The sequence below is a fragment of the Mus musculus genome, chromosome 11 (genome assembly GCF_000001635.26).
Source record: "Mus musculus strain C57BL/6J chromosome 11, GRCm38.p6 C57BL/6J".
NCBI classification, from domain to species: domain Eukaryota; kingdom Metazoa; phylum Chordata; class Mammalia; order Rodentia; family Muridae; genus Mus; species Mus musculus.
Genome location: NC_000077.6, coordinates 23,950,948 through 24,221,752, shown reverse-complemented (window position 1 = coordinate 24,221,752; position 270,805 = coordinate 23,950,948). Strand labels below are relative to the sequence as shown.

General features: G+C 44.8%; 1 protein-coding gene, 2 long non-coding RNA genes and 1 other non-coding gene across 20 annotated transcripts; 2 read left to right on the top strand and 2 right to left on the bottom strand.

Annotated features, from left to right (window-relative positions):
- Positions 1 to 5,057: 5,057 nt before the first annotated feature.
- Positions 5,058 to 22,527, bottom strand: Gm12066. The gene is made up of 4 exons (XR_381105.3): positions 21,928 to 22,527; positions 20,796 to 20,921; positions 20,281 to 20,381; positions 5,058 to 5,398 (listed from the first exon to the last, which is right to left on the bottom strand). It is a non-coding gene; the product is annotated as a predicted gene 12066 (long non-coding RNA).
- A 25,667-nt stretch (positions 22,528 to 48,194) lies between these two features.
- Positions 48,195 to 145,189, bottom strand: Bcl11a (B cell CLL/lymphoma 11A (zinc finger protein)). Of its 16 annotated transcripts, none has more exons than XM_030245548.1 (6): positions 143,944 to 144,238; positions 143,308 to 143,479; positions 136,103 to 136,432; positions 63,399 to 63,500; positions 58,465 to 58,607; positions 48,559 to 49,054 (listed from the first exon to the last, which is right to left on the bottom strand). In XM_030245548.1, the coding sequence occupies exons 2-6, from the start codon at positions 143,360 to 143,362 to the stop codon at positions 48,953 to 48,955; spliced, it is 732 nt and encodes a 243-aa protein (XP_030101408.1). In that variant the 5' UTR covers positions 143,363 to 143,479; positions 143,944 to 144,238; the 3' UTR covers positions 48,559 to 48,952. The 16 variants fall into 16 exon arrangements, with proteins under 16 accessions (NP_057916.1, NP_001152761.1, NP_001152762.1 ...); XM_006514504.4 differs by lacking the exons at positions 48,559 to 49,054; positions 143,944 to 144,238 and adding exons at positions 144,322 to 144,891; positions 144,986 to 145,189 and having other exon boundaries at positions 53,318 to 58,607; NM_016707.3 differs by lacking the exon at positions 143,944 to 144,238 and having other exon boundaries at positions 48,195 to 49,054; positions 56,865 to 58,607; positions 143,308 to 143,697.
- 4930538E20Rik (RIKEN cDNA 4930538E20 gene) lies at positions 48,972 to 61,227 on the top strand. Of its 2 annotated transcripts, NR_167719.1 has the most exons (3): positions 48,972 to 49,087; positions 52,954 to 53,144; positions 54,691 to 54,880. It is a non-coding gene; the product is annotated as an RIKEN cDNA 4930538E20 gene (long non-coding RNA). The 2 variants fall into 2 exon arrangements; NR_167718.1 differs by lacking the exons at positions 52,954 to 53,144; positions 54,691 to 54,880 and adding an exon at positions 60,839 to 61,227.
- A 69-nt stretch (positions 145,190 to 145,258) lies between the features above and the next one.
- On the top strand, positions 145,259 to 188,478 carry A830031A19Rik. Its single transcript, XR_003949867.1, has 2 exons — positions 145,259 to 146,008; positions 180,662 to 188,478. It is a non-coding gene; the product is annotated as an RIKEN cDNA A830031A19 gene (transcript).
- The last annotated feature ends 82,327 nt before the right edge of the window (positions 188,479 to 270,805 follow it).

The following is a 270,805-nucleotide window of genomic DNA, read 5'->3' as shown; positions in this document are numbered from 1 at the left end:
TTTCTAGGCCTTTACCAATCCCTAGTTTAGAATGATAGGCAGCCCAGCCCAACACTCCACCACCCCTTGCATTTAGGGGCACTACACAACTACAGTGAATCTGCTCCATAGAAACCTCATGCCAGTAACTCAACTGCAGGAGATGACCACCATGAACGTGCACATAACCAAGTAAGGGTTTACATGGAGAATCACCACTGGTCCAGTCCTGGATTACAGTGCACAGAGGTCCAGGGAGCAACCAGAAATGTTGTTGGAAGAAGGATGGTCAGGGCAATCTTCTGCCCCATCCTCCCTCAGTAGGCTCTAACAAGCATCAAGTTCCATTTGAATACATTCTGAAACAAGTCCCAAGTCCCAAGGTTATTCTGTATCCAGGTGAATGCTTAGATGGTCAAAGGACAAAGGAGGGGGGAGCTGCAGTCCTTGCCCTTGGAGTTTAGTGCAGAGGAAGAACATGCAGAGAATGTGCCAAAAAAAAAAAAAGAACAATCTAGAAAAGTAAGGCAGGCAGAACAGAATAGAAAAGCTTTTGAGATTCAGATCACAAAGAGTTCAACTTGCAATGGGGTCTTAAAGGCTGGAGGGCTTCCCGGAACAGGAGAAGGGAGTCTGTCAGGTGAACAGAAGGAGGACAAGAGTCCACTCAGCTCCAACAGCATTGACTGCAACTGACCCAAATGATCATCTTCCTAACAAAAGACAGGGCAAAGAGGCCACCATGGAAAAGGGAGCACCATCAGTGCCTCCATAGTGGGAGCACTAGGAGACAAGGTTGGACGGAAGGTAATGAAGAAGACCAACTGTGAAAGATGCAACATCTTTCCTGAACATTTCACTGCACCACTGAGGGCCTCCTCTAACCCAAAGTGAGCATTTCCCGTGTCTGCTAAAGAGCGTCGACCTCTGCTGTTGAGAGGTAGGGCAGAACCAGGAGTACACAGTCCTTGGAGTTCCCCCATCACTCCTGGTCAGCTCTCAGCTCCCCATTAAAGTTGAGACATCTCACTGTCTGCACTTCACAATAGGTACATCCCCCTCTTCTTAGAAATTCCATAAAGGAAAGACCCTGTCAGCAGACCCACCTCAAAATCTGAAGGCATTGTCTGAACAGGCCTGTTGTCTCATCTCACCTGATGACTTGAGTTTGGAGCTTTCTACCTTCTAGAAAAAGAGAGAGAGAGGGAGAGAGAGAATGATACAGGTCCCTGGTAACCTGATGCTGGCTCCAAGATCCAGGTAGACCTGTATCGCATGTTGGATGCACTTCCCATTAACCAAGCCAATAATTTTCATTTTGATTTATTGATAGTTTGAGTTGGGCATTTGTCACCTGTAACCTAAACAGGCCTGTCTGTGAGTTCCAGGCAAGGGATTTATCTCTGGTTAGATCCTTTTGAAGACTGTAGATGCTGCTGTTGATCACCAAGCTCCATGAACCACTTGATGACTATCTCCCAGAAAATACAGGTGATCATGTCTCCAAAAATGATGTAGGTCAAGGGTCAAGACACCTTTGAATAGGAGCAGATAGCAGACTTCAAGTGCTTTCAACTTTGTATTCAACATGGTCTGTGGCAAGTACTGGACAAGCTGTAAATGAAAGAGTATGGTGTTGTTTCAACAAATTTTATTATTACATAGAAATTTGAATTTCACATAATTTTCAGATGTCAGGAAATAATTTTTTCCTGATGTTTTCTCCCCCCAATTTAAAACTGTAAAAAGACCATTCCCAGCTCAGAGGGCATACAAAAAGCAGATGGGCTTGGCCCATGGGTAGAGTTTGCCTGCCCCTGGAATATCTGTACCTCCCTCTATTGATCATCAACACCCTGCCTTTGTAACATTACACTTGTTGAGATTTACACGAACTGTTACACATGACTTCAGTGTGTTCAGCTTGGCTGCCGAATTGAATCTTACTCCACAACTTCCCTACAATGCACTCATAGGATGACTGTTAGCATGTCACTGTGAGTTTATGTCAACATAAAAGGAGTGGAGACTCCTTTTATGATGGATATTCAGTGGTTTCCATTTTATGGAGACTGTTACATAAAAATTGTGTCTTAGTTAGAATTTCGTTGCTATAAAGAGACAATATGACCAAGGCAGCTTTTCTAAAGAACAACATTTCATTGGTACTGGCTTACAGTTTCAGAGGTTCAGTCCATTATCATCATGGCAGAAAGCATGGCAGCATGCAGGCAGACATGGTGCTGGAGAAGGAGCTGAGGGTTCTGCATCTTGATTCATAGGCAGTCAGAGGGAGACTCAGTTCGACACTGAACAGAGCTTAATCGTATATATGACTTTAAATCCCAGGAGTGCTGCTTCTTATGGCCAAGCATGGGGGCCATTGCTTTCAAGTTACTACTCATCCTTAAAGCTATCTCCTTGTGACAGGTGCCAACATTCTCCAGGAATACTCTCACAAGTGGAACATCATGGTGACAGAATACCACAGAGGAAAGGCCTTGCCATCATACCTGCCTCCTGGCTGGTGTCCACTTCTGGGTAACTCTCAGTTCCCTGGAAACCTTCAACACCAGTGTTCAGTACTGCTGTGTTGATTTGAAACTAACTCTGGCAAAATGTACAGACAAACACTGTAGAACGTAGGATAGTCACACCACCAGGAACCAGGAGGTTAGCAGAAAAGAATGGAAACAAACACTTTTAACAAAAGAAATAGCAGGAATGAGTGTGCTTCAGGGACACCAGGAGACCACCTTAAACACAACAGTCGCAAAGCCCTTGCAGGGTTTGGAAGTCAGGCAGGGGTGTTGGATCACATGGTGGGAGTCCAGGCAGGCTGAAGCTAAGGGAGGTGAGGGCCCCTCCCAGGGCCCCTCAGCCAGTTTTGAGTTCATTGAACTTAGGAGTGGATAGGGTGTGCCAGAGCTGAAATTAAAAACAAAAAAAACAAAAAAACAAAAAACAAAAACAAAAAAGTGTCAGGGACAGATTAAGGACTAACAATCTCTTGTCTTAAGGTAGTTTGAAAACAGCATATGGCACAGTTTGGGATGGGTCTATGCTGCCATCATAGGCTACACTAGAACTTTTGAGAATCTGTTGAGGCCAAGGAGAGAGCTGGCCTCTCTCTAAGCAGCATTTCTTACTCCCTGGCCCTGGTCATGGGAGAAGACACAACAAGAGAAGCTGACTGAGTGTTATGGTCCTTCTAAGTAGCCCCATTGAATCACCTGGCCTTTTGCACACTGTATCTTTAAATCCTTTCAATGTGTATGGTTCAGGCAGAGGTGGGCAAACCACTCTTTACCCCGTGACCACAGAGGCTAACACTTGCCTCTTTCCTACACATCAAACAATAATTGTATGATAACTACCAGAGTTTAAAGCTAAACTTGAAGCAAGCTTTAATCAAATACTAGCCAGGTGAAGTTGTTTTGCCCAAGCCCATCTTCGGGATTCCAGAAAACATCCATGAGTTATTCCTTGCAGAGGCTTAAAATGGCAACTCCACAGGGCCACCATATTACCCATCAGGTCCAGTCAGGAGCAAGTATGCATCTTCACATATTCCCTGCTCATGTACCTCCTGCCTACATCCAATCAGGGGCAAGCATACATCCTGATGTATTTCCTCTTTTGGTCTCCCATTAACTTGCAAGGTGTATTTTTCTTGTTCCTGTTTTGGTCTCAAAATTGTTGTTAAACTATGGTTATGACATTATATCAGAGAGAGAGAAAACGGAAAGAGAAGACATCCATAGCATCACTCAGCACTTGTGCATTTGTGAAGCCCTTTTGTGCATGCCACTGTGCCACGTACAGCAGGCCACGGGATGCATAGCACAAGGCATGTGCATCCCCTGGTGGGCCAACAGGGTTGCTGACACAACAGTGACACAAAGCAATATATGGTAGGTGCCAGAATGTATCTTTTGTGCACGGTGTATGTGATGGGAATGTAAAGGGATTGAGATGGAATAGAAGAAGCCTGGGAGAGGCGTGTGCAGCCAGTGTTCTGAAGGACTGAGATGCAGAGAAGCAGCAGGCGATGAGCAGACAAACAGGGAGAAAATGGACAAGACTCACTGGGGTTGAGTCTATCACTACAGGCTCTGAATCTCTCCAAGGCACAGCATCACAGGCTGATCCACGTATGCTGGCTACAACAAACACCAGTGTTCTCTCTTCTCCAGGTGTCCTGAAGACAGACCAGGTTCAGATCAGCCTCTCCTTCCCAGACCCCTGATAGAGCCAATGCCCTGGAAGCATTGGCTTTGGGGTTTCCAGATGTCACCATCTGGAGCAGAGTCCTTACCACCTCTACATTTTCCTTTACTTGATTGGCAGATGAGGATGACTACGCATTCATTCACATGGCCATCATAAACATGGAGGATGTAGTCTGCACTGAGCCACATTGTCCTGCTGATCTGGTTCTCCATGAACATCTGGAATGCAGCCAGATGCAAACTCTAAAAAGATAGAATCAGGCCAGGAGCAGAAGCACTTGTTTCCTTAGCAGTGAAACCTCTGACCATGGCCCCCTGGTTACTGAATCCCGGAGGGCATTATGCATGGTCACTGGAAACGATGGTAAATGATAACAATTGAAGTACTTAAAGCCCAAATCATTTTTGTCTTTGCTGCTTCACAGTGAGCAGGTGCTGCCTTCCTCTGGGTTAGTCATAAATGATACAAAATGTGCCTTTAAAGTTCTTCCTTCCAGGCAGAGTCTGAACATGATGTCCCTATACCCTTAGAGGATATATAGATAAGCCCTGGGATAAAGAAAGTCTTAGAACTTCTATGTACAGACTTGCTAAAACATGTGCTATCTTTCTACCACTGCTGTAACAAATTACTACAAACTAGCCACTTAAATAGCAGAAAACATTAACCCAGTTTCTGTAGGTCATGGTCACACTAGATTCAGTCTTCCATGAGAAGTCTTACATGGTCAACTCAGAGTGTCTACACCCTTCATTGAAGATACTAAGGAAGATAGCTCATTCCAGGTCAGTCAAACTCTGGCTGAAATCAATTCCTCTCGGATGGAGGACTAAGATCTCCTCTCCTCACCAATCAAATTTTAGTCCAAAGTCACCTATATTCTATCTCATGTTCCAAGGCAGAAGACTCCAACAACAGATTGAATTCCTATTATACTGCAAAGTTCTTTGCTTTGAAAGTCTCCTGGGCCTGCATGGGACTGACCTGTGTTACAGTTGTGTAGCTTGGTCTTCTTGTGGAACTCCAAGCAGTGTGAGCAGGGTGTGTCTCTGGCTCTTTTGCAGGCTTTTGGGACCCTTCTCCTCCTAGTGGCTTGCCCCATCTGGCCTGAACATGAGGAGAGGTGCCTAGTCTTTCTTAAGCTTGTCACATTCGGTTGATATCCATGGGAGGCCTGTGTCCTTTTCTAAGTAGAAATGGAGAAGTGAATGGGATGGAGGACAGAAGGGAATGTGGGGGTACTAGGAGGAGAGGAGAGAGGCAAATCTGTGGTTGGGATGTAAAAAAAAAAATAAATAAATAAACAAAAATAAAAATAAAAGGAAGTCCCCTGGGATTAGAGAAGATTTACATAGGTGGCCCAGGACACTCTCTTTTGAGGTCCTTTACCTCAATTGCAACTATAAACTCCCTAAGGCCTTGAAGGTAATATGTCACAGTTTCTGGAGACTGGGGCATGACCACCTTTGGAAGGCTTTCTGCTGGCCACCTACTAGAGATTTCAGGCCCTCCTACCATTCTAGAAACTGGGGCAGCAGTACAGAGAACCATCTAAGGTAAACTGACCTAAAGATTAAAATCCCACAACACAGCAAGTTTGAGCAACACTCCCGCTTTCCAGTCTGTCCAGCACCGCATCAGATTGTATTTCCTATCATCACAGGGAAAGAACCAGTGTTTGGGGAGGGGACAAAAGGGGGACAAATGGCTGCATGAAATACACATTGGAGATGTCGTAATAGACCTTATCATTCATTTATATAACATATTCCAATAATAATAGTAAATGTGTGTCCCTTCAGTGGCTAGGACTCAGAAATAAGAGCTTAATGTCCTTCAGGGAGGCTTGCATGTCTTCTTATCTGTCTTAGCTACAGTAACCTATGGGCTTAAAGCACAGCTAAGAACATCATGTCTGGTTTTATGTCACGAAAAACCCTTGTGACACCACGCTGTTAAGACCTTGTACTCATCTAACCCCATCATCCCACTAGAAATTGGATTTTATTGATAAAGGATATTAATGAACGCAAGATTTCTATGCCGAGCTAGCGGGTAAAATCATAATTGTTAAACATTTATTTTATGTCTACCGAGTCTCAACTTTCTACTGAGAGATGTATTTTTAAGAACACGAGCTGGTACAAAACTATGTTAATACAAAAGTATAAATAAATATGTGTGCCAGCTGTGAACTCCCAAATATATTTTTAGCACTAAAGTTCCTGCAGGAAGATTTGAAAGAAGTTGGAGGTTATGGGACCAAGGACCTGTGATGGTGAAAACATGACCCTCTGTGGTTATTTCAAAGCTTCCCCAAACCTCCAAGACTTGTTATTTTTTGAATTTGCTTCTCTGATTGTGGATGATTTTTCAAACAGTTTAGAGAATTTTTTCCACATATCCCCAGCCCTCACACCAGGCCTCTTGCTTAGCCTGAGAACCCTAGGAAAGAAAATGAAGGCTCCTGCAGCTTCCATTTCTGAAGGTGTAAACAGAGTTGGGGTCTGAGCCTCTAAGTTTCTTGCCTTTGGGGACAGCAGGAGTCAAGAGTTTCTGAATGGCCGTGGGGGTGGGGGGCTTCCTGTGCAGGACTTTACACATTTGCGGTCCCATCAATCCAGCACCTCAGGGACAGGAAGCCAGCAGGGTTTGTGGAGCCAGATAGCCAAATAAAAAGAATCACTCTTGCCTTCCTGGAGTTAATTAATGCTGAAAACTGACCAGGCTTCTCTGAGCAAAAATTCCACATTTTACCCATAAAGCCAGCTAAGCCTGACCCTGGGACCCCACCAAGGCAGGTCAGACCTAGCTGGGAGGTACAGAGGAACTCACACTTTCCCTGCCTGTTCCTCACGCTGTTTCCCTTCTGGGTCCTGTTTTTATTCATTTTTCCAGTTTATAAAACATGCTCACTGATGGGCCCTGGGCCACAGGTGGAAAAGCTTAGAAGACACAAGTACAAAACCAGACCCATCAAGAGTCAGAAACCTAAACCAGGAGTTCTGCTCCATTAGCCCACCTCTACTCCTGCACCAGAAACCTAGCCTTCACCTCCCATAGAGTTGGGCTTTTCAGGAGGAGAAAGAGGTAGGTGTGGGAACCATTCTGCCTGCTACCTTGGCCAACAGCAGTTTGGCAGAGGGATGCTTGAACAAGGAATATAGACCTCAATGTTGGGCACCAAGCAGCTCTTCAGCTGTTTCCAAGCCTTAGATGTTCTCTTGGGCATCCAGGTCACACCCAAGTCGTCCAAGCCCAAGCCCTTGAGTATTTATCAGAAGCTCAGGTTTCCCACCACAGGAAAGGAAGATCAGACTACGGTCTAAGAACTTGTTAAACAAGAAGCTTAAAACGGCTTCCCCACCATTGTTAGAAGTGTGGCACTGAGATTATTTTAATCTACTCTTTTATCCTGCTGACTGATAACGTGAAGGGCGGGAAAGAAAAGACAAGGAGGCCAGGCATCGTTCCAAGTGCAGAGGCCACCATCTTCCTCGGCATCATTTGCTGAGGTCTACTGTCTGCCTGGAGCTAAACATGAGATGAGTTTGTGTTCTGGAGGCAACTGACTTAGTCTTAGGGAAGAGAAACACACACTGGAGCAGGAACCCAAAGGATAGATGTCAGCTACCGAGGTCAGTGGGTGTGGGGGGATGGGGGTAGGAGCAATCTTCTGTGGATGAGATAGGGTCCTCATCTGCCCAAAGGAGGCAAGTGGCCTTAGCTGTACAGTGAACAGTGTGATCAGCTCATGTCTTCTGAAAGCTTCCCCAGCAGACAAGCTAACGTTAGCAGGTGAGCTACCTCTGCCCCCCAACAGGTGATCCACCTACCCACAACACCTGAAGATCTACTTTGTCCTAGAGCTTGAAAGTCTTCAACTTAAAGAGCTGTGGTCTCAGCCCCCATTTCCATCAAGGCTTTTGCAGTAACAACCAGAAGTATGTCCCCATTTGTTGGGGATGATGGTGAGAAAGACCTAGGAGAGTGTAGGGGAAATAGGCATGGTCCTGTCCAGTATATATGTCCTCCAGCTGGAGAAAAACATAGTGAGCAAAGCATCAGACCCTGGACTGGGGAGAGAGTTTGAATTTGGCTAACCAGCAACCAGATAGAAGCCAGGTACAGGAGTTCATGTCGTTAACCCTAGCTGGAGTCCAGAGAAAAGGGGACCCTGGGGTTTCCATCTAGGCAGCTTAGTCAATCAATGATTAGAGGGTTCATTGAGAGACCCTATTCAAAATGTAAGATAGGAAGTAATAGATGACAGCACCCAATGTCAACCTCGGGCCTCCACACCCCATGTAGCACCCCAGTGGCATGGCTTTCCTTATCCCCTTAGGCTCAGGAAGAAAGTTTTCACAGACCACTCAACACATGTGACAGCTGTGCACATACACCACACACACATACAAACATACATACAAAAACAGAAAACCACAGCGATAGCACAAGTGTGGACTTCCAGGTAGGGCCTACACTTCCTTGGCAGTTCAGCAGACATCTAAAGACCACCGCCCACTCGATGCTTCCTTCACTTGGACTCTCTCTAGCCTGTTCTGACCCCTCCAGGACAAAGATGGAGAGATGAGCGAGACTGTCCAGCCACCTCCTTGTCCAGTGACAATACAGCTGTGTTGACTGGTCTGTGAACACCTTCCTGAGGTTAAGGGAGTAAGCAAAGCCATGCCACTGTACCACAAAGGTCAAGATGTCACCAGGATCCTAGACTCTTTTTCCCACATAAAGGAACCTTCCAGAAGGACACTGCTTCAGTGGCTGTTGGGCTGTAGTATTTCTCATAAGAAAAGGAAGGGAGTCTTTGTTAAAAGCAGCTATACACCCCAAGTTGGCTCAAAGTTAAGATAACACAGACATTCTGCTCTCAGTTTCTGAGGGAAGATTCTCTATGGTTTATCAATCCTGCTTTCCCCCTTCCTCTTCCTCAGATAACATGAATAAATGAAAAAGATGTACTTGGCTGAAAAGAAATAAGAAACTAGGAGACGCCCCCTGGCCCAAACATGGGAGTGGGGAAACAGGCAATTTTCCCAAAAAGCCATTGCATAGGTTAAAATCACCCCAGGGGAATGTTTAACTTGCTCCTTGGTCATTTATTTGAGCTTTAGGCCACTCTTGGGCTGTGGTGCTTAATGGAAAGAGTGTTTACCTTAGCAACCGCAGCAAACTGGGACCCAGCAGGCATGCTGGGAGGACACAAAATCCCTTCACAAAGGAGGCCATCAGCTAAGAAAATGTCACACTGCACATTTGGGGATGCCATCAAGGGATCTTTTAAAAATATTTTTCTGTTAATGATGGCTAAGGGTGGAGAAAGGGAAAGGAAAGGAAAGGCTTGCTCGAGGTCCCCTTTGGTTCTCTCTCTCTCTCTCTCTCTCTCTCTCTCTCTCTCTCTCTCTCACACACACACACACACACACACACACACACACACACACACACACACATCCCTGGTTCTTCCTGCTCTCTCCTTGCTGGGCGGTCTTAAAACAAGGAAGGATGACTGGGAAAGAAGGAACCTCTAGAGAATGAGGCATGGAAACCATGCTGCTCTTCCTCTGTCTGTGGCCAGCAGTCAACATGTTGGAAACATGCCCTGTGAAGATGTAAATGATGAAGTCTGGGTTATTTCCCCACATGCAGAAAGGGCAGGGTATCCACTAGTGTATTTCTTATAACTCACTGCATCCAGTTAGTACTCCATTCCCAATAATAAATGCATCTAATCCTAAGGGGCTGTGTCTAAGGTCAGGCATGCTATGCACATGAACACACTCGAGCACACACACAGGCACATACATATGCACAGCATGCATGCAAGCACATGAAGGAATCTGTTGTTGGATGCAGACGGCTGGACCAGATGGCACAGCTGGCCTACTTGTGGATCTAGGCTATCCAAAGCAATATACACATGGACCTTGCAAGGAGCTCCAGCAGACTCACAGCCTGACAATTCCCTCCATTTCTCATGGGAGGCAGGCTTCTAAGGGTGGGGGAAGGGACACAAGTGATGTGGGAGCAAGGGGATAGAGGCAAGCAAGGGAAGTGTAAAAGTTCAGAGAATGTGAAAGGATCAGCATGAAGACCTTGATTCGAGTGTCAGCAAGAAACCAAAGTCCAAAAGCACCGTTGCCCGTGGGATGTGCTTCAGCCTGGCCCTGCTCTGTCTCATCATGCTCTTCTGCTTCCATCCTCACTCACAGTCCAGCTCCTGCAGAAGCCCACCAAGCAAACTTACCAGTGCCATCATAACTGTGCTCCTTTTCCTTCTGCCATGCCTCATAGACTTCCACACACCCCCAAGCGTAGCCCCAGTGTCCTCCAATCCTGGAACCCTCTGAGCATCCACTAAAGCTCTTAACAACACTTTTCTTTGGATAGGATCTGTTTCCATTTAAACTGAAAGTTTTTACCCAGAGCTCACTTGCCTGTGTCTGAAGATATTTATGATAGTCTTGACTGGGGGTAGTATTGCTGGTATCTAAGGGTAGAGGTCAGAATTTTGCTAATACCCTACCATGCATAGAACAGACCCCCACCCCCAGCATGACTGTCTTAATTAGGGTTTTACTGCTGTGAACAGACACCATGACCAAGGCAAGACTTCTAAAGGACAACATTTAATTGGGGCTGGCTTATAGGTTCAGAGGCTCAGTCCATTATCATCAAGGTGGGAGCATGGCAGCATCCAGGCAGGCACTGTGCAGGCAGAGCTGAGAGTTCTACATCTTCATCTGAAGGATGCTACTGGAAGACTGACTTGCAGGCAGCTAGGATGAGGATCTTAAGCCCATGCCAACAGTGACACACCTACTCCAACAAGGCCATGAGGCTTTACTCCCTGGGCGAGCATATACAAACTATCACATTGACTTATTCCCAACCATCAATGCTACCCAGTTGAGAAAGCCTGCTTGCTCAGGGTAAGGATATCCCGTGTCTTTGAAATCAACTTAGCAAGTCACGTTACCACACCAAATACACAGTACACTCAGAAATGTTGCATCAAGAGTAGATAAGCAGATCAACATGGTTAAGACCATGGTCAAAAGAACAGTGTAGATACATTTATCACCCCAAATTTATTTGTGATAAAAGGATGCAGAATTGCTATACTTTAAGCTCTGATAGCCAGAGGACCATGGCTACACTGCAGAAGTTACCAGAAAGAGTCCTGGGGGATATGACCCCTCATGAAACTCACCACTAAATTAATCACCTCACTAAATATATTAGATAGTACTTCAATACATAATTCAATATGTATCTCTTTTTTCTCAACTTGTATTATGCTAATTGGTTTGTATACATTATGATTATCAATATAAATAATTTACATCCTTTGCAAACATATTGGTTTGCTTTCTTTTTTTAACTTCAGTTTTGCTACTATGAATCTTTTTTTTAAAGATTTATTTGTTTTATTATATGCAAGTACACTGTAGCTGTTGTCAGACACTCCAGAAGAAGGTGTCAGATCTCATTAAAGACGGTTGTGAGCCACCATGTGGTTGCTGGGATTTGAACTCAGGACCTTCAGAAAAGCAGTCAGTGATCATAACCACTGAGCCATCTCGCCAGCCCATTGGTTTGACGTCTATGTTTTCACACGCTTTAGTCCCTAAGAACTCTGAAGGACAAAGTGTTAGAAAAACTGGTTTAAAATGCATTTTCAAGCACTTGGGGGCGGGGGGGGAGGCAGAAGCAAGCAGATCTCTGTGAGTTCAAGACTGGCCTGGTCTGAATAGTGGGTTCAAGGGGTATGTAGCAAGATCTTGTTAAAAAAAAAGTGCATTTTCAAGATTCAGGCAGAACTTTCCATTCAGAAAGCAGTGTAACTCTCTGTGCATACGTATAGCACAGGGATGCACCTTCACCCCACTCCCTCGTCCCCTGAACCCCATTGTCAAATGCACAGAACCCTCGTGTAAACATGATGTCAGGGAACCCCCGGCTCCCAGCCTGGCTGTTCCTCTGAGCCCGTAACTACAGAAAACAAGCTTGAAGATCTGCAAAGACCTCTTCCAAGACCACAGTGCCATCATGTCAATCAGGATGCCTGAGCCTTTCCCCAAAGGGCTCAGCTGAGTTCGATCCGAGCCAAATCCAAGAACCTTTCTAAAGCAAAAGCTTTGCCCTGAGCACTGTGCAAGAAGCAAAAGGCAGGGCTACAGTCACAGGGCTGTGTGTGCTAAGCACAGTTATGAGGGTGGAGGCCCAGTGGGGATGCAGGGCCTGGAAGATGATGGCATGCTAGAATGGAAGGCGGACTCTGACCTACAGCCTTGGCTAGATCTGCAGGGGGAAACTCCCAAGACATCTATGGCAGTCCTAAAGCAAGATGGGGGAGGGGCAGAGTGCTGAGAGGACTTCAGAGCGCTGAGCTTCCTCCATGGAAAGCCCACAGGATTCCATTTCTCAAGGCGGGGTCAGTGGTAAGTCAGACCTATCAGGAGCCCGCTGGGGCCTGAGGGTCTCTCTCAGACTAAACATCTAAACCCTGAACTCCCACAGATGTCAGTCGGGCTGGACTGCACAGTCGGACACCTCTGAAAGGCCATCCACTCTCCGTCTGAGAATAAACAGGACCATGAACTGTTGGATTTTTTTTTCTTGGCATGTATGGAAGGGTCAGGGTTTTCTTCTTTAAGGAAAGTAAATGTCATTTGCTGAACTCAGAGGTCAGTCACAAAGCCCCCTCAACCCGAGACTTTCCATGGCTGTCCCCTCACTGACTGCCTGGCTCTGCCAACACCTCTGGCCCCTCCCTTCCATGATGTCTGGCCCTTGAACCTCTATCTAGGACCCAGATTTGAGCAGAATCATCAGCCTGATAGAACTGGCAACAGGCTGAGGGGGACCCTGCAGGCATCCAGGCAGGGAAGCTAACCCACAGAGATGAGAATAGAAACTGCATGCAGATTGACTGCACCAATGTGGAGCAGGCTTCAGTGAACCTAGTATCAGACAACTCACTGTCAATAAACTTAAAATACAGTACAATTTGGGAAAAGTTTCAAGGAACAGTCATTCCCATCCCAGGTTTCCAGAAAACAATCATTCCAAGTCCAGGGGCACAATAAAGCTTAAGGTGTGACTACTTAGAAAGTCCTTTACAAAGTACCTGTGACCCAAGGGTGTATTCGATAGCTAAAGCAGTGTATATAACTAAAATTCTATAACTAAGATCCAGTGTGGTCTCTGACTGAGATAGCATAGGCGTCAGCAGGTATGAATCACACGTGACACCCCCTTAAGGATGGGTTCTATCAACTAGGAGCTAGTGAGGGAGAGTGTGGAATAAACACTCTAAAGGATTTGGGGGAAGGCTGACTCCTCACCACAGAGTGGGCAAGGTTTGCCACCACAGATGGCAAAAAGGTCACCAGGTCATTAACAGTATCTATGTCTAGCATTCTGAGTGGGATAACTGGTATTTTTATCTCCTCTGCTTGTTTAACATTCCTTGTTTCCCTGATGATCTACCTGTAGGCGAACATGTAATCCCACCAACAGGCCATCACTGACTGAGCTAGACCATAGCCTAACTGTGGCAGCTCTGGATGGCACAGCTCTGTCACCATGGTAACTCAGGGTTCCTACCTGTAGCTGGTCCTCAGTCCTGCCGGGCTGGGGAGCCAAAGCTGGCTTTCATGTAGATGTTTTGGGCCCCCAGGAAATAACTGATTCTGTAATACTAGAAGTCCTTATTGGTGAATTTTATCTCTGGTGAAAGGAGAGAGACCTGGTATGCACAGACTGGAAGGAGCCATCAGTTGGATGGTTCTACAACACAAATGTCTGTCCGTCTGTCACAGAGCCTCACACCTGCTCTGCACAGTAGCTTCCACTTTCAACTCTGCTCTAGACTCACGTTCTCCTCATCTCAGCCAAGCGACACCGGCCTGTGGCAGCTCAGAAAGTCTGAAGGGAGCTCCCTGGGGTCCCCTTTTCTACCTGGGCTCATCAGGACAGCCTCAGTCCCAGGTCTTCATCATGACAAAGTCCACTTTCAAACTGCCTGGAATTCAGATGGGTGGCAGTGTGCACATCTTTGATTGAATTGGTATTTGTTATTTCTCAGTCCTTGATAAGCCAAGAACTGCCAAGCCTTTAAGTGACTAGCTGTGTCCTGGTCAGATCTGTAGACCAGAGCAGAGCCTTTAGTCCTTCCTTTTTTCCTTTATTTACTTTCAATATGACTACTATTCCCACTAAAATGTGCTTACCCTGAGCTAACCTAGCCTAATCAAAGGCACAAGAAGCAGCCTTTAGCCCTCAGCCCATCCATCAGAAAATGGATACACAGTAAAGTAAAACTGGAGGGCCCTGTAGTTACCTTTAACCCTTTGTCCTTACCACTGAACAGTCAGCCATGATTGTCCTAGTTCACTAGCTCAATGCACGCATGCACGAACGCATGCACGCATATGGCTCCTCTTATGTCCAGGATGGGTCCAGAATCCAACCCTTTCCCACTGCTTTCAAAGAACAGAAAAAAAACTTGCCAGCAAGCCAACAAGCACAGGACTGTCTTGGCCCACTAGCCATTTCTCCCATCCAAAAATACCATTCTCAGCACTTGGGGCAATATCTTAACCGCCTGTCCCTAGGTCAAAAGCCTCTGTCTTCACGTTCAAAGTGAAGTCTATCAAATGCTCCCAAGAAGTGGCTTTAGTTCACACTTCCAAGACTGTAAGAGATCTATATCTGGTCTTTGACATAGTTTAGGAGAAGGTACCAAAAGGCATAGAAGCAGCAACATCTGGTGGAAAGAACCTGAAATTTTAGTCAGAAAGATTTGGAGTAAAATACTGACTTCATGCTGCATTACAGCTATATAATCTTGACTGAGTTACTTGACCTCTGAAAGTCAGTTTCTCTGTAGAAAGCATTTAATCCACTGGGCTGTCATAAAACAAAAAGGCAATAGCATAAGTGGATGGTCAATCTCCTCTTTCTCTTGCAGAAAGGAAATTCCCAAAGAAGCAAACAATATGATATTTATTTCTCCACTGAGCCCAGAACCAGTATTATCTTCCCCCTGAGACATAAATAAAAATTTGTAAGTAAAATATGTTTTTAAAGAATGAAGATGTTACACATTCTTAGGAGACTTGTGCGATAGCACACTTAGATACTATACCAGAGTCTGTTCAAGGGCAGGAGAACACTTTGAGATCCTGTCTCTATCACAACTACTAGACAGTGCCATTGAAAGCAGCTACAACTTTAGACAGCTTAGCTACACTCAAAAGCACTCAGGGAGGCCTATGGGATAGCTCAGCAGGTAAGGTAAGGTGAGCTGACAGGCCTGATGACCTAAGTGCAATCACTGGACCCACAGGGTGGAAGAAGAAAATTCCTCCTCCTATAAAAATAAAACTAAAACATCTTAGGAAAAAGGGAACCTTTTATTAGACTAAAAGAGAGAACATCTGTGTATTGTATAGGTGTATCACCAGTCAATTAAAAAAAACTATGACCCATAGGAAAGGGTAGACTAGTAGGTGGGACGGCTGGTAGACAGAAAGAATTCTAGGATAGAGCCTGAAACTGGGGAAGATATGAGGACAGATGCATGGTTTCTGAACAGAGGTAACTAACCACACGGCAGAGTGTAGATTAGTATAAATGTCTTATTTTAAATTATTAGCTAGTCAGGTAATGAGCCTAGCAACATGGCCTAGGTATTTGTAAATGTATTTTGAGTCTGAGTAGTTACTCTGGGTGCTTGGAGCAAGGAGAAAAACAATCCATTGTAAAACAGCCTCCTACAAACTGTCCCTGACCCCCAAATATTCACCAGGACACATGCTCGCCTGCGCACGAACACATGCAGAATGAATAGATATTTTTTTAGGAAAAGAAGCTGAGGAGGGGAAGATCATACCGGTTGCAGCAAAGTGTGCTTAGAAAAGGAGGTGAAGTTCCTGAGTCAAGCAACAGAGGAATGGGTAAAGAAAAGGTGCTATGTGCGTACAATGGAATTCTTCTCAGCCATTAAGAATGCAGTTACATTGATTGCAAAAACAAAACAAAACAAAAAGAGGCAGCTAGAGATAATCACATTAAATGGATTAAGCCAGTTTCAGACAGGCAAGCATGTGTTGTCTCTCATTTGTAGTTCCTATATTTTATATAGTTACAAAAAATCATGTGTATATATATTGTCTAATAGAAAAAAGGGATCCAGGGATGGAACATAAGAAAAGGGTGATAGAGGGGAATAGGTGGGGTGGGATATAGCCTACATACAATAAATAGAGTGTGGAGGTCTGGGTGTGGCCCTGGGCTGCAGATGGCAGACCCTGATACCAGCTCCACCTGAGCTTTGTGACGTTTCCTGATCATGGCATGGTTACCTCTGAAGACCTCACCACATCCCATTCTGGAGTTTCAAGAGATTCTGCAGTCTTACAATGTGTGGAGTCCCCAGATTACCCTGAGCCGAGCAACCAACCTTTGTTTGGGCTTCTGATGGCACCTGTTAACCCCTGGGAATATGCTGAGTTCAGATTCCAGGCTAATTGACCATGTCAAATATGGTTTCTCTTCTAGAAACACTCAAAGGTTAAGGAGATGGGCAATATAGGGAACATACTGCTTCTGTCTCATCCATTTTGGGGCACATATCAGAGTAATCTTTGAGATACGTGAATGTCGTTGCCCTACTTTCCAGACCTCAGAACTGAGGCACCAAGGGTGAGCAAGGAGACCGGACTACCTACCACATCTTCCACCCGAAGTGAAGCTGAGTCCTTGTTCCTCTGCCGGGCCGTATCTCTCTCTATTCGGTTTCCCTGCTCTTTTCTAGGCTCTGTTCTCTTCAAATCAGCAGTGAGCAGGCAGTTGCCACAGATAGGAACACGATTGTTTTAGGGGCAAAGGTGACCTGATGTACAGAGTTCTGATTTTCTCCACATGTTGCAAAGATTGCATTTATTTTAAAGAGCAGCCTGTGTGCCTGGAAGCTGTCTTGAGGCAGTTTACCAGGGCTGGGCTGCCAGCCCGAGTCCTCAGCCCCAGGCTGGGGCTTTTCTCTGCAGCACCTCTGTCTAGTCTTCCAGCTCACTCCTAAACTCTTGTTTTATTATCCGAGTAGGTCATTGAGCAGGTATAATTGACCTTGGTCTATTTAAAGACATTGTTCAAAGCAACAGCTGGTCTAAATGGGGCAGTGAGCAATCGTGCCCATCCTGGGTATTCTGCACGCTTGCTGGAAGGGGTAGTCTCACCACAGTGCACCCAGGAGTGAAGAATTCTCCAGACCCCTAAAAGCAGAGGGCATTTGATTTCACCAGAAGTGTTAGTGGATGGAAGAACTCAAAGCTTGCTTCTAAGATGTTCTCTTTCTCTCCGCCTAATGTACTTTCTCAGATCCTGCTTGTACCTCCAACACACCTCCCCAAAGTGTGCATGCAATCTGTCTCTCACTCTTACCAGCAAGGGCTAGATCTCTATCCCACCAAATGGATGGTGATGCCAAGTTCCTGAAAGTCCCTTCCAGGTGAGAGTGCATTGCATGGGACAGCTCAATTGGTGACTATACAAGCCAAGTCATTGCTGCCCCATTTTCAAGATTGAAAAAATGTGCAAAGTCCAAAGGGAGTCGAGAGAACGCCCAACATCCAGCAGACCCTAGGATCTGCACCAAGTCCCCTGCTTTCGATGACTGAACTCTTCCTGGGTGTGTTTCCCTTGGCAAATCTCAAATAATATCTGGATCTCTAAGCAAAGCCTAGGGCAGGGCTGTTCCCTGGGAGTGCCTTGCCTCCCTGCCCACTCTGCATACTGGACAGGTGAAGGAAAGCAGCTACAGGTTTGCATCTGGCCAGCCTTGATTATGTGTCCTTGGTCTATGCTGTGACACCTATGTGGTTAAGGTCTCCTCCAGAGCAGTGGGGCTTATATAGGACTGTGGGGAACAAGACAAAACAGGTCCAGGGCTTAAGTGAAGATAGATTATCAGGCTCTGGTGACCAAAACAGAAATGTAGTGTGGCCCACAGATGAAAAGTCAGCTGTCTGTCTGTCTGTACTCTCCTGCCCCTCACAGCAGAAGTACAGACAGCCTGAAACCCAGCCATCCCGATGCTGCCCCCAAAGCTGTTCGTTCTAAATGCATCTGACCTTGGAGTCTTGCTCCTCTCCTTTGAGATTTCTGGTGATGACTGGAATCTGTACTGCAGACCCAGATCTCACCTTCAAGGACAGAGCTGAAATCTAACACCACTCCCCACCCAGCCAGCCTTTCTGTCAATCCCAAAGCCCCAGACAGCCACTGTACCCAAGGAGGGAGGATGCAGACTGGCCAGCCTGGGGGAAGAAAGGGAGCACATGACCCTCCGAGCCTTCTCATGCCACCACGCTAGAAAAATATGGAGCAGGTCAAATTTCCTTCATTTCTTATGGTTTATAAAAAGCCAGTCTGTGAGTTTGGGTGGGAAGGCGACTGCAAAGAAAGGTCCCTTAGGCATAGAAACCCAGACAGGCTGCATGTCTGGGGGAGGGGTGACACACTGTTTGACAAAGGTGTCATGTGATATTAAACATGGTCTCAGACCTGTGAACACTGACCTCTGCCCTTTCCAGCCCCACCCCCTGTCTGTCCTTCCCCCCAACCCCACCCCCACCCCCATTTGAAATCTGAAATGTAGATTTGGCTTGAATACAAATACCTTCCTCTGGCCAGAACTGAGTGTTCGCACACTCCAACTGCATTGAAGTGATACAATGCAGGGGTCAGAGTAACACAAAATACTAGGACCGCTAGACATAACACAGACTCGATTTCTAAACACCATTATAGCACTTGGCAGTCCCAGCCCCCACCCTGCCCACGCAACAAGCCCAAGACACTTCCCCCATTATCTCCCCTGCTTGCTCCGAATTTTTTCTTTGTTAGGTGTCATGGTACTTTAGTTTGGTTTTGTTTTCATTTTTAAAAGAATGGGTCTTATCTAGAGCTAGCCTTTTTAAAACAAGACCAGGAGCTAGAGAAAGGGTGTGGAGATCTATTTGTAGCCTTCTAAGAGCATAACCCTAACTTTCCAGGAAGAGTAGCCTTCTGCCTGCCCATGCTGTTGAAAAATCCAACAGAGCTCCACAGCCTTTCTCACTCAGGAGACAAGCCAGCCCCTCCTGCTAAGAGGTAAGTCCTGTAGGAGCCATGAGGGAAGTTAACCCAGAAAAGGGTCTTCCCCTGAAATGCACAGCCTTCGGTGCTGAACATCTACTTTGTGTACGCGCGCGCGCGTGTGTGTGTGTGTGTGTGTGTGTGTGTGTGTGTGTGTGTGTGTGCATTTAAGTGAGCCCCCGTGTATATATGTGCAAGTTAAGCACATGCATGTAAGAAAGTGTGTAGATCTATGTAGGGACATGTTTGCACATGGCATCCGTTTGGATGAACATATGAATGATGGTGGAGCAAGTAAGTGTGTGATAGCAGTGTGTGTAATGCACCCATTAAAGGGGTAGGGGCACAGGGTGAGCCAGGATAAAGGGTCCCATGCCTCCTCCTGGAAAGCTACCCATGCTTGGTGTCCTCAGCAACTGAACTGATCCCTTAGAAGCTGCTGCCTGTGTCTCTGGTCCTTGCGTCCTCCATCTCTCCAGGTCACTTTAGCCTCAAGTTTGCTTGGATTTAAGGAGCTCCCTAGGCAGTGCACCCAGCCAAAGCTATCACTCATCCTGCGAGAGACCAGCCATAGCAGAGGGCTGCATGTTACCAGATGGACCAAGAAGCACACATCCAAACTGTTCATCTCTGAACCTTCCTCCTCACCCCTCTCCCATTCTAGTCTCCAGCAGTGTACCTAGCAAGTGACAAAAGACTCCAGAATTAAAATTTCCCTTTTCTCCATAAATTTATGCTCTCTACCTACCCTCTTATATTTCTAATCTCTTAAACTCATTTAATTATGTCCAGAGTAATTAAACTTGCTATCAGGGGGCATCTGGAAGGCAAGTTAATACATTTTAATTGTACTTATACAATGAATCTTTGAAGGCACCCACGGTGGGGTAGGCCCTTACGCACTCATGCATTCTTGCATCAGATTCTCGTGAGGCTCATCAGTTGTAGGAGGTTGAGGTGGAGCTGGCAGCCTCAGCCAAATCAGAACACCCTCGTGACAAGGCCTGGGGACAGAAGGTATTAGTAAGCAGCATTGAAACACAGCAGGGTAGGGCTCTAGAATCTCCAAAATCCTCCTGACCAAACATGGGTCCCAGCTAGACAAAATCCTACACAGGAAACCCAAGGACCTATATGTCCTTTCAAAAGTCAAAGGAAGAGGGCACAAATAAATAATAAATAAGGTGTGGTTTGTCTTGAGTCTCCTCTGGTCAAACTCTTAATGAGGCCTGGATTGTCCTCAACCAGCAGGCAGGCAGAGGAAGACCTGAGAGGGGACAGTTCTTGTATACCTGCCTCCCATAGGACCACCCCAACATGGCTCTGTTCCATGCCATGTCTCATCACTCTGTCAATCAAGGGTCTCATCACACCTCTCCTTCACCACCTATGGAATGAGATGCTGAGCAAAGTCTTACCAAAACCCTCAGTCAGGGCCTGGCCTTGTGGCTTCAGGGCTCCTGGGGAAAGGAGGCTAAGGGTGAGCAAGTACAGAATGCCATGCACATGCAGCTCTGCAATCCACGTGCGGTCATGTCGCATACCTGAAGTTTAAACCAGTGAGTGACAACAATCATACGGTGAAATGGACGCCTGTGCTGCCTGACTCCGCAGCTCACATTCAGCTCACACTCAGCTCACACTCAGCCAGTGCCAGGTCTCCCTCTGAGAGCTGAGTGGACTCAGATGCACACTCCTGCACTGGGAGGCCTCTGGCCCTGGAAGGCCCTGTTTGTTAACAAGCAACCAAGACAATATGAATCCCCTCAGAGAGGGTGAAAGATCCCCTGTGGGAAGCATTCACCTCGCTGGAAACAGATGTCTTGGCCCCAAGGCACCAATTGTGGTATCACATCCCCAAAATACAAGCCCTCCCATAAATCACTCGGGGAGCCTGTTTCGTTTTCCTGTTCTGATGAAAGTGACCCCTGGGGGAGTGTGCACAGGCCAAGAGCTCTGTCACACTTGAGGGCACCATACTTCCCTCCAGCTTACTGTAAAGGTGCTGGTCAAAACCACCAGGGAACGCCCCAGGCTGCAGCCTCGGACCACAGCAGCCCTGTGGGCGGCCCAGATGGCATCCCTGGAGTCTGACTTCTCCACCCATTCTTGATCACCACACATGGACTGGGGGGACTCTGGTGTTCAACTCTTAATTCTGACTACATAGGTAGCATTGTCCATTCTGTACAAATGTATGTTCTCTCTCTCTCCTCCTGCTCCTCCTCCTCCTCCTCCTTCTTCTCCTTCTTCTTCTTCTCCTTCTTCTTCTTTCTTCTTCTTCTCCTCCTCCTCCTCCTCCTCCTCCTCCTCCTCCTCCTCCTCCTCCTCCTCCTCCTCCTCCTTCTTCTTCTGGTTTTTCGAGACAAAGTTTCTCTGTGTAGCCCTTAGCTGTCCTGGAACTCACTCTGTAAACCAGGCTGGCCTCAAACTAGGAAATCTACCTGCCTCTGCCTCCAAGCTGGGATTAAAGGCATGTGCCACCACTGCCTGGCTCTCCACTTCTTTAAACAGTGTTACTAAAGTGAAAATTATACAAAGGAAGCTCACCGATTTGGGGTGCTGTTCAATGGGTAAAGTTCACTGCAGGTAGTCACAATACTGGGTGGAAAGAGAAGTATGTTAGGTCCTCTGGCACCACCTCCGACTCTCGGTAGTCACTACAGTATTATTTTGCCTCTTTTAGAACTTAGATTTAAATGGTGGGGGAACTAACTGCATAGAGTCATTTTCCTCACCTATTCCCTTTGAACACTGTCTTTGGGATTCATTCATACTGGGATTCATTCATATTCCTCTGTGTGTGTGTGTGTGTGTGTGTGTGTGTGTGTGTGTGTGTGTATCTCAGTGCTTTTTACTACTACAATTGACTAAGTACTCCTTTGATTGCTAAGTGGTCCTCCAGTATATGGATATACCAGTTTACTCATTCACCAATTGATACATAGTCCAGTTGATATGTCCCTCATCCACTGCCACACAGGTCTCTCTAATACGGAGTACCATTTCTTTTTGAACAAGAATTCCAGTTATTCTCACTCATTTAATAAAAAGATAGTCTTGTCCATCCTCTTTGTCAGAATTCAGCCTATGATTGGCACATGGTCTAGCTCTGACTCTTTTGCCCCAGCTATCCCATGTCCACTGTAGACAACCACTACAGCCTCTACAACATAACTTTAAATCTTGTACTCAGATCCTCCAACCTTTACTTTATTTATTTAACCAATTGCTTTGGCTACACTAGGTATTTGCATCTCCATGTAAATGTTCATCAGTGTCATCAAAAGCCTAAGAGACTTTAATCAGATGAACATGAATTCAATTGATCAGGTTTTCTGCCTGTCATGTTTTAAGTTTTTGGAGTACCAGGAGGCTGAGTCTCATCTTCCATGACTCCGAGTACAACCAGACCCACATTCATCTGCATAAAAGTAGCTGTCAGCTACACAAGGAGGTCGAAACAAGAGAGGGAATTGCTGGACAAAGGCAAGGAGCCATGGGAAGTCACATGTCAAAGCCAAAGGTGATGAATGGAAACCTCAAAGCCTCACGGTGATAAGGCCAATTTCCCTTGTCATCATGGTCACTGTGTTCTACAAGCAGAGTCGGCTCCAAGACCATCAGAACTTGAACATTCTAAAAGCTTGGAGTACCTGGCAGGTGGGATCTGTTGATCCACCACTAAAGAAGGGAAAGAAAGTTGACATCATGTCTTTCTGATGGTAGCTACTGGAAGAATCTGGAATGGTCTAGCAAAATACAGACCAGGAGGCAGAGGTCAAAGAGGTTAATAATGAACTAGTAGAACTGTCCAGGCTAGCAAAGCCTGCAGCTTCCTGTGGCTGCTGCTGGATCCCAGTCTGTTCTAGGCCATGTGAGTCCTCCCCATTCAATGGCAAAACCTGTTTGCTTCACGGAACTAAAGTGAATAACTCGGTCAGAAAGGCAGAAGCTGGTCCTAGACCTCTTGGTTGCTTCCTCCCTTTTTTTGGGGCAGTTCAACTCTCTCCCTATTGGAAAATATCAGCCTTCTCCAAGTCAATGTGCTGGTGGGGGGGTCTTCTGTGTACCCCAGAGTGGACTTTACAGCTCAGTAGACTTCAACCGGCTGCCAGTCTTTTCAGCTCATCCTCTTTGCAGAAAAGGAACCCCAGGGAGGCATAAGCTTAGCTTTGTGCTCTTGGAAAGCCTTCCACTCACAAGTCACTAGACTTCTGGAAACACTCCTCCCCGTCCCAGGTCTGTCCCATCAGCATCCTGACCCACCATCTTAGAGGTATCCCACAACAACTCTGACCTTCCTCCTCATTGCCTAGAAACCTGGTAGCAGAATCCTCTACAAGCTTGGCATTTCTAAAGTGAGGCTTAGGAGACTTCAGACCTCCTAAGTCTTCCCTTGACATCAGCACAGACCTTAAACTTACTTCAGGGTGGATCAAGCCCCATCTAGTCCCCCATAGACCTCCTTTGACCCGTCTTTCTCTCCACAAAGAAGACTCCCAGCTCAGGTGCCTGGGAATGACCTAGGAACAGCTTACCTCTCCTGTAGGAATAGCTGAATAACTAAATTAAGGTATTCCCACTGTTTTTCTAAGCACAATGACATTACAGTAATACCTGTCACTAATGGTCCTGGACCTCCCTCCAGCCAGCCTCCGGTCCCCTCCCCCAGTAGAACTTACAGTCCAGTCCCCAGGGACAGTCTCACATTTCTATGCAAATCAAGTGTCCATAGTGAATGGGGAGGAGGTAGAGCTGCACTTTCTTCATGGCTGGGTGGCTGGAATATATGCATAATAAAATGCCATTAACAGCTTGGAATTAATCACTGCTCTTACCCTGAATGGCCTAAGATCTATTTTCTGGGGCCTCCTCTGTGAAAACTATAGATGGTATTTGAAGGTAATGGAACCTCTGAATATTTTTCTAATTAACACCACATTTTTTCTATCTATTCCTAGAATGTTCCTCTCTTCTAGAATATAAATTGTTGTAGATATTCAAGGATTTTTTTCAAGTGTACAATAATCCTCAAATGTTCAGTAATTCCCCAAGTGACTCCCTTTTAGCTATCCAATAGTGTTGAATAAGCCTATCTGTGTGATAGGATAACAGAGCCAGGCCCTGTTATACAGCTCCTTCTATGGGGGACTGAAGGATATACATAGCCCTGCTAGGCCTCCATCTCCTCCTTCTAACATGGCCTCATTCTTACCTCCAACCTTTAAGGAATCCACCTTCCACCCTTGGCAGTGAGATCATTCTAGAACTTTGTGTGTGAGGAAGAGTGGTTAGATTCCAGTCTCAGGATCCTGTTACAGCAGAAGGTGCCCTCTGCCTATTCACTCTTGGCAAGTATCACGTGGCCAGCTGGTCCAGAGAAACCAATGAACAGACTGCAGCCAAGCCACTGGGGAGCTGAGTCCCTCCACTCTATAGTAAGGAACTGGATTCTGCCAGGAGGCACTTTGTCAGCCTGGACGTGGACCTACTAGGCTAAGCTTCCAGAAAATGGCAGCTCTGACCAGCACCCCGACTGCAGCCTGTGAACAGCACTTATCTGGCTAAACTGCACCTGTGTTCTTTCCCCATCAAGACCATGAAATGATAAATGTGCTGGCTCAACTGCCATGTTTGGGGTGCTTTGACCTGCAGCCATAAATAACTAATCCTGCTTAGTATTCAACTGATAAAAAACCTTATAGACTACTCCACTGGGGATAAACATGTCCTAAGCCTTGAGGTTGTAAATTGCAAGGCACCTAGAGACCTAGAGCATGCCTTGTTTGGGGCCCAGCCAACAAGTCACATTCCTAACTGCTCTACCGGCCTCCTCCAGATAGAAAGGTTGTATCCTGCCATGAGTCTGACTTCTCAGTTGAGTTGCACTGTTTTGAGGTTGTAAGTGGGACATCCTTACCAAAGCCAGTCCCTGGTCAGCACTGAGAATGGAGTCCACAGTCACAAGAAGGCTCGTGTCATGAAACTGATCTTACCTGGCTTCTGCCCATGACCTAGGAACAGCTTACCTCTCCTGTAGAAACAGCTGAATAGCTAAATTAAGGCATTGCCACTGTTTTTCTAAGCACAATGACATTACAGTAATACTTGTCACTAATGGTCCTGGACCTCCCTCCAGCCAGCCTCCCATCCCCTCCTATTAATAATAGCGATACGAGCCATTTATTAAACAATCAGTATGTTCTAGTAGCTTTGTGACCATTTTCTCATATTCTGACCATAGCCCTAAGAATAACTTGGCAAATTTAAATCACTAACATAATGATAAATTGTTAGACTCTGTCAAAGCTAGGCTTAAAAACACCTTTTTCTTGTGTTTATTTTCTTGTGTTTTGTGAGTGCTCCCATATAAGCTATTTTAATAAAATTAAAATATATTTACTTGTGTCCTTTTTGTCCTCACTCAACCCTTTAGCGTGATCACCTCCATATGTTGTTGAACTTTCTGAAAATACTTATTTTAATGGCTGCATAATATTCCATTGCTGAGCAGACTGACCCTGTCTTTACTGTTCAGTACCCAGGCTATTTCCTGTGTCTCATTCTCATAAGTCTATGGTAAGCACTCTTGTATGAAAATCTGTGATCACATCTCTATTCTCTTAAGGTTCTGTGCTAAAAGTGGGACTGCCAGGTCATGTAAGAAAGCGCTTCTTTAAGGCTCCTGATGCGTGTTGCCAAATTGCTTCCCGGAAAGGTTGTGCCAGTCCCTATTCCCAAAGAGATAAACACTCGGCTTGGAAAGCGAGGGGAGTTTAAAAGTGTGAGATAAGCTGACCTCTTGTTTAAAGAACCAGCTCCTCGAGCTCCCCCAAAAGGGCCATCTGAGGCGCCCTGCGACCCCTGCCTGAGGAAGACTTGTTCAGCCTCCCTGACTGGCTTCTGCAATTCCCAGTGTCCCCAATGTCATTTTATCATGATTGTAGGAGGGGATTGGCTGAAGTAAGAGGAGAAATGGAAACATTTGCATGAAAATAAGCTCGAAAGTTAATAACCATGCTCTCACAAAGTCTGGATATGCTGCTTTCTAGCCAGCTTCTCCAGAACCCGAAAGCCTTCTCCAAGGGGCTGGGGTGCTCTCACTGCTCAGTCGGGGTGCCGGTTAGAGCGCTGAAATTATTTTCTAAACACATACACAAAGCACAAAGAGAAAGAGTGATCCAGGTCCAAGTACTGTCTCAGGAAAGAGAAAAGACACTTGTGTGACAGGGACCCTCCCGGTGGGAGCAGAGCTGTGGGGGACACAGAACCACCCTTACTAATTGTGAGAGGCCACCTCATTGTGTTACATGTTGACACGACCTGTGCCCGTTTTAACTTTTAAATGACACCATTTTGCTTTTATAAACTAAAGATAAAATATTCTGTTAAAATGAGTATTCAAAGCAGCAATAGAGGAACAGTTACAAGAGAGTGAGGGCACAGGGAAGGGAAAAGGGCTACCCCATCGTCAGCCGTGACTTGCATCTTCACGAAAGAAATCAGAGTGCACTTCACACACAACCCCCATTGAAACAGCACCTTCCGCACACACGGCTTAGACAGGCCAAAGGTTCTAGCTTCTGCCTATATCTGGGGTGTTCTCCCTCAGCCAGCATCAGCAGCTTTAACACTAAATGGTTCTAATTCTAGTTGTGCGGGCCCCATGCGGGTGAAGGAGTCTACTCCACACAGCTACTCAGGGTTGCAGGAAGATGTAAAGCAATCCAGGAACCACATTCACGGATTAGATGAACAAAAATGTAAATGATACAATAAAAGTACACATGTGTATAATTGTGTGGTTTGCATAGCTTTTAGGAATTATGAAGTGACCCATCTGAATCCTGTGGGATGTGGGGGTAACTCGTTTTGTTGACATTTATTCAGTGTGTGCGTATGTGTGCGCTGCACACACATGTCGCAGACATAGGCCAGCTTGAGGGAGTCCGTTTGCTCCTTCCACACTGTGGTTCCCAGAGTTGAAACTCAGATTGTCAGGCTTGGCAGCAAACTCCTTGACCACTGAGCCATCTCACCAACCCTTCTCTGTGTTCCTAGCTCAGAGAATATAGGAATGGCCCCCACCAGCAGGACTAAGGATAAAAGAATCAGACCCGGGGGCTTGAAGCACCCTTTGTACAGCCCACAAACTCAGAGGAGGCTTAGCAGAAAGGGTGGGGAATCCAATCAGAGTAAGAATCAGTAAATGCATTCCCCTGACAAGCAGCATTGGCAATGGTCTTTCCCAGACATTACAGCCACCCAGAACCTTCTAGATAGGTCATGTAAACCAGGGTGTCTTAGAATCCCAGGCTCAAAACTGCCTCGCTCTCTCCTGATGCCTCTACCCTACTGTCATCTAGGAATCCAGTCAGAGCAGAGGCTTGAGAAAGGTTCCTGGTTCTAGCTAGAGGGATGCTGGAAGGGACCACAAGCCCTGGCAAAGCCTGCCTGCCTGACTCCATCTGCAGCACTTAGGGAGGGAGAATGATGGAGCAGCAGGCCTGGGAAGATGGTGGTTTCAGCCATGTAGTGTGGAGCTAGACCAGCTTCCCACCAGCCTCTGGGACAGGAAGTATCTTAGTCACACAAGCCCAGAGCCGAGGTAAGAAAAGCACTTTACCATTCAGACTTCAATAATTCACCAACAGAGTTCTCAACAGACTTCTAGGGAAACAGGATAATTGCAAAAGAAATCGGAACTTCCTGGCTGGTTTCACCTTCATTTGTTCTGGCTGAGCAGCAACTTACCCTTATCTCATGGCACGTCATCCTTAGGGTGCCCAGCACATCCCACTCTGCCCAGGAACCCCCCTCCATCTGAGGCAGACTAGCTTAGCCAGTTGCAAGAGGCCGGCAGTGCAGTCTCACAGACAGAAGTAAACTGTGATTATTTTATACAAAACAACAGGGATCTGGTCATCCGGACAGGGGAATCATAGAAATCCTCACAGAGGATTAAGCTGAGGAAAGGTTAGATCAGTTGTCCAAGTCTGTGGAATACAGCACCTCCCCTTCCCCATGAAGACAGAATTTATAGTTTTGGCTTCTGGTCACCCGAGTAGAAAGAACTGGGAGATCATCTAGTGCAATGGACTATATAGTAAATAAAGAAGAAGAGATGAAGAAGCCTAAAGAAATGCTGAGCTACACAGCATCCATCAGGCCTGGTGCTCCTTCCTCTGCTAGAGCTCATCCCACCACACATGTAAATTGGTCACTGGAGTCCCAAAAAAACAAATTAATAGGCCCCAAGAGATAAGCCTGGACATCCATGAAGGTCTCTGGAGGAGTATCCTCAGCAGTCACCACTGGTGACAAGATGGGATGGTGGTGACAGAGTCCTCCTGGGGAGCTTGGGGGTGATGCCTGTGAGGCCAGGATGTGACCCACTGCCATGAGCTACTGTGTTCTGGGTCATCACAGCTGCAGGAGAGGGGAGGCATTCACTGGTGATCCAATCCTGACCAACATCAGAGCCCCAGTCACCCCACAAGCCCTACCTCCCCCCCCACACACACACACATGTGCACACACACACACACAGACCAGAGCAGACTGAAGAAGGGCTATTGATACCAGCCTCCTCAGAGACTGTCTTCAAGCTCATTTTAACTTTCCAGAAGCCGAGGTAAATATCTGTTCACGTGTACTTACAGAGACAAGAGCTTCAAGCAAAGACATGTTTACCAGTGTGTTATTTTTTTAAGGGACAAAAAAGTGTTGGTTCCCAGAAAGGAGTCCTTTAAGCTAGTGACAGCCTTGGGGAATACTGGGCTGGATGGAGGTGTGGGAAGGTCAATTTGGTCACATTGCTTTGGGTAACATCAGCACATCAGCAGCAGTGAATGTCTCCATTCTCCTTCTGGACTCAGAAGTGGCCACTGGTAAGGCGCAAAACAAAGGAGATAGACCACTAATGTCACTCCACCCTGACCAATCGTTGAAAGGAAGTTCAGCCCTAATGCATGTGGCTTTGCAAAGCTGTAGTCTGCCACCTCTCCCTCTCTCCACTCATGTGGACTTGCTGTGCTCTGAAACCAGCTGAAAAAAAAAAAAAAAACACCTTCCTAAACATCATACCACATCGTCCGAGCTAGCTTACACAGCTCTTCTTCATCTAATTCATGTCTCTCTTAAAGTAAATTCTCATTAAAAATAATCTTATACTTTGCTCTTTAGTGTCTGTGTGATTTAGCACACACAGTATGCCCAGCCTGGAGGCAGCAGCCTCAGTGCACAGTGTACAGCTTATGTGAGGAATGGATGAAGGCGTGAATGGATGGAAACATGTAAAGACACGGCTTCACCTTATAGAATAGATGACCTGCATCACACGCCTTAACTAGTATGAGCCTCAATGTCTTTATCTAAAGAAATGACAGTGATGCCACATGGCATAGAGGAACAAATGAAACATACATGTCAAATACTTCCAAACCAAGTGTGTTCGTCACCTTTGTCAAGTGTCCCGTAAACTGGCATGTCTTTCTCTTCTTTGTTTTGAATTGCTGGAGAATCTTTGAAGTGTGTGTATTTGATCCTGTCCACCATTCCCTATTTCGCCCTCCAATTCTTCCTTGATTTCCCCACATATCCACCTCGCAACATCATCTTTCCTCCCCACTCCTTCTCAACCTCCTCTTCTTTTTCTTCTAATAATTCACTAAGTCCATTTAATACTTCCTGTAGTGCATGGGTGTGGAGCCATCCATTGGGGACTTGGCAACATACCATTGGCCAACCCCCCCCAAAAAAAGAATGATTCTCCCTCCCCAAGAAGCTGTAGGCCTAGCAATAGCTCTTCAGTTGATAGGATCTACATCAACAGTTCTCATCCTTTCTAAGGCTGCAGCCTTTAATACATTTCCTCATGTTACGGTGACCCCCAACCATAATATTTTTTGTTGCAACTTCATAACTGCAACTTCGTGACTGTTATGAGTTGTAATGTGAATAGTTTTGGAGATAGAGGTTTGCCACAAGGGTCGAGACCCACAGATTGAGAAGAGTTCCTTTCTCCTGTATGCTGAAGTTTTGGCTGGTTTGATCTTATGAGAGTCTTACACAGGTAACGACAGGTGGTGTGGGCTCATGCGTGTAGCAGCCACACCATGTCTAGAAGACAGCCTTTTATAGCTCTCCTTCCTATCCTCCAGCTCTTACTTTCTTCCTGCCTTCTCTTCTGAAATGTTCTCTAAGCATTGGCAGGGGCTGAGCACTGGGTCGGTGAGCACTCTGATCCATTATGAGTCTTTGGACCGACTGTAGCTTTATGGGTTGTCTGACCCATGGATTTTTTTTTTGAACTTTTAGTTCTTGGACATGAATAAAGTTGGACTTACTGACTATGAAGAAGTTCAAATAAAGGCGAAATACCCCAAAATAAAGACACCTGGAGCCCCAGATGCAAATGTCTGTTTCTGTGCCTTTCCATCTCTTGTCACATTTCAGCAATGTTGTCTGAGTTGCCTGGACCCCAGCGTCCTTCATTATTGCTTAGCCCATCGAAGCTGAGTCTTGTAGATCCCTGGATACAGTAGGCACTCCATGTATCTGTGTAAACTCACTTATGCCATGATTCCCAAGTGTTGGAAATTTCACAGGCTAAAGAGGGAGGGATATGCTTTCAGGAGCATTTAGCTTTTTGTGTTCTAAACCATATTTCAACAAATGAAACTCCAAAGCTCCCGAGGCCCACCCGAAGCTGCAGCCAGAACAGCCCTGGGCCAGCTGTGCTGAATGGTGTCCTTTAAACCTTCCATCATAAATACTCTCTGCCTAATGAACCCATGCCCCCAAACAGCCCCTGGACTGCTCTGCTAACCCCAATACATGTTAAATTTATGATTTCTAAACAAGATGAAAGACCCGATTGGATTTATTTCCCTTAAAAAAAAAAAAAAGGAGCCATTCCAGTCCTGGCTGTGCAGAGATCTTGCTTACAGTCTGCTTTCAGGTCCTTGGACAAATTCTCTATGTGAATTCCCTGGTGCTTTTAGCAGTCACCTTTCTTTCCCGACCTGCCTAGACCTATCTCTCTCACCACATATTATACATGCCCAGTGACTCCACATTGATTCACTGTCTCCTCCTATGGCTACGTCTGGTGTCTTCCTGCCTGTCTGTTATAGAGCAATGGTCTCCAAATTGCTCTTTCTGGGTTTCTCCTTCCATGGAAAAGCATTAGCCAGAAACGTTTTAGCCAGAAGCAAACTTGCAATTCCTCTTCTCAACTTACAGTTAAGAAAACTGAGGCCCAGAGAAGATAAAGAATTCAAAAAGCTAAGACCAGAACCCAGGTATCTCTGTTCGGAAGCTGGACTACTCAGCTGGCCTCACCAGGTCCTCACCTGGCACAGTACACAGTGCTATTGGTCACTTGTGATGTCCAGAAGCCTGCCTCCCAGCTTCTAGCTTGGCCTTTGATAACTAGTTGGGATGGTACTTGGCTACCATGTCCACCAACCCCAGCTCTCACAGCACTAGTGAGACAGACAAACTGAGCCATCCAAGGCAAGGAGACCTAAAGACAGCTTCCAGACAATCTGAGGATAGTAAACCAAGAGTCTTCTAAGGCTTTGACTCTGTCATCCCAACCAGAAAAGTAATTTAGGGGTGGGGCATTTGAACATGGAAATTTTATTAGGAGCTGGCCTCGGAAGGGTAGAGTATGGATCTGGCCAGGCTAGGATATGGTCAGAGGAGGCCTTTAGATTCATCTGCTTTTACATCTGAACAGAAGTTCTGTGAACTCGACACTGGAATCCCTCTCTTTCAGAAAAGGCTGTCCTCGGTTCCTCTTCCTAGGACAGGTTGGGCCAGATCTGGACTGAGCACATTAGACTTTTCCAGAGCTGGCTCCACCCCACACTTATCCCAAAACACCCAGCAATGCTCCATCCAGCACCTAGCATGGGGCCAACCCCAAGGGCAGGCATGCTAGAAACTACCAGGGGTCTTTGCAGCCTGTCACAGAACCTGGGACATTGTTGCTGGCTGCTTCTACTCAGTTCTGTGGCCCGTGACAAACCATCAGACTGACTCATCTGAAAGGATGGCACACTGGCAATAGCTCGAAGACATGGCGACAAAATGAGAAAATAAAGTCTCAATAAGGTTCAAAGCCTTTTGCAAAACTATGAGCATTCTCCTCCCAGGCGTTTCTCAGACCTTCCAGAGAGCACTCCAGATTAACTAAATAGCTTTGAAGAGTTAGCCCCTCCTTCCACTTAACTCCCCCATCCCACCCCACCCCCCCCCCCATCTCAACTCCACCAACTGAAGGCTTTTCAAGATTACTAAGGAAGAACTTGTCCAGGTCATTTCTCAGGAACCAGAAAACAAAATAATTTGGTGAAAAACAAATCCTAATCACCTGCCCGGTCCATGAGCAGATGGTGCTTAGTTTTGCCTGGGTACATGTGACCGTGCTGAGGCCGTGTCTCCGTTGTTCTGGCCCCACTCTGCAGTCTGGAGCATCTAATGTTTCTCAGCTTTGGGAGGTAGGTCTTGGCTCTGACATGGTCTAGACAGCTATCCCTGCTATTCCCCTGCCTTACACTCCAGCCCCTGTCTAAATTTTTGACCTTCAGGACTGAACAGATGTGCAGGTGAGGACCACAACTGCCCTGCCTTCACCTTTAAGCTCCAGGAAGAGAGAATGGCCCCACCTGGCATGCAAACAGGGCAGACATGGTGAATTATGAAACTCAGAGGAAGATAGGAATAATTTCCCCCCTGCTTGGGTATTCCCATAACACTAAGGAGCCCTCTCTTATACTTTGAAAGAGCTTAGAAATTATTCAGAAGCAAGAATGTAATCAGAAGGAACCTTCCCCCAACCTCCTCTTCCACTAAAGCAAATGGCTCTGAGGGCACAGTTCACTGGGAAAGCACTCATATCAAACCCAGGCCTTAACGTGGACATAAATATCAGGTCAGTTTCATAGTTGTTTATCCCACTCTGGGGATAACACACATAAATAAACTAGAAATGGATACTCTCCTGCCCCAGGGATATGATCCTGCCCCAGACTCCAGGTCAGATGCCATGTAGCAAAAGCAGCAGGCCCTTTTCTGCCTGGTTGGGGTAGTGACAGAGGGACAGACCCAAGGTCCAGACTCTATACTTTCTGTACACTCTCCACAGCCACCAGCTCCCTTCTCTTCTCCCTTCTCTTAGTTGCTGCCCCTGTCCCTTCCGCCTTGTCCATCCTTCACCTTGGGTCTTCCTGTGTCTGCCTCCAGTCTTTCTGCTGTGATGTTGACACTTTTTTTTTTCTGTTGTTTCCTAGTTGGGTCTGTTGGCTTGCCATTTAAACAATTTTTAAATCACAGTAAAACATGAATGTAATAATATTTGTTATTTCAACCCTCCCCAGACTGTTTCTATTGTCCCCATGTAAGTTCTATACCCATTAAATGACAACCCTTGCCCCTGCCCTGCTAGCTACTGCCAAGCTCTATTCTAGGCCTGTGAATTTTCCAAGACTGAGAATCAAATATCGTTTGGTTCTGCCTGAGAGTCCCTCTCCAGCTTATTTCACTCAGCATGATGTTCTCAGGGTCTAACTCCGTTGTGGCATATGTCAACACTTCCTTTCTTTCAATGGCTGAGTAACATCATCCCACGGTGCCTATGGTCCCTAGGTTTGTTTAGCCTGCATCTGTTGGTGAACACTGTGGCTCTTGCTTTTTCCAGTTATGAGCAGCACTTCTGTGAGCATGGTGCTGCAGACATCTGGCCTGGCCTGTGTTTTCAGTGCCCAGGGGTGAAGGTTCTGGGTCACAAGGTGTGTTCTATATTTATCATCACATTCCCATCAGCAGCATGTGAGGATTCAGCTCCCACAGGTGTTCACCGACGGATGGTCCTCTCTGTCTTTATGCAATTGTTTGGTTCGGTATTTGTGTTTAATAGCCATCTTAGTCAGTATGATGACTAATTGCATTTTGGTGGGAAGTTGGGAATAAGGCAGAATTTCTTCTGAACTAGAATCAACCCAAGATGAAGAAAGCCCCAGAGGCCACAGGCCAGCCCTGAGGAAGAGATGCTGGGCAAGGGCAACCACAGAGACAATGTTCAGAAAAAGCAAGGCTGGACTCCTCGAAGAAGAGCAGTGGCCTACAGACCTCACTCTATGCTTTCATGCCACACTGAAACATCTGCCTTGGAGTCTGACTTGACCTCCAGCCAGTTGTAACCTCAGGAGAGCCACCAAACCGCCTCAGGTCTCAGTTTCCCAGTCAGTGAGCCAGGGGCAGAACAGCTGTCTCACTTCTGGTTGCTTCCTCCATGCTATGATGAACACCCAAGGAGAGAATGGAGAGACTGCTTCACATGTGAAGAAACTTAGAGCAAGACCTGAAAGACAATTGTAGCCCTCCGTGATCTTGCTCACTCGTCCTCCAAAACTGCTTCAGCCACAGTGGAGGACTGCTCCTTGGGAGTCTCACAAAAGTGGTGTCATAAACTGACCCATATTGTTCCTTTGAGTCTCACACAGCAGAGTCAAGGTTAAATAGAGTAAATAGAGGTACCAGAGGCTCTCCATTCCCCAGGAAGCATCTGGGGAGAAGACTTCTCCAAGATCAAAAGGGAACATGAAGTCAGTCCCAATCTGAACTATGGGAAAACACATTTGAATACACACAGTGAAAAGCGTTAACTAGCAATCCTACATGGCCCATCCTCAGGCCTCTGTCCCGTCCGTGAACATCTCGATCAATCTGAAGGGGGAATGTGAACCTTAGGAGCCTCAAGAAAAAAATGTCCACTCTGCTTTTTTTTAACTGGAAGGAGTGGGAGGGAGTAAGTTACTCCAGAGTCCTGGATACATGTGGTTGTTCCGGTGTACACAGGAGTAAAATTCATCCTGAAGAGAAAACTATCTATCCCTTGGGACTTCGTCTCAGTCCTTGCAATGGCTGCTTCCACCTGGGCGGCCATATAGAGCTGACTCATCACTCAAGAATTCTGTTCAGGGGATTGGGCTCCCTGAAGGAAAAATCACAAGAGTGTGGGGCTGGGCCAGGTAGAGAAGATTTGTCAGTATAAACCTGGAATTTCTGAAGCAGGGGGAGGCTCATCCTGTGTAGGTGGTTACCTGCCCCAGACAGTGCAAAGTTGAGGGGCCTCCTCCACAGCCATGACTGATGCTAAACTATATAGTTGGATTCTACCTCTCCTCGACCCAACTTCAAGTAAACTTGTCTTCACTTAAAGCCAGTCATCAAAGTCTGCAGACTTCATGGCCTGCATCCAACCTCTCAGCCGCTCCCCTGTGTGTTTCCTACCTCAGATGGAGGATGTTTATGCAGCACACCCACAAAACCCAGATCAGGGCCTTGCCTTTGCAGTCCTTGAGATGGGATTACTTGGCGGGTTACCCTTTAACACATTCACACCTGAGCGTTACCACACTAGAGCTGCCCTTTGTTGTATATATAAGCACTTTCTCTCCCAATCAATGGGACTCTTCTTTCTTTCTTTCTTTCTTTCTTTTTTAAAATTTACTTTATAGTGAATTAAATCCACTCACTGCCTTTCCTCCCTGTCACCAGGGGGACTCTCATCTTATTAGAGGACTTTCAGGTGGTAGCAGGCTAGGGGAGGCCAAGATAGCCCAAGTTAACATGAAACCCTTGCCTGCCAGAGGGCAGCTATCCTTCACTCGCTAACGCTAACGAGGCCTGGAGAGCCCTGTCCTGCTTCTCTCCCTTCTCTCACACCCGTTCTCAAGGATGTGGTTGGTCTGTTTCTGGAATGAGTTAGAAGGGGACACACCCATACTTTCTTCTACTAAGCCAACATCACTGTCAAAACAAATGACAGCCTTCAGTGGACCTTTGAGATCCTAGGCTACCCATACTTCAAACTTTCAGGAGTTTCATCAAAACTCAGTGGCCTGGAGGAGAGGCTACTGCCACACACTTCTAGTGACTTTCAAGGGATGTTCAGTGGCTGTGGAGCTATGGTCACCCTTGGACTCTCGGGCAGCACATGCTCCCAGCTGAGGGAACATGCTGAGAGAACATGAGAACTGAGGACGTTTCTTGTTGAGCATCACAGGGCCAACCACCTGGAGAAACATGGGGTGTAATCCCTCAGTGTTGACCTAGGGGAAAGCATAACTCACCTGCTAGGGTGGACAGTAGCAGGAAGTCCAAGTGCCCCCACAGGCTGTTTGTGCCACTCGGGAAAGAGGAACTGACCTTTTTCTCATGGGGAAGTGCATCTTCTCCTCTTGAAACCACAGGCCCACCAGCAAGGGAGCTGGAGTGAAGTTCCTGTGATTGGCCACTGGGTGTGGGCCTACCACTTGCAGCCCCACCCAGAGGGGCTTCCTCCCTGCGAACCGGCCAGACCCCTGCTCTCCCTTAGGAAACCAGGCTCTCTAAAGCAGAGCTTAGCCTCGCTTGCCTCCCCTTACCAACACTTTGCCTCTAAGCCCAAGCCAGGAAAGCAAGCTGTGTACACTGACACTTAAATTAGATCCTTGCAATTATCTCTCAATCCCGACTTGCCCCGTGCTTCTTTGTCACTTCTTTTTATAGCTAAAGTTGCTCGCCCTCGTTTTAAGTACATTGTGCATAAGGCATAGGCCAACTTCTGATATATTCCCACAAGCAAAATTAAATACCAGTAACATGTGTTTTAGTGAATTGGGTCCCTCAATTTGCATCTTATAATAAGAATGTTATCATACTGGTTTATGGCTCAGCTCTTTAGTTTTATCTCTCAGGGGCTAGATTCCCCCTCATGAGTTCAATATAAGTCTATGAACTAATGCAATTCCTACAACACTTTTCTTCTGTGTTCGCATTAGCACTTTTGTGAATGAGAGGATTTTATCCTGAAGTGCACACAGAACGATTGCCTCTGCTGAGAGTATGGCGAGCCTCTGGGTCCCCCATGCTCCACTGTGAGGGAAAGGAGTAGAGGAGTAATCTGGTCTGCCACGCAGCACAGCCTCTTCCACCTCTTCACACTAAGACATAATCTCTAGTGTGTTCATTCCCTTACATTTAGATTAATTATAAAACATTGTCACCAGAATATTAAAGTAATGTTTAATACACAGAAGGGAATAAGGTATTCTGGAAAATGCATAATTTGCCTAGGATGATTTTGCCAGTTGAATGCAATATGATCTTTTGATTGCCAGCTATAGAAATATTGTGACTTAGCTTTCACTAGCTTTTTATTTTTGCAACCACCCTGTCATAGCGCTTTGAAAACTGTAAGCTTGGCCCACAGGAGGAAAAAAACGGTGCCCATGCTAGAGTTCCCTTCGCTTGGCTCCAAATGAGGGTGTCAGAAAGAGCATTTTGAGAGGTGTGCCCTGCACATGGCCAGACCCATGTAACTGTGTAGTAGTAGAAGGACAGGCCTGATGCACACATGTGCACACATGCACACTGTGTCCTTTGAACAGGAGGAGGTGTCTATGCCTCCTAAAAGGAAATTTTATGTCAGCTCCCTTGCTTCAGATGTTCCAAGCTCTACCACAGCCGTGTGCCCAAGAGAGACAGAAGTCAACACAGTGCTGCCAGAGGAGGGTTCCAGCAAGTGGTGACAGAAATGGGACTGCCGTTCCCTGGGAACAACAGCTCCTGGGGACCGGTTTCCTCGGCCACCTTCCTCTAGGTACTGGGTGCTGCCCTTGGCTTCATTAGTTAACAACCAAGTGTCATCATCCGCAGAGGGCTCAGGCCTCTTCAGGTGAGACTCCCACACCAGCAATGGCTTTACAAGTAGTAAGAACTGCAGAAGAAGGGGCCCCTGTCCCTTCCCACCGGCACTCACCAAGCACGGCTGGTGACCTTGTTCTGTCACAATACCAAGAATGGTAGTAGGACTCTGAGCTTTTTAAATCTCGTGTTATTTTGAAATGTTTTCTGTTGCTCCATAACACCTAGTGGCAGTACAGCCAACACCTACCTGTCATCTCGTTTCCATTTTCTTCAAGGCTTCTACTGCCTCTTCGACCTCTATCCTCTGCTCTTTAAAACATACACTGGATATGAAAAACTAAAGCCTCTTCCCTCCCAGAGCTTAGTCTGGTGACTTAATTGCCCCTCCATTTGCAGCCAGGAGGCCCTTTGGGTCAGACTTTAGTGTGGTTTTCAGTAGGAGATGGGACAGGTTTACTCTGCTTGCATCCAGCTCACAGCTGGTCTATAGACACAGAGGTTCCTCTAGCTCAAAAAAGAGTAAGCTGACCTTCAGCCTGGCTTGCTTGTGGCAGCTTAGAGAGGAAGGGTGGGAGCCCAGGGGTTTGCTTTCTGAGAGGAATACTTTAGAAACAAGAGGGTAATGATGAACAAAGACCAAGGCCCCACGTGTTACTGAGGTCCTCTCAGCTACTGTAGGTGAGGTGTGTTTTTCTGTTTTGAAGTGGGACACACAACATGAATATGGTAAATAAGACACCTATAGAAATGTTTTTGTGTGACTATGGATATATACATGTTCTCTATACATAAACCATCACTCTTACTCAGTTGGAAAAAGGGAAAGTCAACTATATGCAAACATGCCCCTGATATCCACACATGTGCTTGCTAACTCAAGTTCATATGTCTTTGCCAAGATGTGGGTTAAAGCCTGCACTAACCTAGAAGAGGAGAATTTTAAAGAAGAGGGCTTTATTTCCTCACAAGCTTTCATCTCCAAGGCCCACTGCCCCAGCTCTCTATTACCTATCAAGGTCCACCGGGAGACTAACCTTCTCAGCTGATCTTTACTGTACTTCAGTGAGAGGGGACACTCGGGCCATCTTTGTAATTTTGACATATATTTGGATCTCTGAGGATATTTCCACTTTTCTTACTGACCACCAGTGCATACTTACATCCTTGCTTGTAAGCCACCATCTGAAGGATGAAGCCACCATGGAGCCACAGGAGAAATCAGTCTTGTACTCTGGGGGAAAATCTAGGGTGGAAGAGAGAGTTTGGCAGCCCAGTGCCAAAAGCAAATCCTTTGTGTGCCTTAAATGTCCTGACTTACGACACTGGACAGTTGCAGGCTAGGCCTATGCCTAAGACAGACAGTAGTGGGGGGAAGGGAAGGGAGGTATGGAAGGACACCAGATGATACAACTCACAACCAAAGCTTAAAAATATGAAGTCGCCAATTTTGAAATATTGCCTCTCAGAGAGAAACGCCCTGACCTGCTCTGTCTTTAGGCAGAGAATACTTCTCTGATGGGCTGTAAGTTTGTTTACTCACAATCCTTGTGAAACTCATTTAATGACACATCAAATGGTAATAAGATACTATCATGGAACACGGCTTGTATAGACAAGTAAGGTCAAGAAGCAATGTAATGAGCTTTCACTGAATGGAGAATTCTTGAATTAAATTCTTGACTCATTTTTAAATCTTCCCCTTCACAGTTCTCGGAGTTTGATGACCTACAAAAATCTTTTGGCTTTTGTTCTTTTTCTGGTTGGGTTTGTCGTTCTCCTTTCAGGCGTGATGCTAAAGGGTTAAATGCTTGATAAGAAATGATGCCCTTTGTATGTAAAAACAATCCCTCTAGGAACTGACTGTCCTGTGTGGGCTCTTGCTGCTGTGTCTTTAAGCTCTTCTTCATACAGGCCAATGGTCAATCAGTAAGGAAGAGGGTTTTTGTTTTGCTTTGTTTTGTTTTGTTTTTTTAAGATTTATTTATTTCATGTATATGGGTACACTGTAGCTGTACAGATAGTTGTGAGCCTTCATACGGTTGTTGGGAATTGAATTTTAGGACCTCTGCTCTCTCCAGTCGGCCCCACTTGCTCCGCTCCGGTCAACCCCACTCCGACCCAAAGATTTATTTATTATTATAAATAAGTACACTGTAGCTGTCTTCAGAAGAGGGCATCAGATCTCATTATGGGTGGTTGTGAACCACCATGTGTTTGCTGAGATTTGAACTCAGGACCTTTGGAAAAACAGTCAGTGCTCTTACCCACTGAGCCATCTTGCCAGCCCCAAGGTAGAGTTTTGAATGGTTTTAAAAGACAGTGCGGGATGGATCTAACAAGCACAGATAGGAAATTTACTTGGACCATAGAAGGTGCTCTCTGCCAAAGATAACTAAATAATTTGATCCAAGTGCTGTAGTCAGAGCAACCGGCTAATGTCTTCAAGATCTGGTCTCCTGTTGGTCACTTTCCTTCCTCTCAGTCCCCGTCAGGCCACTTGACATCTTGCTATCCAATGCCTAAAACTTGCCCAGGAACAAGGTTCTGAAAATCCTCTACTGACCATATTGTTTTAGTGTATTGACTGTAAGATAAAAATACAAGCCGCTCAGCCCACTATTAAAAGACCTCTAGAATAAGCTTCCAAGTTGGTTTTCAACATGTTCTGTGTTTATTGGGATGTTCTAGCACTTTTGCAGATAATCCTCTACCAGTCCCACTGGAAAAGTTATCACCACCAAAGCGCCACAGTGTTTCCTCAGAGTGGATTATGCTGGTCATTTCTACATATCACAAAAACCCTAGACTATTTTCAAAGACCACTAAAACTTACCATCTTTACATACTCCAGGAAATGACTCCTGCATCCCTCCAGTTTTCATGTCTTGTTTATGAATTAATAATTTCAGACCCCTCCATCATCATGTGTTTTTATTCTTACAATCTTGCCCACCAATAGGACAGACCCCACTCTCTGAAAAGGGACATTGGTCTTGTACCTCCTGATTGTTCTTTTAGTGACTGGGACACCACCTGGCATACTGCAGAGTGTTGAAGAAGCTTTGTATGTGGGTATTCTGAGAGACATTTTAATACTGACCATGGGAGAAATACAGACTTCTTTGTTGAGTTCCATTAGAATGAATTAGCAGCAGGTGAATGGTTGCAGTTCAACCTTGGGGTTTAAAATACCCGGACTCCATCCCTGTACAGGTCACTTATCTCTGATTGCAGGACAAAGGCTATGTCTCCATTACTACTTTCTTTCTAAATCCTGTGGTGCTGGTATTTATAAACAAGACTGGGCCAGCTCCACGAGGAGACACCAAGATACACCCATTTCTGCCCTTTGAAAAGCCGTTTGTAAGTATGCATGCCAATGATGCTACATAAAGAATAGCATCCTCGTTCATCCCACAGAGCTACCCGCCCCCCGAACTGCTGTCTACATTGGCAAAGTGAATTATATATTAGCATTTTAAAAGGCCCACTGTTCTCACCACATCAGCTTAACTGAGACCAGTTATTTAGTGGGCTTCTAATTAATTTAATTCTCCACTGGTGGCGATTTCTGATGGGCAGCGACTGTGCCTTTTGCCTCTTTGTGTCCCTTTACTCAGTCAGCTGCCTCTAGCAGGGACGCAATAAATATTTGTTGATTGAACAAGTGAATGAGCCTTGTTGCAGATAGAGAAAGTTCTGAGTAAATTCTTAGAAAAGCCACACAAAACCAAAGTGGTCCTTCCTCTCAGTGAGAATGCGAAGAAATACACAGGAAGTAAACAGAGAGGCCTTGCTCAAGATTCAACAGATCTGAACCTTCATAGCAAAGCCATTTTAATTCTGATTAGCACTGTTGTTGACTTTCTTTTGTGTGTGTGTGTTTGTTTGTTTGTTTGTTTGTTTGTTTGTTTGTTTGTTTTTGAGACAGGGTTTCTCTGTGTAGCCCCGGCTATCCTAGAACTCACTTTATATTATAGACCAGGCTGGCCTCGAACTCAGAAATCTGCCTGCCTCTGCCTCCCAAGTGCTGGAACTAAAGGCATGCGCCACCACGCTCGGCTCTGTTGTTGACTTTTTAAATATGATTCGGAAGTCTACAAATGTGAACAAAACTCTTGGATGAGATCAATACTGGGAGCTAGCATGCAGAGGGAAATAAGAAGTTTAAGGGTTGGGGTTCTTGGGGCGCCCACATAAAGGAGTGTACATGAGCATGGGTATACAATCCCAGCATCAGGAAACTTGAGCAAGGAAGAGCCCTGGGCTCACTGGTCAGCCAGCCCAGTCAGAGTCATCAAGCTCTAGCATCGATGGGAGAGTCTGTCTCAGAACAATAGGCACAGGATGTCAACTTCTGGCCTCCACGTGTCTTTGCACACACGTCCATGCACACCCACACATGTGAACACACCAGAGAGAAAAAGTTAGGGTTTTGTGGTCATACTGTGGAAGCAGCGTAGATTGTCTGGTCTCTCTCAGCTTCCTTCCATAGAATGGGAGAATAGTACTCAGCCCATAAGAAAGTGATGAAGAAGTCGTAAGAATGAAACTAAAACACCAGCCAGTCTTTCCTTGGTGTAGGAAACCCTCAATAATTGCTGGCTAGCATTATTTGCATTTTAACACATATTGCCCTCTAATCTGCACTCCAGGCAGGCAGCTTGCCAGCTCAAGGATGAGAGGGGTTATGTTTTTAGTCAGAGATGGCCTGTGAGACATGTCAATCTCTCTGTCTACAGGCATCAGAAGCATTGAGATTCACCTTCTCTATTCTTGCAGAGCGTAGGCCAGAGAAAGACCTCTACCTTCAGGGCACAGATAAAATGACCCAATGAACTGGCCTCACAATAGCATCTTAAGCTTCCAAGCCAAAATCACTATTGCTTTTTTCCCTGAAACATAAACTTATAAAGAATATGTGCCAGGTCAAAAGCAAAGCATATATCCCTAGAACAGCCATGAATACTGAATTCTGGTACTCCAAATCCATCACAGAATCAAAGAACATGGAATAGTCTCTACTGTTGTGACTGTCATGTGCTGCTGGAGAGTGAGGGCTAAGAGGGTGTGCAGGCTCTGATTGGCATTAAGGAGGCGGGACAGCACCCTGATCTGCAAGCTCACAGACCAAAGAAACTCAACAGTCTGAGTAGAAAAGTGCAAGAGGCTATCCTGGCCCATCAACTTCTGTCAGAGGTGGGAAAACGCTCTTGGAGAAGCAGAAAGACAAGAAGAGGCAGAGTGACTACAGACACGTCTACACAGTGGGACAGCTGAAAGGGGACAGCATCTCAGTCCCTGAGTTGTGGGCTTTGGGTGGGTTTCTGATGAGGATTATTTGCATTGTATGGTGAGGGAATCCAAGGGCAGAACTAGTCTCTCTGAAACAGAGACATAGCCTCTGCTACTTCTAGAGAGCAAAGGAAGGCCAGTGATCTCCACACACCTATCGGCTAGTTCTTTGAGGAGAGGAGACAGGAGGCCAGACAGGGCAGTGGGAGCTGCCTGCTTGCATTACAAGAGAAATTCATGAATCCCCCTACCTCAGGGTGGGACAGAGGCAAATAAACCTTTCTCCTCAACAGAGATAATGCACTTGCTGCTGTCCAGGGGTCCTACCGTCCAACCCCAGTCCCTTTCTGTTTCAGAGTGAGCTTGGCTCTTGCAAATGCTGAAGACAACTGCAGCCCTAAGGCACTCAGAGTCAACCCATGTCCTCATCAAGGCAAGAAGAGAGATGACAGAAGAGTGGAACACCAGGTTGAAGTGAGGGCGAGGCTGACCATGTACATCTCCAGGGCGATCCAGGGGCCTGATCCAAAGAGAAGATGAAGGCTTTGTCCTGAAGAGGGAAAGAACAGACAGCACAAATAGAGAGGCAAGAGGAAGATGCCTCACCACGCAGTGCTCTGGGCCATCACGTCAGCCCACCTGCCAGTCGTCCCACTTCTCCACCTCGACATCCAAACTCAATATCCTCCAGTAACAAGATTCAAGCCATACTATTAGCTCTCTGGATTCCTAGCATGATGTGATGCAGCCTTGAAATTCAAATCAAGTGGGTGTTTCTCTTAAATCCTGTCTAGAGAATGGAACAGATTGTGAAATCTATTTAAGTAATTTGTGATGAGTTTGGTTTGATGAGTGGCTCCTTTTTATGCCCTTTTAACTTTCAAAGCCATCACTCAGCAATTCTTGGTCTATACATTTATTTCTACCATTGGAGGTGTAGATTCAAGGACCCTTCCTGGAAGTAGCCTGATCATTCTATCCAATTACAGACACTACTTCGTGACCCTGAAGCATAGGGCGGATATACGTGCCCCCTGCTAGGGCTGGCACCACCAAACAAGCCTTTGCTTGTTTGTCTTTCTTTCTTTTCTTCTTAGGTGCACTTTTTTTCCCTGCCACCCAGGTTTCTGTTTTTAGCAGGTCAAAGGACAGGCTCTGTCATTTTAATCCTTTTGCATGAGAGCTGGAATACTTGAATTCCAGTTCCAGTCCAGCTGCTGAGGCTCTGTGCTTTCTTGTTTGGCAATCACTGTCCTGTTCACCATGTGATCACTGAGTCTTCTCCATCTTCAGGTCACTTGTCCAGTTTGTAACATGAATAATTGCTATGGTTTCTTTCAACTTTTTTTTTCTTCTTTTTATACAGGATTTATATAGCCAGGAGGAAAATTGATTGTCGAGCACATGAAAGTGTTTTATAGAACAGGCAAACACGTAACAAGGGGAAAAGCTATGTGGTTAAAAGTAAGGAGTTTTAATTTGTGCTTAGGCTATAGGGATATAATCTCTGCTTCTGGACCTTACTGGAAATGAGTTCTCTGGTTTGATGTAAAACTTGAAGAGGGCAAGCTGAGTAGTGGTGTCACCACAGCAGACTCAGAGGGGAGAAGTGTAGTACTGTTTCTCTGAAACAGGATGGATTATTGAAAGAGGGCAGATGCATTTTGCAGCATGTGTTGAACTGAGTTTGCACTAAGCAAAGACTCCCTCAACTCTGTTGCCCTCACTCCAGACCCAAGAAAGAGCCAACCCCACACCCATGCCAGGTACTGCAAGAAAAACAACGATAGCCAGTACAGCCCTTGAAATCTAATCGGAACCCTGTCACTACAGTTGGGACAGAGATTTGGTAGGGAAAAATTGTTATAGTGATGAATATTAATACTGAGGCTTAAAATCCATAGTAATATTAAGTCAGCTTCTTCAGATCAATGCTATTCTAACTATAAACAAACAAACAAACAAACCTTAAAGGTATCCTAACCATTGGAAGGATCTGACTGTAGTCCAGAGGCTCTCAAAAATGCCTTGATCTGCCAAGGTTTGGGCACTCAGTGTGATCTCAGTAGAACCCAAATTTGTAGTCCTCCGTCAAGATCTCTATCAAACCATCACAGGGGCATAATTTCTCTGGCATTTCTAATATTTAACGGGCTGGTACTGGAAGCACTTTAAGTGGCTCCCTGACATCACAGATTCCAAAGTCTTACTGACTTTGTATGTGTGACAGTTGGACAGATGACAAAACTACTTTGTGTAATCCAGGTCCAAGAAGACGTTAAGGGTGGTGACTATGTTGTTGGTCCCCACCACACCAGTAGTCAACACTGTGTCTCTAATGTATGAGAAGTGCATTCTGGGCAGGCAATTAAGCTCTCTGCAATTTGAAGTTCCTCTCTTCAGAGAAGCCCTGGTCAGGTTTGTCAGTCTTTTTCCTGGCTTCCACAGTCTTCAAATAACCCTGACCTTGACACACAAGATGACTTCCCAACCCATCAACCCCATATGAGGCTTCAAAACTTCTACCCAAACCATAACACCCTTCTGCAATGAGCCCCACATGTAAATTTTCATTTTCTTGCAATGAAAGATGTGAATGGGGAAATGGAAATTTTTGTTTACTTTTAGTGAAGGGTTTTTCTTCTTCAAAGAGGAAGGAGAAAAAGATATCCTTACCCACTTTGGTGCACTACCTTCCAACAAGTCTTAGAAGGAATAAGAGGAGTGGGCACAGAAACAGAGCAGACCTGAAACTGTGGAAACATCAGCACAGTGTTCTCAAGGCTGCAGATGTCTCTCCCGGGTCTCCCGGTGGAAGAGGAACCACTCTTTCCAGGCATCAACAAAGAGCTAGCACATCTAGGAGATGCTGCCACTGAATCCCTGGTGGGCTCAGAGTTAATAAGTCAGAAAGAGCGTGTGGCACAGGATGACAGTTTCTCTTGAAAATGGCTTGTCTGGCAGTTCTATTCTGACCTAGGAAGACTCAAAAAAAAAAAAAACTCATCAAAGAAATGTGTGCCATCAGAGTTATTTGTCATGAAGAGTCACAGAGAGGGGATGAGGAAGAGTCACAGAGAAGATGAGGAAGAGGAAGAGTCACAGAGGGGATGAGGAAGAGGAAGAGTCACAGAGGGGATGAGGAAGAGGAAGAGTCACAGAGGGGATGAGGAAGAGGAAGAGTCACAGAGGGGATGAGGAAGAGGAAGAGTCACAGAGGGGATGAGGAAGAGTCACAGAGGGGATGAGGAAGAGGAAGAGTCACAGAGAGGATGAGGAAGAGGAAGAGTCACAGAGAGGATGAGGAAGAGGAAGAGTCACAGAGGGGATGAGGAAGAGTCACAGAGGGGATGAGGAAGAGGAAGAGTCACAGAGGGGATGAGGAAGAGTCACAGAGGGGATGAGGAAGAGTCACAGAGAGGATGAGGAAAAGGAAGAGTCACCGAGGGGATGAGGAAGAGGAAGAGTCACAGAGGGGATGAGGAAGAGTCACAGAGGGGATGAGGAAGAGGAAGAGTCACAGAGAAGATGAGGAAGAGAGGAAGAGTCACAGAGAGGATGAGGATGAGGAAGAGTCACAGAGAGGATGAGGAAGAGGAAGAGTCACAGAGAAGATGAGGAAGAGGAAGAGTCACAGAGAAGATGAGGAAGAGTCACAGAGGGGATGAGGAAGAGTCACAGAGGGGATGAGGAAGAGGTAGAGTCACAGAGAGGAGATAAGGGAGAGGAAGAGGAAGTGTCACAGAGGGGATAAGGAGAGAAAGAGTCACAGAGGAGATGAGGGAGAGTCACAGAGAGGGGATGAGGGAGAGTCACAGAGAGGGGATGAGGGAGAGTCACAGAGAGGGATGAGGGAGAGTCACAGAGGGGATAAGGAGAGGAAGAAGAGAGAGGATGAGGAAAGAAAGAGTCACAGAGGATGAGGAAGAGTCAGAGGAAATGAGGAGAGGAACCCTTTGATCTATCAATAGCCATCCCGTTTTCTGTGTGTGGACATACATGTGTGTGAGCCTGTGCAGCCTGTGTACTAACAGCAGAAGTGCTTAGGGAGAGGCTGGCCTTTGGTTATAACTGAACAGCAGAGCTGTATCTTTAGCTCTGGGTTAGAAGCCTCTTACCAACACAGGCTTAGCAAGCTTTAGCTGGCTGAGCCCTGGTCTCCTCCTCACTGGAAGCTGTGGGATCTCTCCCATCGACAAGCAGATAAAACAATGCACATGAAAGTACCGCACAGAGTATAAACTAGAGCACTATTATTTATGATGAATAAGCAGGAAGGAATCCAGCTGCCCATTATTTTGCTATCTTTTTTACTAGGTTAGGTAATCTAGCCAGAGGGTGAATGGGTAAGATTTTCCCCACTTAGGTTCACAGACAATATGTAAATCTGCAATGCACAGGTGTCTGAAATCTATTATTTATGAGCTTATTTTAATATGCCATATTGTTTTTAATTCTCTTCTGGATCTGTAGACAGTGGAAAATACCAAACTGAGAAAAGTTCTTGCTGAATTTCGCACCTATCTTTAGAGTGACTACCGTTACTGATCTCTGACATATGAGGCACCCGTCCGTGTTGGCAATGAATTGTCCTGGTGGGCACCTCTTCCCTCCAGCAATGATCTCCCTTGTTAAGGTCTTCCTCATATTTTCTGATGTATTAGAGTTTCATATTTGTCTGTATTAAAACTTTTTTGCTAGAAATTTGGAATCCTACCTAATGTCAGAATATTTCATAAGCAACACCTGACATTTACCATTTATCCAGCAGTGTTATCTTTCTTGAACTACATTATAGACAACTTCAGACCCTACATGGTAGTCACCAAAAGCGTGTATTTGAAAAAGGATTCAGTGTGCCATATTTATGCATTATTTAATGGTATGCAAATTATAAGTCAGAGAGGAAAAACACACGTCAGCATTAATAAACAGCAATACTACTACATTAATTATGATATTACTATGATTTATCCCCTAGCTTTGCATTTTGATTTTCTTTGAAAATGTATGCCATCTGAAAAGCCTACTTCCTTTTCTAGGTCTCCTGCCTGGCACTTGAGTCTGGTCCTTCTGCTCACCCTATGAGCTTCTGAAGGAAAAAAAGTACACAGACATAAAGCCTGAAGCAGCCACATTGTCTTACGAGCATTAAAAATTAAAAAACAAGCACACACCGCCTAAAGCTCCAACATTTATTATGTCAATGTTAAGCACACTTTTTAAAAGACAACATAGAATGTATAGAAACAAGGGGTCAGGGGTCATGCTCATTTCCACAGTACGGGTAATTAGGTTGGCTGGTTTCAAAAGGGTTGGACGTCGCTCCAACTGCGGCAGTCCTAGGGCCCTCTGGATGGGACGGGTTCACTGTTCCAATGTGGGTCTGGTTTTTTTTGTTTTTACGTTTTATTAAAAAATATAAATAAAATGGCACTGCAGGCCCAGGCTGGGAGGACTCGGCAGGACTCTTGTCTTCTTGGAGGCTACTGTCAGAAAACATCACAATCTAGCAGGATAACGGAGCACGTTGACGTCGGCTGGGCGGCGCATGTCCGCCCCGCCCTTGGGGGCTTCAAAGTTTCTCAGAACTTAAGGGTTCTTGAGCTTCCATCCGAAAACTGCCACACATCTTGAGCTCGCGGGGTACTACGCCGAACGGGGGTGTGTGAAGGACCTGGAAAGAGGTTGGAGACAGAGGAAGGAAAAGGTACACTGTGACTTGGCCTGGTGACTTTCTGGTCTCGTGCTAGCTTTTTAAAATTATGACTTAAATCAACCACAGGTTGAGCCACTGCCGTGATCTCAAATGTACTCTCCCCTCCCTGGATAGTCCCACCGCCAAGGTGCTTTCCCACACCTCCCACCTTGTTACCCCAAGGACCCAGACTCCCTATCCCAAGACGTGGAAGTCCTACCAAACTTAAGACACACCTGAAAGGAAACTCTCTTCCTTACAACTGAGAAAACGTAGTAGCAAAACAGTCCTTTGGTCAAGGATAGTGGGAGAGGGAGGAGGGGAGGGAGACATTTTCTTTAAATGATAATAAAATTATAAAGAAACAAAAATCAAAATTGATGTAAAAGCAGCTCAACAAAAACATGAAATGTCACCAACGTCAAGGCAGCCAACGATTTACAAGAAAGAGGTGAACAGTCTCTCAAGAGGAAACCAGAACCCAAGAGTTGCCCTCAAATTGCACCCAAACTGCCTGTAGTTTCTTTCAAACATGCAGGGATTTTATTTGTCTTTTTTGTGTCATGGGGAACCATAATGGTGAAGGAACAGGAGTGGCAATGTTCCTCCAGGATCCCCTTTTGCTGTGGACATTGACTTGACGCAGTGACCTCAGAGTACAGATGTGCTGGGGAGGACAGCTACTACTGTGCCAGTACAGGACTCGTTGCCATGGTAACCTGAAATTTCAGGGACCTGGGGCCTCTTCTCCCCTGACCTCACGATGCAGGAGGCCTGGGGTCTGGAGCTCAGCTGTCTTCCCATATAGCCCACCCTGAGCAGTGGAGACCTGGACTGAGGGGCCTTCTGTGACCAGGTGGATTGTGAGGAACCCACTTGCCCCTGAGGCCTTTTGTATGTCCTTCCAAACCTCTTTGTCTGACCCACTATTTATACTTAAAGACCTAATAGGCAAAGTACAGCATAAGTGTGTACCATATTCCTTGTTATTCAAAAACACACCCAGCCCCCTAGGTATCCAGGGGCTTCTGCATTAGAAGAAATGTTGGGGATGGTGTTTAATTTGCCCTTTATTGTTTCTGTGAACAATGCAGTAGATTCATGTGTCCTCCTTACATAGATTTTGCCATGTGACAGAAAGGAAAAACAGTATTTGGATCAATCATAGAGTTGTGTTCAGTCAAGTCTGGTTACTTAAGTACAATGACCCTTGTGAACTGCATTGGCTCCTTTTCCCATTTGGGAGGGAGGGAGGGAGGGAGGGAGGGAGGGAGGGAGGGAGGGAGGGATCTGCTGCTCCCACAACACAGAGAACTAGGACTCCTTCCCCAAAGGCTGATTCCCTGCTATAATAAATGATAGTGGGCTAACAGGATAGTGAGTTGCAGGAGAGCAAATGTGACTGGTGAAGGACCATGTCTACAGTGTGCTGGGGTAGCAGCCCTGGGATACAGCCTATGCATTCTAGTGTCTGTTTCTTAAAAACAAAACAACAACAACAAAAAGTTCTGGGCAAGCCTTGGGAGATGCTCAGGAAGACACTGAATAGAGATCGTGGCTTTCAATGGTAGCATTCTCTCAAAATATAATTCCCCAAGTAGGTTGAAAGAACACTGCTAATTGTAGCAAAAATCCTCACAATTAAAAAAAATACTCTGGAACCTGCTAGGCCCGGGGACAAGGGAGTAGCCATTCCATAATGATGGCCACAGGGATCAGCAGTCATGCTTGTGTCGGGGAGAGGGTATATAACTAACTCTCGGGGCGAGGTGCTCAGGAGTTCCTCTGTTTCTTTTGAGGACACTCCCAAATAATCCTGGTACCTTTCAGCCCCGCTCCCAATGTCTGTGGATAAGCAGCTTTGTCTCCTTATTTTTGCAGATGAAATGGTATCTAGTCCTCCCTTCCTGCCACCACTTCTTTCTGATTTCTCACTTCAACCATTATGAATATATACAATGTGGACTTATTGCATATACAAAATGGTATTTAAATAAACAGTTTTATCCACAGAACACCCCAGGGGAAAGAAATCAACTACTTCACACTTCCTGCTCCAGCTGGTACACTAGAAGTCTCATGTTCACCCCATGTCTTAGCAACCTTTAAAACGTGTTGGATTCAGACTTCCTGAAGAGCCTACCAGGAGGGGAGAACATGGTTTCAGGAAGGGCCCACTCACACTGGAGCATTTAGGGTTAAAATGTGCAATAATAGCATTTGCTGTATTCCCGCTTATTAAGTTTTTTCTCAAATACAGGGCTTTTAAAAAAATCCTTAGCATACTAGGCACCAGGGGTTCACATACATTCTACTGGTATGCCAAGATTTACAGAAACTTAGCTGAGAAATCTCAGTGACAGTAATGCATGCCACAGTGGGAAACTTGTGTTTTTAGATTCCTTCCTAGTACAAGTGGGTTTGGGTTCAGGCTAGGAAATGTCACGTGGAAGTCTTAGTCTTGGGGTCTAAAGTTCCATGCCCCCATTGCTTGCTGAGCTCCAGGCCCCCATTGCTTGCTGAGCTTCAGAAATAATATTTTATCAGAAGGTTGCAAGATGTCGGAAGACGATGGAGCCTGAAGAAGCTGTCTCTCAACAAATTTATTTAACTTTGGTACCATGTAAATCAAACATAATCTGTGATTTATCACCAGATATTTGTGCCCCTCTCCGTTCCCAATTTGATTTAAGATATCTCAACTTATAAGGATATCGTATCCACCATTAATTCTGCCTGTCAGGATGCAAAATCTAATTACACTAAGAGCATCGTATACCGAGGAATTAAAATAAGTACTGTGTATAAAATCTGCACAGCTGCACTCTGAGCTCCCGCGAAAGCACGATGGGGACACGGAGAAGCTGAGTGGATATTTAATCTGGTGAGGCATCCATTGTCACCTATAGATGACAAGGCACAGGGAAATATTTCTATTTGTTTTGGAATTAGTTTGGTAGCCAACTGAAAACACAGGTATCTTTCCTCAGTTCGCTGACAAATACCAACCTCTCAAAGGTGCCTGATTCTCATCCCATCCCATCTCACCACCTGTACAGTAAGTCTTCCCAACTCCCATCAGCGAGGTCCCCTTTCTCACTAAAAATGACTTAAAAAATAAAAGTAAGAGCCAAACACCTTACTTTGCCGATGCTTAAAAAGATAAAAGTCTCCTGGCTTTGGATAAAAGGCATTACACGGAGAGGCCACTTCACAGTCACCATTGGGAAAGAACCACGCAACGAAAAACGCTACCACGGGAGGACAACAAAACAGCTTTTGTTCGGGGTTTTACCAAAAAAAAAATGCGGTTGGATGCATTCACCTACGCTGGAAACAGGGAGCCAGCACCACAGAGGCTCAGGCTGTGTAATAAAGCAAACTGAAGCTGCAACACGCAGTAGTTGGAAAACCAACAACATAGATTTCTAAGGAGTGAACTTTTAAAACAGACCTAACCTGCCTTTCAAGCCATTGCAAAATATGAAAAGATAATTAATTGAAGGTTATCTATCTACCCTCATACAAGCATATATATACACATATATCTAAAACAATCTGTAGCATGTACAGACCATAGGATTTCAGAACCTCAAGGTAAACCACGGTGCATCTTAGGTGCTCCGTAGTGGCCTCCTATGACCTAGCTCGATCTGGCTCACCCTTGGCTGCTGGTTTCTGTTTTGTTCTTCCTAGAATTTTCCTCTCCCCTTTTTTCATTATTATTATTTAACAGATTTAGTATACTTGCTGCCTTTGTTTCTGGATGTTTAGGGTTGAGGGGAAAGGTCATTTTTATTATGAGGAAAGGTCATTATGGAGAATAGGGAGCTATTCGTTTAAGGATCCCCCTTTTTTGACATTACACTCTAAAATAGGGAAATAATGGAAGAACAGAAAGGACTTTTAGACACAACAGGCACAGCAGAAAATCCAAAGGAGACAACTGAGGGGCGGCTCCTGGGCTCACAGGTACCTAGTGGATCCCACTAAGGACAGAGCAGAAGTTTTGAACAGTGAACAAGAATTACCTTCCAACTGATCTAAACCTGTACTTCCATGGCTTGAGGTATGTCTATTTTAATAACAGTAAGTATATTATGCTCCTTTAGGGTATAATACACACATCAAAATGCCCATAGAAATGACCCTGAAAAAGACTAACTGGCCTTCTCTCAAAACCTGTTATTTTGTTGAAAGTAATTTACAGAGTGTGTCAAATGAGGACACAAGAAGCTGACATAGTACTTTAATTTTTTTATTTTTTTTCAATAAAGGGACAAAATGGGTGTATGAACAGGTTAATGCAGACAACTGCCAAAAAAACACAGACAGTGGTTTTTCCAATAGAACTTAACAAAGACCAGAAACAAATACAGTAAAAAGCCAGGTTGCAATGACCTTTGGTCATCCAAATTAAAAAAAATAATAATAAAAACAGAGAAAAATAAAAGATCAAATTAAGTGCCTCTGTTTTGAACAGGGCATATAAGCAATAATAAATAGTGACTCCCATAGTAAAAGATAAAATTTCAAGTTACGACAAACAGCTTTCATTACAGGAATAGAAAAGGCCAATAACAAAATATTCTGCATTGCCATTTACAAAAAAGTATTGACTAAAGCGGGCTTTCTCTTTAATATGCTTTGCATAAGAAATTCTCTCCAATCTAAATATAAAGCACCATTTAGTTTTTGGCAATGAAAAAAACTGCAAAACATTGTTGTTGTTTTTTTTTTCCTTTTTTTTTTTCTTTCTTTCTTTTACTGCATATGAAGGTAAGATGCTGGAATGTCGGGTGAGCGGGGAGGAGGGGCCAAAGCACACTACATAACAAACCAACGCTATTAGCTTGCAGTGCTGCGTACAGCATGGCAGCAGGAAAGGGGGAAAAGGATATGTACAACCCCTATGACAGCCATCCATGTGACATTCTAGCAGGCTCCCCAAACCGCCATTATATGGCTTCTCTGTACAATGTCACACCTCTCTCTCTCTCTCTCTCTCTCTCTCTCTCTCTCTCAGCATACAAATAATTTGCACTATATTATCCTGCCAAATTAAAAAAATATACTGTGGCAGCCTGTCTTTTTTTTTCTACTAACAAAAAGGTACATTGATACCTTTTGAGTGAACAAGCAACAGTTAAAAATACAAGCTTCAATATAAATACTATAGTGCCTAACACTAGATGAACATTTAATTCAAATACCATTCTAGAAATACAGAAAGAAGACCATAACTGTGTTTTAGCATAGGAATCAACATGAGTGTGCGTTTTCCTATTTTTAAGTACTATATAATCTTAAACCTTTCCCCATGTATGTTTTTTTTTTGTTTTGTTTTGTTTTCATTTTTTTTTACAACCTGAAGAGCGGTGTGTGATCCAAGGCATAGAATTTCCACTACCATTTTTAAATGGATAACAGGTCTTGTAACACCACCAAGACAATGGAACCCTAAAATGCTGTTCCCCCCTAAACATAATGAAGTGTCTTTTTAAAAATTCTTTTCTTAACATTTATACTTAAAAAAGTTTTGTACAAAAATCCTTGCACTGTAGAAGCAAAGGAGTCATTCGTTTCTATGTTAAGTGTGTTGTTTCCATCCACAGCGCTTGCAATGTTGCATCCAAGTGAGGAAGCTCAATAGTCAAGTCAATGGCTGGCAACGTCTGTCTTAGTTTTTTTTAGGTTTGCTTGTTTTTTTTTATTATTTTTTAATGCTCATCATTGAGATTGTGTTCAATTGTTTTCAGCATTCTTGCAACGTTTCCCTTAATAAAGACCTGTAAACTGGGAAAACTGTACAGTGCACTTAATTGTCCTATCTGAGCAGGTTTATTTTATACTCAACCTCTGTATCTCTGATTAGAGAAAAGATACAGGTATCATAGGCAGAGTCAAGTGCTATTTGAACACCAACTGGGGCAGATGCTAGCTTAAAACAAAGAAGGAAGAAAAAAGAAAGAAAGAAAGAATAAAACAAAATAAAAACAAATCCTCTTCAATGTTAACACAAATAGCACACAGTGTATGGAAAAGAAATGAAGTACAACTTCCAGGGAGCACAGACATAGATACTGCTGCTCTTAAAGGTCTTCCTCTTCTTTTTGAAGACTGTCACATTAAATGCAAGTCTTAGAGCTTCAGAGTTAATCATCATTGTATCGCTGGCCCCTTATACACCTGTTCTAGTTTCAAATGGCAAACAGTACTACATCGTGCTAACCAATCACTACCGTTTTCTGTCTCTCTCTCTCTCTCTCATCATATCAGCCTGTTCTTTCAAATGTCCTCTAAAGGGCTTTATCATTTTATTGTCCACTCAACAACCAACTAGAGCCGGATCTACTTCTTTTGGCGCCAGAATTTCATTAAATGCATCATTTTAAACAAGTATTGTCACAAGATGAACTTCTTGCTAATGTATTTCATCACATTCCAGGGCCTTTGCACATTTCACATTCAATTTGATAACCATTTAAAAATAAAATAAAATAAAACTTTAGGCGAAACAGCCCATTTCTTTTATGCTCTCACAAGGAGCAAAGTAGCTTTTATACTGGTATAATCAGTTTTGTTCACAAAGTTAAAGGCAAAAATCAATGATTAACTAGGACATAATGGGTCATATTTTTAGGTAGCCATTGTTGTGAGAAATACAACACAGAATTACATGCTAGGTCCTAAAGTTTATTACCTCACCCAATGCTAGATTAAACTACAAGTTTATAACAAGCAGAAAAAAAACCATCAACATGGTTTGAATAGATCCAAGGCACTCATTTTAAAAGCCAAATGATAGAATAAACTTGTTCTTCTGTTAATTTGTCAATTCAAGGCCTTTTTTCCCTCTCCAATTAATACATGTAACCCTTTAGAGACAGACATTTAGCACCTTTTTTTCACTGCTATCTGCTCTGTCTGCAGAGGGTTAGTCAACCCAGACACCGTTTCCCTCCTCGTGTTATAAAATAAAGCTGCACATGATCTGTATTACAGAATTATGTATGCAGCATGCGTTGTTTTCTACCCTCCCTCCCTCACACTCTCAGAATGGAACTGGAAACAGCAACAACATGTTTGCTCATAATGAATTAGGGACAATTTAAAATAGCCGTAACATACCATACATGCTGTCTAAGTTAAGGGGGGAAAAACATACACAACATGTAAATTATTGCACAAGAGAAAGGCTCAAAGTTTGCGTAAAATGCAATAGTATTGCCCCAAACATGCATTCAAACGGTGAGAACATAAAGAATTTAAAATTTAAAAAAAAGAAGAAGAAAAAGAAAAAAAAAAGGAAAAACAAAACAAAAAACCAGGTGTGCTGGTGACAAGCACTCATTCATATTCTTAGCTTCCATTACCTCTGTTGTTTGTTTGTTTGTTTGTTTGATCACATGGGACTAGAAAAATCCTACAGGGAGTAGGGCTGGAAGGACAATGGGGAAGGGGTGGAAGGGGGGCATCAAGTGGGAGTGAGGGAGGGTATTAATATACCTCTATTCAGTTTTTATATCATTATTCAACACTCGATCACTGTGCCATTTTTTCATGTGTTTCTCCAGGGTACTGTACACGCTAAAAGGCATCTTACAAATTTCACATTTGTAAACGTCCTTCCCCACCTGGCCATGCGTTTTCATGTGCCTGGTGAGCTTGCTACTCTGGGCACAGGCATAGTTGCACAGCTCGCATTTATAAGGCCTTTCGCCCGTGTGGCTTCTCCTGTGGACAGTGAGATTGCTACAGTTCTTGAAGACTTTCCCACAGTACTCACAAGTGTCGCTGCGTCTGCCCTCTTTTGAGCTGGGCCTGCCCGGGCCCGGACCACTAATATGGGGCGTGCTCCCTCCACTTCCTGTGCCGCTGCGCCCTGAGATCCCTCCGTCCAGCTCCCCGGGCGGTGTGGAGAAGCGCAAGCTCCCGTTCTCCGAGGAGTGCTCTGATGAGGAGGCAAAAGGCGATTGTCTGGAGTCTCCGAAAGTAAGGAAGGGATCTTTGAGCTGCCTGGAGGCCGCATAGCCAGCGAGCCACTGCGAATACACGTTCTCCGTGTTAGGCATCGCGGCCGGGGGCAGGTCAAACTCCTTCTCCAGCTTGATGCGCTTGGAGAAGGGGCTCAGCGAGCTGGGGCTACCCAGCAGCAGCTTTTTGGACAGACCCCCCGAAGCCGATTCGCCGGGGGAGCAGCCACGACCATTAACAGTGCCATCGTCTATGCGGTCTGACTCACCGGCCACCGAGTCTTCATCACAAGTGTCCCTATGGCCCTCGGCCTCGGCCAGGTGGCTACGCTTATGCTTTTCGCCCAGGACCTGGTGGAAGGCCTCGCTGAAGTGCTGCATGGAGCTGAGCACCATGCCCTGCATGACATCGGGCAGGGCGCGGCCCTCGTCGCCCACGCCCACCACTGCGCCCCGAGAGCTGTTCTCATGGTGGCGTGCAGCCTCCAGGCTCAGCCCGAAGCCGTAGTCCACCCTCTCGCTCTCCGTCAGCTCCTCCTCCTCCTCTTCCTCCTCTTCTTCTTCTTCCTCGTCGTCCTCCTCTTCCTCCTCATCCCCGTTCTCTGGGATCAAGTTGGGGTCGTTCTCACTCTTGAACTTGGCCACCACTGACTTGAGCGCACTGCTGGCGCTGCCCACCAGGTCGCTGGTACCAGGTTCCGGGGAGCTGGCTGTGGAGAGGCCATCGTCGGACTTGACTGTCATGGGGGACGATTTGTGCATGTGTGTCTTCATGTGACGCTTCAGCTTGCTGGCCTGTGTGCACGCGTGGTCGCACAGGTTGCACTTATAGGGCTTCTCACCAGTATGGCTGCGTCGGTGAACCACCAAGTTGCTCTGAAATTTGAACGTCTTGCCGCAGAACTCGCATGACTTGGACTTGACCGGGGGTTGGGAGGGAGGAGGGGCGGATTGCAGAGGAGGGAGGGGGGGCGTCGCCAGGAAGGGTGGCTTGCTACCTGGCTGGAATGGTTGCAGTAACCTTTGCATAGGACTGGGCCGGCCTGGGGACAGCGGTGGACTAGACGTGTTCCCTGCCAGCTCTCTAAGTCTCCTAGAGAAATCCATGGCGGGAGGCTCCATAGCCATTGGATTCAACCGCAGCACCCTGTCAAAGGCACTCGGGTGATGGGTGGCCAGGGCCATCTCTTCCGCCCCCAGGCGCTCTATGCGGTGGGGGTCCAAGTGATGTCTCGGTGGTGGACTAAACAGGGGGGGAGTGGGTGGAAAGCGCCCTTCTGCCAGGCCGGAAGCCTCTCTCGATACTGATCCTGGTATTCTTAGCAGGTTAAAGGGGTTATTGTCTGCAATATGAATCCCATGGAGAGGTGGCTGGGAAGGACATTCTGCACCTAGTCCTGAAGGGATACCAACCCGCGGGGTCAGGGGACTTCCGTGTTCACTTTCTAAGTAGATTCTTAATCCATGAGTGTTCTGTGCGTGTTGCAAGAGAAACCATGCACTGGTGAATGGCTGTTTGCAAGTTGTACATGTGTAGCTGCTGGGCTCATCTTTACCTGCAAAACAATACAACACCAACATCAATGCTTAATCATTGAGGCAGGCATCAGCAATTGCTTATTCATGTTCCAACAACCAGCCTCTCCTGGCCCCATCTCGTAAGCCTCAGCCTTCACCCACCTACCCTGGTGCCTACGTGCTGTTTTCCATGTCTGGAGCCCAATAAATATTTGTCAAATTAGTAGTCTTGGTGACATTTTACTCAGTTCCAAGAGTTCCATATTCAAGCCCCATAGCACAAAGTCCTAACTGGTCCAGGCTCAGTTAAAAGGAACACTCCATTCTAGGGGTCTCAGCAAGTCATTTCAGCTCTGTGCCACTGTCTCATTGGTTAAATGGGGTACTGAGACAAGGCCAAAGCCAGAGTCAGTTTGATGTCTCGCAGGAAAACGTTTGCACCCTGACTCCTCTGGTCCTAGTCCATTTTCCTGTGGGTCGCAGGAGAGCTTAACTTTCTAACAAGGCAATATTACTGCATAGAGATATCAAAAAGAAGGTCAAAAATCAATATAATTCTCTGACCCTACATGGTTCAACTGGAAACACACTAATTGTTGGTCTGTCTTGGGTTCCTTAACATCCTATAATTCCATGTTTAATCTCAAGGGGGTGTTGTGATTAAAATCTCAAAAGAAAAATGTAATTCTGATTTAACTGAAAAGCTGTATTGAATCCTTAGGCATTCTCCCCAGTTCAACAAAAGAGAGAGTAGAGAAGTTAGGAGTGGCTGGTGCCAACTTCAGCAGACCCAGCATGCTGGTTGTAGGAGCAGTGGCGGCAGCCAGCACCATGACAGGCGGCAGGCTGAGCAATGCTACCCTAGCCGCAGCCTCATTATTTTGAGAGGCTAACAACGTGAACCAAATTATACAACATCCTGCGCCCTCGGCTGAGACTAGGCTCCAGTTGAGAAAGAAACAGAAAGATACAGTTCAGCTAGTCAACTCTTTGGCCAGTGGCCAAGCTGTCTGGAGAGGGGCCCTGCTCAAGTCACATTGTTTCTCTCTTACTGAAAAGAACCCAAGAGTGGTAAATGCCACTTTGGCAAAGAGGTGGCCGGCTTGACTTCACAAAATTCATTCATTTTTTTTCTGATAGCTAAATTTAAATATATATTCCCATATATGTACGTAGCTATATATATGTATGTTAAGGAACCCAACACACACATATATGGGGTTTATGGAGTAACCAACAGTTTACCAGCCAACTGCAACATTTAAGGATGTAGAAGAGACAATGGCCTAGGGACAAGGATGAGTCTAGCTAATGTCCCAGACACTTTAAAAAAATGCCAGGGCTTAAAGTATAACTGAGAAATACACTTTCTCCCCTATGTGAGGCTAGAACAGTCCCTTAACCCATAGCTAGCATTCCTAAGTAACTTTTTCAATGGAACAAAATTCACCAGGGAGCTAAGGAGTGGGCACAAGGAATTCATCAATTATATGATTCCTCCATTTAGCAAGTCAGAAAGAAAAGCTGCCAAGGTCTTCTCAGGAGCCCCAAACATTCATATTCCAAAGCAAGCCAGCCTCGCTCAAGCGCTTGTCTAAATAATGGACTCCTGCCCTGACCTTGTAATTTACTTTACAATGCATTTATAATCTCACTCAATATAGCCCACTCCTGGGGAAATCTCCTTAACAAGATTAGATGGTAAGATACCAAAATTGGGTTTCAAACATTTGTCTAATGTGGAGGGAGGAAGAAAGGCAGAGATTTTGAAAGAAAATGCTGACATTAGAATCACATTATCTGCCTCTTTTCTTCAAAGAGAAATAAAAAGCTTCAATGAGAGTATTTTCATATTTTTTTGTTGTTGTTGAACAATGACTTGGGCTCTAAATGGTCAGGAAAAAAATCTGGTTCCAACGACTGTGATCCTCCATAGCGTTCCTCTTTGCCTCCCTAGGACTCTGGATCCTGCTCGTGTATTTAGCCTAACAATCAGAGGGCTGTAACGAAGGAGTTTCACTCAGCTGAAGCAAACCCTTAATACTTTCATCACTCCAAATGCCTTAAAATCATTTTTGACCCTTATAATCTCTTAAAGCCCGGGAATGGGCTGTAATTAGCAATGACGGTCTCAAATGTGCCAAGATGGAGCCCCTGATACGAGCCAAACTCTGGGCACTCTAAGCACATGGAGAGTCTCATCTGTTAGCTTCCCATGAGGCTTAACGAAGGTCCATTTTATTTTGCTTTCTAAAAATTTCTTTTCCAGAGCCAGTTGTGTGGTTGTGCTACAGAAGGTTAACACTACGGCGCTGTCTTTCCCCTCACACGTGGAGCCAGAGGAAACAGCTTTTGAACTTATAATGAGCACACACACACAGCCTTCGCTATCGCCTTCCCATGTTCCCATCAACTAGATATTCTAGATCACAAGGGCACCTACTGTAATCACGATGTCAATGACTGAAGATTACACGGAAAGAGCCGCTCAGAAGCTGGTAATTATTACCAGTCCACTAATAGCAAGCGATGCATTGCCATTTCACCACGAAATCTGCATTTCTCTCTGCTCATGCTGGCGCACCACACTGTATTACGGTGCTCACAGATTCTAAATTCCTAAACTGCAGTCATCAATAAATGTGTTACTCGCTGCAATTTGTGAAATTACTTTGTTCATAACATCTTTGATGGTTTAGAAAGACCAGAATTGATTTCCTGCGTGGCAAAATTAGGGCTACATTGATTTATTGATGTGTAAAATATAATAATATTCTTCATTTACTCTGATGAAAATCAACTTCTCACTTTGAGAGCTTCATTGGGCATTTACCAGGATTGTTTTGATTTAAAGCAATAAACTGAGCCCTGCCCCTCCCCAGTACAAGAACTCAAGGCACTGAAAGGGTTAAACCCAGCTGTTAGCCAACCTACTTACTGTCTTGTATTTTATTTCATTTTATGAGAAGAAATGCCCTCCATTTCTAAATGTGTCATCAATATGAGAAAGTCATGTGGCTGAGGCCTCACAATTTGAAAGAACAAAAGAGGTCTATGATAAGGCCCCTGAATGTCACTTCCTAGCTTGTGACTTGGTGCCCAACCGAAATGTCCCTGGGCCTTGGGATTCCTACATGTGAAACAACATTAAAAACAGGACCTTTAAAGAAGTGTATGTGTGCATTCAGGGTGTGTGTGTGTGTGTGTGTGTGTGTGTGTGTGTGTGTGTACCTAACCAGATTATACTCCCAGCATGGTTTGGAAAGGAATGTCCATGGCAGCCTCAATGCAGGCTTTGGCAACAGAGGCAAGTCGGGGATTATGTCAGTTACACTTTCATAGCCAAGGAGGCCACAACGTCAAGGGCTCTGAATGCCAAGGATGGCTGGTCCATGTAGCTAATGAGAATGGGCACTAGCTTTGTCATAGGGCTGTGTGGAGCCCACAGCCCAATGCCACATGCCTTCTTCTAATTACTCTTGTACTGGTCAGTATGCACTATTCAAGTATTGTGGAGGAGGTAGGACCTCCATCCACATTAGGCCTTTCTAACCATCATCCAGAGCTCCCAGGCCTCAGAGCACTAAGCTGTCCTTGGCTTCTCAACTCTGCCCTCCACTGACCCCCTCAGTCTCCCTTCTCAGTCAAGTGCAGACCCTAGACACCCCTAGCAAAGGAAAACTGCTCCCCACTTAGCTACCATGCAGGGACTCAAAGCCAACACCTAAACTTTCTGTGTTCTGTGACCTAAGCCAGGCCCAGGCCCAGCTGGGAATGGGGGAGAAGATGAGGCGCCCACACCCCTACCCTCAGCCCTGGGGACCCAGAGGCTTGTGAAATCCTATAAAATGTCTCTGTCACCTGGGATTACCTAGGAGGCTTTGAAACTGCTTTCAAGGTGCATGGCTTCCCTTGCAGACACCATTCGCAAGATGGCTGAGGGTAGTGACCGGCTATTGAGAGGAGGTATTCATAGCCTCAGCAATTGTGCCCCACACCTTGCTCTGCTCTTTTCTGATTTCTTGAAAATAAACATTAGCTGCCATATTATGCATCCCTTTTCTCCTGAGCCTGTGTGTGTGTGGGGGGGGGGGGGGGGATGAACTCCTCCTTCAAATACTTTGGCCATGTGTGACTCATACCACACACTTTTACACAGAGAAGAAAGCCAACTTGGTTTCTAAGACATCTTTCAGAAAACATGTTTATAAATAAATAAATCTGAATTTCATAAAGAGATCCCTGCTATAAAAGTTAGAGGCATGTGTGTGAGAAGGCGACAGTGGGCTCTTCACATTTTACCTACATCTCTGCATATCTCCCTCTAAAATAAGGAGAAAAAGAAATTCTATGTGCTGTGCATCTGTATGTATGTATATATGTACACATAATATACCACGTGTATCTGTAAATATACTATGTTCAGATACACATGTGAATGCCTAAGTAACATGCATTATAATACCTCCGGACTAACTGTAAATTGCCTGTGATTCTGGCCTCTCCGAAGGATGCATACCAAAAAATCAAGTCAAAGCATCTACGAGGCAGTAGGAGAGAGTGTACAGCAGTAAGATTGGCTGTGAACACAAAGATAGTCTAGCCACCAGCCATGGTGCCAGGTAAGGGGAGGGAAAGTCTCTCTCTCTCTCTCTCTCTACTACAGGTAGGGTGAGGGCTGGTACCAAGTGATTAATAGAGTAATACATAGCAGGTGCCAGTCTGTATTAGAAGAAACCCCCTTCAGTGCTTAAACAATAAGGCTAATTTCTAGAAACTCTCATCTCCATACACATGGACATTTGTAGAAGAGATAATGTTCAACTTACAAATACCCTGCGGGGCATATTCTGCACTCATCCCGGGCGTGGGGATTAGAGCTCCGTGTGCAGACCGAGGAGAGGACAGGCCCCTCCAGTGCAGAAGTTTATCTGTGAAAGAAACCCAGAGTCAAGCACCACCGCCATAAACAATGAGCATCGTAAACCACAGGATATCACATTTCCCTTCCATTAAAATAGATTAACATCATTACAGCAGCCTTGCAGATAGTACCAGGCCCAGGGCCCCAAACGAACCCCAGTGGAGAGCTGTTTCCCACCAGCTTCGGTTTGTCTTTAATTTTGGCCTTTTTGGACAAGGAAGGGGTTGGTTTGAAGTATGAGGCAGGGGCTGTTTCTCACGTCCCTTCGCTTATTTGTTGTTAGTTGATTGTTACAAGATCTATATAAATAGCAAGGAGAAGGTTGGTAATAACATGGATAGACCAGGGGAAAAGAGAATTTATCTGCAAGGCTGGCTTACATGCATCCACCAACTTTAGACAAACCCCATGCAAAGCCGATTGTTTAATCGGCTAATAGGAAATGAGAAGGCTTGCGACCCACTCTCTCTTTCAGGGAATAGCACTCTTTAGCTTCCTCAGACTGCAGGTATCTAGGACTCAGGACCGCACTCTAGAGTCCTGTCAGTGCCTACCCCATGGAGGTACGCCTCTCCACAATACAAAGCAATGAGCATGAAGGTTAGACTTTTAGTATTTAAATGACTTTGGACAAAACCCTTACATCCCTTCAGATGAAGGATAATGTGACAAAGTGACAAGGCAAAAAACAAAAAACAAAAAAAACAAAAACCAGTATCCAGCAGCAGCATCAAACCTGAGGCCTATGCTCTGCATCCCACTGCATGCCCTGAGGCCTCTGCTCTGCATCCCACTGCATGCCCTGAGGCCTCTGCTCTGCACCCCACTGCATGCCCTGAGGCAAGGCGAGTTCTCACCGAGGATGCATCACAGAGCCATATAAGCACCTTTAGCCCTGGGAATCCTGGGCTCAGTATTCATGTCCCCCAATACACCCCAGCTAACTGCCCCTGGAGAGTATGACCCTGTGGTGGAGGGAGACGTGAAGGTCAGAGAAGCTGAGTTTGATGGTGAATGAGCATGGCAAATAATAGTAACAGCACTGGGAAGCGTTGCCAGTGAGCAGGTGTAGGAGAGTTTCCTCCACTGTGGGTCACAGCCCTACATGGGCTCAAAACACTGAGAACCCACTTCTCATAAATGCTTAGTTCAGAGTGGCAGAAGAATGTCGAAGGCTGTCTCAGAAGTAGCTGGAAGTTGCCCAGTGTTTCGTGTTGCTGCAGTCTTGGTTCCAAAACACAGCATGTGCATGTCACACCGTGCATGGCCATTCAGGCCTCGAAGCACCAGGAGCACTGCCTTGCTGACCCAGGCTCCACAGTGTTGTATGCTCTTAGCTGCAGCGTTTTTTTGCTGCACACAGAGTCGTCTCCTCTTATGGAAATGGAATGGCTTAGTCACAGAAAACAAAGACCTCACACTTTCCCACTGCCATTTCAGTATGGCAAATTAGTTTGTCTTTGGATTATATGGTGATACATAGAATATTTTATTTTAAAATATTACTTGAATCACTAACTTTTGAGTTTCAGAAGAAAAAACAAACTACTTAGAATTAGTCTTTAAATTAGTACAGAATTTCCAGCATCTCCTGAAACAGTCATAAATACACTTCTGCCACTTTGAACTACATATTTATAAGAAGTTGGTTCTTAATATTAGTGATTATAAAATCAAAATATCAATGAACTCTGAAAAACTCTGAGATGCTCTCCATTTTATAGTACCAAATACTAAGCCAAGAGTTCATTATTTATGTAAAAATAAATACACCCCATCCATCTTATTAGTATGCAAATTTGCTTTAGTCGTTAGTAAATGTTAAGATTATATACATAACAAATAATTGCTTAAAAATACATTTCTTTATAATGTATCTTAAGTAAATTTGATTTGTTTATTTGTTTTATGCAAGTGCATACTGAGAGTCGTTTGAAAACTTTGGTGAAAAGCAGTCACAAGTGGAAAAGTTTAAGAAATGCATTGTGATCTCATTATACACATGTTACCAAGTGAGAGTCAGGACTGCAGGACCAGACTCCCTTTGATGAGGAACCTGACGGATAACAACAGCCTGAAGAAGAAACCTGCTATCGCTGTGCTGAGATGGAGGTGTACCAAGCCTAGGACCAAGTGGTTCTCAACCTGTAGGCCGAGACCCCTGGGGTGGGAGGTTGAATTACTCTTTCATAGGTCACATATCAGATATCCTTCATTATCAGATACTTACACTGCGATTCATATTAGTAGCAAAATTACAGTTATGATGTAACGATGAAAATAATTTATGGTTAGAGTCACCATAACGTGAGGAACTGTAATAAATAAAGAGTCACAGCATTCAGAAGGTTGAAAACCTCTGCCTTAGACCATCTATGAAGACACTGTCTCCTCTCAGACCAAAGCCCAAATAAAACCACAAAAAGGAACCTGTAACTGTGGGAGACTTGGTTCAAGAAACAAATATGTGTCCCTTTTGTTGTTTGTGCTAAATTGGGAGTGAGGTTTAAAAAAAAAATCAGCTGCCAGCTAAGTTCTTGAAGCTCCCAAGGAGAAACCTGAGAATCCACTCTTGCACCTGTTCTTGTCTCAGCTTCTCTGTGGCAGAGCATGAAATTCTTTTCTCAGAAAACCACACACCTGAGGTATTTCCGTGACCCCAGCACAAAAGCAACAAGGTCCTTGAACCCCTGCATGGGGAGAGTCCAAATTCAAACTCCCTGCCACGTTGGGGAGAGACCTTACTCCAGTACCTCCAACAAGAAATGAGAGAGCTGTTAGACAAATTCCAGCTTGATGGTACACGTGCGCTGCTAGATGCCTGCTAACCTGTTAGCAAGAAACAAGGTAATTTCAGAGCAGCAAGGACCAGTGAGGTCTCAGTGACCAAAGCATGCGAGTATCCACACTCAAGAGTTTCTTTGGAGTTTTGTTCTTGGCGTTGTATGAAACCTCGGTGCTCACACCCATCTGTGTCTTTATTTTACAGATAGGAGACTAGGAGCTTGACAGTAAAGGTCTTGCCCGTGGTCGTGTGCATAGTCATAACACAGTTAAGACCTGATTTAGTTCCCAGATTTCAATGTGTGTTCCCCCTTCTCTGTTCCCTCTGCTGTGGTCTTCACTTGCTGGGAAGTGCCCATAAAGAAGGTTCTCTTGGGCCAGAGAGATAGCCCAGTGCGTATAAATGTGCTTGTTGCCAAGCCTGAGAACCTGAATTCAGTCTCAGAACTGACTCCCACAAGTTGTTCTCAGATCTCCATATGTCATGACACATGTGCAGCCCTCCTCCCCCCCCCCAACCCGTACCAAAGTTACAAAATACTAATTTTCCAAAAGAAAAGCAAGTCCTCGTTCTTCTAACTCACTGAGCAGAATTGCCAACCTCTACTGGTGTGGGTCAGCCTAGCATTGTGGCAAGACATTCAGAAGGCCTAAGGACACTGAGCCCCAGTGTCCTGAACCGGAACACAGTACCTGCTCGGCAGCAAGAGCCTGTGACCAGCCACCCTGCTATCACATCCTCTACCTCTGCTTCCTTTGCAGACAAACCAGTTCAGGGGGAACAAAGTAGTGCCCCCAGTCAGTAACTGTTTTTAGAAAACAGCACAGGGTCATGGTCATCATGACAGAGACAGGGGGCTGGGGACAGCCTAAATGTCCTCTCCAGGAAGAGGGTCAAGTGGCTCTGCTACTTCTTACACTAAAACCACCCTTTAATGTTCTCCCTAGCAAGGATAATCGACATTCCACACGAACTGGAAATGCTAAATTGTTAATAGCCTCCCTAGGGTTTAACTTCTTGCTATGATGCCTTGAGTTGTTTCATCACAGCTTAGGCAAAGTAAAGTGTCACAATTAATGCTTCTGAGCATCAACTCAGGAGCCGGTCTGCCTTCCCTGGAAGAGCAGGAGCGCTGAGCTGGCTGAGGACTCCTCCTTTCCAGCCTCCTCTCCCCAGGGAGAAGTGGGCTCCTTAGCTGTCTGGGAAATGATGATGTATTAAGTCTTGCTTTGTTTCTTTGCAGACCCAGATCCAGTACCAGCTTCATCAGGGAGCTTGTTGGAAATGCAGATTCTTTGGACTGACCTCAGAGTCACCAGATCAGAAGCTGCACAGGGTGGAGGACTGTCTACATTAAGCAGCCGTCAGTCTAATACAACTTAACTCAAAATACAGAGTAGGTAGGAAACCAGAAGCTTTGACAGTCATAAGCAGAGAGACCCACGGACCATGAGATTGTCCCTTCCGTGACCCTACTCTTTTAGGATTAAGAGACAAACTCAGGGGAATTCCTAAAAGTCCTTCCGTGGAGTTCAAAGTTCTAGTCTATCCTGTGTCCATCTATCACTCACCTAATTGGTCCAGGTTCCTCACCAAGTAAGAAGCCTGCATGAGACAACATTCTAGTTATCATCCGTCAGGCAGACAGGAGTTTTCAAGTGCTTCCTACGGCAACGGTGGTGACCTGCCACATGGATACAAGTAAGACTGGACTTGCCTTCCTCTTTCCAGACTCTCTTGTGTGGTGTATCAACTTTTTCTGAAAGTTCCTAAATGCTTCCTGCTCCTTGAGTAGAAGTCTTTTCAAACTGCCTCTTCAAAAAGGTCCCTTTAAGACCCTTGTGGCTTCTCAGAGATGGCTTACATAGTGTTAGATTGTGAAGTTTTCCTATGACTGAATAAAAAAATAATGATTTGTTTTCCAGGCCTTACTAAAAAGCAACAATTGGGAGTGATTCTGACTGAATGTTGTATATTGTTATATATTGGTCACTTTGCATTTCTATAGTCACTGGATATTAACTTTTCACAAGGTGATCCTCAGCGAAATCCTCTCAAATTGAAAATTATTAAATTAAGAACATCTCAAGGATTTCTTGACTGCTACCATGCTGCTTGCTTCTGCAGCTAAGCAGTGGGCATGTAATACAGCCAGCCGCATGGCTGTCTGCTCCTCACCGAGCAACAGCACGTGGGAACAGCTAAGTCCAGCCACATGGCTGTCTGCTCATCAATCACCGAGCAACAGCACGTGGGAACAGCTAAGCCTGAGCACCATTTCCAACACACTTCATCAGTGCTTCAGGATCCGAACATCGGCCTGAGGGTGTGACTCAGTGCTGCAGCACTTGTCTAGTCTGGATGTATAAAGCCCTGGGTTTGCCCCCCCCCGCCCCCGCCCAGCAAGCCCCCTCAAGTAATATTAAAATAAAAATCCCATTCCTCTTTCCAGAATACATGAAGTCTGCTGTTCTCTAAAATGTGTGTGGGTATCTTCCTTTTAACCGTGCACATGTAGCTGACTGTGCCTCCAAGTGAGAAGCTTGGAGAGCTATGCCCTCTCTCTTCTTACATCCTCCATAAGAGAATGCATGACAAACCGCTGTGAGAGGTAATGGCCAGAACACAGAACAGTCCCTTCAGCTCCACAATCCTCCAGTCTTCCCTTCTCCTAAAAAGTAGTCTAGTCTAGAACCTTCTTTATCTAACTGAAAATCACACCCAGCCCTTAAATATGCTTCATGGTCAGCTACTTCTAGCTCCTGACCTGCATTTTACACTGGCTACCATTTCCTCCCAAGGCCTCTGACTTACCAGTGCATGCTAGAACAGATCAGACCATGTCCTGAGCTGTGTTCACTTGGCTTGAACACATGGCAGCTATGTCACTGCATGAAGAACTCCTAATTAACATTCTGATATTGCCAAGGTCTGCTGCTTTTGGCTCTGGAATGGGTGTTTTACCCTCTGTTTCTTTTTCCCCACTGGCTGAGGTCTTACTAAGTCAAAGTGATCTTTGTTTTGTTCATTCTTATTTTTGTTTTTGAGGCAGCGTCTCACTATGTAGCCCTAGCTGGCCTGGAACTTGCGACGTAGACCAGACTGCCCTCTGCCTCATAGAAATTGGCCTGTCTCTGCATCCTGAATGCTAGGATTGAATTATTGCACCACCACATCCGGTGAGTCTCTTAAAATCCGTCCTGCAAATGCAGAAGCGAGAACACAACCTGCATGCCACCCTCTGGGATGTCGCTCTTTGAAGCTTGGTTGTTGTTACAGTATTTGATGCTACACAGTGGCTTGATTGCACCACTCCTTTAAGTGTCTACTTTTTATTTCTATGCCCAATTCTCCTCTTTCAGACCTGTGATTATCCAAGCAGGCTGCTAATGTCCCCTTTTCAGGGGTCTCGTGCTAGGCCTCCTCTCAACAAGGAAGGACAAGATGCCATCTTCCATGCCCCCTTATCTATAAAAATGCAAGCTACCAATCTGTCAGGCCTAAACAAAATTTTTTTGCAATCTGTGTCTTTAACATAAGCAAAGCATATAATTCAAAAAAAAAAAAAAAGGAAGAACTTGCTTTTCTGAAGAATAACTAACCAGAGAAACATTGTGTTCCATCTCTGTGTTGAAATGCAGATTTCCCACTAAAAGGCAAATCTTTCATTTCAAAAGGTTGAATAGGATGGTTCTTAAAAAAAGAATTCCAGCTGGTTAAATTTAGGGTGTTGAAAAAAGTTCACTCCAATAATATTCTTTGGCTCTGGGCCCAAAGTATTTTCACTTGATCGTGAAATAGATAAATTTTATTACACTTTATGCTTTTGCCTTAGAATAGTGGGGCTTTTTGAGGAGACTGTAAGGGCAGCTGAATAAAGAGACAAATTGTCTTACAATGATTTTTTTTTGATTGTTTAACCATGTCCCTCCCTATGCAGAAATGTGTGTTTCAGAATATGTTCCCTTCATTCATTCTTACATATTTACCAAATGCCCACAATGCCCAAAGCTATGGTCTGGCTTCTGTGGGCATACAAAGAAAACTCAGTGTGTCCTGCAAAGCCTGCATACAGCGCAGAAGATAAAGCGTGAGCACAAGCTGCCCCACTCTCAGCATAGAAACCATGAAAGGCACAGACTGTGAAACCCAAAGGGAGAAAAGTTCTTGTGGCATATCAGCATCCACAGGCATCAGGGTCCCAAATTTGCAGCTGCTCAAATCCTTCCTATACAGTAGCATAATATTTGTACATAGTTTGGACATTCTTCCATATTCTTAAATCATCTCTTAAAATGTTGCCAATGATTAAGAAAAGAGCTGTACTGCTTGGGGAATAATGGCAAGAAAAATCAGTACATGTTCAGGATAGATGCAGTTTTTAAGAGCACTTTTAATCTGACAATGGAAGAATCTTTGGATACAGAAGCTACTGAACTGAGATTCCTGGGTGTTTTTCACTTTGGAAGAAAGAAGAGGGGCCTTGGGCAAGAGGTTGACTTATAAGATAGACTTGGAAAGTCCAGAGAAAAGCAAGAATAAGATGGTGGGGCTCTGCAGAAGGCAGCTTCATGGCACCTAGAGCAAAGGACTCAAGCTAAAATACTGCACAGCCGTTCATCCAGGCGACAGCAGTGGGTTTGGTCATCCAAATGTGACATCTTTAGCTCCATCCTTTGAAATACCACATTTTCTTAAAATAAGGGACAGGCCCATGTGGAGTGCTTTCAAACTCCCAGAAAGCTCACCTGTCTTGTTTGCCTCACTCCCACCCCAACCTGAAGTTCTCTTCTCCTAACAGCAGTGGGTGGTCTGCTAAAGTGACTGCTTTATTCCTGAGGCAGACAAGCCAAGTGCTGACAGCCATGTTCTTCTCTGAAGCCATTGCCTCCCCAGCTTAAGTAATCTATTTCAGATGTCTCGGTGCCAGTTTAAGATGGCCTTGTACTAGTCGAACCATTTTTAACAAACAACCTTGGAAAAATGATGAGATTTCCCTACACTTCCTTGTGTCTTCCATCATCAATATGGTCTCCCTCCAAACTTACCCTTTCTTCTCTTGGAATCCATGGGGAGGGGAGCCAAAGCAGGGGTCTTTGATGACCACTGGAGGACTTTATTGGAGGATTGTAGATGTGACTCTATTGAATGCATTTCCCAGGTTGCTTGTTTCTGGAAATGGAGATGACTTGGGAACGACGTTTAAAGATGCTAACAATGACACTGCAAGGTTTGTGAAGACTGTGGCCCCTGTAATCCTAGCCCTCAGAAAGCTGATGTAGGAGGATGGGGAATTTGAAGCTAGCCTAGGCTACATAATGAGTTCTAGGCCAGTCTGAGCTATAAGATTCAGGCTTTAGAAAAAACAAAGATTCCTTTAGTCAATGCACCGAGTCTTACCACAGCCTGTCCGTGGATTCTTCTCTTGCTGGAACAAAGCCAGGAACCTTAGTGCTTCAGTCCTAGCTCTGCAACTCCCCAGCTATTTCTCACTTTGAATAAATCCCATCCATTTCTCACTTTGAATAAATCCCATCCTCTTTCTGGCACTAAGTCTTCTCAACTTTAAAAAGAAGACTGGATCAACTGAGTGACTGCTCTCTCCTTCCCACGCCTGTCCAAGACTCCTTGCAGCCATGGTGGCAGCTGGCTGCGGGGTCCTACGGGACACTGTGGGCTTCATGACTAATTTGGGGGTGGGGCAGAGAAAGTGACCCTGGTTTTCAACCTCTGTGGGCACAGGTTTGCAAAGTTCACCCTCTGCAGGACAAAGAGGGAAGCCAGAGAAGTGAGTCCTGAGCCAATGAGAGGGAAGGTCAGAAAACCAGGAAGAAACTTCTCACATACCCAGGCGAAATGTCAAGAGAAAAGGTCCCTGTAGCTCATGCCAGGACAGTGGCCGAGCAAGAGCTACAGGCAGAGCCTGCAACATTGCTCAGTGAAGCGTGCACTGTCTCTTCCCCAGCCACCTTCGACAGGGTGGCAAGGCCCAGGTGCCCTGTAGTTCCTGCCCTCAATCAGCATGGAAAACCAGAATGTAAAACCAATTTGTATAAACTGAATCACATCAGCTAACAGATGCAACTTCAGAGAAGTTTCCCCACTCTACTGGGATCACCAAAACTTGACAGGGCTTCTAACATTCTACCTTTTACATATGCACCTCCCCCTGCAAACATCCCCTCTGTCAAGGAGCTAATGATCTATAAACAAACACTTTAAATTCAGTGGGGAGCACGCTAGTGAAGAAACCCTGCTGAGAAACCTTTGGGAAAGTTAACAATCTTTACTTAATGAGAAAAATTACTTTATCAGTTAAAAGTGATGGAATCTTGGTTGTGTGTTGGACCTTCTGGAAGTTGGGCAAAATTGCTGTCAGTGCCCATGGGAGCAGACCTAAGAAGCGGCCCCGAGCATGGTTCTTGTAGTCAATTGGTCTAGCCTCAAAGAAATATGCTCATAGATATCCTACCCCCAAAACATGAATAGGAGGGTAGGAAACTGTTGTCTTGGTCACCTGGAAGCCTTTAGAGCCACACCCCCAGTTAAGTATTAGATGCCAGAAGAGGTGGATAGCCATTTTCAGCTGAGCTGAAAAGAAAGTATGTATCTGGGCTGTGAGATCCAGGAAAATAGTCATTTGTTTAGAAGCCATTTAGTTCTGATAATACCTGCCAAGGCAGAGGAGGGTTCGTCTATCAAAGCCAGCAAGCCGCACAACTTCCCAACTCCTCTGAAGAGACCCACCCTAGCCTCTTTATCTGTGTCAACTCAAACAAATGTTTGTATACCTCTGTGTAGCCATTTAATGAGCCTTGTGAAAATGCAGAATAAGCTAAAAGAACAAACTTGCTTTTTCAAGGGTAACACGGGAGAGACCATGGACCATACATGTTAAGGGCCCAGTCAACACAACCCAGCTGGCTGGGGAAATTTCTAGGGTACACTCCAGGACTGAGCTGAACAACTCTTTAAAGGAGGTGGGGTTTAAAGAATGGCAGACCCTCAAGAAGAATCAGGCAGGCATCCTGCACAGGGTCAGAATACCAGGCTTCAAAGCTGGTCCCTTTCAGGAAAGTGTGTGTCCTGGCCCCTGTGTGCTTTATACACTCAGGAGTATCCAGCTGTTTGAGTAGTACCGTCAAGGCTGGACCTCAGAGCCCTGTTCACCTTCTGAGCACATGACTCCTCACCATTCACCTCAAGACCTCAAGATGGACCACAGCAAACTGCAGGACACTGTCAGACACTGCAGACAGTTGCTTGGCTTGCACTTCAGGAGAAATGGGAAAAGTCCAGCACTGAATTGAATATCCTGTGATATTCTTGTCAAGAGGTTCCAAGAACCAGAACTGGCCATTCTCTAGAATTAAAATCTCTTATGCCCCATGGTTAACAGAGAGCCACTCAGAAATTACCAGAGCTAATTTAAGGAGTCAAAGCTCCAAAGGCAAAGAAAACGGTCTAGCAGGTCAGGTTCTGACATTTCCTTGGGATCAGAACTAGGCCGCCCTTTCGCCTGAGGCAAGGCTCAATCTAGGAGGTTCTACTGTGAGGCGGGGCCTTCTCCCGTGACAGCTCATTCTTTGAGAGCAGGCCTCTGCTCTGGACAGGCAGCAGCCACCGTGCTGCCTCAATCCCTCAGCACTTTGGCACAGTCAAGGCACAGGGGCAGTCTTAACCTCTCTCATAGAACAATAGGCCTGTTTTCTTAACTTCTTGGTTATTTTCCTCACTTTTTAATTCAACTTCAAATCCTTCTCTTCTACAACTGACCAATCCAAAAAGCAGTCCCTGGGCAAAAGGGAGAATTGGACCGGTACAGGCCAGTCACCTCAGAGGTAGGGCTCTGTTGGCTCTTCTGAGGCTTACTGATTCTGCTGATGTAGAGGGAGGGGTACCTACAATACCCAATACCTTCAAAGCCCTCACACTAAGACTAGACATTCATCTACTCTATTTCTACGCCCTAGAAACATCTACTTGGGAACTGGAGTGTGGAATAAAGAATCTGTTGGCCATAGCACTATAAGCTTGTGAGATCGCACAGGCCAATATTTATTTTAAAACTCTGAGACTGCTTGGGGAGAGGTTCTCCAGAAATGCTCTGGTTCCATGCCATCCCAACCTCGAGGCCCCAGTGTCAAGACCCCTCAACTCTGCTGTGAATGTCAAACACTGCACTCTCCCTTAACAAGCCCCTCAGGCTGAAATCCCTTCTCCTCAGTTCCTCAACCTTCAACTGCCAAGGAGAAAGCCCCCTGTCACAGAGCCACAGATCTCTGCCGCCATGGCACTCAAACCTTGTCAGGTGATACATCGGGTGGACAGCAGGCTGACACTGTTTCAAAGAGGCCGACCGGGCAAGAAGCGTCCTGTGCTCCTGCCCCAGCTCTAACGCAATCAAATGTCTTTTATCAATATAATTCAAGCCAAAGAGTCAAGGGTCTGTCACCATTTTAAAAAGGCTTATTACATGGCCACAAAAATTTGCCTCAGGCTGAAACCTGGCATGCAAGGTACCAGCGTGGGACAGGCTCTTTTGATTTGATTTTATTTTCTTACAAAATCCGAAAATGAAACGCTTCTATCCCTTCCTTCCACCAACCGTTTTTTGATTTATGGAGAGGAGGAAAGAGCTCTGAAGTTGACAGGTTGGGACAACTGCACTCAGCTTTTCCCACTCAAAAGCTGCTTTTGTTAAATCACATCTTGCATTTATGGCCTGCGGCTCTTGGCTGACTTTAATGGTTCTTCCAGTGTGGAGCAAGCTGTGGACTTCCCCAGGAAGAGGCCCCACTGAGGTGATGGCCCTCTCTGTACCAAGAGGAGTGTCACAAAGTCCAGAGGGCTGAAGGTATGAGGCCCACAGGTTAGACAATGCAGGGGTCACAGAGTATTTGCCTGTCCTCTATAGCACTTAGGTCCTTGTCATCAGCATGTGCCTTCCATTGGTTCACCAACTGATGGTCCATCCTTGTAAGAACCAAAACTATGTTGTCCAGCTCTGAAGGCCAGATACCATGTTGCCCAGGCCAAGGAGAGTGCTTAAGTTCTCAGGAGTCTGGCACAGGAAGAATGTGTCTCCCTATTGGAGAAGTACTGTCACTGAGTTGCTGGAAGAATCCATCAGAGAGCTGACAGTGACCAGAGAGGAAGCCTTCCCTTCCCCAAGGCACCCACATCTCCCGAGTAAATCATTCACTAGCCAAGGAGCCTGAGTCACCCTTGAACCAGAAGGTGACTGGAAAGTGCCTACCAGCCCATCGGTTCACTGTGCTATTTTGGTGATCTGTAATTGTAGCTTTACTCAATGATTGTTATGGACAATCAGGTTAATAATTCACTTTGTAAATGCTGTGTAGTTGCACAGTAAGAAGAGCTGCAATGATTGTCGAATTTCCTCAGTCTTTGATAAGTTCGCCCCAATTACTAACCTGGGATGCTTTCCTCTCCCCTTTTCAAATTTTAAAGGCAATCTTCTACCTTGCTTCTCTATTCTCACCGTCACCTGAACCCCAATCTTTCTGTCCCCCTCAAAGGTAGAACCATGATAAATACTACTACTGGGAACACAGTGGTTTTTCTCCACAAAGAGGGCTTGAAATCATCCTAGCAAACTGGCCGTGGAAGGCACACTCAGCTAGCTGTGGCCCTAGGGCAGAGATGCAACACCTGCAGCAGCCCACATCTGTTACCCAGATTCCCCAGATCACGGTCTGCGGAAGAGAGCAAGAGAGGCCCCAGGATGGTCAGGACTTCCCAGTCAAATGACCCTCAAGGACCACAAAATGGGATGCTGAGTCTGCAGAGCAGGCTAAGGGAGAGCCTCCCGCAGGGAGGGCAGCTTTTCACCATGTTATGTCCAGCAATACATCTCTGCTCGGGGAGGCCGGAAAATAAAGCAGCATGTTTCATAAAATTTTAAATGGGTGTAGGTCCCCAAGAAAAATGAAAACCTTCACAGGCCATGGCTTGTATCTCCTGGGACCTAACAGGGCCCTCCACTGGAGCTCCAGAGCAGCCTCCACACAACACAACACAACACAACACAACACAACACAACACACCCAGCTGGAGCATGAGAACATGTGGGTTTTTTTGTTTGTTTGTTTGTTTGTTTGTTTGTTTGTGTTTTTTGAAACAGGGTTTCTCTGTGTAGACCCTGGCTGTCCTCGAACTCAGGAATCCACCTGCCTCTGTCTCTCGAGAACATGCTTTTAAGGCCAAAGAAATGTCTGCACTAGGAAGGCAGGAATAGCAGGACCTTGGTCACCCTGAGCTACACCTGAGGCCATGCAGGCCATAAGCTGATTCAGGAGATGCTTTGAGCATAGCTGGTAACAGAGGAGAGAGGTTAAGGGGCAGTGAACCAGCTCTACAGCCAGCCTCTGCTGCAAGGGAAGAGGAGGGGAGGGGCTCTTTGCACTCTGATGCCTTGGGACTTTTTGAGTGTCTCTGGTGTTCCACCCAACCACGAATTTTCTTACCCATACCCTCCAGAACATATAACCTATTGGTTCAAGTGTTTCCAAAGGCATCTTTCTGTCCTCAAATGAATTTTCTAAAAGACATTTTCTTCATGTGGCAAGGGGGCTGACAGACCAACATAGTGTCTTAGAATGAGCAGAGCGCCATCTGCCATTTGGAAAGTGAGCTATGGAAAGCCTCAAGGGTCAGAGTGCTTGTCCAACGGCCAACCACTGACATTCAGGCACTGTGCCTGCTACCCGTGGTGAGTCCTAACCTCAGTGCCTAAGGACAAGGGTATGCTGCCGATCACCGACTGAAACACCGCCCTCACCTTCAGATTTGACATGCGGGTGTGGGGCGCTTGGCATGCTCTAGGAGGGCCGAGCCAGCAGAAGTGGATGTCTGTGCGCACAGTACGGTTTTAAGGCCACTCTTTCTGGGGGAGTTCGGTTGGAGTTTGCTTGGTTGTTTGTTCAGATTGTGGTTTCTCTTCCTCCATTATAAAAATTGGATCTGTTTTTCAGTTTCCTGTTCATGGAGCGGACAGAAGGAGGGTGCACAGTGAGTGGAGGAGGTGTGTGGGGAGGAGGCTGAGGAGCAGTGGGAGGAGGTGTGGGGAGGAGGCTGAGCGGTGGAGCAGGGCCGAGAATATCCGGAACTGGAGAAAAGTGAGAAACAGAGCTTTTTCTTGGCTTCCACACAGTTGTAATTTCCACACCACTGCTTAGTGCCTGGGCACCAGGCACAGAGAGTGGGGAAGGGGCATGTGACAAGTTTGCCACAAATCAGGATTTGGCATTTAAATCCACAGGAAGCAGGAAGAATAGAGGGACTGCTTATTTATAGATTTGCAGATGAATTGAACAAGATAACCAAACCGTACTTCTCGTGTCTCTGAAGGAGCAATTCCATTTTGGGATCTGGAAAAATTCCCCATAATTGAGTATCGCCCGACCCCAGCATGCTGCAACGAACTCCAGCTCAGGTTCCCGAGCAGGGCGGAAGGCGGCTACTACTGTGGTAGCTCAGAAATTCTGCTTTGAAGGACAGGTTGGTCCCACACTACATTTAACTGGAATCAGTTCATCTGATTATACAGTGCCTTGTTTTCTGGAATATGTAATCATCTCTTTCTGATGACATTTTAAATATCCAACTAGACAAATAATTTCAGCATTAATTGATGGCAGAGTCAAGCTGGAGGCTAGCTGATTGGCAGACTCCCCACCACCACCACCACCACCACCACCACCACCACCACCAAACAAATCTTCTTTCAAACCTTGCAAGAGCGATGCTGAAATCTAACTTTTGCTGATAAATGCTGAAAGTCTGATTTACTGATAAACAAACTGCAAGAAAACCTGCATGTCTGTTCTGTGAGATGTTTGAGAAGAATCGAGCAGCATGATTTGGGCTATTTCCCATGAATCATTGCGTGAGTAGAGAGGAAGAGTGAGGCAAAGTGATGTGAGCAGAAGGACCCCTGCTCCTCAAGCTTGCTCTCCCTCAGCTCCACTAGTGGCTCTCGAGCCATCCCTTGGCCCTCTATTATCTATCACAGGGTGGAAAAATGGTCTCCACAGGAGAGAACCAGGTAAAGATACCCAAATAATCATGCAGGCCTTTGAAAAGTATAGAAATCAATGACTTAGACCAAAACTCAAATTCCCCCTCTCTGAAGAGAAAGCCTGAAGCTCTCTGTCTGAGGTCCAGCAAGACTTCACTCATCTCAGGTAAACTCCCACTGCAGCAACAGGGTTCCTTCCCTCAGCTTCAATCCATTTCTCCATCTAAGGCAAAACCCAATCTAATCGTTGTCTCCATCAGTCATTATGATTGCAGTACTCAAGAAGACACACTGAGTTTGACAGCTTAGACCCCATTGAATACTGCTACGGTCAGAAATAACTCAAAGGATACTCATCTCCAGGAAACATCAAAATGAATGAGCTGGTGTGTTAGCAGATTATAGATTACAGTATCTGGATGAAGGATAGGGTTAGCGTGTGTGTGTGTGTGTGTGTGTGTGTGTGTGTGTGTGTGTGTGTGTGCGCGCGCGCGCGCACACACACATACACAAAGCATTCACCCCAAGTGCGTAGTGCAGATTTTTGCTCATCCCTTTTGCCTCTGCCTGCTTTCTTTGTTTCGTATTCTTTCTTTCCTTTCTTCTCTCCCTTGATTCTTGATTGCTTTCCCCTCTTGTAACAGCCTCATGGTAGGCCAAGTAAGTGGGTCCCATCGCTTCTGCTGAAACCAGACACTTGTTAGATGTAATGATTATCTGCACCGTGACACTTACCGAGTGTGAGGAGGTTTGTGGAGCACGTTACTCTCATTTAGAGCTCCTCTGTTAATTAGGAAGCCCTCAGATTTCCTTGACTGCAGGTCACTATCGACAGCTCATGCTTCTGATGCTTTGCCTGTGACAGTTGTTGGGCTGCCCTTCCAGGAGCTGGCAGGGTTGTCCAGACTCTGACAGTGTCAGAGAATTCGGTCACCACAGCTGATTCACAGGAAGTTACAGGAAGGTCGCACAGTCTGTTTCCCCATAGCCGTGAAGCCTCAAGGAATCTACATTCACGTTCAGCTGAAAATAGCTCCAGTTTCAAATCTCTCTGCTTCTCTTTGCCCAATTCCTTGAACTCCCCTTTCCCGTCCTCCTTCCCTATCCCACCTATGCCCCTTCCCCTATTGTGAACTTCAACTATGGGAAATGGACACACTTTTGAGAAAGGGAACTCAGACTTAGAGACAGCCCATCTGCTTTTCATTTAAACAGTAGTGATTGTGGAACAGAAACTGACCCCCACCCCAGCTCCCCTCCCCCTCTCTCTCTCACACACACAGTGGTCAGCAGGGGCACCTGGTGAGGTTGAAGTCAAGTCTATACTTCTAGCGTGCCTCACGTGGTTTTCCCTTAAGGGGAGGGGGACTTTGGAGGGGGTAGACAATAGGGAAAGGAAAGAAAGAAAGCTCAACGGTTCAAACAACACTGCAAATGGGGCTGAGATTAGAGGACCCCTCCCCTTGAGGAGATCGGGGTAGGATGCAGACATGCAGGGAGATGGAGCACTGCCTAGGGCCAATGTGCATGTGAATTTGTAATACTCTAAATTTAATTGAGGTCTTTATGTCTCCTGCTTAGGACATGGTCACAGTGACTGGGTGTTTCGGCCTGGAGAGGTAAAACTGCTTGCGTACACTTGTCCCCAACAACAAGGTAGGCCCTGTGGGAGGGACAAGCAAGGCAGGAACCACAGTTGCCAGTGCTCTCAGTTCCCTAAACAGCCTCCTTCTCCCTTGAGGTTGCTACACATGGACAGACTTCAGCCTTGCAGCAGCTATCTTAGGAAATTCAATGGCTTGGGATGTGGCAGGGTGCTGCAGGCATCATACAAACTGGATTTGCATGACTCAGGATCTATCCTTAGTGTAGCAAGGCATCCATGGTAGGGACACTCCGGACGCCCCCGGCTGCAGTCTAGAGCCTCGGTGGCCTCAGTAGCCTTCCTGCTAATGGCTCACCCAGCCATCCTCATGTGGATACTAGTCCCAGGAAAACCCCCTGTGCCTCTAAGCTCTATGTGAGCCAGAGCAGACCCCTCGTCTTTTAGATCCTGCCTATGAGAGAAAAGCAAACCTAGACTCCGAAAATAATGTACAAATAGCAAAACTTGATCAATTCCTTTAATGAAAAGCCTCACTCTAATGTCATCAAGCTGCCAGGTATTAGGTTCTTAGGAAGCTGTCCCAGCAGTCCAGATATGAGAAAGGTCACTTGCTATTCTAGAGTAAAAAATGACAAGTTTCCTTTCTTTGGGGACTGTCCCAGAGTGTCTATAAATAGTAGCAATGCCCTTTTTTGGACAATAAGATGAACTCAACCCAGAGAATGTTAGTATTTGCCTAAGGCCACACAGCAATTACAGGTCCTCCACACATGCCCCTTCACCGAAAGGATGGCTTTTCCTTCTCACAGAAACATACAGGACCACATGCAGCTCCCATTTTTAGCATGTATAGGAGGAATGAGATTTTCTGCTTTACTATATCCTCCATTGGAAGGTAAAAAAAGCAACTGATGGGAGAGAGATTTAGTATATCCAGAGACACACTTCAACATGTACCCAAAGACTCCTAGGAGCCTTCTAGCAGCAGAGTGGGAGCTATGCCAGGGCCTCAGCCCTGTACGATAGATTTGGCCGGATGGCTGCTGGGCCAAGGTGATCTGTGGGGGCTGCTACAGGATGTCTCAGGATCCTTCCTTGTTCTGTAGGTGGAACAAGGCTCCCTTCCAGAAAGTGACTTGGTGATTGGTTCTCTCCCCCATACATCAGATCCCAATACCAATCATAGCTCTACTGGTCCACTTTTCCTGGCCTCCAACCAACAAGTGTTGAGCTGGCTTCTTATACATAGAGGGAGAACTGTGGCTCAAATCTGGAATCCACTTCATACACATATGTACATTTAAGGACTAATGTGAGAAGCTCAAAAAGCTGGATTTGGTGAGCATGACACAAGCAGGAGACGATTTATAAAGACTTACCAGTCCAAGATATTAAAAGAAAATGGGTGTGCCTGACCCAGAAGAGCCTTCACCTTTCTCTCCCCTTTTTTCAAGCACCATGAGCCCAGTGGTGGACACAAGTGGGGTCCTCAGGATTTAAAACTCAGCACTGAGCACATGGAAATGCCAGATCAGAAACAGGATTGATCCAGGAGCTGCTTTCACAAAGGCTCTGATAACAACTGACAACTGGCTCAGGGACAAAAGATGGTGGCAGAGAACCAGACCACGGACTCAGGAGGACAGTGTTACAGTTTATGATGAAAGTTCCCCACAGGCTCCGGTGTTTTAACACTAATCCCCAGCAGGTGGCACTGTTTTGGAAGGTTGTAAGGACTTAGGGCAGCAGTTCTCAACCAAAGGGTCATGACCCTTCTCAGGGGTCAAATGACCCTTTCACTGGGTTTACCTAAGACCATCAGAGAACACATATTCACATTATGATTCAAAACTACCAGCATTGCAGTTATGAAGTAGCAACCAAAAGTGGTTGGGGTAGATCGCCACAAGAGAAGCTGTACTGACACAGCAGCAGGGAGGTTGAAAAGTCACTGACTTAGGGTCTATGATAAGACAGAGGCTTCTAGGAAGAAACCCTGAGCCTGGCCTTCCTCTGGTACTCTGGATTTGTGTTTACAAAAGGAGTCAGCCAAGCCCCAATGTCTTCCGAACTGTGATGGATTGTATTCTCTGGAGCTGTGGGCCAAAATAACCTTCCTTCACTTAACTTGCTTCTGTCAGGAGCAGCGACCGCCAGGAAGGGGAACTAACACCAACTACATCCTTTCCTTGAGTGACATTGTGAATGCTATCACGGGCAACCAGAAACGCTTACTGTAAGCCTCAAACCTAGCCACTGCTTCACCTTTCCTTGCTAACAGAAACGGATTCAGAGCAAATTAATACATAATTTAAAAATAACCTGTCTGAATGAAAAAAGACCTGGGAAATGCAAAGTTTAAGCAAACAACTTTCCCTTAAAACTTGGCTGCTGAGCCATGCAGAGCTCTGTGAATGGTGAATCTGCCTGCCTTCCGTCTGCCACCTGCTGTAGGCAGGAGGGCAAGCCCCTCAGCGCACACAATTTCAACCTTTTAGCCATGTAATGATCTACTTAATATAATATTGTGTCTTTAATCAGGAAAGTGTAAGATGATTTGATATTCTGTAAAACTCCCTAACCTATATTTTGCAAGTCAATTAGTCAAGTTCCTCTTACTAATGTCAGCACAGCCACAATGCACCTCCAGTCAGGCTTTCAGGTGTCTGTACCCTGTGCCATTACACACAGATGGGACAGTACGTCGGGCAGGTACTTGAATCTCAAATGGAGACAATCTCCCCTCAGGATCTTGGGGAAGGCTATAAACAATAGAAATACTAATCAATAGTAAGTATATATTTAAAAGTTAATACAGAATTGGGTAAAGGGAAAACTGAACAGGGTTCTTAGGAATTCCAAGTTAAAGTTCCCAGACCCATGAAAAGCAAGCCTCAACTGGTGCCCTTAAACTGGCCTCACTCTCTAACAACCGAACCAGCCTTTAACAAGGGTGTCCACGCTCATTTCTTACTCCCTTCTTGTGGGCAGTGGAATACAAGAAGCACGAGACTGATTTTAACCAGTGATGTCATCAGCCAGTCGAACTAAGGAAGCACAGAAAGGTTAAGACAAGAAAGTCACGAACCCTTGATGGAAGAGAGGAGCAGGAAGTTGGTTGACATATGTGTAGACCAACGTGGTCAAGTGACACCAACAAAAACAAAGCTACTCTCAAATTGCTGCCTCTGAAGGTCTTCTCACTCAGTTTCCCAATCTCCAGAATGCAGTCTCCCTAAGTAAGCCTGGAGTATCACTAGGTAGACCTGACTAACTACATAACGAGGTATGCACAGATCAAAACAGAAATACCTAGCATTCATTCCATTATGAAGATGCACTAAACTATTCTAAAATAATTTACCCATTGCTGTTTCTCTTTTTTTTTTTCTTAAGAAGGAGTGAATCTGACTAATTGATCATAACCTGTGAAAGATGAGATTTCTGATTTTAACTCAATTTCTCCAAGAATTCGGCCTATCAGAGGGGAGGCATACTCTCTTAATCTCTGTTGAGCATTGGGAAACACCACTTCGTTCTCCCAAATCCTCTCCTCTGTCCTTGGCGATCAGTTATAATATGACAGCATTTAAAGTTGACAGTACTTGAGGTAAGAGGACAATGCCATAACAGGATTACAGCAAATGTGAAAGAGAGGACACACATAGCTACTGTCATTTAGATAATGTCATCTATGATCAGTTTGTGGTTCACTTTTTGCTGACACAGGAGTCAGTATCATTTATATGATTCACTGTAAAGCCTGTTGCGGCTGTAACAGTTGCCTTTTGGATGCACCACACTGCAGAGGGGTTTGGTACAACTTTGTAGCTTTGGTTGATGTAAAAATAGTAACAATGAAATCTTGTGTTAAAAGCCTAAGATTACAAACTAGCCCAAAGTCACCCATCTCAAATGATGTTGTCTTCAGACAAAGGAGACACTGGTGTGGGCCACACAGGGTAGGAGGCTCAAACTCCAGATACCCAGCTAGACTCACACTGAGGGCGCTGGCCCACACAAGGCTTGCTCCTTGGGGCCGCAGCACTCCAATATCTGTGGAGCAACAGCCTTGGAATGTGGTACCACCCGCTTTCTTCCATACTTCTGCCTCTGGAGGCTTTCCCTGTTACCTTCTAAAAGGCGTTGTTCCCTGGCCATAAGCACATGGTGGCCCTGCCTGACAAAGAAAAAAACTTCCTTATTGTCCAGGACAGTCCAGCTGGCCAAGTGACCATCCACAAACAAAAGCTCATTTGACCAACACTTGTCTGAACCTAACCAGAAGGGGAAGTAACAGTAAGAGGCTGAAAGAAGTTCTAACATTTTAAATCCAAAAGGCACCTAAGCCTTCTCTAGACTATTCTAGGCCACTAGGCTGTCTGCTTTCTTTGTTTGCTAGCTAATCTCTAGAGATTCCAGGCCCCTTTCCTTTTCAATTACTTATCTATTATCTTCTTTATTAGCCCCACTTTTATTCCATTCCGACAATTCATTCACACTCAGGCTAACCTGTTCACCCCCAAATAGAAGGGTTCTATTATAGAGGGCACATGATGATATGGATGTTTGGTACCTGCCTTGCTTCATCCACACCACCTTAAAGATAAATCCCATCGTGACACACTGGAGGACAGGGGTGAGCCCGACAAGGAGCTGCTGGGCCCTTATTACACATACATAGCCCCAGAGATGGTCCTCTGCATCCACAAGAGTGACACACACATTCCCACACCCACTGAAACATCTACATTAGTAATAGTCAGTTCTTGGTCTCCCACAGCACTTAGCTCCCACTTCACTTAAGAAAGGAAACCCAGCTAACTTCGTTTTCCAGAATGGACAAGTCTGCCAAAGAGAACCCACTCCATGCCCTACAGCACCTTCCGGAATGCAACCTTTGACCCCTGCTCAGAGCATCTTAACAGCATGCCATGGTCTGCAGAATGTAAACCGACTCCTGCAGTTCCTGAGTTCCATAATTCATGTCCAAACTGCTATTCTGGTCTTGGCTCCCTGTATCCACCAATGGAAATAGTCTGTTCGAGTGAACACCCTCTTCTAGCCTCATTTACTGTCTGCCTTTCTTCTCCCTCTCCAAGTTTCTAGAATGTTGTGCATGCTTCAGATTTACACTGAAGGTCAGTCTAGCCACTTGAGCACAAAGATGGTCCCCATCCAGCCTTGCAGTCAGAGACCACTCCTTCCTTACAGCTCCTTTGAGGTAGCCTCTAAGTACATGCCTCCTCAGCCTGTTCCCTCAGTGCAAGGGCTCTGTCTTCTACTTGATTTTGCTTCATTTCACAGTAAAAGCATCTGATATATGACACTCAAGGAATGCAAGCAAATATAGTGAAAGACTGCTTTACGTTAGTAAAGGGAAGTCACTCTTCCAAATATCATTTCTGCTCAGAATCGTAATTTTAACCTTCTTAGTTACCACAAACAGTCCCAGTCCGATATCTGTTTGAACTCCCAGATAAAAAGCGGCGAGTGGCAGTTACATGTTATGCTACACAGAGATTAGCATTAATGCCCACCCTCTTTCAACAGCCACTCCATCCACACCCAGGGAAGAGCCAGTGTGAACTTTATAGGCCACCTAGACCACATTTGAGTGATGAAGTCTGACTTGTAGGAGTTAGCCACCCTTCCACCCCACTCCACCCCCACACTACCATCTTCTTTATGTGAAGCCCAACTTCATTCAAGGTGGTACATCTCTGCAGCTGTGATTCAACCATGCACATCTGCATCAACAAAGAATTCAGCTTCTACATGAGCATGCCCTGGGTACAACACCAGAAAGAATGGTTTTCTTTTGTATGTTTTATAGAGACAGGGTCTTGCTGTGTAGCCCTAGCTAGTCTGGAATCACTATGTATATCAGCTTGCCCTTGAATTCAAGGCAATCTCTCTGCCTTAGTTGTTGGGGTTATAAGGCGACAACCAAGCATAGCCCTAAAAAATGCATTTTTAATATTCTTTTGAATCCAAACAAACACACACACACACACACACACACACACACACACACACACTTTGAAGCCAGTATGCAGCATACACACTCTTGTGTCCAGTGACTACAGGGACTGGTAAGAGGAACTCCTAGCAGAACTGAAGGCAGCGAATAATTTAACTTTTACTGAAAGTGTTATGTAACAGATTCTCCTCAGGCGAGTGTCCCTAGCAAAGCATCCTGGATGTCCTTACCCGGCCTTGAAAGCCAAGACCTGAAGTTGGGAAAGCCACCAAGTAGCACTTGACCACACAGGTTTTTGCACAATAAAGACCCAAATCTACAGAGCCTTTAACACCCAGCCAGGTGTTAAGAAAAGGCATCCCTTTTATTGAATAAGTGGACAAAGTTCAGATGCCACATGTTTGCCATTGCATCAGAACTATGACATGCAGTTTAGAGAAGGTGAGGAAAAAACCCTCCCACTTTCAGGAAAACAGGGAGTCACATAGCTAGTGCTTCCTCCCATGGAAAGGGGGCATCAGTCGATGGATATGAATGAATCTGATTCTCATTGTTTTTGTAACACCCACTGGGATCCTAAGAAAAAAATTCCCTTTCTCCTTTGCTTTTTTGTTTTTTGGGTGTTTTTGTTTTGGTTTGGTTTTTGGTTTTTGGTTTTTGGGTGGTTTGTTTGGTTGGTTGGTTGGTTGGTTGGGTTTTTTGGTTTGGTTTGGTTTTGGTTTTTTTGTTTGTTTGTTTGTTTGTTTGTTTGTTTGTTTTTTGAGACAGGGTTTCTCTGTGTAGCCCTGGCTGTTCTGGAACTCACTTTGTAGACCAGGCTGGCCTCGAACTCAGAAATCTGCCTGCCTCTGCCTCCCGAGTCTCCTTTGCTTTCACACACTGTTCAGGGTAGATAGCCCAGCCCAGCTCTCTCACAGTGCCCAGTGGTGCCTCCTCAGAACCCAGACTGCATGGTCATGCTTTGGATCCCTTCAGAGCTGGTGTGTCTTCAGAAAACCCAAATGGTTGATGGACAGACACGCAGCCTTCCGCCCTGCTCTGGCTCAAGTAGACAGCTTGACAGAGCATAATTCACATACAAGTCACTTGCTTTAGTGTACAGTTTGATGTGCTTGGCTATATAGTCATGTAACCATTACCATTGCTTTAGTGTATGGTTTGATGCATTTGTCTATATAGTCTTGTAACCACCACCAAAATCCAGAAAGAAAATTTCCATTGCTCTGAAAAGCTTCCTTGTGACCTTTTGCTGTGGATCACCCACAAGCCCTATCTCTTTGTAATTAGTGATCTGCTTCCTATGAATATAGTTTTGACTCTTCTAGAACTTCATATAAATGAAATTGCATAGTACCTCTCATACATAACTTCTTTTTCATGGAGCAAGATAATTTTAAGATTCGTCATGCTGTTAAATGTATTACTATTTCATTCTTTACTGTTAGGGAACAGTTATCATGCAACTGCTCACCTACTGATTGACAGCTGAGTTAACACTTTGGACTGTAATGATCATGCTACAATAAACATTTTGCCTATGTATTAAATTTACAAGTATGCATATCTTGGTTCCCCTTAAGTAAATACACCTAAGGCACTTCGAGAACGCAGAGAAGGTGCTGGGCTTGAGAGTCCAGGGAGCCCCAGTGTGTCATCATCCTGTCTGCTCCACTTCCACCCCATTCCCTGAGGAGCGCAACCCTTAGGTCTGTGCTCCAGCCATCTGTTAATCTCCACAACCAAATGTCATCTTCCATCAAGCAGAAACCTCCCAATACACTGAGGAGACGATGGGTACAGAGCCCAAAGCATCCACACGGTAGACATCCTTTAGGCCACATGCAACCACATAAAAATGATGCCCTCAGAGCCCCTGTCTGGTCAAAGCATAGGTGGTTGGGCTTCTCCCATTAGCAGGAAAATTGAACTAAAGATCCTGGGGCTGGGGGCTGGGGGGGGGGGGGCTGTTCATCAATCCTTCCAGCAACACCCAAGGGAGCAGCTACTGCCCAAAGCAATGAACGGGTAAAGAACCACTACAGGAGCCTAAGACACTCTGCTTCCCTTCCCTCATCAGCCACTCAGGGCAGAGCCCTGGGAGAGCTGGGGCCTCAGGACTGCAGCTGCAGTGACCCCGTTGCAGTGGCAGAAATAGACCAAGGGATAATATGCAGAACAGATGGGGTGTGGACAAAAGGGGGGCACCTGAAACAGAAAGAGCTCAAGCGGAAGCAGAAACAGATAGGAGACTGCTATGGGACATAAACAGAGAAAGTTGGTGAGGGAGGGAGTCACATCCCAGGAATGAGGTAGAACTGTAATAACTATAACCCTGCAGCAGGAACTAGGCCTGTACTTGCCTGTACACTGGCCAATGATCAAGACCACATCTCTTTACACAACTGAACCCCAAGCACCCACCATAAACAAGCAAGTTGGAATAAACTGTGTCTAATAGCCCTGATGGCTTATAAGTCATGTGCCATTTGCAGAGACGAAAGAATAGGGAGAGAAGAGTTAAAGTGGTCCAGACCTAGCCAAGATGAGACATGGGCCGCAAGGTAATGAGAAGTGTCCGTTCCACCTGCCTACTCTTCAGTTCGCATAGCCAAACTGGGCAACACAGCACGGTTCTGTTATGATAAATAACTCAGGGCTCACTCCTGAGGATTCACATAAACTTGGTTCTTCAATGAGAACTTTAAAAAAAAGAAAAAGGCTCATCTGTAGAATAGAAATAATGACAGGAACAGCTTCATAGGGCTATCAGGAAAACAAACAAAACCAAGAGCACATTTATAATGTACATCAGAGTAAGAAAGCTCTGAGCTTGTGAGATAAAATTCAAAGTTCCTGCTATTTATTACTTACACCTCAGTAGAGATGAGGTGAGCTGCCCTTTTCCCAATCAATAGCAAATTTGGGTCTATAGAAAAGGGAGAGAAAAAGAGCAATATTGAAGGCTATGGTGAGAAGGTCAGAGGTCAGAACTGACAGACAGACAGACATGCAAGAGCTGGCTGGGCATTAATAAGGTGTAGGGGTACAGACAACAGATCCTTCCCCTCCCTTACAGTTTGGGGAAGGATGACCTACTCAACCAATAGGGCATATAAATCATTTTATTCTGCTTGAGAAATACAATCCAGTTCTCCACTGGCAAGAGCCTTCGGAAAGAAGGCAGTTGAGCAATCAGCCATAGACCCAGATACCCAACCATTAGTCTTCCATCCTAAACACGGAGGGGCGTTGCAGGGGGAGGGGGGCACAGGGAGGGGTGGCAAACCCTTCTTTGGAGCTTGTGATAAAGCAACTCTTGTCAGGCAGTGATGGTGCATGCCTTTAAACCCAGTACTTGGGAGGCAGAAGCAGGCAGATCTCTGAGAGTTTTTGAGACCAGCCTGGACAGCGAGGGTTCCACCGAAAAACCCATCTCGACACAAGAGAAGCAACTGTCAGCCTGTAGTAGGCCAGCAGTAGGTAGGTTTCTCTAGCCTGTTGCACTGTGTCAACCAGAGCACTGCTCTCTGCCTCCCTAGCCAAGGCTACTTCATACCTGAGAGGATTTTGAATCAGCAGCGAGCTCTCATACACATCTGGGGCAGAGGTCGACCCAGTACCTCTCTTCAGCCTTATCACTACACAGTTGCCAAATTCTGCCACAGCATGCGGGCTCCATTACTACCTCAGAACCCAACACCTTTGAAGCAAACTCAGGTTCAGCTCAGCCAGTGAGCACTGTCAGGCTGCTCTCTGAGTGGGGTGTAGACACCCTGTGTATGTTGTGGTCCCTGTGGTTTGAGTTTGGGGTTTCCCCTGGATGGTAACTGTTTGAAAAGGACCCAAATTTGCATGCACAGATATAAGGAGCCAGGCAAATTCCCTCCTGCTCAAAGAAAAGTAACTCAACACCCCTTGTCAACACAGAGCCCTTGCCACAGGCAGAGTGCACACGGCTAAGAGCAAAGCTAGGGCTTCAGACACATGGCTATTTCCATCATTTTAGAATATTTTTTAAAAGCCACCTACAAAACATACTGTAGATCTGGAAGCATTGCAGCCAAGAAGGGAATCAGGCCAAGGCCAGAGGTCAGAGAACACCCCCAGTGAGAATGCTGAACTCAGGCTTCAGGGAGAGCAAGCAGGCACAAGGCTGAAAGCCATAAACTGAAGTTCCATGAAGGGATTACATGAAGGCAACTGGGACTTGTCTGTGGGATCCCAGAACTCCAGGACTGAGAGGTTCCAAGGGCTGAAAAGAAGCAGGAACTTTGCAATGGGGGTCTAACAAGCATTTAGAGACTGCCTGGCTAGTGGGGCTGTGCATAGCACCACAGACAAGGGGGCAGGGGAAGCCCTGGCTATACAAAGGGGCCGGCAAAGTGGTTAGTCCTATGAAGCAAGCATAATAGAACAGAGGCAGAGTGATAGGCCGCTAAGCGTCTCATGGTGTCTGCCAACGCCCTCTGGTTAGCTCTGGACACAAGGAAAACAATTCCATAAAAGCTGCCTTCAGTAAAGTGGGAGAGAACACCTACCCGCCCTCAGACCGGAACTGAGCAGGCCGCCTTCTGAAAGAGGGCCAGTCAGTAGCCTTTCACTTTCTGGATGTCAACATGAGCTCTCTCTATGCTTCCAAGAGGAATCTGAGGTTAGCCCCTCCTCAGATCACCTTCCTGTCTGCAATGCCGATTTCTGTAGAACAGGACACACTACAGACAACCACAAGACCGGAGTGAATAGTGCTGACCACTCAATGCCTGTCTCCAGGAGTACGGTAGAGTCAGAAGATTCATGGTCTCTCTTCCTCCCTCCAGCACAGAGCACAGCAGAGTACTGGCACCTGTTGGCCAGTCAATCCAAACCCTGTTTGAGCAGCATCCTCTAAGAAAGCAGAAATGAGAGACATTTTCCTTGCAACCTTCCCTTTCTCTGCCAACATCCTTTCGTAGGGTAGTTACTGAGCTAGAGAAACAGTCCATGAAAAGGTATACCACTATGGGGGGGGGGGAGCGCGGAGTGGAGAAAATTTTAGAAAATGAAATCAGTTAAATGTTCTGCTTTATAGATTTAGATTTGTTTTAGACTATAAATATCCAAGAAATGTTTTGAGTAAATCCTAAAGCTTGCTTCTGGCTTAGCAGACCAGGGATGCATCAGAAAACTTCACCGTGAGGTTTCAGACACCAGCCCTGAAATTAAATCACAATGTCACAGGCAGACAGAGTTGCAGTTATAAGCGTCAAGAATGGGCTGAAAACTTGATCAGCGTTCGCCAGCTCAGCAGTCACCACCTCCCCCACTGCCACATCCTATAATGGTAATGATAATGACCGTTATGATGATGATCACAATAATAACAATAGCTTCCACTGGATGGCACTTTGCAGCTTGTGGAGCAATTTAACAACCTTTATTTGCCTTGAAAACCTTCCAGCCCAATCTACTTTCCCCTTTCTCTGAGTGACCACCTCAATACCAACATGCATTTCCTCCTAAGGATCCTCATGTGACAGAGACTGCTCTACGTGGAACTGGGGAACACCATAAAGATAAGGAACTGGGAGAGCCACAAGGCAACCCCTGAAGAGTTGGCTCTTGTCCTTTGGAGTCCAAAGGAGTCCAAGCAGGTCGGGTGAACACCCAAAGTCCTAGTAGGTGGGCAGGGGGAACAGGGTTGGACTCTGAGAAAGATGAGCCTCTGGGGAGATGGGTGTGAAGCTCCCTGAGGGAACACCACAGCCCTGGGCAGAGAGGTGGTAGGTGTAGATAATGCCCACAGCGATAACCAGAGGACCCTAGAAGAAGAGGCCCTGGACATTACAGGCTGGGCACAAGGACAGTTCACAGGAAGATCAGTGTGCTCCAAAGCCACCTCCCTAACCTCGACCCCTATCAGTACCAAACAAGGCTATAAGACACACACCCAGACTGGGTTGGACAAGAGAGGTCCCCATAAGGTTGAGGGGTGTGCCCCGAGAAGGTAGTGAGACCCCAATCTCCAAGTATTGCATCACCCTCATACCAGGAAGGGGTTAGGCTGCCTCATCTCTACCTCCTTTCCTAGAAGTGGCCTGGCACACTCACACCCTGGTCACCTCTGGCACCTGGTTATCTCCAACTTCAGCAGCAAATAGGTTAGGGACACTGGGCCTAGCCAAGCAGAGAGGAGCTGCTCTCCCCACCTACTCATCAAAGCATAAGCAGGGAGTGGCTGAAGAAAGGGAAAGGGAAGAGGCAGTGAGGCCATCTTACAAGTCTGAGTGTTTGGACTCACCCCATTGCTGGCCAAGAACAGCTATCATCTCAGAAGCCTGGAGACTGTGCCTGAGAGTGCATGTCCTAGTACTGATGTGCCTCAAACAGGCGTTTGAACTGCAGACCTGGCCAGTTCACCCGCCAAGTACATCTCCCTACAAGAACAGGAAGCCAGTGTGTGGGGAGAAAGATGGGCCATGTCTCTTCCAATTTCCCATCCTCTGACTCTGTCCAGTCCACACACATGGACACAAAGGAAAGAATGTTCCAGTCCCAGCTCCCCTGCTTTCCTGGGAGTGGTTCTCCAGCATGCCCCCTGGTACTCAGGTTGATGGCTTCTACTATCTTTTCAATCTTTGGGGTCCAATCAAATGCGCTGGGGAACAGTGTCTGACCAAGCAGAGCCCAGGTCAGCCAAATGCATATTAAGAAGGGAGGCCTCAGTGGGCTGCCAGAGCACAGACATATTTGTATATCTGCTCTAACTTCTGTCCTATGTCAAAGACTGAAGCTTAACAAAAAAAAAAAAAAAAAAAAAAAAAAAAAAAAAAAAAAAAAGCCAGGCATGGTGGTGCATGCCTTTAATCCCAGCACTCGGGAGGCAAAGGCAAGTGGATTTCTGAGTTCGAGGCCAGCCTGGTCTAAAAAAAAGTGAGTTCCAGGACAGCCAGGGCTATACAGAGAAACCCTGTCTCGAAAAGAAACACACACACACACACACACACACACACACACACCTTGCTGGGGAGGCTCCATGATCTACACTACTTCAGTGGGCAGGCCTGGGCATACATTGTTCCTAGAAGTAAGATGGGATGCTAGCTCTGTTTTATGTATAGGAGCCCAAGCCCCTGAAAAAAATCACACACATACACCATTTTGGAGCCCAAGCCCCTTAGAGTTCCATGCCTTTCCCCCCCTTGGGGCCCTGGCTAAGCAGTGATTCTTGCCTTAAGATGGCAATTAATTAAGCCCTGCACTTCTTCACCAGCCCCAGGAACAAGCCCCACAAACTGAGGGGCCACAAAGGGGCCACAGGGTATGGGAGATATTTTCTGAATTTCTGAGCACTCTGCCATGTCAGCTTGCTCGCGCTCTCTCTCTCTCCCCCTTTTTCCCTCTCTCACTCTTTCCCTCACCCTCTCTCTCTCCCTCCCTCCCTCTCTCCCTCACCCTCTCTCTCCCTACCCCCCTCTTTCTCTCCCTCTCCCCTCTCCCTCCCTCCCTCTCTCCCTCCCCTCTCCCTCCCTCTCCCCATCAGCCTCAGGTGCAGCTCCTGCAGCTGACAGGTGTCAAACAGGACTAAGAAGGGTAGAGAGCTGGCACCAATCTGCCTGTTCCCAGGGCAGGCCAGCCTGGGCGAGCCCCTTCAGCCAGGGCACCCACCCCCATTGCAGGCTGTTTACTGCAGCTGGCTTTTGTCTCTGGTCCACCTGACTGCCTTCCCCCCTCTCTTGCTTTCTGTCCTCTGCCCAGGCTTGCTTGAGGCTCCTGGCCAGTGTGGTTACATTACAGGGCCATGCCCCAGGCACTGAGGGCTACAGCTCCCAGTGTCGTGCTACCCAGGATGTCTGCTATGGTCTGAGGGTAGAGCAGTGCTGTTGGTTGAAAACTTGTCACAGGGGTAAAAATCCCAAGACCAGCCTGGGTGAAGAGAGGACATGGGGCAGGTAAGGATCTCTCTCTGAGACCAGATTCTGAGGCCTCTGAGGCCTCCACCTCAGGAACCTCTGTGGACTGACAGACTTGCCTTCCCAGCAAGGCAGGGAGTGGCCGGGGGCCTGGCCAGCACAGTCACTCAACCAGTGTGGGCATCAGAGCAGGAATCCTAAGCCAAAGCAGGGGAAGAGTGCGGCCCTGAGAAATGGGGAAGGAGGCAACAGGGGCACTTCCTAGTCCCTCTGAATTAGACGTCCATCTAGAGCAATCTGATGTCTGCTACCTGCAGGCAGTCCCTCTGAGGTACTGAGCTGATGGCCCTGAAAGGCAGAGTAGTACCAGCCCACTCTATTCCAAGTCCTGGCCCTCCAGTGGAGTGAACACTCCCAAAGCTGGTCAGCGGGCAGGAATCCTGTTACAGTGCTTCCTGGCTGTGGACTTCGGACAGCTCTTTGATCTCTCCAAGCCTCAGTTTCCTCATCAATAAAATGTGTGACTTGGCATTATTTCAAACCGCCTGGGTTTCTTAGGGACTGTCTACAAAGCCAAGCCCAGAGCAGGAACCCCCTAGTCCCCCAAACTCAGGACCAAAGATAGGTGGGGTGAGTCCCTTACACTCATCCACTATAGGGGGAAACCTGAATTGCTTGGCCCATCCTGCAGTTAACTAATTCAAAACTGGAGGTGTTCACCTGCTTCAGGAATTCCTCCCAAATGAGATGCCTCTGCAGCATCATCCCATACCAGACCTGCTTCTAAAGAGTTGTCAGTGAAAACTGTGCTTTTTTTTTTCCCAACTATTCATTAGGAAATGCTATCTTTATCTTGCTTGTACTCAATGGCAGCCAATTTTGTACATGTGAATTAGGGGTCCCAGGGAGTCTGGGATGTTTGGGAAATGAAAGAGACTTCTGTCATATGATTAATGACAAATTAATTTCCAATGTTTGTCCTGTCTTGTGTATTCTCCTCAGGTGCTGCCTTGAGTGGCAAGAAGCACAGGCCTTTCCTGAGCACCGCCATGCCTCCTCACAGCCCAGCCAGCGCACTCTTCACAGAAAGCTCTGGGGAGAAGAGCAGGAAGACATACTCAGAAAAGTTATGCTTGCCTCTGTCTTGCAGTTAACTTATTAGTGAAGGCTGGAAGTGGTAAGTATCGTGTCTACTACTTGTGTTATTCTGGGTGAAATCTCACATTAATGGAGCTCCAGGGAAGGAAGAGCAGAGTTGGCTCCACAAAGAGGCTGGGCACCAGAGGTGCTGGAAATCTGGCAGCACTGCATGTCCTAACGACACAACTCAGCCCCATCAGAATCGTAAATACTTGTGCAGACACTCGTCCAAGCATCAAGCAGAAGATGACTCCCCTCGCATGGCTTATGGGCTTACGCTTTATAGTCCTAATTTTTTTTTCACAGTAACCAGAAAGGTGCACAGCAGATATGTTGCTCTCCAAAGCCAGAGCTCACAGTAGGCCAGTTCTGTCTCGATAGGCTGACCAGAGCTCCCAGTAGGCCAGCCCTGACTGGATAGGCTGAGAATGGATAGAGAGATAAATCCTTGGGAAGGAAAAGCCTCAGATGATAAGATTGCAGAGTGACTCCTGTGGAACCCTGCAGCATCACAGAGAGCTGTACCAGCAAGCCTGGCCACAACGCTGAACAGAGCATCTGAACTTTCCCCTCATGAGACAAAATGTATCCATCACACCGAACTGAGTTCATGTTCTGAGATAGGAGTTAAATAGACATTTAAAAGTTTTCTAGCCAATCATCAAGTAACACACACCTGTAATGTGAGTACCAGGGAAGCAGAGACAGGGAGAGTCCAAGTTCAAAACTTCTTAGTAAGATCTTGTCTCAGAAAAGTAGGAATTCTTGACACATTATTGAAACTGTTTTTAAATTGTCACCACCAGAGGGGAAAAAAACCCACAAAATTAGCTAACATGGTAACCCAAAGGGCAGGACACACCTATCGGGTAATGGTAGAACAGAAATTCTAGTTCTGTCACTAAGGAGCTCCTTGGCCAGGGGTTTGAGTTTCATGAGGATAAAACGAGACATGGAGACACACACTACCACCACCAACAACAAAAACAAACTTCCCAACACCTACCTCTGACCTGTCTTCCAGGACCCAGGTCTATGTAGAATGGATAGCTACTGACTTGGAACAAAACTATGGTGTGTCATCTTAATATATGCTATGTGGTTTGCTCTTTTTTTAAGGCCAGTAATGAAGGTGTCTATGTAGAAAGGGCAGCTCAGGACCCACTCACTCCCAACCTGAACGCTCCTACTCCTTGGAGGACACTTCACAGATTGTGCCAACCCCATCCTGCAGCTCAGCAGTACCTCTAAACAGCTGGGAGACACACTCACTCCAACTGAGGGGACCAGGACAGCCTGAGTGCTGAAGGGCAGCTGCGAAGATTACCCAGGGAATCTGAAGTATTAAATAAAGCTCCCTCCCCGAACCCACCCCCATCACTACCACCACTGCAGCCCAGACAGGCACTACAAGAAGCAAGCTACTGCCCAGGGCCAGCTGGCTCTTACGTCTTGAGAACTAACAGTTCCCTTATACTGCCGCCTCCACCAACTCCCAGGATGGGCACCCACTCCCACCCACAGGTTTGCCTGCCTGTGCACTGCCCTAGTCTGGCACAAGCAGCCACAGAGCTTGGGTTTAGACCCAAGTGCTAACCACGCTCCTGATGCTACTGGCGTTCCCAAGTTTACAAAGCCTTAGTGAGTTCTACACTTCAAAGCTGCTAGCCCAGGACCAAGAAATCTGGACCAAATACCCAGATGACCCTTGTTCAAGGAAACCTGCTTTGTGAGGACTGACTGAACCTTCACAGAGGGTCTGAAGGGCAATAGGCAAACTTAGCATCTGTTGATAGAATATTCTGAATCTTTTGTCAGAGTATAATTTTTTTGTAATTTTTTTAATTAGACAGTAATTCATCTAAGCCTCCTGAGGTTTATGATAATAATTTATTGATTCTAGAAGGGAAAAAGAAGGAGAAAGAAGAGGAGAGGGACAGTAAAAGATCAAGTACTAATACCCACTGAACCCCACATTTCCCAGTACTGCTGATAGTCTAAGAATTTGAAAAGTATCATGTAGATTAGACTGCTCTTGTGCCAAGAGACCCTGGTCTCCTTGTTGCTTCACAATTGCCTGGCAGGCAGGACTCCCCACAGGAAGCAGAGGTACTTAGCAGAGAACAAAATAGGACCCTGAGCTTACCCACACAGCAGTAAACCCTGTACCCCACCCCCCTCAACTGCTGGCCCTCAACTGCTGGCCGAGCTGTGAGGAGAGCAATCAAAACACAGTCTTCCAGACCTAACTGAATCTACCTTCCTCTAAGTCACTCTGTGGCCTCACCCAGCCCAACCACCCACCATAAAGGCCAAGGAAGCCACCCATGTCTGAAAGTCAAAAATCTTACACACACTTGAACCTGCCAACTAGCTCTCCTAAAGAGCTATAATAAAAGAAATGTCATCTTCAGACTATCTGTGTTTCTAGACTTAAACTACACACTCCTTGAAATAGGGTCTCAGCCTGGAAGCAAGATAGGTCAAGTTCACAGCAAAAGAAAAGGGAAGAACAAGTCTGCTCAAACAACCAGTGTCATGTCTGCCTCCTTGAAGCCAGCCCATTCATGGCTTTCCCTCAGTGTTTCAACAAGAAATGGTGAAGCCACAAAGCAGATGGTGGGACACTCACTGTGCTTCTCCAAGTCTGCTGTGGCTTTGGAGCTGTCGTGATAAGAAATTCTGATGTTATATTGTCCCCTTAAACCCTGAAAGAGCCAATGGGCAGTGAGCACTTTCTATCACCTTCACTTCTCCAAACCTTTAAAATATGTCACTCACCAAAATCCAGCTTTCAGCTGAAAACCCAAATCTGCGGCTCTAAGAAAGCTGACATGCCACTGGCCATCTTTGGATTGAGATGCCTCTTTCTCCTGCTTCCACACAAGGTAGCACTTGAGATGAAGGGACCAGTAAAAAACACATCCTCCCCCCTCTCCATTATTAACAGCATGGTGGTTGTTAAGTGGGATGGAGCAGGCTTTTCATAAACCAAAACTATTAGATTTGAAGCAGTCACAGAAAAACCTCTTCAAGGTTGTCCTTTAAGAGTTCCATTCTTGCAGATTTTTCCAAATGGCCTGCTGCAGTAATAACAGCCCCAAAGGAACACAGTCCTTTGTCGGGACTTGTAGGTGAGATGTGTTGGAGCAGAAGTCAGCTTGGGGAAAAATCACTCATCAGGTAGTCAGAGAGTGGGGCTGCCATCAGCTGGACAAACACAACTGCACTGTGGGCACCAGGGGCAGCAGCTTCCTTGTCTTGCCTCAGACTCCAGACCAACCCTCCTTCTCTTTACCGTACACATGCCTCCTACCCTATCTTGAGTTTCCTAAGCTCTATGGAGGGCAGAGTACCCTCTCAGTCACTAAGGCAGGAAGGTTGTAAAATAATGTCCCCTCCCATCTCCCAAGAACAGGAGTCAAGATGGCCACCCCATGACGAGAGTGGGAAAGTAACACACACACACACACATGCACACACGCACAAGCAACACGCATGAACATACAACATGCACATCTGTAATTTTAGATTAAGCTTTTCATGGTTAGCCCTTGCATAGGAAAGACTAACTCCACCTCAGTAAGGGAACAAGCACCCTCAAACAATGATGAACAGAACAATGTGCCGCCAGCACCCACCCGGGATCAACAGCAGCCACACCTAATTCTCTGCCAGACGCTGTGGGGGTGGAGCGGTGGCATTTGGCAAATAACCCAAGTAGGTTTTTTTGCTGGATATGGGACACTGCACTAGACTCCAAAGTGCAAGTGACACCAGATGGTTCAAGAAGACGATGAATTACTCATAGTCAACCGATCGTTGTTAGCACACTTAAAGATCCTGCTTCTTCAGCCACCATTTGACACCCACCAGACTCAATCACAGAGGGAAGAAAGAACACATAGACCCAAAATAACTTGCAGGACTCTAAACATTAGCTCTCTTCCCTGCCAGAGGGCGCTGGGGTCCGTGATGACCAGTAGCTGAGACTCTGGTCTCTGGGGAGCATCTTCCTTCTAAAGGGAAAGTCACTTTGAGACAGTTGCAGTCTTATTTATCTGACTTATCACAGGGCTCTGCTAGAGGCTCCTGGACTGGCCTGTAAACTCTCCTGAATTGTGAGTCAGCTTGCAGGCCTCCTTGGGCAGTGTCTTATGTTTTCAATCTCAGCTGGTCCTCTGCACCCCAGGAAACACAGAAACACAGCACCCAAAGTGCCACTGTGTACAACCTCTCCTAGGACTAATGACAGAGACAGCTCACTCAACCATGGCCGTGCCCAGTACCCTCCTACATTGTGAAGGAAGCATTTGCCCCCAGTGAGGGAGCCCCCTCATGTTTTCTCCTTGATGCCTGATGTACATCCATTTTTTTCTGTCAGTGACCTCAAATAATGTCTGTAATGCTGAGATTTACACGTGTGTACTTATAAATGTTATTTCATTATAGCCTATACAAAAACTACTTTTCTGCCTAAACATTCAATTAATGTAATTAAATTGCTACCTGATGGCATTATCTAATTTAACTTGGGATTCAAACTATTGAATAGCATGCGTCTTTTAACACCCTGACTGGGAATGCACGTGATGGGCAGAGCTGTAAACATGTTGCCGTAACTGAGCTGTTTAAAAATAAATTAGCAAACTATAAAAATAAACAGTAGCATACATATGTACTCAATTATGAACTAACTCTAATTTTTGTGCTGAAATACTGTCTTTGACCTTGGTCATAAACAAGCACTATTAAAAAAAACATAATATCCCCACAGACTGGGAGGCCATCTATTAAATGGTCTTCCAGCTCAGGAGAATATAAAACCAAGATGCCAAAAGGAAGACAGCAAGAAAGCAAGGAGGAAATCAAAGAAAAGAAAGTATGTCTTTCTCAAAAAGATGGGCAGTATATACAAACACTCCTCGGCTGCTTGCACTGGCTAGCATGAAGCTGCTTTCTGCCCAAGCCAGCAGTTAAAAACATGGCTGAGTACTTTTGCATTTCCAAATGTTTTGCAATCTCGCAAGAAAAAGAGAGGAAGAACTGCTTCCAAATGCAGCTGTTGCAAAAGCTCACAGTCTGCACCCTGCACTAGGTCATGCTTGGTGTCCTCCACACCTGAGGGAGCTCACCATCCTAACTCTTGGGCTGCCTCTGACATATGGCAGAAAGATGCAAACCATCGTCCGAACAGCACCAGACAGAAAATGGGGAGGGGGCAAAAATCAAGCTGTTGAAGCTGCATCCCAGACATGTTTCCATGCTAATTCAATGCTCTCTTAACAAAGGATAGTAGAGCACGGGATGCTGCACTATGGGCTAGCATTGAAATTGCTAAAGCAAACAGAAGAAAGCACGGGCACTGCTTTCTAAGGCTTCAGAAACCATTCCCGTCTTCAGGGTTGGCTGTACCCTAACTTGGCGAGACCATGCAACCCCACCTTCTACAGAATCATGATAACGCTGCAGTTCTCTCCTGTTGTGGTGCTCATTGTCCATGATTTCACAAACACAAGCAGTTGAGCAACCGCTACTAAGTTTCTCATCTCAAAGAACCAGCCTGAAACGCAGATCACCCAGGGTTTGTCTGCCCGCCCTCCAACAAGAACAAAGTATACAAATGAAGAAAAGAGGACACTGGACTCTTGTACATTTGGTTCCAAACGCAAAAGCCTGTGGGAAAGAAGCTCTGGGAAAGGGTTTCTGAGAGCACATGCACCCCCCCCCCCACCAATACACCCCCCACCCCCCCACCCCCCACCCCGCCCTGGGCCAGGATACATTCTGGAGCAAGAACAGGCCCAAAAGTCCAACCAGGATGGGACATCCCACAGACATGGAAGCAGCCAACTGCTGCTCTGGGACAGGCATCCTCAACAGACACTGTAAGGCTTGGGAAGGGCACTCTGAGGCACTGGGCTGGGTTTTTATTTCTCTGCACAGCACTTCACTTTCCTCCGGCAGGCAGAGCAGGTGGCTGCTGAACAACTTCACCCTCAGCCACCCCAGAAAACTGGTCTCAGAGCACAGTTACGGGGTCAAACATAGCAGGAAGCCATGTCATGCACCCACAGACTTAAGACACTAGCCTTAGTAGGACCCTGGGGACAGCTGAGGCCCTTAGATCTCCCTGCCTAGCCCGTGCCAACAAGGCTGGACCTATGATCGCTTCAATGGGTTCTCCTCTGGGTCACCTCTGATTCACTTTGCTCTATGGTTGACAACTTAGCACCATGGCCCGGACAGACTGGAGACCAAAGCAGAAATGGAGGCTGACACTGCACCGCTGTACTGCGGGTCTTTTTCAGACAGAGAAGAAAAGTACTGCCCTGGAAGGAACTTGTGGGTGCTTTACCTACCTGTCAGCCTTCAAACATGAAGACCTCCTCAAGAGGAAGGTGGCCTGGACAGAAACTAGGGCTCCTCCATTTCTCACTGAGTTTGCCAGTTCATGGTTGTCTACTCTGGAGAGCTGAGCGGAGGTCAGAACAAAGAAGCGATTTGTTTGACTCTGGTCCTCGCAAATTAACCCCACATAAATTTCCTTGATCTCAGCTTTGGCTGGCTTAGGTGTTGTGAGAATTCCAAGAATTATTTGACTTTTCCATGAGAGGGTTCCCATGCTCCTGCAAGGGAAATTGGTCCACTTGCCAGCTCTGTCTTTTTAGGAATCAAGAAGGAAATAGGGTCTGTGGGAAGGAGTCAGGAGGATGCCTCAGGAAATTTCAGCCCCACTCTGACCATCAGACCTGAGCACAATGCAGAGATACCACCAGGAAGACTCCGGAGGTGCAAGGCACAGGGGTAACTGCCTCTCCCAAAGAAGTCCAGAGTGAATCTGAGCTGGAGTTGGTAAGTGAGGTCTCCCAGCAGCTCTATCTGAAGGTGGCTTGTTTTCTCCCATAGGCCTCTGCGAGAAGAGGCTGAGTAGTCTTGCACTGAGAGAGGTGGGTAGAAGCACCCACGCACCCTCAGGCCTCCTATGGTCTTCCGTGCCCACCCCCACCCCCAAGGTCTAACTCAACCCCTCCCAATCCCCAAGCCAAACATCTCCGCTCAATTTTGTTCTTCCTCTCATGCCCTTTACCCGACCTGTTAACAAAGTCTGTCAGTTTTATCCTGAGTCTGTGGAGACTCCGATTCCTCTCACATCCTCATTCTGTTGGCTCCAGCAACCATCGCCTTGCCTGGGTCATGCTTGTCTGCTTCTAGGTGGCCTTCTAGACTCCCAAGTCACATGATGTCACCTCTCCCACCAGTGATTTCCACCTCCCTTCAACCAAAGCCAAAGTCGCAGGACAGCCCGCAAGGAGCTGCTCCCACATCCCTGGCCTCAGTTTCCACTCACTTCTGATTCCCCCTCAACCTTCTCCAGAGAACCCGGCAACCGGGTTGACTCTGCACGGAGAGCTTGTCCTCCACTGCTCTGTCTGGAAGCTTGTTCCTCAGACACACACGGCTGGTTTCCTCACATGGGCCCTCCCTCACCATCCTGCCAGCAGTGTGACCACCATCCATTTCTCTTGCTCTTCCTGACCTTATTATTCTCCAAGGCGCTGACAGAGCAAACAACACACATGTTGATTTACACAGTGTGTCTTCTCAGCTAGAATAAGAGCACGCCCCTATAGAGGAAGAAATTTTTAGGCTTTGACCACCGCTCTATGCCTAACTCCAAGAATAGCTCCCTCTGTGTGGCAGGTGTTCAAAATATTTGTTGAAAAATGACTGGGGGAACCTTCCCCATCCCAAACTGCCAGGGGGCTGCTCAGCCCGCATCTATAAAACTGCCAGGCAGCCCAACCTGGGCACTTGGATTTAAAGTTTGGTTTAAAGCCAAATTCCATTTTCCCCACAGGCCCTGAGGCCTAGAGGGAAGAGCATTTTGCATTATAATATAAATGAAGGGGTTCATCTGGTTTGAGGAAAGAAAAAATGTGAGGTGGGGGTGGCAGAAAGATCAGATGAGAATCTGTTTCCTAAGGTTTGTGAGGAGCCGTTGGAGGGAGAAAGTTGGTTAGAAACTTAGGAAAGATTGATTTCAACACACTGCTTGGTGGACATCCTGTGTCCCATGGCCCCTTGCACAGAGAGCCCATAATCACACCAAGTCACCAGCCAGGACGAACCCCTGAAATGTCAGATACCACGGTGCCTCCAGATTCTCCAGGAAAGGGGCTGAAGGAGAGGGGAACAGAACCCCTACCCAGGGGCCAGAATGCAGCCAGGACTGCAGTGCCCTCACCACCTTGGCATACACTGTGACACATACATAAATGTTCCTTGGTAGACAATAACATGGAGAAACTGCATTGAAAGAACTTGCCAGTTTGGAAGAGAATTCCATGTGATGATACTCGACTGTTTCCTTACCAGTGGGTGTAAAGTACTAATGGCCACTTGTTAACATGCTTTGTGCTGCTAGTACTTCCCTCTGATTTCTGACATCCCTCCCCACTTCTCTCTCCTCCCCCCTAACCCCCCCACCAAGATGCTTTAGGTTAACAAATCTGATCAAAGTCAGAGACTTAAAAGAACACAACTCTGTCAGTAACCATCATGTTTCTCCTGTTGCAGTTTCATGAAAACAAGCACCATTCCGTCAACCTAAGTTCCCTAAGTCATGGAGAGGCTGTGCGTGCTAAGTCTAAGGCTTGGGATGGAAAGTTGGAGGAGAGGGCCATTCCCCTTCTCCAGCCTCTGCTTTCTTCTATGGCAGCAAGAGTGAATGGCAAAGCAGGGGAAGAACAGATCTCTCACCCACAATTAACAGATCAATGACATCGTGAGGTAGGTGGGGTGCATGCTACGCTGCAGTCAAATATGTAGGCACAGTTACCAAGTGGCCCCAGTAACCAAGCGGCTCCAACACCTGGGATGGAGACTCCTCAAAGGGAAAGCAAATGGAACATCTCAGACTGACTGGACTGAGCACGTGGCAGCTCTTCCCAATGTCATAGGAGCTCCAAAATGGGTATGTATGTAGCCACTCCATGCCACCAGTTCAGAGTGTGGCAGGACACCAAAGCTGAAGGTTCAGAGCCAGGGAGGAACCACTGTGCTCACCACCCTAGACAGCAGTCGAAAGAGCAAGCTTAGTTAGTCGCTTGGTTCTGAAGGGACAGCTCGAGATCATTCATACCTCCACCTCTAACTCTGGAACTTGCTGAGAGTGACAACCTGAGGCCATAGAGAAAGCATGGCCTGGAGACTTGGTGTGTTTGAATTTGTAGCTGAGTTCTGCAAAGTAGCTAGGTGGCCAGAACAAGCCATCTGGCTCCCCTAGGCCTGTGCGCGTTAACCTTTCTGGCTCCAAGTCTTGGTCTCAGGCAGAAAGGATTTGTCCTCTTCACTTGAACGCTGCCTCCCACACGCATCCAGTCCTCAAATGAGAACACTGGCATCAATAAAGGGAGGAGGCCTTGGCCCCTTCACCTCTCTTCAGGCACCAACCATCACACTTGGCACACAGTAAGTGCTCTACAAACAAATGTTAGAGAGCTCACTGACAAGACTGCATGAGGCGGTATCTCTTCTAACTCTGCACTAGATCTAAAGAGAATTTGATCCCCAGTAACTACGTGTTGCTTATCAAATTTAAGTTGGCTTCAATGACATAATTGTTTACTTGAAGTCGGTTCAAAGTCTGGTGGTATTCACAGCCCTGGACAGGTGCTTCACTCTCTCCTGGCTTCTCATCTATGAGTCACCTTTGACAGGGGCAGGAGAACAAGCAGGTTTCATTACAATACGCACCTAAAGTGAGTTAACTGACTCAACCATATGGCCCACCTACACGGCAACCTCCTGGATAATACACAGAGAAAGGAGCTTTAGCTCATAGATGTGGCAAACTGAGCTCACTCAAAACTAAAGCCCAGAGCAACTGCCAACACACCTCACTGGCTCATACCTCTTTGCCCAGGTCGTTAGTGTCCCCAGAAGAGTGCAGTAGCTTCCTGGGCTGAAGTGAGGCATGCAGGAGGCTACAGGCCATACACATCACTTCTCCCAACTGATTACCTCAGGCAGAAGGTAGTAGCCACCTGCCACGCCTCTAGAAGAGGAAGCTTTCACTCTGGGCTGCCTCTAGTATGCAGGTAAAGTCAGACAGGCAGACCAGTTGCACCCTCAGAGTGTGGGCCACCTGTCCTGGGCTCCTAAGTTTGAAACCACTGTCCCACATGGTCAACATATTACTCTTGTTGACATTACTGTTGTTGTTGCTGCTGTTATTATTATTTTTTTATTATTATTATGACAGTACTAAGTCTTGGAGAACAAGCTGTCTAATACTGGAGCTAAATTTAATTTGGTTTGGTTTTTGGCTTTTGTTTTACTTTGTTTTCATTAAGAAAGTTATCAGACATATCAAATAAATCTATTTGGTCTGGCTGACTCTATACACTATGACATAGAGAGTAAGTGAATCCCATTGATAAGAGGGTTACCCTACTTAAATGTAGAAAGCAGAGAGAGAAGGAGGGAAGAGAGACAGAGAGACAGAGACAGAAACAGAAACAGAGAGAATGTTTTGAAACAACTACCAGAACAGCCAGAGATACCCTGGGGAGGCCACATTCTGTCCCTTGGGAGTCCAGGCCATACGCCCTCCCATTAGAGGCAGCTTCAGGACTGTGGACAGGTGAGCTCCAATTCCCTCACACCTTCCAACCTCCACTGAGGTCCTTCCTCTGCTCCCCGGAGAAGCCCTGCCCTTGACTCAAGTTGAATTAGAGGCAGAGGGTGCAAGCTCCTTAGCCATGGAGTGCAGCTTCCAAGATACCATCCCCACTCCCAGTCCCTCCATCTGAAGAGACATGGCATAAGACAAAGATGATTGCCCCAGTCTCGTGGCTTGCAGTGGCAGGGAGTCAGGATATTCATATCAAAGCTCAGCCTCCATTCCATCCACCTGAGCAAATTACAAGCTGAACACCAAATAGGAACCAGAATTATGTGGGGAAAATACAAAAGAGTAACAACAATAAAAGTAAAAACAAGATCTGTCCTCCACAAAGGGTATACATAATCTAGAAGACAATATTGTCACTGTGGGGCTGTGGGGACAGCACTGGCCACCTTTTACTAATCCCTCTTCAAAGGAGAAGTTTGTGTTAGAGTCAAACTTGGCCAAACCCCAGCCCAAGACTCTTATTACCTCAATGGCCTGGAAAATACAGCAGCACTGAACTTGAACCCGTGGGACCCGGCCATCGCTCGGGCTAGGGAGAGGCTATCTGCACAGAAAGGCAGATGTAAGACTCAGGGCTTCTTGATAATTGCTGATTACCCCACATCTCTGCTCCCAGACTTGGTACTTGAGGAAGAAGTTCCCAAGTCATTGAGCCCTCTGTGAGGTCATCCTGTGGGGGTCAGAGTCTTCACTGGACTGGACAAGGTGGGAAGTGCGGAAATCAACCTGACAAGGATCCCATGAGGAACTGCTCTCCACTCCACCAGGACAGAAGCCCTGGGGTCCTTGAAGTCAGAGGGCAGGTGGCCCTGCTCACCACTTCAGCTAATCTATCTTCACTGAACTGAGTGCCAACAAGGGAGGTGGGAACTGAAAAGTCAGCCTCGTGGCTATAAGCCTGTGATTACTCACACCACGTCTGTGTACTCTGAAATGCTTTCCCATGTCTGTAATGTTTTTCCTATCGTCCTACGCGCTCACCGTCACCTCTCCTCACCCCAACACACAGAAAAGATGTACTTATCCCATGCATTTGGGCTTTGTTGTACCATTAAACACAGTGACCGACTCCTGTTGTTTTAACAAGGGTTTTGTTGGAAGTAAAAAGACTCGGCCTTGCTGGCTCCTGGAATCTAGGCTCTGCCTCACCAAAACCTTTGTTCTCCACATGTCAGCAGAAAGTTATGAACAAGTCTACCAGAGCTGAGTTACAGCAGACAAGAAAGGCCACGCTTATTTCTCCATCTCCGTGAAGTTGTCACCAGCAGAGTAGCTGAGGAAGAGGCACTTTGGGGACAGGATCATAATTCTGCACCACCCCGAGAAGCTTCGATAGATAGGACAGGGAAAACAAGTTCATGTGCACTAGGCCCCAGAGGAGCTACCTCTGAAATACGAGGGGGTCTTAGCCCCGTGCTGATGAATAGATAGTCTGTCTTCTCTGAAATACAGAGGAAATGGGTCTACACTGAAGCATAAGAGATTGAAGGTAGACAAAAGGAAGGATTTCCTGCTATTGAGAGGCAGCTTTAAAAATAGAACTGTATGCTTAGGAAGAGGTCAAGATAGCTGAGTCTAAGACTTGTCTGCTTCAGAGGAGGTCACTGACCCAACTCCATCTTTCCCAGATGTCCAACAGTCTGAATAAGAGAGGCAACCTATCCAGGAGATACGTTGTGCAAACACCAGAACTGCCAACACCCGGAATATCCAAAAGTATCAGGTGGGAAGCTGACTGAACCAGGATAGAGCACACAGGGAGAAGACGGGACCGAGGGAGGATTACCCAGACAAACTATGTCTTTCTAAGTTAGGCATGAATGCTCCAAACTGCACCGGTGAGCAAAGCTCAGGGTCAGGAAAGGGCTCCATCCATCACACACCGAAGCTACACAAGGCAAAGCAGCGTTGCTGGCTCCTGCTGGATACAAGGGTAAAGAGCTAGTACAGCCAGACTGCAGTCAAAGTGTGGAGACCCAGCTCAGGGCTCTGGCTGCCTAGCAAGCAACCTCGCTGCCCACCACTCCCTCCAAGTGTCCTCGGTTTCTTAGATCAAAGTAAGTGTGTGTGTGTGTGTGTGTGTGTGTGTGTGTGTCTATATGTGTATGTCCATGTGTCTGTACATCATCTCTGTGCATGTCTATGTGTGTCTATGTGTGTGTATGTGTCTGTGTGTGAGTGTGTTTGTGTGTGTATGCACCGGTGTGTGTGTGTCTGTCTATATATGTGTGTGTCTATGTGTCTGTACATTGTGCTTGTGTGTGTGTGTGTGTGTGTGTGTGTGTGTGTGTGTGTGTGTGTGGCTACAACTACAACCCAGGGCTTCCCATAAGGTAGGCAAAGTGCTCTATCAGTGAGTTATACTTTGGCCCTAATGTTCAACAAAATTTTTCTTCTATGATGGAAAATACCTGTTCTCAAATATCTATTCTTTCTTCTATGATCCCCCCAGATGCTCCTGTCAACTACAGGAACAAAAGAGCCTTGCCCTAAAAGTCAATTTCTTAGAAGATGGAACTTTTAACAACAGTTTAAAATAATTACTGGGGTTTAGCCATCTTAATCTAGGAATGAGACCCAGGTTTTCTCTCTCCAGATCCAACCAACAAGCCCGGGCTGGAGCTCATCTCATCTTGTCCCACTCCTGACGTGTGGGCTCCCACTCTGCATAAAGATCACAGGTAAGGAAAGCATCAACTCAGACTACAGTCCCACATAGCTTATCTGAGGCAGGCCTTGGGAACTTTAAAAGTGCTTTGCAAAGATCTGTATGCAGAGCAGATTTAACATCATGCCTGTGAAATGGCTGCAACTGACCTGGACCACAGTGGTCAAGTGAAGGGAAGTTGTCAGCAGTGGGGACCCAGTGCAAACTGAGTGGGAGAGCCCCACCCACAAGGATGCCAGGTCCGTGCACAACACGGGGACAAGGCAAATCTAAATCACCAGACCTCGTCACACACCAGAGTGGGTGCAGGTGACACACTAGCCTTCCAAAGGACCGTGAAGGCAGTTAGAGTTCTGGCTGTCTGCTCTTCACTATGGAATTCCCCCTAAAAGATCATTCAGAGGCAAATGCCAGTAATTCCAGCCAGTACTCCAGACCTGAGGCAGGAGGATTTCCACAAATCTCAAGCCAGCTGGAGCTACAAAATACACTGTCTCAAAAGCCAAAACAAACCAACAAACCTTTTTTATTATTATTACTATTATTATTTAGACAGGGCTGTCATTATGTAACTTTGGCTGACTGGACCGTAATATCTAGAACAGGTTGACCTCAGGAGCAAAGTGATCTGCCTGCCTCTGCCTCCTGTGTAAAGTAAAATAAATAAATAGATAAATAGATAAATAAATAAATAAATCGATCCATCCGGATTCAAAATATGAGACAGGGTGCCACAAGGCACGCTGGGATGGGCATTTCCAGAACCCAGCAGTTACGTTTCAAGATGATCTGGAAAGACTCCATGAAATGTTCCTGCTCAGAGTATAATGGTTATGACGCCATCAGTCAGACTGAGACCTGACACCAGTGTCAGCCATGCTTGGGAAGTGGGATTTTCACCCAACTCTTGCAGAGTGCAGGGAGTCTCTCATAGGTGGTATCAAGGCAGAAAGCTCCTTTTTAGCCAAATGCAAAGAGCACATTTAAATCCAAATGCTGAGGGGAGCTTGGTGGTGGGGAGCAGAGCAGGGGGTGCAACCTGAGGACTGTGTGCTCCTGGCTCCACCTACACCCATTAACATCTTTAAGGCATCTCATGGCTTTCTTTTATTTCTTTAACCTCTATATGGAAAAACATAAAACACAGAAACATTACACCTGTCAGGTGCAGGGCCCTGAACTATCTCTAGGCAGGTAGATGAAAGTCGGAGCATCAGACTTTTAACAACGTGCAAGTTAAAGATTAAAAACATGTTGGAACGCTTACTCTGTGCAATGCCAAAAATGTGTCTATAACATGTAAGGAGAGATGAGTTTCGGGCATAGCAGGAGACAGACAGCGTGTTTGTGCTGAAGGGGAAACTAAGGTCCTTACTGGCTTTCTTCCTCTTTCTTCCTTGTGAGAGAAATTGCTACTGAAATCTGACATGCTTTGCAATAGCAAATTAATCACTCACCATAGTGAGGTTGGAACCACTGTAATTCTGTGCAGACGCCCAGGCCCGTGTGTTCTGACACATGGGGTTGGGAGGAGCTGCCACGACCACTTACTTCCCCAGCATGGGGACACACCTATTCTGAGGCAGGCTCTTAGTGCATTTCTACTCACGGCTCTAGGAACTGTAAAATCCCACAGAAAGCAAGAACATTTTTGCTTGGCAATGCCACTTGCCAAGCCATGACTTAGGCATTAATGACTATGCTTGGCTAACGCTCTCTTGGCATCTATTTATTCTCCCCTCTTTTAAACAAGACATGTCAGGGAAGCATAATTGTACTTAATAATTCTCCTTGAGATTCGTATGCATAGCCATAGCAATGTGTGCATAAATGTGTATGTGATATAGTGTTAGGGCATCTTCTTTCAAATTTGAACAATTCAAAAGCCAATAATAGTGTAATATACTCTACATGGTACTTCCTATGAGCAGGGGCCCCAAAACTTTCAAAGCTATTTATACAAGACTATTAAAGTTTCCCTCAAAGTTCCCAGGCAAATGGGCACGTGTTTCATTTTCACCCTTACAATAAACTCTCCTGCAGGTTTTGTTTATTTTGAGGAAACATTTCACTTTTTTTTTCAAGACATGAGGTGTGAATGATGCAAAACAGTATTTGGATATGGAAGCTGAGTGATTTGCATAATGCATTGCTAATCGGTGAGTATAAATTCTGGAATCGGATGAACTGAAATCAAGAGCCACAGAATTCTTAAAAATCTAGATCATGAAAATAAAGACCCCTGCCCTTTGATGGAGTAATGCACACATTTGCATTCTGTGTCTAAGAAGGAAAAATTATTCCCACAGAGTTTTGTGAAGAATTTTAAATAAGCAGCTTTGATGTACACCGCTATACTCCAACCCAACACTCTGAAGCATAAAGGTCCCAAATTCTCAGGCAGTTACAGAACACCAAGGAGAGCAAAAATATTTGCATCACAAGGAAGCAGATGCTCCCTCCCCCCCCCCCCCCCATACTGGCCTTCCTGCCACCCCAAGGACTCTACACACACTACCTTGCTGCTCCTCTCAAGCCAGGAACCATTGGTTCCCAGTGGCATTAGCATGAGAAAACAAAAAACATGAGAATAGTGTGAAACAGTAAAAACAAAAAGAATCACTCTAGTTTCGTATTCCCTGTCCATCAAGCATGATAATGAAACTGAGTTTGAGAAATGATGTGTCTGAACCTTTGGGGGAGTAATGGAACAGGACCGGAGGAAAAGTGGGGGTAGTCTAGCGCTCAGCGCCATCCCTATTACCCTTAGTAGTGTGTGTGATAGGGAGACCAGTGATGCAAAAGGTTAATCCGTTCCCTAATCTCCCAAGAGTCACTTACATGCTCAAAACTCCCAGATGGACAGAGAGCACAGACTGGAAACACACATGTACTCACACGCGTGCGTGCACACACATATGCAAACACACACACACACACACACACACACACACACACACACACACACACAGGTCCTTGAGGGTGCCATGTTACATTTCCTCAGAAGCCAGTGAGGCCAAGCCAGCCTAAAATTTAATTGCAGTAAGCCCAAGTGTCAGGCACTTAGATGGCAGCTAAAAGCGCCACTCTCAGATAACTGAATGACACTTGCTAATAATAGCCTCTGCATGAAGCAAGCAAGAGCAGACATTTTGTGAAGCTGCAGGCCTGCGAAGGACCTGGAAAACTTGGCCTCAGCTTCCATGAAGCAGATGCTGGTAAGGCTGGGTCCACCTCAGCTCTTGTTGGCAAAGCTTTTCCCCATCACTGACCCTGTTTTGAAGTCATACAGTGAGTCCTGGCTTTTACTACCCAGGGAATGCCTATTCAAGCTCTGCCTGTTCTCCACACCTGCTTGGGGCTGTACCCCAATCCCACCTGCCACTAGGTGCTCCAGAGCTCTTGACTGGGTTCTCTCATCCTCCCTCTATGGAGTATTTTTATCATAGTGCCACAGCTCCAAAGTCTTGTTTGTCTTCATCAGTATGGCCAGCTCTGCTTCCTAGGACTCTAAGGAAAGAGGCATAGCCTGACGCAGTCCCACCCTAGCCCAGCTCTTCCACAGAAACACCACGGATGGCAAGGACTCTCCTTTCTTCTGGGAAAATGGAGTACCATGATAGCAAAGACCCCGAAGCCATCTTGTTCCATCCTTTCCCCTTAACAGTGGCCTTTCTGGATACTGGACTGAGCTCACAGGTCTTGCTTCCATACAGGATCCCTTGTCCTTCCTGACCCTGAGTCCTGTAAGCCCAAAGCAGGTTAGGTCCTACTAGTCATGTTTCCAAGGAAACCTCAAATATATACAAATAGAGAGCATGGCATAGATCGGGGCTGTGCGCCCACCGTCTACTCCACCTGTGCAGTCTTATCTACAACCCCATTGCTCTGCTGCCTGGTGGATTATTTAAATTGGTCCCTTACATCAGATCTTTTCATCAGTAAATACTTCAATATGTATTTTTTTTAGATAAGGGTTCTTTATTTTCCTTTTAAGCACAACCACAAAACCATGACTACACCTAGAATAATGCTAAAGTGACAGTAATTCTTACCCAATAGGGCAGAACAACTCTAAACTCAAAACCACCTTTTCCCATCTGAGTATACACTGGAGAACCCCATCCACCCACACTTGAGACAGAAGCTTCTAAGGAAAGCATTCAGAGAATCCATGTTTGGAAGCATGAGTGACTGTTCAAAGCCACCTTACACACCAGCCCCCACTCTGGCCACTTAGAGAGAAATGCACCCTCCCGGGCACTCACTTCCTTAACTCCCAACCCTGCCCAAGGAAGGCATCAGACAAGCAGGCACGCTCCCAGTGTTCAGAACTGGAATTTATTTTTCTCCCAAGACCATGTTCTCTTGGACAGATCTGCACAGAATTCATTCATAGAGCTCGTCTAAGATCTACAGCTGACTAGATATGTCAGTTATGTTCCAAATGGGTTTTCACAGGTCAAGGTTCTGCAGGCAAGAGCAAATACTATTTTTAGACAGGATAAGGTCACAATGCTTTTAGAGACAGTGAGGTCTACAATAAAACCTATTGATCAGCCTTTGGAGCTAGTGCTCCAGAGAGACACCGACAGAAACAAAAATTGCCTGGCCGTTTTCTCTGTAGACACAGCAGGTAAAATCACACTGGACTTGATATCTTTCCGATACACAGTAAGTAAGAAGAAACTGTGTACAGATTACTGACATCCCTTTAACCAAATGCAGATGCAGGTCACAGAGAGACTGCCCAGAAACTTAGTGGGTCAGGCAGACTTCTGCCTGCAGCTGTATATTTACACTTATCTCAGGGGCTCTGAGCTGGGCCATGCGAATGGCAGGCAATCAGACAAAATGCTGGCCTGAGCTGGGGTTGAGGAAAGTGGTGTCTCCATGGCTAACATTCTAAAAAAACTTCAATACTGACTTAACAGATCATGACAAATTCTAAAGCCCTTCCTACACAGCTGACAGATTGATAATAACATACTATGGCCATACCACCATGAGCCCATCCAATCTCACCTGACAGACAGATGTTCGTGTGCACATGTGCATGTGCGAGTGTGTGTACAGGTCTTGTAATGATATTTGATCTCTTTGAGGATTTTTCTTTCTAGAACACAGTTAGTCTTACATAGGTGTACCACACTGATTCCAATAAGAAAAACATCATTCATTGCCAGATGAAACTTCGAGTTAAATTTAGAAATACACTAACAGGAGCCTAAGAAAATGAATCATAAGACACTCACACACACACACACACACACACACACACAGACACACACACACACGCTCGCGCACTTGGGCACAAGCACACACACACACACAGAGAGAGAAAGAGAGAGAGAGAGAGAAAGAGAGAAAGAGAGAAAGAGAGAAAGAGAGAGAGAGAGAGAACACACAGAGAGAGAGAAAGAGAGAACACCACAGAGAGAGAACACCACAGAGAGAGACAGACAGACAGACAGTCTTTCAACCAAACCCAGAAGTTCGTGAGTTTACCAAGGTTTAAACAACAACCCTAAATGATTTACTTAAGTCAAATAGAAGCCGTAAGCAAAACTATTGTTTTAATGGACTATCATAGCTCAGACTTCAAGGTCAATCAGCGCCCTCATCACTACTCTGCTTTCAAAAGGGCTTTATTATTTTGGAAACTCAGGACCACAGGAACTAATGTGAAAACTGAAGGTCTCCTCATTTATCTTTTGCTCCCATCTCACAGCCCAGCTCAAAACAAAATATGCCATGGTAAACATAATCCATTTATCACATTGTGACCGAGCCAACCGCATCCATGAGCTGGGCCTGCCCTAGCAACTGCTTCCCACCTACGTGAAGAACACTTGGCTGAGACATCTGCGCAATATGGGCGGGAAGAAGAAAGGGCTCTGGGCTTTCCTAAGCTTCCTGTATGGTTGCTGTCTTTTTCCCATGATGCTACCATACATGTATCTGGCCTGTTACCTTCCTTTCTGGATTTGTTTTCTTCTTCATTCAGAGGGCTTTCATTTTAATTTTTATAATTGTCAGAGGTAGAAGAGCATTTAAAAATCTCAGACAACTTATCATCAGTTCCCTTACAGAGCACATCTAGGGAAAAAATATCCCAAAACATTATAAATTAGGAAGGCAGTAATTGAAATAAATTACTTTTTATTTAAATTATAGATCTCAAGTGTGTCTCATCCGACAAGGAACACACATTTCACAATGGGCTCATTTACCCCTTATTCTGAGCACAGAGGATCATAAGAGAAAGTTTTAGACAATTATTACCCAAAGGATAATTGCAAATATTTCTTTTTGGCACACTTCTGAAAATATTGTCTTACATCTGACTTAATGACATATAAATGGCACTTTCTGGACTGGAGAGAAGGTAGATTCGTCCATGCTGAAAGTCAGTTGTAAACACAGTGTTTAGAAAGATAGCCTGCAAAGATCACATGTCCTAGAACAGGCCATATGCTTTTACCTACATGATGAATTAAAAAAAGAACAGTTCCCCTCAACTTATGCTGTCTTCCAACAATAACAGAGGGAAAGCTGTGCTAAACTTGCTGCATCGGATGCCTTTAACAAGCAAGAATGTGAAACTCCAAGAACTCAGCATATGCAGGCTGTGTCCATAACAGAGAAGCCAGCTTTTAGGAGAAGGAAGGAGCAAAATATCACTGAATTCAGCCAGTTAATTGAATTTAAAATACCTGCTTGTTTGAATGCAAGTGACTTTTTTTAAAGTGTATTTCTATATTGATACAGTTAGAGTTGCCAAGGGAAAAAAGCAGGATTGAAGAAAATACACATTATATTCCTTGGAGTTTATCAAAAACAGCTTGCAACAATTAAAAGATAGAGCTGCGTAAGGTGGAAAGTTCTGTAGCTTGTCACCATTCCATTATTCAGTGTTTCGGTTTTCCTTTCAGTAATTTGAAAGATACCAGTTTGCATCCTACTACCCACTAGAGCTCCCACCTTTGAGGCAAGTCAAGACATGCTCAGCCCTCTTTGTAGGTGAGACACACTCAGCATGTAAATTCCAGAGAGAAGGGAGGAAACTGGTGGGCTGCTTGTCCTGATGGGGCGTAAGGAGCCACCCAGTTCCAAACACCCCATCCACACATGAGAAAGAGCAGGATACCAAGATGTGACAGAGGGGGGAGAAAGATGGTGCAGCAGCTGAGGGCTCCTCTCCCTGCATCATGGGCACCTCACAGCAGCCTTAACTCCAGCTCCAGGAAAATGGGAAACCTCTGACATCAGAGGACACCAGCAGTCACGTGCACACATGCACCTACAGTCGCAGACACATCATTTTAAAAAAAGGAGGCATCTTTAATCTTTTTTTTTTCTTTTTTTTTTTTTTAAAGATTTATTTATTATTATATGTAAGTACATTGTAGCTGTCTTCAGACACACCAGAAGAGGGAGGCAGATCTTGTTACGGATGGTTGTGAGCCACCATGTGGTTGCTGGGATTTGAACTCTGGACCTTCAGAAGAGCAGTCGGGTGCTCTTACCCACTGAGCCATCTCACCAGCCCGCATCTTTAATCTTTTAGGAAAATGGGTGTCATGAGAGCTCAAGACTCCTGGAGGAGCCAGAGATCAGATACCATGGCTATCAGCCCAGTGGCTTTTTTGTCTTAATTTTTTATTTAGATTTAACATGTATAAATGATTTGCCTACATGCATGTACATGCACCGTGTGCATGCTTGTTGGATCCCCAGGAACTAGTGTTACGAATGGTTGTGAATATGAGTGCTGGGAATTGAAACTGGGCCCTCTGAAAGAGCACAAGTTCTCCTAACCACTGAGCCATCTCTCCAACCCTGAGTGTCATTTTAATATTTGAGGTTAATACTTCTTATCAAGAAAAACCTACAATGCCCAAAAGATCTCAGATCTTTATGACCTTTTAGCAAGTCTTGATAATTTTGCCATTATTTTTATGGGAAAGTAAATATTGATCTGTAAAACCTTTGCTGGCTTTGTATGGTTATCACCTACTTTATTTTTTTGTTGATCACAAACAGTTTATCGAAACTGATATCTCTTCACATAGTGGGCAGACTTACTTTCTAACACAAGGGTCACAGCAGAAAGAGGGTATATGGCTTGCCACTCCACAAATTGCCTTTCTTTCTATAATAATGATTTCATATCCTAGGCACAGCATAGGCATGGTGGCACTTACCATCGACTTCTACAAACGCTAGATAGGATCAAATTCCAAAGTGGGGTGATTGGATCAAATGCAGAATTACATATTTGTAAGAGAAGTGTTCCAGCAGACAGCTACTAGTTAACTGTATTTTGCTCCCTCTTCCTTAAAATATTTTTAAAGTGTCCACTTTTTTAAAAGGTTTTCAACCTTTTTTCATCCCCATGCCAAATCCTCTATACATCTAATCAAAGAAGTAATCAGACAACATCTCTTATGTTTACTCTTTACCATCCGGGACGTGTACATTAATTGCCATAAATTTGTCTCCTATACCTTCCCCACCCTCCTTCCACCCAGGACAGCATCCTCAAAAGCATCTGCAAAACAAAAATGTATGGGGTAATTAAATGGATATTTGTAATTGGAACTTAATAATTTGCATCGGGGACAAATGAGTTCTGAGTTTAATCTGCAGCACATCTCGACTAGCCCAAAGATAGTATGTAATTTGGTGGTTTATAGGTCTCCTCTCAGATTAGGAAACAACGCCAAGCCTTCGGTCTGTGTCTATGTCAGGAGTGTGTTAAGGAAACGACACAATGAAAATGTTTGACAACGTGAAAGCAGCCATAAATTACATGACAACTGTGTAAAAGTCATGATGAGACAGATAAAGGACTGACCCATAATGTGCCTGACTCGTCCTGACACACAGGACTCCCTGCACTAATGTCTGCACAGCCAACGAGTTCTTAAGCTGGGAATTACTTAGCGCCAGAAACATTGTAAATTATCAGTAGTCAACAGCATTGATTTTTAGTCGACATTTCAATCCGGTTGAAGTAGAAATACTGCCCAGTTCATCCAGCAGCCTCCGAGCCCGTCCTGGCCCCACTGAGGTCTCCTCTGTCATGCTTTGTTAAATTTCTATTGTGCTCACCATTCAATATTTATTGTAGTTTTGCCACATCCAGGCACTTGGCTTGAAGGGTCACCAGCCTGCCTCTTGGGACATTAAATTCATGCTTACTTTTAAGGAAGGCAGAACAAAGAAGAAGAGGAGGAAGAAGGAGGAGGAGGAGGAGGGAGAGGGAGAGGGAGAGGGAGAGGGAGAGGGAGAGAGAGAGAGAGAGAGAGAGAGAGAGAGAGAGAGAGAGAGAAAGAAAGAAAGAAAGAAAGAAAGAAAGAAAGAAAGAAAGAAAGAGGGAAAGAGGGAAAGAGGGAAAGAGGGAAAGAGGGAAAGAGGGAAAGAGGGAAAGAGGGAAAGAAAGAGGGAAAGGAAAGGAAAGAAAAGGAAAGAAAAGGAAAGGAAAGGAAAGGAAAGGAAAGGAAAGGAAAGGAAAGGAAAGGAAAGGAAAGGAAAGGAAAGGAAAGGAAAGGAAAGGGAAAGAAAAGGAAAAGGAAAAGGAAAAGGAAAGGAAAAGAAAAAGGAAAAAAAGACAAAAGGCCACCATCAGCAATCTGGCCTGATTCTTAAAGGAATAAACAGAGAGGCAGCAGGGAAAGCGAATATTCTAAAGGAACCAGATTCTTTGTATCATTTTGCTTTCCAACTAATAACACTAAAGGCTTCTCTTCTGGGGCAGTCCTGCAGCCTCACCGAGCTCCTGACCTAGGATAGACCGGTACAGATATCAGCCATACAAGGTAGCGAAAGTGAAGAGAGTGGAAGGTAGGGCCTTGACCAGAAGCCACTGGAGATGCACATGCTGTCAGCCAACAGAAGGGAAGCCAACACGTGGCGAGCTCTTTGCCTGCCTGTGTACTCAACAGCCACTGCCAGTCCCACCACTAACTCACAGGAACCCTTGGGGACAAGCCAAAGACAACATTTTGGTGGTAGATCTGAACAGCCTCCTTGGGGAGGAGCAGAGCTTTCCAAACTGTACTCCCCTCTGCCAGCCTTCCCCTCCCTGGGGCGCCTCTACACATAGTAGGTCCTTCTAAACAGGTACAGTTGTGTGAATGAATGGGGACTGGAAAGAAAGCACCATTTGGTTCTGGGATACATTAAATAATCCCTTTACAAGAAGTCTCAGGTCTTGTTTCTGAAAATGTTCATAGTGTGCATGTGTGGAACACTGGGAGAGAGCCTGGTGGAGCTAAAAATTTGCCTCAGGTAAAGCCAGAGGAGATTGAATGGACTTGTTGACTCTTAATTTCCATTCAAAACTTCCCTCAAATCTTGCCTGCCTTCCCGACTTGCCCAACCAACAGGTCTTCAGCCAGATCCAAAACCTCCTTGAAGCAGGTCATGCCTCCTACTCCCAGTCACCCCAGTAACTACCCCAACACACACACACACACACACACACACCTACACACAAATGCACACACAAAAACACATACTCACGTACTCACACACACTGTAACCCTCACTTTACACACCAGGTAGAGGCGGAGACAAGGAAACAATTGCCAGTCTTCACAGCCCTCAAAAGCCCGTTTGGTTTCTTGGTCTAGCCCACTACCATACCCTAACCAAGTCACACAACACCAGGTAATAAATCCTCCTCCTCCTACTGCACAAGACTGTCATCTAATGTCTGGCTCCTTCTGGATAGATGTGAAGTAGGGACTTAAAAGCAGTGTTCCCACACCCTAGACAGCCCTCCAGTATGCTTATGACACCCTGCCAGAGAGTAGACAGGAAAAGCCTTCCCCTTTCCTGAAAACTAGAAGAAAAAAAAAAAAAAAAAAAAAAACAACCTGACCACAGGAGCTATAGAAGAGCCGGCTGCCCAGCAGCAGGGCTCCCTGCCCAGTAGATATCAGCCCCACTGCAGAAGGCTGCAGTGCTAGAAAGACAGCTCAGGCAACACAGCAGGATTTCATCAAAAGACTGTATCTTAGGTAGCTATGGACCATCAAGGAAGCTGCCCAACCCTTGATGGACCGGTCTGTTTTCTCCCAGAACTAATAGCACCAACAGGAACACTTCTTTTAGGGGCTGCAACAGCATAGCAGATGTGGAGGGACACAGCAACTCTCATGTGTGTGCTGGAGAAGGCACATTTCCATGTCTGAAGCATGGGATTTGCTTCAACTCTCTCTTACCTGTTCGATGGACCCTAGAAGATAGCAAGTTTAGGTTGCCTTCTTTTCACACAGAGGTTAAATGGCTTGCCAAATTTCCCCAGCCAGTTGGTGGTGAGGCAGAAGTGTGAACTGAACATAACTCCCTCCATCCAGTACACACACACACACACACACACACACACACACACACACACAGCAGCCTACTCCTCATAAAGCAACAAGTGTTTGTGCAAAAGGAGCAAATGCCCATGCTCTGTGGGGTCACTGTCTCATCAGATCCAAAATGGCTACTGACCTGTCCCTACCTGGGGCCCCCTCTCCACAGGCTCACGTAAGAAGGAATACCCACCCCCACCCAGCTGCTCCCCCATCTCATCCTCTGCCTCCTTATCTCACACCTACAGCACTATACTAAGGCCCAGTTCTAACCCTGAGTTATGGTTATAACGGTAACTGGCCTTTATCAAGTGTCCTGCTCTAAGCCCAAGGATTCCATCCATCCGACTCCATCCATCCTCACTGGGATCACCAGGAGGCAGGTTCTACAGTTTCCCTCACTTTACAGTTGGGGAAACTGAGGCCTAAGAGACAAAACCTGCTCAAGGTCACATCACTAGAACTGACAGCGTCTCTCTACCCTCCATCTACTGTGTTTCATGTGCTCAGATGCTGGGGAAGAAAGGAGAGAAGATGAAACACATTTTTAAGGGCCATTTTCCCCTTTTGGTCCTGCTTCTCTTTCTTACCAATTCAGTTACAAAGACATCCTGGTGGAAGAGGATCAGACCACATCTAAGACGGAATTTTGTAGGTGGCTATTGGATGAACCCACAGGCCCCCAAATTTTCCCAATTTCTATTTGCTACTAAATAAGGAGATTTCTTTTTAATCCACCTCCCTATGAAGCTGGGGATAGAAATGTAGATTCATCTCATTTTATACAGATATTTGAAATGATGTCTTTGCAAGGATAGGATGAGGACGTTAAAAAAAAGTGTGAACAGCCTTTCAGACAGGTCCCTGAACCACTTGGAAGCCCTAGTATTTTCTAGCTTGTAGGATTCCTACAAGCCCAGCTTCAGCCCAGCCTGAGCCCCAACAGCACCTCTGGTGAGAACCGGAACACGCCTCCTGCCAGCACGTAACAGGGAAATTCAATTACCTCCCTGACTGGTGGCAGGGGGGCCAAGATGGCACATTAAAAGAGCTAAAAATGTCAGGAAGTTATTGGGCTGACGGGTCATGCTTGCCAACACTCATATGTGGAATGCATAATATCACAATAAGCTCAAAACACAGAAACAGACTGAAAAAGATAAGATAGAACAAACTCAGCCCCAACACATAGGTTTGCCATCAGCCTTGTGTAGGGAATGCTGGGCTGCCAGCGAGGGCACTTTCCCCACCCCTAGACTCTCTGGGCCTTTCTTTCAGATTATCTTTCTCAGCCACCAAGAGATTAATTCACAAGTGCTTTCCAACAAGTTCAACTTCAGCCATTAAAAAAAATGTTTCCATCAATTTCCTACTTGCATATGCAGGCCCACTAGGCACGCCCTAGCCAGCAGCACCCAGGAGCTTACACACACTGTCCTCCCCAGCACACATAGCCCTTTGCATCCCAGGCCCTCTGGGTGCTGGCATCATCACCAGTCTTTATCCCCGCCAGTGGCAAGCCAGGAAAGATGATAGAACCTGTGTATGTAGCCAAAAGACTAGCCTCAACTGGTTCAGAGTGGGGGATAATTAAACTGTGTTCTCTCTCTCTCTCTCTCTCTCTCTCTCTCTCTCTCTCTCTCTCTCTCTCTGTGTGTGTGTGTGTGTGTGTGTGTGTGTGTGTATCTTTTGCCTTTGGCCAAAAGACCTAAGAGCATTTGATGTACAGTCAGCAGGTATTTAAAAAAAAGAAAGCAAGCAAGCAAACGGGGGGGGGGGGGGGGGGAGGAAAACACTGAAAAGGCTTGACTGTGCTGGGGCCCTGACACGCTCTCATCTAACGCCTGGCCCACGGCCAAGTTCATCTGTTAATGGACAGCCACAATCCAGTCTTGCCCCTCCCCCCACCTTCCCTGCCCCTCCCCAAAGTCTTCTCTGTTCTCCTACCTCTTTGGAGCTCCTAAAAACTAGACATCGATTATGTCTGCGCTTTCCCCTTTCTATTCAAGATAAACAAAGTGCTTCAAGTTCAAGGCGCACCCTGGGACCCTTGACAAAACAATCTATCATTCTGTCTGCTAAACCAGTCTGGCTACACCATGGCCAGGGAAGCAAGGCTCCCGACATACAATTTCTCTTTGTGCTCCCTCCTTCTTGCCACTAACCTTTTCTTTACCATGTTCTCCAGAGCAGATGGACTTGACCACTGTTGCTTAAGTCCCTCCTGGCAACCCCAGAAGCTGAAGAGAAGAAAGAAGCTCCTGGGTGCCCCTCCTCCTCTACCATCCGACACGCACCCCATCTTCTTAGACCCATACACCCTCCACTGTCACCCGTATAATAAATGAAATGCAGAGACTGCCCCTTCCTTCATTCCCTGCAAGAATATTTTAAGTGAGTTTTGTTTTAAATCATATCCATTAATTTACCCTGACTTGCAATTAAATGCAAGCACACTTTTTACAACCAGTACGGAATGTATTAATTATAACTACAAATGGTCAAATGAGAGCACAGTCCCTCCTAAAAATATTAATAAAATGCATAATAAATAATATTAATGAAACAAAAATAGATTCATAAGCCTTGGCCCGCACTTTTATTATTTCACGAAAGGGGAAGTGCAGCCAACGAAACTCGCTCCACACACTTTGGCAGAACTCTGACGAACCACCACCATTAAACTCTAAAGAGTATGTTTTGGCTACACTCTGGATCCGGGGGCGGGGAGGGATGCAAAGGCCACCATGAGAAGCTGGTGGCCCTTATAGCCAAGACAGGGTTGGAAACACATTACTCACATGGTCAAGAAAAGCAAGCCCAAGCTCATTCGCCTTCGAAGCTAAGCCAGGTCCAGCTAAGTGCTCAGGCCACTGCCCTCTACCCTGCTCCCCAAAATGAACAAACGAAAGCCCAGGTCACAGTAAAAGTCTCAGCTAACTTAAGAGTCTCAGGATACAGCATCATCATCAGGCTCAAGGTACCATACCCTGTGCCAGTGCTGGAAGCCACTTTTGTCCCTGCCACTGGCCAGAGAAACCAGCCTCCGCATCACCAGCATCACCACAGCCTCTGTCCAGCACACCCTGCCTTGCCCCTCCCCCCAAATCCAACACTCCCACGGAACAATTGAATCTAATTAAGATGAGGAGGAAATTTGCATTTTTCCTTTCACTGTACCCCTAGTAATCACACAAGTTCTTCAAATTTTGAGAATTTTGTTCCTCTGCTAATTATTTCCACCGTCTTGCATTCCAAGGCACAGAGACAGTCTAGCTCACTGGTGGTCTATTAATAGAAGTTTTGCACTCAGAAGGTAGGAGCAACCCCCACCTTTTAAATTATTCTGTCATTTCCAGTTTTGTAAAAAGAATGGTTTGGGGAGGTTAATTATGAGTTTTGCTTTGGGTTCATTTGCTTCTGATTGTTTTGGGGTTTGGGTTTTTGTTTTGTTTTTTTGTTTTTTTTTTTTAATTCTATCTTTTTTGGTGACATTGGTATTAATATTTCCTCAAAACAGCAGCCTCTGCATTGTTCTGCATATTAGAATTTAATCTTACAGTAGTTACTGTCTGCCTGGCTTATTGATTTATATAACCCTGGTATGTAATAAAAGAAAGGAAAAGGGAAAGAGAGAGGGAGAGAGAGAGGGAGAGGGGGAGAGAGAGAGAGAGAGAGAGAGAGAGAGAGAGAGAGAGAGAAGACAGACAATTCCTTGGCTCAAGTGTGTATCTGCTGATCAAATTTCAGATCGTGTGTTGTTCATTATGACTTGACTTGAAATCGGTTTGCCACAGGGAGATGGACATACTTCATGTGCCTTCCCCTCTACTACTCCCTTTAAGGACTTTGGAAAAGAGCAGTGTTTGTGAGGTACATTTAAAGCATGAGCTGGCTTGGATTAAAACAATGTTTCAGCATCTGTAAATTCTCTCATAAACTGCTTCGGAGCAGCTAACGCAAAGCCACACGTGATTTTTAAGGAGTTAATGAGATTGTCCTACCAACAAAATTTAATGGTGATTTAAGAAATTCTAATACTTTTCACTTACTTCCTACAGAATCAGTTGTGCACTTGACATTTATGCCATTTCGCCATTACATAACAATCTACGCTGGGTGCACTAGATCATGCCAATCTATTAGAAGGAAATTTGTACTCCATATAAGCAGACGTTTCCAGTAGGTTTTGACTTACCATTATGTCTCAACTAAAGTGTTATTACAGTTGGGTGAAAAACACGACTACGCCATGCTCACATCTTTAACTCTAATACTATTTATTATCTTTCTTCCTGCTTCTAGGGTTGTGTCAGCATTTACATTCCTGGAAGTTAAATAAACCGACATGGCAGAACTCCTGGATAGACTGAGTAATAAGGCGTGTGGTGACTAACCTGTTTACCTTCTGCCTTGTTAGGATCCCATTCTTTTAAAGTTTGGGGGAGAGGCAGAGAGAAGGAAGGTTGAAGGGGGTTGGAGAGAGAGAAGGGGAGAGAGAGAGAGAGAGAGAGAGAGAGAGAGAGAGAGGGAGAGATTTACACACTGGCTTCCATATGTCACAAAGACCTTGCTATCTACCCACAGCCAACGATACTCAAGCAGTGTCTAAGTTAGTCTTCCCCACCTTGTGCTTCCTCCAGAACCAGATCACCTGAACACCCCCTCCTCCAGCCTCCTGTCACCCCGACATAAAAATAGGAAGGTTTTTTTCTTTTGCCCATTTTCAAATAGCAAATTCTCCATTAGATTTCATCATATCTTAGTAAAGCAATTACATCAAGAAAATGATAGTGCGTGTGGAATCAATTATGCATGCAGTTGGCCGGAGACCAAAGGCTGTGAAGTCGGAGAGGGCAGAATCGTTCGACACACACAAATAAAAAGCCCCTGCATCTCACAGATGGACCCCATCAGTTCATCTTACTGCCTAAAAAGTTCATGCACTTAATAATTTATTTGTGTTCTGGATACTGTTTCCCAGCTGAATATTAATAACTTTGAACTGAAGCATGCTTTTAGCATGGTATGGATGGAAGTCACAGTAGGGCAAGGCTGGGGCCCTCAGAGGTTAAAATTATAGTTGTGTTTCTCACACTCTCTTCATTTTCCATCACAATTTATCTTCTTTCATTAAACATTCCTTTTAATCAGAATATCTGCCTCAGTGTTCTGATTCTGCTTGTTAACCAGTGGTAAACTTGTAAACCAAAGACGAGCATCAATAATACAGCAGAGACTACTCCACGGCAAAAGCAACATCAAATTCCCAGGCTCTCAAAAATCGGAAACCGTTAGTTAACACCTTGTTTTCACAAGCAAGGCCCTCTTACACCTGGAGGGAGGCACAGGGGCGTCTCCAGCCCCGTTTATGTTGGCAACCAGGAGAAATCACAATAGAGCCCAGAGCAGCAGACTCACTGGACCTGCAAGATGAAAGAGTCATCCTAGCCCAGTTTCCAGGCACAGCTGAGTTGTAGTCATTTATTTAAAAGCAACCACCAAAGCACCTTCCAAAGGTTTGTCCCCTCTCCCTTCTGAAAGGGGAGCCTGATGTCACAGTGCTGAAACACCAGGCCTCTCTGCCACCAAACGACTAACAATAAAAGCTGCCCAGCAGCGCCTGGGAAGAAGAGACAGTCAACCCATTTTTCTGAGTGTCTCTGGACAGGTCTCAATCACACACTTAAATTTTACAGTCTCTTCCCCCAAATGAGAACAATTTCCAGCCAACACGTCCACAAACTGTACTTAACGTTAAAAGAAAACGGATAAAACAGATGTAATTACTCAAGGTTAGACTTCTAATTCCTCAATTCACTAAAGGAAACTTGGCGCGAAGAAGCATCATTTTGCTCCTTTCTACTGGGGCATCTGAGGAGGAGAGCCACTGAGGCAGCTAATACACAAAACATGATCAAAAGTGATTAACAAGAGCTTCATATGCAAATTGCATTAATGAAGGAGTGCAAAGTCATCATGTAAATTAAATATGTCAAATCTCTTGGTGAACTTTCAATCTTGAGAAGAAAAAACTCTGCTTTAATTTTTTTACATCATCAATTTTGCAAGATTGAAAATCTAAGAATCTTGGTGTTATAAACAATTTTCACCTTTTTTTTCTCCTTCAGCAGGCTGACAGGCCAGCCTGATGTGCACCGAATGTACATGTTAATAGGCCAATCAAAAATGCAAAACAATTCGCAATTACTGGAAGGACCTAATGGTCATTAGAATTTACAACTAGGTAATGAACTGAAGTCTGCCCACACCATGCATATTCATAAAGCAATTTAGCCTTTGAAGATTAAAGAAGTGCTTAAAATTCAAATGAGCTTTAGCAAATTATCAGTAAGATTCATCCAAAAAGCAAAGGGTTTTTCTTCCTATGATTTCCTCATTTTTTTAATGCAAAATTGTTCTATCTTCCAGGCTGAGCTTAAACTAAACACAGAGCCTCTAGTCAAGCCAAAGGGGCTAAGAGACAGACAGAGGCTGCAAACATCGTTACCGACTTTGTTCATAAAACTAAGCCCTTAAGAGCCAAACCTATCTCTAAACATGGTAATTTATCAAAAACAGCCCAGAGTTGCTCATAGGCAACACTACGCGTCCTCCAACAGCACAGATTACCACGCGTTCCCCGCCCTCCCAGAAAGCTTTTCCCCCTCAAGTTGCCTCTCCTGTGTAAACATCCACTGTGGTAGAAAAACAGCTTTTTCATCAGCTTGGAGTGGCATGCCTTTTAGAAATTTCTGCTTCCAAGGGGAAGAGAGCAAGAAGGGACAGAAATGGAGTACGAAGCAGAGAACGCTGTCTGGTTTACTTCTGGGAGCAAGCATGCTGTCCTTTGGCATTGGTTGCCCTGACTGCACTGGTGGCGCTTAATTCAAGAGGAAGGGGTCATACGGACGGACATCAACTGGCATTCAGCAAGCACAGCCCATCCCAGTCAGTGGGAAGGAAGCATCACAGGAATTTGGATTTTCATGTTTCCAGTCTGGAGAGACCTCTCCCTGCATGCTGACATCTCACTAACCTTGCAGCATTTAAAAAATAAAAATGCCTAGTGGCAGAATTCCCAACGTATCTCTCTCCCTGCATCCACAAATATCATCCCCAGGTGTGTGTTCAAGTCATACCCCAGTTGGTGGACAAGCCACACTGCCAATAGCTTTCCATGCCTATGCTGGGTGCTCCACTGCTAGACCCAAATGGCTCTGTGCTGCAGGGATTTGTTTGAACTTCTCTGCTACTCTTGCCTCCCCTACTCCCTCATCACTATCTCAGATTTTTAAAATAGTGAATCTTACCAAAATTTGTGGGTACGTAGTAAAGGGAAAAGGGGAGGAAACCTCAGGTTAGAGTCCTGGCTCCTTGACTCATATTAGCTGACCCAGTTTTAATGTTTATCAGAAATAATAGGACACAGAGCTGGATGGAACCTTCATTCACAACCATTTCTATGAACCACAGGTCCACAGTCCTGAACAACTGTTTGACACTAATGTTACTCTACATGAGTAGAGTGCAGTGAGGGCTGAGATGGGAACTGACAGGGTAAATCAGAATTAGATTAAAAACAAAAGTTTAGAGGCTGATACTACACTACAGAGCAAATGGAACTTGAAAGCCAAATTTTCCCTAACTGCCTGAGAGTCATTCTCCCTATTAGAGCCATTGCCTGCCATCCCCCTGCTGGCCACAGTCACATAGGAGAGTGAGAGGCGTGCAGGACTTGGGATAGCCCTCTTTAAATACAATACCTATATACTTAATAGATAGCAATTAACTTGTGGTCAGGAGTCTGCAGGCAGCAGGCTGCCCCAAGCAGATCGCAGGGGAGGAGGACCCAGAGCTGGGACAAGCAAGCACAGAAGACAGGTCCAGCGACAATGCCTGCTGTCAGCAGCGGAATTATTTTTATACAGGAATTTTTATCTCTATTGTACAAACAAGTACGTGTCTGTGCTGACTTGTTAAGCAATCCACTTGTATGTAGAATAAGGCTTTTTTTTCCTGCTTGCTACCAGTCACACAGCTCTAAGATCAGAAGAAATACATAGTCTTTGAAGCTGCTCAAATGTTTTAGTTAAAAGGACAGCAGTTGTTTTCAAAGATCCAAGAGTATCTTTATCAGAATTAAATTTTTCCTTATTGATTTTCCCCCTTAACATAACAAAAAACATAACATGAGAAGGTTACAATTTATTATTTTAAAAAATTTCAGCCTTGAAATGATTTTTTTCAGTAGTCAGTGCTCACTTTTAAATGTAAAAAGATTAATCTTTTTTAATCTTAAGGTGGGATGGAGTAGGAGAAGCTCCGGAGACTTTCATTTTAACATTGGTTAATACATTGTTTTAAATGTAAACTCAAAGGATTTTTGACTGGGGCAGGGGTTAAAACGGTACCTGGTGGCCAGCCTTTTAAATGTATGCATGCCATGAAATCATGACATACATGAAGTTGGCATAGGGAAGGCTCTATCTTTTGTCCAATGAGATGTTCTGTCTTTGAAACATAAAAGACTAGCAAGTCAAACATTGTGTCCAAGTAGTTAAGAATCTTCCCTAAAAATTAACAGATGTGATTGCTTTCTTTAACGTGACTGCATCATTACCTAGCAAGAAAACAAGCAACTAATGAATATACATTTGGTGACCTGTGCTTAGTAGGAGGCTTCCCTGTGTGTTCTAGAAAGTTCGAAAACGAAAATGAAGGAAGGGTTGGAGAGTCGCAGCAACACCTGTGTTTGTTTTCAAAGCACCTCTTCGGGTTCCACAGATAGTCCATTATTGATTTTAGAGGGAGTTTTTAGTAGGTGAATTTGCGTCTATCTAAAGGCCAGATCAAATTGTAGGTGTAATTGTTCTTCACCAATGTTAATGACAGTGAGGGTATAAACAAAAACTCATTGTGAGTGGCCAAAGGCCTCCAGGTATTCCCTTCGTCAACAGACCTGCTCCAGGGCCCCAGTGGGAATCGCCTGGTGGAGATTTGGTTCTGAACAACATGCTGCAAGCCTGTCTGTAGAAGGCACATGCAAGGCGCCTTTCTCACCGCTTACATTAGTCTCTACCTGAACATCTCACGTCTAGGTGAGTGTAATTTGTGTTTAGCACCCTTAAGACCTTAGTATTTACCTAGGTAGATCAAAAGGAGGGAAAGGAAGGCAGGAGCAGGGGAACTGTGGAAGGCCCAGCCCCTCTGGTGAGCAGGTTAGCTGCACACAGCACACTGTCTTAGTGGAGCACCCTGCCCAAGTTAACCTTCCAGCAGGGTTGCATCACCCCTGCTCAGTCCCTGGGGCAAGCCCGAGAGGAGACACCTCAGTTCCCTGGTCACAAACTTCTAATTCCCTGGTTCTGGCAGCTTATTTTTCCAAGTGTTTTGTTTCAGGAAAACCTGTGTCTTTTTCTTTGTATGTTTTGTGGATTTAGCACAACTGGTTCTGACAGCTGTTGATTCTGTTAAATGAACACATGATAAAAATTCTCTATAAAACCTCAAGCAATAACAGACTCAAAAATATAATGGAAAAGTATTTTAATGGCGCTCCAATTGAGAGTAGGTTTTTAAAAAGAAGTATAAATAAAGGTATGGGAGTCCTTAAATCAGCAGTGTGGATGTGTGCGTGTGTGTTTAATGGGAGAAGAAGGGTGTTGCAAATCACCACAAATATTTACACTCTAATCCCTTTGTTCAAATCACATACTTTTTAACAGAAAAAGCTGGAGCCATGGCTATTTTAAATTTTAAATATTCAAATGCCTGTAATTAACCATATGAAACAAATTATGTTGAGTTTCTCCATACCAGCAGAAAGAGAGAGAGAAAGAGAGAGAGAGAGAGAGAGAGAGAGAGAGAGAGAGAGAGAGAGAGAGAGAGAGAAGAAAAAGAAAAAGGGAAAGGAAAAGGAAAAGGAAAAGGAAAAGGAAAAGGAAAAGGAAAAGGAAAAGGAAAAGGAAAAGGAAAAGGAAAGAAAATCCTAACTGGAGGTGGACTGGGAGGCGGCAGAGTTGAGGAGACAACTCTGCGAGGAGGAATAGATGATGTTTTCATTTTGCTATAGATCAAAGCAGAACAAGCTGGGAACTGTAGCATACCGCGCATTCTTCCATCGCTGTCTCTTACACTGGGCTATCTAAGTTTATACAATTCCCTAGCCTAGCTGCATATTAAGCTCGCTGTGTACAGCTTTATTATGGTGCAGCGGTGGAGGAAGCATTAATATTCCAACGCCACATCTGACAGGGCATTTACATGCGCCCATCTGAGCGGCACCTGAGAGCCCCTCCAAGGTGCAGTAACTGTGCGCCTATTGTAAAGGCAAATGAAGCTCACCTATTCCCTGCTGGGATCAGAAGTGACCTCGCCACCCCCCTCCCCCCCATGCCTCAAATCCTTCCCTTGCCAGCCTAACTCAATGCCATCTCAGAATGACGAATGAGCTCAGAAATAGACCCCAAGTTACTAACCCTGCTAAGAACAGCAAAATCCTTTGCTGAAATGTTTTAAAAATGCAGAGGGGAGTGCAGCTGGCCAGTAAAATGCAGAGACAGAATCCAGCAAACTCAATATGGAATACGTTACATTCGAAAACTGATTAGAAATACAGTTTGATGTTTACTAGCTTCAAATTGAGTTTGGCATCAAGCATATTGCCTTTAATAATGCTGGCATTTTAGTATTTATTATTATTATTTTAAATTTGCCTTTGGTCTCAGAGAACACATGTGGAGAGCTAAAGAATTCTTATTCGTCAGGTTGCATTTCCTGGAAATTAAGTTTGTGACAGAAAATGAGTCCAGTAGCAATAATATGGTTCGTGCTCAAATTAATTAGGTCATTGTTGCAAAAACTACATGGCAAATTACAAAGGTAAATTTACAGATATTGGCCGGGTCTGCAGACTTGGCAGCGAAAGGGAAAAGCAGCTTAAGGGCACTGATTTACCTGGGCCACTCCAGGGACAGAGAGGAGGGCACAGTGGTCAGTTCTCTATTTGTATTACAAATAAAAAATACCAGCTATTTTCCATTAAATTATATAGTCTGCACATATTTTATGAACTTTATTAACATCCTCCAAATTAACACATAAAATAAAAACCTGTTTGAAATATTAAAAATGGGCCCTACTGTAAAAAACGTATTTTTTTCTTTGAAATAGAAACAGTGCTGACATAGTCATGACCCAAATGAAATCTGAACTAGCAAAAAGGTACCAAAGATTCTTGGTGATTAAATCTCACGATAAATTGTGGCAATGTGCCAAACTCGGTCCAGTTTGATGCTAAGTGCTTTTTACTGAAAGAGGCTAGTACTACTGTGTATAAGATAGACTGGGTCTTGAAGTGAATTTTGTCAAATAATTTCCTTGTGTCATAAAGGATGCAACCAAGATAGATCAGATAAGTGCCCAGTGACATCTTCCATGGGCTCTCCTTCGCCCTTCAATCTTACATCTTCCCCCACAGGAAAGCCAAACTTTCTGACTCTGTGGCAGCTATGAAAAGCCATTTGCCCCACGTCCTTTATTCAACACCACCAGGAAGACAGCATGAAAATCTAAAATCTGCATTCCATATTTGTTATGTGCCACAATTTAGCTCCCCCATGTTGGCCAAAGACAGAAGCTACAGTGTAAAGCTAATGATTTTCCAGGACTCTAAAATGTGCCATTAATGTGCCCAATTCGCCTCTCCCTGAACTGAAGGTGCCTGCCCTGGCCCAGCCTGGCAGTTCCACATCCAGCTGCATTTTCTAGCCCCTGGACAGCCCCACAGTTAAATGCCACTCCCTGGGAGAAAGGTGTGCAAAGCATACTTCAGCTCCTTGAAGAAAGAAAGTGCACAACCTGCCCACAACAAGGATGGCTTGACTTGAGAAATTACAGCACTTGCCGCTTTTGTTTGTTTGTTTTAGTTTTCACACAATAAACAGAGAACGGGAGAGACACTTTGTCCCCCCTCTGCTCCTATTCTTGAAGTGAATACATATTTGTGTTTCCAATAAAAGGCCATTTTTACATTAACTGTCTGTAACAGCAGGAGACGGAAGAATGCGCACAGTCTCACCATCACACACTGAATGCTCTCCATATCACGTGGACCTAGTCTCAAAACTATTATTTCTGAAAGGTGCCCAGGAAGATGTGCAATGCATCTTTTCAGTGCCACCAAGAGGGTGACATCTGAGGGACTTTGAGATCCTTGGGATCTTCTTCTATATGTTAGGTTTTGTTTTTTTCTTTTTTGTCTTTCCAAAGTAAATTTAGCAGCCATGGAGCCACTGTGTTTAATTAAGCTTTCAAAAGTCCTCTAACAATGCCAACGATTGTAGGACACTTCTGCAGCTCAACCATGCAGTCACTGTGACAGTTCTATTTACAATGTGTCTTAAGAGTTTCTCTGACATTGTACTTTGACAAAACATCCAAGCAGCCCATCCACAACCCTTCTCTGTCTTATTTACAAATACAGCTTGTGTGCAGGACTCACAGTTCCACGAACATCAATCTGTGGGTAGTGGCCTCACAAGCACAGCCTAGCTATGAAAATGCTAAGTATTTGTTACAAAACAACATTCTCTGCTCTATGGGCTCTGGAGATAAATAAACAGTTGCCAGTATTTCACTTTGCTTTCTGAATGGCGGTGTTTTCTGGAGTTCGCTGCCACACTGAAAATTGACTTCGTAGATCAGTATTTCTTTTTATTCAGAATCATACAGATAAAGAGAAATGAAAAATAAGTAACCATAATAAGACACTGCCATTTATAGTCTCATTTACAATTAATATACAAACGCATCCTTCCGTTTCATCTGGGTAGAAGTGGGTACAGAGAAGGAAAGGGAAGTTGGCTCTGTAGACTGAAAAGTGTGGTGCTTGCTTCACCTGTAAGTAACATGGTAATATCGTTCCTAAGAATTCCCTCTCCGTAGAGACCCTGTCTTACATATCCAGATATCAGCTGCTCTGTGTAGGCAGGTGATCTCAAACACCCCCAATGGAAATGCCTGTATTCTGGATGTTAGTTGGGGAAAAACCAATGTTCCATCAGTAGCAGCAGGCTTCCCTGCACTTCAGCAGACTTATGTTTTCCCATTCTGTTTAAAAGCTAACTTTATGATAGGCTAATCCTAATTTAAAGATCCCCGTGTGCAATGAGCCAAGACTGCAAGACTGACACTGTGAGACGGTCTGGGGTCTTTTCTGTGAAAGAAAACAGTTTTACGCCCAGTCATCTTCAATGGGTATTTCACTAATCACAAAATAAAAGACTCAAAAAAAATATAGAAAGCTCCGTCGGTCAAAGGCTGCTTCTATCTGATTTGGGGTATTTGACCTGCATATTGATGACTGAACCACACGATATAAGCTGTTAACAGCCATTTAAATTAATACTGTTAGAATGGTCTCTGTGTCTCTTAAGAGTGTGTGTGTGTGTGTGTGTGTGTGTATTGCTCTGAATATCTAAACAAAATGGAGAAGCCAGCTTTATTCAATGCTTCTGGATATAGGTAGCACACATGTGCATAGAATATGAAAACACACACATCTATCTAGTTATCAGGGGAAAAGCATCCTATCAAAAAAAGAATGGTCAGCTTTGGGAGGCCTGAGCACAGCCAACATGCATGCTACTTTAATGCAGCTCTTAAGGACACTGTCTTACCCTCCTGCTTCAAAGTTCCCAAATTCTAGGCTTTCCTTGGGAAGATTTCATTCCTGCTTCCTGCCTGTAAAATGGCACAGAGCACACAGTGAACTCAAATCTAACTTCTATCATTTCATAAACCTTGCCTACTCAGCATGCTTAAGTGACTGTCTTTCATGGAGTTGCCAAGCACATTCTTATAGTCATCCATCAATATATTTCTTCCCCAATATAGACCACTGCTTCTCTCCTTATGACACACAGTTCAAATGTCTACTGCATGGTTACTGTTGGGAATCGTGGGAGCCCCGGCACAGAGAAACCAGCTGAGAGTACACAGTCATCTTTCCAGAACTTTGCTTCAGGGGCAGCTGAGGTCCAGAGCATCATAATTTATGTGCAATAGTAGAATGTTAATTTCACTATACGAATGCCTTAATTCATTACTGTGAATTATGAGAAGTCATGATTCTAGTCATGATCTATCTCACTTTGAGATGTGACTATGATGTTTATGTTCAGCCAATACTAGGGTAAGAGCAGGTGATTAAACAGCATGAAGGAGCCGAGGTCTTGCAATGACCTGTGCATGAAAGGTTTACCTCTCCTGGATTGCATGTGTGCACTGTGAGTGAGTATGTGAGACACCTCTGGATCGCATGTGTAGCCTGTGAGTATGTGAGACACCTTAGGTGGCTTTCCATTTCAGGGAAACAATGCGCCGTTAGCCCTGCAAAACAGATTTCAAATGTGCACCCTCTCTCTTTCCTCTCTAGATTCTGCTACCATACCATAATAGTTTTGAAATACCATGGAATCATTATGACAACCAGTTAAGGGCTATTTCCTTCCCTGCACATCCATGGAGAGTCCCAACTACACAAGTAAAAAGCCCTAACTATTTATCTGAAGGCTTCCCTCAGTCTTCAGATTCCTCTTCTATATACAGAGGCCCTGATTTTCAAACTGGCTAACCTGAAACTGAAAAGCTATTTAGGCCTTCCGGAGTAAGTGTGGTTTTAATTCTTGCCTGACAGACACTGTGTTTTGTCTTTTAAACGAGCAGCTCGATATGTAAATATGATGTTACATCACACAAGCCTTACTCCATATTTGGTGATTTAGCAAGGCTTTGGATCTCCAAAGATGACAAATCCCCTTCCGCCTGCTCTTGCCTGCTCTTGCTTCATTAATCATGCCTTACACTTGTGTTCCTTCTCCTTCCAGTCACAAGGCAGCACATGGAAATGGTCATTGCCATATCCTACAGGGAGGTGGGGGAGATAAAAATCTTAACCTCCATGTCTCAGAAGCTAAATGTGGTGGCTTCTAGAAAAATACTCAGCACACGCAGCGTTCCTGGCAAGCAGAATCCTCACTTCACGAAAGGAAAATAGTTGAGTATTGTTGCAGAAAGCAGAAAAGAAAAAAGAAGATAGGAAATGCCACACTTGATCTTAACGATCAAATTCCAGATTTGGGGGAGGAGCAATGTGACATTTAATCCCCCCCCCCCTTCCCTGCCGCCCCCTCGCCCCCAGTTCAACTCCATGGTCCACCTGTATCAGAGACAAGTTCCAGTAAGTCTTGTGACTGACTATCTATCTACCTTGCCAAAAATGCACACACCTGCGTTTGGAGGGTGGGGCAATGCAGAGAAGGAGCTGTCTCCCAGATGTGGGAGCCCTGTCAGCACAGAAGCTGCTTTGCTCTGACTACATGCTAAAGCAAACAGTGTTTTAAGAACCACTACCTAGAGTTGCTGTTTATCACTAGGGCAGGGAATTAAATTCCCTCTGTTAGCTTCTAATTCCTTTTCCCTGGAGCTGCTGAGAAACCCACACACCTAGCTACCTCCTTGGTAAAATTAACCGAGAGAGAAAGCTGTTAAATATGTGCATGCATTTTTTTTTCTCCAAGAAATTTTTTACATTAGGCTAGGGAAGAAACTGTGGAGACTGGACTGGACATTTGTAAGGGTGACATGTGGCTGTGTAAACCACAAACAAAATCAAGATACATCTGTCAAAACCACATCAGAAACAAGAGAGAGCGCAGGGGAGCATTTATCACTGAGCTGAGGAGGCAGGCTGCAGGGAGCAGCCGTTCCTGTCAAACCAACCTTTTGAAATTTCCAACATGCCCTTAAACTTTTCGAGTAAGCATGTCTGTGCGCTTCAGCAACTGCCCTCTCTACTCTGGCCTGGCCAGTCGAAAATGGCATCTTAAAGTCAAGGTCACTGTGTCATCCCACCACGGGGCTGTGTTTAATTACAGCCCCATACAGGCTGACAGCCAATATGGATCCAAGGCTAGCCCTGGAGCTCAGTTAACTCTTTCTAGCCCTCCAGGCTAGTTATTGGCTCAACTACAGATGCCTGTGTGGTTACCTTGCCTCTGATACATCCCCAAGACCATAAGTGGACACTGGAAACTGAGCTAGGTGTGGTGTGGTAAGGTTCAACACTTTAAAATAGGAGGCAAGCAAGGGGAAGAGTGTTGGCATCGTCAGAGCCAGGCGAGGATGTCAAGGGTGTGTGTACCTTTCCCACCTGCATCTGACTCAGTAAAGTAGGAAACGATTTATTTTCAGAGTTCTGGACGGAAGCAAGGTGAATGATTACTTAACATTATAAGGCTGCCATAGACAGTCACAGGGAGAAATACAGACAGACTTCACCTCCTTCCTGCTTGACTACAATGCCCCTGCAAACAAACAGAAAACATGCAAACAGTTTCTCTCCTTCGCTTCTCATTTACCTGCTATGTGTTCCTGTTTGGGGCAAATTCCTCTAGATGACGTTGATAAACAATCGTCATCCTCTGGCGTGACCTGGATGCCAACCTCCACAGGATTGGATGCCTTTTTCATCTCGATGGGAGAAGGGGAAGGCGGCTTATCCACACCTTTTTCTAAGCAGAGGCTGCCATTGCATTGTTTCCGTTTGTGCTCGATAAAAATAAGAATGTCCCCCAGTGGGAAATTCATCTGGCACTGCCCACAGGTGAGAAGGTCGTGGTCCCCTTCTGGAGCTCCCAACGGGCCATGGTCTGGTTCATCATCTGTAAGAATGGCTTCAAGAGGTTCGGCTGTGGTTGAAGAAACAAAAGCACAATTATTAGGGAACCAGTGGGGAGAGAAAAGGGGAACAGACATTCTCAATCTCACCCCTGCCTTTCCAGACTAGAACAAGTATTTGGAGCAGTCTCTACATAATACCCAGGAAATGTGGACACAGGCAACAAATGCTCTGGAGGGTATCAATAATTAAATAATTAAATCTATCAGTGAGGTTGGCCATCATGTAGTAAAGGAAATCCCTCCGACTTGGAGAACTCCAGAGAACACACACACACTAGAAATTCTTTCTTTAGAAAGAATGTGATTTAACAGTTAACATACACAAATATATATATATATATATATATATATATATATATATATATATAGGCTGCTTAAATAATAACTACGGGAAAAACATGAACTCAAACCAATTTTGCTCCCCTCCCCCCAGCCCCATACAGTAGGTTGTCTATTGTGCCCAAGATTAGAGAAAAAAGGCGAATGAGCACAGGCAGCCTTTGTGTGTGAATCTCTGTACTGTACACACATGGCTTCCACACAGAAGGCTGCTGCAGCCACACAGGACTGCCACATTTGCACCGCAGTCTACCCATCACAATGAGGTGAGCGTCACAGTGCTAACATCTCCCTGCCCTCCTCAGCTATGAAATTCAAGGAACATCACATTCACTGGCAGGTCTTCCCAAACATGTTCCCTAAATGGGATACTTCTGAGTACTTAAGAAAATAAGCCAATTAGTCATGTTTTTTTTTTTCATCCTGAAGAAAAGAATGTTTAAAATAGTCTAAATGTGTTTGTGCTTGGAGGCATCCATGACATTAAAAATCAGAGTGGACACCCATGCTCCATACTTCAGAAGACCAAACACCTTTTTTATCCTTCGGAGTTGAGAGGCTTTACCTAATGCAGTCAAAGTTGACTAATTTTCTGAATGAGGTCCAGAGTGCTTCATTATGGGACTCTTGCTGCCCACATCATCACAGCAAACGTTCTAACAAGGTACACATGCCTTTCTTCCCTGTTTGCATGGGTTTTTTTTTTTTTTTTTAACTTTGTACCCTGGCATCTATTTGAGTAGCTTTTATCATTTTTTTTAACCTCAAAAGTCGAGAAAGGAGAGCTGGAAAATCTTGTTCATACTATCTTTTAAAAAGAAAAGAAAAACTAAAACTAAAAAAAAAAAAAAAAAAAAAAATCACAAAATACAAAACATGTCCAGGATGCTGCCAGCTAATGAAAGTGAAGCAGAAAATGTACAAGTCTTAAACAGTTAATCAGTCTGACCTTCTTTAGCAAGCTGCCAATTTCACATTTAATGAACTTAAAGCCACAGAGAATCAAAAAATAGATTTTAATTTGAGTGTAGAATATTGGAACAGATTTTGATAAAGTGCGAAAATCCAGTGAACTCAGGTTAAATTTATTTCAACCCTACCCAGGCTGGATACTGAGGGGGAAGATCTGGAGTAACTCCCAGATGTGTTGGGTGAAATAATATTGAAAGAGTCCTGCCTAAGCTGCACCTGGGCTCAAGTAGGACATGTCATAATTTCTAGCCTTTGGTACGCCTCCTAATTTAACATAGGTCACTGTAGGAATATGAAGGTTAGGTTATCTCCCTACTAACGGAGGCAACTAAGTAAGCACTTATGTCCCTTTGCCCAGCATCCTGATCAAAAGGCACATACGGAATGCACAAGCGTGCTTTCCAGATAAAGGAGGCGAACGGAGGGACTTGCTTCTGCTTTGTGTCTCTATGTCATTTTTCTCTGCATTTGCTTTCATTTTGAGCAAGTGAGGAGTGGGAAGTCTTGATCCATGATATCTGCTATTTGAACTACGAATTTTAAGTGAACATTGGCAAATGTGGCCTTTTCTGCTGCTGCTATTTAGCTACAAGTTCTGAGGTTGAGAGACTGAAAGGCTCAGGGGGTAAAAAAAAAAAATCTAGGAAAGGTAAAACATTTTTGCAAATCCTCTCATGAGGACTCATGCTGGGTGTTGTGGTTGTGGTTGTTGTTGTTCCCAGGGCCTGCTTGATTTCAGAATGTAGAAACAGTATTTAGAAGCAAAGAGATATCAAATAGTTAAAGGTAATTCGGTACAAAGCAGACTTGGTTGAGCCTTCTGAACTGAGTTACAATCAAGACTAGGAAATGAAGTGGTAATTCACAGGTTGCTGGTTACACCTCCACATTTCACCTAATTAATTTTATAGGAGGCAAAGTTCTTGAAAATAACAAGATGATCAAATGTACAGATATAAAACCTGTAACCTCAACATTTTCTATGCTCTTAACGTAAATTATTGCTAATTACCAAGAATTCTATCCTAATGTATGAAATGCATTTAACATCCATCTCCCTGAAAAACATTTGCCTAGTAATGTGCAGAGAAATATCAAACCGTGTTTTTATTGTTGCTGCTGCATTATTTAAAAAAAAAAAACCAAATGGGGCACAAAGAAAATATGAAAATACAATTCTCTTACAGCAAGCAGCCCAGTGATTTGCATTGACATCTCTCAGTGGTGATCAGCATTTCCTTTCTGGCCATCAGATAATTTCTCTGTATTTTAATGCAAATTCCCCATCCCCTAAAAACATTCCTAACCCCAGCCATTTTTACCCCCTCCCTTCAATTCAACTCCATCCGAATTCTCCCCTACAATACCACCCTTTCTAAGCTTGGGCCTAACTCGGTACAAAGCGGGGAGTCATCGATTGAAGTGGAAGGGAGTGGACAAATCATCACAATGATTAGCCGCGAATTCTCTCTACAAGGAGAGGAAGACAAAATAAAATGCTTCTGTTTTCAACAAGAGAGACTGGACGGCCTCAATTGTCCCAGCGACAGCAGACCAATATATTTATATATTCATGTTTATTTCTCTCTCTTCTCCCACTCCCCCCCCCACAACCCTGCCGTCCTCCCCCTTCCTCGTTACAAACATAAAAAGAGGAGGCAAAATCCTTATAAGAAATGTTGAGAAGAGGCAGGGAAACCAGGGCTGCTGGGGGGAGGGGGAGGAGAGAAGGGAGCCGTGTCTCTCCCAAGTTTGTTTTCCAAGTGGATTTTTCTGCACGCGTTAAACGTTAAAGCAAAAGGAGACTGAAAATCGGAGAGGCAAAGCAAAGAAACAAAAGCAAAGCCAAGGACTGCAGGCCCCGGGCCGGGGCCCTGCGGGAGTAGGCCGCGCAAAAAGTGAAGTTGGGCGCCCGGGCTCCGAGGCACAAAGCAAGCAGCCACCTTCCAGGCTGCAGGCTCTGGCCGCGCGCTCTGCGAACACGTGCAGCAGCGGCCTACGGGTCCACAGTCCCAGCTTGGAGGCGGCCAGTGGCCCGGGGACTGAGCTGCTGCTGCCTCCACGCCCCTGCAGCCGGGCAGCCGCCGAGCGCAGGATCCCTGAACTGGCCGGTTGTTGGGAAAAGGAAGTAAGGTTTGGAAAACTGAGCTGGATAACCTGATCAAGTCTTGGCTTCCTCGCACACACCCTGAGCGCGGGTCCTGAAATTCATTCTGTGTACACAGACTAACACTTTTACTTTGGAAGATCTGTGCAAATGTGTTTCGCCCGCAATTCCGGGCACCGTGTGCGCGCCAGGCGGCGACCGCGGTTATTCATTATTAATGACGCTGCTAGCCCGCATCATTATGATGATAACTATTACTATTGTTGTGATTTCGGGCTTCCAGGCGAGAGCTGCAGGAGGCGGGGAGGGGGAGCGTTGGGTTGCCAAGCCGTCCGGTATGCCTGCGGTGGCCGCAGAGACTTGCGCTCTGCACGGGGAAGGGGGTGGAAAAAGTGAACCTAGAAGCCAAGGGCAAACTTGCAACATCCCTGTGTTCGGCCATGCCCCTAAGCTCGAGAGAGCACTCTCCATCCCTCGCCACCAAAAATGCCCTCCCTGAAAGGACCCTGGAGTACACCCGGCTCCCCGCCGGGAGCTCCCGAGTCCTCATGCACGTGGGGGTGTCGGCTGCGCGCCCCAGCGCTTCTCCATGGCCCTAGCCAAGCCTTTTTTTTTAAGTCAAAATGAAGAACAAAGACCTAAGGGGTAATGGGGGGTGGAGAAAGGGAATTCAGACTAACCGTTCGTTGCCCCCCACCCCCACTCTCCCAACGCTCGTCCCTCCCCCGCCGAGAAACGCCGGGCAGGGGGTGGGGGAGGCTCTGGTACAGGTTCAAGTTCGTGGAGCTTTTCTTGATCTTGTTCTGCCTCCTAGCGACCAAATGGCTCATTCAGTCCACGTAGCTGAGGACAGGGCTGGGGGGGGGGGGAGATGTGGGGGCGCCCTATGGACTGGCAGGCTCCTGCCCTCTAAGCACCCAGAAAATGAAAGTGATCCCTGCACATACCCTCCACCTAGTCTCCTAGTCCAGTGTCCTCCCCGGGACAGCAGCGAGACTAACCCTCCCAGCCTGGAGAGTCCCAGAAGAGACCCAAGTGGAAGGAGAGTACAGAGCAGCTCCAACTGCGCCTCCCAAACTGTCCCTCGCGCCCCCCATTGCATCCTTCCTTAAGTCCCAGTGTCCCGGCTTTCCCGAGTCCTGCGAACACTGCCCTTCCTTCCCGCCGGTACCTGGCCGGGCTGTAACTTCACACCGTCGCGCGCCGCGTCTGCTCTGTATCCGGCGCGGCCGGTGGGAGTGGGGGCGGGGGAGAGCGGCGAGGGAGAGATGCGCGGGGGTGGGGAGAGGGAGGGCCCCGCAACGTGCCAGGGCGGGGGAGCTCCCGAAGTGTGTGACAAGTTCCAGGGCCCAGAGGGGGGGAAAAATTCAATTCCCAATGAGCACCCCTCCCTCGACAAATGCAGAAAAGACATAGGGGGTCCTTCCAGCTTTCGTCGAAAATTAAGAGTCATGAGTGAGAAAGGACTTGAAGGGGGACTGGGAGGGGGGTATCTCCATGCCTTTCCTTACTGGACTCAAACTTATAAGTGCCCACCACCCGCCTCTCCCAGCACACCTCAGGTGGAGATAATGGTCACAGCCACTAACACTTTACATAAACTCACAGAAATCCCTGACCAAGACAGGCCCAAGGTAGAGGGCAAGAACCTAAAGGTGGGGCTCTCCGAATCCGGGAACCCTGCACCCCAAAAATGCATACTCAACACACTTCTCCTGCCCCGCCCCTCCTCAACCTAGCCAAGAAACTGCTTTGGTCCAAGAGGCTACTGGCCAGATAGGGGGTTGGGGGGGAAGCACGTGGTAATCTCTCAGTAGCCTAGAGTTAAGGACAAGAGGACTCTAAAAGAGTACCCCTGTGTAGTGGAGGGGACAAGCAGAACTCGCCTTTACAGCTGCTTTACAAAATAAAAATGTTTTGCAAAACCGAGTTTGATCCAGCAGCTTTCGCTGTCTGAGAGCTCGAAGGGAGGTTTCGGTATTGTGCTAGGGGCGGACCAGAGCGCAGGCCCGGCTGGCGGAGTCGCAGCATGGCCTGCTGCTGTGCCTGGCGGGTGGGCGGCGAGCGCTGGGTGGGCGATCCCGACTCCAGACTGGGACACGGCGAGGTCGGGCGAGGCCCAGCCGCTGCGGCCGCCTGCTCCGGGGCTGCCTCGGCGCGCTCCGTCCTCTGTCTGTTTGTTGGCAGGAGGCTCCCGCACACGCGGTGCTTGTAAACATTCAGACACGAGATTTTTCCCAATCAAAATCCACTTCCACTTTTTTTGAAAATCTTCCAAAAAATAGTAAGAGGAGGGAGTTCCTCGCTCCCTCTCCATGCCGCCGGCGCTCTAAGTTTGCAACTTGGTGGGGTTTGGGGGTAAGGGGTGTCAGGGATTTTTTTCTTTTCTTTTCTTTTCTTTTTTCCTCTCTTTTCTCTATTAAAGACTGTGGAATTTCTGCAGGGGTGAGGGTGCGAACTAATCTGAGGAAAGAGGTGGAAAATACGGCTGGCAGAATGTTTGGCTTCTTTGGGGGAGCAAGAAATTGTACATTCTCTTGCGTTACTTTAATTTTTTTATTATTATTATTTATTTTGCGCATCTTCTCCTGGCTCACCCAGGAGGGGCGGGCAGCAGCAACCCGCAGGCGGAGACTCCTGTGCCCTCCCTCCCTCTACCGCGTGCCCCTGGCCGCCTCCTCTCTCGGCCCTTGCTCTTGCCCTTCGGCAGCGGTGGCGGCGCAGGAGGGCAAGCGCGAGGAGCCCGCACAAAAGGCGGCGGGACAAACACCCACCTCCGGCCGGAACAAAAGACGGCAGCGCCGGGCGCGACTCCGATCCTTCCCGGTCACCCGGCCTTCCCAGCCGCTGCAGCCCCTCTCCCGACTCAGCTGACTGGGAAGCGCCGGGGGCCCTCTTCTACAGTCCCACTTTCGTACTATTGTGGGGGTGACTACTTTCCTCCCACTGCACACTTGACCGTGCACACGTTGGCGTCCTGAGGCCGGTCTCACCTCTTTTCTCCCCAGGAATTGTTTTTTAGACTTGACTCCCTCCCTCCCCTCCCTCCATTTTCCTATAGTGAAGTGGAAACAGCCCCCTTTCCTTCAAGCTCCCACCCCCAGGTTTTCATGTGAGTGTCCGCATCCTTGGCATTGTTCATTATTTTTGCAAAAGTAGGGTAGAAATCATTGCATTCCTTTTTGAAAGAAGAAATAAAGCGCCGGAAAGAAGGAAAGAGGAGGAGTCGATATTTTATAAAAATTAAAAGGTGCGTGCCGTCTCAAAAGTGCACACGGTTCATGTTTGAGAGGGGATGGGGGCTTTTTCCCTTTTTAATCTCTTTTTACTTCGACTACCGAAGGTTTTTCACCTGAAAATTTTTTAATGCATGCACACACCCCTCTCTTAACCTCACTCTTGCTTAGCGTCCCGCGCGCCCTCGTGATTATTAATAATTATTATTACTATTATTGGGTTACTTACGCGAGAATTCCCGTTTGCTTAAGTGCTGGGGTTTGCCTTGCTTGCGGCGAGACATGGTGGGCTGCGGGGCGGGCGGCGGCGGCGGCGGCGGCGTGCGGACGACGGCTCGGTTCACATCGGGAGAGCCGGGTTAGAAAGAAGGAGACTCCAGAGAAAATATCTTCATCAGTGCCTTTTGACATCCAAAATAAATTAGAAATAATACAAAGATGGCGCAGGGAAGATGAATTGTGGGAGAGCCGTCATGGCTTTTTTTTTTTTAAGGAAAAAAAAGAGAGAGAGGAAGAGAGAAGAGGGATAGAGGGAGAGAGAGAGATGAAAAAAATGGCAAAAGCCCCCCTGAGCTGCAAGTTCAAGTGCGGACGTGACGTCCCTGCGAACTTGAACGTCAGGAGTCTGGATGGACAGAGACACACAAAACATGGGCAGGGCGAGCAGGAGAGAAGGGGAGGAGGGAAGGGGAAGCTCACACCAATGGACACACATCAGGGGCTGGACATGAAAAAGAGACCAGGACAAGCCAATGGCCAGTGCGGGGCGGGGGAGGTGCGGGGCGGGGGGCTCCGCAGGCGCCAGACGCGGCCCCTGGGGGGAGGGGCGGGCAGAGGGGAGGGGGCTCTGGGGCGGCTAGCTCACCAGTGGCCGCAGCGAGCGCCGCGGCTGTGGCGTGGCCCGGAGAGAAGAAAGGGGCGGCGGGGTGGGAGGGAGGAGGGAGGGGAGCAAGACTTGCGCCCCGCTCCACTCCCCCCCGGCACACACACACACTCACCGACCCTAAAATGAAAAATTATTGAAGTGGGGGCTGGGGGCAGAGTGCTCCCGGACGCTTCAGCCCAGTCAAGAGAGGAGCGGGCGGAAGAAAACCAGGTAGAGTAGGTCCCGGACACCCTCCTCTGTGCGCACACCCACTTCCCCTCCCCGCCAGGGGACGCCGAGGGCCGGAGTGCTAGCCCGTAGCTCGTGGCAGCGCTCGGGAAACTTTGCCCAGTGAAAGCTAGGAAAGAAAAAAATCACCCGAAGTTGAGAGCTGAGCCTCCAAGTTGAGAGCTCTGCAGCGGGCTAGGGGAGGCGTGCGGGAGCGCGCTGGCGAGAGAAATCCAGCCCAAGTTTGGAGGGTCGCGTGTCCGGAAGGCTAGTGTCAGGGCCCGGGGAAACCGACGCCGCCTGGAGAGAGGTGGTTGGGGCGAGGCTGACGGCGCAGGCCTGGGCTCCAGAGCCGGGAGCGCGCCCCCAAGGCCAAGTCAGGGACCCGGGATCTGAGCGACCCTACAAACAGTCGGGAGCTGAATGCCACAGAAGCCCTGAATCCCCAGCTCCCGAGGCTTGCAGAAACAGAAAGATTGGAATACATAGACCGAGAAGCCAGATTCCGGGTGTGTTTCAGTCCCCAGAGGGGAGCACTCGGGGCCGGGGCTCGAGGCGCCCAAGCGTCCACCTCTGAGCAGTCAGCGGCCCGAGGACAAAGCACGGGTAGCCCCAAGAGCCGGGGTCTCTGGGAACCTGCTTGCCGCGCTGCGGGAGGTCCTGGAGCCTGATTCCGGGGAGGGACACACCCCCTCCCACTCCGGGGCAACTGCGAAAGCACTGAGAGAAGGAAAGAAAAATGTTTCTTAGGGACAGAACACAATTGTTCTAAGCTGTTACTCGGGGAAAGAGAAAATGGGGAAAGGAAAGAAACCTGGCTAGCAGGAGCTACGGTGAGACTACGATGGTGAGACCCTCGGGTCACCGCAGCGCTGCCCAGGCGACAGCAACCACCGCACACACCCGAGACCCCGGATCCCCTGGGTCCACTCTGCAGACCTTCCCTGGAAATTAGGGAAAGACCTGTTGGAAATAAACCCCTGTCTCTTTAATGCACACGCGCGCGCGCGCGCTGCCGCTGTCAAAAAGCGGGCTTCGCTCTGGCGTGGGATACTTTCAGTTTTACGTAAAATATACAGCAACAGCACCCCCTGCGATTGGAAAGTTTATTCAGAAACGTGCTGCAAAGTCCCCCAGCGTCTCCCGCCTCCCAGCCTCCCAGCCAGCCTGCACCACCCTGCAGCCGCCGCCGCCGCCGCCGCAGCAGCAGCAGCAGCAGCAGCAGTAGCAGCAGCAGCAGCAGCAGCATCCAGGGAGACAGCGCTACGGGTCCAAATCTAGCAGCGCCCAGCGGGGGCGGGGGATGGACAGAGTCCCTGGGAGGCGCCGAGGGCTCTGGGTGGAGACCCGAGCTGCAGGTGGACGTCTGTGAGTCTCTGCAGAGCCAGGAGCCTTTCTCCCCTCTCCTCTAGAGCCTGCACCCAGCGTCCCTGCACCCCTCCTCTGAGAGGTGTCGCTTCCGTAAATTCACCCACACGCCGGGGGATTGTATTGTTTTAAGGCAGGGCCCCGGGCTTACACACGCTCGCCCACCTCCCAGCCTCACAGGCTTGTGGCTGTTTATTCCTGTGTCTTAGGAAAGTTTCAAACCTTTTAGAAAATGGCTTGCCTGACTCGGCGAAGCTTCGGGCCCCTCTGAGGAAGAAACAGATTTTGATGCCCAACGTTAGGAGAGCTGTGGGCTAAACTGTTTTGGGGGATGCTGTTTCCCTCTAGCTGGTTTTCCTGGGGTGTGTGTGTGGGGGGGGGGGTCTTGAATTCGGTTTGAGGAGCAGGAAGACTATTGCAGTAACTGCACGACACCGTTTCCCCCTTTTCACTGAGTTCTTCAGAGCAGGTCAGCATCTCTTCCTCTGTTTTTTTTTTTTTTTTTTTTTTTCCTTGTTAAATCAGCCTTAGAATCACCAAATGAATGTCGCCACGGGAGGTGGGAGGGGAGGGGCCACAGGGGTGGACCTCTGCAGGGTGAGAGGAGAGTAGAAGAAAGTACAACACAGAGGCCTCGGGAAAATAAATAAATAAATGCCTCTTCAGGTAACAATAGTGAGCCAGACTTCTTCAAGACGAAGGTGGGCAGATTTGAATCTTGCTCTCATCCATAAAAGTCTGTACAGAAAGGAGACAGATACATGGACAAATTATGCTGTAGAAATACATACTGTATATGTGTGATTTATATATAATGGTATGTATAAAGCTTTTCAGGGTTGGCTGTAGTGTAAAAAGTAATGACTTTATTACCTCTGAAAGGTTCTGCGGTTCACATTTAAGAGTCTTCTGAATTACAATTCATTACACAATCGCGTGCTCTCTGAAACCTGCACCCTATCAGGGCCGCTATCTGTGGTTATTTCCAATAAATAACTGGCAGCATTTTATTGATTTTCTTTTTTTAAAAAAATCATAGGAAATTAAGCACTTAGTAACAAGTAAGTCCGTCGTGTTACTGCACTTGTTTCAGATTCCAGGGAGTTCCTTTGAAAGCCACATCTTAAAACATACACACATACAAAAAAAAAAAAAAAACAGTTACAGCTGCTTGCCCTGGGAGCCAGTGCAAAGGTAAGCGGCACTGTTTCCATGATTAACATATAGTTAATTTCTCCATCATGAAATGCCCAGGGTGAAATGGGACCTGCCCTCTGCTCCTGCCCCTCCCCCAACCAGATTTCACCCAGCCCAGAAAAATAGGGTTGTGCGTCGGCATTTGGTCTGTTTTTGCCCGCCCCCTCCGGGTTCCTAGTGCTCCAGGGTACCGGAGACGCCCCTCCCTTCTACTGATGGATATTCACCCGAGCGCCTGAAGGTGGGGGAGGGGAAGTTTATATGAGTGTTTAAAGAAGTAAAAGCGTGGTGTTCTAAGAGATTTGAAAAATATTGCATAAGTATTGATTAATGATGTAGGTGGTATTGTGGAGCTGGGTGAAAGGTCAGTTTTAACGTACACACTTGGGCACGCAATAAGTATATTTATTTACCTCTCCAGAAATGGCTTTTAAAAAGTAGTAAATTATGACAACGTTAGAATTATTTTCTAGCCGTTCAGTTAACTTCGTTTGAGGTTGTAATACCCTTGCTTGCTTTCATTGAGAGAGCTCGGTGGGCTCTTTCCCAAACCTTTAGTGACGACAGTGTGTAAACCCCAGACCAGCAGACTACCCCTCCCCTTCCCTCCTCCCCGCTTTTATCTTGCCGGCGGAGGAGACTCCCCATACTTCCTGCAGTATATATTCTGCCTCTGATCTCCGTACTTAATAGCCAAGTCCTGGTTTATGCTTTATAATGTGTTGACAAGTTTTCTAACAGACTTTCTGAAATAATGCACATATATTCACGTCGTTTAGAAACCCACCGTATTTTTAGAGCCTAGTAGATCTATACCCTAATGCGGAGAGAGGGTGTAAATCATAGAGGGTTTCATAGTCCTTTCAGTAGTTTTCGGTATGAAGTATGAGCTGCGTGGCCTCCAGACGTAACCTTTTAGAAAAAAAGACAGGGCTTTTATTTTATGGTGTAAAGTGCTTTTAGCTTCGGGGTTCTGAACGTGAATGTGGTCAACAAACAGCTCCAAGAGGGAGGCTTAATACAGCCCCAGCCGCAGTGAGAGCATCCCGTACACCGGGGACTCTACGAGCTGGAGAGTGAGGGGTTAAAAGGTCTGTCTCGGTGGAAACTACAAAATTAAAATAAAATATTCACTGTGTTTGTCTTTAGAGTGAAACGCTTTCATAGATAAAAAATAAATGAATGAATGATTAAAAGTGCAATCAGTCCCATCTCACTTTTTACTTCGTTCTCCTTCTTTCTTTTTATCATTTTCTGGTCCCTAATTGGCAGACCAGAAAATAGAGAATGGGCAATCATCTTTAGGTTTGGACCCTATACTCAACACAGAATTCACATTTGACGCTATTGAGGGCATGCTGCTAGCTGGAATGCTGTTAGACAATGCATTTGAAAGGGCAGAGACTGTGTTTGAAAAGAGAAGTGAGTTTCTGTGTCCCCTGCTGCCTGTGTGACCATGAAGCCCCGACCTAAGGAGGCCCAAGAGTAGACAGTATCTACCCCTTCATCAGAGGCTCAATTCTTCCCTGGGGGCTGGGGGTGGAAGCCACAAGTTTCCCCCATTCTGAGAGAGCTATCCGTCTGGTCTTTCTCCAGAGGCTGCCTGGGTTTCTGGGGTCTGGTAGGTTGTTTTATATACCTGGACGCACCTAAAAGAAAACCAAGGGCAGGGTCTGCCCCTAGACAAGGCTGCTGTGTGTTAAGTCAATCATGCTTGAAAAGACGGGAGCAACAATCTCAGTTAAAGTGTTCTTCTCAAGAGACAAGAAGTCCGGTTAGAATATTACTGAATGAAACTGTTAATTTAACATACTAATGTTTACATAAAAGATACACAGGTACAACTCTGACTGTCCAATGGAGGTAGTGTACTAGTGATTGCTGGTACACACAGTAAATGCTCAATAAACAGTCTTTGAGTGGATGAACTAGGACTAATACTCTTACCACACCCATGGAACCAGTTCATAACCATCCAAACTGTGTTAATTTACCTCATAATTTTACCTTGTAGAAACCAACAAGGCTTTGGTGAAGCAGTCCTATGGTGAGAGTTGATTTAAGCCTTAAAGTGATTCCTACCAAGGACAGCTCAAAGGAACATCATCTCAAATACCTCACAGCTAATCAGTTAACAATAGAAGGCAATATGTGTACACCCACCTCCAGCAACTTACACTGTAACAATCTTCCAAACTGGCCAGAATCAAGAACCCAGAATCAAATATACATTTCCCCTTTAACATTGCTTTTTAGATAGGTACCAATCTATTTTATGAAAAAAAAATACAATCAAAAGTATTTTGTACTTTGTCCCCTATTCTCTACCCTAGCCACATGAATCTTGTGCTGATACAAGAAAACTATTTTTTTCAATATGTGGTTTTCACACCCAAACTTTAAAACTACTTTTGACTATGTGTTTCCTTTTTTCTTCTGCTTTTTCTTTTTTTTTTTTTTTTTGTAAACAAAAGGAAAAGCAACACATGAGTATATGGACACACACACGTGCATGCACACACACACACACACACACACACACACACACACACACACATCTGGCCTGACATTTTGTACAGCAAGTTTCAGCCCAGTGTGATTTAAAACAATGTGAGTTAAAAACCTCTTAAAATTTGGGTTTATAATGGAAACGCTGACAGACTCTTAATTATAGCAGCCTCGCCAGACACTGCTCTAATGAAATAGTTGTGCTTTCATTACTACGAGGCACTATAGTTAAGGGTCTGTCAGTGTTTCTATTATAAACCCCAAGTTTAAGAGGTTTATAACTTGGGTTGTTTAAATGGCACTGGGTGGAATTCAAGTTATCAGTCCAGATGTGAAGTTGTTTTATAAAAGGCAAAATAACTCAGCTGTGGAAGATTTTCTCTCCTCTCTCTCTCTCTCTCTCTCTCTCTCTCTCTCTCTCTTGCAAAAATGATTTTTAGTAGTTTCAGATGGTTTTACTGCCAACTTCTAGCTATGACTTCACTGTCTGAAAGGGAATTTTATAGACAATCCTGTATTTGGAAATGAACTCTTTGCTATTCTTATAAGTTTTTATTATTTTATTGTCTTAGAGAATGTATGCATGTATGTATGTATGTATACATGTATGTGTGTGTATGTGTGTGTATGTATGTATGTATGTATGTATGTATGTGGTTTGTGTGCCTCTATCTCTATATATGTGCCTATCTATCCACACACAGAAAAAAAAATCAAGACTATATGCCAGGTATGGTACCGTATATAGGCACACAGAGGGATTGTGTTAGAACTTTCAGAAAAAAATTGCATTTACCAAATGCAGGAAATAAAGCACCTCATGGGCTCACCTATCAACTGCACAGTAAAAATTAAAGAGTTGGTATTTCAAAATATACTTTTATGTTTAATTGCCACATAATAATTGCACATGTTTATGGGATGCAATGTGGTGTCTTGATACATGTATACTGTGTATTAGGGTATTTGACATTATCTATAACGTGACATGTTGTTTTGTGTGGGAAGAACTCAAAATTCTCTCTTCAATGAATTACTGCCAACCATTTTTACCCACTGCAGTTGTAACGTTAGAAGTGATCCCTCCTATCCAGCCGCACCCTTATCTGTTAACTCTTCTCTGCATCCTCTTCCTCACATGCCCTGCTGACCACTAGTCTAGTCTCTACTCTAGCCAACATCTTTGTTTCCACATGTAAGTGAGCCCGAGCAACATTTGCCTTCCTATGTCGGGCTTATTTTGCTTAACAAAATGTCCCCTAGTTCTATGTTGCACAAATGACAGCATTTTATTCTTTTATGGCTAAATTATATTTCACTGTATCTGTACATCACACAATTTACATTAAACATACAAGTGCAAATGTAAAGAAGTATTATTGCATTTATTTCAGAGACATTGGGGACTTCGTGGTATCAATTGATCTGTTCAGAAAGCAATAGCCAGAGGCAGACATAGTGCCATACGCCTATAATCCCAGTTAGACTAAAGCAGGAAGACCATAAAATAGGTGCCAACTTAGCAATTTAGCAAGACTCTGTCTCAAAATAGAATTTTTAAATGGCTGGGAATATACCTCAGTGGTAGACTTGCTTGCTGTGTGTGAGGCTTAATCTTTAATACCACTGGAAAGAGGAGGAACGCCGTTGTGTGCAATCAACAAAGAATTCTGTGCTTGGTTTTTGTCAATAAATTCATGAAGGATTTACCTTGGATTAACTCATGGGCCAGGATGAAGTATGTATTAACCCGGTATATCACCACTATAATATGTAACTGATATTTACTAATGATGCTGCGCCTAATGACAATCCTTTTCAAGACAACAATAAAGATGATGGTGGTCATGATACCAATGATGGTAGTGATAGTGTTGGTGGCAGAGACGGAGATGATGGTTATGAAGACGGTGGTGGTGGTGATGAGAAGGGTAATGCTGGAGATGGTAGTGGAATTGATGGTGGTGATAGTAGTGGAGATACTGGTGATGGTGGTGGTGATGATGGTGAGGTAATAATGGTGGTGATGATAGAGATGGTAATGGTGTTAGAAATAGTAATAGTGGTAGCAAGGATGGTAGTGGTGGAGATGGTGGTAGGTAAAGATGGTGATGGAGATGGTGGGGGGGATGCTGGTTGTGGCAAAGATGGTGATGATATAGGGATGGTCGTGGTAGTGGTGATAGACATACTGACGGTACTGGTGGGAAGTGGTAATTACGATGTTTCTATGCTTAATATAGCTATCAGAGGATGAGAATGGGATGAAAGCAGGAGTCAAAAGTTCAATTTACCTTTCCAACTTCGGTTGCTTGAGCCAAGCCATTCTATACAAGGCAGGCTGAAGATCAGTTTAAGGTAAATGTTGAGATGCATGGGGTTCGGAGCCAGCTCTGAGAGGCAGCCCTGGCTGGCTGGCTGTCAATCCCTTATATTAATCACTGACTTCTCAGCAATCACACCTGCCTGTAGAAGAAGCCTCTCACCTCAGGAAGAGCAGTTCCTTTTCTCTCCTTTCTCTACAGTCTGTAAACAGACTGCAAATCAGGCCAGCTGAGGCTTCATCCCTTTCACTTCACGAAGGCTTTAGTTGGTCTCCTCCTCAGGAGTTAGCTGGGTGACAAAAGAGATGCTGTGGTCCAAACATATCACCAGACCTAAGTTCCTTCTTTGCCAGATTCTTTTTGTTTGTTTGGATTTTGTTTTATTTTATTGTTGTTCTTTGCTTACTTATTTGTTTGTTTGTTTGTTTGTGTTTGTTTTGTTTTTAAGACAGGATCTCACTATTTGCTTTAGCTGTCCTGGAATTCACTCTGTAGACCATGCTGGCCTTGAAATCACAGATATCTGCCTGCCTCTGCCTTCTGAGTGCTGGGATTAAAGATGTATGCCACCACATCCAGCCTCTGATGGTCCATAGCCATGACAGACACAAGACAGTCACTCCCACGGGCCACCCATAGCCATGACAGACACAAGACAGTCACTCCCACGGGCTAGGGCATCCCCTCCCCTTCCCTCTCCCCTCCACCAGTCATCAGCAGTTTTTTTCTATTTTCCTGCTAAATTCAGCAAAGGGAATTTTTCTGGTAGAAAATGTCTATCCCTTCTTGCTGTTCTGTGACAGCTTGGTAAAGAATAAACAAAACTCCCTGTTCTCCCATTCCTGGTTGTATAACAACCTGCCTGCCTTCTTTCCCTCTTACAAAGTCTCTGCAGAAGGTCAGTTATCTAAACCCCTAGTTTTCCATAAAATTAAGAACCTGCTCCTAAGAATTGTGCTGGGGTTTTTTTAAGCTGGAGGATTGCACAGGAGACCTGGACTCTATCTAGGGTGGCTTTTATTTTAAAATACTAAGACATAAAAACATGCCATGTAAGAAAAGTTCACTGTCACACATGTCAAAGCTGTGCGAAGGAACACTGTTAGCATTACTTTGGTGGCCAGAGCTTCATGCCACAGACTTAAACAGTTCTAAACCGCTATCAGGAACCTATGTGAAGCAAGATAGCTCTGGCCACTTGTAATAACAGATGTTTTCTTTCTGTAGAGACAGTATTTTGTTTGTTTGTTATGATTTATTTATTTTATGTATGTAAGTACACTATTGCTGTCTTCAGACAAACAGAAGAGGGAATCAGATCCTATTACAGATGGTCTTGAGCCACCATGTGGTTGCTGGGAATTGAACTCAGGACATCTGGAAGAGCAGTCAGTGCTCTTAACCGCTGAGCCATCTCTCCAGCCCCTGACAGTTCAGTTTTTTAGAAATGAGAGTATAATGTGGATATTGGCCTTCGGGCACAAAGAGCTATGGTAATCTACTGTTTCCACAGTTTGTATGGTGTCAACAAACACCTAGTCAATTTAGGGACGTTGCTTGGTTGGTTTTCTTTTTGAGACAGGGTCTCCTTGGTCCAGGCCAGCTTGAAACTTGCTGAGGATAGCCCTGATCCTCCTGCCTTCACCTCTCAAATGATAAGTGTATAGGCATATGCCACTGCCCAGTCAGCTGCTCTTGAGAAATAAGCTTTCTGTACTCTGGTTTGTATTAAAGACAGTGTTGCAGATTGTCCCTGGCACACTTTCTTGAAGATATCATTGTTAAGATACAGTATTTCCATCCCTTCATGTGGAATGAACATTCAGTACATTTTGAAACAAGGAATAGAGTCTGGAAGTGGATGGCTGGTTGCTGCTGTGAGCAAGAAGATTCAAACAGAGGACAGAAGGTAGTTTGGAAGCACGGGCCTTTGGGTGGCTTTCCAGATCACATGCCACAGCCATGTGGGCATCTGTACCTACTGGAAACAGCCACTTGTCTCTGCAGATCCCACGAACTGTTTCTGTTATAACAGACACTGAATTACCCAAGTTCTGGGTTGTCCACACTGATGAAAGCCTGTGCCTTACAGATCCAGTGCAGAGTAGGACACGGGGAAAATGTCTGCCATATAAACAAACCCTACAAAATTGTTTACTTAGGTTCCCAGAAAATTTAAAACACCCTACCACAGATAAAATATCCTTTTCATTGTTCTCTATTCTTGGATTTTGAAATTAAATAAGCAATTAGAGAGGCCCAATGCTGAGCAAGACTCAGTCTGCAGCCCTTTGCTCTAGGAATACCTTCTCTGATGTATGAAGGCCTGGTCACCTGGTTCTCAGCCAAGGACTACACTGAGTCCCTGTGGTTTGTTCCACCCATCCCAAAACGGGTTGGGGGTATTAGGGAATAGGACTGGCTCAAAGAGCAAGGAAAATACCAGTATGTGTTATTCAAAAGTGATTAATAAATAATCATACTCCTATAAAAATCTTGTCTTGAACCCACAGCTTGATAATAATTGGGATAAAGCCCGGCATAGCAGACTTTCAGAATTAAGCCAAGTTCTGATTGCAATGTATTAGAGGGCATGCATGCATATTGATTATTTCAATAGTAAATGTATAAAGGAGTTTTGCTCAAGATCTTTCGCATGTATATTGATTTAGGGATTCTAAAAAATTTTAAAGATACTCATTTTAAAACATGTATTTTATAAGTCAACGCTCCCAAAGCAAAAATACATCAAGCTAAGAAGAAATTTGTAAAAAAAAAAAAATTATATATATATATATATACATACATACATATATATACTATATATATATATATATATATATATATAGTAGCTTTGGCTTCATCACTATCTTCAGGATATCTGGATGTCTGCTCTTATGGCTACTAATCTGTACACACACTCGTTTCAATCTCTTCATCAATGGGACAAGAGAGATTTTAGTGCTCAGTCCAGACTCGTGTGTTCAGCTATTTATCCTGAGCAGGACTAACATGATATCTGGTTTGTAGAAACAATCCAAAACTAATACATTTGTGAAAATGCTTTAAAAGTTGTGATTCACTAATTCCAATTTTAAATCTTCTGGAAGGGGATACTGCTCACTAGGAGAGCTGAAAGGAGCAAAGGACTTCAACTTCACTTAATACCCTCTTTAAATGTGTTTAAGGATGACAGACTGACAAACAGTTTAAAAACTGCATATCAATTCCATTTTTTTTTCAGAGTGATATCAAACAGTTGAACATGTAGGGAAAGTTGCATTGTAAGCATAAGATGATGACAGTGGTTGTTTTAATGACAATTTCCCAGCCAGAGTAACAGACATATACATCAGCTAGTGTTACATTGAAAGGTAGTATCCAAGCACGCAGGCTAGGGTGACTAATGTGTGGTCAGAAGATTCTTCTGCTGGTGGTCCAGGCATTTATGTCACTACGTATTATTGATAGCACATATTATTTTTATTACATGGTATCTTTATTACATAAACTCTAATTGCAGGGAAAATCTTCTTGCCCTGTTGATTTTGATAGGCATTTCCGCAGAAAGGATGAGAGACAGAGCAAGCTTTGGATTATGGGATGACATCAGAGAATGCTTGCTGATGGTGCTGGCCTTAGGATCCCTAGTCTCAGCCCTTAAAGAAGGAAGGAAATTAAGCACAGTAGACTTGAAATAAAGAATGAAAATTTGGTGAAGATTCAAACAAGCAAGTTACCTCTGAATTAAGGCTTCAACCCCATTCTCCCAGAATATCATGCACTTAGTCAAGAATTACCCACTAAAAACCGTACGAACTAAAATCCTAGATGAAACAACAGCATGTTGCCTGATGCCTGCTCCCGAGTTGGAGAAAATAGGTTTTTCTGAGTGTGATTTTAGTTATAAGGCCACTTTGCTGGGATGCCCCTCAAGACAGCAAACAGAACAAGACCCCTGGAATTCAGAACTCTAACAGACCTGAGAGTCCAGAACACGATGCACAGTTTCCACAAAGAAGGTCAGAAGGGCCAGAAGCAAAGGTGTATCAAAGGTATCCTTGGCGCTTGGAGCCAATAAAAACGAAACTATTCTCTTCTGAGACCTAATTAACTTTTATATCCAAAGGTACACTGCACATTTAGTCCTTATGAGGAGGACTAAAGAGTACATGTGCTGTGGCTTTTAAATGCTCTATTGAGTGGCTTTTACCTCCTAAAATTTCTTCTGTTCTTTAGAGGTATTCAATGCATAAGATTACACTCATTTTTTTCTGAAACTTTAGGTATTTTCTTATATATATTTTCAGGGAATCAGAGGCTGGTCTCTATAACTTCCATAAAATTCCCTTTAAAATCCTAAAACAAAACCAAACAAAAATGTTCAGGGAACAATTTTTCGCCGTAGGCTTTGTAAGGATTAGTCTCCTATTAGAATCACTGTTCCTATATGATCCTTTTTCTTGTTTTAAAGGGGGATATATATTTTTCTGTTACCTTTTCTGACTGTAAAGCAATCACAGGGGCCTGCAGGAGGCATCATAAATATGCAAATTTCTACAAGATGACTGTTTCCAGGAGCTGTGCTTCCACATAGTAAAAGGAAGCAGAGAGCAGAGATGCCTGTGTCCAAGTAATTCGCATGTTGGTAGTGCCCCCTGCTGCAATCGCAGGTTGTCCAAGACAGGGAAAATAAAATTCTGAAGCACTTAGATCTGGTTAAGATGTGAAATAAAGGCCCACTGCCCCTGCTCCAGGCGCAGCCATGCCCAAGTCTGGAGCCTCCCCTGCTGGTCGCAGTCCCAGCCATCTTGCCAATCTAAATTTGGAAATCTCATTTTTTTTCATCTCAAAATCTTTTAATGTACAGGTTATACCGAGATAGATTTTCTCAAAAGAAAAAAAAAAAGTCAAGATCCAATACAGCATTTTCAAACAATGAAATGTATTAAGGATTCTCTCCCAGTTTCCCAGTTACCAAATGATAATAAATTGTGAATTAGAAGAAGAAGAGCCTGGGATCGACTAGGACATTAGGGCAAAGAGGGAAAAGTTAGTGTTAATACCATGTAAAGCTATTACACGGTTTCAAATGGTTTTATTTATTAAGGGAAAATTTTGTGGGCCATTAGCTCAGAGTGGACATTTTAGGATTCAAAATAAAATGAAATGAAATAAATACAGGAAACAACCAAGTTATCGGCACAGGAAACCAGTGGCTCTGTAGTCGCTCTTTACAGACTCTCATATTAAGATGGGGAGACCAGCGGAGCAGAATAACATGGTACAATTCAGACCTGTGACGGTCTATTGAATACATAATATGCATTTTTAAATTGCCTGAATATATATTCACATGACAGAATCTAATGGGTTTAGGAGGAGTCCTTGCTCTTGATCAAATCATAAAAACTGTTATAAACTTGTCTATCATATTAAATCACATACATTTCTATCAAAATTGTTTTTTGTCTTCCTGTTTAAATACTAGAGTTGGAACAGATAAAAGGCAATTAAACCTGCACACACACCCACACACCCACACACACAAAATCACATTTCAGTACGCATTAGGGCCTGTAGATTACAGCTATCAAAGCAAGCCTTGACGTCAGACATCTAACTTTTTCTGGTGGACTCTCCTCAGCCTTCCTTCCTCCAGCGTCCCAACCCTCCCAACTTGATTATTTTTGACTATCTGTTTTAGAACCATAAACATTCTCCTGGCGTAAACACTTAGAGGTGGTGTGCAGGAGTTTGAATTCCAGCTCCACTCTGCATCTCGTTTCCATACTCAGATCTTAACAGTCAGAGCGAGGCAGAGAACTGAGGAAATTACCCCATCATTTCAGCAATGAGCCTGCTTTTATCACCCAGGAATTTTGTAGCCTGTCTTCTGAGCTCTGGACCTCAGAGCCATGGAGAAAGAAAAAGAAAGAAACTGCTGGCCACTCACTACCAGGCAGCTAATCAGAAATAGATCTTGGTATTAAAATATCCCATCAGTTCCCTACACAAAATATAACAAGCGTCCATGACTATATGCGGTGAAAGGACCTGTTCATTCTGGGCCTTACTACTATAAAGGTGAATTGTTAGGCAGGCAGTGTACAGAGCTCAGTCGGAATGGATGCCCGGCTTACAGAACCCTAACAATATGTCTGCCATGCACCTTCTAGGCCCTCACTACAACCATCCAATCTATTGAATCAAGAGACTGATCTTATCTGTATTTGTGAGCTGACTGTCAACCTGTTTGGGCTGCATATTAAATCACCTGTAGTAGCTGTATCAAGCTGAGATGATCTATTAATTCTAAATTTATTAACCCTTAGAGTGCAGTCATCATGTTTAATCTAGTGTAGCCCACATTTATTTTACAACACTAAATCCTTCTTTAAGGTATGGCGGTGCTGTAGGTTAAAAACAGCTACTATGGGTTTCATTATGATAATTGGAGGAGGGAGAATGTCTGGAAATGCCAATGTGGCAGCTGGAACAGGTTGGTCCCAGTCTCTTTCCTAGAATGAGATTTGTCTGTCAGAGAAAATGTCTCTTCAGAAACAGTTCTGTCTCTAAAAAAGAATGTAAGAGGAAAGAGAGGTCAGGGAGGAGGAAAGCTTCTGACAGAGATAGCCAGGGGTCCAAAGCCAGGAAAACAAAAGGCTTCGTGCCATGGTGAGGTCACCTACAACCTGATGGATTCACACTAAATCTCCAATACACTCCTGGCCAAGACTACTGACAAAATTCCTGGCAGGAGTCAGACTTGAAGCTCAGTAAGGAAGACCTATTCTGGAATAAAAGATTTTTTACCTCTTTCCCCCAGGAATTCTGAGCAATTCAAACTACAAGTAGCTCTGCAAAAGAAAAAAAATGTTCATTTAATATGTTAATCTGGTGTTCAGGGATATATATATATAATCTTCAACCTGCCCATTACCGATGTTATCAGCATATGCATAGCTTTTCTTTTAGACACAAACCGCTAGGCATGCTCTCTTTTTTGGTAACCACGTGCCTGATATCTCTCTAATGTAGCCTAATAACAATTTTAGCATTCAGATGAAGCGATTTCATTCTGTGACTGCCTTTTCTATTAGATTTGATTTTGAGAAGCCCCAGTGGGTGCCTTCGAGGCAGAGATCTATCTGTGAGGCTGCTACCGACTCAATAGCAGCCTGGGCTAACCTTGACCTTTCCGGAGACCCTGCTCCATCTGGTGCCAGCCTGCTTTCCACCACCTCCCCTCCCTTTCTTGCTTCATAGTCAACATTGATCAAGGCAGAACTGAGAGCTTAGTCTTCTGGAAGGGCTGGGCAGACTCGGGAGGACAGTACGTTTCAGTATATGGAAATGATCAGCCTCTTATGTAATCATAAATCTACATAGGAGTCTTGTGATTTGATATTTCATTTACCTCCAAAGATTTTTTTCTCCCTCCCAACAGGGATTTATAAGCTCAGTGAGAGCTCCCGGACAACGGCTTTCCCCAACACCTGGAAATTATCAAGCTTGCTGCTTGCTGAACGATGCTAACAGCTCCAATGCTGCAAATTCATTTTTAACAACTCACTGGCTTTTATCTAGGATTTGTGTGTCTGTGCATATGTGTGTGTATATATGTGTGTATGCACACACACACACACACACACACACACACGTGCCTTTCTTTAAGAAACTACTAAAGCAATGGATAATATCAAAGACACCAAAATCAAATCTGACTTAAATATCTTCACCTCCATCCCCATCCCCATTTTGTGTTTGGAGATAGATCAGGTTTTCTGTCTGCATTCTGTCCCCATTCTAAATCATTAAGAAGGGAAAGATAAAGAAGCTAAGAGGACTGTCAGGGAGAAGAGGAAAAAGGGGGAGAGAGAGGAGAGAAGAGAGAGAGAGAGAGAGAGAGAGAGAGAGAGAGAGAGAGAGAGAGAGAGAGAGAGAGAGAGAGAATGTTAACCTTGGAGTGATGCTTGGATCCCACCTCTCCCTGCATGGGCCACATCCTGACCCCCCACCCCCTTCCCCACTGACACACACAATGTGTCCTTCTCCATCCACACCGCCCACTAGGGCACACAGTCGCCTCCCGAGCCTCACCGAGGCTGCACCGGGGGCTGGGTGGAAAGAGGCTGACTGAGGGGGAGTCACGTGGGCAGCCCGTGGGCAGCAGCCGCAGCAGCTCCAGAGAAATTGACTGACTGGCCGCTTGGGCGCATTTCAATATATGGAAATGACCAGAGGCTTCTGCGATAAATCAACGCTCAACACTTTGTCATTTGTCTAGTTCTGCTTCATTTTCCTATTTCCCCCTCTCCTCGCAGAGACTTGTTTTCTTGCTTTTTGCCCTGCCGCATTTCTTCCCACCTTCAACCTACACCTTCTCCAAATCTTGCCCATCTTTGCAGCTGCCCCCACCGCGGGCACCCCTTTCTGTTCTCTGTCTCCACTGTAATTGGAAACATCCGGTCGGCGATTTTTCCCCCTCTTCCTTTCTCATTCATATATATATATATATATATTCCCCCAACAAAAAATGGTCGACATTTGCTGTTGTGCCTCAAGATTTTTTTTTTTTTTTGCCAGAGTTGCCCAGGATCTCCCTGAGATCTGGACCTCAACCTCTCTTGTAAGAAAGAAAGAAAGAAAGAAAGAAAGAAAGAAAGAAAGAAAGAAAGAAAGAAAGAAAGAAAGAAAGAAAGAAAGAGGGAGGGAGGGAGGGAGGGAGGGAGGAAGGAAGGAAGGAAGGAAGGAAGGAAGGAAGGAAGGAAGGAAGGAAGGAAGGAAGGAAGGAAGGAAGGAAGGAAGGAAGGAAGGAAAAAACAAACCACTGTTCTCATCCTCTTTCTCTACCTCAGCCCCTACTCCCATCTTCTAGGAGTTCCCTCAGCAAACTTAAAAGGCTATCCGCAGCAACTTGTGACATGAAATGCCAAGGCTAGCTCTTAGTGGACACCCAGAAAAAATGGGAGAGCGCGGTGGAGGCGCGCGGGGGTGGGGGTGGGGGGCAGCAGGTTTGCAGGCTCCTGCTGGGCTCCTGCAGCTCTTCCTGGTGCCCTCCATCTCACCCCGCCCTGTGCCTCAGGTCTAAAGAAAAACAAAACAAAACAAAAAACACCTAAAGCTCAATCTGCAATTACTTTCCTGTTTCTCAAGAGCTCGCACAGCCTGGATTCCATGGTGCGGGTTAAAAAGCGAAATTAACAAAAGCCCACCACCGCGCTCTTGCTTTCCTTTGCGGGAGGCGGCTGGTCACTGAGGCTGAGGACTGCTTGTTTTTTAAGTTGTGTTCAGAAGCATACACTAGCTTCCTCCACCCCCTCGAAGCTTCTACTTGGCATTTCTAATCTTTCAACTTTTATCCCTCTCTTGTCTATTGGGCAGCCTCTCCGTCTTTCTTTCTCTTGGATCTAGGAACAATAGGTATGTAAAGGGTCAGTGGGCATCACCCTATAAAGCTCAGAACCTAATTAATTTTATTAAAGGAGGATCTGTTTATGCAATATGACAGCCTGGGGGAATTAACCATTTGAAGACTCAGACGCCGGCTGGTCAGACACCCGAGTCCCAGCTCACAGCATAAGCTTACACTTCCTGCCCCTCGGGGATCTGGTCTGGGTTTTGTTGGCCCTTCTGGAGAGTTAGTCCTAATCCTGGGTTGAAAACTGGGGGACCTTGGAAAACCCATACATTGCCATCCCCATGTGATGGCTGAAGGGCTCTGCAGAGACAATTGCTTGCAGGGACTATTCAAAATGTGTCACTATTGGGAGGGGCTGGATCCTTGGCTCTTCAAGAGGACCTTTGGTGTTCTGTGATACTCTACTTGGATGGAAATTAAGCTGAGCGAAATCCAATAGGTTTCCTCATGAGCAAAGGAAAATGTAACTGCTTTTAAGTCATTGTTTTTTTTTTTTCCTGCCACTCTGGTAATTTGAAATACATTTTTAATAACCTCCTGAAAACAATTTAATAGTTCAGACATATTATTCTTTGATTTAATATCCCTGTGCATTCTTTAATTGCCAAAACAAAGTTTATTTCATTTTCTAAGGCTAACTTTATACCTCCTAGGAATTCTAATGTCATAGTCTTGTGTACGGTGTGTGTGTGTGTGTGTGTGTGTGTGTGTGTGTGTGTGTGTTTATCATCACCTTGGATTTTGTTCAACAGGGATGTAGAAATGTATAGCATATGTATAGAAATAGATATGATAAAATATTCAAGAGCTTTCTGAAGCCTTGAAAATAACCCCGTCTTTTATGGAATTTGTTTTGATTTAGATCTATAGATAGTAGAAAGAATGAAAGAAACTGTGAATTACACCGAATATAAGATGTTTATCACTTTAATATTACACTTCCTAGCTTCCACATGACAGAGCTTTAGAATGCTCCCCAAACTTTCCGGGGGGAAAAGCTCTGCCTGGTGCAGCCTGAGGTTTATCTGGAAAGACCTGCCAGCACATGCCAGCTAAAAATGAGTGTCAATTAATAATAATAAAAGTGCTCCCTTATTTCTACACTTGTGTAATTTAACAGGTTTGGAGAGGAACACGGGAGCGCAGCAGTTGTGAGGACTTTGCAATATATGCGGGTGTAACAGCTTTCCTTCGAAGAAGCCAAGCCTTCTTAAAATAGAATGGCTTAACATTTCTTTTTTATATTAAAAGTCCAATCTACACTTCACATAAAATGTTTTTTACCACAAAAATATTTGTCTCTAACAAAATGCACTTTTTGTTCTACCAAAAAAGCAAACATCTTGAAACAAAGTTCTCCCAGCTTCCAGCAGCTTCCCCATCGCCATTCTCTCCTTAGCTGCCCCTCCCCCACAGGGGATGCTCTGAACACTGGAATAAAAATAATCACTATTGAAAGACTGAATATTCCAGAATACCCTGTTTCCCAATATTGCTAACAAAATTCAATTCTCAAACTGCTCTCTGATGGAACTAGGCAAACTGGGGGACTTACACAGATATTTCTAAGTGCAGTTTGTTGCTTTAAAAACATATTGTACTGATTAATAAAAATGTGAAATAATTTGAGTTACAAATTTTGAACTACAGATCGCCATCTGCTCAAATGGGGGAAAACCAAAAATTACTGAATATATTTTCTCACCTCTCCTTTTTTTCATGATAACATAAACAACATTCCTGAATAATTAAAAAAAGAAACTGACTGCACTGACTGCATTTTTATAGTTCAACAAGTGCTTGGTGAGTCCACCTTCTCCAACGTGCAATTATGCTTTTCTTAATTACTTGCATATGTTCTATCAGAAGAGTGGTGTCCTGGAGGTTTCCTGTGTGCTGTGCAAATCCTGTTAGCTCCTCGGGAAGGAACTGCACTCTCTGAGTTGAGATGGCAATGCAGACCACCACCAGGCAATCACTCTTCATCCTAGGTGAGTCTGTCAGAGCCCTGTGGCAACAATCGATGTCCTGTGGGCTGTGAGAGGAGAAGAGAGTTCACAAAAAAACAGGTTTTCGGGGGAAAAAAGTCAGCCCACCAGATAGATACATAGTTAAAGAGGTTCGACAAACTAGGAGAGAAGAAAGTAGCTAAGTAAGTTGCCACCCATGGGCTGTCAACAGCACTTGATGGTCACACATCCAGGACCGAGTGGAATTCATTACTCCACTAGTAGAACTGGGGAATTATCTACGATTCACCATGTTGCTGGCTTTCAAACAATGAAGATGGTAAGTCAGGAGCTATCAGTGCAAGGCTTCCTAACAGGAGAGCCAGTAGACATGTAATGTGCAGCTTCATAAATACTGTCTCAGGCTGTGCATGGCATGAAACAACTGCACCCTGTCGCAAAATGGTGTTGCTGGGGATCAAACTCAGAGTCTAAATGCATGCTAGTCAAGGTCCCTACCACTGAGCTACATCTCCAACCCCAGGAGCAGGTGAACCATAGTCCTAAGAATAAAGGAATCCATTTACATTAAGCAAAAAACAGGATCCTTCCTCTTTGTTTCTTTCTTTCTGACTGGCTGAGCTGGGGGTGGGGCAGGGAAATGCCTTTGTTTGATTGATTGATTGTTAGTTGTAGGGAGACACACACTGGCACAGTGAACCAAAAACCAACACTTGATGGTTGTAGCTACATCAGTCACACTGTGCCCGGGGGAGGAAGAGTGGCCTGAAGTGATGTTGTCATGCCTACCATATTTCATGACCAGCTTCAGTTAAGGTAAAATTTAGGGTGTGAACCCCCAGATCTTTGGAAGAATGCCTACATGGTTCATGTCCACTGAAGATCAGAACCCAGGGGAGGAATGCATGTGTATTGGGCTACAAAATGAGTCAGACTTGTTTTAGAAAACACCCAAATCCAGGGGCACTGTTGGGAAATAATGTGCAGGGTTTGGCTGAGTTGGACAATGTGAGACAGACTCTCAAGGAAGGGAGAGATGCCCCAGAAGTGTGTAGCAGCAGAGATGCTTTCAGATAGACCCCAGATATCAGCCTTCACTGTCTGGCTGAGCTACAGGCAAAAGGAAACACCTCCGTGTTTCAGAGAATGGTTGGTAGGTGACAAGCTCTTTAGAAAAATGAAACCTGGGGCATATAAAGTTTGTAAGACCTAGGGGCCTCTCTTCCCAATGATGGCTGACTAGGCCATCTTCTGAAGTGGGAGTGGGTGGGTAGGGGAGCAGGGTGGGGGAAGGGTATAGGGAACTTTCGGGATAGCATTTGAAATGTAAATAAAGAAAATATCTAATAAAATAAATTTTAAAAAAGGAAATCTAAAAGGAAAAAAAAAAAAGGAAAGAAAAATGAAACCTGGAAGCACTTTGGAGAATGGCTCAGGGCAAGTTGCTATCTGCCAGTCAACCTGTTTCTATCAGCCCGTCTTCCAGAAATGGTCCACACGCAAATGCAATGCCTTAGACCTGCCCAGGGGAGGGTACTTGGCAGTTCCCTTCTTCATACTGATGCTTCTGGCAGTGGTTTCTGTTTACATGCACAGGATGGCTGATTTTCGGAGTTTTCAGATACAGAGCTCTATTCTTTAAATGCTTCTATCTGTTTTTTGAAATCTTTATGTCTAGGAACCGAATTCACGTTCCCTGAGTCAGTGCAAAAGATTTTACCAACACTTATGCCTCCTCTTGACTCAACTTGATGAAAGCTGACCTAAATTCATAAAGAAGCCCCTCTCTCACCTCTAAGAATGAACATTGGAAGGTATCTAAGCCTCCTGCCAGACAGCTATGTTTATTCAGCACCCACAGTGTGCACAGTCTTTCTCTGAACTCTTTTAAAAACTAAACCCAAATACAGATATTTAAAACCAGACAACTAAGATGAATAATTTACACAATTGTTCAACTGTGCTTTTTTTTTTTTTTTTTTTTTTTTTTTGAGACAGGGTTTCTCTGTGTAGTCCTAGCTGCCCTAGAACTCACTCTGTAGACCAGGCTGGCCTTGAATTCAGAGATATGCCTGCCTCTGCCTCCCGAATGCTAGGATTAAAGGCAAATGCCACCACACCAGGCCACAGTTGTGCATGGTGGTGCATGCCTTTAATCCCAGCACTCAGGAGGCAGAGGTAGGCAGATTTCTGAGTTCAAGGCCCTCCTGGTCTACAAAGTGAGTTCCAGGACAGCCAGGGCTATACAGAGAAACCCTGTCTCGAAAAACAAAAAACAAACAAAACAAAACAAAACAAAAAATCTAAAATTAAATGATGATTGAGAGTGCCCCTTCAGAGAGTTTTCTGGAACACAAAGCTAAGTGTTAGAATGGAAGTTTGTCTTTACAGGGACAAAGAAAACAACTTACAGAGCTTTTTAAAAAATTATTTTTTTTATGTGTTTGTATGTTTGTCTGAATGTGTGTCTGTGTACCATGTGTACACCCAGTGCTGGAGGAGACCAGAAGAGTGCGTTACAGATGGTTGTGAGCTGCAATATGGGAGCTGGGAATCCCACCCTGATCCCAGTGCTCTTAACCAAAGAGCCATCCCTCCCAGCTCTGCGGAAAGTAACAGTATCAAAAATGGGACAGCAGGCTACATTTCAAATAGCCTCTGCTAATTAGAAAACTGCCCTGTGTCCTGCAAGGGTCATCAGCACTGTTTTAATATGGGCCTGCTAATACTCCATTTCAAAGGCCCTAAGTTAAAAATCTTGTATCTTGGCTGCTAAAACCACTGCAGGCCGAGTCTTGTCAAATAGGACGGGACATTGTTTTCCAGCCCTGGACATGGAGCATACTAGTGTTGTTTAGGGGTGGGAGGGAATGAGACTGACTGGCTGGCTGACTGACTGGCTGTGTGCATGCGTTGGAGGTGGGCAGACAAGAAAGCTGAGCTCACACACATCCCTCTGTGTGCACCTTAGCTGTGATCCCAGGCTAGAACCTCGTTCTCCTGAGAGTGAAGATTGCCTTGACATTTTGAGTGAAGAAAGTCTCCAGTCACTCATGAATTTTTCATACAGGATTTAGCAAAAGAAGGTATTTATGTGAGATTTCTGCAAAATAGTTTCTATTACAATGTTTGCCACTGTTATCTGTTTCTCTGTTAAATTATTTGTTTTTGGTTACATAAAATCCCCTTAGGCAGGGTGTGGTGGTGACACCTTTAATCCCAGCAGAGGAGAGGCAAAGGCAGAGGATCTCTGTGAGTTCCAGGCCAGCCTGGACTACATAGCAAGTTTTAGGTCATCCAGGGCTATATAGTGAGATCATGTCAAAAAGAAAAAAAAATCCCCAATTATGTAAACACACACAAGTACGAGTAAATTTTATGAAGTACATATAAATATTCATTATGTCCACTTTCAGAACATGAATCGTCTGACTTCACAAAAAATATTGTGAAAAATTAAATCAAATGTCTGCTTCTCTCCTTAATTCTCTTGTAATTGGTACTGCTTTTATATGGGTCCCTACTTCAAACATCAGAGAGAGAACATTTAATTCATCTTACACATCATATCTACCGCACTATCACAGACGCTGTCACAGAGCTTGCAGAAGAGTTACAGAGTGGGAGACTTTTGGTGGTCTGAGCCCTGAGCTACAGAGCACCCTTTATCTGGTCAGAGCACAGCCTTAACCTAGCTGCTGCTCGGAGGTGACACTGTCTGGAGTCCCATTCTCACTGAAGTGTCAGGAGAGCCTGCCTAGGTCTGTATTTATTTATTTATTTATTTATTTATTTATTTATTTATTTATTTATTTTCTCTCGCTAGCTGTGCTTCCAATGTTTTATCTTGTAGATAAGGTCTAGCTAAATATGAAAACTGACTATTCCCTTGGGTTCTTCTTGTTTAAATTACGAACCCATAAATGTTGCTTTTCATCCTTGGCAAGAATTAAAAAGAATCAACTTAAAACCGTGGAAGCTCTCTATCTAAGAAACAAGTTTAATAGTTTACACCGCATGCCAATTGAGTGTGATGGCTACTCTGGAGATCTGTGAGCATTCATTAGCTTAGTTTCCTCCAGTTAGCGTGCAATAAAAATAATAATATTTGCCATTTACTAGAGGCTTTGCACCCTCAGAGTGCTTTGCCAGCATTGAGTGGTTTACTTATTAATAATCTATGTTTCTGCTTAATGAAACTGGATTTCTATTTACAACCAAGGGGAAATAAGAAAACATTCCCTGAGAAGGTAAGAGGATCACTCACAAGTATCAGATTGCTTGGTTACTTTGCCCTGACCATTATTTTCAAATAACTTTGTGATGGCCAATAAACTAAACTAAACTAAATTAAACTAAACTAAACTAAACTAAACTAAACTAAACTAAACTCTCAAGGTCCTGGGCAGTGATGTAGAATAAGTTTATATCATGTCTGCATTTCTGACTTGGAAGGAAACGAACAATTTTGAATTTTACCCTCCAATTTACTCATGCAAAAGGAAACTTGGTTTCAGATGCTAAAGATTAGATACCAAAGAGATCTCTTTTCTTGTGTTTATTAAAATGCAGCAGCAGCTTCAGGACTTCAGGGGTGGGAGGTGCGGGGGATGGAGGGGAGGTCTAGAACCCCTTGTCTATCAGTTCAGAGGTCTTGTCCTGTCCCAACTAGCTGCAAGCAGAGAATAGACCCAAGCAAGGCATTTTAGGATGGTTCATTTTGTTTCTTTGGCTCTGTTTTTAGGATTGCTAGTGGTTATGGCTCTAGCCCTGAGCTTGGAAGGTCACCTCCACAGGTGAAAGAACATTAACTGCAAGTGGGGGTGGGGTGGCACATAAGCAGCCCCCACAGACCCATAGGTACCCCTAACACATCTCCACCCTGTTTTGCAAACTGATCTGTTCTTCTCAAGACAGGCTGTTCCCAGAAAACTCATGTTTAATGAGATCTACTTAGGACTCTGCCTGTTTCCTGGAGGGTGGGGTCGGGGAGTGTTTGCAGGTATCTGGAAATTTGAGGTAGAACAGAGTAAAAGGCATGTAGAAACTAGTTCACACAGAGGTTTGCAATGCTACACTGTCCTGCCACTTGGAAACATTAACACCCAAAGCTCAGCCCATAAGGATCAGTGCTAGCCGTGGACACTGACTCTTGTACTAGCAGGGATGTGTTGAGTTTCAGTGTGGCAACACACTGTCTCCTTCTCTTACATCCATGCTTTGATAAAGCATACTTTTCCTCACTTCTACAGTGATTTTTGACTTGTCTGTCTCTTTCACATTTACGATATGATTCTTTAACTGATGACAATGGGGTCCTATAAACACACCCCTTTGCTATTTTTTCAAAGGTGTCTTTGCTCATGAAAAGTGCATGAAAATTTGGTCATGAAATTTTGCTCAAAACTAACCTAAGGGGCTGATTCTGCAAGTAAATCATTTCACACACACACACACACACACACACACACACACACACACACATTCCCTGACCTGGGGTCATTTCAAAGCATGTGTGAGTGAAGGGCAGACACTCTTAGAAGGCTGTTGTTTGACAACATGACTTGTGTGCCTCCAACCCTGATGAGTAGAAAGAACAGATATGTTTAAAAGTTAATCTGGGCCTGGGTCTTTCTACTGGCTGGACAAAAGCATTGGAGGCAGAAACTGGTTTTGAATTCACTTTGGTGTAAAGGGCGCCCTCTGGTGCCTTTAGAACCATGTGCTCCGTCTTTTGCATGGCGCACAGCCTTTTCAGTGAGAGAGGATGAGACATGGTCAGGAGCAAGTCACTGACAAACAGTTTGCAGAGTGTGCAGGCAAGCCAGAGTAAGGTGACCACCACCTGACGGATTTTCTGTCCAACACCCGTGATGCTGTCTCCCATCACCCGTGTGAGCCTTCTCTGGATGTTCCTGGTCGTATGGAAATGGAGGGCCTGGGCACTGAGAGAGCCACCTATGCTCTGGAAAAGACTTTTGCTGTCTGAGTCCTCATCTGAAAGCAGATAAACAGAGCTGCAGAGGCAACCAGGAGTGGGAACAAAATTGCAATTCAATTGCTTTTTTTTTACACATGTTGTGAAATAATGGCAATAAATTAAATAATCAAAATATTTAACTGTATAAACTGGCTTCTGCCACTAGTGCAGTTTGCTTCTTTTCACAAGCAATGGTGCTTTACATACCAATAGGTATTTTTAAAATTATCTCAATGTCTATTTAAACACTCCACACCAGGAAGGTCTTCTAGGGTTTCTTTTTTTTTTTTCAGTTAAAATGAATATTTGCTAATAAAAGAACCATTGAGACTTTGAAGTAAATGCTCATTTATGTGCCCAAAAGAGCAGTGCTTCCTGTTTTCATTGCTCCCCCCCACCCCCCAAGCGCAGGACATCAAGCTGGACACGATGGATGAAGAGCCTTCTTGGCTTAAGGAGCACAGACTACTCCTCTCACAAGCACTGTGTGTGCTGGACAAAAACAAAGACCATCCCATCGGTGTGTGGGCTGCAGTTTGCATTTACTCGTAAAGTTTAAGGTGTCTGTCAGCTGCGAGACTGACTGTCAAAGGTGATTGTAGCATAATCCAGGAGAATTGGGGGTGGGGGGACAGTTCCAGAGGAAAAACCCAATCTCACACCTACTAAATTTTCATATCTATTTCAGGCATAAATGGATTTTGTGACTTAAAAAAAAAAAAAGTCCTATGAACACAGTGTAGAAGGCAGCACTGAGATCCCTGGAGCAGTGATATGGAGCTGTAGACCACACTGTGGGGCCAATCTGGGTGGGTGGGGTTGATGATCACAGACCAAATCAAATATTGCCAAGAGGAGAATCGGGCACGAAACAACCCTGAACTTCTCTCCAAAACACCGTTTGGCATTTCAGTTCTGACTGTAAGCTCTCTTTAGGCCTCTCTGCTATCTTTGCCTACCTCAGAAATGCCCATACAATAAGAGAGAGAGAGAGAGAGAGAGAGAGAGAGAGAGAGAGAGAGAGAGAGAGAGAGAGAGAAGAGAGAAGGACCTGAGATTTGTGTGATATTTTTCAAGGATTACCAAGTCAATTACTGAAACAGAAAAATAAAAAAGAAATAGTGGAACGTCATATGCTTGGGCATATTCAATTCAAACAGCTCCCAGGGAATACAGATTCTCTCTGCATGGTGAACAGTGTGCTCACAAGTCGCTGGCAAGCCCACAGCAGTTTAAGGTAATATGTTTGGTCAGCAGGTGTAGCCACCAAATGAACAGTGGCTTAAGACCCAGAAAGCAAGAGATGGCCATGCTCTGAAATGAGAAAAGCCTTCTCAGGCTATTATTTAACATTCTACATATATGAGATACAGAATGAAGGAATGAGAATTATCTTAAAATCCCTGCAAAGCAGGGCCTGCTTTCTCGAGGCAATCTCAAGCTTTAGTAGTTCAGACAGATTCTCTCCCTGACAATTAATATTAATGGGTAGATTTCACAATGTGGCATTATCACACGGGAGATGGGTGGGCACACCATCTGGGTTTTGGCAGGTATTAGATGTAATCAAAGGGATTACTTGGCTCGGAGAGAAATAGAAACCTTGGGTTTGTTTAGTCTTTTGCCTCTTTTGTTTGGACGCAACTCTAGGTGTGCCTAACATTTCCTCCCTTGTTCCTTGCTTGTGGTTGGGAACATCTGAGAAAGGGGACACACAACAACAACAACAACAACAACAAAAGGATGGGCAATCCTAAGAGATAGCTTTTATGTGGAATTGTGGTCCACTCTCCTTTTTCACTTGAAACCCACCAAATACTTGTTGAGTTCCTACGATGAGCAAGGGGCTCCACCAGGGTCTGTGGGCACAGATTTGTTTCTGGATACTTCAGTCACTAACTCTGCAGGCCTTCATCAGCCCCCACCCTCCCCACCATTGACTGCCACCAGTGTATAAAGGCATACTTGTTACTTAGTGGGTCAGAATGAAGAATCTGCCTTGAATTTCAGAAAATAATCTCATAATTTACTGTTCATTGCAAGCATTCAAAGCACTAAGCAAGGGGACTTACCAAAGACATATACATTCATTTTCATTAAAAATAAAGAGACCTGTTGGTTGGTTTACATTTTTGGAGACAGGAGAACAGGCAGTCCTTGAGGTCCGGAGCCCAGTTGACAGATCCTGCAGGCGCCTTTGAGTGTTGCTTCACCCTTTGCTCTGATATAAGTGCAAAGCAGGCTTGTCACCACAGTGACCCCCAACTTCCTCACCCAGAATCTAGCCCTTCCACCCCAGCAAAGGACACATTGCAGAGCCAAAGGGAAGAGCTGCAACCCCCAGGAGCTAGGTCCTCCTCTCTCCTGACTCCTCACAACCACACAGGGCTGCATGAGATCCCTGTCTTGTCCCAAGAAACTAATTGTGTTGGGCAGGTATACTTTGCCACTTGGTAGACGATTCGATGGTCTATCATCATCTTTAGAAAATACTTTTCTAAAGATAGATCAATCTTGAGGTAGTCCTGTTTGCAAGAACAGCAAGATTTGCTAAGGGCGGACTATTTGCCACGCCTGAAGCCTAAGTCCTCTCCTCAGACAACCGATTCAGCTAACGTGGAGCGCTGCACTCAGAGGTGGGCTTTCTTTCTCCTCCCAGCAGCTTCCGGGCACAGTTTCAGGAATAACAGACAGGTGTTGCATGTTTTATGTGAATCTTTAAATTTTTTACTATTAACAGCAAAACTACAAATTCAGCTACTCAGGTCGGCTTGAGCCCGGGAAGTGGTGTGGCCTCTTGTAATGGTCACCTACCTGCCTTTGTGGTTACTTCAATTCTGCTTTAACCCAATGATCACATGTGGCTAGTACAGGGCAATCCAGCGCCACAGAAAGTCCTGTTGTATTGGTTGGTCAGAAGGTGTAAGAGCCAGAGAGAAGAGTTTTCCTGGACCCTGCCGACCCTGCCTGCTGGGGGGTCCAGACCCAGGTGCCTAGTACCTTCCAGTCTCTTCTTGTGCGCAGGACACCTGGGTCCTGTAACCTGACTTTGGAGGAGCAGGAAAAACCTTGTTACTGTTACTGTTACTGTTCCTGTTACTAAGGGATGACAGGAGAAGCTTTCTGAGCAGGCGTTTGGGAGCTGAGTCCACTGAGGCGCCAACCCTCTACCCTAAAAAGAAACTTGCATGAAAGGGACGAGTGTTTGCCTGGCTAAGCACCGCCTGCGTCCTGAGTTCTCTTGCCTCATTCTTTGCAGCAGGACGAACCGCAGGACAAAGGCTCTGGCGGCAGCTACTCAGCTCAGCGAGGAGGGGAGACCATGGCCACCCGGGGTGCCTCTACCCCCGGCGCACCCGCCTTTGTCTGCCCCGCCGCCGTGATCCGGGTCTGCATGAAGCGGGCGCCATCGTGTGGCCAGAGTCTGGTACTGCAGTGCAGGTGGCACGGCGGGACCACGAGAATGTTGATAACATCATGGTGGTCACTACATTGGTTGTAAAGATGCCTTCTATTATGTGTGTTGCGTATAGATGTACTTCTAATAAGGGGATCTGAGCCAACGCCAGATAAAAAGGAGGACATTACGTACTTGCCTATGTATAGTGAAGAAAAGATATCTACACTCATGATTGAGAATACTTGCTAACATTGTTGTCTGACTCCTCATGGGATACCTCTGGGACCTCACAAAAGAATAGAATTCCAGTACTGCTGGGTGACCTACAGAAACTGTTTAGAACTCAAGAGAAGGAGAGTGGTTTCTAATTCGTATGACCATTCAATACCATGGCCGCATGTACTCTTTCTCAAACTAAAGCATTTCATAGTCAAAATAAAAAATATGTCTGAGACGTATGTAATGTGAAAATGTTGGGTCCCTGTCCTCTGGAGAAAGGGACAGTATATGTTTGTGCCCCAACGCCCTGCCATGCTCTGCTTTGTTTAAAAAGATACTCACCTGGGGAAGACCGAAAGAAAGGGGTGTTTCCTCTGACGTTTTTTAGAAGGCAGGGGTAGAATTGGTTTGCTCAGAAATGACCCTTTTGCTCCTTGAAAGCCTTCTTTTCCTAAAGGCAACACTGTCTTCCTGCATGGGTGGACAGCATTCCAACACATTCAGCCCAGAGTCCATTTAGTAAGAATTGGTTACACTAAGCTATTGTCAGTCCCAAGAGGCTGGCTTCTGTGATATATTTGCAGAACTGGCATTTCAAGAGAGAAGACCTTCATGGCCCCAGGTGTTATATCTAGCCAAGGCACATGTGTTGGGCCACCATAGATCCTATAGGCAGAGGCCTCAGTGACATATCTTTGTGACTACCCTAGGACACTTAACACTGTGTTGGACTGGGCTCTAAATCCACTGTTTGCCTAGAACCTCCTCGGGGGCCACAGAAAATATTGAGCCAAGAGTAGCACCCCTGTAGTTGGAATGCAAGGGATGTAGACAGCATGGACACCTTAGAAGCCAGATCTATCCTGATTCTAAAGAAGACTGGGTGTTCATGCTGAGAGGAGACATCTAGGATCCTGAGAATAGAAGAGCCAAAGGCTGAGATAGCTTCACCCAGAATAGAGAACCTGGCAGGACCATAGGCCACAGCCTGGGGTTGAGAAAGGAAGAGTTTAAGATGTCCATGAACATGCATGCTCTTCACAGTGAACATCTGGAAGGCTCTGTCCTCCTGATCAGGACATGCATAGGGTCTGATGTAAGAAGCACATGAGTTAGGGCTGCTCTACTATGGCTTTGTTCCCAGGCGTGATTTTGGTTCTAGATCGTCCATGAGTCTCTGGAGATGGGCAGGAGGGGCTGGGCAGAGCAGAGCAGAAGGAAAGCCCTGTAGGCATAACAAGGAAGCACATGAGGCATGGAATGAGTTAGCTGTGTTCCCTGTTTCCTCTTTAGAGCTTAGGGCAACTGGAATCCATGCATGGTCTCTGTTCGTCCTCTAAGATCTCACTGAGACTCGGCCTGAGTGTCTGTTCAGGGTTGGGCTTCCAGCAGAACTCAAAAGAGAATAATCACAGTAAGTAGCTCACTTCCTGAGAGAATCTGCCCATCCCGCTCCCCCTGGGGGCTGGGGAGACGACTCCATCCAGGGGAACTTGTGCTGTTTGCCCAGGGCACTCAAGCTCAGTTCCCGGCTCCCACATTGTGCAGTTTACAGCTGCAAGTAACTTCAGTTCCAGGGGATCCGATGCCCTCTTCTGGTCTCTGCACCTGCATTTGCTTGCACAAACCCATACAATTGCTTAGAGCTCTGACTACTCAGGATGACACAATGGACTCTTTCTATTAAAAACAAAACTTTAGGGAACTCCTGCTATGTGTGCTTGCCTGCTTGACTAGGCGCAGCTACGCATCCTCCTACAGGAGGAAAAAACATTTGCCTTGTCAGGGGGGAAAAAACAAAATTGTCTCTCAAAGTCATAAGGAATTGATTCAAAGAACCCCTGAATACCAACATTCAAGGATGTTTAAGACTTATAGAAAATGGTATGTGTTTGCATGTGTCCTATGCATACTCTCTCCAATACTATAAATCATGTCTAGATTACTTTTAATACCTACGGCAATGCAAAGTCTTTGCAAGTAATTATTAAGTGGCCGCATTTAGGAGAGGAGGACAAGGTGGAAAGTCTGTCACAAACACAATTTTAAAACTGTTTTCAACCCACAATTGGTTGACTCCACGTATACAGAAAGCCCGGATAGACAGAGGGGCTGCACTTGTCCTCTGAGCCACCTGTTTGAGAAGGGCGGCCAGGCCAACCTGCAGCAGATCCTGACCTTGGGTCTGTTTTTCAAGTAGGGCAGAGAATCACTGTCGTTTGTTTTGCTGGGACTCGTGTAAGCTAACAAAAGCCAGTCTTTCTCCATCATCCTACAACATGTCCACACTGCTGTGTCTGCATGGCAACAGTTGGTCACCTCACCAGTCTTGGTCACTGCTTCCTTGTCCAACATGTCAGGAGCCAGAGAGGTCTTCCAGTTCTTACTACTTTCCCCAAACTCCCCCTCTCTCCTAACACCAGCAAGGCCACGCTGAAGAGGACTTTTTTCATGGGCTCCTAGAGAAGGTCTTTGGCCTTCTTGCTTCATCTTCCCAGTGGGAAAGCCCTTTACACTCTCCATGGGGCAGCCATGACGTTTCCAAGCCTTGCCTTGGGTTCCCCTTGGGCTGCTGGCTCGTGGGAGGCAGAGGTTGGTGAGAATTAATTGTGAAGTGTATTGAGAGGCACAAATGGAAACCAGTCCCGCGGCGGAGAGATTATTACTGTTGGCAATTTGGGTTTTCTGAAATAGCTCTTAGGATCTGACTGTGGCAGCCCAAACCCCAGAGGTGAGCTCAGGGCTGATGGATTTTCAGAATGGCCCTGTTTCCCTTCAGCCTTCGGCTCTCTCCAGGGCCTGAGGCCAGAAAGGCAGAGGGGTCCTCGGGCTGGGGAGCACCATCTCTTCCAAAGGCTGCAGAGGGAGGGCACCGAAGGCTGAACCCCCACGTTCTTGAAAGAGGGTCCCCAGACTTCTCGGAATGATTTCCTTCTCACTTCACTGTCCCCGTCCCTGTCTGAAATGGCAGGTGACCTAAGAGGGAGCGGTGTGCGAATTGATTTGGAGGCGATCAATGACTCAGGGCGCGGCCTGGCTCGCTGCAGTGCCACAGATCTCCGAATCGATTCACACACCATTCTTCCTCTACACACCTGCCACGTCGGATGGAGAGGGACGCATGAAGTGAGAACAGCATTCTGTGTTCATTAGGCCGCTGCCGCCACCGCTTTCGTCCCAGCTCTCCACAAAAGCTAGTCCACCACCTTCCGAGTTGAAAGAGCCCCCATCCATGTGGGAGGAGTAAGGGTCTCAGAGACACGGGAGCTGGCCAGGCCTTTGACCTGAGCCAAAGTTAACCTACTTTCTCCGTATGGCTCTGCGGGCATGCACCAGCTCTGTATTCGTTTCCTTTCCTCAGAGACCTTTGGGGACCAGTTTACCATGGGCCAACTGAGTTGGTGTGCCCACAGGCCTTGCTTGGACCCTCTGAATCATGATCAGGACAATCCTCGATTTGCAGTCACAGGAGTGCCCACTAAACCAACACATGGAGGGAACCATCGAAGCCATGTGATGCCCCGGTAGCTTCAAAAGATAAACTCACTCCAGTCCTGACCCCATCCAATAACAACTTACTGCTGGGAACTCAGGGGTCTATACCAAACGCAGTTGCTGAGCACAGCACTTCACAGTGAGACTTTCTCACTGAGATGAAAGACATAGGGACCTGCACTCGGAGTAGAGCCAGTTCACCCCTTCGTTACAGTAGGCAGTGTTCAGGACCCACACAACCTTTAAGGATTGTAATCTGCTGAACAATGTCCAACAAGAAGGACATCTCGTTCCAATTCGTAGTTTTGGACAGTGAGCAAAACAGACATGGTACACATTAAGGACTTGGGAATGGGGCAGTTATCCTGGCTTGTCTACAAACAGTCACAAGAATCCTTTCGAGAGGCAAGAGGAGTTTCTATAGGCGAGCTCGAGCTCGTAAGTCCTGCTGTTCCGAGTGAGAGACATCGAAAGGCTGATGGAGCCGCTGAAATCAAAGGCTGCAGAAGACAGCCTCCAGAAGACATCAGACCTGCCAGCAACCTGGCCAGTCCTCTGGCCTCCAAAACTGAGGGGTTTTATGACTGAAGCCACTAAAATGGTGGTAACTTGTTACAGTAGCTTTGGCAATCTGACATAAGGTCTATAAAATGTTTTAATTTCTTTCCAGAAGGAAAAACAATTGAGTTGAAGAAAATGCTTAACAGAAAATCTTAGGAGTTGTAGAATAAGCCAGGCGTGGTGGTGCACGCCTTTAATCCCAGCACTCAGAAGGCAGAGGCAGGCAGATTTCTGAGTTCGAGGCCAGCCAGGTCTACAAAGTGAGTTCCAGGTCAGCCAGGGCTACACAGAGAAACTCTCGAGAGAGTTGTGGAATAAAACTTTTACCGTTTCGAGGGAGGAAGGCATACAGGAGGGCAGATGTGATAAGGATTCACAGGAGTTGCAGCAGAAGCCTGCACCGAACACCTATGATCTAGAAGTTCCCCCTCCAGCGACTTGAAGCAACCATTCTGTAAATCCAAAAACACAAAACAAAACAAAAATAATCTTTGAATGATTTGGAAGTGTGCAGGTTAAATTCACTTTCCAAAATTCATGCAAATGGCTTAATGCTCAGGAAGGCTGGGTCTGTGGCCTCCTGTCTCCAGAAATGGGCTTTTTGAAATTTCAGGCACCTCTCCCTCCATCAGTGAGAATTGCTTTCATCTGAAAAACTCTCTGGGAGCTGTCTAGATGACTCTGAAGCTAAATAAACTACAAGGATTTTTTTGTAAGTTCTTTTTATCCAGCTTTTGCCTGCCCCCAAGCCACCAGAATCAAGATTCTCCCACAGGCAGAGAACCAAAGTGACTCCTCTCAGCAAACTCTTTGACTTACAGTCCAGGTTCTGACACGTTCCTCTGCCAACAGCAAATAAGTGAGAACACTTCCAGTGAGCAGCGGCTCTTCTCGTGTGTAGAAGGGAGTGTCAGCCTGAAAATAGTGGCCAACTGTTTTAACGTTATAAGCAAGAATTTCAGGCCAACGGCAGCCAAGTGGGCTATTCTTAGATGTGTATAGGAGGCTGAGAGGTCCCTGTGTGGGTTGTTGGGAAATGGCTAGGGATTTAGGACTTTAAAGTGCTTCTTGAAAGTGTTTAGAGATGAACAAGCCCCTGCAGAACTCGCTCATCACACCATTCCAAGCCCACCCGACCTTCGTGATTCCACCTGCCTCAGTAGCTAGCTCGGGGTAGACATGAATAGATCCTTTCTACGCCTGAGCTGTAGCGTCCATTCTTCAGTTGTCTTTACTCTTGGGTGAGATCCTAGGTGGTTCCTGTATGTTACCTTTGGACCATAACTGGGGCACTCTCTGTATCCTGCTGGGGGCCTCAGAGGTCTATAGGGTGGTGGGCCTCTTCCTCGTGACCCCTTTGACTTTTATGTGTAGGGGTGTTCTGCCTGCATGTAAACTACATGCATGCAGTTCCCACAGAGGCCAGAAGGAATCAGATACCCCTTGAACTGGGTGTGAACTGCCTTGTGGGTGCTGGGGTTCACACCCTGGTCCCTTGCAAGAGCTCTTGACTACTGAGGCATCTCCCCAGCTGCACCCTCCCTCTTTGTAGACTTCTGGTCACTCTTGCCTGGTTTTATTCACACCCCATTGGCCTCTTTCTGTATCCTTTACTCTTCCCGGCTGCTCAGACAAACATCTAAATGTCAGAGTATCTCTGGGCAGACGCTTTCCTCATATGATCTTGTGCGGCCCAGAGGTGTCTAAGCCGTGACTGTACAATTAGTGCCATATGCTCCCTTCAGCCTTGACCTCCTTCCTGAGTTCTGACCCATCTCCAAGCCACTCACTTAGCAGCTCCACACATACCCATGCTGCTACAGATCCCTAATGTGCTTCTAGACCGAATTTCCCAGAATCTCCTTTCTGGTGCCTTTCCTGTTGAGATGGGCAACAAAGGAGATCTTGGGGGAGATTCTGAAGTCTGAAAGGACAGTGGCAGTCTTTTTGTACTGTACAGGTTCTGTTGCTGGGCTTCTGGCTTCCCTTCACTGGCATGATAGGACTAAACAATTTGTTTGGTTACCAGTCTTGAAGCAGCCACGCCTACTCCTTGGTCTTCCTTTAGTACCTTAGAATCCCGACTCAAGAACACAAGTTCAGCTCCTCAGGGCAGAGTCCCAGGAGTCTGTTTCTCCCCTCAGACTCTGAGGGAAGTATTCTGAAGGGCATCTTAGGCATCATGTGGTCCAAACAGAATTGATCTATGACTCCTTCCTCCAGTGCTGTCCATCTCAGCAAATGGCAGAGGAGAAATCACACATGAATTCATTAGTTGAACCTGTTAGTGCTGTCTCCAGCCTGCCCTGAGATCTCACGCTCCTTACCACCTCTACTGCTGAAGTCCTGGTCCCGGCCACCACTGACTCTCATCTACACGACTGCTCTCTCCACAATAGTACATCTTCTTTTGTTTTGGTTTTTGTTTTTTTTTTTTGTTGTTGTTGTTGTTTTGTTTTTCGAGACAGGGTTTCTCTGTGTAGACCAGGCTGGCCTCAAACTCAGAAATCTGCCTGCCTCTGCCTCCCGAGTGCTGGGATTAAAGGCGTGCGCCACCACACCCGGCTCACAATAGTATATCTTGTACACAATACCCGGAAAAATCTTCCTAGGGCTTGAGTCAGAACCATTGCCCCTCAGCCTTTAAGCCTTCAATAGCTCCCATTATAATGAATGTATCACTCCCAAAGCTTCAAGGCCCTCCATATCTTGGCCCTCAGTACTCTCTGAACCTCATTCCCCCACAGTCTCTTACTTGTCCATGTTTAGGTGCTTAGAAGTCTTCAGCGAGCCTGTGTGCAGTTAAATCCTTGGCACCACTTGTCCTTGTCTTGGAATGCTCCATGCTCCAACCTCCTCTCTTCAGACTCTCACTCCACACAGTTCCTCCCAGGGCCTCTTACCTGTTACCCCATGATTCAATCTGTCTTTCTCCTAGAATCTCATAGTACTTGAACTTACCTGATCTATGTAGTCTTTTTTATTTATTTCTAGGATGTTACTTTTGCTCTTGAAGGAAGATTCTTTAGTTCATTGCTGGGTTCTCTCATGCAGTGGGTACATGTGTTGTTGGTCAGCTTCCCACTGTGCTAGCAAATGCCTGCAATAAATAACTTAAACACAGAAGAATTCTACTTCACCTCACGTTCAGGCCATGGCCGATTGACCCCTTTTGGCCTTGTGTGGAGACAGACCATCATCATGGTGGGTAACATGATAGCATAAAGATAGCGGTTTATGGTAGAAAGTAGGATGGGAGCAAGATCCCAATATCCCTTCAAAAGCAAATGACCAATAACCTAACTTCCTTCCACTGGGCACCACCTTATAACATTTTCTCCATCTCCCACATGCCTCAACACTTGGGCCTTCCAGGGTATTCAAGACCACAATCTACAACTGTGCACAATAAATACCGTTAACTATGTCTTGTTCTGTTCTGTTCTGTTCTTTTTCTTCCTTCCTTTTCTCCTTCCTTCCTTTTTTCCTTCCTTCCTTCCTTTTTTCCTTCCTTCCTTCCTTCCTTCCTTCCTTCCTTCCTTTCTTTCTTTCTCTCTTTCTTTTTTCTCTCTCTCTCTCTCTCTTTCTTTCTTTCTTTCTTTCTTTCTTTCTTTCTCTCTTTCTTTCCCTTTTCAATGGTCACTTAGACATCAAGCCACCTTCAGAGTTCTTCCCAGTGACTCATACAAGGCTAGGAACATGATGGCCGTCTGTCTGCAGTTCATCAGAGGCAAGTTGGCAAGAGCAATCACAGCTGATTCTGTTGAATGTACGCGGTTCTTGGCTTTTGCTTTTCTTCCTTTGCCTCTAAAGCATCCTGAAGAACACTGTGCCAGACACACATAGTTCTAGGCTGATCTGTGGAACTTTGAACCAGAAACTATTTTTTTTAACCTAGGTTTCTGAAGTGCTAAAATGGAAAGGGGTTTTTCAGGCCCTGAAAAATCCTGAGTTCTCTCATGCAGTGGGTACATGTGCTGTTGGTCAGCTTCCCACTGTGCTAGCAAATGCCTGCAATAAATAACTGCAATATTTGTATTTCAGGATATTCAAAAGGACTCCAGTCAAGAGTGGTGAAGACCAGAGGATTCCAGAGACTGCCAATGTGCCCAGCTCTCTCCTTGTGACTTCTTGTATCCTCTAAAAGTGGAGCACGGCCGGGCGTGGTGGTGCACGCCTTTAATCCCAGCACTGGGGAGGCAGAGGCAGGCGGATTTCTGAGTTCGAGGCCAGCCTGGTCTACAAAGTGAGCTCCAGGACAGCAGAGAAACCCTGTCTCGAAAAACCAAAAAAAAAAAAAAAAAAAAAAAGTGGAGCACGATCAAGAAAGATGCTGGATATCAACATGCTTGTGTTACACACACACAAGAACCTTAGTTCACACAAAACAAGCGTGTATACATATACTCACCACACATATAAACACACAAAAGAAGTTAAATAAAAAAACAAAAGGAACACACACACACCTAAAACGAAGACAAAAGAAGAATTTTTGTCTTCTAGCCTCAAGACAAGAGTATATAAAGTCACTGTCATGGATGAAGCACTTTAGAAGACTTGCTATTTGCTAAATAAAGGCAGCAAGATAAGCAGAGTAAAAGCCAGTCCTTTTACAGACTCTGATGCAGGGGCTGCTGGAGAGCCACACTGAAGACCCCTTCAGAAAGCCTTGGTGTTTTGGGGATGTGAAGTGTCCTTTCACAGTACACACTTGTGTCTGTCCAAGCCTCGTGATGCCTTCGGAGACATCGAGCCTTCCCGAAGTGTTCACAGGCACTTCCTGGAACCATCTGTAACAAAGCAGCCAAAATAACAGACATAAGTGGCTAACATAATGCACAGCCAAGTGTTGCTGTCCTAGCCACGTTACTGACAGTCTTAGTCTAGGCAAGCAACTCTTTGGTGTGGCAGGGCAGTGGCCACACTCCTTTTGCAACAGAGGAGTTGTGGAGTACTTCCAAAATAACATCATTCCCTTAGCAGTTGGCAGACTAACTCACATCATTCCTTCTCCTCTGTGTCTACAGGGCCACGGGATAGATACGGAGCCTTGTGAGGAGTCTTTGCATTCATCAAGGGGGGGGGGATAGGAGGGTGGCAGCTGCTTAGAAAATCTCCATCTATACAGATGCATAGGTCACCTGAAAAGAGTCCAATGTGGTTGATGGGAGAAAAACAGAATGTGAAAGTATACTGGGGACCACAAAAGCCAACATTCTCTGTATTTCTTTTATCAGGATTGAAGGACATGGGAGCTCACAATAGACATTAGAGTTGTTGTTACGGGTTGGATGGTGATCATGGTTAATTTCAAGTTCTAATCTCCAATCCATCAGAATAGGACCTTATTTTTACATAGGATTGTTGCTGATGTAATTAGGTAATTTTTTTTAAAAAAAGGATAGATTTATTTGCTTTGTGTATAGTAGTATTTGCCTGCATGTATGTATATGCACCAGATGAATGCCTGGAGTTTTTGAAGGCCAGAGGGAGGGCATTGGATATCCTAGTATTGGAATCACAGAATATTGTGTGTCGCATGTGGGTGTTGGGAACTGAATGTGGGTCCTTTGCAAGAGCAGCCAGTACTCTTAATGCCTCTCCTGTTTAACTTAGTCACCCTAACACTTAGCATGACATGTAGGGTCAGTGATGAGCTAGCATTTGTTGAATGAGAATCCAGATGTTAAATGTTTCCAGAATTTCTATCAGATTTTTTGGTTTGATTAAGTGTGATAGTTAATCTAGATGTCCTCCCAAAAGGAACCTTGTAACAAATGAAATTCTGGTAAAGGAAGAACAGAAGAGGCAGGAAGAAAAAAGAGAAGAGTTACATTCTTCAGCTCTGTTACTCTAGAGTTGTTAAAAGTAGGTAAGTGTAACTTCATATTCATTTAGTCTGTTATGGATTGTTGAAACGATGAGACATGTACAAGCATCTGAATGTGCCAGGGGATACTTGAAATTATAAAGCATACAAAACCATCCTCTAACCACTGCATAAGTCCCTCAGAGCCGAGGTTTCATTTATTTAGCCAACGACTGCCTTACCATTTCCTGTGGGATCTCGGACAGATTTCCTTCTTACATCTGGGTCTAGTGACTGATTTGGAAATCGGGAAGTGAAGTGTTTGGACTGTGTGTTTTCCAAGTTCTACTTTGTGTCTCCAATGTTCTGAGCCCAGACACAAACTGAGATTTAAACCCACAGCAGATCTGGGTTCGAGTCTTAGTGCCGCTTTTCAGTCAGTCAGTAACTCTGGTCTGTATCCTCCAGGCTCCCAAATGTAAAGGGGGGAGGGTGTTGGTAGAAATGAGACTGAAAGTCAAAGTGTTTCCACCCTCCACAATAGAAACAGACCCAAAGCCAATCATGACCAATATGCCAACTATACCATGGGGAAATACAAGAGAAAAGCCAAGACACTGGATCAGGCTCCCAGAAATTCCCATTCTGGTTGGGGTTAGCTATCAGGTTAGTGCTCATCTAATCTCACTTAAATATAAACATGTAATATTTCATTACTGTGGCATTTTTCCCTAATGTTTTGCAACTCAGCTCACTTTATGTCTTGGCCTAGCACTGGCTCTCTAGGCCACAATATCTGGACAAAGTTGATCTTTTTTAAGCTTACTTTGTCTGCCCTGAAATTTGATTCTTCCCCTTCTCTCCTGGATTTTCTCTTTGCTTCTCAAACAAGGGACCTCCTTTGGTTTTGACCAAGCCTGAATTTCTCATCTAAATCACTTCTAACACTTCCTCTTTTCCAACATAAATAGTTCTTGCTCACTCATTGTCCCACCCTGCCTCACCTCTGGCTCTAATTAGAGTAATATTAATTTCTCACTTTTATAAGAATCTCTGTAGCTTCTACTCTTCAGAAATGAGGCAACCCAGACCATGCTCAAAGCCCTTTATTATGGTCACAGAAAATCTACTCTGACAAGATCCAGCTTGACAAGATTGTGTCCTGGAGATCCTCCATGTGTTTGAGCTGGCACCTCACCTTCTAGGTTAGCTCTCTGCCTGGCATCTGCAGTGTTGTCTGTTGATATGCGTTGGAAGGAGATGAAAGAGTGGGATGTGAGTGAGTGCCCGTGGCCCTGGAACACAGGGTACTCTCTTCTCATCTCAATGCAGGATGCTCTGCATTTGCTGGAGAAGAAGAGAAATGAAGACAACTGTTTCTCCAGAGAATTGTTGATTTCCATATTTTGTTGTTTTGTTTTTTACTTCTCTATGACAGCCAATTTCAACCCAAGGACAATCATGGAAACAGATTTACTAATAGTAGAGGACAGATCAAACCTTCAGAAAAGTGAATGTGAATAGTCCCTAGATCTTCCAGAATCCAGACAGCACTGAAGGGTTTGGGGTCATGAGAATGTAGGGGTGGCCCTGTTCTTAGATAGGAGTTGGTCATAACCTAGTCGGTGTACGTCGGGACAGTCTTCATACACTTCCCTTAGTCTAGACGGTCATCACCTTGTGATGACATCTATTTGCCAAATGATTCTAGTTGCCATCTTGTCAAGAAAGTGTGTGACAAGTGTGACCACAAACATTTCACAGCCACACTGAAACCCAAGTGCCTTTTTTTTTCTTTTCAATACTTTTGAGATTAAAATATAAGTCCATCATTTCCATCCTCCCTTTTCTTCCTCCAACTCTTTGCACAAGCCCATCTCTCTGTCTCTGTCTCTCTCTGTCTCAAGTTCATAGCCCTTATTTCTTTCATTGTTATTGCATAGATATACGTGGATGAATTACTAAATATATAAATATAGCCTTCTAAGTCTGTATAATGTAACTTGTATGTATGTTTTCAAGGATGGCTGTTTAGTATTGGATAACTAATTAGTCTGCTTGTCCCTGGGGAAGACTGTGTTTCCCACTCTCAGCCTTCCTTAGTTGTCTGCAGTTTTTTGTCTAAGGTTGGGGTCTCATGAGATTTCCCCCTTCCATGTTAGTGTTTCTGTTGATATCATTCTTGTTCGGGTCTTATACTAGGAAGCCATGTTGATGAGACTTCTGGAATTTCCAGGAGATGGGATCTCACAGCACACTTCCTGCTGTGCAGGTTCTTACAGTCCTTCTGCCTCCTCCCAGCTGTGATCCCAAATCCCTGATCCCTGAGACGTGTTTTTGATGTTCTGTTCTCACAATGTGCATCTACAACAAGAAAACTGAGACTGGGCCTATATTTTTAGTTGAGCAGTCTAAGGAAGGAAGAAGGAAGAAGTGTCTTAATGTCTGGAATCCATCCATCCATTCATTCATTGGCTATGTTATCAAAGTAGCATGCTGCTTACAGGTAACTCAGCCACTCAAACAAACAGTTTGAAATGTGCATGTCCTTTTATGCACCCCCAGACGATGGCTCTATGCCTATGTGTCTCCTAAAAAGTAGGGGAACTTCTTAGGGGATTCTAGTGGAAGAATGGCCTAGGCCATTAGGAAGATGCCCTCAAGAGAGATTTGAAGACCCTAGCCCTTTCTTCTTGTTCTTTTTTGTTTCCCAAGGGCTATAAGACAAACAGCTTTCTTTGCCACTGGTCTCTACCATGATACATTGTTTTATCACAGACTCAAAAGCAATGGGAAGCTAACCATAGGTTGAAATTCCCAAAACCATGAAACAAAATAAACCTTCTCCCTTTTCAAGTTGATTGTCTCAGGTATTTTGTTATAGCACTAGAAAGCTGAAATACTGATAAGCTTGAAATACTGATAAGCTCACTTTCTGTCAGAGTATATGTTCCATCAGCTGTGGATCAGGGTCAAATTCTCAAATGGACTGAGTCTTACAGCCTTCACAAAGCATCTGATCTCCAGTAGTTAAACAGTGTAGATCAGTTAGATACTGGTTCCTTTTCCTTCCTTCCTTCCTTCCTTCCTTCCTTCCTTCCTTCCTTCCTTCCTTCCGTCTTTCCATCTTTCCTTCCTTCCTTCTTTTCTTCCTTTGTTTATCTCAATGGTGTCCCTTGGTGGACTCCTCCTGGGGGATTAGGAAACATCCCAGAGACCTGAAGTAGAGGCTCATTAGGTCCATTCCTAAGAAGGTGTGTTAGCCTCACTGTACTTCCCTAGAAATCACCACAGCCTTTGTGGCATAGAAAAATAAGCATATCTCTTCATAATTCTGTATGCCAGAATTATGGAAATCAAGACGCCCCAAGAATTCCTTCTTTCCTTTTTCCTTCCTACAGAAGAAGACTATCCCCCACTGCCTCTGTCCTAGCTTCTGGCCACCACTGGCAATCCTATCGTACCTTGGCTCAAAGCACCAGGTCACCTGTCTCTGCATCCATTGCTCTGTTTTGGGAAGTTTCCCTATGCTTATTTGTCTCCTAAACTTTGTGCTTTGTGAACCTGCACCCAAATTTCCTCATTATTCCAAGAACACAAATCCTGTTGGACACAGGTCTCACCTAACCTAGTATGCTCTTGTCTTGAGTAACTACATCTGCAAAAACTCTGCTTCCAGAGTCATGCTCAGAGGTTCCATGTGGGCATGACATAATTTGGGGGTAGGAGAGGGGCATTGGGGATTATGTCATGTTTGTTTATAAAAGCAGCTCATAAAACCTGCTCACTTTGATGATATTTTCATGCCATAGAAATCCAAATGAAAACAATCCAATGAACCTGTGCAGACATAAAGGTTGTTTATTTTTATTTGATACATCTGGGTTTTTGCTGCATGTACACGTGCATACCACGTGCATGCAGACATTGGATTCCCCTAGAACTGCAATTACAGAGAGTTTTGAACCACCAGAGTTCACAGAACTCTGTGAACACACGGAGTTTTGTGTGTGTGTGTGCTGGGAACCAAACTCTGGTCCCCTGTAAGTGCAGTAAGAGCCCTATCTCTGAGGCATCTCTCCAGCCCCTGTGGATTTTGTTTTGTAGCCTGATTGAGCCCAATAAATAACTAGTGCACACTATTCTTTTTCTGTTCCTTTATAAAAATTTCAATTTATAGCAATGAACATTACAGGCTTTCTAATGCTGTTTTGTTTTTAAAAGTGGACAAGCACATTCAAGACATGGTCTCATTTGTGTACAGAGTAAACATAGAGATGTCCATAGGAATAAGGCATATTCAGTGATAAGCTAAGGTTGAACTTGACTCTATTGAAGGCCCTGTTCCCAGTGCTTCTGGTATTTTGATCCTTACTACAGTCCTGTAATGGTCTTATTTTCCCCAATATTGCTACTTCCAACAGAGTTGGCTGGTCTGCTACATCTTTACTTAGTGTGGCAATAGTGTCTTCACAAATCAGGAAAAAAAGAGTTTCATGTGAATTTTTTTTTTTTCGAGATAGGGTTTCTCTGTGTAGCCCTGGCTGTCCTGGAACTCACTTTGTAGACCAGGCTGGCCTCGAACTCAGAAATCCGCCTTCCTCTGTCTCCCGAGTGCTGGAATTAAAGGCATGCACCACCAGGCCCGGCTGTCATGTGAATTTTTAATATATTAGTATACTTATTACTAATAATATTTAATATAACAAAGTAGAAACAAAAGCATATACATTTTTAAATAAACCGTGTGGTTTTTATGTTATTGTATTTTGGGTTTTGACCAAATCCAGGTATTGACTGAATAGAAACTATTTTCTTTGAGAAGGTACTCAAAGGGGCTGGAGAGATGGCTCAGCAGTTGAGATCACCGTATCCTCTGGTTGTTCTGCCAGAGGATATGGGTTTGATGCCCAGTACCCATACAGTGACTCATAATCATCTGTAACTCCGCCCCAGAAGATCCAACACCTTCTTCTAACCTCCAAGGTACCAGGTACAAATGTGTTGTACAGACATGCATGCAGGCAACACACACACAAATAAAATGATTTCCTGTTTGAAGAAGAAGAAGAGGAAGTGGAAGAGGAGTAGGAAGAAGAAGGCAGCCCTCTGGTCTTGAGGTCATATTTCTGTCCTTTGATTCTTTCAGGTTTCCTCCATTTTGTACTCAGGTTGTTGTAAGGGAAGGGTTAAGAGACACACAGCTCTTCCTGGGGAACAGAGAACATCTCTTCCAAGAGCTGCAGCTCCCAGCTCCCTCCATCTCCTCACTGGGGGCGAATAGAAACCAGGAGATTTAGGTGGCACATCATCCGAACAAGAACTGGAAATGTTTGAAGAGATAAATGTGATTTGCCATTGAGCACATAAGAGCAGCCATGGACTTGTAGCTGCAGATGTGCCCCTAACATCTGTATGGCCTTTAGAGCGTCAGAAAAACCTTTCCTAGTAGTTCTAGTTGGAGATGGCCATGGCCATGTTTCACCTTCTCAAGTATAGCTTTTAATTTTCATTATTTCAGATTATGATCCATCTTCAAGAGTATTTCTTAAGAGCTGAAGCAAGCCCTGGAGACAAGACTAAATCTATACATTGTGAAGTCAATCTGGGTTCTCGTGTATGGGGGTGTGAGAGATCGCTTCACGTGAGACATTTTTTTTCCTTCTTGATCTATTGGCTAAGAAGCCCAAGGAACAAAAAGAGCATACTCCCATCACTTCACTGTTATCAGGGTTAGTTTTAAGTTTCTGTCTTTGCAGCGTTTTCTTCTCATATAGCTGATTTTCTCACCATTCTGCTGCAGAATATGAGACAGGCACCGGGCAAAAGAGATAAAGCTTTCCATAAGAGCCTGCTGCTCTTTGGTGTGGAAATTCAGGGTTTGCGCTTCTTTTGAGTTTTGTTTTCTCACGTCCGTGTTTCTTTCTTTTACTTTTAATTTAGCAGCCAAGAATGTAAGAGTTAAGGCTGATAAACCTGTGCTAAGATTTTCTCACCCACCCAAGTGCGGGAGAAAACATGAGTCCAGAATAAATTGCTTTTCTCAAAATGGATGTTTCTGGCTTGAATTGGTCTGGGGAACAAAGCTAAAAGGTAGGCGGGGCTTCCAAGTCTAACATCTGCATCTTGATTCTCTGGGAGCTCTGATGCTGGGAATCCCTCAAGCACCTTTATGGATGAAGTGAGGACTTCCCCCAAAAGCAGAAGGCAGGAGGCATGCACCAGCATGAGCATAACATGCAAACTACAAGACGCAACACCTTGCATCTCAACCCTGGAGCGTGAATTCCAGTACCCGTGGAATTAAAATATAATGCACGTGTCTTGAGCATGTTAAAAACGTCATAATTTCCACGGGTAAAGTTATTTCGGTTGTAAAAACGTAAATCCCAACAAGTATGCTAAGTGTGCAAACTATACATGGTATGTGAGTACTGATGGTTGCAATGCTGTCCATGAGTGGGCTGGTACACACAGAGTGCACAGTCCAACACAGGTGCTAAGCTAGTGATAGAGAGATCCATGGAATACTGCCCCCCCCCGCCTCCCCCCCCCCCCCACACACTGTATCTTTTTGGACTCTTCTGGGCCAACTTAACACCCTATACTTCCTGGGTCAGTCAGAAAACCTTCCCAGTTTCTTTTCATCTCTGAGCTCTTCCACATCCCCACCCCCAATCTTCACAAATCAGGCCTAATAACCAGAAGCCAGTTCTGAAATATTGTTTGTTTAAAATTTTAAATTGCAATTTAACTGCACACGCCATGGGATCATGGACCAAAAGCCCAAATGGAGAATAATAATTTTTTTAACACAGCGCTGGGTAAGAGTGACCTTGTGAAAATGTATTTTGCACATGTGCCATTGCTGGATTTCTGCTGCTGCTCTCTCTCTCTTTTTATGGAAGCCATCATTTTAGGAGGTAATATAGTAACCCCAGCTAATTCATATGCCACTGCTCAATTGGAGACTGAAAGCTGAAGGCCACAAGGTTGTGTTATAATGGAAAAAAGCTTTTTAACAAAAAAGCCACAAGACCTCACTTCTAATATGAACTGTACCAGCGCCTTTGTGAAATAGTGAGCAAGTCATTCTGCTCGGTTCTCAGTCCCCGCATCTCTAAAATGGGCATAGTAGTGCCATCCAAACATGTGTAGTATTCTTGCAGAGGTAAAGAGCAGGGCTGCAAATAGCAACCCACTGTGGGACCGGACCATAGGATATTTGCTATGCTATATGTTTTAACCACGGCAACATTTTATCCACGCTTTCTTCAGATGCTGGACAGCCAGGCTTGATTCAGAGGAGCCCAGTACAAAGCTTGGGTGCTGTCCTGACTCTGCTGTTTGTACATTGAGTGACCTCAGGCAAATTGCACAGTGTTGCTCTTGATTATATCTGCAGTGTGGACCTATCATACATGTCTCTTTGTGGTATAATTCATAAATTAGTCAAGGGATCTAAACATGCTTTACAACTTCATCAGTGTTTCTTGGAGTTAGATGTTTAATGACATGTTACATGTTATATGTTTAATGATATATTAACATATGTCATTAACATGGCCACTGTCTTAGTTCATTTTTGTGGCCATTGTAGAATGACCAATTCATCATCACCTGAAGTGTATTGCCACATGGTTTTGGAGGCTAGGAAGTCCAAGGTTGAGAATTAGCATCTGGTGTTTCAGAGAAACTGCACTGTCCCATGGGAAAATGGCAAAATATCAGACACAGAAGGCCAAAGAACTCACAATCTCCGCCTTAATCCATTCATGAGTGTGTCACCCACAAAGTTTCCACACTGCATAGCATGTCTGCTGTGGGGGGTGGGGAGGGAAGCCCTGAATGAATGTATATTTTGACATGACCGTGGCCTGTGGAGGACTCTAAGGCCAACTGACTCATGGGCAATTGGCAAAGCTATTACCAATATGGCCAGGTTCAAAAGGAATGGTGAAGTTTTGCTTGGGAGTTTGAGTAAGAGTGTTTGAGTTTGCAACATGTATGAAGACTAGCAACTGAAGCTTTCTCCTTCTGGGTGTTGAAGTGGAAATTTCTGGTGACTTAGGAGACTCGGTTGTGTCATGTGATGCTTTTCTGGAAACTGTCTTATAAGAGGATGTTTTGATGAGAAAAGACACATGGTGCTTTTCTGGAAGTTGACTTGTGAAAGGGCATGTGATGTTTTGCTGGCGCGGACAGGAGGGAGCATGTTATTTGGAAAGAGTATAAGTATAATCCAACAGGCAGTGGACGATGCTCTTGCACTGGTTCACCTGGCCACTCTTTGTTGATCTTTGTTGGTCTTTGCTGATGTTGATCTTCACTGACCATACTCTTGCATCGGTTCACCTTGCCTTCTACACTGATCTTCACTTGTTGTGACTTGGTAGAGAAAATGCACCCCCCCCCCAAAAAATGCACTGAGTGGTATTCTAGCTGCTTCTCACCACTTCTACAGACTCGTGCAGATTGGTGGATCCTCTCTGTTTCTTCTGGGTTCAGCCACCGCCACTTAATTGTGTTTGGTGTTTTGCTGGTGAATTGGACTGCTGACAATGAAGATTGGAATTGCCCCAAAGAACTATTTCTAAATGGGTCCAAAACCCCTGTTTCCTATTAATCTTTCTTTTCCCCTACCTCTGCTTGGTGGTGGGCTAAAAAGGAGGTTAAAGAATTACAGGACCATAATTAAAGTAGGTTTTGAAAACAATCTAAGCCTACAGGGTGTCTACAGCCTGAGACTACTCACCTACAGAGACCTCCTGTGGTGGAGACTAGCCATCCCTTACCTCTATGCTGTGCCTAATAAACACACCCAGGTTCCAGGTTGTGGGCATAGCACTAGCAGAACCCTACCTGTTTCCAGCTTCACTGTACATGTATGTGTCTGTGTGTCTATTCTTGCTACTCTTGGTTCTTGGGCCCAAGCTTTGTAGGATGTGGCAGGCTGCACTATGGACTGGGTGTTTGAATACACACATTATGGGGGACATGTTCTAGCTATAGATGTTACTGTGATGTCCTGTGTCTACCCTTCTAGTCCTTGGAGGTAGTCAAGTAAGTTCTTTATCAATACATTTAAAATTAGAAACCAAAGTCTCAACTCTTCTTGACTACAAATCAAGGGATTCACAAAGTGTTCCTCATCCCTATGAAAGCTGAGACTTCCTGATGGATAGAGACAGGCATCCGCGGCTGGGGTGATGCCTTTAAGTTCCAAGACTGATCAGGTTTGTGCAGTTTAAGTGAGGAAACAGGATCATCTGGAGATGTCAGAGTCATTAATGGCTCCAGGCTTAAAACACAAACCAGAAATTTTCAACGCAAAGAGACAGGAAAAGAATTTTTGCAATTGGCCCTAAAATTTGACCAAGGCTATTCAATATTTCAACTGTTTGCTATCATTTTCTATTTGTGATACAACCCAGGCTTCTCAACCAGGTTTGAGAGCAATAGTTCCAATGTATGTTAGAACACAGGTATCGCAAATCTACTCAGCCAATATGCCTGAGGACCTACTGTGTACTGGGCATACACACAGGGAGCTTGCATATGGTGAGAAATGCAGAAAACTCAGTGGGTGTGATCAAAGCCACAGGGGGCTCAGGAACAGCTTCATAGGCAGCCTCCAACCACAGTAAGTGGACAACGTTCTGGAGGAGACAGGGTCTAAGGTAACATGGCAGGGGCTAATGAACCAGCTGCGTAGATGGGGTTAAGAGGGACACTCAAAACAAAAGAAGAGCCTACATAGTGTCTCATAGCAAGAGAAATCACACTGAATGGTTAGGGAACTAATAGGTTAGAGTTACACAGCATATTTGATCCATGCTGAAGAATTGTATTCAGAAACCATGCTCATTTAACTTAGAAAGGCAAGAGGCCCATGGCATGTCTCAGTCAAGAGATAACCAGGAACAGTGTTTGAGGCTGGGAGAGTCACAGAAATGGAGAAAGCTGATGGGTTCAGGGTTTTGAAAGCCAGCGGAAGGTAGAGACAAGGATTGAATGCAATCTGTAGCACCCAGGACTCAAAATAGAGAGATCCATTATAGAAACCATGGAAATAAGCGAGATCTCCCAGGGAGAGTGTAGTAGAGAGAGAAGAGGGTCAAGAATAGATTCCTCAGAATCCCAAAGTTGAACTGGTATCAGAAGAAATGGAGCCAAGGTGGAGCTGGGGACACAAGAAGAAACCAGAAGAGGGTAATTCACTGTAAGGCAAAATGAAAGAGTGCTTCAAGAAAACACATGGGGTTATGGAGATGGCTTGGAAGCTAAAACTCTTGCAAATGTTAGGACCAGAGCTCAGATCCTAAGCCCACATGAAATGTAGTCCCAGTGCTCTGAAGCCAGAGCCAGTCCCTAGAGCAAGTTGGCTAGCCAGAATACCTGTGTTCATGGCTCTCCGTTCAACTCAGGGATCTCATCTCAATGAGTAAGGCAGAGGCACCATCAAAGAAGAGTCCCAGCTTTCTACGGATAGACAATGGTAGTGACTGTTACAAAGTGAAGGGATTGAATGGAATGGAACATCTAAAACGGGAAGTTGGTTCATTTTCTGTTTTACATACTTTGCCACAGTTAGAGTACACGGGCACTAACTAGGAAAGGCTGGTTAACTCTGGATATGCCAAAATGTGACTATGTTGACTGGTTTAAATGTGTAGGTCATACACTGTATGAATCATACCTTTATATATCTGTTCTTCAAAAAAGCCCCAACTCATCCAATTAGAACAGACCCTGTCGTTGTTCACTGTAGAGATACAAGAAAGTTGCTAGTGACATCAGAGGTTCCAGTAGAGGTACAAAGAAAGGCCAGAAGCTAGAGTGACAAGTGAGAGAGGAAACAAAGAAATTTGGTGACATCAATTCACAGTGAGCATACACTGACATGGAGAAGAGTCTCTAACAAGACTGCCCAGAGATGGAAGGTGGTCTCTGGAAAGGATGTGTAGACCTGGAGAGCTACTTCTAAAGGAGAGTTTTGAGCAATTACAATACTTAGCCATCTAAACCCATTGTGAGTTACTGTCACCTCAGTCCTTGCTTCCTGCCTGTCAAATGCAATGGCTGGTGTTATATGAAAGTTGTTTCTCTGTTTCTCACTCTATCATGTGACTTCATCCCCCAGCACTCCACAGAATCACCAAAGGTACTATGATGCCCTTGTAGCTACCATAACAAACAAGGGTTAGCTCCCTTACTAGACTACTCCTGAGTGTAAAAAGCACATATTAAGTTATAACTCTCATACCACACAAGATATTAGTTAAACTACACAATTAGTGCATTCACAGTTTAGCATATTCAGTGTGCAGCCACTTTACCTGGCCTTCCCTGTCCTCCTCTGTCCAGTGAAGCCTCAACTGCAAAGCAAGACTAATGTCTCCTCAAAACTTACACAATTCTCTTTTCTGTGTTTCTTTACAAATACATCCCTTAGAGCCCTCCCTCTCCAAACCTTTAGCAAACCAACTGAAGCAGACACAGTGCCCATACTCAGTAGCTCCTTGGTAAGTAGTGAGTTACAACAAAATACAGAATTTAAGGAAATAAGACTTTGAGGACTGGGCTCTCTACATGGCAAAACCAGATGAGTCTCTGAATTTTATGCCCCCTAAAATAATATATTCTTTTTTAATAGCTATAGCAAAGTATTTATTATGTTATTAAAATGTGCACAATATTCACAATATTCATTTTTGAACCATTTAAAACTATACAATCCAATGTCATGGCATACATTTACAGGGCTGTGTACTCCTCAGCTTTACCTATATTCAAAACTTTTCATCATCCCCAGCTGGCTTAAAAAACTAAACAATATCTCCTTTCTTCCCAACCCTACTCTAGACATTGGTAACCTTAGCCCTACCTTCTGTGTCTACAAATCTTCCTTTTCTTTTTCTTTTTTCCTTTCCTTTCCTTTCCTTTCCTTTCCTTTCCTTTCCTTTCCTTTCCTTTCCTTTCCTTTCCTTTTCTTGTCTTCAAGACAGGGTTTCTCTGTGCAGTCCTGGCTGTCCTGGAACTCACTCTGTAGACCAGGCTGGCCTCGAACTCAGAAATCTGCCTGCCTCTGCCTCCCAAGTGCTGGGATTAAAGGTGTGCACCACCACAACTAGGCAAATCCTCCTTTTTCTAGCCAATTCATGTGGACGCACTAGGTATCTGTCCATTTGTGTCTGTCTCGCATTACCAGGTATAATATTTTCAAGGTCTGTAGTATTTATCACAATTATGTTCTTTTTATGCCTTAATAGTGCGACTGTATGCATATGCTACACATTGTGTGTTCATGCTTTGGTGGACAGTTGGGACCCTTTAGCTGCCTTTCAGTTATTGTAAATAATGTATCATTTCAGTGATATGCAAATATACATCTGAGAATCTACTTTCAACCATTTTGTCTTATTTGTGTCTAGGAATGAGTACACTAAGGCTCTAGCTTTCCAATTCGACATCTATCATTTCCCCTTTAGTAGTTGGAGTTTTGATTAGCAGTTCTCTGTTGGCCAGTGATGATGAAGATAACTTTGTGGGCCTTTGTATCTGTTTTTTGAAAATAACCTGTCAACTTCTTTGTCCGTTTTGGAATTGGCTTGCTCCTTTTCTAATTTTTAAGTGTAGTGTGGCTTTCTTTTTTAAAAGTATCCAGGAAACACAAGTACAGTATAACAAACACCTCATGATAGTAAGAACTAGAGATCCAGTCTGGAAGCCTCTGTACACTTTTATATCATTTTCTTTATGGTACTTTTATTTATGTAGATGTTGGAATTTTCTAAGATCGCAAAGAAATCCCTCATTAACGTAGTTGGACTTTTGAGGTGTCCCAGAGACCCCCCCAGAACAATACCATCCATGGTTCTTGGTTATCCACCAGAACTCTACAGTAAGACCCTCTTGCTGAAGAGACAACGCATTTTGGTCAATGGACTTGAAAAAAATCTAGCTGACATTAACCAGGAACCTTCCTCCATGCTGGCTGGATCTCATAGTTTCAAAAGGTTCCTCGCAGGCTTCTGGGGAGGAAAAACCATCATGAGTGAGCCCCAGTAAGGACTGGAATAGCATGATATGCCCACTGCTACAACAGGGCCATAGCAGTTACAAAAATAACCAACCACATTTAAGGTCTACTCACACCACAGGAAGAAATGAATGCCTGCTACACTAAGTCTTGCTGGGGAGTGTGTAGGCTAAATTAGAAAACATTTTGCTAATGGACATAGCATCAAACTGCCCTCTAAATTCGCATCTCTATACCCATAGTTTAGGGCAGCACCTCATCAGAAAAGTTTATTTGTACAGCGGATGGTAGTTACTGTAGAAGCCCACAACTGGTCAAGTGCAGAGAATAATGTCTATGAGACATCTGTAGCATAACCTTCCCTAACAAGACTTAGGGACTATCATAGAAGAATGATGCGAAAGATTAAAAGAGCCAGGTGTTGGGAGGACAGGAATGAAAGTGTCTTCTGGATGTGACAGATCCACTACACTTATGAATTATAGTTATGTATGCTCAAGACCTGCACAAGATAAAACCAGTCAATATCCCAGTATGGATGGGGGAGGGGCCCACAAGGCCCCACTCCTAGTTGAGAAGCTATTCTCTATGTGAAGTATGAGAAAAATCCAAGAATAATTAAGAAATAGGTCATCAGTTCACTTAGAAGTCACTTTAAGCTGGGCGTGGTGGCGCACGCCTTTAATCCCAGCACTCAGGAGGCAGAGGCAGGTGAATTTCTGAGTTCGAGGCCAGCCTGGTCTACAGAGTGAGTTCCAGGACAGCCAGGGCTATACAGAGAAACTCTGTCTCGAAAAACAAAAACAAAACCAAAACCAAAAAAGAAGTCACTTTAACTTGTAACAATAGAAATTAGTCCTTACTGTGGATTGGATTGTGCCCCCCCTCCCCCATTCTTACCCCACATTGATGGCTGCGGGGGGGAAAGTCAAGAGGGTGGTCCCTGATTAATCAACCATACTTCAGTGAATGCCACACATCTATGAATATATGGGCAGCACAAATTAAACTGGATGGATTAGTAAAAAAATAATCAGGAGTACATAAACTTTGAAGGGAGTGGGGCAGTAAGTCTTGAAGGATTTGGGGGGATATGGGAAGTGGGTACATTGTATGTATGTATGTAAGTTTTCAAAGAATTACTGTAGATATTATATTTTTAGAAATTAGTTGAATCTAGGACTAGCAAAATGACTCAATGGGTAAAGGTGCTGGCCTCCAAGCCTGAGGATCTGAACTCAAACCATGGGAGGAGAAAGCCAACTGAGGCATCGGGGTCCTTGACATGGCTGTGTCCAAGTTGACAATAAACATTCACTCAGGACTCCATCTTCTTACATATTTGCCTGAGGTGTCTTCTGCCCCCCCCCCCCACGCCCCTCACAGTACAGAGAGCTGCTGCTGTCTTCATACTGAGCACACCCATGGAAATGCCCACCTTAACATCAACCAGCTGAAAGTGACGCTGTGTGAAATTCTACAACTACAGAGTGCAAGGCACAGTCTCCTATCAGGTGCAAATGCTGCACTGTGTCTCAGTTGTAAGCACTGCACTGCTTCTTCAGAGAGGGCTCAGGATCTGAAAATCACTGAGACAAAATTGAAAAGAAGACAGGATGAGAAAGATAGAAAATATCCTTCAGTCTTCCTTCCTTCCTTCCTTCCTTCCTTCCTTCCTTCTTTCCTTCCTTCCTTCCTTCCTTCCTTTATTTCTTCTTTGTGTTTATTTGTTGACTTAGGTTCTATCTATATAGCTCTGGCTGTTTGGAGCTTGCTTTGTAGATCAAACTAGTCTTGAACTCATGAATATCCACCTGCTTCTATCTACTGATTACTAGGATTAAAGGTGTGGGCTGCTACACCTGACTGTATTTCTTTCAAGAGTTGATAGTTCTTAGGAGGAAAAGTGGCCTGTGATGACCATTTTTATTATTAGACAATTAGTATTTTCCATATTCTGTTAAATTCAAGGTAAGTTTTTATCACATTAATTTAAAGGCAGGTCAAGTTATTGGAGTCATATCTTTTTGCTCAGCTCTATAATTGCTCAGAGATGTCAACAGCAAGATACCTTTAATAAAACAAACCAGATGTGAACACAAAGACACAGGGGTCAAGCTTTGGAGACAACCCAATCCCCCATAGTTTGTCTGCTCACTTGTACCCCTCTATTTTCCTATTCTCTGTGTCAGGGCAAAATGCTTACAAAGGGTCAATTCTCCCAGCATGGTCTCCTTGGCCATATGAATCACCATCTGCAGCAACTACGAGATAGATGAAATTATAGGATACTTTCTTCCAAGGGAGTTACAGAGATAGAATATGTCATAAGCATCCTGAAGACTCGGACTTGATCAACACTTGGCGAGAGTGAAGCCAGGAGTCCTGGGGCTGTGTTTTTGGTCAAAGGTAGCCATTATCCTGCAATGATTAACTCTAGTGTCTTCACTGAGAGCAGGTTCTTCTCTGTGTGTCAGATGGAAACAAAAAAAAATTGAAACCTTCTATTTTCTGAACAGGCAATTTTTCAGTCCTTTTACCTCACAGGATGATTTTCTCTGCACTGGGTCTGGCACACTGTCTCATGGGGTGGAGTTTAGTTGGGAGAAATGTCTCCTTGACACTCACATGGCTTATACACACAGGTGGGGCTCGTGATCTCAAATGCTTTTTAATGAGAACAACTTCACTGTGATTTCTCTGTAGGTGCATTTCTTTTGTCCCTGTGCTGAATAAGTTTATCATGAATGGCCTTTACCAAAGCATAATGCTGGCTGTGCCTGTATTGTGTGTGTGTGTGGTGTGGTGTGTGTGTGTGTGTGTGTGTGTGTGTGTGTGTGTGTGTGTGTGTGTGTGTAGGATGTGGGGTACATTTGTGGCCACAGAGCATTTGTGGAGGTCAAAAGACAACTTTATGGGGTCCATCCTCTTCTTCAGGTTGCCACATTTGCATGGCAAGTGCCTTTGCCCAATGACCCATTTCATCAGCCTACGCTTGCTGTTTTCACAAAGCTCTACACCCTTTCCTCTCAAGGAAACTCAAGCAGTGTTTAAAAGGTAATGTTCTATAAAAGCACAACAGTGGTATAGGCAAATGCTTTGGCAAACATGTGCTGAGTATACTCAGTGATGCTTGGTCTCCTCGGCCTCGTCTTCTTCAGCCCTATCCAGATGGCATGTGCTGAATGCATGTTGCAGTCATATTAGCTACAGTGTTCTCTCTCCTGCCAAAGACGCCAATACTCTTTTGGCTTGGCAAAGTTGTCAGTGGGCTCCCCACATTAGCCTGACTTCTTGTCTTCTCCTTGCCAGAGTGGTCATAGGTAAGCCACCTAGCATCTCAGGGTCTTTATTCAACAGTATTTATTGTGTATGTGCCTTGTACCAGGCAACATGGTAGGAAGCCAAAAGAAACTTCCTATCTTAAAGAAGCCTCAACTTTAGTGGGAGAGAAATAAAGGCAGAAAGGAAAGAAAGAAAGAAAGAAAGAAAGAAGGGAGGGAGGGAGGGAGGGAGGGAGGGAGGGAGGGAGGGAGGGAGGAAGGAAGGAAGGAAGGAAGGAGAAAGGAAGGGAGGAAGGGAGGAATAAAAGAGAACCAGGCAAGAAAGGGGTCTTGAGTGGGTTAACTTTTGAATGGAAACAGAATTGTTTACTATGTAAAGTTTTCATATCACCATCAAAGGGAGAGCACAAGTGAACTCCCTCACTGAAGGCCAACCTTGCTTTCCATTGCTTGGGATCTGTCTTCTCATCTGAGCGTCTCAACAAGCAACTGAGCGTGGGAAGCAGCTATGACTGGATAGTGAGGCGGAGGGATCTGCTAATATATAAGGGATGTCTGGAGGCAGGCTAGGGAGACACAGGTATCAAGTCCAGACAGGTTTATTTCTTAAAGTCCTTACTTTTTGCTAGTTATTCTTAGATGTCCCTATTACAAGAGCAACTCATTTTTGTTAGAGAAAGAGAAGGCATGAAGTCAGGAAAACATGGTCCTGCCACCGAGGCGGCCACTGTCAACACTTTTATTGGTGTAGATTATTCCCCTCAAACTAAAAGCACATACACCTGTTTCAGCTTATGGACGTGGGGTTATACTTCTCTTCTTGTGCTGACACCTGTTTTTTTCCTATGTGGGAAGATACAATTTATATTTTAAACACATTAATAAAAATAGTTCTGATGTGTGGACTTTTCTAAATCTGTCCACATTAATTACTCCCAGTGACCTACCTTGTAGAACAAAATAAGTCAATTTCCATGGATGACATGTTCTGCCCCAACATTCAGGGAGCCGTGCTGAGAAAAGAAGAAAATATATTGAATATGGAAATGTGTTTGCTCTTCCTACCAGTGTCTTGAGACTCCTGGACCCTGTTGTCACTGATATTCAGACCTAAAAGCCAGGAGAAAAAAAGAGGTTTTTCAAGAGTATGTTTAGTGATTACCATTCCCACCGCTGGAAAAAAAAAAGCAGGTATGCTCACCATTAAAAAAAATAATACTAAAAATTAAGAAATAATAATAAAAAAAACATACAGTCCAGGTTTTCAATAGTAAAAAAGCCTCACTTATTGAGTAGTGAAAAACACAGCTAGCCTAAACTTTTTCTGCAGCTGACACCTGTTTAGTATGTGTGACAGTCAAGAGCCTCTGTCCATCTGTTAGAGACATCTGACTGTGGAGTTCCAAGGAACTTTGAGACTTTCTAGACAGGCCTGACCCAGGTTCACCATTGCATCTTGGCTCCTACTTGGGAAAGGAGACTCACAGCGACCTTGAGCCTCCTCACGGGTGCCACAGCTCCCTTTCTGGCCAGATCTGTCATTACAGCTCTTGACATTAGTTGGAGGTCTTTGTAGGGTAGTAGTATTCTAATCTAGACGTAGTGGAAGCCTCTGTAATCTGCATAGAGACGTGGGTGGGAAGCACACAAATCAGAGTGTTGCCCACACACGTTGGATGACTTAAGTCCACTGTATCAGTGTGGAACCAATTGTATTTTCAATGCTGCCTTTTAAGTCTTTTAGAAATGGAATCCTCTGGGCTGGGTTTTCTTTCCCTCTGCTACTTGAATTAGATAATTTCTCCATCCATATCCTTTTACAACTACTCGGTGGGAGTTCAACTTCATACCTTACTTCAAGATCTCATGCCTTTAAGAGCAGAAGTTGCAGAGTACAGTACAGTGTTACTGCATTCTGAGAACCAAGGCCCAGGCCAGACTTGAAACATCTCTTATGCTTGCTATTGAAAAGGTGCTGAGCCCGTGAACTCTCCCTCCCCATGCTCAGTGGAGCAAAGGCACATGCTTCTGCCCAGGCCAAGTTTGGGAACATCTGTTCTTATCAACTCAGGTCACTAGGACAGGCCAGATTTAGCAAAACAGCCCATGCCTTTCATCAACCCAAGCAGAAAACTGAGCCTATGCCTTGTCCTGGAAAATAAGGTCTCTGGCTACCTCCTGAATGTCTGCTGATCCTGTGGGCAGCAGTGGAGATCACCAACCTGTCCTGTCATCCCACAGCACTCTGAGGGCAGTTTCTTTCTTTAAGTATTTGCACTATAAATCAAACACTTAACATGAGTTGTTTGCCCAGAGTCTTAATAGCATTAGCTATTATTGTTCAATGGAGGAAAATTAGGTATAATTAGAATAGATGAAGAAGTGTGCACAATGGTCATTTTACCAAATAAGCATTCTACGGGTTCAGTTTCTGTTAGTTGCCATAATCCAAGCCACTCCCTGGAATGAAGTGTGGCCTTTTTCCAGAGCATTTATACAGTAGGTTTCACTGCCTTCATTCAGCCCATAAATATATATTGAGCATATACCATATGCTTGGCCCTATGTCACATGTGGGGAATATACCCTGAAAACATAGGCAGACTGATCACCTAGAAGGATTTGTGTAATGGACCATGAACATTATTGATTACAGGTGAGGGGAAAGAGGAACAGATAAACTTTGGAAAGGAGACTCTTTACTGACTTCCAATTTAAAAAATAGTCTCCTGGGGCTGGCAATGGCTCAGCAGGCAAAGGAACCCTGCCACCAAACCTTGTGACCTGAGTTCAATCCCAGGGCTCCACAGATAGGAAAGAAAGAACTTTCTCCCACATAGTGTCCTCTGACCTCTGTACACGAGAACATGCATGAGCTCTCTCTCTCTCTCTCTCTCTCTCTCTTTCTCTCTCTCTCACACACACACACTTTCTGTCTCACACACATAAATAAATAGGTAGGTAGGTAGATAGATAGATAGATAGATAGATAGATAGATAGATGGATGTAATGTTTAAAAGCTAAAATAAAAGCTAAAAACAAGCCAGCCATCTAGCCAGGTATGGTAGCATCCCTGGACTCCCAGGACTTGGAAAGCAGAGGCAGGGTTTTGTGAGATCAAGGCTGGAAAGCATGATTTGAGCCGCCACCTGTACAGAGTCCAGCATTGGATTCTCTAGCTAATAAATAATATGTGCATGCCATCTGTTGGCAGGACCCTGGTACACACATACAGGAGCTGCAGCTGCAAACCCATGCTAAGAATAGGACCAGGTTTTGAGGGACACTTCTTGTGTGACTCCTTTGGAGGACAAGGGAGAAAAGAGGCAGGTAGAGGTCTAAGGTTAATTTTCCTTGAGGGCTGATACTCTGAAAGACATTGCTGGGAGGAGCTGTATGGTAACCAGGTTAAGATACTGCCATGTATTAGAAGGGACTGCATTGTGTGAACAAAGAAAAGGAGATAGACTTCTTAACAATCATGAAACTGGAGGTAGCCACTCTTCTGAGTGAAAAGACAGTAAAATGTGGGTTGCTACCAAGAAGCAGACACACTCACCCACATGGGGATATGCCACTCCAAGAACTTTGCAAGGCAACTTGCTCTGGTGACTGTGGTCTCTCCAGTTGCCAAGGCATCCATTAAAATTAGAACTTGTGGACTGTTGAGCCACACCCACTTTAAGATATCAGAATTATAAAGGGTTGCGCCAACAGAGGCCAGCCCCCTCAGACTGCAGTGTTTAAGGCAGTGGGTCTGTTCAGGCAAGTACTCTTCCTCAGGGCCCTTACCACCCCAGGAGGAATTTTCTGACAGGGAATCAAATAAAGGCACTTTCTGTGAGAGCACTCTATCTAACCACTGGGTACCTCTGTTTCTGAAGCTGAACCTCTTAGGAAGACCCTCTGGCTTACTGTGGCCTGTGTGACTACACACTGAATAAGACACTTTCAATGTGTCATGGGAGCAGAACGGCTCTGCATCACTGAGCAGGTGGGGCAAAAGCAGAGACAGGAAGTGTACCATTGTTTGGAGGCTCAGTGTTCTTTCTTTCTTTTTTTTTCCCTTTAAAATGAGAACATTGCTCCAATGCTCAGAACCATTTGTGAGAGCAGATAAAGTATTTTAAATTAAGTATTAAGAAAATCATAGATGGTAAGGAATTATTTTTATGAGTACGGTAGAGAACTATTCAAATGTTTTAATGTAATGAGAGCAAGAGTAGAGGGAGGTGTTAGAGAAATGACTCAGGTGTTAAGAGAAACTTTGCTCTTACAAAGATATGGGTTTGGTTCCCAGCACCTACATGACAACTTGTAATGATCCATAAATTCAGGGAATCTCACCCCTGTTTCTGACCTATGAGAACACATGCATACATGCAGACAAAACACTCATTAAATAAATGAATCGAATTTGTTTTAAGAAGAATAGAGTGATTCAAAAGGAGATGACTTCAAGAGTCAAGTGAAAGCTCTCAGGTCATCCTGGTGAGGCCTAAGAAAGACAAGAGGCAACATCACTGCAGTTTCCTGAGGACCGAGGGTCCCGTCCCCCCCACCCCCCGCTCCCAAGTCCTCACAGGACTGAGCCAATCCAGATAAGAGAAAGCAAGGGTGATGTACTCACCAAATCCTGTCTGACTCTTCATTCCACAACCTTTAGTATCAGCCCTCTTATTTCAACCCTGGTTTCCATAGTCCTGTGAGTGTGATGACAACAGTCTTAGATAAGGGGCAGCCAAACTGTCACAGTGAGATCTGGGGGCTACTGTGGAAACAAGAGAGTGTTCTGTCTGTGCTCTTGGCCTCGTGTTACCCAACTTTAAGAAGAACTGTGAGTTAAACAATACATACCTAACCTTGTCGCCTTGAAACCATCACTACACCCTTCCAGGCTTTCCAACTGCAAACATGAAAGAACCCTTCTTTTGTATCTTCAGGGATAGCTTAATGAGGGGAGGGAAAGTAGCAAGTCTTTCAGGTGCTTCCCAATAAATGGAGAGGGGAAGAAAACCAAGATTCTTTGAATAGACCTAGCGCTTTCCACTAAGTCACAAAACTTCCCATTATTAATTTCAAAATAAATGTTCCCTGCCCTTAGGTGTGTGAGGGAGCTTTATGCAAAGAAACCACAGCGACAGTCTTCTTTTTCATCAAATTATCAAAGATGAAATGAATTTTGAAGCAATGTCCCAAGTGAATTAGGCATTCAACTACTTAATGAGACGCTTTGCAAGAACTCCTGTTTATTTCTTTTGTAAGTTCAGTCAGGTCCTGATGATACAGAGCTATCCTGGTCATATCTCCATCATTCTCAAGGATGGACATGCCATGACTGATGCTATTCCTGCTGTAGCTCGAGCCTGATGCTTTGCAACACTTCTGAACATCCCTACTGAGCCAGGAGCCAGAAAGGGTGGGTGACCCAGTGTTGCACAATGTCGCAGAGTGAATAAGTAAGATTACACCTGGACACCATTTCTTTTCCAGATCAGGTTAAATGGCCAAAATACTAAAATCTTCCTTATCTGGTGCAAATGGAGTGCCCCTGCCTGCCAATTCTGACCATTCTAGCTGTGAGTCACCCTCTGACCTGCTTTTGATAAGTGTCTAGGTGTAGTGACATCTCATGTGTCTTGTTAAGAACAGACATGTTTTCATACTGGAAAGGCCCCACACCTCTTTAAAGTGACTTTCTTCCTTTAGGGCTGTTTTAGAGGAAAAATCGAGAGCTTGAAACTAAACTGTACATTTTAATCTCAATATTAGTACCCAGATTTGGGGGAGGGAGTGTCAGAGAGCGAGTTGGAACATTTCAAAGTGCACTCCCTAGGAAGCTACCTGTTCAGCTACCTGGAAAAAGAGAAAGCCCATTTCACAGTTGAAACAAAAAAGAAAAGAAAACCAATAAAATAGGAAAGTCAAAGCGACCTTGTCTGCTCATTTCTGTGTGCTTGTCTATGGTAGTCTGCTGGGCTTGGTGATGGCTCTCCTCTGCCCTGCAGACTTCAGGGAAAGCCCCTCTAGCAGCAGAGAATTCCATCCACTGGCTGGTGCTCAGAATGTTCCTATTAGGACATAATCCCTTTAGTTTCAGCTTTGATCCCTGTTAAAATGCAAATATCTCTGGGTGGTTCGACACTTAAACTGTTATCAGCCCTTCACAGTGCAGAGCAGCAAGTAGCCCAGCCTACTGCACAGGCTGAGAGGGCAGCCCTGGGAGCCCAGGATGGATGAAGGGTGAAGGGCAGGCAGGGAAGGGGACCCAAGGGCCAAAATATAAACTTCTTCTTCTGAGTGCTACATGGCAGCAGGATCTGTGCAAGGCACATTTTTATGTAGAAATTCATCCACCAGAAGAAAGCCTTACTGAACAATGGGGCAAGCTACCGTTCTACTGAAAGACGACAATTCAGATGTGGAGGAAGCCCGCTCAGCAGTAACATAAAATGGGTAATCCTCGGGGTTCGGCGTTTCTGCTCTAACTTTAACTAAGGAAAAAAGTTTAGCCTTGTTAAAGCTATTATCTGCTCCTAAATTGCATAGTATATAAAATGTAAATGTGATCACACCACTCTTAAATTATTATAACAATACGCCATTCTGTTTTCTTCCCCTTGACATTTACGAAATTCATTTGGAAGAGTGGGCTCTACCTCACAGAGATTAGTGATAAATCATGTATTTTTAATGAATATCAATAGGAGAAACCCCATGACATAGCCCACCATCTAATTTGATTAAACTGTGCTTAAGGCAACACCACCTCTCTGGCTGGGGAATCGCTCTGTAATGACTTTGTGAGCATTATTGCAGGCTGTTTTAATGATTTAATGAACTGCCTCTATATTTAGTTCAATAGCCTTAAAATGATTAGTGTTTAAGAAAAATTAGCTCACTTTGATTTGATTCTATTTGATGGTAAGTTTAAATAACCTAACCCTTCAAAACACAGTGGAAAAAAACCCTAGAATCCCAGCCAGCTAACTGCTAGAAAACATTATGACCACCATTAATAACCGTTCGTTTATGTTTAGCTGCGGTATCTGGCCTGACATGCTTATCCACGAATCTGAACTGGAGGAACAAGGGTGGAGCCCGTATTCCATCTCCCCTTTCCATGACAGGAAAGGGATATGGGAAAGACAAAGCAAGAGCCTTCAATTTTGTACATTGGGCTATAAGGAATTTTCACTAGCTTAAGTCCAAAGTGAGTATCAGTCTACATTTGGGAGAACTTCTAGGTTTCTAAAGGAGGCGAGGGAGAAATTGGTGTGAGGTTTTGTGCCAAGCTGCCCTGCTGTGATGTGGGCAGCCAGCATGGTGAGAGTAGAGTGATGTGGTCAGGATGCTCCTAAAGACATAGTGATGAGAGTCATAGAGGACCAAGGCAAGAGAGCAGAGGCAGATGTCATTTTTAACAAGGGTAAGTGATCTGAGAGTTGATGTGACACAGCAGGGACCATGGCCGACTCCTAACTACAAAACAAAGAATGTTAGCAGAAAAACACATGTCACTTCTGTCGTATCCCTGAGGTGACCACTGAATACATCCAGAAACACAGAGAGTAACTGCAGCATCAAGAAACCTAATACCATCCGGTGGCTGTGTTAAGAATTCAGCATTAGGAAGCCAGGGGTACACATTTGTAAAACTTCAAGACCAGCCTAGGATGTATAGTGAGACCCTGTCTTTAAAAAAAGAAAGAGTGGGGGGGTGGGAATAAGGATGAAAGGTAGAGAGGAGGCGGTTAGGGAGGGAGGGAAGGAGGGAGGGAAGGAAAGAAGAAAGAAGACGGAGAGGAAAATGAAGGGGAAAGGGAAGAAACTATGATTATAGGAAATCTACAAATTGGAAGATCTGACTTTGAACTTTGGGACACTACACAGCATCCTAGCAAATGCAGGCACTGTCTGCTCTGCAGATGAACCCTAACACCAGGGGACAGCGACCATCCTCATTTTCACTAGAGGAGCCACACTCAGAGGGCTAAGTAGCTTGGTCCACTGATAAACTAAGGAGATCCATTTGAAACTGGATCTGTTTGGCTTCTGGTTCTTTGACTCCACCACATAAGCTCAGTCTCCCATGTGTGCCATGTGACATGCCAGGCACATTCTGGAGGAGAAGTAGGGACAAGCCTAAGGAGGAAGGTGTCAGACAAGATTGGTGAGCATCAGCTGCTTTCCTAATGACCCGGCTCCCCCCACCCCCAGCCTTCATTACTCAGAGGAGCTGCTGCTGCTGCTGCTGCTGCTGCTGCTGCTGCTGCTGCTGCTGCTGCTGCTGCTGCGGTGGGGTGGGATGGGGTGGCAGCAGCGGTGGCAGCGGACTCGCAGGCCTGGAGGGCAAGAGCACAATCCACTACCCATCACTACTGCACGACTTTGAGAAGAGAGGGGAAGTATTTCTAAATGTCCACTGCTGACAAAGCCCTGTGTTTCTTGGTGTGTATGCCTAAGACACTTTCTCTCTTCTCCAGCTGTCTGTCTTCATCCTCTTTTCATCGGCTCCCCTACACCTCTTCCCACACTCAAATCTATACCTGCACTAACAGCCCATGGACATGTGTGCATGCTATGCACACCTGTATAACACACAGATGAGTCACATTTCATGGGCATTTATGAGAGATATAAGAACCAGGTCCATGAGAAACTCAGGCAAGAATGAAATGGACCCTCTGGCTATGTACCGGAGGGAGTTCAGTGTCCTCGGGGGAAGGAAATGTCCCGAATAATCACACATAACATCACAGACCCCAATTCCCAGTGTCTTGGGGAGAATCTTGACAAACTAACATTTTTTTTCAGAGTTCTCACAGTAAAGTGTCAACCTCTCTTCTGTGTCATTATCCACAGCACAGAGCCATGCCTTCACTTTCCCACCAGGCCCCACTAGCCCCACCAGGCCCCACCAGGCCCCACCAGTCCCCACTAGCCCCACCAGGCCCCACCAGGCCCCACCAGGCCCCACCAGGCCCCACCAGGCCCCACTAGCCCCACCAGGTTCCACCAGGCCTCACCAGGCTCCACCAGGCCCCACCAGGCCCCACCAGGTCCCACCAGGCCCCACCAGGCCCCACCAGGCCCCACCAGGCCCCATTAGGTCCCATTAGGCCCCACCAGGCCCCACCAGGCCCTATTAGGTCTCATTAGGCCCCACCAGGCATGCCCATTCTAACCCTTCAACATTTTGACATGACATTGTCATCCTCAAAGTTCACACTCAAGAGCCATGCAGTTGAGCTGAGAAAACATCTCATGATGTTTTAAGTAACTTTAGGTCCTTGTATTGAGCCACCTTCATAGTTATGCTTGTCCACACATGACCTACCAGCTGCCGGTTGAACATGCCTGTTAGGCCTTTTCTTCTTTCCGATCACCACAGTGAGCATAGCAAACACACCAAAGCCAGTTGTTCTAACAGATTCATTTGTGGCTTAATGCCAAGAAATAAAGATAACATCTACTCTCTCCAAACCCCCATGGAGATTGGAGCCTCCACCCACTGCCTTTGGTACAGCACATTTTTTGGTGAAAGGGTGGCAGATACTTCTGTGTGGAAGGACGCTATCTGGAAAATGACAAGCTAACAGGCACAGTCCATGTCAAAGACATTGTGCAGCTCAAATTAACCCATTGTCGCCAGTCGATGCAGCTGAAGAGTCCCTGTTCACATGGAAAAATGTGCTGATTTTTATATAGAGCTGTCTGATTTTTTAAAAGTTAACAAAACAAAGCAAACAAAACAACAACCACTGCAGACTAACCAAACACAGCCCACTCTCAGTGTCCCAGACATCACTCACAATCCTGAACAGAGGGGCAATGTCATTGCCACCACTTAGCCTTAGGGTTCATCTTCTCAGGCACAGGCATTCGTGAGCACTGCTCTGGTCACTAAAATAAGCCTATTGTATCACTGAGGCAAACCTAAAAGACTCTAGATGTTTCTACTAATAACTTTATGTAACCCAGTCGGATCTCTAACTCAATGAAAAAAATGAAGAAAAAGAAAAGCCCCTGGCTGTGCACATGCAATATCCAGCTGGAATTAAAAAATCTCTTGATCCACATTTGGCTCTTCTGACTCTATTTTTTGAGCACCATGTTCTTGAACCAGCTGCTGCCTGAGAATTCTGACCCCACTTGGTATCTGCTCTGCCCTGCCTCTGAGAGCTTCCTGTAATCCACAAGTCCAGTTGCCTTAGTGGGAAGTGGGAAATTTTACGCAGAAGACAGCCTTGAGATTTAGACTCTTTATGAGAAAGCGACAGACCACGGTTTTCTTAGGGTGAGGAATCCCACAAATTTTCCACTTTAAATTCCACCCTTTCCTGGCAAGTGGAAAACCTGAAGACTGAGGTAAAAGGATAGATTATCGGTTTTGGACCCAAAAGGGAAAAATCTCAACAGGTTTTTGTATGTGCAAAGCTACTTGAAATTGAGTATGTGTCAACACAGATTTAATTAACTCCCAGCCAAGACCTATTGGAAATGATCCCAGAAAGTTGGGACAAAGAAGAAGGTGTTAATTTCTCAGCAGGATAGAATGTGCCTTTTAACTGCACTGGATTAGGACTGAGGGTCTGATGATGGAGCTGTGCACCTGCAGATGATCTGCACTGCATTGCAGTTAGGGAGGGTCTGGTGATGGAGCTGTGCACCTGCAGATATGATCTGCTTCAGGTAGGCTGAAAACAGTTAACTGTAGAAATCAGTAAGCTGGTCTCCACCAGTGAGGGAAAAGGATGCAGGATGCCACCCCTACAATGGCTACCACAAGCACTTTCCATTTACAAATGCACAGGGTATCCCTGAATCCCAGATTACAAACAGGACAATGCTAAGTGTTCTCAAAACTTGACATTCAAGTCAAAACCCAGTTGCAAAAATTTAAGATCACACACTGATATGGTTGCCTTACTATCAGACAAAGCCAGGGGGATATCAGGATATCGGGAACCTCCAAATCCAACTGATAGTAGCAAACCCTGCATCAAGAGCATCCCTTGGAAAGTCACACAGAGATACACAAAGAACAAATACCACACGTAGGCCAAGCCTTTGGCACTGATTTCAAATTGCCTCTAAGTACTGGTAGGCAATTGAATGGTAGACAGTTGAATGGATAGGCAGCTAGATAGACAAGTACCAACTTAAACAGTTTAAATGATCTATAGATTTCTGAGAAGCAGGACTGGGTAACTACAAGCCAATTATAAAATGCTTTATTAGGCGAAAGCATGGGACATAGATGGGAAATCTGAAGAATGGGAGGTTCACCTTGTTTATTTGTCGGTGTTCAAGTTGGGGAATTGATGAAGTCGAGATTATGACCTTGTGCTTGCTGGAGATAAAAACAGAATGACTCACAAAGCCTTGTGGTAGACAAGGTTAAGTATGCTCTTAACAATCCACTTCTCCATGCTGAGTTCCAGGCTCATCGAACAACCTTCGCAGGACAAATCTGGCCCTGCAATCTCCCCAGGATGGACTATATGAGAAGCAGGAGCACCTCCGGGATTAGAACATGTGGAAAGTTGACAATGCCTGCGTGAACAAGCATTTGCCCTCCTTTTTGATAGGTACATGCTCCCACATGCCAACCTCTGTTCTGAGTGTTTAGATGTATTAAAACATGCTCTGTGTCTTTTAATACCTGCCATTCTACTTGGTAAAACAAAACTTGATACACAAGCAATTAGAAAATAATATACAATAAAGAATAATTGAGAATTTGATAGGGAGAGGTGGATAATACCTGCTCCGAAGCTGAGTGAGAAGCATGTCCCTTGGGCACCAGGGCTGTGACACCCGTAATGGTGTTATTTAACTGTACTGTACTTCAACATCAATAAAGCAATCACATGGATTTGATCTAATTTAATCTCTCCCATAACCAGCTGAAGAAAGAGCAACCACCCCCTCCTGACGAATGGGGGACTTCTTCAGAGTCTTGCAGCCAGGTCTCTGGTTCTGAGGGCAAGGGCACTTCTAGGATATTCAGCCGAGAAAGAAAGGGTATATGAGAAGACATGGAGAAGACAAAGGCATGAGCTGGTCTCTGGTGCTATGGGAAGTTCTGTGGAACATACATGACACATTGATCGTTCCGGTAGATGGGAGAGAAAAGGCCATAGAAGCACATGCCACACCCTCTGCCCAGAGGCACTGCGATGCCTCGAGACTCAAGCATCAGTTTCTACCAGAAATGGATTTAGATGCCCTTGGGTAGGTCCCTAGAAACCTTTAGTACCAAAGGAATCCATTGATTCTTCAGCTATAAGTGCCAACCCCATTCAGAATGCACATGTTGGTCAGCACTGTGGGAAGGGAGCCTTCTCAAGAATGGATTTTGGGGCTGGAGAGATGGCTCAGGGGTTAAGAGCACTGACTACTCTTCCAGAGGTCCTGAGTTCAAATCCCAGCAACCACATGGTGGCTCACAACCATCTGTAATGAGATTTGACGCCCTCTTCTGGTGTGTCTGAAGACAGCTACAGTGTATTTATAATAAATAAATAGATCTAAAATTAAAAAAAAAAGAAAGGATTCTGAAGTGACTTTTTTACGCTGATGAGGATTGGGTTCAACTACCAGTTGTGGCAATAACCACAATGCCAAAGCAGAGACAAAAGGGTCATAGGGCAGAGGCAAGGGTCCCAGGGGCAGAGGCAAAGACCCTAGGAGCTCTTCAAAAATGCTGGTTGTGCAGGGCTTTAAAGCACACCCACAGCACCTGCACAGTTGGCCAAGTTACTTGACTGCTCCTTGCCCTACTTTCCTTATCTAGGAAATGGGGACAAAAAGCTGCCTAATAAAGTTGTCTTGCATATTCAGTTCATGAAAGTTGTAAAGGGTTTAGAACACAATTTGTATCTTGTCAGTAGTACTGCATCTGGAATGAATCAAAGTCAGCTCTGCTATGATAGAAACAGGGCTGTGTGTGAGAAGCTGAGAAAATGGCTGCTGGCACCTCTCTTCTATCCAGTGAGGACTGAGAGAATCCATGGGAAGGCCTCCTTTGACAACCTAAACTTTGTTCCGTGTGCTTTTGTAGTGATATTCTTTAACAGAATGAGGAGCAAAGTTATTTTTGGTGTGTCTGGAGATACATCCAAAATGCCCAAAACCACTAAAATTAACTTTCCCAAAGTGTCCCACGGTCAACCAGAGTGTGTTGTTTACAAGAACTCTGAGTGTGAAGGGGCACACACACACTTGGTTGAAATTAACTTTTTGGAGACTGAGGAAGGTGTCCAGAACTTGACAGATGCCTTGTTTTAAACAGTGACAATAAACAGTGTGTTCCCCTAGCCCTTCAAGGCTCCACCTCACTGCCAGCCCTAGGGGATGGCTGGGTCCTGAGGTAACTCCAGGGAGTCAGAGGATGAGAGAGACCACATCTTTAAGCAGACAGCAAAGAAAGAAAACCATCCCTTTCCAAGAGCCTGGGGGAGAGTGGCAGCTGTAACTGGTTCAATGAAGAGCTCACCTTTCAGAGCCCCACCCTTGACTTTTTATCTGACTCCTCCCTTGTCAAATCCTGTTCCTCAGCTGTTCTCCAGTCTCTAGTAGCACACGTGGGATGTGCTCCCTAACAGCCATGTGGGTCTCAAAGGTCTCGCCGACTCTGTCTTTCTATTCAAGGCCCTGGCTCACAACTGTCTGTCCAGTGAGGGACAAAGCTCAGTGAAAGACTTGAAACTCCAAGAAGTCTCAGACAGCTTCTAGAAGCAGCGCTTCTCCCTGCTGAGGAAGCAGACAGAGAGGCTGAGACTCACACAAGAAGAGGGAGCGAATGCTTCCAATGCAGAATTTAGACATTCATGTGCATACCCACTCTTCATCTAGGGAGTTTAACAAATGTTCTGAATAACTATGATGTGTCAACACCAGACCAGTGAGACACATCCCATCCCACAGAGTTTTTACTTGTTTGGGGGCGTAGGTAACAAATGGATGGTTTCCACACTAAGGTATCTTGCCCCACAGCTGGGACCTGGGCTGCACATGTGCAGAAGGTGAAGGACACATGACTTACATGAGGAACAAGAATAGCAAAAAGCCACACTCTTTATTCCATCCAATGACAAAGACAGAGAAGAAAGCTCACAGCAATAAATGTTGGTTCAAATCAAACTACAAAGCAACGCCCTCTTCCTGCATAAAGAAAGCTCATGTACTCAGGAAGAAGAATGCTCTGGACTTGAACTTCTGCCTGATGTTGTCTGAGGACTTTGCCTCTCTGGGCTTGCATTTCCTGACTATAGAAAGGTGGTTATAACACTGGTTCAAAAGGTTAAGTGAGGGTATGAGTTAATGAGCACAACCCATTCTCCACAGTGCCCTGCAGTCTGTGATCCTTAAAACATCTGCAACGGTTTCTTTCCTGCAGTCATCACAGGTGGCTCCGTGGTCAGCACTAGGATACAGTTCAAGGAAGACCCAGTGAACCCTCCAGCCACTTGTCTTGCCTTTCCTAGGACAGGGTTTCCCACCCAGGATGCTAATCTCTTCACAGCTACTAATTAGTATCAGAGTCCGCCCCCTCGTGGTGATAGCACAGAGCACTAGCACATGCTAATGGCAATGCCACCTCAAAAAACATCTCTCTATCTGCATTTGATTAACCTGCAGTGTAGCCTCTCGGCACCAGATTTTTATCTCAATAGAAAAATTAAACAGAAACAACTATGATTGAAGTTAATAAGTAGGATTGTTTAGCATAGAGGTCAATCTTGGCTGCACATTAAAATCACATTCACAGACTCACTCCCTCACACTCATACACTCACAGACACATTCATATACACATCCACATACATACCCACTCACACATATATATACCACACATACACACACACATACACACACTTACACACACACACACACACACACACACACACACACACACCACACACTCACATCACACACACACACACACACACACACACACACTCACACACAAACTCACAGACATACACACTCCACTGAAAGCCAGTAGAACCTTAGCATCAGGAGAGAGGTTCTGAACACGAAGAGTTTTGCTTGGTCCTCCGAGGTTATGATGAGTGTCCAGGACTCTGATCAGAACTTTTTTTTTAATTAGTTATTTTCTTTATATACATTTCAAATACTATCTCAAAAGTTCCCTATAACCTCCCCCCACCCTGCTCCCCTACCCACCCACTCCCACTTCTTGGCCCTGGCATTCCCCCTGTACTGGGACATATAAAGTTTGCAATACCAAGAGGCCTCTGATCAGAACTTTTAAAGCCATTTGAGATGAACCAGTGCAGACATTGACTATCTCTTGATGGCATCTCTCCAAGGAGCCTCTACTCTCCACAGAATGTCCTTCATCAGAATGGTTTGATCCCCTTTTAGGGAATTACCTTCAGAGACATGGCATGCGTTTTGAAATATTCAATAACTAGCAAATTCTTGTCTTTTTTGACAGTGTGTTTGAGTTTGAACAAAAATCCTAAAGTGATTTCCAAATCCAGCTAGCTGAACATGTTAAGGCCACTTTACAGAACAAGCTGGGTAAGACCATTTTTGGTCATAAGCAACATATGGCCAAAGGGATGGATTTGTCTCGTGCGCCTCATAATTGACACAAAAGGCAATTCCAAAAGAGGGCCACAAACATTTTTATTAGTAACAGCTGTATTGGAGCCTGCGTGTTGCTCCCCAAAGTACTGTCTCTAAAAGACAATGCTCATCTGGACACAGGAGGGCTGGTGGGAATATTAAAAACTTGCCTTGTTACTTGAGGGTCAAACCTGCATTTAGAAGAGATGGGGGAAGCTGGAGGGAAGGGTGAGAGGCAGCAGCTCTGGGCTTTATGGAGTTGATCATTGTGCACAGTCAGCTCCAATTTGCTGCATCTGTAGGGAGGGTCTCATTCCAGGGTGGCAGAATGACAGTCAGCTAAGGAGTGTGGGACATCACTGTTAAAGGCACCCTTTTTTACTCTGGAAACTTTGTGACTTGGTGAGATGATTAAATATAATATTCTTTTTTTTTTTTTTTTTTTTTTTTTTTTTTTTTTTTTTTGCCCTCTAAACCCTTGTAAGAAGTCCTCTCCTTCTATAGGAGCAAAATTCTACCTGGTGAAGACAGCAGACACTGGGAAGCCAAAACAGTAATTCATCAATCAATTGGACTTTATCTCCGGCTCCAACACTTGACAATTATTCCCCTTTCTAGAGATTTAGCTTCTCTCCCTCACCCCCTCAATCTAATGTGAGCATTGCCCACTGTGCCCCCCACCTTTTGTGGAGCCCCCTGTCTCTGGGAAGGTATTTCTCAATGTGTGTTCCAAGGAACACCAGTTTCATAGTTCTGTGAGTTCATCTATCCAGCGGACTTAGTGAGTACCTTTCATGTTTCAAACCCAGCTTTTCTGGGGCCGGAAGCTTACACTGATCATGAAGAGCCTCCTCAAGGCAAAGAGCACACAACTGTGAGGACAAAGTTAGGTAGAGGCCTCGGAAGAGCCCTAGCAAGCTTCTCCTTAGTCATGCCACACGCCCTCTCGCTCTCCTCTGCCTGCTGGCGCTGCTCTGGGCCGTGGACCTATCTTTTTTGAGTAAGAGGGGGAAGGGGTTAGGATTGGGGTTGCAGAACAATAGAATTTGGAGGAAGCAGTTCTGTGATCATCCATTTCATTTATTTTAGGAGTTTACAGAGAAGCTAAAATGCCTGTCGGAGATGTTCTTGACTCTCCAACAGGAAAATCGTGTTACACCCTTTCCAGGCTTCTGTCATAGAGGTTTTCTTTGTGGACTGAAGTGTAAGGCCATTTTGGGAAACCCCACTGTGTAAGGATGGCTTGCCTGGCACGTATTTATGGGTCATCATCTGCTTTGTCACCGGTCACCAAACCAGGTCCCCTTCTTGTTCAGGAAAGGGTTTGGCTTCTGTGCTAAAGAAATCGCTTAGCTCACTCCTCATCATTGTACCTTGCTAACACCTCTTCAGCTGATCTAGGCATTCTGAACACTTACCTCATCTCCTCCAGCATCTCAGGCTAGAGTTCTCAAAATACATGTTTCGAAAGGCTTCCAATTAGGCCTTGGGCTTTGCGTTGCCTAGGTTCCTCTTAAAGTAGCAAGAGTTCACCTGATCAAGGAGCCCCAGATTTAGAAATACTAAATGCCAGCGTACCTTGTGGCTCCAAACCCATTCGCTATTCTTGGGGACCTCAGAAGAGTCGGCATTTGGGGTCCTAAATCAGCCTTCACACCTCCCTGTAACCCCTCCACCCGGGTGAGAAGGAGCTTGTGTAGAGCCTGGCTTTCCAGGGGTAAGAATTATATTTGTCTCGGGTGCTGGCTCCCGAGACATCTGTGATGGCAGCGCACCCAGCCCTGTCTCGGGAGCTAACTTTAGCAGCCGAGTCTGCATCTGCTGGCGGAGTTTGACACAGCATATGTTTTCCAAAGCAGCCCTTCCCAATAGCTGACTCTCTTCTTGTGTGAGGACATTTAATATATCCTGAGAACTAATCATTCCCCTCCCTTCCCCAAACATTTAAGCTATTTTTAATTTCATCAGATGTAACAAGCAGTCCTGTCTGGAGCCCATCTTTTGATTTCAAAATAAATAAAAAAGATTTTCTATGACTCAGAATGGATTTCACCTCTGGGCTGGACGGTAAATTTATCCACACCTTTTTGTCATATGTTTCCAGGCACTCTTGTTAACCCTTTAATTTCTTGAAGTACAAATGATCCACTAATACATCACTCTTAAAATACATCCACAATGGCTTTGACAGTTCTGCTTTCTTAAAGCGTGGATTAATTCCCCTCCTCTTGTATGTGGGTTGGGCTTTGTATTACCCTCCTGACACAGAATACAGAGGAGCAATGTGTTTGGCTTCTGTCTCTTGGTTGTGAAAGGATGTCTTCTTCTGGGGAAAGCCAGTTGCCATATCCTAAAAACACTTGGGTAGATCTGTCAGAAGAGCTATGTGGGAAGGAACTTAGGCCTCCTGACACAGCAAAGAATTGAGGACTGGGCTTATGGCCATTGGTGTGCCATCTTAGAAGTGGAACCTCAGCTCCTGGCAAGCCTTCAGACATTGGTACCCTCATTTTGACCTTTCACAAAACTCCAAGACAGAATCACCTGCTCTGGAATGCCTATCTAACCAGTGAAACAAGTATTTATATTGTTCTAAACCACTAAGGGATAGGATGATTTGCTGGGTGGCCATGGGTAACAGCCATTCTCTGGAATCTTATATGGTAGCCCAACTTACTCCCTGACATTCTTGACTTCTCTGCAATACTTAAAGCAATTGTCCAGGAAAGAAATTATTTAAATAATGTGAAGGATGCTCATGGACTTTATTCTGTGGGTAAAATCAAGGTTGCTACTAGAGGGATAATAGCTTCTATTAGTCCTATGGCCTGCTTTCTCAACACCATAGCAGTGAGAAACATCCACAGCATCCAAAGTTCAAATCTTTGTGTTTCTCACATGCCAGGCAACTTACCCTGTTCACCGCCAAGGCTCCCCTTTATGCTTCTTTAGATGACCACCAGAGCTGCTATCACTGAGCACACTCGGCTGCTGAGACACAGACAAGCTTGGTTATCACCTCTGTTTACCAGATTAATTCACAGCCACACTCCCTGATCCCATGTTTCCTAGGAGTCTGTAGGCATCTTCAGAGCTTACACTCAGCCTTCCTTTTTTAGGGAGGGTTGTTTTATTAAATATTTAATCTTAATCAGGGGTCTCTACCCTGCTTTTGATCATTCGGTTCTGAGATAAAAGCTACAAAACCTTTATATTTATGATAAGCCTTTAAAACACTAGAGCTGGGCAGATATCTACCCTCTAAGCTATTAGTATCTATTTCCCTACCAATAATTCTGAATTACAAATTGCCATGTTTCATCTGGGCAGTTCCTAACTTCAATTGGCCAGCCCTCATGGCCATGCTTTCAAGACCCACCTAACCCATGGTATTTTTCTCTCCTCCTCCTTTTTCCTCTTCCTCTTCCTCCTCTCCTCCTCCTCCTTCTTTTTCTCCCTCACAGTCCTCCTCAGACCCCAAGCCCAGGAACTGAAACTTCACCTACATCTCTTGTGCCCAGCCGTAGGCATCTTTATTCAATCAATAATTTTAAATTAAGGAGCAAAGTTACATAGCATCCCTTGGTGTACATGCAGATTTCCTCATCCTTGGGATCACCAGACATTGGGGGTCAGTGTTTAGCATTGCAATACATAGCAGCAGACTAAACCTCAACAGAGGGTGCTGGCACCAGGGATCCACATTCAAGTAGCAGCCAGCACACCAGAGAAGAGCCAACAGTGCCTTTCTTATTCTTTGCTGCCATTGTGTCTGTTAGCCTCTCATTGCCATGAAAGGGATGGTTTAAAGAAGGAAAGACTTATTTGAATTTGTTTATTTTTAAGACTTTTATTTTATGTGTATCAGTGTTTGCTTGCATGTATGTGCATGCTGTGCTTGTGGTGCTCGCAGAGGCCAGAAGAGGATGCTAGATCCTGCTCCTGGAGTCAGACAGTTGCTAGCTACCTTGTGGGTGCTGGGAATCAAATCTGGGCTCTCTGGAAGAGCTGAGTCATAGTCTCCAATATTCTTGACCACTTAGCCAGCTTTCCAGACCCAAGAAGGATTTAGTTTTGTCACACAGTTTCAGATTTTGGCCCATGGCCACTGGCTCCATTGCTGTGGACTTAAGGTAACACTGACAGGTCATGGCAGAAGGCTTTGGTTGAGCAAAGCTGCAACTGGTAAGAGGCAGGTAGCAGAAAAAGAGGCGTGTGAGGGTACAACGACATGTTTCCTTCAAAGCCACAGCCACCTCCCACCTTTCATAGCCCACTGAGATTAGAGTTCTGCTGATGTTATCTCTCTTCCACAGGCATCAACTGACATCCAATCCTTCATCACATAGACCTCTGGGGCCATTTTATATTCCAATCACAAGATGTTGCTTTGTTTTTTAAATGATGGGGATCAAATTCATGCATGCCAGCCCTCTACCTTTAAGCTACATTCCCACAGCATGACTTCTCTGGCCAAACCTCAGAGCCTTTCTTGCAGAAACTGGCCAGTCACACCAAACTCTTTTGCTCTCTACAGTAGATTCTCTCACAGACCTATGAGTTCCTCCATGATTTTCAGTGACTCTCACCAGCAACAAACACAAACCAGTCAGTGTAGTGATCGTGCACAAAGATGAGTCTCAGTCGTTTTTCCTATTTATTTTTCTAAAAAGCCATTGATCCTCATAACTCGCTCTATACAGAAACTCTCAAGCATTAAACTTGATAGCTGTAGATTTTTTTAAATTTATATCTAAGACAAGTATTTCTGTATGTAAACTTGTTGGAGCGTAGTTTATATCTAAGGCAAGAATTTCTATATGTATACTTGTTGGGGGGTAGTTTATATCTAAGACAAGAATTTCTGTATGTATATGTGTTGGGGGTTGCTAAGCAGTATCTCTTGCTGGTTTCTTTTCAGAAGGAACAATGGCTATATTTATAAATCACAAAATCTTCACCTTTCAAAACTCTTCTCAGTACAATGTGCAGCACCCAAACTCTGCAGGATGCCTGGAGTGCTGCAGGATCCTTTGGTCATCTGAGGGACATGCAAGAGTTTGATGCTTCTGTCCTATGACATCTCATGGCTTTAGCATATGAGGCACCAAAATAGGAATCCACACCATTTCCCAAGGTCAGGTTGAAAAGAAACTCCAGACAAATGGCTATCTGTGTTGTCTACTAGTATGCCAAAGTGCACACAGACCTCCAGGCTCCCTCAGCATTGCAAATGCCTGTCATGGAGTCTGTGCTGGTATCCTGGGTCCTCTCAATCCTCCCACCCTGCCCCCAATGCTAAACTTCTCCAAATCATGCTGCTTCCTTTCCCTCAGCTTCTCCTTCCTATACAACTCTGCCATTTTAGCCATGCTCTCTCTCTCTCTCTCTCTCTCTCTCTCTCTCTCTCTCTCTCTCTCTCTCTCTCTCTCTCTCCTCTTTTTTGTCTTCCTTTCTTGGCCTCCTCTCTCTTAATAACCCTTTTCTCTCCTCTCATAATCCTGCCCAGTAGGCTGACCATGTCTGGCTCCATACTTTCTCTCCTTGCTCTGGACTCTTACAGATGCCTTGGTTGTATGCTCTTCCTCATCTGCAATTAAAAAACAAAAACAAAAAAAAACAAACAAAAAAAAAAACTTTCCTCTCAACTGTATCTTGGAGCAGTCATGTCCTCTGTTTATACATCAAGCTCTCTCATCTGCAGCATCACATGAACCACTGTTGTACAGAACACTTGTAAAACACTGGATAGGACCTGTCCCAAAGAAAGAAGGATGTAACAGAATGACTGATTTGCTCCCTGTAACCTAGTTCATTCAGCTAAATGTAAATGAGGAAAATACCTAATTAAAAAAAAATAATAATAACTTGCTCCCAAGTCTTAAGAACGTCCCTGGGAATTGTTACTTACAGACATAGGTCTGGGATCCAGAGAACCTTTAAAGCAAACTAAATTTTTCACTTATCTTCTCTACCAGGAAAAAAAAGAATGACTATTCAGTGGATATGTTGTGGGTAAGTGCAAACCAAACCTACTTTTGGTCATTAGATTAATATTAAGTCTCCCAAGATCCAAACCGAGAGTCTGGTTTTTTGTTTGTTTGTTTGTTTGTTTGTTTTGTTTTGGGGGTTTTTGTTTTTTGTTTTTGTTTTTGTTTTTTTTTTTTTGGCAGGGAATCATGATAGTCGTTATACTCCATCCCACCCTTTGAAAAAACACCATGAAAGATGGGAATTTAGAAAAGTGGGAAGTGAGGAGGGAAGAGGGAGAGAAACTTTATTTTTTCAACATTGACCCATTTTGTTCAGGTCTAACAACTCAGGAGCAGCCGAGTCATTGAAACAGGACTGTAAAACTGTAACACTCCTCAATTACTTCTTGTTGGCCAGACAAGCAAACCTATTATTTGACAATGCATCATGGTCCAAGATAGTAAACTTTATCATACAGAGGTCATGAGAAAAAGACCACAGGTACAGTTTGCTAACCTTCACTAGATAATTTTTCACAGTTATCATCCAAGCACTGTAAAAGCACAAAAGATACGTTATCTTCAGGCTCGGTTTATTATAACGTGTGGGTGAAATGCCCTATAAAACCACTTACTAGGTAACTGTTACGCGTTTCTCTGTGCAGAAAGTCAAATCAGTAAAACATCTTTTTGACAGTGTCTCTTTAAGTGTCAGAAATAAAAGGACGTGCTCTTAAAGGAGAGATAGCCCATTATTTATCATCCCCCTTCACTTTCCCACACGCACACACGAAGATCCTCATCGCCTCTGTGCATGCCGGAGACACTCAAAAGAATCCTTCTTAGTCATCTCGTTTCTTTTACAGCCAAGTATTTCACGGCAGAATTGTTACTAGAGAGACCTGCAAGCAGCATTAACTCAGGGCACTATAGGTGCCAGTATTTCAAGTACCACAGTCACAACGTTCTCCTTGGGGTCATAATATTGAGTAAGACCCAAGAAATACAAAATAAAAAGATGATGGATTCCCTCAGCAAATGTTTTCAAGAGTCACAGATTTAATATTAGAGTCTAGGAGAGGTCGACAAAGTGTAGCTCAGACCTTGGGATTTTCTACGAGCCTACCTCTTTTCCACACAATAATGTCTTCATGGGCCACAGGGCAGTTCAGGGGAAGCAAAGTCTTGCATGATTAAATCGCAGCATGCATAATGACATCCCAGGAAATTCAGGGTTCACAATCCAATCCCCAAAGGGAAAGGTGAGTTAAAGAGAGTATCAATCAGTTCCTCCCAGAATGCAGTTCTCTTTAGAATTCTTCCAACAGTTTAACAAGTCTCAGCCCCTCGTCCATTCATGTTAAGGAATCATTTTCTAGAGTGATTTAAAAAAGAAACCCACAGTAACTTGGGGTTTAGTTGTCTCCCCATGAAAACCTGCTGAATATTTAGGAGTGGGTGTTCCCCAAATAAAATAAAGGGCTGTAGTAGGGTCAAAAGTAACAGAACACACAACTGTTACAAAATAGTGACGATAGTTAATAACAAGTATTATTCTCAAGAATCCATGAGATTGTAAGTGATACATTTGTGAAATAATACATATGTTAGTTTGCTCAGTGTAACCATCCCATGATATATCCACATAGTCCTTCATACACCCAGGCTCTGCATTGGACAAACCAACCAACCAGATTAAATGTATTAGAGATATGTATGCATTCACTGAGCACATGATGGACATATGTGTGCATTCACTGAGCACATGATGGACACATGTGTGCATTCACTGAGCACATGATAGAGATGTGTGTGTATTCACTTAACATATGATGGAGATGTGTGTGTATTCATTTAACATATGATGGAGATGTGTGTGCAATCACTGAACACATGATGGCTTTTGTCACTATTTCCTAAATAATACAGTGTAAAGCTATTCACATAGCATTCACATTGGGTTGAATATTTGGGATCCTTTAAAGATGATGTAAATAAAGTAGGAGGATATGTGTGTAGGTTTTATGGAAATATATATCATTTAGGTAAGCCCTTGAGCATCTGTAGAATCTGGTATTTGGATGGGGGGTTAAGAATCAGTACCTAGGGACACCAAGCAATAATTGTATTTCAAAATATCATATATACAACAAACAATACAATTTTTACTTGTTCATTCAAAAGTGTCAAAAAAGAAAAAAGCTGTTATCCAGCTGGATAACTAGTAGGCACGGGTTTGAATTTAGGGCAAAGTGAATGTATATCAAAAGCCAGATCTGATAGAATAAGATACCCACTCTGAGGATAGATTGTTGAGGAGACCTACAAACTGGCCTAGTTGATTTTATGCTATTCTGTAGAGTAGTAGTTTCTAGATTTTAGTATATATCAGAATCACACACAAAAAATGGTAGATAAATATAAGCTACCCTTGTGCTGGCAAAGCTTATAACTTGGTTGAATGGTTACAACTTTTATACTAAGAACAAAGGGCCATTAGAATACCAATGTAAAGTTCTTCTCTTCTTTTTCCTGTGCTTTTCTACATTTATCTATCTATCTATCTATCTATCTATCTATCTATCTATCTATCATCTAGTCTATCATTCACGTCTACACATCCATGCACATGCCATGGCACACACATGAAGTTCACGTGACAACTTGCAGGAGTCAGTGCTCTACTTCCAGGTGGATTCTTTTGGGTTTTTTTGTTTGTTTGTTTGCTTGCTTTCATTTTAGTTTATTTTAGACAGGATCTCATGGTTTGACATGTGAGCCCATGACCTGAAACTATTCATCTTCTTGCCTCCAAAGTGCTAGGATGAATGGTGGATGACTGGTCACTCAAGGCAAATGGGATAAGAAGTTAAAGCATCTTTACTACTAAAAATTGTTCAGGAACAACAAAGGATCCACACAGCAGCCTCTCCTGGACCACAGTTTTAATTAATTAATTTTGTGTTTGTGTGAATGGTGTAAGAGTGTATGTGCATCCTCTGCATGGCCATGTGTGTATAACTACATGTACTCCCTGCATGTGTGGAGGGAAGAGATGAACGAATACCAGCTCTCTTCTTCTATCACACTTCACTTGTTTTTTGAGACAGGGTTCTCATTGGACCTGAGGGTCACCATTTGGCTCTACTGATTGTCTAGAGAGCTCCACGGAACATCCTGTCCCAGCCCTAGCAGGTCATAGATACATGCCACAGTTCCCAGCTTTTACAGAGATGCCAAGGATCCAAACTCAAGTCCCATGTTTGCACTTATTAAGCCACTGTGTCATCTCCTTGGTCCTTATTTTCTACAGTTTTTCTTTCTATCAGTACTGCTTACTAAAAGTATAATGTGATAAAATAAAATATTTTGAGATACTGCACATCACTTTTATTATAGTATAATAAAAATGTATTTCATTATTGTTGATCTCTTATTTACTTCTTTTACAAATTAAATGTTATCATAGGCATGCATGCTCAGAAAAAAAAGCATACATAGTTTGGATGCTAGCCATGGTTTTAGGCCTCACCATAAAGGTGAGGTCTTGGTTCTACTTCCTACAAATCAGGGAGTATTCATATATAGAGAATTTTACCTAGTGTAAAGCTAAAATACCAACTTAAGGAAGCTTAACTATAAACAAAAAGATCCTTTTATAGTCAAGTAAAGCCTCGTTTCTAAAACTTTCCTAACCATTACAAAAAGATCTTTGAGGTCTTTCTAGGGTGAGCTCCATAAAGTCAGCATCCAATTATCCAACAAATGCCGGCTGGGTATGCAGAAAACAGGAATATATGACAAGATGCCACAGAGCACTGTGGGCCCCTTTCTCTGCAGCCTTAACAGGGGTGCTGGCTGAAGCTGAATTCTCCTCCACAGTGCCATTCACAAGGGTAGGCCCCAAGTGTTTGTCATTGCTGGGAGCTCAGCTGGGTTCAGAAACGGACTCTCCACTTCTTTCCGTATAGGTTTCTTCGTGTGTCTGGGCTTCCTGGAAACATGGCAGCTGCATTTTAAAGTCAGGCACTGTAAGAGAAAGAAGCAGGTAGAAAGCACACATCTTTGCCTATCTTTGGAAGTCACAGAGCATCATGCCGTTAGTGAATGATCTCACAAGGCTCCACCTAGGTCAAGAAGATTAGGCACAGGCTGTTCTCCGGAGGCCTCTCTGTAAAAGACAGGCTCTCTATGCAGTCTACGTTGACTTCAGACTCTCAGTACTTCTTGCAGGATTTCAGGCAGGTATTATTGTGTGCAATACAGCACTTACTATGAAAATGGCAGGGTTGTAAAAGGTCACATGGGACAGGGAATGATCAGTGTGGCCTGTAGTAGGTTGGGTCATGTCCCTTCACTCCAGAATTACTCAGACCTCAGAATGTGATCTTGGATAGAAAAAGAAAAGGTCTTCATAGGTACAAGTAAGTTAAGACAAGGTCATGTCAGCTTAGACCTCATCCTAAACCCAAAGACTTATTTTTAACAAATAAGTTTGACACCTAAACACAGGGAAACACAGAGACCAGAGTGGTATTGCCATAAGCTACGGAATGCCAAAAGGCACCTATGAGCTGAAAGAGACCTCAAAGTCTCCTGAGCTTCAGAGGCAGAGCTGTCCACAGTGATGCTGACCCCCAAGGCTATGAAAATACATGCAACCTTTTAAACTGTCAGGTGTCTGTTGGCATGGGAGCCCTAGATTACCACAAGGTCCCCTTTTGGAGTCTGCCATTGGCCACAGTTGGTTACATGAGGATTGAAGGGACAGTCTAGCCGGTTCCGGAGGTGTGTTTTGATTCCAGGGTGCTCTCTACAGAGCAGGGCGGTGCCTCCTGCACCAGCACCTGCTGGTTCAGAAGGCAGCATTACAGCTGACAAGACTGAGCTGGAACAAGAGAAGCAGCTAGCCCAGCCACTGGTGAGAAGTTGGCACCAACTCACACTGCTGCGCTACCGATCTCCCGCTCCCCCCTTGGAGGGGATGCTACATCAGGCAACCCGTGCTTCTGTGCTTTAATTATTTATAGTGTGCAGTCTAAAGTGGTGCTCAACTAGCCTAATGATTCGGATGATTGAATCGAAGGAGAGAGATCTGAGCTTATGTGGAGAGCTTCTAATAGACTTCTCTGGAGTTTACAGCTGAAGGGAAGACCCACTCCCTTCCCCCCACCCCCCTCCAACCTCCGCTTTCTAATAGACTAACAAACCTCTCTAAATCTCCTTCCGAGACCCTCCAAAGTACCAGACAGTGGCGTTTTCGTTCAAGAGCCAAAATGAGTACAAGTTTTGTGGCTGGCACAAATGAAATCAGGAGTTTGTTAGTGAAGTGGTCTACATGCTGGCAGCACTCTCATGATTGTGTGCAGAGGTCCCTGATCAAGCCAATGCAATAAAAAGAACGGTTTTCTCCTCTTACTCATCCCAATATTTCTGCTTGGCTCAGACTGGATTCCAAACAGTCCTGGGATTCTCAAGGATGTTTTATATCATTTTCCCTAGCCGAATGGTCTTCTAGATTTTTGGTTAAGACTCTAAGTCTTCCTTGTAAAACTCAAATTATATCTCAGTTTGGCTGATCTCTCTGCCTTACCTCCACACCCCACGATAGGGCACTCATTAATTTAGATTTCCTGGGAACTCCAGTCCCTCCTGACCAGGACTGGTAAAGTAATTTCATTAAAGAGAATGATTTTTTCCCTAAATTTTTTGGGCTGATAGTTTTGCGGAAAGGTGTAGAGGGACAGAATCTTCTCTGCATGCACTAAGCTGGGACCATTGGGGATGAGCCCAGGAGAAGGGAGTGGTGGAGGGGTGGTGCAAAGGACGCCCTGGGGAGGAGAAAAATATCCAAGGAAGAGGGAGGGAGAACAGTGAGGGGAGCGGAAGAGGCAAAGATCCCTCACTTCCATGAAGCCACAGAATTTTCTAGAAGAGCATCATAGGTTCTGAGGGCAGGCAATCCAAGAAGAAGAACAAAGAGAGGATGATCAGGCTGGGAATGGGGTCTTGAAGTCCAGAAATGTGGAAGGAAGCAGACTATGGGTCCCCCACAGGGCATGCTGCAAATCCCAGAAAACTGTCCTCATCTTTATCCCATCACAAAATCTTGAACTACAGGAGGGGAGGAGGAGTCTACACCCTCCAATACTAATCTCTAGATAAAAGTACTTTTGGTGGTGGTGAAAGGTGAAGTGATTTTACAGATGTGCTTGTAATAGAAATGTGAACCCATCATCTTTTCAACTTATAGAGAAAATAATAAAGTTAATAATACAACTAGCATTCAGTGTTCAGTGAACAGCAAGAGTCATGCTAAGGATTTTATGCACCTTAGGTCTTAGCTTATTAAATTCTCACAAAACGTTTATGAGGGTCTTAACTCTTATCACCATGTCCATTTTTAGATTTAAAAACAAAGACACAAACTTGCCCATGGTGACTCTGGGTCAGGATTTGAACAAGGAACTTACCAGCCTACTCTCTGAACACGTGCCCTCTGCCCACTGCCTCATTATCTCAGATATGGCTGCAGGAATATGAGGCAGCTGGGCGCATTGCACCTGTAGTCAGGAAGCCGATTATTGTGTTTAAAGACCATGGAGGTGTAAAACACCATCAGGAGAGCAAGGCCCAGAGAATCAACGAGGCAGGGTTCATAGGGGCTCACAGAGACTGAGGCGACAACCGTGGAGCCCGCATGATCTGTGCTGGATCCTTCTCTATATGTCATGGTTGTGTAGTGTAGAGCTTCTGTGGGATTCCTAACAGTGGGAGTGGGCTCTGTCCCTGACTCTTGGGACCCTTTCCCTCTTATTGGGTTGCCTCATCCAGCCCTGACGTAAGTGTTTGTGCCTTGTCTTGTTGTATCTTGTTATGCCATGTTCAGTGGATATCCCTGGGAGGCCTGCTCTTTTCTGAAGGGAAATGGAGGAGGAGTGGATCTGAGGGAGATGAAAGTGGGAGGGAATGGTGCCCAGATGGACTTTACCCTCCAACTGAGAACCAAAGTACAGCCCTCCTTCCTAAGTTGCTCTTGTTGGATACTTTGTCATAGCAACAAGACAGGAAGGAACACATTGCTGGGGTTATGTAAGTACTGGAGTAAGGCTGAATTAGACCCAGAGCCTCTGAAAGCCTGGCTTGCTGCAAGGCTGACTAATGTATCAGTATTGCTCATCTTCCCAAATTAACTATGTCAACCCAAAAGATTTGTACAGGAGCCCTGGGAAAGAGGGTCCTTAAGGACAAGCTGGTCACAGGGCCAAAGAGCATCTGTGAGGAAGAATAGCTTTTTAATTAATTAATTAATCTATTTATTTATTTTGCTTTACTCTCCATTAGTACATGTAGACTCCGAACCCCAGGTCTGCAGCTGTTGAGAACACAAAGGAAGAAACCGTTGATGTGCTGACCCTCCAGGGGCTGCAAAGTTTATCTGAACAAACGGTAGAGAAACTGAAGCTGAAAGAGAGTTGAGCATCAAAATGACTTCTTACCTGTGTTAACAAAATAACCAGGCCTTTCCTTGGATCCCTTTATGGCAGATTAAGAAGGCTTTGGGGGACCCCTGCCATACCTGTCACTAACATTTGCATATTTGCATCTCACACCACAGAAACCCTTTAGATTAACGAGCTCCCTATCTGCACCATATTCTTCTCTTAATCGTCGAGTTGTATGTATTGCCAATCCCACTAAGATTAAAGAGGAAAGACTTTCTGGTACGAAATTTTGCTAATGACTGACAAAGACATAAAATCTTGCTGCAATAAATTAACACGTGTCTCCTAATATGGACCCACTGATTTACTTGAGGTAAAACGGCCCTGAAACCACACACCTGGGCATCGTCAGACCCTCCTCTGAAATAGTGGGTTTTATATTTATGCTAGCTGCAGTGAACCCTGAGGACAGCCATCTGGTACTGAAAGTACCAATTGCCCTGAAGTGGAAAGTGGCATTTCTGTAATGCTGTCATCAGTAATCCTGAAGGCGGTGTGCAGAAGAGAAGGCCCCTCCTAGGGCCCATCATTACCACCCCCAGCAGCTCTGTGCTCCCCTTTCCAGCTTTTGTGAATTCTTTTTACCTACTTTGTGGATATTACATGCCTTGAAAAAGAGTTCTCTGAAGAAGGCAGCCCAGCATGGCAGGGGCTAAGTATAGTCAGGCACCTAAGCATGAAGATGGTAACCCTACCCTGACTCCCAATCCCATTCAAACTCTAGCTCTGCCATTTGTTATACCTGTGGCGGACACGCTGTGCCTTCACCTCTCCACCTGTTAGCCAAACAACAACAACAACAACAACAGCAAATCTCAAAACAGCTCCTGGAGCAGAGTCAGGCTTCAGAAGGAAGACAAGGCCCTGGGCTTTTCGTTCTTCTAAGTTTTCAGTTCAACCCTCAATGTAGAAAAAGAACTGCCCTTCAGTATGCATCTTTATGAGCAACCCGGAAGCATGTGACCTTGGCAAGCTGTCACTCTCCTAAGTCACATATTTGAATCTGACTGAATCAAGGACAGGGAGTACTGACTTAGTCTCTCTGTCCAACCAGCATTGCCTCTCTTCCATGGTTACAGTCTCAAGCCAGGGTTGATTTAAGTTTCTGCAGAGTCTGGTGTCCTGGAGACTTTCTGTTTTGTGGGTCCTACCAAGACCTTCTCAATAGTGGGATTTAACCCATTCAAGCCATCAAGGAAAGCAGACCTCTGATAGCAGTTGTGCATGCTGTGGCCTCAGTAAGTGCTGAACTCAAGCTCAGAGCTCTTCATCCTGCTTAGTTTCATCCACAGTAACATGGCTTCCTTTCCTCTCTATTCAACCTTCTCAGGGAGATTCTAACAGCTCAGGAATCTCTTCTAGATTGAGAAGGCCTGGCACCCCTGATTATATCTTTCTTTATTTTACTTCTGGGGAATGTTGGTGTTTGTGGCAAAAGAACATTTAGCACCTTCAAGTTTGTAAGCTAATTGTGTAGCCTCACATAGGACAGCTAGGGACACTTTTGTGACAAGGAGGAGTCTCACTGACTAGCCACAAGCCCTTCTGTTAAGTGGAAGGTGACAGGACATATCTGAGATAGCGTTTCCCTTATGAGGTGCCTTTAGCAATACATCTTAAACATCTGTCTATTAAAAGTGAATGTGGGCATACCTGTGCACCCATGTATGCCTTTACTTATACACATGTAAATACACACATGCACCTTTCCGCACACATACAAGAACAAAAAAACAAAGTTGACAAGATGACTGGCAAATTGAGTGTCTTGTCCCCCAAGATCTGACAACCTGAGTTTTATTTCTGGGACTCACATGGCGGAAGGAGAGAACTGACTCTTTCAGAACATGCTCTGGTGTGAATGATAAACTGTGGAGATCAAAGAGATGTCTCGATGTGGGGTATTGATGGTTAGATTGACCTTTTGCCCATATATCAACCACCCCACCCACTGCCATACACATAACACACCTATAGACCAAACTCTCCTATTGTGGGCTTCCTCAGCTAGGAGCACATCTCTGGAGACCTATTAGAAAATGAGCAACTGCTGTACCTGGAGCCCTGGCAGAAGGAACAGGAATGCATGCCATGCTGCCCCTCTTACATTGCTCTCCCAAGTGGGACTTCTAACCAAGGGGTTGGTCATACTCCTCCTCCTGCTGTTCAAATGCGTGCCATTGTTAGAACCGGAACATTCACCCAAGTGTGAATTCTGGTTTATGAACACATTTTTAAGGCAACAATGAAAACATGATTTTGTTTATCTTGTTGTGGTAAGCAGAATCCTAAGACATCTAGAACTGCTAGGGGTGGTAAACATGCCCTGTATAACTTGTTTTTCTTTGGTGCGGGCAAGACCTGTGAATGTGGTAGACAGGGCTTCGTTTCTATGCTTATAGTATATAGCACAAGGGATCTTGCAGACATAATTAGGTCACTAATCAGTTGGGTTTGAGTTCGTCAAAAGGGAGAATGTCTCAAGTGGACCCAGTCTAATCACAAAAAGTTCTTAAAAGGGAGGGGAGGCAGCAGCAGACATTTGTTGTGCTGACCTGGCACAGAGCAAAGGACCCTAAATGTGAGCTGCTCTGGAAGACCACGTACAGCCAAGGCCCGAGAGCAGCCATAGGCACTGACAGTGACCTCTGCCTATCATCAGGAATACAGGGATCACTCCTACACAAGGCACCTCATTTCGGATGTAAACAAAGCCCTGCTCACAAGTAGATTCCAATTATTTGAGACCCAGAGCAGAAAGTCCATCATGGTACGATCAGACTCCAACTCACAGAAGAGCCATGACATGGAGGAGGGACATATGACAAGACAGCAAGCATGTGAGTTCAGGTATTTATCTCCTTGTATAATGTCATATGGTGATGGCTTTATCTAATCCTATTTACCTTCCAAAGGCCCTACCTCCAAATATTAGCAACATATAACTTGGAGAGGGGGACTAAGTATCCAACACAAGAATTCATCACATTTTCCCCCAACCATCACACCCATCCAAGGGGATTCACTGCAAAACAGCAATTTTTTTCTTAATTAAATAACTTCACATCTCACTCGCAGCTTCCCCTCCCTCCTCCTCCCTCTCCTCCCCTCATCCACCCCTCCTTTTCTCTTCAGAAAAGGGGAGGCCTCCCATGGATATCAACCAGCCTTGGCATATCAAGTTGCTGTAGCACTAGGCACATTTTCTCCTACTGTGGCTAGGCAAGGCGTTAGAAAAAAGGGATCCAAAGGCAGGCAATAAAGTCAGAGACAGCCCCTGCTCCTGCCATTCGGAGTCCCACATGCAGATGGAGATACACAACTGAACCTCCAGAAAGCATGCATGGGACAGATCTAAGCCCTCTGCACAGCAATCTTAAGGCAGGCCTGTTTCTATTTAGCTTGGTCGTCTTTATTATTTTTTTCTCCTAAATTGGTTTTCACACATATTTAACCACTATGCTCATTCCCATACTTTGACCTAACTGAGAAGCAGTCCACTGGGAGGCCTCAGCCTGATGCATCTCTGCGTGTGTTAGGCTCTCTGTCTGACAGCACAGCAGTTACACCTCACCCAGCAGTTTCCTTCTGCTTGTCTCTATCTAGACCACATCCTTCGAAGAGTGTCCGTAAGGTGTTTATACATGTGAAGAGTGCCAGTCCCTGCTGCAATACCCTGTGAAGATGTCGGGAAGCTGGCGCACCTTAGAGTAGGATAGAATCAGTGAGAGAAATCTTGGTGTATTCAATTATAGTTGAGTATTTGAAGGAATGACACCGTCAAAGTACAAATTTCTCAATGAGCCAGCAGGGTATTATGTAAACAAGGTTTCACTCTATGTAATTTTTAAACTGATCAGAATAAATGTGTAGGTAGTAGTTTTAAAATGAATGAATGAATTAATTAAAAATATCACTAGAGTACCAGTAGAGTAATGAAGAGTCAAAAATCGTGGTACCTAGCCAAGCATGGCAGCATGTGACTGCCATCCCTGTATTTAGGAATCTGAAGCAGGAGGATTACGAGTTTTGAGGTAAACCTGAATCTCAAAAATAAATAAATAAAATAGAATAAAATAATAAAGACTATGGCACTAAATTAAACAACAGTATTTATATTTTCTTACCTTACCTCCTGATGAGCTCTCTGTCAACTTTTTATATATAATTGTCAGTACTCTCAGTTGTAGCTGTGTTTTAAATGGCATTTAATTGCTAAGAAGTATCAGCTAACTTTTCTCTATATGTGCCCATAAGGAGAATGGCTAGGTAAGCTTTACAAGGTCATGTTTAAGTCCCTGGAGTCTCGAGACAAACACCAAAGAGGCCAAAGTGCCTTAGATAAAATCATTGGTTGTTTGGATATTCTTCTTACAAAATTCCAGCTCATGAAATGGTAACATTCAACTTGAAATTTCCTTGTAAAAATTTATTATTCTCAAAAAATTAAAAACACTGTAACTATGTCAATACAGGATTAGTTAAAACAAGTGTTTCCAAGTAAGTAGTCCGTGGTCCTTAAATGTAACAGTAAACATCTATGTTTATTGACATGAAGAGATTTCATGAGATATTGTTAAGAGGAAATCAGGGTACAAAGTAGCATTTACAGAGTGTATGTGAGCGACCACACTAGAAGACCATACAACACAATGTTCCCTGAGGTGTCTCTGGAGTGTAGACATAAACCCTGCCTTGTTAAGAGTAATTGAGTTTTAAAATTACTCTGGTTCACTCTCAAAAGCATCCTTGAGCAGGCATGCACTCCCTGACATTCAAAAGCACCGTTGAGCAGGTGTGGTCACATGTGTCTGTACTCCTTAGCACCCAGGGAGCTGAGGCAGGAGAGTCCTGCCTTAAAGACCAGTCTAGGCTGCATAGCAAGACCTTATCTCAAAAATAAGAGTTTTATTATAAATTATATGATTACCATAGAAATTAATAGATTTTCTTTCTTGTGGTATTTTTGTATTTTAGCAAGTCTTCTTAAAAATAAAAAAAAATGCTATTTTAATGGGAGGAAAATATTTCATAATTCTTACTTCTTAGCTATTTAAACCAGCTGTCTCCATGTTAATCCAAAGTCACTGCTTTGGCGAAGGTCAGTAATCTTACAAACCCCAGGTGCCTCACTAAGTACAGCGGACTCAAAGGCCTAAGCAGTCTCCATTTTCACAGCCCTCAGCTAGCACCCAGTGCCCCGTGCCAAACGAATCTTTTGTCTATTACATTGCATTCATCTGTGACACTCTCATCCACCTCCATTCACCTGAGAACATGCCAAAAAAAAAAAAAAAAATGTAGCGCTGCTACCCAAGGTCTCCCACCTAGATTGAGACCAAGTCCTCTGCTCCAGGACCCAAGCTCTCAGTGGCCTGGCCAGAGAACGCAGATGGCAAGGAATGATAGATATTCAGAACAACAGGGGGAGTGTCCTGTGATGAAAGGGTTAAAATCTCCAGGTGAGAACAATCCTGGGCCGGTAACTGTTCTCAGGATGTGAGAAGAGGAAGGATGGTGAACACATGGAGATGAAGCCACCACACAAGTCTTGGAATCCAAAGGGAGTAGCCCGTAAAGCTGCAAAGTGTCACAGGGAAGGTGACTGCCTAGCAGGAAGTTCACCTCAGTTTGGCAAGCAAAGGGCCCTCCTACAGACTGTGCTAGAGGCAGCAAGGAGTGTGGAGTATGAACTCGGAGGCTGAGGACCCGCAGAGCCATGAGCATGGTGGGGGGCTTCCCTGCAGAGGCTGGAGGTCAACAGCAGAGCCCCCCCCCCCAAGCCTTTCTAATTTCGTTTCCATAATTGCATGGTCTTCCTCCCCAAGGTGTTTGAAACTTCAGGCCCCTTCAACCCTGCATCTGCCCCTTACCCTTATTGTCTTCTTGTACCAGTTTCCAGTCTCAACACTGGGTCAAAATGTATCCTTTTTAAGTTCCTCTTTTGTCTTCAGTTTCTCTTCCTTTTTTTTTTTTTTAAATACCTTGTTTTCCTTAGTATCAGACTCTATTCTTATCTGCTTGCTTTCTTCTTGCAACCCAGTTGTGTTTGTTACTGTAAGCTTTCCCCTTGCTTCATCCTGTCTCCACCTCTGCTGTACCTCACAGGGTTTCAAAGCCACAATAGAATCTGGTGAGATGGAAATACAATTCTGTCCAGACCCCTCCAGCAGGCAGCAGTCGGCAATGTGTCCTGCCAACTGTTAGGCCCCTTGTCCCTGAGCCTCTGGCCAGTCTCCTGGGTCTGGGACTCCTCTTCCCAGCTTCTATCCCCAAGTTTCTGGCCAATTTCTCTTCCTTCTGACTCTTTGTTCTCACCTTCTGACAGGCCTAATAAGGTCACGACCCAAGTGCATTTTTCCTTCAAGGCCAAGCTCTGTCTTCTGTCCTCTATGGTGTCTTTATGTACTGTGGGTCATACTTTGGGTGGGTGGGCACATGGAGTGTTGAAACATATGACCCTTAAAGAATATCTTGGGATGGGTGTTGAAGAAGCAAGAAGATACAGTCGATATGCATATGCAAATCATTATGTACACCTTTCTGTGTATCTCTTGCCCCCAGGGTTTATCCCTGTTATTATCTACGATCCCCACCCTCCCCAGGCCCATGCCTTCTCAACCTCTGGAGGCACCAGAACCTAAGCAATTGGCACCAATGGATGTGCCCAACTAAGCTGACAGCCTGCCATCTTCATCAGCAAGTTGGTAATTACATTCACTTTACCCATGTTTCAGTCTATGGCCTCCCAAGAGCTGCACTTAGTTTGTCTTGTTCTCTTGTACTGTCCTTCTGGAACTTATATATGTTATATAAATGACAACTTCCAAGGAGACAGCAAGACTTCCATGTGTGCCTTTTGTTTTGCCTGCTCACACTTGTCATTTGCCATCCACTTCCTGGCCCAATCCCCTCCCCTCCACCATAGGTCATGGAGAACGTGCCTTTCTGTGGCAGCTGGGAAAGCAGGTCAAAGATCAGAAGGGACTCACACACAATTTCCCTAGTAACAAGTTTTAAGCCAGTGAGTCTCCCCAGTGGGGTCAAACACTTCTGTATCTGAGTGCATTTTTTGCTCTTCTAAGTCAGAGCAGCCAAATAAATAATCGCTGGCCCACGGCGAGAATGTCAGCTCCATCGATAGCAATTAGGACATTGTTGGCAAAAGAGGTGCTTGCCCACGGAGGTGGCAGATTCTGGCCCAAGTCACTGAAAATCAATATCTGCACACGTTCCAGATGCCACACTGGTTTAGTTACAAAGATGTGTGAGTGAAAGCTCAGAGTGCTGTCCAAAAAGGTCGGTGGCTGAGTCTTCAAGAGACCCCATGACTGGAAGCCGCCTTGATACATAGATCACCATCCAGCACAGACCCTCAGCTTAGAAGCACTTGAAAATGGATTTGATTCAACAACTCAAAAACCAGATTTTCAGTGATATGCAACCATGCAACCTTACCAGAGACTGGAATACAAACCAGGGTACCAATTTGGTTTTTGTACGCTATCACTTTCCAGAAACCAGAAAGCTCTAGTTTGTCAGCTAAGTGGCACCTTTCCTGCATCACACCGAGGCAAGGAGTCCTTTGGTGAGATGGAAGTAGAGCCCAGGTTTGGAGAAGACAATGTCTCAATCCACCTTTTTCTTTTCCTTATCTCTTCCCCACTCCTCACCTTTGGTTTAATAGACATAAATGGCCAGGTTTTCCACTCCTTCTTTTGCAAATGTTTCATCAAGACACACCACATACTTTGCTCTGTTACAGTTCAGGGCTTCTCAATCTATTTGCAGAGCTGTCCAGCAATCACCACAAAGAATGGCAGAATGTTTTCATTGCCTCTGAAGAAAACCTTTAGCACCTCCTACACCCCTCCCCAGGCCTAGTCAACCTTTTGCCTCTGTCCACATGCACTAGAAATCAGACAGTGTGTGGTCCGAGGCCAGCTTCTTTCTCCTAGCAAGTGTTTAAGGTTCGTCCACGTTGTGACATGATTAGGACTCCACTCCCTTCTGTGAAGGGAATAATACTTCACTACATAGAGAAACTACATTTTGTTTATCCATTTGTCCACTGGTGAATATTTTAGGCTGTTTCTTTGGGGATTTTGGATACTGTGACAAATGCTCCTATGAATATTTGTGCATATGTTTTTTGGGCGGGCATGTATTTTCATTCCTCTTGAGTTTATGCCTAGGAGGAAGACAGCTGGATCAGATGGAAGCTTGGTGTTTAACTGATTTCCAAGGTGGTTCCACCATCTTTCGTTTCACCAGCTGAGCATGAGGGCTCTGATTCTCCCACATCCTTGTCAGCCATGTTTATCAGCTGACTCTCTGATTATAGTTACTGTCTTAGTTAACTCTCTTGTCTCTGTGTTAAGATGTCCTGACAAAAGCAACTTATGAGTGAAAGGGTCCACTGTGGTAAGTAAGCATAACTGTGGGAGCTGAAGGCAGATGGTTGAGTTCCATCTGCTGTCAGGGAGCAGAGATAGGAAAGATGCTTGCTCAGCTCTTTTTATTCAATCGGGCAGTTAGATTGGGACTCTCTCCTCAATTATCCTAGGTACCCCAAGCAGCTCTAGGTAATCCTTACAGGCATCCACAAAGGCTTGCCACCTATGTAACTCTAGGTAATGCTTAAGGCACACACACAGGCTTGCCACCTACGTCATTCGAGATTGTGCCATGTGGACATCATTAACTATCACAGTAGCTGATGGAGCAAGAAGAGGTAGCTCAGGGTCTTGACTTCCATTTCTCTGATACTGAGCAACTTCTGATGTGTTCATTGGCTATTTACGTATGTCTCCTTGGGTCCCTTTGACTAGCTAATTTGCCTTTTTGTTGCTGTACAAATGGACATTATGTTGCTTACTACCTCCTAAGAGCAGCTAAAAGAACGAAAGCCAGAGTCCTGGGCTTGCTCCTGGGGAATGGCTGAGGTGCTGGGCGTGCGCTCATGCAGAATGGATGAGGTTCTGCACTCTTCTTCAGCAGCACAAAGTAATCAATTAATCAATTGATTTATTTAAAAAGCCAGGATCCCATAAGAATCTCCTTAATGCGACAGTAAAACATAGGACTTTTAAAGCTCTGGGTTGCTGCTTTATGAGATGAAATGGGTAGTGTGCCCCTGCACGCCCGCTGCATTCTCAAATGAGAACTCTGAGTCAATGGAGCCTGTGCCTGCTAAGCTAGCAGAACCACAGACTTTTTCATGAAATGTTATTTCTCTCAAAAGGAAGGGACCGGTCATTCTTCAGCCTTAGATGGGAGATGGCCATCTTCTCTGAGTCAATTACATCAAGGAAAATAATTGACAATACCTATTGCCAATGATAAAATTCAAGCTTTCAAATAAGTTTGGAAATTTTGAAACTTGTTCACTGTTAGAGCGAGCTTGATGGCTTCCCAATGCCTTCTTAGTACCTTCCAAGTGAGAGAAGTTGTTCTGTTTATTGACAAACAGGACTTGGGGTATTATATACACCATGTCACCATGTGGTTGAAGTCATGCATCAGTAGTCAGAAGATCAACACAACTCAGCCAGGGTGTATTTTCCAAATGATGAGCACATGACATGACAAGCTCGAGATGATTCTGTCAAGTGTGAGGCAGACTGGTTGGTTTTTGTGAAATGGACTCTAGAAAGACTGCTGATAGCATTTCTTATTCCTATACCTTGTTGGGCTTTGGTGTAGTATCAAAGAATATCCACGGTATGTGGAAAATTCTTTTCACTTTCCTATCTCTATAAGGTTGGATTTTCTTCAGCTGTTTCAGCAAAACAACAGATTATAACAGTACGAACATAGAAGCAGACGTGAGAATCCACACATGGTCTACAGAACCAGACATTAAAGATATCTGCAAAATTCTCTGTCATTTTTGTTAAATTTTTGGGAAAAAAAAACCTCTCAATTTTGAAAAAAAGTCAACTATTTACATTAACATGTTTATTATTGCTATTTCATTAATTCATATATAGATACTTTAAATCTTTTTGCATGTAACATGACAAATAGCAATAGAATACTTCAAAGAAAAGCCCCTTAGAGTTACCACTAAGCTTTCAAAGCTTGTGCTTTAGGACTTTTGAGACAGGGTCTCTCTAGCCTGGCCTTGAATTCACAAAGATCCTCCTGCCTCTGCCTCCACGGTGCTAGGATTAAAGGTGTGCACCACCACATTCAGCTAAATTGTCACTAAGCTTTAAGAGCCCAAAAGTAAGACAGTTTGAGGGCACTCCATATTCCAGAAACTATTGCTTGCTTTGGGGAGAAAAGAAGATCATATAGCAAAATGTGTAAAGGCCTGGGGATGTAGCTCAGTTGGTAGAGTGCTTGCCTGGTATGCACAGGGCTCTGGGGTCAGCAGTAAATAAACCGAGGGTGGCAATGCACCTCTGGAATCCCAGCACTCAAGAGCTGGAGGCAGCAGGACCAGGAGCTCAAGGGCACCCTCTACTACATGGCAAGTTTGAGGCCAGCCTGGATAACAAGAGACCCTGTCTCAAAGTACAGAAATAAATAAAGATAACTCTAGAATGAAATAAGAAAGAGTAGAGTTAAAAATAAGCTTGAAAACTCCTGCATTTAGAAATGTCATATACCCAGGAGAGATACCGCTGGGTCAGACAGCAGCTCTATTTTTAGTTTTGTGAGAAATCTCCATACTGATTTCCATAGTGGCCACACTACTTTGCACTCTCCCCAGTAATGAATGAGGAACCCATCACAGAGATAAGTGCACATCTATGTCGATTAGCTGCAGTATTCACAATAGCTAAGATTCCGAACCAGCCTATACATCCATCAACAGATGAATGAATAAGGAAAGCTCGGTGCATATGTACATAGTAGAATTTTATTCTGCTGTAAAGAAAAATGAAACCATGACATTTACAGGAAAATAGATGGAGCTGGAAATTATTATATTAAGCAGAACATCCTAAACTCAGAAAGACAAATACCACATTCTCTCTCATAACCAGATCCTAGGTTTTAATTTAGACAGATAGATGCAGATCTACAGGTAGATACATCTGTGTGTGTGTGTGTGTGTGTGTGTGTGTGTGTGTGTGTGTGTGTGTGTGTGTCCTAAAACTAGAAAGGAGAATACTAGAGGGGGAAAGAAGTCTTAATGGAGAAGGAAGGGGAAGGATGTACTAGAACACATCGGATATGAAAACAGAGAGGCCAACTGGTGCGAAGAAAGGGACCAGCTGGAGGATGAGGGGGAAGAGGAGCAACAGGAGCAAGGTTGTTAAAGATGCCAGAAGACCCATGGACGCTAATTTTAAAAAGAATTTAAAAGTTACAAAAAATAATAATAAAATAAAACATTATAAATATTTTATATACACACATGCATACACACATGTATACACATGCACACACATTCATACACAAGAGCACACACATGTGTGCATGCACATGCATACACAGACGATTATGTACAGCAGAACTCTTTTGAGCCAGAGTCATGCCAACGGGAATCACAATGTTCTAGAAGGAGTTATGGTGATTTCCCAAGATTTTCTAAAGCTCCAAATCTTTGGTAAAGTATTAGTGTGAAGAGCCAGGTTTCCTTGGACTATATTTGGAAAATTAACACAGGAAACTGAGTTTCAAAGAAATACCAGAAGATGGGTGGTTAAAGTTCCAGGAGTGATTAACAGCAGAACTGATGAGGACCCCAGAGTTCATCCTGCTACCAAGCAGCCTTCATTACTGAGGCCGCCAAGCCTCCCTGGTCCATCTTCACTGGGAAGGATCAGAGTATCAGTGGCAGCTTGTCTGTACCAACCAGTGCTTCTAATTGTTGTCTTTGCGAGATAATCCTACAGAATCCAGCAGGATGCACACTCCAAAACCTGCAGAGATTACTTTTTGTGGACGAGGGATTATCTCTGTAATCCAATTAACCCAGCAAGTCTTGGAGGAAAATATAGACATGAGATTAACACTGAGGGGCAGGACTTTGGACAAAAAAATTAACTCCTTTGATATGTTAAAAAATTAAATAAAAACTTCTGAACTTTCCCAAACTCCCAAACTATGAATCTATGACACCAGTCAGTAGTTTTAAGAAAGAGCTTAACAACCATGGGGCAAATGCCATTAACATTTAAGACCTTCCTCGGGGTATCCCTTTTTTCCTTTAACGTTTAGGACCTTCCTCGGGGTGCCCCTGTTTCCTTTAACATTTAGGACCTTCCTCGGGGTGCCCTGTTTCCTTTAACATTTAGGACCTTCCTCGGGGTGTCCCTGTTTCCTTTAACATTTAGGACCTTCCTCGGGGTGTCCCTGTTTCCTTTGAGGGTTGTGTGCATTTCTGTCTTTCAAGTGATGGTTTATAACTTACTTTATTTCCTCTTCTCCTTGGTTGCCAGGAAGCTTGGGACCAGTTTGTACAGACATCCACATAACCAAATCCATGTGATGATCCCGAAGCCTGCCCCACGCTCCTGCAGACATTCATGCCACACGGGACTAGTTAGAGAGTGTTTCCTCTCCTAGCGGCCACTTTTGTCATTTGTTAAGCAAAATGAAATTACTGGTCACTGGCAAATTCACTTTGCACTCTTCCCCCATCTCCTGTGAAGTCTTTCTGTGGCCTGGAGAGTCAGGGTGCTCCTCCAGTTGTTACTGTCCTTCCTCCTTCTCAGTCTCTCCTATGCTAATATGATCAATAATTATGCAGAGGGCAATAATATTAAACTGCTTTTATCCCCTGAAGGGAATGCTTATGTGCTTGAGATAGTGACTTTTTTAGTATATTCCAAAACCTCTGCAGATTTTATTCATGCAAGAGAAGTTTGACCTTCAACTAAACTCAAATCTATAATTTAAAGTGGCCTCTTTGACTCAAAATCCTCTCCATTTCCATGCCAAATGGGTCATCGGCTGCTCTCCAAGTAATATTCACTCCAGAGGACCGTCCCAGCTACCCATACACACACACTTTTGCATTTCTGCTCACAGACTTAAGTTACCCTCTCCAATATGTGACTGCAGCCTAATTGATAGCGGAATGCAAGAAGAGAATCTCAGGCGCTGGCTGCGGCAGACTAGCCGCCTTCCCTCAGAGAATTCTTTTACTTGTCTTTTAAATTTTCCTTTCTTGTCAAAATTGCAGGTGCAGATAAATGCTGGAATCTTATCTCAATCAGAAAGTGCTATGAACAAGAAAAGATGGAGAGTTTTGATTGTCGTTGAGGACAGAGCCGCAAACAGCTGGAGGCCTGCCGTTCCCTTTAGCTCCCATCCATCTGAGGGAAAGAAAAATGCACGGCGAACTTCACTCAATCTGTGCAGAAAGATGAGGACATTCACACTGAAATGAAGAACCACACTCCCCAGACAGTGTTAACCCAGAGAGCGGCATTGCTGCCAGCTGCAGAGACCTCGAGTGTGGTAGGCATGACCTTGGCAAGGTGGCCACGGGGAAACCCTGAGGAATTACTGGACCAGAGGCTTTCATGGAGCCCTAGGAATTTCTCCTCAGCCAGGTTTCCTTTCTCCAGATAAAACAAAGGTGTTTTAAATGACTTTCAACTAAACCTAGAGATGATTACGGGAAGGAAGACACAGACAAACAAGAAGCCTCTGCGTTCTACCGCTCCCACAGCCAGCCTGCCAGCCCATGCCAGCGGTGAAGGGCCTTTACTGACGCTGTCTCTCATTCACGCTGGATGCGCATGCTCCGTATCAGCATCAGAGAGTGTGTTGTGAATTTTGAGTTCAGCCTTGGTCCAGCTCTGGGCATACTGCAATGGCTCAATGAAGAACTTGAATACAGTTCCTCCATATTTTGTCAATGTATAAAAACATCAGAATTTGTTCATGATGTTAATTTTTCCTTTCCTGTTTCTGGTCCTAATTCCTCTTTTTCCCTACGTTTTTAGTATTTCCCTCAGACTCAAAGTACCCATCAGTCACTGTGAGCCCCAAGTACTGGAAATGTGGTTACTTCAAACTGAGATGTGCTGTAGGTCAAAAATGCACACTAAAGAGCGCTCTAAAGGGCAGTGTGGTGAACACTGTGGAGATTCTCTTCATGTTAAAATGGTCACATTTGAGATATTTTGGGTAAAGCCAAAAACAGTATTAAAATTGATTTTTATCAGTTTATGTTGTTAAATATGCCTTCCAGAAAACCTAAAACAACTAAATTGAATGGTTCATCTAGAGAGCACTAGCTCCTGTTCGCACCTGGCCCCTTCTTCTCCATGCTTCTCTGTCTCTCTGTCTCTGTCACCCTAACCCCCACCCCTGACAGTCCAAGAAGACCTGAAATCACAACCATCTCCATGAAGTCCCTGAAGAAGCAGTTTCTCTCTGCCAAGCTACACAGGTCCTGGCAGCGGGGCGAACTTTGCTGCCCTCTGCTGGTCACACTGTAATTCCGTGAACTCAAGCAGCATTCATCTCCTGGCTGGCATGGCTTTTCCTGCGCACTTTTCTGATTCTCTTCCCCCTATTGTTAGCATCTTAAGTTTAAGTATAGTGGTGATTGGCTGAACAGATGGCCCACCAGGTAAAGACAGCAAGCTTAAACCCACATAGCTGAAAAGCATATTCCATTCCTGTAAATTATCCTCAGACCTCCACACACAAACACTCCACACACACACACACACACACACACACACACACACACACACACACACACACACAGATTTATAAGGAAATAAATTTCAAGTAAGAAAATAAATGGGTGGTGTGTCTAGAAAAAGAGACTCTATCTTTTAAAAAAGAGTAGAGTTTTGGGGACAGCAGCTTTTTAGCTCTGTTTATGAGCCAGGCACGCCTATAGTCCTAGCACTGGAAGGCTTGCACAGTGGAGGATAGCCTCTGCTATGCAACATGATCAAAAACAAAACAACTTTTTAAAAAGCCATTAAGAATTCCTTGCAGGAAGACAAAGGTATCTTCTAGTGTCCGTACTCCTCACCAACGACTGCTATCCCCCATGGAATTTGTTTAATACAAGGATTAGCCACCTTTTCTACTGGAGATGGCTGGTTAGGTTTGGAAGCCCATGACTTCTTCTGGCAATACCAGGTTGCCTGCCCCACCCCGTGCCCTGCATCCCCCCACCCCCTGCAACACACACACACACACACCTTCAGAAATTCTGAAAATAAAACTTTGAAGCTGCACTTCTCAAATTTAAAGATGCCCATAGCCCATCTACGACCTTGGTAAATTTGAATCTAGTTACAATTGGTCTGGCTTTAGGCCTACCAGCCTAGGTAACAGGCTAACAGGCTCGCAGGTGATGCCCATGACCATACATAGGCAGAGTCCACGTGCACGGGTGCTCCCAGAACAGCACACCCACCCTATCTAGACACCCAAAGAGCTGTACTGTGATTGCTTCTGCCACGGCTGCTTGGGAACAAACTCAAACTGCCGTTGCTTTTGTCTGGAAAAGCAAGAATGCCCCCTTCTGACAGATCAAAATATTTACTGTAAGTGCTAAGGAAGGAAGAGTGTGGTCTGTCTCTTTCCAAAACCAATTTCTTTAGTCACTACTGATTAGAACATTTTCTTTTCCTAATAGACTAGCTGTTTAGCCTCATGTGTTGAAACCACACAGACACACATGCTAAAGAAAAGCAGGGGCATGAGCCAGGAAGGGGAACCCTCAGAGACTGTCCCAGAACGACAGAGAGACCATGGACTGGTTGCTCTTGAGAGCCGTCCACAATCTCTGGCTTTTAAACTCGGTTTCTGTCTAAATTCTTATACCTTTCCTGCCTTGATTCCTACCAAACAGATGGCATGGATGTCATCTCAGTCTGCTCTGCCCATGGTCATTAGACGCTCAGGAGGTAGAGCTGGGTCGTGTGCTTTGCTTAAACTCCACATTTGAAGCCCTTTAAATGGTGAACTGGATTCACCAAGGATATGCTTTCATTTCCAAGAATCCTGAGATGACTTCACAAACTAGGCCATTTTTAGATGCTTAAGATACTGCATTCCTGAAACAAAGCCCTTTGTGGGGAAAATCTTAAATGACCAAAAACACAGTGTACACATGAGATGAAGATCATCTGGCCAGTCTGTTTCTGGCTTAATATCTAAGGGATCGAGAATATGAGCCTACAGATCTGGGAGGTTGGTGTTGGGGGGGGGTTGTTTGTTTGTTTGTTTGAAGGCCAAGGACACGATACATCTTCAAAGTCAATGCCTTCCCACCCTCACCCCAGCATTTTCCAATGCTCCTCAATAGTTAGCTACATAGCTCTCATTAAAGTCGAATTTCCTTAGATGAGGAAGTCACTGAATGCCTAATCACACATGCAATGCTGAAAAAAAATATTAAGACTGCATTTACATTGCCAGTTTTCTTTCCCATTACACAACAGAAGATTTATCCCCCATCCAGCACGCAAGCATGGCTCTTGCACGCTTGCAGTTCCATAGGACATGTATTAGTACATCAGTCACTATTAGCACCAACCTTGACAATCTGGAAGTTATGCCTCTCTCGGTGTTATATATAGTCTTTCTTCTGGGCTAGAAACTGAACCAAACCAAAAATAATCACGAAATCCCACATCCTGGCTGTCACATACCCAGACGGGGTGACATTGCAACACCCCAGGGCCCCACAGATCTCCTGTGAGCTCTGTGGATTTCTGCCATGGGCTGCACCCACGCAACTATCAAATGCAACTCACTGGCAGGAAGCCCACTTAAACCTTTATCCCGTGGCATACTCAGGTTGTTTTCTGGACAGGTTCCTTCTGCCTGTGGAAATAAGTTGGAGCTGGTGATCAGTCACTGTCCGGGAATTCACCGAGGTCCCACTGAAAGTGGCTGCGCAGAACATGTGACACGCATGCCTGCACAGGCACCTGTGTTAATTTTCAAATGCTTTAGACCTTGAGACGTTTCTGCAGTTTGATTAGAAGGGAAGCCTAATACCTTCTCTCAAACGCCAAGGTCAGAAAATAGCTAGAGAAAATCTGCAACCTTTAATTGGACTGTAGCTGAGGCCGCAGGTGTGTGGGTGTCACCTGGGTTTTTCAGATGTCAGCAGAGACAAGATTTGATAGATAGATAACTTTGCCCTCAACTCCTGGGAGCTGCTATTTCAATGCCTGGATCGCCTACCCATTCACATTGCTTGCAGGCTCCCAGTAAATGTGGCTGACAGCCTGTAGAGCCCAGACAGTTTCATCAGGGGGAACAATTTGCTGAGTGGCCCGGCAAATACCATCATGTCACAGAGACTCGGCTGCTCACTTGGGGAGTGATCCAGCTTCCTAGCTTCCTTACCCTGTGCCTCCCATGATTCTGTGGGAGAAACCAACTAGTGTTCCAGAGCCAAATAGTCTTCCAGAGACAGATGCTGGGGAGGTCGGTCGGTCTTGGGGTTTCTCATTCTGCTTTCTGCTATAATGAATGACCTCAACACTTACTTCCCAGAATGCCAACAACAATCTTGTCTTCAGAAGAGCAGGAGTAGGGGGGGAAACACAGAAGAATCTTCCCAGGGCTTTAAGAAGGAAGAACACCACTGCTGTAGAGTGACCTTGGCTACAAATGACTCCTTGAGTGTCATGTCCTAGCTACTGCTCCACAGAGCCAGATATACTAACTCCCTGGGGTAGTTCTCACTCTTCCAGCTTCTGCCTTCCTAGAATGGTTATCACAAGCCCCACCTAGAATGCCAATGACTCCAGGTGCCATCAGGCACATCCAACTGAAAGGTCCTTTGGCATGGGTCCTTTGGCATGGATCCCATAGCAGACATGTATGGTAGGTGACCTCCATCTATTTGCTCTCAAGACATTTCAATACTTACCTTATGAGGACATGACTTCTATGAGTTATCAGGAGGTACAGTGTGAAAAATGCTTCCACACACTCATGAGAGACCATGAAAGTGAAACAACACTCTCTTCTTGACCTCTTCTGACCTGATGGAAAGATCCGGAAATCCTTGGACCTTGACAAGTGTTGACTTATTACCTGACTGCTCTCACTGACTCTTCTGTGCTTCCCAATTACCAGGAGGTGACCAGCCTTCTCCTTCGGTCACTGGCTGCTGTGATACACTGCTCCATCACATCCCAAGGTCATTGAGCGAGTGATTTTGATCTGAGACTAGACGAATAAAGCCTTTTCCTTCATTAAGTTTTCTAGCTTAGGTGTTTTGTCACATGGGTGGAAAGCTGACTAATACGGCTTGATGAGCACTTCCTTGTCTAACTTTCTCTGTACATACACTTTCTCTTACCAGAATGTCCTTCTGCATTCCATGGATAAACATCATTTTCTTTTCTGTCCCTCTTGGCTAATTAGCATTGTATAATAACTAAAACAATGCACATACAGGGTGTGTGCATTCCGATCGAAATTGCTCTATTAGTTAGCACATATGAGCTCTTTTCTGCTAACTCAGGATGGCAATGCCCTCCCTCATCTTGGCCCACAGTGGTCACCACTGAGAGACTCTCCAGGAACTCAGGTTCCTTGGAAATCAGGCATGAGAGTTTATTCCAGATAGGACAAGTAGAGAAGGCCTACATGAAGAGGTGGGGTTTGAACACATATGTAAACAAGTCAAAGAACAGCAAGAAGGGCGTTTCTGGCAGAGCACTTATAGATTCAGAAGCAAGGAGAAGCTTGGTTTGCACAAAGAAAGTCAAGAAAATCACAGATGAGAGTTGAGCAAATCAAACAAGGAGACACGCTGAGCAGTTGTCCAGCTAGGATGTAGGCTGGATATGATGTGCTAGAACTTTTGGTTATGAGTGGGATAAAACAGATTAAGGGGGACCTGGAGTGACTCCTGAGCAAAACTAAGGGGAATATTGCTAACAGGCTGAATGGGAAGGTCAAGGTAGGAGGGATTTGAAAAGAAAATCAATTTTTACTTTGGAGAGGGCCAATTTGGGACTGTTTTTGAGCTTCTGTTTAGAAATTCAGATATCACTTCTTGGCCTTTTGGCTAAGATCAAGTGTAGAAGTGTCAGACAAATGAACTTACTCAAAACAGAGTCCAAGGTGTTGTAGAGGTTAAAGATAAATATGTACAGTTGGAATGATATTGGTGTATCGGCAGTTGAAACTCACAATGCTGCCTGTCACCAAAGAGAACGTGAGTAGGAGAGAAGACAGGATGGGGCCCAGGGGCACTAAGCACACAGGAGAGATGGAGGAGAGGAGAGGGCAGGGGAGAGGGGAGAGGGGAGGGGGAGGGGAGAAAGAAGAAAAGAGAAGAGAAGAGAAGAGAAGAGAAGAGAAGAGAAGAGAAGAGAAGAGAAGAGAAGAGAAGAGAAGAGAAGAGAAGAGAAGAGAAGAGACTGAGGGCAGTATGAGACAGACCAGACAGTGTGCTTGAAAATGGCCATCCATTAATCCAGAGACAGACAGACAGACAGACAGACAGACAGACAGACAGACAGACAGGCATCTCAGATCCTTTTGAGAATGCAGGTGGAACTGAGCTTAAGAACTGGCCAGTGGGTCAGGCAAGGTCTGATCCTGCGAAGCTGAGGAGAGCTGTAAGGATCACAGTGTGATTGGAGTGGGGTGAGGAAGCAGATAGCTCTGGGTTCAAGGTTAAGGCCTGATCAGCTGCATTTATTTCTGTTCCCTCTTGAATCCCCACAAGAATGACACTAAAAAGCTTTAATTTATGAAGCAGAAGCAACAGAAGAGGTCATGAAAGTGCAAGAGGGATGTTAAAAAAAAAAGGGAATCTAGAAAGTAGATACTACGTGATAATTGAGTTGTCTGCTTGAAGAGACTGCAAAGGACTGTATGTAATTGGAGGGACTAGAAGTGGCCCTGATGCTTGCCAGAAGATGTCAACCAGAGTTGAAGGTACCTGCATCATCACAAAGGTGGGATTGAAGGTACCCTGCATCATCACAAAGGGGGGATTGAAGGTGCCCTGCATCGTCACAAAGGCAGGATTGCCAGAGGAGCAGCAAGCATTCCTACAAGAATGATTTCCTTTTCAAGGTTCCATCTTGTCCCTTTCTTACTTGTATTTTTATCGCTGAGCCACCCAAATTTAATGACCATTTAATTGCTTTTATCTACAGTTGAGTGCCCCCCTTCTGTTGGAAAACCTATTTTATATAAACTAAACCATGGGCAATTACCTATCAAAAGCGGATATATTTAAATTCCTGCAGAAAGTAGATGAGGCAGTGCTCATCAATCATCAAACCACCCAAGGTTAGATCCGGGGGAAGGGTTGCACTGGAACTGAGTGTGCAGAATTCCATAAGCATCCTAATTCTTACCAGAAGCCCACTGACCACTGTGGTCCCCACGGAGTCCCCACGGAGCCTGAGGCTCTCTGCAGCCCCCACAGAACCCACTGTTCTTTGCAGCCACCACCACCAAGTGCAAGTCTTGGGATCTAGCCTCATTGCAAGGATTTTTCTGTATATTGTGCCAGATGCTTTAGGTAGACTCTCTAAATACATTTCTTTGCCACCTTTTCCCACATTTTCTTGATTTTCTCTACTTCTGAGACCGTTTTTTAAAAAAAGAATAAAACCTTCATTGCTAAGTACTATCTCATCCCCTTGGAGTAGGAAAACACCTTTGCACAGTTCTAATCAACAAAACATAAATGTCTTTTCTTTTCCTTTTTTCTTTTCTTTTCTTTTCTTTTCTCTTCTTTTCTTTCCTCTTATTTTCTTTTCTTTTCTTTTCCAATGGGATATACATTATTATTTCCTTTCCACTGAAGAGGGCTAAAATAGTTTGGTTAGTGTATTAGTTAGGGTTTTACTACTGTGAACAGACACCATGACCAAGGCAAGTCTTACAAAAAACAACATTTAATTGGGACTGGCTTGCAGATTCAGAGGTTCAGTCCATTACCATCAAGGTCGGAGCAGGGAAGCATCCAGCAGGCATGGTGCAGGAGGAGCTAAGAGTTCTACACCTCCATCCAAAGGCTGCTAGTGGAAGACTGACTTCCAGGCAACTAGGGTGAGGATCTTAAGCCCACACCCACAGTGACACACCTACTCCAACCAGGTCACACCTATTCCAACAAGGCCACGCCTCCAAATGATGCCAATCCCTGATCCAAGAATATACAAACCATCACAGTTAGCTTGTCTAAGGCTGAAGATAAAAAGCAACAGTGAGGACTCCATCTACAGTCTGATCCCAGATCACTCCTGTTCAGGTCCTGCTTTCTGTTGTTTATGTTCCCATAAGTAATTTTTTCTTCTAGTACTATCTCAGCCTCTGGTTGTGTTTAAACTTGAAAATGTTTAGCTGGTACCCTCTCTACCATCATCACAACTGTTTGTAGAGAAACACAAACAATAAGTGTATAATTAAACAAGAATAACTGTCTACTTCAAAATTATATTAATTTAAATAATGTTTTCTGCAGTTATGAACAAAACCCAAGGTCTCCTTTGCCTATCACATAGTCTTGCGTAAGTACAAAATTAAGTACTTTTAATCAGCCATGGTGACCTGATATCCAAGCTCCTGCCTGTGGCTCTACCTTCTTTAGAAGTCAGAGCTTTTATATCAAGTACTTCTGAATTAACTAGGAAAGAGAAAGACCATGGTGGCCTTTGTTCCTTATTGTGGGCCAGGCCTGAAAAATTGCACATCACATGTCACATAAAAGCTCAGTCAGATGGCCACAGCCAGCATGAAAACTGCTGGTAAACATGGCCATCATGAGCCTGGGAAAATGGGCAAATGGATTTGGGTGACACGTGACAGTCTACCTACCTCAGCAGTCCATCCGCCTTGACAATAGCGGCATAGCTCTCCTGGCAAAGATCTGAGCCATTGCCATATCCTGAGTAGGTAGACTGGACCACCAACAAACGGAGAGTTTCCCCAGGATTACTCCCAACAGCATCCATTGTCTCCTTTTGTAGAGCAATTTTAACCTTCTAGATCACAAACCCACGTGTAATGTAAGAGAGTTTGAGACTTTGGTTGATTTCAGTCCAGGAGAGGTATCAGTGAAACAACATCAGACAATTACCGAGCTCAGGTCCCTGGCTCTCTACACCTTTGTGAGCCATTAGATACAGTTCTGGACAAACATTGGCGCAGGACAGACCTGAGCATAAGCAAAAGCAGCAGGAAATGGGGCCATTTTTAGCCAGCACCTTGTAATGCCTGGCCAGCCCTATCCGCTGAACTGCACGGACACCCTGTTTGGTTTGTATTTTAATAGTACAGGAGAGATTTTTAGTTAATTGACTGCATGCTTGCCTGCCACGCCAGACAAAGAGGAGATGGTGACAGATCCTGATATTCTGTACCCAAATTCGGAATGACCCCAATAGCCAGTGTCTACAACCAAAGACAGTGCATTTCTTCTGATGACGTAAGATGAGAGTCAAGCTAAACTGAAGGGTAGCTTTTAGCAACATGTTGGGTTGCTACAGGGTTTTAAGAAAACCACACCCCCTTGAAAGCCTACCATAGCATAAAACGTTCATAAACTGAGTTGATCATTGCTACACCATCTCTAGCAAAATACGTTCTGATTTATATGGTGAAAAAGAAGAGTCAGTACAGACCTGTCACCCATCGCTCAGGAGGCTGAGGCAGGAAAATTGCAAGTTTAAGGCCAGACTGGGCAACAGAGCGAGGCTTTGCTTCCATGGGGAAGTCAGAGGAAGAGGAACTGTTGTAGTCAGTGAGGTATTTGGGGGTGCTTGTTTTCTGGTTCTAATGTTTGTCTCTAATATTTCTACATCATGACGTCAATATTTTTTCTGATTTATTTCAAAGACAAAGAAAAAGGAGAACCTTTCCAGTCCCCCTTATTGCTGTAGGAAGTCATCCTTTCTTCAGTAAAAACATTCCTGTCTCTGTCTAGACTAGCTGAGTAAAGCACGCTGAAGGGGAGTGTGGGCTTTTAAAAAAAATTATATTTCTGATAAGGATTGGAGCAGATGAATTTTTTAAAGCAAGAAAAGAATCCTTTCTTAGAGGGTATGGAAGGCCCTGGTCAGTCCTTCCTAACCCTGAGATGCCAGAGCCCGCACTCTGACCAGCGTTTCCATTATTGAGAAGCTGAGAGGTAAGCTGCTTTAGCGAAGAGAATATTTTATTGGCAGAAGCTCCAAAGAGGTGCTTTCTTTAAATATTCACTGTGTTCAGCCCTGTTACCTCGGGGATTTACTTAGAACTCTGAGCAAACCTGTTCTGCATCCTTAGGCAAAGCTTAGCCATTTCCGTGGGATCGGTGGGTGTGATTCCTTTTCTAATGGACACCAAGATTCTGTCCCCAAAGATCTCTTTATTCACAAGGCCTTTTAACCTGCTTTGCTTCATGAAGGTTCTGAAGCTCATGGCTGAGCATTTTAACACACGAGATGCATCTGAGGCCATGATTGCCCAAGTTCATTAGAACACTTGTCCTCGTTACTGTTTCAGGCTCAGAGCATCCTTGTCTCACGTGCTTGGCTGTTACCTGAAAATCCAAGAATGCTTCAGAATATTTGAAGCTTCCTTGAAGGGCCAAGTCATGAATCCTGGGCTCTCCTTATTTTATTCTGGTAACCTGACCTAAGATGTATGCAAAGTTATTCTGGTTTTCATAACCTATATTCATAACCCAGTATTATTTCCTTTCCACATATAAAGGGTTCTTTATATACAAGAGAATCACTCACTAGCAAGATATGATAAATAGGATGCAGAGTTGAGTCTTAAACAAAGTGGAAGGAGAAACAGAAATTCAGACCTGACAGTGAGTTCAAAAGATGCCCCTAGAGTTTATTAAAGGAAACTGCCCATGTGTCCCTTGCATTTCTGTGTGTGCTGTGACAGCCCTTCTGGATTCAAGCTGTCCAAGTGAACAACATTGGAAGGCAAAGTCTCCCTCCTGATGATTGTGTGCTGGCCATGATATTTTCTACAGAGCAACATTTAGACAAGTGATACCTTTCTAACATTGGTGGTTTTCTAAGTCCATGGTTCCCCAGGATTGCAACAAACCCATTATGCATACAATATTCACTGGGGGTTGCCCCCCAACACACACACTGACTCTTGTAACCTGGAGAAGAAAAAGAAAAAAAAAAGTAAGAACACAAAACTTATGTTGTCTCTCACACTGTGCACTACAAATACCTCTGTCTGGTGTCCAGGTGGCCCTAGACACTCAGAAAGATGTAGCAGACTAATCTGTTAGTTTGAAAATAGGGTTAATCGCAAACTCTTCATAATCCTTCACCCTTCTGTCTTCAGTGCCCCTATTTCTGTGATAAATCACCACAACAAAAAGCAAGCTGGGGAGTAAAGGGTTTCTTTGGCTTGCATTTCCTTAGCACTGTTGATCATCAAAGTAAGTCAGAGCAGGAATGAAGCCTGGCAGGAGCCTGGAGGCAAGATCTGCTGCAGAGGCATGGAGGGTGCAGCTTCCCATGGCTCACTCAGCCTGCTTTCTTACAGCACCTATCACTAGAGGTGGTATAAGCCACAGTGGGAGGGACCCTCACACATCAATCACTAAGTAAGACCACGCCTTGTAGGCTTGCCTACAGCCTGATCTCATGGTTGCATTTTTTGTGTGTGTGAGGTTTCTCTTCTCAGATGACTCTATCTTGCATCAAATTGATCTACTTATGAAGCCAGCACACTTCTAAGAGGGAGCTTACTATTGGAACAAAGACACTGCCCACTACCTCACAGACCTTACCTCAGAGAAGGGAATTTTGACTTGGAAAGACAGGTGCACACGTATGCGAGCTAAGTGTGTCACTCCCATGTACTCATCTCTGATAGCTGACCGTAACAAAGCATTCCTCTACTTGCCAAAGGATAAGAAATCAATTTCATGTGCACGTGTTAGCAGTGTTCCTGGATGATTTTACAGACCTAATACCACGACAAACACCAGCCATATGGTCAGTTTAGACACCTTTGACAAGAACATCTCCAGGAACATTCTGATCAATGGAAGCTGAGAAGATGGAAAAACTCCCACTGACTAAAATTATCTTCAACTAGAAACAGTAACCTGCCTAAAACCCATGTGCAGCTATCCCTACTGTGAAATGAACAACTAACACTGAAGCAGCCAAACCTAATGATATCTCATTGAAACCATTTTTCCCATTCAAAGAGTTACTCTTTTTTAAATTATTTACTTTAGGTCCTGAGCAAAGCTTCCCCTCCCTCCTCTCCTCCCAGTTCCTCCCTCTCGCTTACCAACCACCCATCCACCCATCCACCCACCCACCCACCCATCCACCCATCCACCTACCCACCCATCCACCCACCCACCCATCCACCCACCCACCCATCCACCCACCCACCCACCCATCCACCCATCCACCCACCCACCCACCCATCCACCCATCCACCCACCCACCCACCCACCCATCCACCCATCCACCCATCCACCCATCCATCCCTCCTCCCCTTCTCAGAAAAGACAAGGCCTCCCATGGATATCAGCCAGCCTTGGCATATCAAGCTACAGGAGGACTAGGCACAACTTCTATTGAGGCTAGACAAGGCAGCCCATTTAGGGGAAAGGGATCCAAAGGCAGGCAACAGAGACAGAGAAAGTCCCACATGAAGACCCAGCTGCACAACTCTTACATATGCACAAAGGCATATATGTGCTCTCCGGTTGGTAGTTCAGTCTCTGTGAGTCCCTATGGGCTCAGGTTGATTCTGTAGATTTTCTTGTGGTGGCCTTGAGCCCTCTGGCTCCTTCAATTCTTCCTCCCCCTCTTCCACAGGATTCCCCATGCTCCACTTACTGTTTGGCTGTGGGTCTCTGTATCCGTTTCCATCAACTGCTGGATGAAGCCTCTCTGATAACCTTTATGCTAGCCTCCTGTCTGCAAGTAGAACAGAGTAGCATTAATAGTGTCGGGGGGTGGTGGGCTGCCTCTCATGGCCTGGGTCTCCAGCTGGGCTAGTCACTGGTTATTCCTTCCCTCAAATTCTGTTTCACCTTTTTCCCAGTACATCTGTGGACAAGACAAATTGAGAGTCTGAGATTTTGTGGCTGGGTTTGTGTCCCCATCCCTCCATTGGAAATCTTGTCTTGTTACAGGACATAGCCAGTTGAGACTTAATATCCCCCATTGCTAGGAATCTTAGCTATGGTGACCCTCATAGATCCCTGGGAATTTCCATTTTCCTATGTCTCTAGCTTGTCACAAAGATGCAACCCTGCCAGTTGTCTCTTCCAGTACTCTCTCCCTCTGCCCTCCCCATACCTCATCCCTCCTGTCCCCCTCCCAAACCCCCTCTCCAACCCAACTCCCTCCATCCATCCCCCTCCCCCAATATTTAATCTATTTTCCATTCTCAGAGAGATTCAAATGTCTCCTCATTGGCCTTCCTTGTTACTTGGTTTCTCTGGGTCTATGGATTGTAGCATGTTTATCCTAGACTAATGACTAATATCCACTTATAAGTGATTACATACCATGTTTGTCTTTCTGGGTCTGGGTTACCTCACTTAGGACAATCTTTTCTAATTCCACTCATTTGCTTGCAAATTTCATGATGTCCTAGTTTTTAATGGCTTCATAATATTTCATTGTGTAAATGAAGTATTTTCTTTTACATTTTCTTTATCCATTCTTCAGTTGAGAGACACATAGTGTATTAGTCAGGGTTCTCTAGAGTCACTGAACTTATGGGTAGTCCCTATATAGTAAGGGAATTTGTTGATGATTTACAGTCTGTAGTCCAACTCCCAACAAAGGTCAGCAACAGCTGTGAACGGAAGTCCAAGGATCTAGCACTTGATCAGCCCCACAAGTCAAAGAAGAAAGAGAGAGTAAATCTTCCTTCTTCCAATGTCCTTATGTAGGTCTCCAGGAGAAGGTGTAGCCCAGATTAAAGGTGTGTGCCACCACGCCTTTAATCCCAGATGACCTTGAACTCGGAGTTCTCCCTGTTTTAATCTTCTGGAATTCATAGCCACTATGCCTCAAGATCTCCATGCCAAGATCCAGGTCAGAAACTTCTATTTCCAAGCCTCCAGATTAGGATCACTGGTGAGCCTTCCAAACCTGGATTGTAGTTCATCCCAGATATAGTCAAGTTGACAACCAGGAATAGCCACTACAATTCACCCCTTGTCAACTTGACACAAATAATATCTCATGTCCACATGAAACAATAACAAGGTCATGAATACAACTAACATGATATAACTATTCCTCATATAATCACAAATGCATTTGTAAATTTACAATGGGGCAGTGTCCCTTGGGAACATTCTTCTAGTGTCTCAACTTAAATACCAATTGATAGTAAAGAAATTGGAAGAAAGACAAATATACTCTTAGCAAAATAAGACAGAAGCATTCATATTATTTTATAATCCTTGTTTCTACAACTGGTTACATGGCCTTAGCTGGTATTTATAACTACCTTCCTCTACTACTCATTCTGTATTTTCTTCACCCTCGGCAAGCATTTCAGCAGATCTTGGCTCTTTTCCTGGAGGAATGACCCATACCTTCATTCCTGATGGGTCTGTGTCCTTTGTCATCCTACTTGGATTAGGCTGTTGTAGTTTCCCATTGACTTTAGTCACAGGACATGGTAGTACTAAGAGGTGTCCTAAGGGATCTTCTGCACTCCAGACATAATCTTGCTTACCTCCATTATGGAGAGGTAATCCAATTTCCCCATGGTAATCTGTATCTATCACCCCTCTAACACTGTTATTCCTTTCTTAGCCTTTCGGGTTAAGGGTATTAGAAGCCCAAAATGACCAGGGGGAAGTCTGAGTTTCCAGTTCAGTGGAATGTTTGTTGTGGCTCCTGGTACAAGCACTCCCCCCACTCTGGAACCAAAACTTCTAGGCCAGCAGAACCTAGAGTTGTAGGGAAAGAAAGCAAAAATTTTCCTAGAGGGTCACTAGGAGTGATAGTGAGTGGAACTATTCCCTTCCCCACTCCTTGATTCCTGGACCCATGGATCCTGGCTATGGGGAAAACTGTACCATATATTGGATGTTGATTCAAAGCATATACTGCCTTCTGAAGAACTCTGCCCCAGCCCTCCATGCCGTTGCCACCTAATTGGCACTGTAACTGTTTCTTCAAAAAGCCATTCCATCTTTCTATCAGACCAGCCACTTCAGGATGATGGGGAACATGGTAAGACCAGTGAATTCCATGATCGTGGGCCCACTGTCGCACTTCTCTGGCTGTGAAATGAGTTCCTTGGTCAGAAGCAATACTGTGTGGAATACCATGGCGATAGATAAGGCATTCTGTGAGTCCATGGATGGTGGTTTTGGCAGAATTATGTGCAGTAAAGGCAAATCCATAACCAGAATAAGTATCTACTCCAATAAGAACAAAACATTGTCCTTTCCATGGAGGAAGTGGTCTAATGTAGTCAACCTGCCACCAGGTTGCTGGCTGGTCACCTCGAGGAATGGTGCCACATCTGGGGTTCAGTGTTGGTTTCTGCTGTTGGCAGATCTGGAATTCAGCAACAGCTATAACCAGGTCAGCCTTGGTGAGTGGAAGTCCATGTTGCTAAGCCCAAGCATAACTTCCATCTTGGCCACCATGGCCACTTTGTTCATGTGCCCAATGAGCAATGACAGGGATGGCTGGTGAAAGAGGCTGACTGTCCACAGAACAGGTCATCTTATCCACTAGATTATTGAACTCCTCCTCAGCTGAAGTCACCTTTTGGTGAGCATTTACATGGAACATCCTTTGCCCATTTGGACAGATCTATTCACATACTTCTTCCCCAGATGTCTTTCTCACCAATTTTCCAATCGTGATCTTTCCAAGTCCCTGACCATCCAGCCAATCAATTGGCTACAGCCCATGGGTCAGTGAATAGTCATACAACTGGCCATTTCTTCTTCCAAAGAAACTGTAATACCATGTGTGCTGCCTAAAGTTCTGCCCATTGTGAAGATTTTTCCTTCACCCGTATCTTTCAGGATTGTCCTGGAAAGGGGTTGTAATGCTGTGGCTGTCCACTTCTGGGTGGTGCCTGTATAACATGCAGAGCCATCAGTAAACCAGGTCCCAGTCTTCTCTTCTTCAGTCAGCCGATCATAGGGAACACCCCATGAGGCTATAGGCGCATGCTTGGCAACAGATAGCATTGTAACAGGAGTAGAAATCATAGGCATTTGAGCACCTTCTTCATGTAACTTGCTTGTGCCTCAGGACCTGCTCTGGCACGATCACGTATATACCACTTCCATTTGATAATAGACTGCTGCTGTGCACGTCCTATTTTATGACTTGGAAGGTCTGATAGTACCCAGCTCATGATGGGTAGTTCAGGTCACAAGGTAACTTGGTGTCCTATTGTCAAACGTTCAGTTTCCACTAAGGCCCAATAGCAGACCAAAAGCTGTTTTCAAAGGGAGAATAGTGTGCCCTCCCCGCCAGCCTTGAGCAGGCTGACTCAGACCTTCTTTATGCCATAGCTGGCTAACCTACCTAGGGTGGAGTCTTCCGACCTAGGTAAAGTCTATTGTCCTGCCACACCTGCAGCTTCCTGCAAGGAGGCACTACCTGCTGAGAGGCTGAGCTTGCTTTCCTGAGGAGATCCTGACAGAGCAATAGGATCCTGGCAAAGTGGGGGATGGTCTCTCCCCCCCCCCCCCACTTTAAATTCAAGACCCTACAATTAAAGATTAAGCCTTGATCAGAGAACTTTGTCTTAGTACATTATTTCTCTTGCTGTCCTTCCTATCCATCCCCAGCTTTCCTTTCAGGAACCCAGTAACCTGTGGCTTCTGGCAGCTACAGAATAGTTGTCTGCAGATGATGGTAGAGCTTTGCTCCAAAATCCCAAAGGTCTCTTCTGTGATTCATCTACAGGGGCCTGCCAGAGGCTCCAAACAGCATCTCTTTTTGCCACCAACACCTCAAGAACCACTAGGACTGCTGGATCATATGGTCCAAGTTGTAGAGCAGCCTGCACAGCAGCCTAGACCTGTTGAAGAACCTTCTGCTCCAGGCCCCACACAAAGCTGGCAGCCTTCTGAGTCACTTGGTAAATAGGCCTGAGTAACACACCCAAGTGAGGATTGTGCTGTCTCCAGAATCCGAATAAGTCCACTAAACATTGTGCTTCTTTCTTGGTGGTAGGAGGGGCCAGATACAATAACTTATCTCTTAGAAGGAGTATCTCTGCATGTCCCACACCACTGGACTCCTAGGAATTTACTGAGGTAGATGGTCCTTGAATTTTGTTTGGATGTATTTCCCATCCTCTGATACGCATACGTGTTACCATTGAGTCCAAAGTTGTTGCTACTTCCTGCTCACTTGGTCCAATTAGCATGATGTCATCAATATAGTACACCAATGTGATAGTTTGTGAAAGAGACAAATGATCAAGCTCCCTTCTAACAAAGTTATGACACAGGGCATATATCCTTGAGACAAAACTGTAAAAGTATACTGCTGGCCTTGCCAACTGAAATCAAGTTGCTTCTGGTGGTCCTTATGGATAGTAGTGAGAAGAAGGCATTTGCCAGATCAATAGCTGCATACCAGGTACCAGGAGATGTCTTAATTTGCTCAAGTAATGAAACTACATTTGGTACAGTGTCCTGGCCTGCGGGATAGTCGAACAGGGGCTGAGGAACTACCTGTGGAGAGAAGTAGGGGCAAGAAACACAAAGAATGGACAGCAAGTCTGACTGATCAAGCTGACAAATTTTATTTTTCCCAGGCGGGTTTTATACCCATAGAGGCAGGATATGGGGAGGGGGATGACACAGATTTGCTTTGTTTCTGGGGGAATGCACCTGTTCCCAAAAGCAGGATATTGGCTAGGTAAAAAGTTCAGCAGGAGGAACAGAACAGAGTGAGTTGCTAGGTACCTGTCCACAGATCTATAGCTATTTGTTCTTAACTAGGGGTAGTACTTTCCTACAGAGGCCTCAACTTTTCCCACAGAAATCTCAACTAAGCTAGTATTTTTCCACTAAGGTCAAGACTTTGTAAGTAAGCACTTATGGCTGACAAGGCAGTTAACATTCAAATGGGGTCACTTCCAACAGTACAGCAGCTGCAATTGTGGTTTGCGCCTGAACACAGCACACTGGGCCGAAGCAGTTCCACGTTTGAGAGGTTTATTGGGAGACGGAGGGAGGGAGGGAAGGAGAAAGGGAGAGAGAGAGAGAGAGAGGGAAAGAGAGAGAGAGAGAGAGAGAGAGAGAGAGAGAGATTCTGGGAATATGGTAGCTGTTGTCTTGGTAACAGGTCTGTAGGTCCCGCTGTCACCTATGTGATGTCATAGGTTTGGGAGGTCCTGATGCCAACAGTTACTACCTGATTTAGTTTGATCCATCTGTCTTCTGCACTGGTGAGATAGGAGAGTTAAAGGGAAATGCGGTGGGACCCACCACCCCTGCATCTTTCAAGTCCTTGATAGTGGCAGTAATTTCTGCAATTCCTCCAGGAATATACTGGTTTTGATCATTATTTTCTTTGGCAGAGGCAACTCTAAAGGCTTTAATTTAGCCTTTCCAACCATAATAGCCCTCACTCCACAGGTTAGGGAACCAATATAAGAATTCTGCCAAATTCTGAGCATATCTATCCCAATTGTACATTCTGGAACTGGGGAAATGACCACAGGATGTGTTTGGGGACCTACTGGACCTACTGTGAGTCAAATATCAGTCAAAACTCCATTAGTCACCTGTCTTCCATAAGCCCCTACTTTAACTGGAGGGCCACAATGTTTCTTGGGGTCTCCAGGATCAGAGTCAACTCAGAACCAGTATCCAATAGACCCTGGAAAGTCTGATTATTTCCTTTCCCCCAGTGTACAGTTACCCTTGTAAAAGGCCGTAGGTCCCTCTGGGGAAGAACTGGAGAAAGGCTAACAGCAAAACTTTTAGGTGTCTTATCAAGATCCAATGTAGCCTTTCTTTCATTTGTTTGAGAATTTTTCTGCTTATATATGCAGTAGGCTTCCTATCTATTTCTTGCCTGGAAACACCATGATTGGTTAGCCAGTACCAAAGGTCCAAACAAGTCATGCCATTATAAATTTCACCTCTCCTATGCTGATCATTACAGGGTATGTCATTATAAAAATTGTTTTGTCTACACTGTCCATTATAATAATTACGATCACCTTGTCTCTGGAGATTCAATGCTGCACCCGACCCTTGTTTCCTTGGGGCCCAAGTAAATCCATTGACTTTAATTCATCTAATTGAGCAGCAGCATCTCCAACCCTAAGGTCTGGCACAAGGAAAAGGGGCAAGAACGAAACTCTTCAAGTGTGCTAGTGCCCCTCTCACCAGTTTATGTCTTATAGGGCTGGTGAAGGGAATATCTTCTGGACCTTCCCATTGTGGAGAATTAGGTTTTACACAACATATCCACTCTAGCATTGAAATTTCCCTAAGCCTTAAAATCCCTTGTCAACGCTAAGCCAAGGGATATCAGACATCTCCAATTCCTTCTCAGTAGGAAAGTTTATCTTTTGATAAACACTTCAACCAACCATTCAAACTTTTGACAACTTTATTTATTTATTTATTTATTTATCATTTTATATATATGAGTACACTGTAGCTGTACAAATGGTTGTGAGCCTTCAAGTGGTTGTTGGGAATTGAATCTAGGACCTCTGCTTGCTCCAGTCAGCCCCACTAGCTCAGGTCGGCCCTGCTCACTCAGTCCCAGCTCGCTCTGGCCCAAAGATTTATTTATTATTATAAATAAGTACATGTAGCTATCTTCAGACACACCAAAAGAGGGCATCAGAACTCATTATGGGTGGTTGTGAGCCACCATGTGGTTGCTGGGATTTGAACTCAGGACTTTCAGGAGAGCAGTCAGTGTTCTTTCACGCTGAGCCATTTCGTCAGCCCCCTAGGTCAGAATTTTAACTCAGAAACTAGTTGAGAAAGTTAACATACAGATATGCTTGCACATAGGAAAAGCAATGGTTAATATTCTTCATGGTAGCATTGTATGAAATAGCAAAGGTTGTAAGAACCCAAACACAATGAAATATTGTGCAGTCAAAAAAAGGACAAATGTGTACATAATGGTAAGACAGTATCTAGATAGTATGATACCAGTTGTGTAACAACCATAACAATGAATGTAGTTGAGCAAGTGTCCTTAAGGTATGGTGAAGCATCTTTTGGGTATATGCCCAGGAGTGGTATAGCTGGGTCTTCAGGTAGAACTATTCCCAACTTTCTAAAAAACCACCAGATTGATGTCGGAGTGGTTATACAAGTTTGTTCTCCCATGAACTGTGAAGGAGTCTTCCCCTTGTTCCACATCCTTAACAGCATGAGCTGTCCCTTGAGTTTTTTTTTATCATAGCCATTCTGATGGGTATAAGGTATAATCTCAGAGTCATTTTGATTTGCATTTATCTGATGACATTAAACATCTTTTAAGTGCTTCTTGGCCATTCAAGATTCCTCTGTTGAGAATTCTCTGTTTAGTTCTGTACCCCATTTTAATTGGGTTATTTGTTTTGTTGGTGTTTAATTTCTCAAGTTCTTTATATATTTCTTAGCCCTCTGTCAGATGTAAGGTTAGTGAAGATCTTTTCTCATTCTGTAAACTGCCATTTAGTTACCTATAAGATATGCAGGGATAAAGATGGAGCAGAGATTGAGGGAATGGCTAGCCAATGACTGGCTCAACTTAGGATCCACCCCATGGGAGAGAGTCAACTCCTGACATTATTAATGATATTCTGCTATACTTGCAGATAGAAGCCTAGCATTACTGTCATTCTAGAAACCTCACCCAGCAGCTGATGGAAACAGATGCAGAGACCCAAACATTAGGCAGAACTCAGGGAGTCTTGTGAAAGAGTCAAGGGAAGAATTGAGGAGGCCAGAGGAGTCAAGGACACTACAAGAAGACCTCCAGAATCAACTAACCTAGATCTATGGGACTCACAGAGCCTGAACCACCAACCAAAGAGCATGCATGGATTAAACCCAGATCCCCTACACATATGCAGCAGATGTCCAACTTGGTCTTCAAGGTCCCCTAACAATTGGAGCAGGGGCTATCTCTGACTGAGACACTGTTGCCTGACTTTGGATCCCTTTACCCTAGCTGGGCTTCCCTGTCTGGTCTCACTGGGAGAGGATGTGCTTAGTACTGATGACTTGCTGTGTTAGTGTGAGAGAGACAGTCTCTTCCTGGCTACCTTCAGTTGAAGATGTAGAATCCTTAGCTCTTCCAGCATCATGTCTGCCTGGATGCTGTCATGTTCCCTGTCATGATGATAATAGACTGCACCTCTGAAACTGTAAGGCAGCCCCAATTAAATGTAGTCCTTTATAAGAGTTGCCTTGGTCATGGTGTCTCTTTACAGCAATGAGACCTTAACTATAACACAGCCGAGGAGAAAGAAGTGTATTGCAGTCAACAAAGCCTAGAGGAATTGGAGATCTGAAGATTGCTTGATACAGTCATGGAGATACAGAGTTTGAAGTTTCCACAGATGGGTTACACAGCACCCCAAAGCAGTGCCACCAGCTGGGGAGCAGCTGTTCAAATACCTGTGTTGTGGGGGACATTTCCCATTCAAATCATCATCAGGCATGGAGGGTAAGGCCTGAAACACCAGCATTTCAGATGCTAAGGCAGAAGTACTGCCATAAGTTCAAGACCAATCTGGGGTATAGAGTGAGGTCCAGGACAGCCTGGGCTACAGGGCAGGATTCTGTCTCCACCCTCTAATGAAAATAAATTAAATTAAAAATACCAAGAGCTTGAAGTTTAATTTTATACATTGATTTAACTGCCTCACAGATACACATACGGCTTTGTAAGACCCAGACCCTCAGTCAGTGGTGCTTACTTTGAGATGCCCTCAGTGAGACACCAAGAAGCAAATTGATGCAAAAGCAAGAGGTTTATTTTCTGACATGTCCCAGTCAATCCTCAATCAACCCCTCTAGGCGAGTGACTAGAAGGCGACCCTGGATGGCTGTTACAAGCAGTTTTTATACTTTGTAGGGCACAGGTTACATCAGCAAGGTTACAGTTCAAATTTATTGTCTAAGCATATGGACCTTTAAATCTCTTGGCTAGCAAGCATGACAGGCATTTGAACTCTACCTGAGACTTTGCAGGCCAGGTGACTATCAGTCAGTACATTCTAAGACTTTTTAACTCAAGAATGTTCCTGTGGGTAGAGAATGAAACTTGGCCTAGCCTTGACCCCAGGCAGGAGGGGAAAGCTGTAACTGGGGTGGGACTGGAAAACCCCTTAGGGTCCCTCAGCGTGTAAAACATTATTTCAGGTGTGCCTGTAAGGAAGTTCATACCTAAATGGTCAGTTTCACCACCTGCAGGGTGTGATTGACCAGTCATCACTGGTGGGACTACATGCATCTGAGCATAAGGATGCCGGACTCACATTCTAGTTTGCTTAGGCCCAGCTTATTCTGATGTGCAAATATGAATTCCAGAGCACTTCCTAATCCTAAATAGCTCCTTCTTTCCTGTTTCTGGGTGTTGGTGCCGGGGTTGGGGGTAGTACATACATAATGTTGACAGGCTTTGAGGACAGGGTTGGGGTAGTACACATATAATGTTGCTATGTCCTAGTATCTTTTTTTTTTTAAATGTAAGTACACTGTAGCTGTCTTCAGACACACCAGAAGAGGGTGTCAGATCTCGTTACAGATGGTTGTGAGCCACCATGTGGTTGCTGGGATTTGAACTCCGGACCTTTGGAAGAGCAGTTGGGTACTCTTACCCACTGAGCCATCTCAACAGCCCATGTCCTAGCATCTTGACAGGCTTTGAGGAAGCAGAAAAAACTACCAGAATCTTTCCTCAATTTCACGGAGTATGATCATTGTGGCAGTTCTCAGATCCAACTTCTCCTCCTTCAGAAGGTGTCTCTCTTTCCTTTGGAAGCGGTCTCTGCCCCAAGGGGATGCTTCTGGCAGTCTTGACACTGAAGAGGGTACTTCCTTCCACGTGTCCCTCTTTGTGCAGCTTCTGCATCCATGTCAGTTCTTATTATTAATTAATTTATTCACTTTACATCCCATATCAGCCCCTCTCTCTTCCCAGTCTGAATTAGTGGTTTCTTATTCTTCAATACATAAATTTAATCTCACTTGCTTTCAGGGTTTTTTTGCTGCTATAACAGATACTCAAGGAAAACAACATAGAGAAAGCAAACAAGATTGGGCCAGGTAACTTGGAACCGGAAGCACAGTGGGAGAAACGAGAATAACCCTGTTTCAACAAGTGGAGGCCAGACTAGCTCCTGCAGCTTCTCATACATGCATGAAAACTCACCAGCCACCAACAGGAAAGACATGTGAGGGTGGAGCCAGAAAGGCTGAGTCCATATGTAAAAATGTGCCTAAACCTCTGGGCACAGAGAAACATAAGTCCTGGCTCATACTCTGTAATAATAATAAAAACGGGTTCTCCCTGACATATATGTTGTGGTCATTAGTACTGGTTGCCAACCTGGCAGTGTATAGACTCACCTAAGAGACATGCCTTCCAGACATGCACCTGTGAGGGATTATCTAGAGTAGGTTAACTGAGTTGGGAAGACACACCCTAATTGTAGACAGCACCATTTTGTCAGCAGGAGTCCTGAACTGAGCAGAAAGAAAGCAAAAACAAACCTCCTCCCAGGTTCCCAGCTGTGGATAAAATGTGGCCTCCCTGGTACCCCCCACCCCCTGCTGTGGATACAATGTGGCCAGCTACCTGTAGCTCCTGCTGGCAGTCCCTGTCCCCACCACCATGATGGACAGACCAACCTCAAACTGAGCCCTTTCTCCCTTAAGTTGCTTTGGTCAGGGCATTTTATCACAGCAAAAGGAAAAGTAGCTCAAATTTTTTTGAGGAGTAAGATGCCACATCATTGGAACACATGTTTTATACCCATTGTTTTCATAAAAGGAGACTGGCACTTGGCCTCTGATACAAGCACAACAAGGTTTTGGTCTCTTGTCCATGTGTTCAGCTGGGTGGTGTGAACACACACCCCACAGGCCTTCTAAGCAGCTGACTTGTTCTTGACCTTGTTGAACAAGTGTACATACTCTGCCCTACAGATGCCTCCCTTCTCTTAGACCACTCCAGCCATATTGTATGTTATATACTAATTATATCATATATCATTTACTATATCCCAAGAATAAACATGGTGATGAGCTAACAAAACAACAGGCAGTGTGGTTTTAGTTGGAATTAGTAAAAACATGCATATATAAAATATACTTTAAGGAATATGATTCCATAAACAAATATAATCTTTTTTTAAAAATAGGGTCTCTCTACATGTAGCCTGAAACTTGCTGTGTATATCAGGATGGCCCTGAATCTACAGAGACCCACCTGCCTCTGCTTTCCAAGTACATTAAAGGCTGTGCCACCACACCCTGCAAACAAACATTTAAATGCCATCACCTGGCACATCTTTATTGTTTATACAAAAATGCATTAAAATCATGTAACAAACTTCACTTACAAATGTGTCATGTAGTTCAGCCTGTTATGCCAAGCTGTATTTGTTTACTAGTTTTTCTGGCTTGTTTGTTTGTTTGTTTGTTTAAGATGGCTCTCATTCTGTAAACTAGGCAGCCTTGAACTTGAAGTGATTCTCCTACTTCATGCAACCCTGAGAGTGCAGGTTCAAGTCACCACCACTGGCCTCGAAACCATATTTATACTGTTATTCTAGGATATGAATTAGTTTTCAGCGTAAAATGTGGACTCCTGGAGAAATGTGAAGATTATGCAGAATGGCCTCTTTCCCTTGATAGATGGGGTGGGGGTGGGGCAAACTTAGATACCCCTAAAGGAGCTCTGTGCCCCCCACATTTGTTGCCATAGTCAGTCTCACAGACACAGACATCCCTTCTTTTTCTTCACTTCCTCCTCACCAAGCATTGATGTACAAGTGTCCTTTTCTTCTTAGATTTCTTAAAAATTGTGTGTGCATATGTCTATATGTGCATCTCTCTCTGTCTCTCTGTCTCTCTGTCTCTGTCTCTCTTTGTCTGTCTGTCTGTCTGTCTGTCTCCCCCCCCCTTAGAAGTGCAGTAACAGGCAGTTATGATGTGGGTGTTGGGAACTAACCTGGGCAAGATCAGCATGTGCAGGAACTGTTGGGCCACCTCTCCAGTCCACAGATGCCCTTCCTGTCATCTCCAGCAAGTAGGAGGGGCTACATCCCTGGCACAGAAGCCAACACACAGCACAGCATAGGGCTACCAGCTGGATGCATGCCATTGGCCAGGCATCAGGTTATGTTACATTTTTTGCTCTCACAAACCTAACAGTGCCGACTTCTGCTAGCATTTTCTGCCTTGCTTCTCACAGTGTTTCTTCTAGGTAAGGCACGGGTAGAAAAAAAGAAGCTGTTGTATTTGGAGGTGTGGCTAAATCAAGTATTTGCAGAAGATCCAGTTCAATTTCAGAATCATCTTCATTAGAGCGAAAACCATTTTCAGTTTCTCCTCGGAAAGATATCAGCCCCTTGATAAGACATTTGTTTCAAGAAGACAATGTCTTACATAAATAAAAACGTAGCATGAGCCTGCTATTTCTAACTTGAATATCCTGCATGGACCCGCTACACCAAATGCTGGCTGATCTGATGAGCTAACAGATTACATCAAATTTGGGTTTTGAAATATTTTTTTCCACTTGTTTAGAAGCAAAGTCCATCATTTCAACAGAGAAGTTCTTAAATACAATCTGTTGAGACAGGATGAAAATTGTTGTGAGCGAACTCCTATGGCTTTGTGTACCCCACACTGACAGTCCTGGTGGGGTCTAGCCCTCGTGTGACCTCAGCTCATGGCTTATGCCAACTGCTCAGTGTTTCCCAGTCATGACAGGTGCACCGTGTGGGCTCACAGAGCAGGCAAGCCGTCCTGCAGCACGCAGCCCTTTCTCCCGGTGGTCCCTAAACGGGACATTCCTCTGCTCCTCTGTACCATCTTCAGAGAAGCTCTCCTTGGCCACCTCAGTCTTTGCTCCCTGCTAGCAAGCTCAGCTTTCTCCCTAGGAATTGCTAACCAAAGCGTCCTTTTTCTTGTGTACTAATTATTGATGGGCCGACCTCTGTGATAGAATTTAAGCACAATAGAGCAGGACTTTAATCCATCTTGCCTGCCAGCTCTGTGTGCCTGGTTCAATGATCTCTCTGCCATCAACAACCGATCTACCAATGTAATTCATAAAGTAAGTTCTGAGATACCCAGATACCTCTCAGACCACAAACTAGACCTGGCTGCATATCAGAATCCAGGTTAGTCCCTCAAAGCTGCAAACTCTGTCTCTGAAAAATTGAATTCATTTCCGAAATATTTAGATTCTGGTTAATTCTACATAATGGCCACTAGAGGGGGCCATAGTCAAATATTAGAAAAATCTAAGTTCCGTTTTGTTTTGGTTTTTCCCTCAGAGCTAAAAATCTTCCCCAGTCCTCCTCTCTACCTTAACAGATTAAAGCAAACGTAATATACTGTGACAGGCGGCAGACTCTACTCCACAGCAAGGTACCACTGGCATTTAGAAAATTCTCTTGGTTGTCCCAGCTGTAGGTAGCCACCAAGAAATTGACACCACCTTGGCCACTCATCTGAGCCTGTTGTCTCTAATATTGTCTGAAATCTTCCAGCCAGCCTCAAACTGCACTCACCCTTGGCCACTGTGGCATACAGAAAGTCCCGTGTTCTCCCTTTGTTGACCCACTGTCTGGTTATTCTCACAGAAAGTGCACTCCCCACAATGCACTCTCCCTCCATCCCCAGAACCCTCTCCATCTGCCCTGCCATTGCTGGGAGAGATAAACACTCTCCTCTCTTCAGTGATGAGCCACACACAAACCTAATAGGAGAAGCAGATTGACACTCATCTAGTCACCTGCAACTGTCACAGCCCCAGTTAGCTCCTGTGCCATCATGAGTCCTACTGCTAAAAGCCGACTGGCGGCTTCTTGTTCCGCTGTTACACACCATCCTGCTCTGAGTGTCTCAACAACAGTGTAAAAACGGGTGCCACGGACCGGGCCTAATTAGCCCCCCTCAATCCGTGGGAATCAGGGGTTCCGACAGATGGGCACAGAGTCGGTGGGAATTGGGGTGACAAACAGACTCGACACAAGGAAGTGTGGATCTGATGTAATTTGTCAAATAGAGCATCAAACTTTTTATACAGAAGAAAATAGGGAAGTAAGGTGACAATGAGGTTACTGGATTCTTACATAAATCAGAGGAATGCAAACACGGAAGGACTAGCAGGAACCAACTGGGATAAAATTCAATGTTAACAACTGGGATCAAAAATAGCCCCACCTAAGGCCCACTTAATCTTAGAAGCCAGGGGCAAGGGCTTCGTGCCCTTGCCATAGTTCCTACTCTAGTCTATTGTATAGTCCACCTTCCCCCTAGGCCATTGTAAATACTTGTGTATGGGTGTAACTCAGCTATCTATAGTTCTAAGTAACTACTCTGGTTCCTCTTTAGGTCACAAACTTCCTTCTTCCTAGGTAATGGTAAATTTCTGTGTAGGGCAGTGACTTAGCTATCCATGCCCAGGGTTGGATCAAGGACTGCCTAGAATCTAACTTAGCTATATCTCAAAAAATCAATCCTTAGGAGCACTTGTAATAAAGCAATATTAAGGGAAAGCACACAGATCCATTTACCAACTAAAGCAAGGACATTGGAGCATTCGTTATACAGGATGCCACAATTCCAGGAGACTAAGTTTCCATGAACTTTCCACCTGAGGACAGCGCCCAGGTGTCCGGGGCCTGTCACACTTGTCACTACTGGAGTGGATGTAGCAGTTCCCCTGTTTTTTATGTTTTAGACGAAGTTCCAGAATGTCCCGCCTCGTGGTAGCTACAGATCTCAGAAGAACTCTAAAGATGAGTGGAAATACAATGATTACTAATAAAATAATGCCAATAATAATAGCAAACAAGATTATATATTGAACCTAATCCAAGGGATTCAATGCACTTAGGTTATTCTTTAAATTTCTGGCCAATTCATCAATGTTCCAAGTATCCAAATGGCTTCTGCTAATATCTGAATTTTCTGTTAACCTAGCCTTAATATTTGCTATATCCTGTCTCAATCTATTGCTAAAACTGCCTTTTGTAAAAAAGCATTAACCTTTGCCTCCAGTTTATCTATAACAAAATGAGAGGTATGTAGTTGCTGAACTAAAGCTGTGGTAGATACTGCAAAAAGAAGTTAAAATTACAATTAAAGCAGTAATTCCTAAAATCAGAGCTGTAACAAATCTCCTTTGGTCTAATAAGTTCATTTAACTTTTTCAAAGTTTGCAATCCTGAATTCTCAAACCAAGAATTATTTCCTAACTCTACAGGCAGCAAAACGTAAGCAGGTCTTTTTAACAACATCATAACAGCAGATTCCTTATCTAAATTAGGATCTACACAATTAGTTAATTGACAAGAATTACAATTAATATGAAAAGACTTGAAAAGATTGGTGATCTTAACTCTATCAAAATTACCCAACAATATAGCATATGGGTAAGGCACACAAGCCTTCACAGCTATAGGGGAGTTGGCCTAAATGGCCAAAAACAGTGTCTCTGACGAAAGCATCGTGTCCATTCTCTGTACCAGTCTCTCCGCCTCACGAGTCAGCTTCTTTAGTCCTCACCAGGTCGGCTCTCATTGCTGCAGTCTGTGGCAGGGATAGGGAGAGTCTCTTCATTTTGCTTGCAAGTGTCTGCTCTCCCTGCTTCCTTCTTCTCTGTACACCCAATACAGCTTTCCTGTCACCACTGTCAGGGCACTCAGGAACTCACAGGTCAGCCTGTCACAGGAATCATTCTGGAAGCTAGCATGCTTCTGCAGCATTCTGTGGAAAAAACAAAAACATTCCCCCTCTTCCCCATTTTAAGTACCTGAACAGGATCATGCCAATGTGCCAATAAGTGGATCCTTTCTCTTTACCTAGGCATATGTATGCCTGGTTGTAGAATACTATAAGGCACTCACTCAGCAGCAAGGTTTTGGGGACCCAAATTTAAGCATCATAATAGGATGTTAAACTTTACATGAGTCTACATTAATGTTCTCTTTGCCCAAATAAGCAGCTAATATTTGATTATCCTTGATTATAATTGATAACAATTGATCACAGCTTTCTCTACTTTCCACAAAGCTTTTTTGTTTCTCACCAGTTAATTTGAATCTCACTTGATAGCACCTAACAAAGGCTTAAGTTCTCCTGTGGTGAGTTTACGGTGTGGTTTTAGCCAATTAACATCTCCTGGAAGCTTTCAAAAATAATTTGTAATAAGCAAATCATCATTTTTTAAAAATTTTCTTGTACCACAATTTTTCTAAGATAACTAAAACCCCAAATATTAAAAAGATATTGTATCTGAATCTTTTTTGGAGCAACAATTACTCCCAAGACTTTAGAGCTCATTGTGTGAGAGCAAAGAATTGAAGTAAACTTCCTTTTAGAGGCAGTTGCTAATAAATTACTTTCCATTTAAGAAACAGTATACACTGAAAGATTCAAACTCTTAGCTTCTTTTTTTAAAGGATTTATTTATTATTTATTATATGTAAGTACACTGTAGCTGTCTTCAGACACACCAGAAGAGGGAATCAGATCTCGTTATGGATGGTTGTGAGCCACCATGTGGTTGCCTGAATTTGAACTCAGGACCTTCGGAAAAGCAGTCAGGTGCTCTTACCTGTTGAGCCATCTCACCAGCCCCTCTTAGCTTCTTGTATTGAAGCAAAGACAATAAAATTTTTTCTTACGTAATGCAAGGCTATTAGCCATACCTAAAAGCAAAATTTTCCAGTGATCATGAGCTCACTAGAAGCAAACCCTTTACAATTATCAGGATGCAAAGGAAAAAACAAACTTTCAAATCTACAATAATTTTATATGAAGTAGGCAAGCCATCTTGTAATGCCTTCATAAGTTCTACATCCTGGTTGACCTTTTATAAA

Coding starts and splice junctions, on each gene's coding strand:
- Bcl11a (XM_006514504.4), bottom strand. CDS start 143,362: ATGTCTCGCCGCAAGCAAGGCAAACCCCAGCACTTAAGCAAACGGGAA. Junction 136,433..143,307: donor AAGCAAACGGGAATTCTCGC/GTAAGTAACCCA, acceptor CTTCAACCACAG/CCGAACCTCTTGAAGCCATT. Junction 63,501..136,102: donor CAAACAGGAACACATAGCAG/GTAAATGAGAAG, acceptor TTTCTTTCACAG/ATAAACTTCTGCACTGGAGG.